The sequence below is a fragment of the Hippopotamus amphibius genome, chromosome 7, assembly GCF_030028045.1.
Source record: "Hippopotamus amphibius kiboko isolate mHipAmp2 chromosome 7, mHipAmp2.hap2, whole genome shotgun sequence".
Classification (NCBI taxonomy): Eukaryota; Metazoa; Chordata; class Mammalia; order Artiodactyla; family Hippopotamidae; genus Hippopotamus; species Hippopotamus amphibius.
The window spans coordinates 4,577,772-4,860,286 of NC_080192.1; the positions used below are offsets into that span (position 1 = coordinate 4,577,772).

Sequence of the window (282,515 nt, forward strand, 5' to 3'; positions counted from 1 at the left end):
CAGGCCTGTGTCCTGCTCTGCTCAGCCCCTGCTCGGCCCCTGTCTCGTCTCCAGGTCTTGCCTCAGAGGAGCCCTGGGAGGCAGCCGTAGACGCAGGCAGAGCAGGGGCGACTCCCAGACGCTCGGGAGGTGGGTGGAGGTCACCTGCAAGGCCTTGGGTGCCGGGGTGACTCTGTCAGAGCTTTGCAGACTCCAAACTTCATACCCTGCGGTTAACTTTCAACAGTCAGACCAGGAGGAGGCTCCTTTACATTCTGGATGTTTCCTTTGTAATTCACATCTCTGTGCCTTAGCACCTGCCACTGTCCCCTTCACTCTTTCCCGAATCTTCTTTGTTAAAAATGCCAGTGGAAAAACCTGCTTTGATTTTTTAAAAAAATTTGTTCTTTAAAAAGGACTTTATATTTCTAACCCTGTCATTTTACACGTATAACTTAGATTTCGTCCGCAGATTCTTTGAGTTTCTGTATTTCCTTATACTATTTTTGGAGGTCCACATGCAGGGATTATTTCACAGGTACCATTTCTGATCTCAAGGTGTTTTTCTTTGGTTAATAAAAACTGTAGTTTGTAAATCAGGCAAAAAAAGATGCAATGGTAATGTCAGCAGCTTCTGTTTGCCTTAATTTTTTTTCTTTTATTTCTTTATCTGAATTTCCCTGGGGAAAGCCCTCCAAATAATTTCTTTAAGCGATAAGGAAGCCTATGTTTCTGCGAGTTTTATTTTCATGTCCAGATGCACCTGCAGAATATCTCCTCTGTGTCTACAGGCTGTGAAGTATCATTCGCACGTAGCCACCCCACCCAGGGGGTTTTAGTCACGGTCCTCTTCTCTCTCTTCCCCTCCCTCTCCGTGGGGTGTCTGGAGTCGTGATGGAAAGGGCAGCAGAGCAGAGGGGTAGAGAGTTGAAGACGCTGAAGTTTGACTCCTGGGTTTGCCACTGTCCTGTTCGCCTTGTGCCCCTGGGTCGTTGTTAAACCTCTCTGGGCTTGAGTTCCTGTGGTCAGTGGGGTCAGCTCTGCATATGTGTAGTGTTGCTGGGACGGAGGACCTCTCTCTGGAAGACGGCTGCCATCACCATTGTCGTGAATAATCTTTAATCAGCGTTTGGCGCAGGGACCAGCCGACGGGCAAATGTCCTGTGGTGGATCGGTTGACCGTGTGTCCAATGGCTCATAGTGAGCCTGTCTACACAGCAGTGAACCGGTGGTTGTTGCCAGGCGCACGCCAGCCTTGAGGTTGCCTCCTAATGGACCTGGACGGCCTGGAATCAATCTTTCCTTCCTTCCTTCCTTCCTTCCTTCCAGATTTATTATTTATTTATCCTTTTTATTTAAATTTTTTTATTTTTATCATTTACTTATTGGCTGTATTGATTCTTCGTTGCTGTGCACGGGCTTCTCTTGTTGTGGAGCATGGGCTCTAGGCTCCAATAGTTGTGGCACGTGGGCTCAGTAGTTGTGGCACATGGGCTTAGTTGCTCCACAGCATGTGGGATCTTATCGAACCCGTGTCCCCTGCACTGGCAGGCAGATTCTTAACCACTGCACCATCAGGGAAGTCTGGAATCCTTCTCTCTTTACTGAAGCACAAAGGTGCTTCTGCCAACGGCTTGGATCTGCTGCAGAAAAACCCAGGTGTTCACACTGTTACGAGCTTCAGGTGACTGCCAAGGTGAAGGTCCAAGGGGTTGCAAAGAAAATGTTGTTGGTCCTTACACATCTTCAGTATGTACTTAAGATGCAGTGGAAACTTCAGGCCTAGGTGAGGAAACTTTACCTGCCTGATGTCTAAGTGCACACACAAACACTGCCACGTGCTCACTTCTGGAAATCTATGAGTGCCTTCATGTATCCACAGGTCCGTGTACCAATCCAGACTCTCGGCTGAGTGACGGCTTCGTCCATTTGTACATCTGTAGGTTGGTGGGCCACTCGGTTCACAGGGGTTCCTTTCTGGTGACGGCCCTGACACACCAGGGTGGTACCCGGGGCCCTGTGAGTGTGTCCTGTGACCTGCCCCCCCGGCCACGGCCGATTGGTCCATGGAGCAACAGACAGTTCACATCAGTTACCTTCCTTCCCTCCCAGTCTACAAGGATTAACGATGTGCAATGAGTGACTGGTCACCCCTGCCCCTTTGCTCCCCAGTCCCGGGTGATGCAAGAAGATGGGCACCTGCCACTGAGCAAGTGATGTGCGACCTGGGCCTTAGAGGACAGGAAGAGGAGTGAGCATCGCAGGATGTTGGGGAGAAGGTGCAGCGATTCAGGGCCCTGCACGGGTGGGCTCAGCACAGGGCAGCGTCTCACCTCGCCACGAGGCCAGCAGCATCTTAGGCAGCGGCCGACCCAGGCCCTTTGCAACCCGAGCAACTAAGCAGCTCCCGTGGGTCACAGGAAGTGTGAATCCCAGAGCCCCGCACACCCAGCTGCCACTCTACACAGCCAGCCTGGAGTCAGCTGCTTGCTCCTCGCATCTTACACTGAACAAGCGTTCCCTGTCCTTTGCTCTCCCTTCGCCTCTCTCTCTCGGGGAACTGGCAAAGCAGAGACCCCTAGGGTGTTTCTATTTTCCTGGAAGCTGAGAGAACTAATGTGTGCTATGTGCTTTAGTGTGTGATCTTCATAAAACCCATAACTGTGTTATTTGAAAACCAATTTCATTTCCTTTTAAATATGGCAAAGTCACCGGTCTTAATTCAAGGACTCCAGCACCTGACGTTTGATGTGGTGGGCAGGTCGCAGGGAGAGAAAGGAAAGATAAAATGCCACTTGGACGTCCTGAGAAAATAGTGTTGGTCCTTACACATCTTGGTATGTATTTAAGATGCATAAATACCTGGTGGGGAGAAGCTCTGGGGGATTTGAGGTTTGCTTTCAGGTTAAGGAAATGTTTCCGATGTTTTGCTTTGAGGAAAGCGCCCCCACTGGACCAGAGCGGCAGGGTGGGCCAAGCAAAGACACTTGGAATTCAGCTCCCTGGGATTTGCTCTGAAGCCCCCAACGCCCTCAACCCAGTAAACGCTCCCAGGGGTCCCTCCTAATACTGCATGGGGGTCCCCAAGATGGAGTCTGAGTCACGGCCAGGTGTGTAAAGTAATCTGGAGTTGAAGAATCTTTGAATCTTACATTCAGGAGGCAGGTCTCTTGCCTGCTTGAAGACCAGCCCCGGGACTTCCCTGGCGGTCCAGTGGTTAGGATTTCATGCTTTCACTGCTGAGGGCCTGGGTTCAATCCCTGGTCAGGGAACAAAGATCCTGCAAACCACGCAGGGAGGCCCCAAAAGATGATGAGAAGATAAGATAAGATAAGATGATAAGATAAAAAGAAAAGAAAACTGGCCCCTTAGCAGGGCCCCTTGTGCTTGGAGGACCTGGAAGCAGATCGTCCTCCACCCCATCCTCTGATGCTCTAAGTGCTTCTCCTCCTGAACAGCCAAGCATCTGTTGCCTACAATGACTACCCACAGCCTTAGGACAGGAGCCCAGGCTGTTCTTTCTCCCAGCCGCCCCTCCCCCCACTCCACATCCCTGCCACCCCCAACGTCTTTCCCTGCTGAACGCCCATTCTCAATTTCACTTTGGAGCCTTTTCTGTTCCTTTGCCCAGAATTTCCCTCCCAGTCTTCTTATTTCAAATATTAATTTAAATGCCACTCCCTCAGGGAAACCCTCTCCGATCCCTGGAAGCTCCTGAAGCCCTGGGCCAGGGGCTGCAGACACAGCACCTGGGCTCCTGGGGTCCGCAGCCTGGTGTGGCCGACAGAGCTGCAATGGGGCGGTGACAGGGCTGCAGGAGAGACCCCGGCAGCGAGGCACAGGTGTGTTGAGCACTGAAAAGGAGGGATGTCCCCGCCCTGGGAAGGTGACTGGAGGAGATGGATGAGGGACTTGGTGCCTGAAGAATGGCCCTGAAAATGGAGGAGCCTGAAATCGGTGAAAGGGACAGAAACCCCACTGGACCATAGGCTCCATCAGCTTGTGCTCCGGGATGCCCGACTTCGGTTCCAGCAGCTCACTTAGCAGCCCAAGCTCAGGATGCCCGTCACCTCGGGTGCCAGTCAGCAGATGACACAGGGCTTGCAAACTGTGCACCTCACAGAGCCTGGTCCTGCGTCTGAAATACACCAATGTCCCAAGGAGAGGAGACTGAGCACAGGCGACTCAGGAGGACGAGGCTGGCACGGCTGGGGCACCCACCCCGGACGAGGGCAGTGTTTTCTCCTAACGTCTTTCCCCACCACAGTCTCCCCCTCCCCCTAACCTGCGGGAGCCCTCTAAGCTATTTCCCCCTTGCAATCGGCCCTGCGCCTGCAGACCCAGGAGCTAGTTCTTTCCAGGTGAACAGAGAAAAATGGCACCTAATTAAGATTAGACGTGCCGTCGTGGTTCTTTGAAACTTATTTCCCTCCACAAGTTAATAATCCCTATCGATCACCCCTTTCAGGGCAAATAATTCACCCTGGGAGACGGTGGCAGGGTGCATTGTGCCTGATTCACCTGAAATGGCTTTGAACTTTTAAAATGTCCCCCTTTAACGGTGGAGTTGAAATAGCTCAGGATTCTTATACTGATTGTAATTATAGCTGCTGTTTAGTTAGTACCAATGGTATACTAGACACTTCACATCCATTCTCTCAGCTTCCCAGAACACCTCTGCAAGCCAGGAATTACAAGAGAGAGTGGGGGGGTGGGGCGGGGAGAGAGAGAGAGAGAGATTAGGGACGATATCTCAAAGAGGTTAAATAACTTACTTAAGGTCACACAGCTGGACAAATTTGAACTAAACCTGCTGGCCCACGCTTCCTCCATCCCCCAGTGAGGCTCTGATCCAAGGATCTCAGAGCTAGGAAGGACCTTAATCTCACCCCCATCCCGCCGGTTTTGCAGGTGAAGATGTCCTCCTCTGAGGAGAGATGAGGACAGCCGCGGAATTCAGAGTCCTTGGGGAGGAGGGCACCGTCTTATTTTCCTCAGGGGGGCCGTGCTGGATGCGTGAGGATGTCTGTGCTCGGTGGGTGGGGGCGGGGGGGAGGGGTGATGGCCAGCTGGAAACTGGCTGGACCTAGGCCAGCCAGAGACAAATAAGCTGGGGGTGGGAAGGAAAAGGAACGTGACTGGAAGGGGACAGACGGCTGCCAGGTGGGCCTGCAGAAGGGGCAGGCTGGCCAGGGCCACCAGTCCCACTCCCGAGGCTCCTGCCACCGCACCACGCCCCTTCCGGCCACCTGCTCTCTCACTCACCTTGCTGTCACAGGTGTTCACAGCTCTTCCAACAGGCAGAATCCATCGTGGATCCCTGTGCTATTGGGGCACCCAGATCTCTGTGTTCTGCAACGAAGCCACCCTTCAGCCAGAAATCAAAGAATACGTGGGCAGGGAGAAGGGGGAGGGAGAGAAGACTGTGCAAAGGCCCAGGGGTGACGTGAGCGTGAGCTTGGGGAATGTGTGCCTGGAGTGATCAGGGAGGCCAGGAGGGGAGGGCGCCCGTCTCTGTCTCCATCCCGGGGCTGATGACTTAGAGCAGCAGAGGGACATAGTCCCCTTAGGTGAACGAGCTGAAAGGAGGCCGGGCCAGGGTGGCAGGGCCACAGGGGGTCTCCAGGTGAGAGAACTACCCGAGTAGCGGTGGACACAGAAAGAGCCACTTTGCGGGGGGACCTGGGGCCTCACTGTCCGTGGGGACGAGAGCTGGCGTGGGGACGGCCTGGGCTACCGAGCAGCATGGGTGGAGGGGTCATTCCCCCAGGCCCCAGATGCAGGGGAAGGAGGGGGCTGGGGGTTCTGTTTTAGACACATTCCATTGGCTTCTCCCAGGGGATGTCCTCACAGACATAGCTTGAAAGTGCAGGTGAGGGAGGCCACCTGCACAGAGACAGAGATTTGGTAGCAAATGGTCACTTCCTTTCCCCCAATTCAGGCAAAATCCTAAGAGCCAAGCATGACAGCACTGAAAGCAATATTAAAAATATTAACTTTAATAAATGCATCAACATATTATAAATATTTGTACTCAGTTATATTTGTTTATAAGTACTTATATTTAATCTATTGCATAATTTTAATACATATTATAAGTCTATACATATTAAAAATATCTTTAAAAATTTTAAATTTAGAACAAGATTTAAAGAAATTCCTGGACACGATTTGGCTCCTTTGCCCTGAGTCTTGAGTTGGCGCTACTCTGCTTAATCCCACAGTGTGTGTCTAATCCTCAGCTTGAGGCAAATCATTTCCAATTCACTTTAATGTTTATTTATTTATTTATGGCTGTGTCGGGTCTTAGTTGCTCATGGGCTCCAGAGCATATGGGCTCAGTAGTTGCGGCACGTGAACTCTCTAGTTGTGCACGAGTGGTCTTAGTCGCCATGTGGCATGTGGGATCTTAGTTCCTTGACCAGCGATCAAACCCACGTCCCCTGGAAGGCAGATTCTTAGCCACTGGACTACCAGGGAAGTCCCCCGATTCACTTATGTATTTATTTAGAAATTTATTTATTTATTTGGCTGTGTTGGGTCTTCGTTGCTGCGTGCTGGCTTTCTCTAGTTGCGGCGAATGGGGGCGACTCTTTGTTGCAATGCACGGGCTTCTCAGCGTGGTGGCTTCTCTTGCTGTGGAGCAGAGTCTCTAGGCATGCAGGTTTCAGTAGCTGCGGCACGAGGGCTCAGTAGTTGTGGCACATGGGCTTAGTTGCTCCGCAGCACGTGGGATCCTCCTGGACCAGGGCTCAAACCCGTGTCCTCTGCATTGGCAGGCGGATTATTAACCCCTGGACCACCAGGGACGCCCCCCAATTCACTTTAAGTTGCTCATCTCGTCCCGCTCCATCCTAGGGCCCCTCCCACTTTGACTCCAGAGCTGCTGGGACCGGCCTCCTCCAGCTGACGGAGGTTTGCTCCGCCATCCCTCTGGCTTGGCACTTCATCTGCTTGCCCCTTGATGCTAAAGCAAAATGAAATACTTTGGAAAGCAGGGGCCTCCTGGTGATCTCCAGAGCACTCTTCACGTCCGCTTTGGACAGTTATTCCAGATTGTCCTGGGGTAAATTCCCCCAACCTAATCCCCCTCCCCCTCCCTCACTCTTATATGGCAACTGACACACGGTACAGGCTTTGCTTTACGTATTTCCTCTACGGCTTTGCCACCTGTGGTGGGTGGAATGGTGGTCCCCAAAAGATACGCCCCCATCCTAATCCCCGGGTCCTATGAATGTGACTGAACGTTCTGGCACCAATTCCCATGTGGGGGGGTCCCCCACACCACCGAGCAGTGCTCCAACACCAGCTGGGTATCCTAAAATTCAACTCAATTCTGACGCTATCTACCCAAAGATGGCATCAGATCCCACAGGTTAAGGGCTCTCTTCCATAAGACTGCCCCACTTCAGTGCCAATCTCAAGTCCAAGTTCTTACCTGTGCTTCTGACTGAATGCTTATAAATCAGAGGTTCCCATGCCCTCCTCCTTGGGTTCGATCAATTTGCTAGAGTGGCCCACAGGACTCAGGAAACCTGCTTATTCGCTAGACCAGTTTATCACAAAAGACATTAACAAATACCAAACAACAGCCAGATGAAGGGATACACAGAATGAGGTCCTGAGCAAAAGAGCTCCTGGGGTTTGGGGCCCTGCACCGCGGAAGACTTCTGGTTCCGCAACCCGGATGCTCTCTGAACCCTGTCCTTCGGGATGTTTATGGAAGCTTTATTACTTAGGCAAATCAATTAAATCATGGCATTGGCCATCGATTCAACCCTCTAGCCCCTTTGCCTGGTCCAGAAGTCCTGGATGTGGGGGAAGTTCCAACCCTCTGATCACACGGTTGGACCTCCTGGTAACCAGGCTCCGCCCTGGGTTCCAAAAGGTGCCTCGTTAACCTCATGAATTATCCCCTGAGTGATTTTGACGAAGGGGTACATACGTGCAATCCAGTGCACACCTGCAAGAAGGCAACCGCTGTTCTCGAGGAACAGGTACTTAGTGAATGGTTTTAGTGCTTTTCTAAGAATGGGAAAATGCAAGAATCCAGGCTCATTAAAAATTTCTTCTGGGACTTCCCTGGTGGCACAGTGGTTAAGAATCTGCCTGCCAATGCAGAGGACACGGGTTTGATCCCTGGTCTGGGAAGATCCCACGTGCCGTGGAGCAACTAAGCCCTGTGCGCCACAACTACTGAGCCTGTACTCTACAGCCCACAAGCCACAACTACTGAACCCACATGCTGCAACTACTGAAGCCCGTGCACCTAGAGCCTGTACAAGAGAAGCCACTGCAATGAGAAGCCCGCACACCGCAATGAAGAGTAGCCCTCACTCACCACAACTAGAGAAAGCCCCGGCAGCAATGAAGACCCAACACAGCTAATAAATAAATAAAATTAATTAATTAATTAAAAATTTTTCTCCTGAAAGTATCTGACTATCTGAGGGCCAGTTCTGTCAGTTCCCGGAGACAAAGTGCCTCATCCTCATCTTTGCCCTGAGTTCCCTGCAGGGGGTATTGTAGCCACTACCATGACTTGATTCTTGTAGAACTGGATGGTGCGCAACATTCTGTATTTTACAATCCATTCCCTTTCGGTCTTAATTTCAACCAAAGTTTGGGAGACAGTTCACCATGACTTTGCCCCACACTTCTAGAAATGCTCATTCCCAGGTCGGGTGAGGATTTCATTGATAGGCCACTCCGTGTGCTATTGGGAGACTGTTAACAGTAGCCCAAAGCCTCCGAACCACTTGTCTCACTCGTCTGTTATGGTGCAGGAAATGGTTCCCTCTTGTTGCTTCTTCCCATAGCTAGAGCTACACTATGACAATTGTTGATCTTATAGGACCATATATTTGGTCAATCATTGCAAGTTGCCTAATCATCGTTAATTGTATCTGAGGCGCAGTCACACATTTGGTAATGTAAGAACCAATAATCACACACTGGTAATGCAAAATAGGCAGAATACAAGTTACATAGCGAGTGACATTTTTAAGGTCTTAAGGAAGTATTTAAGCTAAGAACTTCCGTTAAGTGCGGTCCGGTATCTCCTCAGGTTGTCTGACCAGTCTGTTGTGCACCAATCGTTATCTTTAAGGGAAACGATATATCGGCATTGCACGTAAAGCTCACCGAAGATGTCCGCACGTACAAGGTGAGTGGTGGGTCACCGCGACCCCATCGTGATTGAGAAAGGAATCTTGTCTCCTAAGGAGTTACATGGCTGGGGCCAGAAGGAGAAAAATTCATCTTTATAGTTGGAGCAGGTATTTCTGCCATTGGGGAGGTCTGGTGAATGCAGACGCGCAACGTACACTAGAGGAAAGAAGGAGGCCCAAATGGGCAGAGTAAAATTTTATGTTTAAATTTTTCTTGTCTTGGGACTTTCCTGGCGGTGCAGTGGTTAAGACTCCATGCTTCCACTGCTGGGGGCACGGGCATGATCCCTGGGAGGAACTAGGATCCCGCATGCCACGCAACCAAAAAGAAAAACTAACTAACTAAATACATTTTTCTTGTCTTGCCTTAAAATATGAATTTTTATTTCATCACCTAACAAATTGCCTGTCACATAGTTGAGCTTCAAAAGGGTTAACTTTGGGGGTCAATGGTGGGATACACACATTCTCAGCCTTTTGGTATATCTTTAGCCGAACAGACCTTAGACATTTTTTGTTATAATTTGAGGATCACCCTCCCGGGAGCTGGCCTTTCAGCAGCACAGGCTCCTAGATTGCTTCTGGGTCTAGCTGGGGTAAACACCTGCAGGAATCTGTACGTCAAGAAATAACAGTTTATGCAAAGGAAAGAACAGACCTGTGGAAAGAGCACAGATATATTAGAATCTTTAACTGAATAAAGAAAAAGAATGTAATGCATGTGGGGTTTTTTTTAAGTGGATAAATAGTGAACAGAGTATATCTAAGATCTATACGGATGAATTTTTTTTTTAAATCCACAGATGAGTTGTTTTACCAACAACTTTTTTTTTAAGAAAAAAGTTTTCTGTTATGAACAGAATGATGTAAAGTCAGGAAACAAGGGAAACAATAACCAAACAGTTTTCTGGAGGAGTGTCCAAGAAGTATGACTACAGGAGGGCCCTTCCTCGTGATGAATGTTTAATACATCCTCTGGAAAAACCTAGGTTCCTGACTGTCACTCTGTCTTCTGGGAAGAGCCTGCCAAGCCGAGAGGGAGAAACTCAGGCAGACTCCTGCGGATGGTGGAGTGGGGGGCTGGCAGTGGAGCCCCAGGTCTGCAAGCATCGTTTCGTGGCTTGAGGGGAAATAACGCCGGTGTGCCTATACAATGATGACTCCGACGTAGCAGTTATGATAAAATAAAGAGGGTCAGGAACAACAGCAGTGATGGAGTGATGGAAGTCTAGAATTGGAAGAACCATGCTGATGGTTGGATCTGACCTCTGTTTAACAGAGAGGAAGCTGTGTCCCAGAGAGGTGAGCTGACTGGCCCAAGGTCATGGTGTACCAAAGAATTTGGCCTTGGCCGAAGACGGGCCTGGTTTTTGTCCCCAGCAAAGATTTAGATTTCTTCTAAACCCTTGGAATTTCCCGAGAGTGATAGGCGTGTCCTTACGATTCCTGGGGTTTCCCTCAGACCACGCCTGGTATTTTATGGTGATACAGGAGGCTCATGGCGGGCTGCAGAATGGAGCCCTAGTAAAGACCCTGGACACCGACGCTTGGCGGAGCCTCCCGGGTTGACCGCGCTGTGTGCATGCTGTCACACACGGATGTGCGTCGTCACACACGGAAGCTGGGACAGTCACACGTCCTGAGGACCATGGAGGCTTCGAGCTTGGAACTTCTCTGGGCTCTGCCCCACACATCGCTCTCTCTGGCTGGGTTTGGTCTGTGTCCTCTCCCTGGTAAACCATAGCCATGAGTGCAACAGCTTCTGGTGAGTTCTGTGAGTCCTTCCAGTGAATTATTGAAACTGCTGGCGGTTTGGGGAACCCCTGAACTTGCAGTTGGTGTCAGAGGGGAGGGTAGTCTTGCACAGACAATTCCTTCATACTCTGTAGTTGAGCTTGATTCCTTGAGGTTGGCGTCAGCAGTCTTGGGCAGATGGGGCCAACTCTAGGAATCCATGTAGTGGGTTTTTTTAAATTTTTATTTAATTTTTTATTTTTGACTGCCTTGGGTCTTTGTTGCTGTGTGCCGGCTTCCTCTAGTTGCAGCGAGCGGGGGCTACTCTTTGTTGTGGTGCAGTGGCTTCTCAGTGCAGTGGCTTCTCTTGTTGCGGAGCACGGGCTCTAGGCGTGCAGACTTCAGTAGTTGCGGCACATGGGCTCAGTAGTTGTGGCTTGTGGGCTCAGGTGTGCAGGCTCCGTCGTTGTGGCGCACGGGCTTCGTTGCTGTGCAGCATGTGGGATCTTCCTGGACCAGGGCGCGAACCCACGTCCCCTGCATTGGCAGGTGGATTCTTAACCACTGCGCCACCAGGGAAGCCCCCATGCAGTGAGTTTTGACTGAGCCGGGGCTGGCAATGCAAAGCAGAGGGGCCCTTTAGATGATGACAAGGCCAGTGGTGGATCAGAGCAGGCAGAGGTGGAGAGCCTTGTGTGAGTGACTGAGTGGAGTCAGAGGACAAGAAAACAGGAGTCCCTCCCAGAAAATAGGCTCCACGTTTGCAATGCAGAGAGCAGCCCGGCCAGCTTCTCATGAGCAAGGCTCTCCAGGGTGGTCAGAATTCCAGGGAGAGACAACCTTGGGACTGAAGGGTCTCTGTGGTTTGCAAAGGCAGAGGCTGGTGATGGAGAGGCGAGGGCCTACCCAATTGACCCTAAAACCAGGAAGGGCCCACACAGCCGGCATCCAGTCCTGCCCCCGGATCTGCATTCGTCTCCTGTGGCTGCTGTTACAAATCATCCAAAACAATGGCTTAATACAACATTGTAAATCGACCATACCTCAATTTTAAAAAATGGACAAATATGAATAGCTAAAAACATAATCTACTCATAGGAGTAGAATTAATGATTCTACTAAACAAAAAAACAAACCAACCAAAAAACAGAGTGGCTTAAAGCAGCATGAATATACTCTCGTACAGGTCTGGAGGTCACACGTCTGAAATCAGTTTCACTGGGTAGAGCCAAGGGGTTGACAAGGCTTCCGCTTGGACCCCTCTCTCCTCTCAGTGCGGGTGACATTCACCATCGTCACAACCTACTGTTGAGAGGGACACAGCAGTGCCTACGGGCAGGTCCCCAGCCGTGGCAGGACTCTGCTCTGTGGGGCCCTGGGAGAAGGCGCGCTCAAACCTCTTCCTTTCCTGGTCAATGGCCAGCCTCATGGGTGTACGCTCTGGGCATTTACACAGGGTCTGGTGCTCAGAAGGAGTCCTTGTTGGACTGAATGCTCGGCTGTCACTGCCTTGAAATTCTTAATTATTTTTGAACGAGGGGCTTGCATTTTCATTTTGTCCTGAGCCCTGTAAGTTACGCAGCTGGTTCTGGCCTAGCCTTAAGCCCTTACCTCCATCAAAGACACCTAGACGTGCACTTCATGGTTTTTTGGACACGACATAATTTTAGGTAATATTTCATTGTATTTTTCTGGCTTAAGCATTCAAAGGCGTTATTACTGCCCCTGGGAATAAAGTTTCTGGCAACAAAGAATGTCCTTGTAAGACGGTCTTTTTATTAAGAGAGGCAATATTGCCAATGAAGATTCAGACACAGGCACCGTTTGAATTAGGGAGTGATTATTCCCATTAAGAAGAGGTTCTCATTTTTAGAAAATGACTCCCTATGGAATTCCTTTAAATAGCCAGCTTTCCTAATGCATTTTTAATGTGTTTCAACATATTAAAAATTATTTACACGCAGATCTGTTCATTTAACCAGCGCGCCTGACTCCGGATCCGTGCCGGCCCCTCAGCTGTTCTGGAAGGGTCGTGGCTGGCGGGGCAAGGGAAGGTGGGCCCTCCCAGTGGAGCTCCGCCTGGTGGGGGCTCGCTGGCCCTGCAGGGAGCAAGGGGACAGCGGGAGTGTGAGCCCAGGGAAGAGTGCAACTGCCCAGGGAGCCCGGGACGTTTTCCCAAAGCAAGGGAGATGCAGATGGGACCCGACGGGATGCCCTGGAGCTTGCCAGGCGGAAGCAGAAGCGGCAAGAATGGGAATTTCAGGGACAGAGAAGCTTGTCAAAGGGGCTGAGGTTTGAAAGTGGGCGGGGATTCTGGGAAGAGCCGGGCGTTGTGCGTGGGGTGGGTGGGGTGGGGAGTGCCGGCTTGGCGGGTTGCAGAACAAGGGTACGCGTGCTAGTCTGAGGAGTGAGGCGTGCGGCAGTGGGGAGAGAGGAGTGTCACCCCCAGAGCCGTGTTCTAGGAAGATAACTGCCCGTGGGAAGGCAGGTCAGAGCCTCACGATCCTGGAATTGCAGGGGCTGTAACGGGAGAACAGTGGGACCTGGGCCGGCGGAGGCCCTGGGGGACGGGTGCATAGATGGCTCGCAAACAAGACCTGCGACGGCTGACCCTCAGGGGGTCCTGAGGGTAGAACGCATTGAGCGGAGGAAAGACTCACCTGCCACACGCTCCATCACGTCTCAGGATCAGGGCAGGAGGGACACGTGTCATGGGGAAGGGGATCCAATGGGCCTGGGGAAAGTCACATCTCAGGGGGACACACTGCGTCCCCGGTGTCACAGAGAACCTGGTTTGAGGGCCTCAAGCCAGAGGCCTTGTTCAATGGGTCAGGACAGAGCATGTTTCATTTCCCGCAGGTGCTGCCGTCTCCTCCAGCCAGAGTTCTGTGTGACCAGAGCCTCTGCAGACCACATGGGGTGGGACCCCCAGATGCCACGGGACAAGCAGGGCCACCGCTTCACCTGGGTGCCCGGAACCACACCTGGCCACGGCCAGTCCCTCCTCAGCGACACAGGAGGGCTGGAGCGTCACTACCTTCCTTGGTCCCGGCGGGGACGGCCTGTGGGTGGCATCTCTTCCCTCTTCTTTTTCATTCAAAAATAGCTCTTGTGTGTTGGCACTGGGCCAGCGCAGGGTGACTGCTCCCAAGCTCTGCCTCCCCGTCCTTGGCCAGGCAGTGAGAGAAATAAGGGCTGGCCTGTGGGTCTAGGGAGGGGACAGCCAGGGGGTTGGGGGGAGCAGGTGGGTTTGGGGAGGCAGGCTGGTCTGGGAAAATGAGGCAGGAGTGGCCGTGGCCAAGGGGAGGGGTGTTGCAGCTTCCCTGGTGGTGGCCAAGCCCCTTCATTTTACAGACGAGGAGCCTGGCTTGGGGAGAATAGCACAGGGTTTCTAAAGTCTCCCAGCAAGGAGGATGCAGGGACTGGAAGGGAGCCCCGAGCCAGGGTCAGCCCCCTCCGTCCCCAGCCGTGTCCTGTGGTGGGAGGTACTGTGGCCTTGGGTTGGCAGAAGTTGGACATGGCTGCACCCTGCACCTCTCACTGCAGGGACCTTGGCAAACGCTTTCAGCTCTAGAGCTTTGGTGTTCTCGCCTGGACCACAAGGGTCAGCGGTCCCTCTGGCTCCGCCACCCTCATGGGGTCCCATGCGGATCGGACCAAACAAGGTGCCTGGGTGGTCCTCCATGCAAGTTCCAGACCAAACCCACCCAGGAGTCCCCCCAGGGGCTGGCTTGTGCACTGGTCCACCCGGACAGATCACGGGGACAGCCGCTTCCTCCATCAGAGGCAACCAAACAAAAGAGGACAGAAAGGGCTGGGTGCAAACATTTGTTCCCAAGGGAAATGGGTGTGCCTGGCCAACTGGAGTGTTCTCTTCTGCTCTCAAAATGCACCAGGTCAAGGAGCCCCAGGATGAGCCACCAAGCGAGCTACTGGTATGACAAGCATCCCTGGCCGAGGAGGAAAACAGCATCTAAATATCACCCAAGGGCAAGGCCATTCACTAGAGGGCCCGGAACGGGGGTCGATGTGCACCTGCTGAGGAAGGTACTTCGCGCTGGGACTGGAGACAGACAGGGTGCGGTGCCAACAATCTCGTTTCCTTTGGGGAAATTTGCAGAATGAGGACGGAACGGACTTTCCGTCTGTGGAATGAGCAGAAAGAGCTCCTGACAAAGGAGGCTCCGGCTCCAGTTTCCAAGACCTCCCTGGCAGGTGGGAGACTCAGCCCCCGGGTGAGAGAAGTCCTTACGGGTGCCGTGAGCACCAGTGCCCGGTGCACGGCTGCCCCGGGCTGGCCCGCCTCCAGCCCTCTGCTCTCCTTCACCCCTTACCGGGCATCAGGAGGTGAACCCGGGGTCGACTCCAGACCTTCGGCTGCCACGGGGTTCAGCAGCGCCTCCCTTCCCGAAGGGACACGGAGCTGACACTGCGATGAGTCCCTGTCATGCAGCAGGCCCCCTGCCCTCTGATGTCACTTTGCAGCGCAGACCCCGGGGCTGGAAGTTTAGGTGACTCGCCCGGGCTCCCCTACCTCGTCAGGGAAGACTAGCGGGGAGTCCAGGGCTGTGGGGTCAAGGGAGGCCAGACCTCGGCCCAGCTCCACCATCAGCTCACTTCGAGGACGTGCCAACATCCCAGGGTCTCAGCGCCCTTGGCGGGGTGGAGAAGGAAATAATTCCAGACTCCCCACCTCACAGAGTATGGAGCAGAAATAAGGTCACGGCCGCCTCAGGACTTCTTGGTTCCCAAAGCAGTTTTCATTTCGACCCTCACTCGCGCCTGTGGGTTGGGAAGGGGCAGGAATTATCCTCCCCTTTCAGAGGTGCAGGTGGTCAGCTGACCCAGTCCAGACACCAGTCCGGCCCAGCGGGTCCCGTGTGTGGGCCCGTGCGTGGGTCCGCGTGACCCCCCCCCCGGGCACATCACTGTCCCAGGTCCTTGTCCTCCACACAGCTCAGCCTCTGATGGCGGGGCTGTCCCTGCAGCCCCGAGCTGCGGTCCTGACCCCACCGTGCGCAGCTCTGTGACCTTGGCCAATGAACTCTTTGAGCCTCCGTTTCATCATCTGTAAAGTGAGGGTAAGAACTCTGAGCTGGGGACTTCCCTGGCCATCCAGTGGGTAAGACTCTTGACTCCCCGTGCAGGGGGCCCAGGTTCCATCCCTGGTCTGGGAGCTACATCCCGTATGCATGCCGCAACTTAAGGATCCCACATGCCGCAACTAAACATCCTGCAGGGAAGATCCCGTGCCCCGCAACTAAGACCCAGCGCAGCCTAAATAAATTAATTAATTAAAAAAAAAAACAATGACTATTAAAAAAAAGAAAGAAAAAGAACTCTGAGCCAGCAGGGTGGTTGTAGGCAGGGGTGATGACCACAAGGTCCCAGCCCGGCCCCTGGCAGACAGTTGGTGCTCAATTAGCCGCTTTGATTGATGTGTGTAAAGACAACACTTGCCATGACCACGGAGGCTATCTGACGGCATCTCAGGGGTACTCAGAGGATACCGCTGCCTTCGTGTGCCCTCCCTCCCTTTCTCCCTCCTACCTCTCCCCACCTGCCCTGCTTCCTCTCTTTCCTTCTTTCACACGCATATTTGGTGTTGTAACTTGCCAACTTGTAAAAAGGAGGCAAGGTGGCTATTGATAAAACAAATCTAACTTACTCACTGCAGTGGGAGAAAAGAGAAGCTGATGTCACTGGAGAGGGGCAGTGAGGGATGCTGCCTTCAAGATCCCGGTGAGGTGTAGCGCCCACTCCTTTACATGCAACGTGTTAGAACGCAGGGCTGTCTGCATTTTCTATGTGTAGAACCAGGGTTCCCGGGGCAGGTATGGAGCTGGGAACCTTCCGGGTCCTTCGGATCCTCCAGCCACCTTCTATTTCCAGGTGGGGAGGCTGAGTCCCACGGTCAGAGCTCTGGACGGTCTGAAGCACCAGATGCTCTGGTCGTCCCTGCTTCAGCAGGAAACACCCGAGACAGGAGCACAATTTCCTGTGTGACGGGACAGCTCCGGGGCATCTGCTTTGGTGAGAATTCATGTCAAGGTCTAGAGAACGTGATGTGGAGTCGCAGTGAGTGGGGATTTGCTGCTCTTGGCCGCTCTCTGGGCTGGAATTCACGTCTCATCCACACCCCACCTCCCACCTCATCCATGTCGAATCGGATCTTGGGGAAGTCACGCTTAACCTGAGTGCTGGTGGGGTCTTTCCTGTAAAATAGAAATGGTGCTTCCTTCGTCTGCTCTCGGGACTCGTTGTGAATGCAACGAGAAGGAGGTTGAAGTATTTCTTAAAGCACAAAAGTGCCGCCGAGGGTGGGGTGTCACCAGCCTCGCGCGCCTTGCTCCAGGCTCCCACTGCCCCATCCACCTGTCCGTCCGTCGTGGCTGAGAACGCCTGGAAGTTCTGGTCCCCCTCATGCCCTTCAGCCCTGGAATCCGTCTGTGATTCTCGCCCCTGGTTTCTCTAGGGCTTCCTTATGTGTCTCTGCTTGGTAGCCCATTGACATGTCCTTTCATTTTATTGTTTTAGATTTTTTTTTATGTGGACCATTTTAAAAGTCTTTATTGAATTTCTTACAATATTGCTTCTGTTTTATGTTTTGGTCCTTTGGCTGTGAGGCATGTGGAATCCTAGCTCCTCAACCAGGGATTGAACCGGCACCCCCTTCATTGAAAGGCAAAGTCTTAACCACTGGACCACCAGGGAAGTCCTGGCACGTCATTTCATTTAAAACTGGCCCATGGGCTTCCTAGGTGGCGCAGTGGTTAAGAATCCGCCTGCCAATGCAGAGGACACGGGTTTGATCCCTGCTCCAGGAAGATCCCACATGCCATGGAGCAACTAAGCCCATGCGCCAAAAAAAAAAAAAACCACTGGCCCACACTGGCTGTTTGACTTGGATTTGTGTAAGTGGACTGACTTCTACATTGTGGTTCTTCTCTGGACACGTGTTGTCACACATCCAACATCATGCAGAGAATCTTAAGCCCAAGAAAAGACTTTAAATAACTCAAGAACTATCAAATCTCTCTGCTCTCATTTCTTTTAATAAACTAAATTCCCTCCCTCCCTACTAAATACGGTGCAGCCTGTTCCCGCTCCTTTTCGTCTGGAGTAAGGGAAAAACAAACCCTGTGATTACAACCTCCTGCTAAAACGTTCCGTCTTGTACTTTGGGGCTGCCCCCCAAATTTGGAGCTCAAGTCTCAGAGTTCGGCTCTGTCAAGTTTAGCAATCTTTGCTCCCGAGGCAGGAACCAAGCATCATAAGACCCTTCCCCCTGAAAAAGACGTGCCCCGCCCCCGGCCTGTTTCCGAGGGGAGGAGGCCGGGAGGGAGTGTACCCTCCCTGTTGGCCCTGGCAAGGCAGTCAACCTGTGTGCACCGCTGGGGTAATGGTCGTCCCTGCCTGGTCCAGTCGGTGTCCTCATCAGGATACCACGTGTGAGTCCTGCATGACAGGAGCTCAATAAATGGGGTTCCCGTCACCACAGCAAATTCCATTGTAACACCTGAATTCTTGCTCTTGGTATGCACTAGTTTCCCAGGACTGCCTTTAACAAATTTGGTGGCTTAAATCAAGAGAAATTTAGGGACTTCCCTGGTGGTCCAGTGGTTTAAACTCCACGCTTCCAATGGAGGGGGCTCAAGCTCAATCCGTGGTGGGGAAACTAAGATCCCACATGCCGCAGTGCAGCCAGAACAAACACACACAAACAAACAAACAAACATCACTCTATCACAGTTCTGGAGGCCAGGAGTCTGAAATCAGGGTGTCCGCGGGGCTGCACTCCCTCCGGAGGCTCTAGGGGAGGATCCTTCCTGCTTCTTCCAGCTTCTGTAGTTCCAGGAGCTCCTTGGCCTGTGTCTCCTTCACTCCAACTTCTGCCTCTGTCTTCACATGGCCTCCTGCCATGCTCCCCTGGGTGTCTCTTATAACACTTGTCATGGGATAACCTAGAATGCACTCATCCTAAGACCTGTCAGTTAATTGCATCTGCAAAGACCCTTTCCCCAAATAAGATCACAGTCACAGGTTCCAGAAGTTGTGATGTGGATATATTTTTTTGGAAGCCACCACTCAAGCCATTGCAGGTACTATGTCCAAATCTCCTCCTATTGACTGTGTGGTATCAGGTGGTCAGTCTCCCAGCTGTAAAGTGAGGCACACAGTCCCCAAGAGCCCTGAGTCTCTGACACCATGATTTTGAGTAGTCCCAGCTTGGCTCCTGCACCCCGGGATCATCGGCCAATGGCTGTCCCCCTGTGAATCCGTTTCCTCATTTTTTAAAATTAAGAAGCTTGATGCGATAGGCTAGATGATCCTCAATTAGAAGTTGAGGATAAGAGTCACTTGGGATATTTCCAAACTCTAAGTGGCCAGACGCTGCCTTGGGTCTAGTGAACGGATGTCTTACGGGGAGGGGGTGAGAATCACTGAACCAACTGATGCTACAGGCTTGTCTAAGATTAATATTCTCACGGTTTTACTCATTTCATTGGGACAGAGGTAACACAGCAGCCAGCTAGTCACTGGCTGACTTGGTTAATTCTATATTATCCATTGTCCTAACACTGAAGGTAGAGCTTTGGGGCAATGGACGAGTTTGATGGGAAGAGAAATTGAAGTCCCAGGTACGTGGATGTGAGATGTGAGAGGTCATTTAGAGCCATGGTTTTTCATATCACACGTGTGGGGCAGAAATCAATTAGCAGTTGAGAATAACGTGAAAAATAGAATTGAAACTATCAAACTGCATAGCTGTTTTTTTTCCACAAAACTGTGATTTAGTTGCATGTGTGTACATACATGTCTGTGGGTCCTGGGTTTCTACGTAATGTTTGTTTCTTACTGTGGGTCAAGGTCGAAACAGTGTGGAAGCCGCTGCTCTGGGGAAAACCCTCAAAGAGAGGTGGTGGGGTCGCAGAACTGGCCTTCTTCCCATTGGTAGAGGGTCCACGGGCATGGTCCCCCCCGAAACCCCTGCTGTCGTGTGGAGACCCACAGCCTGTGATTGGCGTTGCTGACACAGCTCCCAAGGGACAGGACGTGCTCCTGGGGACAGCTGGGAGGGCGAGCAGGGCCAGTGCATGTTGACAGCTAGTGGTGCTGCCTGGAAAGCTGTGTTGAGAAGGATGTGCAGACCAAGTTCAGGCTCAGCCAGCAAGAGAGCTGCGGTGGATTGCGCATGTCTGCCTCGGGAGCAGAGCTGTGACGTGGCACGCATACCTCATGTTGCTGTCTTGGTCTGGGGCATAAAAAGCAGGGTTGGGGCAAAACTCGTCCTCCTGCTGCTGACCTGAGATGTCATCACAGTTCTCCAAACCATCCTTTCTTCATCTCTAAAGTGAGAGAATGAGCAAGATGAGGTCTCTTCTGACTTTGGGGGTTTAATTGGATTAATCAGCCAGAGTCTGTCTGCACTTGATTTTGCCTAGAGTTGGGGTGGGGAGTGTGGGGGGGGGGGTCAGGGGACCAGAGACGAATCAGGGTAGGGGACTGGGAGACGGGTACAGGTGAGAGAGGACAGGTGATGCAGCACCTGAGGGAGGCTCCAGGCTGCCTCCTCTCTGCTTCTCCTAACAGGACTCTGCACAGTCAACCCGGACTGGCACTTATTGAGTGCCTACTGTATCCTTAGGACACCTGCTTAGTACACACCCCCAGACTAAGTGACAAACCATCCCTGGAAGACCCACGGGCAGAGAAAGTCCCGAGCAGGCTTGGGGGGCTCGGGGCTGGGGCTCGGGGGTGGGGCCCGGGGCTGGGGCCCGGGACCACTTGCTTCAGAGCACTTGGGCTCATGCTTGCAGGTGGAGGAGTGACGTAGTTCAGGTCAGTCACCCTTGGTCACCCCGAAAAGGGAAAATAAACCGTGCATATTCTATCTGCCTCACGCTCCTCTCGGGTATATTTTTACCCCTCAGACTATTTATAATCGCCGGCGCCAGTTCCGCTCAGCACTGCAAACGAGCCCCACGTAGGACTCCTCCTCCCCCTCTTGACTGGGGGTCCACATGCGGGCACCAGAGCTGAGCTCCGTGGGACATGTGGGCAGGACGCTGTGCGTGGCCCCAAGAAGCTTTCTGTGGTCAGACAGACAGACAGACAGACACACACCCAGATGACAGTGGTGCAAGGTAGGAAAGTAAACCCAACCCCGTGGAACCCAAAGGAGCGAGGAGGGAAATTCATGGCTCCGGGAAACTGTTCATCCCACAAGCAGGGAATGTGGGGCAAGGCAGCTGGAGAGACCGGAGGGGGTCAGGCAGGACTGGAATGTGGAGCCAGGAGCAGAAGGGAGGGGTGGGGGGTGGGGGGCGGCCGCGGGAAGCATGGGGATGGACCACTCTGAAGGTTTTCTTCCATCACTTTCTCTTATCCTGTTGGATTCGAAGCCTAGTTCTATGAGCTACTGGGCACCCTTGGAGGACTCAGCTGATGTCTCTGTGCCTCAGTTTCTTCATCCAAAACTGGGGTGATTAGTCGGCCGAGGCTGCTACAGCAAAATGACACAGGCTGGGGCACTTCAACAACAGAAGTTCATTATCTCACGGTTCTGGAGGCTGGAGGTCCCAGATCAAGGTGCTGTCAGCGTGGATTTCTGGTGAGGCCGCTCCTCCTGGCTGCAGAGAGCCCATTTCTCATCGTGTCTCACATGGCCTTTCCCTGTGCAGGCACGGAGAGGGAGACAGAGACAGAGAGGTCTCTTGTGTCTCTCCTTCTCACAAGGGCACCAGTCCTATTGGATCAGGGCCCCACCCTTATGACCTCATTTAACCTTCACTCTTAGAGACCCCATCTCCAAAATACCACTGTTCTCCCACTTCCTTGTTAAACTTCTTTCAGGAGGAAACGGGGAGAGCACTGTGGTTTCCCAGAGCACAGCCCCTCCCTGCCCACATGGGTGCGAGACAAAGGTCGGCAGAGTTGGTTCCTTCTGCAGCCTCTGAGGGAAAAGCCACCCCACTCCTTTCTCCTAGCATCTGGTGTCACCAGCTGTCCTTGGCTTGTAGAAACATCACTCCAATCTCTGCCTTCTTCTTCATATGGCCTTCTCCCCACGTGTGTCTGTGTCCAAATTCCCTTCTTATAAGGACACCGGTCACTGCAGTGGGCCCCACCCTAATCCCTTGTGACCTCACTTAACTCCATCACATCGGCAAAGATGCTGTTTCTAACTAAGGTCACATGCACCACGTGCTGGGGGTTAGGTCTTGAGCCTGTGTTTTGGGGGACACACTCCTACCCACGACATGCACCAAGTGTCTGGGATATAGGTTTAAAGCCATAATCTTCCCAATGGCCATGAGGTAAGTATTGGTCCTGGGCCCACTGTGAAGTTAGGGAAACTGAGGCACACAGGTGCCAGCACCACCCTCCCATGGGGGGCTCCGAGGTCGTGCACTGACCACTGACTCTTCCAAGCCAGGGAACCCAAAGTTAGTATGTAAAGCCCCTGCCTTGCAGCCGCCTTCCCTTCCCCATCACAGTCACTGGGAAGCTCCACTGGTCGATGCACTAATTCGGATGTACTGACTCTTTTCGATACTAATGTTCTGCTCATCTGAATTAGATTCTGATTATGAAAGCTTGGGATGATTAAGCTTTCAAACATTATATTTGAAAACTCAGCCTTTATGTTCATCTTAATGAAGGTTTAGGGTCTCCCCTCATCTCACATGTGAGCCTCCTTTAGGAAAGAAGCAGGAAGAAAGCCACTGCAGTAGCTGCTGGTTTTTCCTGGCTGTGCACGTTAACCTCCAACCTCCAACCTCTGGGCAGCTGCAAAGCAGAGGTGTAGACACGGGGGATGCAGGCACAGGTGTCAGAGGACGCTCTCCCCGCCGTTTAGAATGACGGAGAACAGGTCTCCAGGGCCCGTTCTCGTTTGCCCTGCACCCTTTACCCGTGATGTGCAAGGGTGTCTAGGATCCAGGCCTGGGGGTGCTTCTTACACAAGCCCAGGTTTGCTGCTGCTCAAGCTGGTCAAGGTGAATCCTACAGCCCCGAAGATTCAGCCCACGATGGGGAGGTTGGCAGGGAGCTTGGGTTCATGACCCCGAGATGAGGAGCTGTTTGACACTGCACTTCTCAACACCCTGTCTCCTGCTCTGGCTCCATCCCCTGTTTCTGTGAGCCAGGGTGGGCAGAGGCTGTCACCTCCCCATTCACAAATAAGGAAGCATCCGTCAGATTTCACAACCTGCGTCTTCTGTAGTGCACGGCTTCAAGTTGGACATTTAATGACAAACCACAAGTTTACACAGCTTTCCGATTTTTAGCAAGTTTATTTAGCACCAGGTTGGATCCCTGCTGGAACACAGAGGCGTGCACACACACACACACACACACACACACACACACACACACACACATGAGTTGCAAATGTACACAAACCGAAGCCTCTGCTGGTCTGATCTTAATCAAGAGGAATCAGGGCCAGGCCAGTGGTTGGTTGGATAAAGTGCCCCAGACTTGGTGTTCATTTGTGGTGACAGTCCTACCAGAAGTGACGATCACCGATCACCGTGACTTTTACAAGGACCACCCAGTGGGACACGGTGCTTCCCCGCCCCTACACCCCCCAGCTGCCCCTGGGTTTCGCTGTGTTGCAGGCTTCGTGTCTAAACAGCTGCCATCTTAGCCTGGAGGCTTAGAGGGACCCTGGAGTCGCGGGTGTCTTGGGGTTCTTGTTTGTTTGTTTTGCGTTTATAGAAGATCTGATAAATCATCAGCTCTCCTGGGGGAATAGCCTCACGTAAGCAACTGTGTTGAAATTCTTCTCTGGTCACTGTCAGGCAAATCTTCAGAGCTTCCAAATTCACATATTTTCTCACACACTGACCTTTCTCGTTCCTCCCTGATTCACAAAGCTCGAACCGTCTTCTAATTCCCCAGTAAATGAGTAATTATGGCCATCAACACTAGTTCATGGCCCCTCTCATTGTTAGGAATGTTGTTAATATCTCATAATTCCTTAACTACTATTCCCACCAGTGACTGCCACGTGGCAGTTGAAAGATATCTACCTGTGTCCTCCCTGGAGGGTGACAAAGCTGGGACTGGAAGCCTGTACCCCCGCCTCCCAGCCAACAGTGTTGTCCACAGGCCACAGTCGTCAGCCCTCTGGTCAGTGTTTGTTGGGTATCTTTCGTGGGAGAAGTATCTATTTTTTAAATTAATTTCTATTGGAGTATAGTTGATTTACAACGTTGCATTAGTTTCTGCTGCACAGCAAAGTGAATCAGTTTTACATATACATATAGTCACTCTTTTTTAGATTCTATTCCCACATAGGTCATTGTTGGGCATCTTTTGTAAGCCCAGCAGAGCTGTGACGTGGGCGGTAGGACACCAAGCTTGGACCTGGGCCAGTTTCGATCAGAAACAATTACTTATCAGCTGTGCTTCCTTAGATAATTCATTAGATAAGTTGGCTTCGGTTTCCTCATCTATATAATGGGGTTGATAATACCTGCCTCTAAGGGTCTTTGGGAAGGATTAAGATGATTGAAATGAGACAGCATGGAAAGCTCTTATCATCATGTCTGGCATTTAACATGCACTCAATAAGCACCTTATTGTTACTCTAACTTTAAATGCCTGTTGGGTACGTGGCCCATGGTGGGTGCTAACAAGGGCTTTCTAATTTGGAATCTGCGTGCTCAGATGAGAAGCAAGGAGACAGGGTGGGAGAGACAGGAAGCAAGGCGCTCTTCTCTTCTGCTGCTTTGTCATTCAGCTAACTGAATGAGTAGAGACTAAAAGAGATTGTTTTGAAAGTCCTTGAAAGTTTTCAATGAACTATGGAAAAAATATGTGCTGAATATGTGAATGAATAATTGAACTTGCTTTCCATGCCTGCAAACACTAGGCACCCAAGCGAGAGGTAGCGGGATTTGAGGACAATAGAATATGAAGGCTGAAGATGGTTTTTCGCCTCCCCATGACCAGGGGCAGAATGTTAAGCCCAACCGGCTGGAGAGTAAGCGAAGTACCACCTGGAGAAGCCCGGACAGGGTGATACGAATCAGGAGAGTCAGGGCCAGCCTCAAGCCCCCAACCAAGGAGATTTAGGACTTTGATCAGGGTGGCTCCAGAAAGGAGGTGGAGTTCTCAAAAAGGGTGCAGCTCGGCTGAGGAAGGAAAGATGCGGAGTGTATTGGTGTCCTGGGATGGCCGTAGGAGAGTTCCATGGTGGGCCACTTTAAACAGCAGAAATGTATCCTTGCGAGGTTCTGGGGGCCAGAAGTTCAAGATCAAGGCATCAGCAGGGTCAAGCTCTCTGAAGACTCTTGGAAGGAATCTGCTCCACGCCTCTCCCTTGGCTTCTGTGTTGCCGGCAATCCCAGGTACTCTGTGTCCGTGGCCACGTGGCCTTCTCTGTGTGTGTCCATCTCTGTGTCTCCCCTCCTCTTGAAGGACACCAGCCATACTGATCCCAGTCATACTGAGAAGGACCCTACCCCAGGATGACCTCATCTTAGCCTGATAACATCTGTAAAGACCCTGTTTCCAAATAAGGTCCCCTTCTGAGGTTCTGGGGAGGTTGTGAGGTTTTCGGGGACAATGCCCACCCCATACAGGAAGCAGAGTGAAGGGGAGAAGGAACAGGGGGTGGCCCCAAGCCTCACTCCCCCCGCTTGCCCTGCACCAGACCTGGCCGTTTCTGGTTCACAAAGTGTCCCCCAGACAAGCTTGGGGGAGGGCGGGACTTTAACACCTCAGCCTTGTCCTCTCCCCAGCCTCCCTGCCCGCGCTCACCCAAACCGGCTCGCCACCCAGTTCCCCAGGCCAGAAGCCCAAGGCTGCCCTGGACGCCCTCCTCCCCCTCACTCCCCTCCCCTCACCTGTCACCTGTGTCACTTTCATCCTTCCTACCCCACGCATCCCACTGCCTCACTCCATCCTGGGGTCACTGTCCCAGCCTCCAGGCTCGTGGGCTGAAACCCCTCCACCCACTGGTGGCCGAGTGACTGCTGATGGCTGGCGGGTCCTTGCCCCAAACCTTCAAGGCCTGTCCTCTTGGCCTCTTATGCCAGGACCTCTTTCTGGTGGCTGCTTCGCAGGGGTGCCACGTGCACTTTGGGGATCCAGTTGGACCCAGCACTGGCAGTTCCGGGGGGGCCAGGGTCTTTCCTGCCCCCTGCACCCCGGGCACTGGTCTAACCCAGCACCCACCACACAGCTCATTTAGCAGTGTCACCAAGAGGGAGGAACTCTGGTCACTCACTTTACATTCCCACTGACACATAGCGGGCACTCTGTGACCGTCCACGAGTTGGTGATGCTCGTCCATGTGCAGAGAGGGACACTCAGAGCAAACAGCTTACTTACACTACGTCATTCAGCCAGTGGGTGACGGCCAAGCTTCAACCCCCCAACCTCAGCCAGCTGGGCTGCCCCTCTCCTTTTCCCCCTCAGAAAAGACAAGTGCAGGACCCCAGAGGGACAGCATGGAGCCCCATCACCAGCCCCCAAGAGGCCAAAGCTCGGGCAGATTTGGGGCAGCACATCAGGGACCACGGAGAGTTACTGAGCTCTTCTCTCGGTGCTCAGACCAAACTTGCAGCCCCTGCTCGGGATCCCACCCAGGACCCTAACCCTCAGTGTCTCCCTCGGCCGCAGCCCCTCCCAGACCTGCCTCTCGGCCCATCGACCTGCTTTGTTTGGGGCAAGATCACTGTCCGCTTGGGCTCACGGGTCAGACACGCAGAAGTACTGGGGAGCCCTCTCTGTCCCAGCCGTCTCGCCTGGTTGGCCTCAGCTCTAAGCCCCCAGCCACCCTCTCAACACACCTGCCTCTCCAGCTGGGCAGGGCCACATCTGGCCCATCCCCCAAGGCAGCATCCTAACCTGTGGCCCTGGCCCGCATCCCCCACATCTGTAATCTGCAGGCACCGACTCTGTCACGGCAGTTTACGTGCCAACGGCTCCGCATCGCCTGCTGACCATCCCAGCTACTTTGGGAGGCGTCTGGCCTCCGCCTCTGTTCCTGGCATATCTCCGACCCTCTCTGGATGGGGCAGATGCCACCCTGCCCCCTCCCTCCTGCACACCCCGAGGCTTCTGTGATCTCCTGGGACGCTCCAGTCTTGGGCGTGGGTGTGGCCTGTGGGTTTGGAATTGACAGAGAGAAGTAGCCCAGCTCTCTCCCCTTGAGTAGGACAGTTGGGAGCCCTGTGGCCCATCGCGGTAATCTGCTCCTTAAGTCCCCTGGCTTGAGCTTCCTTCCCAGGACCAAAGATGCTTCCTGGGGTCACCCCTGGGAATCACCTCCCAGCTAAACTGCCTCATCTGAATCCTGGTTCAGGGTCAGCTTCTGGCTTAAATCCAAGCGAAGCCACCACCTCCCTCCTCCCCGGCTTACCTGTGTTCACACCCACGGGTGCATTTAGCCTCCACACCAGGGCTCCCCGGGCCCCTTGCCCTGCAATGCCCTGCCCTCACAGCTATAATCTGAAAGCAACAGAGCTCAGGCCCAGGACTCCAGTATCTCAGTCCTCACCGACATCCACCAACCAAGTGACCTGCAAGAAACCTCACCGCCCTGAGCCTCAGTTTCCCCATGCAGAGTGGAGGTGATGACAATCCCCCCACCCTCACCCCAGGGTGTCGTAGGGGGTCAGTGAGATGATGGAGTGTGAAGCCTGACCATGGGGATGGGGGCTCCCTCCTCGGCGCCCCCCCCACCCCATTTATACCTCTTGCCGGCATCTATTCTGGGTCCTCTTCCTCTTGACATCATTTTTTTTTTTTTTTTTTTGGCACACGGGCTTAGTTGCTTTGCGGCATGTGGGATCTTCCTGGAGCTGGGATCGAACCTGTGACCTCTGCATTGGCAGGCGGATTCTTAACCACTGCACCACCTAGGAAGCCCTGGGTCCTCTTCCAACGTGGTGGGCTGACAGTGTTGTCCCCATCAGACCGGGAGCCCCCCCGAAGGTACCAATGTCCCCATAGCCTCCAGCACAACACCTGTCACACGGAGCAAGAGCCAGTTCTTTCTCACTCTGTTCCCCAATAATCACTCCCCTGGACGCACTTGGGCTTTGTCAACTGAGAGAAGAACCAGGCTGGGGTGAGACAAGTGAAAGGTAACTTCCACTCTTGCTCTGCAGAAAGTTTCCAAGCTCAGAATCACAGCTGGATTGGAAGTCTGGGAGTAAAACCATCACCAAATGAGAGAGAAGACCAGAGAACTGATTCCATTCTTGGGCTCGTTGGGTCTCCCAGGCACCAGGGTGAGAGAGACCAAGGGCTTGTCCCCTCCCCTCCCCGCATCGTGTTCCCTTCCTCCTTACAAAGGGCATCCTCCACGTATGTGCAACACATTGACGCGTTCTCAAACGAGACTGCACAGCTGACTGAGAGCCTCTGACGATGTGCGTGTGAAAGTACTAATTAGGACGGAGCTCTAATAATAGAAGCTTTGGGACAGAAACACTCTCAGGTAGGGCTGAGTCTTAGCTCCTGTTGGGGGCTGAATTTGCCTCCGCGGCACCCACAGTGGGGCTCCAGGCCATCAGGGACTCACCTGGGGGGGCTCCTGTCCTTCCCTGGGCACTTTCTTGATGCCACATCAGCCACTTCTAACAGGGGGAACCCCAAACTCCCAGAGGTGATGCCAGGAGCCCACGAGCACCTGCCATGACTCCAAAGATGGCCAGATACCACCTCGCCACTCTGTTCTTCCCAGAGAACTTCATGCTGGGAGATGGTGCACAGTCTGGAGGCCAGAAGTCCTAGATCAAGGTGTCAGCAGGGCTGGTTCCTTCTGGAGGAGAATCCTTCCCAGGTCTCCTCCCAGCTTCCAGTGGTTCCGACAATCCTCGGCGTTCCTCGGCTTACGGACGCCAACCTCTGCCTCCATTGTCACCAGGTCTTCCCCCTGCGTGTGTCTCTCTCCACTCCCCTTCTCATAAGGACACCAGTTACACTGGATTTAGGGCCCACCCTGATCCAGTACGACTTCATCTTAACCAATGACGTGATGTGTATGTGATACAGGGCTGGAGAGAGGAGAGGATGGCTCCAGGAACTGATGGGTGATGCCGCTGCCCTGTGGAGCTGCTGAGCTGAGACTAGGACACGTTGAGTGGAGATGCCCAGCAACATACGAGGAGATACACAGGGGCAGCTGGGGTACAGGTCTGAGGCTGCCAGTGTCTGGCAGATGTCTCCCAGGTACAATATCGCGCAGCCTCTGAGCTGTGGGCAAGGGACTGGACAGGTTCTGGTCGCCCACTTTGCAGGAAGCAGAGCGACAGTCTGTCATGCTGCTGTTGGCCCTATGGCTCGAGTCGGGTGGGGCCTGAGTCTTCTGCACCAGCATCCCAGGCTCTAAATAGTACTGTTCCTGACCTCCAGCCACTGCTCTGGACCAAGGGGCGCTGTGCCAGGGTAAGATGAAGTGGAGCATTGGGAAGACAGCAGGCTCTGGAGCCATGAAAATGGGAGGGTGACTCCTGTCTCCATCCCTACAGCTGGCTGACTCTGTAATTCATCATCCAAGCAGGGACACGTTGAGAGTAAAAGAGGGCACTGTTAAATATTACCCCGGACAGTAGTCATAAACGGGATGGTCCTAGGCCCCTGATGTGTGCGGATACTCCATCCGCAGCTTGGGAAAGTTACTGAACCACTTTGAGCTGCAGTGTTCTCCTCTGTAAAGTGGGGATAACTGTACTCACCTTCATAGGATCAAATGAAATAAAGGATGCCTTCTAGAGAGGGCAGAGGGAAGGCTCTCAATAAATGGTACCTACAACAGTAACACGAATGAAAGTCAAATCTGTACCCTCCCTGAGAACTCACTCATAGGTTTGTTCAGACATTTAAGCCCCCAACCCCCCACTTCCTCTGTGCTGAGTTTGCAGTTGCCCCAGGAATCTGCACCTGCCTCCCTGAGCTGCTCGTGAAGTCTTTTGTCAAGGTTCACCTTGGCCTTTTACCGGACTCTTTCACAGGAGGAAGAAACCGAAGGGCAATTCTTTAGTCTGAGAATCTTCACAAAGATGTCGGGTTCTTTCCAACGGACTAAGGGCTTTTGTAGACGTGCTCTCATTAACCCTCACCAGCACCCCGCAGTATGAGAGCTACAGTCAGGGGTCCTTCCAAAGCAGAGGCCAAAGCTTAAAGTCTATTTCTGAGGTGCAATCCTAGGGCAGCAAGAGTGAGGGAAAGAGACGGCGAGGAAAGTCATGGGGGTGGATTATTGAGCTGTCTGTCCCTTCTCACAAAAGATAGCTGTTTGCTGGGTTCCATGGGATGTTTAACAGGCTGCCTGGTGGGCCCACTGGGCCCCAGAGCTTCCCAACCAGCCAAGAACAGAGTGGTGTTGATTTGCTGGCTTCTTCCTAAAACCCGTTTCTAGTTGGTCTAAGTTCATGTGATGAAGTGACTCACTCCCCTGGACTTCTGACTGGTGTTACTCAACCCCTTGGTCGGTCCACCCCGAGATGCAAAGCTTCACTCAGGAGCCAGAACAGGTGGGAGCAGCAGGGGCCCCAGGGGTCCACAGGGGTCCACAGGGTTGGACATGGTGCTGGAGCCACTGCAGCCCTACCCCCTCCCTCCCCGTGGCAGGCACGTGGTGGAGGCTGTGCTGAAGGCCGCCCCTCACTTCAAGGCCAGTTAAGCGGGGGGTGGGGCGGGGGGGTGGGGGGTGGGACTGCGATGGTGGCTCTCCACCGAGCAAGCAGCCAAGGTCCGGGGCCAGGGGGCGCGGAGTGGGACTGTGGTTGGTTGAATAACTCCCATTTTACATCCAAAGAAACGGAGGCAAGGAGATGTTGAGTAACTTGCCCAAGAGGTGGACCCAATTCTCAAACCCAGATAGCCAAGCTCCAGTTCACGTCCCCCGCCCACGTGACCACCATGCAAGTGAAGAGACACGTGGACGCAGGGATGACCTGCAGACACTATGTCTATGGCCATGATTAACAGCCCATCCTCCCAGAAACGGAACCTACCTCCCTTTTAGCCTTCATTCGTTCGGTCACCCCATCACTCACTTATTCATCAGGGAAGCACCTGCTTGGCCCTAGGGCCCCGGGCCTTCCTTCAGCATCGGTACACTGAGCTCCGCCCACAAGCCAGACTCAGTGTGGGCTCCGGCTCCGGCGGGGAGGCGCACAGTCACCTTTACTGCAAGGCAGAACATCCCGCTTGCTAAGTCAGCTCTTCGTGGTGAGTCTCCAGAGGGAGGAGTAAAGAACTGATGTGTAGAAATTAGAGGAAGTTCCCAGAAAAGGTGGCACTGGAAGTGACTCTTGGAGGATGGAGAGGGTTTTAAAAAGCGGGTTCTGAGAGGAAGGGCATTCCGGGTGGAGGGAACAGCGTGGGCCAAGGGGGGCAGCCTGGCGTGCAGGATGCTTTTGGGGAGAAGTGCGTCTGCAGCAGGAGCACAGGACTCCTCGTAGGTTTTTTTCCTTTTCCTCCACATAAGCAATGCCCTCACTGTCAGAGAGCACCCAGCCCCTCCCTTGTTGCTAGCTCAGGAATTAGGTCTCTGCAAACAACAGTGGGGTGCGTAGAGGATCATTACTGTAACCTGAATTAAATGACGGAATCTTGCAAACAGCCCTGTCCCCCAGCCGGCATCTGCCTGGGTGTGCAGGTCACAGACAACCTGAATATCCTCTCTGTTGATTTAATTACATACGTGGTCAATGAAATTGTTGTGAAATTCTACTAAAAAGCCAGTGACATTTACTGAGATGACAATAGGAACCCTCTTGAGCGCATTCTCCCTCTGGCCCTGGGAACACTGGTCGCTGGGCAGCCCACTGTCCCCGGTTGGTGTCCAGGCCAGCTAAAGCACTAAGTAGAGAGAGCACCATCCAAGTTTGGCTGAAGCTGGAGTGGAAGGAGCCAGAGTCAGCCTTTTTGCTTTGCACTTGGTGAGCCCTGCTTCTCCCCCATAACGGCACTTAGGACATGCGTTAGCTTTGTGAGTTTTCAACAAAGCTCACAAAGTAATCAGTGATTCCTTACTGAGCGCTTCCTAAAGGCGATGTGCTGGGGAGGAGGAGAAGCCTTTAGTGTTTGGGGGCCCAAGAAGCCTTTAGTGTTTGGGGGCCCAAGAAACACAGAAGTCACTTGGGGCAAATGCCCTGAGTAGGAGGCCAGAACAATACTGGGGTCCCGACCAGAAAAAAAATTCCAACAACTTCTTGCTGACACTAGAAGCAAGGCATGCTGGCATATGATGAAAGGGGCATTTGTTGACTGTGTGTGCCTGGGTATTTTTTGTGCTGCAGAGGAATATGAAGTAGCAATGATTTATTGGTATAAAGGTTTAACGTTTACTTTGAGTAATACGGTTGCACCATTTCTCCCCAGCAACCCTCAAACATACCAGGATGCTACCGATAAGGCACAAAGCTTTCCGACGTTAATTGATGACGATGGTAACTCCACGAGGCTAATATCGACTCGGAGACATTAACCTCCTGGCTGAGGGGCTGTGAGTTTTGAAATGCGATCTCGGCAGCTGTAGTTATAATTGTTTTATGTCACATTGACCGGGCATGTTTACGATTTTTAACAACAGTCTTAAAAAGTCCAATGACATCTGTTGAGAGTTTAATTGTGAGCGTAAAAATAAAATCATTAAAAGAACAGTCAAGAGGTCAATTTTCATACTGTTTAAACAACACGGTGGCCATCAGGCGGTGGGGGAAATCTGGCGACATGACTAATTTAATCTCCCAAGTCGCAGGGCTAGTGCACAGGGGGCAGGAGGGGACGGAAGACAACTTAAAGTAGGAGAGGGTAGGCGCACGGAGGCAGGGAAAGAGGGATCGGGGAGAGCCAGAGAGCAGAGACGGGAAAGTGGACATGTCCCCTCCCACCGGAAAGCATCTCCACCCCCGGCCCCCGGCTGGGCATCCCGTTCTCCTCGGGTCTGGCTGGGGGCGGCGGCGGAGAAGCGGAGGCGCCCTCGGCGCAGGCCGTCGGGGGCCGGGCGCCCCAAGCCGCGGGCCCCGGAGTTCGCGCCCCTCCGCGCCGCCACTTTTGTTCTGCGCTCCCGGCGCCGGGCCGCGGCGGCGCGGCAGTGCGCACGCGCGGGCGGGGCGGGGGCGGGGGCGGGGCGGGCGGCGGGCTCCGGCGCCGCCCCCCGCCGCCCCCCGCCGCCCCGGCCCGCTCCATCCGGGCACTGCCGAATTAGCATCGTGCCGAGGCACAACTTTGCCGAGGCCCTGCGAGATCCAGGCGCGCGCGCCGGAGGAAATATAGTCCCTGCCGGCCGCCGGCTCGCGCGCGCGGGGCTGCGCGGGGCTCCCGGCGCCGGGGGGCCATGCGCCGGGCCGCGCCGGCAGCCCGGGGACCCGGCGCAACTTGCCGGGCAGCCTGAGGAGTTGGGGCGGCCGCGGGCTCGGTGCCTTTCTTCCCCCTCGCCAGAACCCCCCCCCTCCCTTGCTGCCGTGGGGTAGGGGGCTCGTGTCCCCCGCCCCCCCCCCCCCGGAGACCCGGTCCGCCCCCGTCCGCCCCAGCCCCCGCGGGGCCGAGCAACTTCCCCGGAGCCGGGGCCAAAGTGAGCGCAAAGTGCTGCCCAAGTTGCCGGGATGGAGCTGCAGAGCCGGCCCGAGGCGCTCGCCGTGGAACTCGCGCGCCACCAGGTAGGCGGTCGGGGGCTGCGGGCCTGGAGTCCGGGCTCCAGGCAGCGGCGCCCGGCGTCCTCTCCCCGGTCGCAGGGTCTGCAGGGCGGGCGGGGCCCCTCGTTGAGCCTGCCGCGGGGGTGGGGGGGCGGAGTACGTACAGGAACGGGCCCCCCCTTGGGGCTTCCCCTGTGCCCCCCCTGTCGTGCAATCCTGCACAGTTTGGGGGTTCGGGGGCCCGTGGGACCTGAGCCCGGTGTCTTCCCTTTCTCGGGCAGGGTCTGCAGGACGAGGGTCCCGGGAGGGGGCCCCCTTCGTGCGCCTGCCCGGGGTGCTTGTGAGCATGTGTGCGCCGACCCCCTCGGGCCCCCGGCCCCCGCTGCAATCCTGCACAGTTTGCAAAAGTAGTTTTGGCGATCGTTGCTCGGGCGAGCAGCGGCGTGGCGGCCGGAGCCCAAGCGGTACTGCGGCGTGCGCGTGTGTGTGTTGGGGAGATTAGGACGCGACTTGAATATTTATGAGCTTTGCTCGACACGGACTCGCCGTGTTTACTTGGCTCTTTGTTCCTCCCCCCTCCCCCGGCACACACTCACCCGCACTCGCACACGCACCCCGGCCTGCAAACTTGCACGGCTCGGGGCGCGCCGCCGGGTGGCCTCGGCCCCCGTCCCGCCCCGCGAGCTGCCCCGATGCGGCGGCAGCCACAGGTAAGCGGCCCCGCGCGGCACTGCCCCGCCGCCGCGCGTGCGGGACGCGGCTCGGGGAACTTGGGGCGCGCGGCCGGCGGCCCGGGCGGGGGGCCGCGGGCGCCCTCGCCCCCCCCCCCCGGGGCGGCCGGCCTGAGCCCGTTCCTCCGTGTTTCCGCAGAACGGCGACCTCAAGAAACAGCTCCACGAGAGGCAGCCGCGGGTCGCCGCGCTCGGCGACAAACAAGTAAGCGAGCCGGAGCCTGCCCCCCGCCCCCCGCCCGGGGTGGGCAGGAGGGGGCGCCGGGCACTTCGGCGGCACCCTGAAAAGTGCCGGCCTCGGCGCTACGCGCCCAGCCTCCCGGAGGCGTCTCTCCAGTCCTCAAAGTTAGCCGCCCGCCCCCCTCCCCCCTTTTCTGGAAAGAAAGAGCCGGGTTCCTGGAGGCCGAGGGGCGAGAGCGCGGCTCCCGCAGTGGCCGAGAGAGAGAAGCTGCACTTCCAAGGCGGCGCGCGGCCCGGCGTCCATTTTGAGTTGGTGGACATGTTTTGGGAATGTGGAAATTCCTCGCGGCCCCGCGGCCCCCGCCTCGCGCCGGTGTGGGGGGCTGGGGAGAGGGGGCGGCAGTTCGGGCCTGGACGCCAGACTGCTTGGAAGCGATTTCTGGGTTCCGTCGCACACCGTATTTAAAAGAATCGTTCCTCCGGGCCCCCCTCCCCTCCACTTCTCCAGCATCACTTTTATTCTTGGAACCTGACGCCAGCTCCCGGGGAACAAAAGAAAGGCGCCCCCGGGACCCCCCCACTTCTGTCCCAACTTTGGTCTCCGGGCCTCAGGGGTCGATTGGGACACGCGAGAAGCTCCTGGCGGTGGGGGGCACGACCGCCGACCCCTCCCGGCCCCTCGGCGAGGAAAAGTTGTCCATTGTGACTTAGTTGCGCCGGGCTCAGCGGCAGGGGTTTCAGCACCACGAACAGACGCCGCCGCCGGCCGCGCGCCCCCGCCCCTCCCCTGCGCCCCTCCCCCTGCGCCCTCCCCCTGCTCCCCCTCCCCGCGCGCGCCCTCCCGCCCCTTCCCCGAGCCGCCCCGAGCCGAGAACTTTGAGTGGCGCAGCCAATGGCGCTCCCGGGGCTCCGAGGCGGGCGGGGGCGCCGGCGCCCTCCCCCGCCGCCCCCTCGCCTCCCTCCGCCCGCCCCGCGGGCCCGCCCCCGCCCCGCCGCGCCCCCCGGGCCATCGATCGCGTTTCCTTCGGAATGCCGGCCGCCGCCGCCGTCGGCCTCAAACTTGGACAGCGCCGGCCCCCGCCCCCGCTCCCGCCCCCCGACTCGGCCGCGGATCTGGTCCCCTTCTTCCTCCCCCAGCTCCCGGCGGGGGCGGCCCGATCAGGAGCCCCCGCCCCGGAGGGATGGTCGGTGCCGGGAGCGACGTGCACGAGACGGGCCGGGGGTGGCGGCGACCCCGGCGAGGGAGGACTCGGGGCCAGGCCGGGTGTTCATTTCGAGTCTTTAAAGTTGAAAAGTGGTGGGAGGGGGCGTGGGGAGAGGAGGGGGCCGGGGCTTGCGGAGAGAAAGATGGCTGTTCCCGCGGGTCCGCGCCTGGTCGGGGGCGCCCGGCTGGACTGGAGGGTTGGGACGAAAGCATTAACCCCTTTCTGGCGGGGCCGCGGCCCCCTCCCCGGCCGCGCGCGCCCGCCCGGCCCGGCCCGGCCCGGCCCGCGCCCCCGTCCAGGAGTGGAAGCTTCCATTCCCGCCGGAGGGGGGCCCGGCGCGCGGCCCCGGCGAAGTCGGGGAGTTCGCGGGGGGAGGGGACCCAGGCCCGGCATTACCATTTTGATTGCTTTGATGCCATTTTTGGAGGGGGAGGGGTTGGAAGACCCTTCTCCGCGGAGCACAAAGATGTTTAATCACTGTGTGGAATCAGATCAGATACTTTCTTTAAAAAAAAAAAATCCACCACCAAATCTGGTACAGTGTTATCGCTGAGGGTTGCGAAGCCCTTTTTTCAGTGGGTAAAACGCCAAGTTGTTGACTCTTGTGCTCGCAATAGAAGATTTAAAAGAGAGAGAGAGGAAATCCAATAATCTAGCAGCTTTTATCGCAACAATGTCTCTTTACGTGTGCTTCTACATGGCAATAGTTTTACTATTTGGAGTGGCTTTTCGGAGCTGAGGTTTGATCATTTCTGTATTGTAGCAACTATTTCAAGGCTGTTTAAATTTTTATGATGATAGTAAATGAGTAGCTATTTATTATCTGTCATGCCTGAATTTAGATGAGGCTGAGGAGAGAAACATTTGAAAATCGTGCTTGAAGGTTGCGGCGCCGCTTGGGGAAGGAGCTGTCCTACTCCAGGCTGCCTTTGCCTTTAAATTTGAACTCGGAGAAGGATGCCTGTGAACGGAATGTACCTCCATCTTTTTGTGTGTGTGAGTGTGTGTTTAAAAAGAAAGAAAGAAAACAACAAAAACTTTTGTTCTCCGGCCTTATAAAAATATTTCTCTTTTAAAAAAGACTAAAAATAACATCTGGTAAGTAGCCAGCGTTTGTCCTGGCCATTGGAACTTGTGTTTGTAACTGTAAGTGTGTTGTTTTTCCTTTTCCCTTTGTGGCATTTTATATAGCCAGGGCTCATAAAAGAGGGAGGGAGGGGCTGGGTCGTGGTGTAGCATGCTAATAAAGCTGCCTTGTCTCTCCCAAGCTCCGCAGTGAAATCTCTCAGAGGTCACCTATGAAATGAGTTGGGTAGACTTAACATTTACTCGCCTCTCTCTCCTTGGGAGAGTTTGGTGGAGATTGGCAGCTTGGCTGGGGAAAGGTCGATGAATGAGCTCTCAGAGGTGGTTCAGGGCTGCACCCAGGGTCTGAAAGAGGAGTGGTGGGCTCTGCTGGGTCACCCCAGCACCTGCCCAGGAGGAGCTGAGATGCGGGATCAGGGATGAAAGAGCCAGTATTTCAGAGTTTGTTTTTAACTCAACAGAGAAGTAAAGGTAGTGCCCCTTTAGAGATGTGCTTGGGGAAAAACTCCCACCATCTTCATCTCTGGAGATGTGTTTTTGTCCTGCTCCCGCTTGGAATATGGGATGTAGAGGTTAAGTTTCAATTAAAAGTGCACATGAGGATGATGAGCTAGCTACTGAAGTGGACGGATGACCCCATTATCCACATTTGTTAGAAATACAGCGGCAACGATTGATATCTTTTGGTGCCTCGTCATCAATTTCCCACTCGTGCCCTTGGCGCTGGAGTTTTTTTAGTTACTTCCAGAAACATGGACAAGTGTTTAAAGGTGTTTATCAAGGACTCCTAGGACTAGATAGATTGTTTGTTGGTCAGATGTACAGAGATACATATTCTGTGTAAGTGTCCGGAATTCCTCCCACCATTGGTGGACTAGGGGATAAACGGGAAGCTAGCTTCCATAGGACCTTGCTATTTAAAAACAGAGTTCATATTTTTTCCTTTAAAAAAAAAGAGGGAGCCGTGGGGCAGTTGGTGAGAGCTGAGTTGTGGCCCAGCCCGCAGTGGCCAGGCTGCATTCCCAGGTGTGGCCGCCCCCAGCACTGGGTTGTCTTTAACAAGATATGATGTGTGAAGACTCCATTAGTTGCTCCAGTGGTTTTACGCCGTGAATTTGCAGCACATGCAGAGAGGCAGTAACATTTTTATCTAAATTGTCAAGCAACAAGCACTTCCGTGTAAATAACAGACCCATCATAAATGCAGGAGGATTTTTTTTTCTCCCTCTTGGAGTTCTCAGCACAACATTTAGATGCCACGTGAAGCAGGCATCTTCAGACCTGAACTTCATGCAAGTTCAGCTTCACTGTAGAGTGAGAGGAGCCTCCTGTGTGAACTGCAGCCCCTGCTGCCGTGGCAGAGAGAGAACCACCCCCCCACCCCCGCCCAGTGAACTTGGGGCCTTGTGTGCTGCTCCATCCATCGACTTGATGGACTCTGGATTCCGAGGCGCTGTCCTCAAGTGCAGCAATAAAAATATGTCTTCTTGAAAGGTGTTGTGTGTGTGGCATTCGCCCAGGCGCAGAATCACGTCTTCACTGTGATGCACTAGCTGTTGTATATTGGACACCAGAGGGGTTCCACGGTGGAAGTGTCCACCAAACGAAACTGCAGGGCGGGTTTATCCTGAAAGCTCCCCAGTTGTTTTTGGTCCTTCAGTAAAAGGATATGCCATTGTCCAAGCTCCGCCCCCGAGTCTCCTCTCATCCAGGAGGCTAAACTTTAATCTTCCTGACCTAGAGTTCAGGATCGTATTCTTAAAACGGCACCATTTCATGTAAAAGAGAAAACTAACGCTGTCTCTCCAAGCTCCTCCTTTCATAATCCGGAAAAGAGCATGGGATTGAGACAGCTGGGGCCCAGTCCTGGCTTTGCCTGCTACCACCTGCTTGGCCGTGACCTCTTACTCCCCCTCCCACAGCCAGAGTCTCCTGGACACTCACTTTTATCTGAGTCATATTCCTGGGGCCCCTCTTCTCCTCCATCTGTCCACCCCTCTGGTCCCTCCCCCATCATCTCTTAGCTGGAAGATTACAGGAGCCTCCACACTGCATCCACTTTAAAAATAAAAAAGCTTTATTGAAATATAATTCATGTATTGCATAATTCACCCATTTTAAGTGTACAGTTAAGTAATTTTTTGTATGTTATAGATATTTGCAGCTGATCCCAGCATCGATTTTAGAACATTTTCATCATCTCAGAAAGACACCCTTTCGGTATCATCCCCGCTACCCACACCCCACCCCCCAGGCCCTAAGCAACCACTAATCTACTTTCTATAAATCTGCTTTTTGTCGCTGTGGAGTTACTCACTCTGGACTTTCATATGAATGGAGTCCTATAACGTGTGGTCTTCTATGACGAGCTTCTTTCCCAGAGCTTAATGTTTCAAGGTTCATCTAAGTTGTAGTGCATGTTAGTACCTGATTCCTTCCTACGTCTGAATAATCGTGCATTGTATGGGAGACCACGTTCTGTATCCATTCACGAGCTGATGGGCCCTGGGGTGGTTTCCACCTCCAGGCTCTTGTGGACAGTGTCCTGCATCTGCTTCTGCCCCCTCTGGTTCATTCTCCACCAGATTAAGTGTCTTAAAACATGAACGAGCTCACAGCGCTCCCTCGCTTGGGACCTTCCAGTGGTTTTCCGCTGCCCTCTGCGGGGCTGGCCCTGCCCCCCGGCTCGGCCCCTGACAGAGCAGCTTCTTGGCTGTGTTCCAGCAGGGCCTTGGGTACCGCAAGCATCTTTCTGCTCCGGAGGCAGCTGACCGTTGTCTGTCCTCATCTTTTCATAGTAGTCCGCTGTCTCTGCTAGAGCGTAAGCTCCCTGAAGGGCAGCAGCTGTGCTGCTCCGCCCACTCCCCCTGTGCTCTGCGAGCAGTGCCTTGTCAGGCTGGCTGCATGCTGGTTGGACGAGCGGATGACTGTAACATGTTGGGTGTGCGGATTGGCGGTGATGAGCAGTGCGGCCCTAGAGCAGTCCCTGGGAGTCGTCCTTCGTAGGCTTGCAGTAAACAGATGTTTAAAATCGTGTGTTTGGGATGAGTGGACACAGAGATGACTAAGACTAGCAGCTCCCTGGTCTCAGAAACCTCACAAGAGAGTGAGGTATAGGTAACCACGTGTCAAGGAGATTCCAGAAAAGTTCTGTGAAAACCACGCTGTGCGGGCCCCTGGAGATGGGACACAGTTTCCTGGGGGACAGGGGTCTTCAAAGACCCCTGGGGGCATGGACGGGAGGAGCTGGTGGCCTAGCTGAGGGATAATGGCCTGGGAAGCCTGCAGGTGCTGGCAAGTTTCTGGCAGTTGAACCATGGGAGAGAGACAGACAGACAGCAGAGAAGGCTGGCGGGGCTGGAGCCAGGGAGGCACCGGCTGATGGGCGGAAGGCCTGGGTTTTGTGCCAGGGCTGGGAAATGGCCAGGGGCTTTCAGGGCTCTGGTGCTGAGGGCAGATTAGAAGGGAGGTGCGTGAGGAGGCCTGAACTCCCTGCTTGGCCTGGCCGTGTGAGCTCCCCGATGTCTGTAACCTGCGTAGGCGTCTCCTGCAGGGACGGTGGCTCCTGTGTGTGATGTGACAGAGGAGAGGAGGCTGCTGGACCCTGGTGACCGGCACAGAACCGGCTGTGAGGGCAGGGGCTCTGTGCTGCCCCTCTCCCCTCCTGCCTTCACCAGAGCTTCTTAGGGCTGAGGAGTTAGTGGAAGCCTCTAGAAGATGACTTGGTGGGCAACTCCACTTGGTTTAAGAAAAAAAAAGTGTGTGTGTGTGTGTGTATGTAACACATATTTACATTTATTGGTCTTATTTTTATTATTGATTTTCTTTTTACTGTTTATAAAGTGTATAGTAACAAATAGTAAGTACAGTTGACCCTAGAACAACGTGGGGGTCAGAGGTGGCGACCCTCTGCACAGACACTGTGTGTATGGTCCTGCATGTAAGGCAGGGCCTCTGTATCTGTGGATTCAACCACCCATGGATCACGTGGAACTGCAGTATTTACTACTGAAAAAATCTGTAGGTGGACCTGCATGGAAGTGGACCCACGCAGTTTGAATCCGTGTTGTTCAAGAGTCAAAGGTATAGTGATTTGTGCCAATAAATATGCATGAAGTCTGTGCAGTATATATATAAAATCAATTGATAATTTATCCAGGAGTATATTACTAAAATGAGAAGAAGGATTTGTTGCAGTAGGAAAATAATTACCATTCCCCTGCTAAAGTAAAAACTTGCTGAGGAAGGCAGTAATTCTTTCTATTATTTCCGTAACGTTAGGAGCTAAGGAAGAGTTCTACTTTTTTTTTTTAAAAACATTATTTGTTGCAAGGCTTTTCTTTCTTTCTTTTTTTTAATTTATTTAATTATTTATTTATTTTTTTGGCTGTGTTGGGTCTATTTTGCTGTGCGCGGGCTTGCTTTTTAGTTGCAGTGAGTGGGGGCTACTCTTCATTGTGGTGCATGGGCTCCTCATTGCCGTGGCTTCTCTTGTTGCAGAGCACAGGCTCTAGGCGGGTGGGCTTCAGTAGTTGCAGCACACAAGCTCAATAGTTGTGGCTCATGGGCTTAGTTGCTCCAGTGACATGTGGGGATCTTCCTGGAGCAGGGATCGAACCTGTGTCCCCTGCATTGACAGGCAGATTCTCAACCACTGCACCACCTAGGAAGCCCGGAAGAGTTATACTTTTAACGAAGTTTTTATTGTAAAAGCAACACCTGCTTGTTGGGGAAAAAATGCGCAGCACAGGTGTGAGAGTCATAAAACGTGACCCCTCTTCTGTCCCATCCTGCGTGTGGATGAGAGCAGCACTCGCTCTGCGGTATGTTTGTAGGATACATTCTGTGCGCACACGGCATCTGTAACACAGATAAACATGCTTAGTGGATACACTACTAAGCGTGCTATTCCTAAACTTGCTTTTTACAGTTGACATTGTGTTCTGGACCTCTCTTGGGAACAACTCAGTTTAATTCCACAAACATTTAATGAGCTCGTGCCTGGTGGGGGGATGTGGGAGTGATGTGCTGTTAGTGAGAGCAACATGGTGTAAGGCTTTACCCTTGCACAGTGGTGTCACGTGGTCTCTGCTTGCAGAAAGTTTCACATGTAGTTGGGGAGGCAGGTGTATCCACCGTTACCTATCCTGTCAGCTCTCTGCATGAGAGGTTTAACTAGCGGACTCAGCCCGCAGCAGACGGGCTGATGTGCTGATGGGGTGCCTGGGATCGCTCTCAGGCGGTGACATTTGCGCCAGTGGAGAAGCGGAGACGGATTGCACACCCAGCACCCTGCTGTCTACAGCACCGAGGTTCTTCGGCAGGTCTGTTCCATCACGTCTTTGATGCACGTCTTTTTATTTGCTTGTGGGGACCATCTCCGGACGTCAGTCAGGCTGGGCAGGTGAATCTTCCCTGCGGGGCAGATCGGAGCAGGGCAGCTTCCCAAGGTTAGAGGGCTTGGGCCCCGGGAGAGGGTGCCCTCTGTTTCAGCCCCTGCCTCGCCTCTAGGGCCTGACAAGGTGTGGCCGGGAGAGCAGAGGCCCCACAGTCACCAGCTCTCTGCCTCTGGCTGAGTAGCCTCGGGCAAGTCGTTCTCCTTCCTTGAGCTCTCTTTCCTCTCTGTAAAATGGACGTAGTAATAAAAACTACCTCATTGGGTTACTGAGATGATATCACATCGCAGATGAGAAAGGGCATCTACACTACTGAGCAGAGGGAAGGGGTTGATTTGAAGAGAATTGTGTTGGCGTTGGGGACCCCAGGGCCTGCCTGCCGTGCCCTGCCCCACACCTGGGGGGCTGCAGGCTTTGCGCTGTGCCGGTCCGTGTTCGGGGCGTCGCTGCTCGCGCCTCCTGGTGGAGGTTGACGGTGACTGTGCCGCCCTCCCTACCAGTCCGAGGAGTTGGCCTCAATACATCAGCCTCTTAAAACACCTGCTGTCGGAACTGTACAGTCGATTTCAATTAACTTTGAATGTTTTCAGTGCAATGACTGGTAATAACTTTGGTAATCCCATGATGCCTCATTAGAGCTCCTGGCGACGGTGATCAGCCCTGTGATTTAGCAAGTTTTTCCTCCAACGCCTTTGTCTATTCAGGACCAAATCGCGGGGTCGCCGCCGTTCCTACTCCACTTGTGGGAGCCGATGCCGAACGTGGCCGCTGTCCGGTCGGCCCCCCGGAGCCCATCGCGGGGCCTGAGTGCGCAGTGGGGGCCCTTCCCACCGGGCAGCGTCTCCATCACACATGGGGGGCTTGAGGAGGCCCCTCTGGGGGCGTCTTTTGGCTCGCCCTCCAAGGCCCTTGCCCCAGACACAGGAGGGCTTTGGGGGAAGAGGCAGTTTTCCGGAGGAGGGTGCAGCCACGGCCCATCTTCCCCACTCTGTTTGAATTCACAGCTTTCAAGGAAAGCGGACTCTGGATTTGACTTTCCCTGCGGGTGAGTCCCACTAAGAAGGCTTTTCCCTTTTGCCTCTGAGAGGCATGTAAGGAAGAGGTTAAGCACGGGCTCTATAGCTGGGCCAGCTGGAGTTGTAAACCCAGCTCTGTGCTTCAGAGGCTGTAAAACGCAATAATAAACGCTGTGAAACAGCCGAGTGCTCGGTGGGGAGGGGAGGAAACGACGCGGACGCAGTGCTGGCAGCATTCGATGAGACGCGGTGGGAAGCTCGGGCCGTGGTGAGTCCCCCACAGGTGGGCTCTGGGCGTCACAGGTCAAGCTCTCCCGTGTGATGCCCACCCTGGGCCAGGCCCCTTCTAGTACTCTCCGCAGACCGCCGCGGTCACTGTTCACACAGCCCTTGGGGGAGGCCCTGCTCTGCATTCCCACTTTATCTGGGGGGCGGCTGAGGCCCAGAGGGGTCCAGTGGCTCGTTGCCATCACACAGCTGGCCAGGCGAGGAGCTGTGGTCCAGTTCCGGGCCGTTGTGGCCTCATGGTCTTAGCCTCTACGCTGGAGCTTGCGGGCAGACGTGACAACGCTTTGTGCGCTGCATGTGGAAAGTCTGGTGTGTCACGGAACTCCAGGGCATGTGTTCCGAAAAAAGATTGAAATGGAGTTAGTATGTCAGAGGGAACCACCCGCGAGTTAGCAGCTGTTTGTGGTAATGAGTGAGAATTTCACTCTGAAGTGGAAGGTCTTGGGACCTCCCTTGAACTTGGGAGGGGGCTGGGTCTGCAGGGGAGTGTGGGGCAGGCTGGGTGAAGGGAGGGGTCGCTGCAGTGTAGAAGCTTAGCCAGCAGCAGGTGGGAGGTTTGGACTTGACCCCGAAGCAGATACTACTGCACCCTCTGCTCTGTCATCCCTGCTGTGGCCTGAGCCCCTCTCTGGCTTGGCCACTTCAGCTTTCTGTATTATCACTGTTGTTGTTTTATACTTAAAGGTGGAGGCACCTTCTCATTTTGAAATGGCCTCTCTTCTCCAAAGGACCACACATGCTTCCTTAAGTTTTCTTTTTTTCTTCCCCCTTTGGGTCGTTACTTAGTGTTTGGTAGTAGTTTCCTGAGTGTGATGAGGAACTGCTGACGGCAGCTTCGTTATGGTGACGACCTCTGACTGCCACCAGCGGGCGTCCCCGCAGCCTCAGATGGGCTGCGCTTTGCTTTCTGGTTTTTTTTTTTTGCTTGGCATCTGTGTTGGTCTTGTTAAAGCGCAGCAGAAAGAAGTACATCTGTGGGGGATTTTTTTCTTTTTTTGTTCACGGTTGAGTTGTCCTCAGACCCCAGGTAAGATAGAGGCAGGATGGTCCTTGCCTCAAAGTGGGGGCAGTGCTGCTTCTCAGGCAAGGTTGTCCAGAGGGTCAATGAGGGCGTGTGTCTCGCGTGCTGGGTGTAATTCCTGGCTGGCCTGCAGAGGGGCAGCTGAGTTAGAGGGGAGCTGTCATCAGTAGAGTTTGTTAACAGTCATACGAGAAGCAGGCATCTGGCAGCGCCCCAGAGACGCTGCTGCTCAGGAGAGGTAGACGGGCAACTTTTTGTCGGGACAGAAGCCCCTGGCTTGCTTTCTGTCTCCACGGACTAATGTGTCCACGGCTCGGATTGGGCCCTGCATTTGGGATTCGGTGGAAATTGAGGGCACACGTGCCCCAGGCTCGGTCTGACCGTGTAAAGCAGAGGGTGTGTGAGGCCGGGGGTCCTTTGCAGGGCACCTCCCCCATCCCCCTCCTTATGGCTGGGACTATGGCCCCGAGTGGGGGTTGTGACAGCCCCCGGGGGTCCCAGGCTCCAGTCTCCCTGACCCAGTGCAGCCCCATGAGAAGCCTGTTGTTTTGGTTTAAGCTGTTAAATTCTGCTCTCTGGTGTTTGCTTTCAGAAGCGGCTTGCTCACAAGGGCGGCTGCTGTGTGGGGTCCCGCACGTGATGTCCTCGTGCCAACAGCAGGGCCGCTGGGGGCACGACGCGGTGGTTTTCAGAAGGTGGTCAGACTTTCAGAGCGGCTGGCTTCCGATGCGCACAAGTCGGGGTGGCGGCCCCAGCAGGACACAGTGCGTTCTGGAACTGCCCGTCTTATGAAACGTATTGCATCACACTGACTGTCGATCTCTAGGTGCAGGCACGTTGCTGGAAGATGAGTACCTGCAGGGCCTACTTGCCGCCCAGACCGCCTGCCCGCCTGTCTGCACTTGGGGGTGGGGATTGGTTCTGGGCATGTGTACGGCCAAGGCCGTAGCCTACGCGTTCACAAAGAGGGGAGCGTCGGTCAGATTTCGCAGTTACCCTCCAAAGTAGAAAAGGTGATACAAGGCAGTAGTTTGGGGGATCAGTCTTTAGGGGAAATGATGGCGGCTTTTGATCTCTTGGGTGGAGGCAGCAGAAAGTTCCTTGAAGTGGCAGCTGGGGGCTTGTCTGTTGGGGCCTCCCTGGGGGATACGTCCCAGCAGGCCGTCCACAGGGGATGCCGTCATCAATTTGGAGAGAAGCTTTTTGCCCCAGGAAAGAGGACAAGGCAGGGATGGGGCAGGGCAGAGAGAGGAAGGGAGGGAGATGTGTTTCTCTTTGATGTCACTCAGGGCGGAAAGCCAATCTGCACATGTAAATGAACTTGAAAATGCAATTAAAAATATATACATATTAGAGACTGTGATCTAGAATTTAATGTGAGATGCAGGTTACCAGGTGACAAGCCGCATTCCCTACAATCAGTGATACCAACTCTTCTCCGTGATTAATGCGTCTCGGTGGTGATAAATGCACCCCAGGTAAACGCCGCATTATTTCTTAAGCTACAGTTTGACCCCCCGCCGAGTGTAGCGTTTTCTCTGCCTTCATCAATGTCTTTCTCCCAGCTGTCACTGCCGAGGGGACACGGGCTCAAGAAGGTCCCTTCAAGGGCTTGTCCTGGCTCGACAGGAGAGGTGATAAAACCATGGCTTGAGTCGTTGTGGACATAGGTCAGTGGGGCCCTGGACATTGTTACAGCTCCAGGCGCTGGGAGGTGGGCCCGTCACCAGGAGTGCCCGGCTGGGTCTTAGAGCAGGAGCTGGGAGCTGGGGGGCCAGGGAGGTGTGGCGTCCGGGCTGGAAGGGAACAGGGTGGCAGAGCCCCGTGTCTCGTCCTCTTTTGCATTTTCCCCGGGGCGTGCCCACCAGCGTGTGCAGAAGAGAGCGCTCGGTGCTGAGCTGTAGCACGCAGCACATGCCTAGTGGGTGGCCACTCTGTGTGGGCGCTGGGGGCATGGCAGTTGACAGAAGAGGCCCTTGAGACGTGCTCACAGTCCCAGAGGGGACACAGGTCATGGGCGAGAAACATCATAAATGAGTTACGGAGTTGGTTAGAAGGTGACCAGTGCTCTGGTAGAGGGTAGAGCAGGGGAGGGGTGCAGGGGTGGGGTGGGAGGTGGGTACTTTAAATAGGGTGGTTGAGAGGGCCTCAGGTGTTGGAGCCAGGGCCCGTAGGAGGAGCAGGAGGAGTGAGCTCTGGGGGTCTCTGCAGGAAGAGTGTCCAAGCAGAGGGAACAGCCCATGCAAAGGCCCTGAGACCATGCCTGGCGTTTCCCGTGGAGGCCAGTGCGGCTGGGAGAGTGAGTGACAGGTGAGTGTGAGGGAGGAGGTCAGAGAGCCGCTGGAACAGGGCGGGGACTGATCTCTCCAGCACGGCCGGCCCCTGCCTTTAAATCGCTGACTGGCCGTGGTGAAGAAGAGAAAGCGGCCCTTTCATGGGGCAGAATTTTGACGAGAAGCTGGAAGGTACCAGAAAGCCGATTTCAGCCCCAAGTCTGGAGGAATTCCCTCACCGAGGCATCTGCCTGGGGGTAGAATTGGTTGTTCTGAGACCCTCGATCACCACACCAGCACCTCATCAGCAAAGGGGGAGTGGCACCGGCGGCAGCTGGAGGGCAGGCTGGCTGGCTGGCGCTGTGCTGAGATGCTGTGGTTCCGAAAAGCCCAGGCTCATCAGGGTTCCGTCCCTGCCCCATCCCAGCCTGAGACACGCTGACTCTCTCAGGGTCGCAGGCTCTGGCACCGGGGGCGGCCGGCAAGGAGTCCTGCTGAGGGCCAGGCCTACTGGGGAGATGCGCTCTGCAGCCGGGGCGGGGGGAGGGGGGGTGCAGCCAGGCCCAGCACCACCCCTGTCATCACGTGGGTGTCAGGCGTGGACCCAGGCAGCCTGCCTTTTTGATTTTTTTTCAAGAGAAGCCAGAAACCCATGCATATGTGGCATCTCCTGCGGTTCAGATGTGGGTCGTACATTAAGGCTTTTTCTAAATGTGTTGGCCCAGAGGACACTCCTGCAGCCCAGACTGAACCCACATCCTCTGATCACCCTTCCAAGGCCCCTCCCCAGGCCCTGGACACCTGACGTCATGGTCCAGGCCCGGCCGAAGAGGGTGTTTGCCCTGACCTCCCAACAGTGCCTGGTGTCCCTCCTCCGGCTCCAGGTGATTTCCTGCCTCCTGCGCCTCTCTGCCCTGTTCACCATCCCGTGTCGTGCCTACATTCAGAGCTGTGGGGCGAGTTGGAGTCAGCTCGCGAGCACTGAGGTCCAGAAAGCCCACTGCCCTGGAGTCCCCAGCACTGTTATGGGGGGACAGCCAATGGTGCAGCTGGAGGGCCATTGAGGTTCTTCAAGCGCCTTCATCTCTCATTTAGATAAAGAAGTGGGGCTCAAGTATATTTCTGTAAATAAAAGTCCCACCCACCCCCCCAGCCCCAGTCGAAGTCGGTGGCTTGTTGAAGTTAGTTTATTAACGAGCCTGCTGAGTGGGCTTGAATGGGGGCCACGCTCTCATATTGCGGATCTAATTATAAACATGAGGGTGGGTACCAAATAAGCAGCCTTTAAAGGGAGAAGAGTCTGGCAGCTCGGTTTAACGTGTCCTTTAATGAACTTCTTTGGCACTTGTATCTTAGCAACACATTTTATTACATCCTGGTGCAGCTGGACTCCAGCACAGTAATATATCCCCACCCCCCATCTCCCCCCACTCTGAGTTTCTTTAGTGACTGGAGGGAGGAACATACGGACCCGCTTTTCCAAGGCTGGGTTTGCATCCCTTCTGCTTTGTTTCGTTGAGGAAAAAAGGCAAGCAGGGTGCCGGGAGCAGGGGCCCTTGCTGGCCGGCAGGAGGGACGGCGGCTCTGGCCTGGCAGGTGGGTAGCTGCTCAGCTCGGGTGCGGGCTCTGCAGGCTGCCTTGAGGATGTGCTGAATCTCTCCGCAGCGCGCTCCGCGTTTGGGTATTTTTATCTGGACTTCTTTCCTGTAATGACACTAATTTGGATACGGCGGAAGTGGGGACACTTGCACATCTTTCCTCGTAATCAGCAAGCCTGTGAGCGGGGATGGGAAGTGTTCTAAATGCAGTGGACGTGAGGGAGGGCAGCACGGGAGCAGAAACGGGGCAGGGGCACTGGGCCGGGGGGCCCTCCCGGCCCGGCCGCTTCTGAGCCCGGGGACCTCGGCTGGTGCGTCCCTTCCCCGAGTCTTAACTCTCTCGTCTGCGGTATGAGGCCCCGCAGCTGCTGTAACAGAGCGCCACACGCCGGGCAGCTTAAGTTTACTCAAAGCCTCCCGGCCTGGAGGCCAGAAGACTGAAATCAAGATGCAGGCGCGGCTGCGCTCGCTCCAGAGTCCAGGGGAGGGCCCTTCCTGCCACTTCCGGCGTCTGGGGGCTCCAGGCCCTGCAGGTGTCCCTGGGCTTGTGGTCCTGTCCCTCCGGTCTCTGTCTCCATCGTCCCACTGAGTCTGCGTCTTCTCGTCTTACAAGGACCCCAATCATTACATTTAGGGCCCCCCAATCCAGTAGAATCTGAACTAATCATATCTGCAAAGACCCAGTTCCCAAGTAAGCGCACACTCAGAGGTTTTGGGTGGGTGTGAATTTGGGGGGAACACTGTTTAACCCACTGCATCTACCCGTTGAAGCTAGTCTCGCCGACCTCAGGTGACTGTTGGGGGGGCAGGTGGGTGGAGGCTGCTCCACGCCGACCCTGCCCGGGCGCCTTCCCTACAGCCAGGAGCTGAGATGGACAGACGAAGGTAACCTGCCCCGTCGTGGGAGTGGGCTGGCCGTGTCTCCTGAACACATCGCCTCCCCGTGGGTGGGAGGGTGGAGCCCAGCACTCCCCTGTGGCAGGTGAGAATGTGCTTTTACTTCTTCCAGCAACTTGGAGACCTACTCCTGTCCCCATTTATTTTTTCCTTTGGCCACACCGCACACGGTCCCAAACCCCCAACCGGGGATTGCACCCGGGCCCCCTGCCGTGGAGGTGCAGAGTCGCAAGCGCTGGACCTCCAGGGAAGTCCCACCGTCCCCATTTTTCAGGGGAGGAAACTGAGGCTCGGAGGGGTATGGGTACTCATCCCGGGGCTTAGCGTGGCCTGACATGAACCGGGGTGGTCCTGCACCAACTGCGTGCCATGCCGGCCGCCACCAAGACAGAACCCCCAGCCCGTGTAGGCACCTGGTCCCCACCAGCGGGGCCCGTGTGCTGCCAGCCCAGGGACGCCACGTGTGTGTGGCGTTTGGGGTTCACCCACGCCCCCCCCCATCCCTGATGCCGTGTGGCCCTTGGCGCCTCAGGGAGTGACGGGTTGTGGGGTGGGGGGAGTCCGTGTTGTACTGAGGGTGAGGATGCCAAATCCCTGCCACGTCCCCAGGGCCCTGATGGGTAAGCTTTGATCTTTCTGAGTCCGTTTCTACATCTGTAAAATGGGGTGACGCTTTTCCGTCTTCCTCGGAGGGTAATTGTGAGGGTGAGATGAAAAAACACGAGGGAAAATCCGGCCCGTGGGCTTGGGGGGCTGGACTTGGGGCCCACGGGATGAGCCAGAGGCCCTGAGGGTCACGTGACAAAGGGCAGGGCTGTCAGTCCGCCAAACTGTCTGGCTGGTCACCTGACAAGTCGCCTGCCCAAATGGCTCCTTTGCACACGTGCTTCCTGTTCCCCTGAAAGGTCCTGGAGCCCAGGCTCGGCTTGGGACGAGCTGTGGGAGTGGGCCTCCCGGTGGACACACGTGGGTCCACGTCCTGCCTCTGCCTCTACAGGCTTGGCCGTGGAGACCTCCTCTGCCTCGTTCCCCAGGCTGCACATGTGTGGTCTCCCAGCTCCCAGATCCGGCCGACAGGTCGGGCTTTAACCATCTGTCCTCTAGGCAGTGCCCCTCAACACCCACGGCCCTGGACCCCTGTTCTGTGCCTCCAGCACCCCTCCCTCTCCTCTGAGGCTGCTGCCCCGGTGATTACTAGGGAGTGGGGGCTGCGTGGGGCAGGGCCCCCCTCTCCACGAGGCCTCTCCAGTCCTGCTGGCTCTGGGTGCACGGCGGGAGCTGGCTAGGCTGGCCCGGCCTGTGGGGTTTGTAAAGGAATCCTTTTCCCCGGGGCCACTTTTTAATCAGGTGCTTCAGTGTGGACCTACGGAAACACTTGTTGAAAGACCATTGGTCATTGCATTGGTCATTCCGCCATATTCAGTGAGTGACCATTGTGTGCTGGGCGCTGGGTGACTGTGGCCTGCGAGGTAAGGAGGAGGTGGGCTGGAGTCGCTGCTCTCATCAGCGTTGTCGCCATGCATAAAGGTCATCTTTGCCCCGTGTAGGTGCTGGTGTGTCCTTTTACCCCCACCCCGCCGCTCCATCCCTCCCTCCCAATTTGCTAGGTTCTGCCCTGTGGCAGGTGTCAGAAACGTGGATGTACACGAGACACAGCCTCTGAGGACAGGGAGGGGTGGGGGAGAGAGGGGGCGAGAGGGAGAAGGAGGTGGGGGCAGCCAGCAGGCCGGCAGCAGCTGCACCCGGTTGTCCCTGGGGCTCTGGTACAAGCCTCTGGGGTACAAACTCTGGGTGGGGGTGATGGCCCTCAGTTCTCACTGGGAGGCATTGGGGTGTGAATCTACCCATTTGACAGATGAGGAAACCAAAGTGTAGAGAGAGGAGGTGACCTGCCCAAGGCCCACAGGGAGTGAGGGGCAGCACCTGGATTCTGGAAGCAGCTACGTGACTGCAGGAGGCACTGTTATCCCCACTTTGCAGGTGGAAAACTGAGGCCCTGCAAGGCCAAGTAACCTTCCCGTGTCACCAGCTCCAGGTATCCACCCAGGTCTTCAACCCCGACGCTTTCCCTTCCCCGGGCTGCGGAGGGAGGAGGCGTCCTGCAGCCACAGACGGAGGAGCTCGGCCACCGTCCTGACCTCCAGCTGGCTCGGCCGTGCTCACACTGCCTGTTCCCTTCCCTGCCTGCTGCTCCTTCCCCTCCCAGCTCAGAGTCCAGTTCGGGCTGCAGCTCGTTGCCGTTGCTCTGCGCCCGTCGCCAGCCACCGTCCTCCCAGGCACCTGCTCTGACCCGGCAGGCAGGGCAGCGCTGTCCTTACCTGCCACGTACGCTTCAAGTGGCTCTGTCCAAACCCTCGCAGAATCCTTCCCTGGAGGGGATGTTAGCAGTACTTCCCAAGACTGCAGAGGGTGTGGAGGGAGGGGTTACACGGGGCTGAATTTTGTCTCACCCTCAAGAACTTTCTAAGGATCAGGGTGCGCGTGGAGAGCTGGCTGTCCCAGGTGGTAACAAGCTTCCCTCCATAGTGAGGGATGCTGGGGGGATTTGCATGTGGAGTTAGAAGCATGTGGAGTTAGACCAGGCCGAGTGGGATCCCCTCCGACCAGGAGTCAGCCTCTCTAACTCAGCCCAGCAGTCTGAGCAGTCTGTGGCCCCGGCCACAGCTCCATTAGAGGTTGCTCACTGACACGTTTACTAAGTGCATTTTGGAGGGCACCAGAGGAAGTGAAGCCCAGGGTTCTCAGCAGTCCCTTCCCCCTCCAAACCCAGCTGACTCCCTGGTCAGCACAGAAAAACCAATGTGGACGCTATCCAGTGTCCCCAGGTGAGTCCTCCTGCCCTGTGTCTGTGTGGAGGCCAGCAGAGCCAAGAGTCAGGCTGGAGGAGGGGCCGCACAACTGGGTGGGGGGGCCAGAGGGGAGGCGATGGAGGTGGGGGAGGCGGGGGAGGTGATGGAGGTGGAGGAGGTGATGGAGGCGGGGGAGGTGATGGAGGTGGAGGAGGTGATGGAGGCGGGGGAGGTGGGGGAGGTGATGGAGGTGGGGGAGGTGATGGAGATGGGGGAGGTGATGGAGTTGGAGGAGGTGATGGAGGCGGGGGAGGTGATGGAGGCGGAGGAGGTGATGGAGGCGGGGGAGGTGGAGGTGGTGGGAGGCAGTGCAGAGCCACCAGCCAGGGCGCGGCCTTCTCTCGGAATGTTTACTCACTCTCACTTGATGTCCTTGATGCACAAGGTGGAAATTACACACATTCACGACTGAATTGTGTCCCAGCTGGAGGAAAACCACCCTTGGTTGCTCTGGACAGTGGCCGAGGCTGTCCCTGCCCCTCATGGACAGGTCCCCGTGACAGCCCGGAGAGGTGGGCAGGCCCGGAAGTAGGCTCGGGAGGGGGGCCTGTGTGGACCCCACGGTTGACCATTGCAGCTTCTCTTCAGAGGCACACAGGGCTCACCTCAGGTGGGCAGTTAGTGGACTTTTGCCTCTTCTTTTTTTGTTAAGATGTCATAGATTTGATAGGAAACATTGAATTGTCTATTGTGGAAAAGTGTATAAAACGTAAGACTTACCATCTCAACCATTTTTAAGGGCACGATGCAGTGGCGTTAAGTCCCTTCACAATGTTGTGCAACCGTCACCACCATCTCTTCCCAAGCTGAAACTCTGTCCCTCTCAACACAGCACCGCGTCCCCCTCCCCCAGCCCCTGGCAAACAGCATTCTACTTTCTGTCTCGTCCAAGCGGGATCATACAGTGTTTGTCCTTTTGTATCTGACTTCTTTCATTGAGGATCGTGTCCTCGAGGTTCATCCATGCAGCAGCCTGTGTCAGTGCCTCATTCCTTTTTAAGACTGGGTAACGTTCCATCCTGCGTGTGCACCACCTCTTGTTTATCCATCCACCTGCTGATGGACGTTCTAGTGATTTCCCCCTTTTGGCTCACGGGAATAACGCTGTGAACGTGGGGACACAGGTATCTGTTCGAGTCCTTTGCTTTCATTTATTTCGGGTACATACTCAGAAGTGGAATTGCTGGATTGGACTTTTGCTTTTCATCCTAGACAAACCTGCGGCAGAGAGAAGCCTGGGTCGTCCCGAGTAGAGACATCCTAGGGTCAGCCCCCTCCATCAGACCGACGTCCTGTGACCCTGGGATCCCTAGTTTTGACGTCATCATCTTCTAGGGGACGTGGAGTGTCCCCACTGGTTTCCCAGCCCCTGGCCGATCTCAGCACCGTGGGCGTGGGCGTGGGTCACGTGGTTGCAACAGGAACAGCCACAGAGCCTGTGGGCTACTTCAGTGCGCACTTCACGAAAGGGCGTGCACGTCTGCAAGGATTTCTCCCACTGGAGTTTTGTGTTGATGTTAAAAGCATGAACATTAAAAATGTTACCCACTTGTAGCAGTTTGTCCAGACGTTATAGGATGTGATTTATTTTCTTTTTTTTCTCTCACAGTGATTAGTCAACACAGGTGTGGGACCGATTCCCCAGAGTCCTCTCATTCATTAACAACTAACATCGTACAGCAGTGTTTTGGTGTAGCCGGCACTGCCACGTATATGAACTCCTTGGAAGGTCACGTTTCACGGGTGAAAAAGCCTTGTCCATTGCCCCCATGGGTAAGAACCCGGAGGCAGGAGGCCTCATGGGCTTGGGAGGCCGCTTCCTGAAGCCACTGTCACCACTGCCGAGCCTTGCTCATTCCCTGACCAGGGGTTCACGATGTCATTGTTGAATGGTTCCCCAAGTCTGCTGCTGAAGTGGCTCTTTGCGTGGTTCCTCAGCTGGGTCCCTGCGCTGTGCTGGCCTGGCCTGGCCTGGCCTGGGGTGCACCGCTGCCAACTTCTACAAGTCTCCCGATGTGCAGAAAAGAGTAGCAATCCACCGACTCGTCGCAGTTAAACTGCTTTTTCCAGCATGAGCATTTCTTGAACTTTTATTGTTTGGGCTCTAGCAGAGGACAAAATGACATAAGAAGTAGCAGACAGAAATGTACAGTTGGCTGTGATTATTTTGAAGACGTCGGAGGACGTCTGTTTTGGCGTGCAGATAAATGCAGTTTTGTTTTCTACGGTAAAGTCTTCTTGGTGGGATTAGATATGTCAGCAGTTCATGGTGTTCTGAAATATGTTACCTCTGGGCTCTGCTTTCTAGATAAATTTGGCAAATGTGGAACAGATTCTCCAAGGAGTCCCTGTTTATCATTCCCACTGGTTGAGTCTTTTCTGTGACAGGGAGCTTACTAACTCCAGACAAGTCCACCCAGGCTTGGACAGCTCTGAGCTTCAGGATGGTCCACCTTATTTTGAGGTCCATCAGTTCCTATACTTCCCATCCATCCACCTACCAGTTGGGGGAGACCTTTGTGGTCCATGGACCACTAGGCGATGGAGCATGTGTGTGTGTGCACGTGTGTGCGTGCGCGCGTGTGTGGTGTGTGTGTGTGTGTGTTGGGGGCTCCATACAATTAAGAACCATAAGCCTCAGTGACTGCCATCAGGGAGCCACTCGTTACCACGGAGAGCAGCTAGGCAGCAGCCTGGGATCAGGGCGTGGTGACCAGAGATGGCAGCCGGCTGTGCTCCAGGAGGTCAGAGGATGGGGAGACTTCTTGCTCTAAATCCTGGCCCTGAACAATTCCGCGTGGTTTCAACTCTCAGAGCCCATCTCCGACCCTTGTTCATCTTGACTACGCTTTAGCTTCCTTTTACTCACCGGCGAAGTAGTGGTAATACGAGCACTTGCCTCATAGAGCTCAAAGGATGAGGCAGGACGACGGATGGTAGGAGCTTAGCACAGAGCCTGGTGCACAGTGAGGGCTCCGGAGAAGCGAGTTCTCCTCCTGTGTCTCTGGGCCAGGCCGTTACTCTCCGCTGCTGAGCTTCCAAGACACCCGTCTTTCTGGGGTCTCACTGGCCTCGTATCTCATCCCTACCCTCAGCGTCCCGCCACCATCTTGCCAGTTTCACCTGCTAAATATTTCTGTCACTTTTTCCTGCCTCTGCTACTCCAGTTCACCTTTCACCATCCCTGAGGTTCTAAAGTGTAGCCCTTACATGGCTTCTCTGTGCTTAGAAACCATCTCCCACTCCCCACTGCCTGCAGCAAGAGCATCACATCTTCCTTAGCCTCTTGCCCAGGTGAGCTGAGTCAGAGGAGCTGCTGTGCTGAAGCTGGGGCCAGGCCTGAGCCCCACCATACAGCCCGCCCTCTGCCCCCAACCCCAGGACCACTGGCAGGTGGGAGACACCTGGGGCTCCAGGGAACACAGTCTGTGAGTCAGTGACTTGAGGAAGAAGATTCAGAAGTTCTCTGCGGTCGATAGACAGGGCCTTCCTTTTCTGGTTTCAGATCACTTCTTCAGCCTCCTCTCCTGCCATGGAACTGTTGACCATTTCCCAGACATACTAAATGCCTGTGGGTCATGGGTCTTAACCTAGGGCAGCACTTCTGCCTGGATTGCCCTTTTCTGTTGAACAAGATCCTGCCCACCCTTCAAAGCCCAGATTAGCTCCTTACCCTCCAGAAAGGCATCTCTGGCTTCATCTGGTTTGGACCATAGTTGTGGTGATGGTGGTCACGGTGCTGATGGTGGTGATGCTAGTGATGGTGGTGGTGGCGACAGTGGTGATGGTGGTGATGTGGTGATGTGATGGTGGTGATGCTGGTGGTGATGGGGGTGGTGGTGGTGGTGATGTAATGATGATGGTGGTGGTGGTGGTGGTGATGGTGGTGGCGGTGGTGGTGGTGCTAGTGATGGTGGTGGTGGTGGTGGTGGTGGTGTGATGGTGACGCTGATGGTGGTGGTGATGCTGATGCTGGTGGTGTTGGTTGTGGTGATGGTGGTGGTGGTAGTGGTGGTGGTGGTGATGGTGGTGGCGGTGGTGGTGATGGTGGTGGTAGTTTGAGGATGGTGCTGGTGGTGAGGGTTGTTATCCTTTGCTATAACCTCAGGGAAGGATTGAGGAGATTAGAGCCTGGACGGAGAGGCCCAGCCCTGAGTCCTCACATTACTCATCTCACACCCTTGGGTAGAAGGCGTGGAAACTTCCTGCGCATTTGCCTTGCCTGCAGAGTGGAAGTAGCAATATCTTGACTAGCTGTAAAGCCTCGGCAAATATTAGTGGTTTTGTTATTCAAGATCAGAAGACTACACTGAGTCTAATCAGGCAACATCTCTATGTCAGAGGGGAAAGGTGGAAGGAGAGCTAACACTTTGTGAATGGTCTGATGTCAGGCTATTGTCCCTTATATTTGATGTATTTAGATGTTTCCGTTCACCTGCATTGGTCCCTCTAGGTTGAATTTTTAAACATATTTCTTTTAAATTTTTTTAAAAAAAAGAACCACAGAAAGTTCAGAAGATCATCTAAGAGTCCTCATCACCTGTCCTATGGGCTGGGTCCCATGTCCGCTGTCCTGGCTCTTCCAGGCTTGTTGCTGGTACCCGTGGGCGGCCCCTCCTCACAGCCTTTGCTCTGCTCTTCTCGGGGGCTTTGCCACTCACGGTGCTGCCGCCACAGCCTCTGCCCGGGTCTGCGAGCTCCCCGGGCCAAGTGGCCTGGGCAGCTGGTCCTGCCCGAGAGTCACCAGCCGAGGCTGAGGAGTGAAGGCAGCCCGGCTCTCTTTTCCCACTTTAGGCTCTTAAATAGGTTTCCCCCCACTTTGCTTTGCTGCATCCGAATCAGATTTTGTTTTGTCCGCGGGAGCTGCACCTCCTAACTCCGCTGGCTTTGATCTCGTCATCACAGTTGAGACATCTTCCCCTGCCTGGCTGCTCCTTCTCCCCAGGTGCCTCCTTCCTGGCACAGAGCCTGCTGCTCCTGTAATACACACTCGCCCCTAATGAGCTACGTAAAAACTAAGCATTGATTTCTAGATAAAAATCACAATTAATTTTAAATGCCCTCTGTAAACCTTGTTACAAATAATTGCCAGAAACACACAAAGTCTGAAATTAATTAAAATCGACAGCCTCATTTGAAGTGGGCTGTGTTTCTCAGGTTTTTAGTTATGTGTCTGAGCTGTGTAGATTTCGCTCCGGCAGAAGCCGTGGCTACGAGATGCTGGGCGGGGGGATTTGCTGGAGGACGCCATGCAGGAGTGGAAGAACACAGGTTTGGAGTTGCCCAGACCTGGTTGGCAGCCCTGCCTCCTCTTTTGCTGGTTGGATGACCTTCTGAGCCTCAGGCTCCCCACCTGTGAAATGGGTTTAGTAACAGCAGCCTCCCAGGATTACTGGCTGGTGATGGCGAGGACGTGCCTGCTTGGAGTCAGTGCTTGGGGCTTATTCTCACCCATCTTCCTCCCCACCCTCCCTTCCGCAGACCAGCCTTACAGAGCCTCCATCGCTTCATTCATTCCCTCCCTCCCTCACTTCTGCCACCAGATAAACAGAAGCTGATGGGAGGCAGAGAGGGCAGGGATGCCAGACAGTTCCTGTTTCCTGGGCAAAAGCACTGGCCTGGAGGCGGGGAAATGACTTGGTCCAGGCCAGGCCTGAAGACCTGGATGAGGACCTGGTTCCACCCACCCCACCCTGTGGCAGGGTGGTTGGAATTGGCATTTGCTGAGGCAAAGGGAGCCAGCTGAGGGCTGTGGCTTGGAGCTTCTGTGATCGCCTGCCCTTTGGGCATAACGTAAGCCCCTCTCTCAGCACTGGATGGATGTGTAGGGGTGAGGAAATTCTTCTGCAGGATTGCTATAGTAACTGGATGCATTTATATTAAGTTGCAATCATGGTCAACCCTTTGTCAGTTTCCATCCCAGAATTCTCAGAATCACTCTGGCATGTCCTTGAGCAGAGCACCCTGTAGCCTTCACATTTCCTCACTGGTCCCTGTGTGGCTGTTATTTAGGGCCACGGAGGAGCCAGTGCCACCTCTCTGCCCCACCCCATCCCTGAAGGAGCACAGGTGCAGGGCCAGACCTACTCAGAACCAACTCAGGCGCTGCTCTTCAGTGATCACAAATGCTAGGCGGGTACTCGGCATGCTCAGCGCCTCGGTCTCCTCGTCTGCAAGTAAGGAGAGTGGTGTCTGACTCGGGGTCGGGAAAACAGACCAGCAGCACAGAGCCCCTGCCCTCGACAAGCTCGCCGCCAGGGCTGGCAACAGATCAGAGCACCCCAACTTAGTGAGTGGAAGTGGGGGGCTCAGAGGTCTGTGGGAGTCCTGAGAAGAAGCCATCAGTCAGTCCAGCCATGGGTGGGGAGACTGCATCTCTGAGAAGGTGAAGGTGACACAGGAAGGGTGCTTAACAGATCATACAGGCTCCATTGTGATGGTTTTTCGCCTGCCTTCCTTCCTTCGTTCCTTCCTTCTTTCCTCCCTCCCTCCCTCCATGTCTGCTTCCCTCCTTCCCTTCCAGTCCCCAGGTATCTCCTCCCCTCCGTCTCCCTCTCTATTTGGACCTCTGGGCACCAAAGGCTGGCTCCACATTAGATTCCTTCTCTGCCTTTGGCCCCAGAGACAAATAAATGCCTCCCCTTCCCCCCCGCCCCATGTCTCTGCAGACAGTGCATACAGAGAGGAGAGAACAGAGCTTGGGAGTTACTTGTTTACTTCTCGCTTTGCAGAAACGTTTACTGGGAAGCAGCACGGCAAGATGGAGCGGTTTGATTTGATTAGCAAGTCTAAAGGTATTAGCAGCAAGACAGAAACGATATTACAATTAGTGCTAATTAGCTGTGCTGATGACTCTGGGTGGCAGTGGCGGGTGACAGATGTTGCTTCCTGGTCCCAGGTTAGATCCGGAGGGCGCTTTTACGCTTGTGGAGGGACTCAGCTCTCCGGGGGGCCTAGGACCCCCCCAGCCCAGTTGTCAGCAAGTCTGAGTAACAGCTAATTAGTCACATCACAGAGACGTGTGCCAGACCTGCTGGTGCTGTGTCAAGTGACTTTGTGACGTTTTGGGGACACTGGGCTTGACTTTCGGGGAGCCCGAGCCCCTCCCAGCCTGACCTGAGTTGGCACCACTGATGACAGCAGCAGTGGATGGCTTCGTACCCTTCACGTCTCTTTACAGGTCCTGTCACGGCACAGCCCTTCCCAATCCTGCTCGTTCAGGTTTATTGGTGGCCTCTCTCCCCAAGACCAGGGCCCAGCCAGGGCAGCAGTGAGGACCCCTGGGGTACCTTTGCTGACACGTGGTGCATGCTGGCAGCGCTGTAAGGTGCTGGCGTAGAGTCAGGAGACACCAGGAACTATGTGACCGCGTGTTTACAAGTTAGTTGACTTCAGCTTGTGTTGTCAGTGACTTTGAACAAGGGTGGAGGATGAGATGGAAACACCCAAGACTCTACCTGTCCTCTATGTGTTTCCAGACTTGCAATGGGGATGTCAGACAAACAGGTATCCTGCAGAAGCGGTCGGGAGCTTTTTGTTGAGTGATGAACATGTTTTGGAACTAGATGGAGGTGGTGGTTGCCCAGCTTTGTGAAGGTACTAAATGTCACTAAATGTACTGAATTGTTCACTTTAAAATGGTTATTTTTATGTTATGTCAATTTCACCTCAAAAAAAAAAAAAAAAGGCAAAGTGCTAAGAGATACTTTGGAAGCCCAAACCCTGTAGATGGGGCACATCTCAGAGGCCTTAGTGAGATACACTCCCAGTTGGTAAATGAAGATGACCAGGGATGCTGAGTCTGCTTCTGAGGTGGGAAAGAGCCGGAAGGGTGAGGAGGCACGTCCGTGAGTCCTGGGGTGTGGTGAAGACCCAGGTGCAGAGATGCGGTGCATCTTTTGGGGGAGAGTGAGGGAGAGGTGGAGAGAAGAGCGGGCAGAGGCGAGACCATGATTCCTTTCTGCCTCTGGCTGCCCTCCAGGGACTGCAGGAAGGGCGCAGGGTGTGCCCTCTTTACGGCTGGGAGGGGGCTGCCCCGACACCCCAGGCTGCCTGGGCGTGTCGGAGACCAGAGCAGCCTCTGGAGTGTGGCCACCCTTTCCCTGGCGTCACGGGTGGGCTTGGCCTTGGCCTCAGCAGCAGCATCTGCCAGAGCTGCGCGGAGGGGCAGCGCCCAGACGGCAGCTCCTCCCCATCCCCCGTGGCCCCCAAGCCGTCAGGAGGGGCCGGGCCAGCCTCTGCGTGTGCAGCAGAGAAAGACACGGGGGTCTGCCCACGGGGTGCTCTTGGTCCAGAGGTGCCCAGGGCCATGGGGTGGGAGTGTCGGGGGAGCTGGCGAGGGTACAGCTTGAGGAAACGCTTTCTGAACTCAGAAGTTCAATTTCAATTTAAGGGATTATTATTGGGGGTGAGGGGGTGGCAAAAAAAAATGTTTAGCTGTGAACTGGGAGAATGAGCTCTCCTGTGAGGTGAAGTCTAAGGTGGGTGGGTGGGCCTGCCTCACTAGGGGACTCCGGGCAGAGTCCTAGCCTGTACAGTCCCCTAAGGTCATGTGTTTGGTCCCTTGGAATGAAGCCATGGTCCAGAACCTTCCTATGGGACCTGGGGGGTTGGACAGACCTTCCTAGAAGAGGAAAAGCATAGTCGATCAACATGTGAAAAGCCGCTCAGCCCTGACAGAGTCAAGGAAATGGAAAGTGCTTGATGGTACCCAGGGCGGGCGGGTGCATGGACCACCTGAACTCTATATAGTGCTTGTGGGCCAGAAATTGGAGAATTTTGAAAGTAATTTGGAGTCGTCTAGTAAAGCTGAAGACAGACACATATATCCCGTTACCAGAAATCCCACTTCTAGGTATAGACCTTAGAGAAATTCTTACACAGATATACTAGGAGATCAGCACGTTCCCAGCAGCCCAAACAAACAACAGTGGTGAGAACTGGGATTCCCCCTGACAGTAAATGGGTAAACAGGTACCTGTCTGGCTTGTACAGCAGCGGAAAGGGATGAGCCAGGCCACGTGCAGTGACCGCAGTGAACTTAGGAACATGAACTTGAGTCCAAAAAGGAAGTTGCAGGAAAATGCTTTGGTATGAGTCCATTTATAGAAAGTTCAAAATTTGCAAGACAAAACAGTATATATATAAACATTTGGTAGACTATAAAAAGTCAGGGAATGATAAATATGGACTAGTAGTTACTTGTGTGTAGCAGGCAGTGGGGCCGGCAGGCAGGGGTGTCTCAAAGCTAGTGTTCATTTTCTTAAGCTGGTATTTTGTACACAGATGGTATTCTTTAAATGTCACACCCTTTATTTCTAATCTCTCTTCAGTACTTAATAAAAACCTTAATCAAGTGAACCTGTGGAATGGGGCATCCTGCCTCAAACCCACGGTGAGATTATGTGCTTTGGGCAGGCAGACGGGGTCAGGGCTCTCCTTGGCCATAAGACCTCCGGGGACCTGGCAGCTCCGGCTTCCCAGAGGAGAAAAGTTGTGTAACTTTTGGAAATGAGACAGAATGGTCAGAGGCGTATGAAGCCAGCTGTGTATATGGTGAAACGTAAGTCATAAGTTTGTTTTTTCCCCTAAAGTAGCACAAAGGCCACATTTTAAAAGTTTTGTTTCTAATCGAGATGAATTCTGGAAATGAAGCAAAACTGATTAGCGCCCCCTCCTGGGCAAGGTGAGAAGGGGCCTTGGCTGCCGCGGCGGGAGGACGGCGGTGCCCGCGCTGGCTCAGCACCACGGACAGCGGCCGCCTTCCCTGCGCGGGCGCAGGCGCACCTCGCCGAGTGGGGCAGCCTTGCCGAACGATGGCTGGAGCCTGGAGACCTGCGTTGGAATCCTGCCTCTTGCCCTTATTCGCTGCGTGGGCTTGGGCATATCTCTTAGGGCGCTGCAGCCTCAGCTCCCTCCCGTCTTCTTTGGAGGGCGATAGCGGGGAAGCTGCTGCCACGGTACCCAGCAGGTGCTCTGGGAGGGGTTGCCCTGGTTAGAAAACCCTTTGTGCTTTGGGAGGGGAAGGGGCTCCTTTCCACAAGTGGGTCCGGCACGTGTCTCTGAAGTGTCTAATTAGGTGACAGGATGGTCGAGGGGGCTGGGGTGAGCCGGTCAGGGTGGGAGAAGCCAGATTCGTCCTGCTTGTGGGAGTCCTGTGACGTGGAGGACACCATGAGTGGTGACTGGTGTCACCAGGCTCTTCACACACTTCCTAGCCTGCTGGCACAGGGGGCAGGGCAGACGGGAGCCCCGCTGTCGCTCTGCAAGGCACCTGCCCATCTGCCACCTGCACTTCCTGCTCAGGACAAGCCTCAGGGTGGCCAGAGGAGGACGAGGCCAGGAAGCTGCCAGCATCGCCTTGGGCTTGTCCTGGGGGTGGGGCAGGTGCAGGGAGCAGAGGGGTCTCAGCCAGGAGCTTGGACCCTTGACCCTCAGTCACTGGAGAGGGTGGCTTGATGCTCGTGGTGATTCTGGTGGTGGCAGTGGCTTCTGGAAAGTTCTCTGTTCTTTTCTCAGTGAAGTGAGAAGCAAGGCCCTCAGCCACCCACGTGTGCGGCTGGGGAGCAGGTGGAGGGGACATGAGGACAGAGACGAGGGTGGGGAGTCATCTGTCCAGGAGCGGATTCTCTCAGCTTTAAGTTCCGGGGCATTTGCTTCTAGTCACAACACCACCCACCCATTTGTTCATGCACACATTTCTTCTTTATTTATTTGTTCAACGATTGGGTACTGGGGGCAGTACATGATCTAAACTCTCAATAACAAGAAAAACATACCATCAGTTGAAACAAATTGGTTGGCATCTACATCTCCATTTCCCACCCTGGTCTTATTAATTGTAAATCGCATTCATACTGGGCAGCTCTGATTTGAACTGTGAGCCCAGCGTGGGTGCAAGTGTTCCTGCTGTTTGAAGAGCTATCCTTTCTCCTTGATTTCTGGCCTGATGTGACATACACTGTAGTCAAAGCTGGTGAGGTGGTGACAAGGGCTGGAGGTGACCAGCTGTGGGTGCAGTGCATTTGTCTAGAGTTAAAACTCAACGTAAGTCCGAGGCTGTGAGAGCGGTGCTGTGTGGCACCAGCACATCCGGTGTGCAGGTTGTGTCTGTGAGGATGTAAGTGCGGGTCACATCAGGGCATGTTCATGAGACCTCTATGTCCTTCACACGTGCGTGTTCACACCATCGCACACCAACACTTCAGGGCCAAGAGGGCAACGATGTTGTCGTAACTGCTGTGACCCCAGCCCAAAGTTGATGGTGCTTCTGGGCAAGGAGAGGTCAACCTGGTCCAGGGCTTCAAGGACCCAACTCCCCCTGCCAAGCCATAGACTTGGATGATTCATCAAGTGTCCAAAACATACACATCTGGTGTTGTTTCTGCTCGTTCTGCCTGTGTTGTCCTTTCCTGTCTCTTCTGACGTTCCTGCTAATCCTTTAAGAACTGATTTGGCACCTCCTCCAAGAAGTCTTCCCGGACTTCACAATGCTGGGCTAGGTCTTCCCCCGCTGGTTGCACAGCTCTGGGAGCAGGGGCCCCGTCCTCCTCCTCTGGTGCCTGCCCACCTCTCCTGGTGCCTTGCCAAAGCTGGGAACTCGGTAGGTGCTTGATACACGTTCAATATATTTCAGAATAGTTACTTTTCTCCTCCCCTCACCAAGCACAAGAGGATTTTTCTTCATATTCACTGTAAGAACCTGATGGGATTCTGGGAGGTAAAACCCCAAAATACAGCCCCCCGCTTTAGACGGTCCCCTAGGAGTTTTTAACGCTCAAGCTCTTCTCCACTCAGCCTCTAGCAATTTGTTGAAGTTACCGTTTAAGTGTTCCTGCCAGTACCCAGTTTCTCAGCTTCTGCTTCTGGTAAGCTGTGATTCTCTGTAGCCACCTGTCTGTCTGTCCAGGCAACCTCCTGCCTCTGTCCCCTGCCTCCCCTGGTTTGACCTGCCAGGTACCAGGCCTGTGCTAGGGCCCCAGCTGTCTGGCATCAGAGACACCATCCCTGCTGAGTAAGGAGCTCCCTATCTGTCGGGGCAAACACCCGTGCAGCTCTGGTGTGCCCTGCTTTGGGATCGTATCAGTCCCGGGGGTCAGCTCCACCAGGGCCAGGCACAGAGCAAGTGCTCCTTCAGCGTTTGTTGACTGACTGAGGGCTTGTACGTGGCAGCTCTGCCCGGAGCACCCCTGAGCTGAGCCACGCAGAGGAGTTCGGGCTCAGCCGCGTGAGCCATGAGAGCCCCACCCATTTCCTCCAACCACTCAGAAAGTCAGCTCAGCCAGGGCTAGGTTCCAGGCTGCTTTGGCTTTTCAAGCATTTTTCCCCCCTTAACAAAATGATGAGATGCACAATAGGTCAAAACGCCCAAATCCATAACTCATTATACATTTTCCCAAAGTAAAAAAAAAAAAGAGAGAAAAAAAAGAAAAAGAGAGAGAGAAAAAAAAAAAAAGAGTTCTCCTTAATCACCTTTCATATTTTCATTAACAACATCAAAGCGATTAGGTCTGGAAAAACCAATCTGAATCATAGTCATCTCAGAAGAAGTTGATGAAGAATGCAAAGGCATTTGAATTTCAAAGCCCAGCCTTTATCTCTCATTAGTGTTCTCTGCTCTGAGGGCTCCCCTAAGACACAGCCGTGGTCCATCAGGGAGCTCGCAAGTGTGAACGACGGGGCATCGGCGCTCACTCTAAAGCATTCGCAGTCACCGTGCGGGCAGCCCCCGCGTGCGCCCGCGGGACCCTCCTCCTCACCCCCCGACCCGGCTCTCACCCAGGAAGGCTTAGCCCCGTGGATCAGAGCCGGCTTCCTTTCTGTGCGTCAGCTGCTGGGGGGTGCCTGCCCAGTGCCCGGGGAGGTGCGAGGCCTGTAGGATAGAGCCCCTCTTAGGGTGCCCTCCGTCTAGCAGGGAGACAGACCCAACCCCTGAGTGTGAAAGGTCAGCACAGACTCAAGTCACGGCACAAAGTGACCCAGGGGACAGTCTACTGGGCGTGTGGGGGGGAGGGGGACGCCCCGAGACAGAGGCATCGGTGGGTTTGTGTTCTTTAGTGGGCGGGACAGCGTGGGGGGAACAGACTGCCCAAAGGCCAGGCCCCGTCTCGGCTGCCCGTCCTGGGGGCAGTCGGAGCTGGGTCGGGTTCTTCAGGCACCTGCAGGTACCTGGGGACAGTGGTGGACACACAGTGAACACACCCAGGGTGGAAGTGTTAAGCCCCTTCTTTCCGTCTTCCTGACTCCGGACGCTGGGTCTGCCTTGCGTGCCGGGTGCTTTGGGCCAGTCCGGCCAGCCCTCGTGGGCCCCTGCAAGAGGCTGAAATCCTGAAGCCAGCTGCAGTGCGTGGAGAGGGGTCCTTTTCCGGGGACCTGAGAGGCATCCACTTTGAACAGGCTTTGTGGGCACGGTGTGGGGGGTGCTGAATGAGGAAACGCCATGAATGAAAGACTCCCAGTGTGTCCCTTCCATGCTGTCCAGCCCTGGGGGCAGGGAGGGGAACACTGGAAGTGGAGGTGGGACCCAGATGCCAAGGTGTCGTTCCCCAGAGATGCTCTGAGAATGGTTGCATCAGAGCGGCCCAGGGACCCTGGACCACACAGGTGTCCAGCCCCATCTTTGACGGCCGAGCCCACAGCTCTAGGGAGGGCGGGAGGATCTGGCCTGGGAACTGCTGCTGCTGAGGGCAGCAGTGGTGCAGAGGTCACTCGTCTGTGCAGCGAGAGGCCTCCTGCAGGTGCCATGCTGACTTGGCTGAAGGGGTCTGCGTTGGTGGGTCTCTGGCCGTTATGCGGCAGGTGGGTGGGGGACTGCCTCCCTGCACGCCTGGCCCTGCCCAGCCCCGCCCTCACCTGGCCCAGGTGCTGCCTGCGGTGTTGTACCAGCATCTGCCCAGTAGCCTTGCACAGTGGACCGGGAATTGCTGGAGTCCATCCTGAGAAAATAGTGTGCAGAAAAGGAGTCCCCACTCCCTTCTCTGCAGGAGCAGGTCACACGGCCAGCCCAGCTTCCGGGGTGGGGAGGCACCCTGTTTGCTGTCACAGGACCCCTTTAGTCTTCCCTAGGAGCGTATGCCGAGCGGTGAGGCAGGCATGCCATCCTAGCTTTCTGCCGAGCTAGCTGCGTGCCCTTGGGCTGGCCACACAGCCACTCTGGGCTCTGCTTTTCTCGAGTGTCAAATTCTGGGTGGGGGCTGTGGTCTCTGGGCCTTTCCGGAGCTCACCTCCTGTGGTTTCATGAGATGACCATGCTGCTGGGGGACATGAGAGTGACAGAGCCATGACCCTGCAGGTGTCCAGAGAAATGAGGCCGGGTTCAAGTCTCAGCTCTGGACTGAGTAGCTGGATGTCCTTGGGCCAGTTAATTAACCTCTCTGTGCCTCCATTTTCTCATCTGTAAAATGGCGTCTGTAGGATGGTGGCAGGGAGCAGAGGCGGCGGTGGAGATTGACCTCATGCCGCCTACGTGGCAGACAAACGCTAGGCTTCATTTTTATCGAGCTCCGCCGGCTTTGCGGCCTTCACACACCTGCTCTCCTGTCACCCTCAAGCAGCTCTGTGTGTTGGTTGGGGGACCCAGTTCCGGAGGTTGAAGCTGAGGCCTCCTGACTCCATGGCTCGAGTGCCGGGCCTGTGACTAGGAGCAGGCCCTGCGGGCGGAGGGGGACCCGAGGGGCAGGAGCCCCACAGGGGTTAGATGTTTGTGCTGCTGCCTGCAGGGCATCCTTGGTGCTAGAAACGCCCTTGGTCTAGCCATCTCCTGCTTCCTGACAGCCGCGGGGCCGGGCCGCACAACCATCGCGCGGAGACCGGAGACCATGTTGCTCGGACCCTTGTCAGTCGGCTCCACGAAGCCAGGGGTGACTCTGGCCATAGGAAGGGTCCTGGGCCTTCAGGACACTCGGGGACGGGTATCTAGGAGCTGAGCATCATGTAGTCCCGGAAGCAGCTTCACGATGGAGATGTGTCCGAGGGACGTGGGAGCCGACTCAGGGCGCCCCGGGGCCGCTGCTGTGGCAGTCTGAGCAACAAAACACAGTGTTGGATTATAACCCAGGGTGTAAAGTGAATGCCGGTTAGTCCACGCGGATGTCATAGGTGATTACATAATTAAAGGGGCATCCCTGGTGGCGCAGTGATTAAGAATCCACCTGCCAATGCAGGGGACATGGGTTTGAGCCCTGGCCCAGGAAGATCCCACATGCCACGGAGCAACTAAGCCCGTGAGCCACAACCATGGAGCCCATGTGCCACAGCTACTGAAGCCCACGTGCCTAGAGCCCATGCTCCGCAACAAGAGAAGCCACCACAATAAGAAGCCCATGTACCGCAACGAAGAGTAGCCCCTGCTCGCCACAACTAGAGAAAGCCCACGCGCAGCAACGAACCCCAATGCAGCCAATAAATAAATAATTTATTTATTTTAAAAATAAATAAGTAAATAAATGAAGGAGAAGAGACAAGCACCCCACACAGAAGAATTTCAGGTAAATTACTTCGATACTCTGTCCTCGAGGAGGTGGGGCCCAACCCCAGCCCCTTAAAAGTGTGAGCTGTGCGTCGTGACTGCCTTCCAGACTCTGCCTGAGAAACACGCCTCGACCAGGTGGTCAAGTTCAGCATCTCGGGGATCAGGCACGTTGACGGCGCGTGCCCTGGTGGGGTGGGATGAGGGCACTTCACCTCTGGGGTCTTCCCCCCAAACCTGGGACGCCAGTGTCAACAGGAGAAAAACAGACAAATCCCAAACAAGGGGTCTCCTACAAAACACCTGCCCAGTCCCCCTGAGAGGCCGGGTGAAGTTACTTCTAGAATGGCCCAGCCCTGCCCTGTGCCGTCCTGTGTGGCTTAGCTCTCTTGAAGACACGGCCCTGCCTTCCCGGCGGGCAGGTGAGCGGGCAGGTGGAAGCGAGGTCTTTGGAAGGTGGGTTCCTGGCTGGGGCTCCGGCTCCCACGGGGAGGAGGTGCTGTGTGCAGGGGGTGGGCAGCTGTGGGGTCGGGGTTGGGTGGGAGAGTCCTTCGTATTCACCCGCACCCAGGCTGCTGGGATGGGCTGCTGAGCCCGCCGTCGCCTGGCATCGGCTCTGGCTCCTGTCTCTCTTCCCAGCCAGTGGGCAGCGTGGCCTCGGCCCCCACGGGACCATGTCCGAGCTGAGCAGGGCGTTGGGGCAGAGGGCCTGCCTCAGATGGCTGGCCGAGGCCACGCTGCTCCGGGGCTCACCAGCAGCCTCTGCTGCCTGGCTGTGTCCCAGCCACGCTCGGACAGCGGCTCTAACGCCTCCCCCGTCCCCTTGGACTGGCCACGACAGGCTCAAGGCCCCAGAGGAGGAGGTGCTGGACAGACCCTCCCTGAGGCCCTGCCCGCTGGCTCCCTGGTCCGGCACAGCCCCTCGTCTGGAGGGGGACTGTGTGTGATGGAGGGAACCCCACATGGGGGACCAGCTGGGCCCACAGGGCTGGGAAAGGAGTCGGGGAGGAGCTACTGGGCAGGTCTTGAAGGACAGATGGGAGCTCAGGCTGCAAGATGGGGGGTGAAAGGGGATGATGAGCAGGACCAGGGCCATGAAGAGGGGGAGACCCCGAAGAGGTGGAACACGGGGTGAGGAGGCAGGGACAGGAATGGCCAGGTTCTGGCTGGAACAGGGAATGAGCTCCGATGGGGACATTTTGAAGCTCGGAAGCCTATTTTCCTCCCCTGCTCCCAGAAAGAAGGCCCAGGTGGAAGAGGCTGGAGGGGCGGGGACAGGGGGCTTGGTAAGGAATGCAAGCACAGATCCCAAAGGACCAGCATCTGGGGGCGGGGAGGGGCAGGAGGCTGGGGGAGGGGAGTCCAGCAAAGTCCATCTCAGGCTGGTGGCCAACAGATTCCAAGGCTGAGGATCAGAGGAGCTGGGGTGTCCACACCACACAAGGCAGCCCAGCTGGGAGACCTGCTGACCACAGGGGAGAGAAGGGACGGTCATGAGCCCTCCAATGCACGGTTTCCCAGCCACCTCCTCTCCTGCATACAGGCAGGAGGCTAAGATCAGAGAGGTTAAGGTGCTTGCGTGGGCTCACACAGCGGAAAGCAGCGAGAGCAGGTTTGAGCCACAGGCTCTGCTCTGAGAACCATCCAGAGAGGCAGCTTCAAGCTCAGTGTTTAGCGAGTCTCCGGGAAGCCCAGCGGCAGGTCTCTCCCTTTGGGCTACGGGTGACTTGGGCCCAAGCCTGGGGATGGAAGAGCTTTTATCTCCCCCAGCCCCAAGTAAATAAGTAAATCGAAGAGACCTGGTTCTTGTCTAAAGCCACATTAGAACTTTGCTGCAGGCATGAACTTTCCCCCAAAGATCTCACCCTGGGAGGAAGCTCCCTCTAAAATGTAGTTATTAATCACTGTAGCTGAAATTAGCATAATCGGTTCATTTGAATGTGGGGCACAGTGAGTGGGACTCTTTCCCGTGGAGTAGGGGGGTGGTGCTGTCTTACTGCTGGAGGGAGGGGGTGCGGAAGGGACACCCAGGGGTCAGGCCTGAGCCCCCGGTGGGAGGGGCCAGGGCCGGGGGGTGCGGGGGCGGGCGGTGAATGGGGACCGCAGGTGGGCCACACGGGGTCCCCACCGTAGCTCTGTCAGAAGAGGGCCCTGACTGCGGAGCGTGTCTCGGGGCAGATGATGGTAAACTCCGTATAGGAGGACGGAGAGCTGGGACCTATGTCAGGAATCTTACCATCTGGCAGCAGCCCTGCCGGACGCCTTCTCGTTGGCCTCGTGGTGCTGAAGGGAAACCGAGGCCCCCAGGCCCCTCCCCGACACTCACAGCTGGACACGGAGAGGCTCGGCTGGGAACTCAGGCCAGGCTGTCTGTCTCTGGAGCCAGTGCCCTTTCAGAGAAGAACTTTGTCTGCCGGGCTTTTCTCCATCACGAGGGATTCAGGGAGTTGAGATGAAGGCGGCTTACACATACGTTCACAAAATTGATCTTTAAAAATGCCTTTTGGGGCTTCTCCTTCGGAGAGAGAAGCCCTGAGCAGAGGGCTCGGGGGGGGGCCCTCTTCTCTGAACTTGGGGTGAGGGGGGTTGCCCTTGTAAGTGTTTCCTGGCCTCCACGGTGCTGACGTCAGGGAAAGGCCTCGGTTCTTGGCATTAAAGCAGTCTTTGGTTAGCAGTTAGCGTCCGAACTCTGCCTGGCTATTTAGAAGGCACCTTCGTGTCGTTCCTTCCTTGAGCAGCACCTCTGGCTCGGGTTCATGGTGACAGTGACTGCCCCCAAAGATGTGCAGAAACGCAGTTCAGAGGCCTTGAGGCCACCAGACCAGCTCCCTGCAGGGGCCTCAGTACCAGGCACTTTCTTTGGGTAAAAACAAACCCGTCGGTGCTGGCACAGCAAGAGGCGCCACATCCCGCATGTCCTGCGTGTCCCACGTTCCCGTGTGACGTTCACCCGCTACTCATCAGCAGTTGCCTCACTCCCTGAGCCACTGTCCAGGCTCACAGGACCGTTCGCTTCTCATCCGCAGATGAAGAGGGGGCCGGGAACCCATTTCACTCAGCTGGTAGAGGGTCCCCGTGCAGGGGACACTTGACTTTGAGCAAGATCTTGATTCTGTTACAAGGTGAGGCCTGGGGTGAGCGCCTGTGACCCCAGAGAACTCGGTTTCCTCATCTGCAAAGTGGACTTAGTGCCGCCTGCTCCCCGGGTTGCTGAGAGAACCAAATGCGAGTGGAGGCGCTGGTCGTCTGTCAACCACAAGATGCTGCACGGCTCGCAGGCATCATTGCTGGTTTCATCACCGTGGCCACGCTGGCGCTCGGAAGAACAGTCCTGCAGTGCGTCCATCTGTATCGGGCTAGTGAGGCGCTCCTGGGAGACCTCGGTCCTCTGGCCACGTCAGAGTAGGGTCTGTCTTCCTCTGCCCCCTGCCCTGCACCCCCACCCCTGTTCCGTGAGGAACGAGAGCAGCTCTCCTGTATCCACCCAACATCAAGTGTCCCCTGTGAGTAAGACACTGGGGTACAGTGGCCCAGCTAGTATCAGGGTTCTCCAGGGAAACAGAATGGATAGGATGGGGGTAGATAAAGTATAGCTGTAGGTAGATACACAGTTGACCCTTGAACAACATGCAGGTTAGGGGCGCCGACCCCCTGAGCCGCCAAGAATCCACTTGTGACTTTCCAGCCGGCCTTCTGTGTCCTCGGTTCCCCATCTACGGATGCTGGCAGCCTCGGGTCATGTGGTTACTATGGTCTGAATTTATTGGGAAAATCCACCTATCAGTGGACCGTGCAGTTCAAACCCGTGTTGTTCATGGGTATGTGATTGTGATGAGGAATTGGGTCAGCCAGTTCTGGAGGCTGAGATGTCCCAGATCTACAGCCGGCCCGCTGGAGACCCTGGACAGATGGTGGTGTAAGTGCCAGCCCAGAAGCTGACAGGCTCGCAATCCCAGGAGGGCCCGTGTCAGTTCAAGTCCAAAGGCAGGATAAGGCCGCCATCCCGGCTCACATGGTCAGCAGGAGGGGCTCCGGCTTACTCAGCCTTTCTTTCTTTCTTTTTTTTTTTTTTTTTAATTTTTTGGCTGTGCCGCACGGCTTGTGGGATCTGAGTTCCCCGACCAGGGGTGGAACCCGTGCCCCCTGCAGTGGAAGCGCAGAGTCCCAACCACTGGACCGCCAGGGACGGCCCTTACTCAGCCTCTCGTTCTCTTCAGACCCTCAGTGGATTGGGTGAGGCCCCCCCACTCAGGGAGGGCGGGCTGCTTCCCTCAGCCCACGGATCCCGTGGGAATCCCAGTCGGAAGCGCCCTCACCGACACACCCAGAGTCAGGCGTGACCACGGTCTGCGCCCCCCACAGCCGGTCAAGCTGACACATGAGATGAATCAGACCTTCGGAAGAGCCAGCAGCTCTGGGGGTGCAGAGCACATGCCCTCACGCAGCCTGACGCGTGGAGGAGCCAGGAGTGACTGGTAACTGGCAGAGGAGAGTCGGGCGTGGGGTGTGGGGTGCAGACGTGGCCTTGGCCTTGAGGGATAGGAGGACCCGCCCTGTCTGCATGGTGCCACCAAACTGTCATGCGAAACAGATTTCCTTAATTTCTAAGCAGTGAGAGAAAAAGAAAGAAAAAAGAAAGAAAAAAGAGAAAAAAGAAAGAAAAGATGCCTTGATACTCGCTCTCAAAGCCAACGTGTGACGCTAAATTAAGGTAGCCGTGGATGGAGGGGGAGGGGTGTTTCTGCAGAAATACATTCGGGAAGTGGGTCCCTCGGCGCGTGGACTCAGCCTCCAAGGATTTCTCAGGACAGTTGTGTCTTCCAGGCGGGTGTTCATTTAGCCTTTACTCTCTGCCAGACCTTGTGCTGCACATTGGGTGCTCGATGGTGACTAGGCACCCTGGGAAGTGGGGTTTCAGTGAGGGTGTCACGTGGAGAGACACGTGTGGCTGCCTGAGCACCCCGGGAGGGTGCTCTCAAATGCACACTGGCTACGCCTCGCCCTGCTCCGATCCCGGGGCTCCCGTGACTTTGGGGAGCTGGCCTGGCCCCCTTGTGCCCCCTCACCTCCTGCCCCTGCCTTTGCTCCGGTTAGACTGTATCACTGGGTCTCCCAGAGCACACTGGCCTCGTTCCTGCCTCTGGTCTTTACCTAAGCTGTTTTCTCTCCTGGAGTGTCTTCCCTCCTGTTCACCTGTTGACCATCCGTGCATTTTTCAGCTCTCAGCTCTTTGTAAAGACGTTCTGGCTCTCCCTTCCCTTGGGTGCTTCTGCTGCACCCAGCACACCATCCTTCAGAGCCCCTGAGCCCTCTCCGTGTCTCTAACATCTGCCTGCCTCCCCCACCCCGACCCCAGCTTCCTCTGGGGTCCGAGCCACTGCAGCAGGTGTTACAGATGCCTGCTGAGTGAGCGGATGCTTCCGGAGTGCTTGGGATGGGATCCTTCATCTGGACCACAGTCAGAAGAGGGGCCACAGCAGGAGCAAAGGTACCGAGACACCAAGGGGTCGAGGACTTGTGACACGTTCTGCAGTTGAAACATGAAGCATCCAGTAGGCATATAAGAAGGCAAATCAGGACAAAGGGCCATCATTTTGTAGAAAACTTTGATGACCCAGATGGACCCTCCAGAAGGCTTTCCAGTGCCTTGTCCTGAAATGGGAGCAGATAGTCAGTGGTCACCATGCATTCAGGGGCGCTTCTAACAAGGAAGAGACCAAGACAGACAGAAAACAGGGTTGAAGAGGATGAGGAGGCCATGCAGGAAGCAGGAGAAGCTCCCCAAAACTTTCAGTCAAAGTCCTCCGAGAAATCAGGCCATCTACGGCATCTGTGAGATCAGAATAGGCGCTGAAAGGAGGAACAGCCACAGACCCCCAAGAACCACTGGAAATAAAATGTACAACAGTGGAATTCAGTAGTCAGCAGGGTGGTTGGGAGATCTCTCAAAAGGTAGAATAAAATGATGAATGAATGGGGATGGATAAGAGCAGTGGAAGAAATTGACAAGGGGAGTTCTGGATTAAACGAGGAAATTGACAGAACAGGACCAAAGAAATAGGAAGTTCTCTGTAATTGAAGGGCACACATTTCCAGATTGAAGACGCCTGAGGGTCCACCCGAGTTGCACCACCATGAAGTCCGGAGCAAGGGGTTTGAGTTCAGGGTCTGAACTTGGGGATGGGGAAAACACGATCACGTACAAAGGAATCAGGAAGGCAAGGCGCAGCCTCAGCGGCGGCCCCGGAAGCCAGAAGCCAGCGTGGCTGGAGCTCAGGTTGCGGGAGGCTGATGCTCTCCAGCCTGGAATTCTGCTTGAAGACACACAGGCCTTGGAAATGCGTTCACATGCTGCCTTTCTGGGTGAGGTGCTCCACCAAAATAAAAGAATTAAACCCAGAAAAGCAGGGCATCTAAGTGCAGGAGGAGGGCCTCGTAACCTTGGGAGAAACCCATTTAGATTGGAGCAGGAGATGGAAGCTTCCAGGAAAAAAAAGGAACTGGCACCTGGTTGTTTGTACAGAAAAGGTTTTTCTAAATCAATCAGGGAATTTATGAAAAAGTAGCAAGAGCATCCTAGAAAACAAAGCCAGTGAAAATTCAAGGCCAGAAAAAAATAGTTGTGAGGGAGGGAGAGTTGACTATACAATATGGACATGTGGTACTTCAATACAAATAAAAATTTTTGTGCAAATAATCAAGGGGAAAAAAACTCTTCAAAAAGAGTTAATCCTTGTAAAGAATGAAGTCTTGTGCTTGGCCCATGGAAGGGCTGATGCATACTTCTTGGTCCCGCTCTCAGCCCGCGCAGTGGAATCTGGTCCCTCTGCAGAAGGGCAGGGCAGCCGGGCGTAGGCTATAGGTCCAGGGAAGCATCCTGGATGCTGGCCGGGGCTGCAGGAAGTCCGGGGAGGGAACTGGGCAGGAAGGATGTAGGGGAGGGGCGGTGGGGGATGGGTTGGGGGCAGTGGCCACAGGTACGGCTCTCACCAGGGGAAGGAGGATGCGGGGTGGTTCTCCAAAGCACCTGGGATGCCCTCATGAGAGCCCTTCCTCCCGTCCCAGCTCTGGGGAGACCAGGTGAGGGAGGTGAGAGGATCAGGAGGGACCACCCATCCCTGAATTCTTCCTAAGTTTCCTGCTTCCAAAAAGGGCCAAGTGGGTTAGAAAATGGGAACCACTGCCCTGGAGGGCGCAGCAGTGGCGCTGAGGCAGGCTCCCCGAGGGCCTGAGCAGCAGCGTGTGGAGGCTCCCCCGGGGCTCCGCCCTCCTCCCCCAGGGCTCCGCCCTCCCCCGCCCCCCGCTTGCCTGGGCAGCGGCTACCCTGTGGCGAGAGCCCAGCAATTCTGAGTCCCATAATGCCTGATAAATCCCAATATATCTGCCATTAAACAGTAGCGTCACGAGGGCTGGATTGCCACCTGCAACGGGTAAATTAAATATTGACGATTTCATTGACTGTTAGATTTAATTTGGAGCCATCTTGCTGGGGCCGTAATGGGGCTGGAGATGACTTACTATTTAATCCCGGCTGTCATCCCCGGTAAGAGCTGAATAATGAGGAAAAGATGTACTTGTGATGGTGACACAGTCCTGACTCTCGGGCCCCGGGTCAGGCCTCCGTCCCATCAATCTGGTGCCTGGCTGGTTGGGGCCGCGCTCCATCGGAACAGCCCCCTTCTCCGCCATTCCTCCTCAGCTCCTCCCCAGGCCGACTTGCGAAACCTCATCCCCCTCCTGGGAGATCTCACCTCACTTTGTTTCCCACGGAGGAGCTTAGATCTCCGGTCTTTGGGGCCAGCCTGTTGGGCCTTTGCTTCGGGACATACACGGAGCATCTGCTCTGTCATTTCCTGTAATCATCGCAGATAAGGGTCGCAGCCCCCCACAACCAGGTTGTGATTACCCAGATGAGGAAACTGCAGCCCAGAGAGGTTCTGGACCTTCCCGAGGTCACACAGCAGAGGAATAGTGAACGAGATTCTGCATCAGGCGGTCTAAGCCCAGAGCCGTTGCTTCTGACCAGGGCCTATGCTACCACCCTCTGCCCGCACAGGCCTGACCCCCAGCTGGATTGCTGGCTGGTGGTCTGTTCTGTGGTCACTCTGGGCTTAGCTTGACCATGGCTGCGGGGCTGCCTGCTCACCCACCCACCCGCCGCACGGCTGCCCCCCTTGGCTCCCGCCTCACACCTCCTTGCCTCAGACGTCCCTTGTCTTGTCCCTGGAGGGCAGCCCCTGCGCCATATGTCAAGATCTGCCCCTTCTTTAAAGCCCACCCAGCGCCACCCGTGCAGTTGGGTAGGACGGCTCTTCCCCAGGGCACAGGCTTGGAAGGAGTGGAGCTGTGTCGGAAGGTCCAGGTCTAGCCAGGTCGGCTGCATTTTGCTGAGTGGCCTCGGGCAGATTGCATCACCTGAGTCTGTTTCAAAAAAATGTCAACACGATAAGAATACTGAGCCTGCAGTGTTGTTTGGGAGCTGAGCTGAGGCAGACGAGTAGTAACAGCCGCAGCTGTGAGGTCCTGAGCTCGGGCCCTGCACTGGGGTCTGTCCTGCTTCCCGTCCCTTCTCTCTGTTCCTCACAGGAATCCTTCAGAGTAGACAGAGGGGGCGTGAGGCTCAGGGGGTGTGTGCCCTCCCCAGAGCCTCCCGGGTGTGGAAGGACAGAGCTGGGATTCCAGCCTGGGCCCATGGGATTTCTTAGCCCAGGCCCGGAGCTCCATCGCCTCGTGGTCCAGGCTGCCTTCGACGTGTCACAAGGCCACCCCGCTCCTCTGCTGTGGAATCTTCTCTGTTTCCAGCTTCATCAGTGCTGTGTAAGTGTTTTTGCAGTCGAAAAGCACCTCTCACATCCCTCCTGACACTGGCAGCCTGGGTTCTGAGTGTACTGAGTTTCACAGTAGCGGTGCTGTGGGTGCCCTGTCCCTCTGGCTGCCCCGTCTGGGGCCTTTGGTCGAGGCTCTTCCTCCTGAACGGAGTGGACAGTGAGGCCCAGCCATGCGCTTTAGCCTTGCTGACCTCCGAGGGTCCCCTGAAGTCCCAAGCAGCCCCAGGAAGAAGTGCACTGTCCACACACATGTACACACAGTGGGATCTGGACACGCCGTTCATTGTCGCTTAGCTGGGGGGTTGACAGACATCCTGAAAAGGGCCAGGCAGTGCATCTTCTCAGCTTTATGGGCCACAGGGCCTCAGCTCTGCCGCTGTCGGGCAGCTGTGGACAGTACGGAGAGAACAGGTGCGGTTGTGTTCCAGTACGACTTCATTCGTGGACACTGAATATGTGAATTTCATGTAATTTCCATATGACACAAAATAGTATTCTTTATTTGATCCCCACCCCCACACCTGCCACCGCCACAAAAACCATTTAAAGAATGGTTGGTGGGCTGTACCAAAGTAGGCAGTGGGCCCAATTTGACCTGTGAGCTGGAGAATCCTGGTGGCCTTCCAAGGATCAGGGACCCCCTTGTTAAAGACAGAAGGAGCAGAATCCAGTTCAGGATTCCTCACTCTCCCAGGTGTGCTCTGCAGGTGCGGTGTGGGAGGGTTTGAACCTGATGGGGTAGACTCAATGGACTTGATGCGGGAAGGGATGTTGCCATTGGTGAAGTGATGCTTTTGTGCTTCTCAGTTAATCTCAAGACCTGAATGGCCCCAGAGAGACCAAACAGATGTTGCAGAGAAATAGGTGTAACAGGGTGGAAGCTGGTAAAGTTGGGGCAGCACCTAAAACAGAGATACAGCCCACGTGGCTCAGGTTGGCTGTGTGGGTGCAAGGGGTCCCTGGCCACAGAGGCTCTGCTGGGGAGGGGGCAGCTTCATCCACTGAGGTCGGATAACCTGTGTCTTCCGGATAAGAGAAAATAATTCAGCAAGATCCCTGCGTGTGAGGGGCTCACAGTTAACCATGAGTCACTAGCACACAGGAGGGACTCAGAAATGTCACCGAGGGTCTCTGAGATGAAGGTGCTCAGGCCCAGAGGGGGGAGGGGCCGGTGTGTCCTGGTGGCTGCAGATTCTTTCAGGGGGTGGAAAGTGCTGGAGGAGCACCGGGCACTTAGGAAAGTGTCTTCCAAGGGGATTGAGAAAGAGAAAGAGAAACTGGCCATTCAGTGCATTCGGAGAAGACCTTGAGAACAATGCTTTAGCCGTGATGGTGCAGCTTCCTCCACCCCCTGCAAAAACTGGGACCCTTTCAGGGACCGAGGACCCTGTGGCTCACGCCCCACTGGGGAGGGGTCCTGAGCTGGGTGAGGCTCCTTAAGGAAATGGATTGAAGCTGGAAGATGTGGCCTGACTCCTGGGAGGAGCGATGGGAGGAGGGCGAGTCCTGGAGGGGAGGCAGGTGGGGAGCCCCAGCTGCTGGGGGAGGGGGCGCCTTCAGGGCCTTTGTCCCAAATCCAGTAAGACAGAGTTGCAGCTGGGAGGCAGCATAACCCCCAGGAGCCAAACCTGCACACCTGGAGGCTGCGGGCCTCAGGAGGAGGTGGGGGGGGGGCTCCCCTGGGGAGGCTCCATCGTAGCAGGAAGCCCCTGCTCCACTCTCCCTCCACGACACGCTGGGAGAGAAAACACTCAGAGACGTTGGCTGGCCGTGTTAGAAGATCCTCTCCGGGGCTGGGATTATGCTGCGGGCAGAGAGACTAATTCATAAATTAGAGCAGGAGAAATGAAATGAAAGGGAACACGGGAAAACGAGACGTGCTCACACCACGAAAGCCCTGTGGGGCCCGTGACTGGTCGGGTCCGCGTAAGACTTGGGGGCGATGGGAGGTGGCCCACCGGAGTTTCCAAGGTGGAGCTGCTGCACGTTAAAATTTCCAGTTCAGTGTTCCAAACTGGTTGAGCTTCTGCTTTAAAGAAACTGGGAAACCACACGCAGACCAGCAGGTGCCCCTGTCCCAGGGTGCTGGCTAGCGTCTCCTCCCTCGTGGGGGTCCTCGGTGTCCCCGTGGAGGGAGCAGTGCGGACCGTCTCCTCTGGCTCCAACGCTTAGGGCTGAAGCCAGGCCTGGAATGTGGGCTCCTGGCACCACCTCCCCCCCACCTGGGCTGCTATAGAAGAAACGCTAGGGTCTCCAGAATGCGGGGGAGCTAGGTCAGTAGGCTGAGCACCCTCTGCTCAGCTTTCCTGAGGGCTGACCAAGGGGGGGCCCTGAGAGTTTGCAGTATCCCCAAGACTCCAAGCCCACCACCTCACGGCATGAATAAAGGTGTGATGTAGGGAGAGGAGAGAGTGACCCAGGCAGAAGGCACAGCATCTTCCCCATCTTGCTACCGAGACCCGGAGGGTTCTGGTCCCACCTCGACTGTCAGCCCCCTGTGGAGCCCCAAGATTCGGGTGTGTCCAGGCTGCACCCCCGGTGCTTGCCCGTAGCTGTCTGCGAAGGTGAGGGTGAGCAGGGACCAATTACCCTGCCCCCACGCTGCCATCAGTAGCTGGGGGGAGGCTTGTTGGGTGGCAGAAGACAAGGGGACCCCACTGTCTGTGCCCGCACTGCAGCCCTCCCAGAGGTGCTTTGCCCTGAGCTCAGGTGCAGGAGCCCCGGGCAGAGCAGAGATCCGGGGCCAGGGCCACGGGCAGGAGACAAGCCCAGGCTGCCGGCCGCTGTCCCAGGACCCGGCCCACATTCACTGAGAGCAGGGGCTTCGTAGAAAGCAGACACTTCATGAGCTCTGGGTTCCCGCTCGGGAGTCGGGGGGATGCAGATTTAGGCCTGTGTCTGCGTGGGAAGCTGTGGACCTCACATCATCCGCCGGAATGAAATCGCCCCATTTCTGGGGTGGGGTTGAGGGAAGCTGGGTCAGACCCCCTCCCCACCCCCACCCCCCTGCATCTCTCCCTCACCCTCTTCCTACTGGCTCCTGCGAAAACCAGGTTGCCCATTCTTCCTGGGAAGCACGGAGGCTATGGGCCTCCTAAGATGCAGGAGAAATATGAAAGAATTTACTTGTGAACCAGAGCTTGATAAAGCCCCTCCTCCTGCGGCCCTTTCCTCGCGCTGAGGGCTTTTCCACTCCCGTTATTCAAGTGTCATCACTGGCAACTTACAGGACATTAAGGCAGGAGGGGGAGGCAGCGGCCCGTCAGTAAGCAGGTTCACGGTCAACCCTGCGTGCAGAAATCTCGTGTGGTGCTGTGAGGTGAGCATCTCGCTCTGGCTTACAGAGGAGGAAACTGGGGCTCAGAGAGGAAACTGAGGCTCAGAGAGGCGGACGCCGGACGAGGCAGGCACAAGTGAGCGAGCGAGGGTCCGGCTCTGCCTGAGGCGCTCTTCCCCACGTCCCTCTTTCCGTGTCCACGACTTTACTTCTGGCTTCGGATCACGTGGTTCCGCAAGTCACGTACTCACTCACGCTCAGGAGCCCTGCCCATTTCTTCCCGCCCTGCCCTGGGGACCTTCTCGCCGAGTGCACACCCCACCTACAGGCCTGGCGTCCCACACCCACGTCCACTGATGGGGAGCCAGGGTGCCAGCCTGACCCAGGGCCGGGGCCGCTCGCTGGTTGGCAGGCTGGGTTTGGCGTGGACAGGGCTCGGGCTTGGCTGGGCGCCCCATGTGATGGTCAGTACATCTTCTAGCTCTGCTCGTGCCTGTCTGTGGGTCCCCACTTTGTCCCTGTGCCAAGGCAATGATGCAGACCAGTTACCAACGGCCAGGTGCTTGTCAGGGCCTCCTGGTGGCCGTCATTAAGTCACGGTTACTCCCGGAATCCAGAGGGTCTTTAAGTGACTGGGGAGGAGGAAGAACAGCTTGAAGTGGGTTTTAGAGGCAAACACATGGACTGGAGTCAAGCTCCCCTCGCCCCCCACCCCAGGAGGCCATCCCCAACGCCACCAAGGCCCAGAGATGAGATGAATGTGGAAACGAAGCTCATTTCCTCTCTGAGTTTCCCTTGAAGGGATGTGGTTTCAGGGCACATTTGTTGTCAGAGTTTTTGCAGCCTGATGCTGTGAGCGGCAGGTAGGAGCTGCCTGGGTGCACGGCCCTTCAGGGTCTACAGAACGGCCTCACAACCCACGCCCCACTTGATTTTTACCAGTTTTCCCATCAGTTTTCACAGATGGGAAAACTGAGGCTCCAAGGGGCTCAACCTATTACTGAAGGTGAAATAGTAGGGGACCGAGGACGGACGGGGAGCCCTGCACACCCTCCTCCTGCATCGACCCTTCACGTTGGACCTCAGGAATCGGGCCCTCCAGCCCCACCCCCATCATACAGATGGGGAAACTGAGGTCCAGCGAAGACAAGGGCTTTGCTAGAGTGAACCAGGTCCGCACACCCACGTCCTTCCCGGGTGTTCTCCAACGTTGTACTTGTGTCTCCGCAGCAGCTCGAGCGGTCTTGCCCTCCATGTGGCTCCCCTGCTGCTGCCCTGGGCCTCAGCTCAGAGACTGGGCCAGGCCTGAGCTGTGGGCGCCCCGATGTGACATGAGCTGTGTGTTCCTGGGGCACATGCCCCTTACAGTGGTCAGAGCACAGGCCCGGTGGCCAGGCGCCCGGCTCGGACCTGGCTCCCTTCCCCTCCCAGCCTGGGCAGGTCACTGAGCTCCGCTGCCCATACGTCGAGTGGGGATGAGACTGGCACCTTCTCACAGGGTTGTCAGGGTGAGGCCAGCCGCTCCCGTCACGCGCCTGGACCAGGGCCGTGGTGCCCGGTGTCCCTGTGGCTGTTCTGCCCCGGATTCTGTGCTCTGTGGTGCTGTGGCCTAGGTTACCTGCGGCCCCTTGGGTGGTGCTGGCTGTGTGTCCCCAGGCCCGATGGCCAGGCTTCCGGTGAGTGTCAGCCTCTTTCCTGAGTCCCGCCAGGAAAGGGGAGTGAACCCTCGGGTGGTGCAGATGCGAGTGTGGGCCCCGAGCCTGGCCTCCAAGGCCCTGCTGGCCCCTGCTGCCCCATGCAAGCTGCCCCCCACCCCTGAGGCCCCCTGCTCCTGGCCAGGCCTGCGCTCAGCAGTGCCCTTTTCTTTCGTGGTCCAGCTCACTGTCACCTCCTCTGGAAAGCTGACACGCTCACTCCGCCCCCACAGACAGGGCAGACGGTCTGTCCCCACTGAGCTGTGAGCGCCTCAGGACAGGCTGCACGGATTCGTGCCTGGAAAAATATGCGGAATGAATGAAGGGAGGAAGGAAGGCATCGATGGAGTGATGCAGCTCCGAAGGCTGGGTGGGGCCTCCCCACACCCTTTGCTACGGCCCCCAGGGCCCTGACCTTGGTCTGTCCCCGCGGGCTGGACCAAAGGCCCGCCCGCAGCCCCCGTGCCTGACGCACAGTAGGTGCACGGTGCAGGTCTTTGAATGGGGGCGGGGCTCTGAGAGTCCAGGTTGAGGCCCCCCACCGTTATCGGGGATGGTGGAATTGGCCGCGTTCCACCAGTTTACACTCTGCGTCCACCACACGGTCAAGGAGCCAGGACATTCTCAGCTTCCGTGGGGTCTGTAATCCCCAGGTCTTTCTGCCCCCACTGCCTGCGCTGGTTGTTGTTCTGAGCGATCTAGATGAAAAGCAGAGCTGCCAGATAGGAGGGGCAAGTCTGCAGGTGCAGGACCCGAGTCACAAAGGGGCCGTCTGGCCTGACCCGCGCGGGGAGATGGCCTCCGCCGGCTGAGGTCACCGCCACGCCCGGCCCTCGCCGCGAGCCCAGTTCCGTGCAGCCCGCGGGGAGACCTGGCACCGGGGACGTGGGGAGGGGGCTGGGAGGCAAGCCTGCCGCTGGGCCTGGTGGTCCTTGCTCCCTGAAACCCGGGATCTCTGGGATGTCCCTCGACTGGATCACGGGCTCAAAGCCGAGGGACCTTGGACACGTCACTCAGCCCCTCTGGCCTTCTGTGTCCTCCTGTGTGGAAGGGAACAGGAGTTGTGCGCACTCTCCAGGGTCTTGAAGTAGTAAATAAGTTCAGGACTGCGGGACACATGGCAGGGGCTTGGTAAATACTGGAATTATTCTGTAATCCCGCCTCTCATTCCACAAATATTTGTTGAGCCTTTAAAAACTGGAACAAGCTGGAACGTTTAGAAGCTGACACACTCACACAAAATTAAATTCCACGAGATGGTGGTAAGCTGGCCAGCCCCCCTTCGCAGCTCGGGTGGACACCCTTCTCCCCCCCATGCCTGTGCCGCCCCCACCCCAGCCGCCTGTCGCTCCTGCCCACTGTGGACCTCAGGTCTGCCTCCCTCCCTAACCCTCTCCGACCTGGCTGGAGCGAGTGGGTGGGAGGGGGCGGTCCCAGTGGTGGGGGGAGCCCCCGTGGGTCTCCCACAGCCACTGCCTAGCCGACTCCTCAGCAGGGCGGTTCAGGGGGCAGGTGTCTCAGGTGCCCAGAGGCCTCGCGAGGGGGCTTGTCTGGTGGTGTCTGCTCCCGTCCGGCCTCCCGTCTGGTCCTCTCCTTCCTGGAGTGCTGCGTGTTCTTTTTTTTTTATCCTCAGCACTTTGGGGGACTCCAGGGCACCCACCGTCTGCACCGGGGACAGGTGTGGGTGCAGGGGTCCCTGGCCAAGGGTGGGTGGGGTCATGGTGGAGAGCGACCCTCCTTTTCCCCCCGCGTGAGGGCCGGTGAGATGGGCTCCCTCTGGGCTGTGGCCGCCTTTGTGTCCCAGCCCCCCAGGTGTGCAGAGACAGACCCGGGCAGGGATGGAGGGGGGGCCCACGCATCGGTGCAGCTTGAACAGACAGCGCCCCCCCCCCACCCCCGAGAGCCTCGCCCCGCCTCGCAGCCTGGCCCACCCCGTCCTCCGACAGCCCGGCTGACCCGGGCAGCATCCCGGCCTCCAGATCTGGCCCCCGGGGATTGTGCCTGCCCCTCCCTCTGGTTGTCCCTCACGACTTGAGACCCCAAATCTGAAATTAAAATATCTCTGCGTCCTCTGGGCCCTGCTGCCGGGCACAGCCTCATTATTCCGGCTTATTAGCACGAGGGTGGGGGGATGCGGTGCTGGACCACCGCGCCTGGGAAGGCGCTCACAGCAGGCGGGCGGCACGTCAGCAGTGCAGATGCTGATAATTAGAACCGCGCTGGGGACGCGGGCTCCCGCAGAATTTAGGGGCCGGGGTTCATGTTTGGAGTGTGGAAATAATTAAGCTGACCGGAGGATTTGGAGCAGGCCTGCCTGGAGGCGGGCTGCAGGATCAAGCCCTCTTGCCATGAGGAGGCGTGAATTTCCTTGTGATGGAACTGCACGGTGCCTGGTGGAGACTGGCGGTGTTTGGGGCACATCTGCATTTCACTTTCATGGTTCCCTTTCACACATGGGCACGTTGAGGCTCAGAGTGGCAATAGTTTGCCCACACTCTGTACCCCCAACCCCCCCAGTTGTGCGTTTCTTGAGGAAGAGAACTTCACCTCTTTCATAGCTTTGTCCGAAACAGGGAACTCCAGGCTCTCACTGGAATTTTTCATAACTTGTGTCACAACCTGCTTAAAACCTCCCCAGGTCTCCATGCCTTGTCTCTTATATCACGTGGCCTCCCTGGGGCCGCTGCACCTCCTCCCTGGCCTCCCTGCCTCCACCTGTGCAGTCTCTGGTCCCTGTTGCATCTCCGAGCTGCCCCTCCACTGCGGGGGCTGCTGTTGGTCGGTGCTGCTCTGCGCGTGTGCTGCAGGCGCCGCGTGTGCCTGGCCCCGGAGTCTGGTTTGGGGACGTCCTCTGACGCTCTTAGTCCTCAGCTGGCCACCCCTTCCCTGCAGTTCTAGGTGCTTTTGATGCTTTTCAGAGAGAAGAGAACAGAGGTCTGTAACAAGACAGTCAAGCCGTGTCCTCGATCGTGAGGCCCGTGTGTGCTTTATTTCCATAAATGGCCCCTGTCCATTCCAGTGCTTCCCTCAGCGCTGCCCAGAAGTCACACCGATTCCTGATCCTGGTCCCAGTCCCAGGGCTCCTCCTGGAGATGGCACCTTGCTCTCCAGACCCTAATTGACGTAACTGGAACTAGGGGTTCCGGTCCAAATGCAGCAAGGTGGCTCTGAAGCCGTCAAAATGTGGTGGGGGTTGGGGGGGGTGATCCAGGTTCTCCCCCCAGGGAGGACATGGGTCTGCGCTCCAGCAGGACCCCTCCAGTGGCCCCCCTTTTCCTTTCTTCCCAGGAGGACTGGAGCTGCAGCTCTTGCCGGGAGTTTTTGTTTGTTTTTTAAATCTTTTTTCATCTTTATTGGAGTATAATTGCTTTAACAATATTGTGTTAGTTTCTGCTGTACAACAAAGTGAAACAGCTGTACGTATACCTATATCCCTATATCCCCTCCCTCTTTAGACCTTCCCTATCCCAGCCCACTAGGTCTTCACAAAGCACCGAGCTGATCTCGCTGTGCTCTGCAGCAGCTTCCCACGAGCCATCTATTTTACGTTTGGTAGTGTATGTATGTCAGTGCTACCCTCTCACTACGTCCCAGCTTCCCCTTCCCCCCGTGTCCTCAGCTCCATTCTCTACGCCTGCATCTCTATTCCTGCCCTGCCACTGGGTTCCTCAGTACCATTTTTCTAGATTCCATATAAATGCGTTGGCATACGGTAATTGTTTTTCTCGTTCTAATTTACTTCACTCTGTATGACAGACTCTAGGTCCATCCACCTCACTACAAATAACCCTGTTTATTTTAAATATGTAATTTTTCCTTCGAGAGATAATTTACCTACGTTGAAATCCACGAGTCTTCATTGTAATGTCTGATGAGTTTTGACAGTTGGGTACACCCAAGTAACGTACACCGGGATGGAGATACACACGCTCCCGTCTCCTCAGGAAGTTCCCGCAGGCACCTGCCCAGCGGCCCTCCCCCGGGGTAGCCACTCCTCCGGCTTCCCTCACCTTGATGGGCTTCCCGTGGCTGGAATGTCAGTAAGTGGCCCTCCTGCCCCCCTTCATTGGCTCGAGGCCCCTCCCTGCTGCTGGCGTACCCACCGTCCGTTCCTGGGCATCCGTTCCTGGGCATCCGGTGGCCCAGACGTGTCACCGCCACGCTCCAGTTGATGAGCATTTAAGTTGTTTCCACTTTGGGGCGATTATCAGTGAGGCTGCCGTGAACATCCGTGCGCACGTTGTTCTGAGGACACGTCTTCATTTCTCAGTGTCAGTACCTAGGAGTGAAACTGCTGGGTCTAAGGGCACAGGGTGTGTTTAATTTGCTAGGAAAACTACCAAACTCTTTTCCAGAGTGTTGCACCATCTCTGGCTCCCCAGCAGTTTGCGAGGGCCCCGGCTCCCACCTGGCGGGGGAAGATGGAGAAGGCTTCCAGGATGGGAAGGGGGCAGGGATGAGCCCAGGTGTGACATGGGCAGGGGGGCAGGGAAGGGACCCCTCCCAGCATGGGGACCCGGGAGGAGGAGCTGGCTTGAGAGGAAAGGGAGGTGTCCAGGTGGGCACGTCGCATGCAGGTCTGGAGCTTGGAGGAGAGGGCTTTGGGGCTGTGCACAGCGGGAAGATGAGGCTTTCTGCCAGGTCGGGGGGAGAGCGTGTGGCCGTGGTGCTTGGGCGCCTTGGGCAGCAGGCCTCTGCAAGGAGCTGCTTTGCACTGCGCTGGCTGCTAGTGGCGTCCCCATCCCTGTCGCTGGCGCCCGGCAGCCCTGCCCCCACCAGACGCTGCTGGGAGGAGCACCCCCAAGGCCACCTGGATGTAGGGGTAACGAAACAGGCCCAGCCCCGTTGCCGTAGCTCTCACGTTCATCCCAGCAGTGAAGACAGCGGCGCTGCTTCCTCAGGACCCTCCGGGAAGGTGTTTTGCACTGTATTTAGCCTACGAGGATTTGTCCCTGCCTGCCCCCCGCCCCTGCCCCAGCACATTCAACTCAAAATCTAAAGCTTACCTCCAACACTTTACTCATTTCCAGTCAGAGGTACTGTTCCTTCTAAAAATACCCCAGCAGAGAGGACAGGACGTTGAGTGTCCCCCGAGGGCAGTGAGCTGGGGACGCCCCATGCACAGTTCAGCAGGTCCCTGGGTCCAGCTCTGCGTGAGCCCTGGGCATCCTGGGGGAGGACAGAGACGGGGCAGGGCCGCCCCTTCGTGAGCTGAACCCCTTACGTTCCTAATCTCTCTGATTCCTCACCACCCCGTGGATCTGCTTTCCACACGCCAATTTTATGGATGAAGAAACTGAGGCTCGGGAGGGTGGGGAGCCTGATCTGTGTCATAGCTGCCTGAGGCTGTGGTGTCCTCCTTCTCATGGTAGCTACCGTTTTTTTGCAGGACTCCTAGGCTCCAGGTGTGTGCCACAACCTTCTCTTTAACCTGTCACAGCAGACCTGTGTGGATGTTAGCTGTCCCTGCCTCACAGACGGGAAGAACGGAGGCTCAGGGAGTTTGAGTAACCTGTGCGGGGTCTCACGGCCGTCGGTGGCAGGGCTGGGATTTGAGTCCCACGCCCCGGACTGCTTGCCTGCAGCTCCCCGCCAGCCTCCTGGGGTGCGTGGTGGGGGTGGCGGTGGCCTGACCGCCACGACTCTCCTGGGAGCCCTCACTGGTGGCTCGAGCACGTGTGGGTGTTTGGCTGCAGTGGCATTTCGAGGGCTCTGCTTTTTGCCTTGACTCAGAGTGGGGATTCATGTTGTGTGCGGGTGTGTGTTTAACCAGGCGTCAGGATTCCACAGGCCCCAGGAATGTCCCCTTGGGTGAAGCAGCACTGCCGTCACCTCCAAAGCATAGGGCTGCGTGTACGGGGCTCCCACCCTGTGTCCTCCCCTCTGGCCAGTCTGAACCAGCCCAGTGGTGGTGCTCTGGGGCCCCAGGGCAGGGGGGGATGACCTCCAGTCCCTGAGCAAAGAGGATGGCCTTTCTCTGTGTGTTGGAGAATCAGTCCCAGGGAAGGGTTCTGATTGGCTCTGCTGGGTCACGTGCCTGCCCACTGGCCCAGGACCGATTCCCAGATAATCCAGTGCTGTGATTGGCCAGGCAGGGTCACATGCCCCAGTCTGAAGCTGGTCGGGGAGGATTTTGGGTCCCTGACCCACCATGCCCCCGGTGAGCCTGCGCAGGGCCAGGCAGCCAGGGCTTCCTTCGCAGCTCGGGGCTTGGGCAGCATCCCCTCACGGAGGTTGAAAAAGGGCTGAAGGCCTGGCGCTGAAACTGGGAAGGGCGTTCCAGGCAGAGGGGACGGTGTGTGCACCCCCGTGTGTGCATGCCTGTGTGTGCAGTGGTGCACGTGTGCACACAGAGGTGTGGAAGCATGAAGAGATTTCCCCCCCCCCCGCTGTCTTCTGGCTCAGTCATGCTCTCCTCACCATACTAACTGTGGCGGGGGCCGATGGGTGGCACTTGCAGACCGCCGTTCTCGGGGACTCTGTGGAACTTGGCCACAGTGAACCTGGGAGGGGTGTGCATTTCAGAGGAAAGGTCCCTAAAAGTCTACTCAGCCATTCACCTGGGGGTGCGGGAGGGAGCCGTTCCGGAAAGCACGTATGCCTTGGCGTCTGTCTGCACAGAAGTGCTCAGCACGGCTTCGGCCCCTCATTGCCTGCAGGGTTGCAGGGGGCGTTTATGCTCCTGGGAGCGTCCAGGTTCTGTTAGGCAGCACCCGGAGGGAACTGGGTAGCAGGGCCTCTGGCCCCAGTTCCCCGGTTAAGCTCGCTGAGAGGCATCTCCCACCGTGTGGCCCTGTGCCTGTGGCCGCGTGGGGAGGCCTGGAGACGAGGTGGGGGGAGGCTGGAGACGGGTTCTGGCGACAGTCAGCCAGCGTCCATCCGCACAGCTCCTGCTGCAGCCAGCCTTGCTCGGGACCTCTCAGCTGTGCTCTGGGCGGGTGGCAGCAAGGCCGGGGCGCTTCCCAGAGGCGAGCTCTGGGGCTCCCCCCCACCCCAGCGTGGGCCAGGCACCCGGCGACCTTTGGTGGGGAGACTGAGGAGGGGGGTTTCTCTCCTGCAGAAGGAGGGTGTCGACACAGCACCTGCCACACGCGGTGCTCTGTGGCCAAGCTGTCATCGCTCCTACGGCCCCCACCATGCTCCCTGCCCTAGGCCTGGGTCATCTCGATGTCAAGCTCAGAAGATATTTTTTGGTGACCTGCCTGACCATCTCCCCGGATGCTGGTGATCCTGTCATAGAAATGGGGAAACTGAGTCAGGAGATGAGGGTGCGGATCCAGAGCCTTTCAGAAGTGGAGGCACCACCTGGATTGTTTCCTCCCTGTCCTGGGGCCTCTCCCCTCCTGAGCTCAGCGTGGTTCCTGCCGCACAGGGTCACGTGCAGAAGAGGGACCCCTGGGATCCACCACGGCCGTCACCTCCCAGTTCCCAAAGTGCTGCCACCGAGTGTGGTGGTAGCACTGTCCCTCTGCCCTGCTCCCGACAAGCTTTAAACACCTCCTGTGTGCTGGGCACTGTTGGCTGGGACGTAACAGTGTGCTGTTGTACCCCAGCCTGTGTGTCTGACATGGCCAGGCTGAACCCCGAGGGGACTCCGAGCTCCTATCTGTGTGTCCTCCCTCCCCGTGACCTGGTCTCATCCTGCAGGACAGGGTCGGGAGGAAGAGAAGGAGGGGCAGGGTCGACGTGGTGGAAGGACTGTCCACTTGAAACCTGAGGGCCAGGGAGGGCCCCCCCTCCGGTCCCCTCCCCCTCTCATCTCATCTGGGGCTGGTCACTTGGCCTCCCTCCACCTTCCTCATCTGCATGCGAGGGTCCTGAGCTCACCTCCCAGAACCACAGAAGCTGCCTGGACGCAGTGGGGCTTGGTCGATGACGGTCGACACCCCCACACCCCTGCCTTGTTGGCGAGACCTCCGTCCGCCTGCATGCCCTTGGCTGACCAGCATTGGACCCTGGTTCACACCCTGGCGGGGCACTTGCTCGGAGCCCATCCCCCACGGGCGGGCGGCCCCCTTGCCTCCTCACTTCTGCCCACAGAGGCCTGGCACAGGGTAGCTGCTCGGTAAACCATGCTGAGTCTAATTAGTGCCAACAGGTTGAGAAAGTGATGGGGGGGTTAATACTGTTTTTCTATTGGCTGCCAGGTCAGGCAATCAAACCAGGAGCCGATTGCCAAGGGCAGGACCCCGCTCCCCCAGCCAGACCCTCTTTGCAGGGCTCTCGGGAGCCTCCAGGGCTGCTAGTGTGTCCTGTGTCGTGGTCTGGGTGGTGGTTAGTTGGGTGTAGACACTTGGGTCGGAATCCATCCAGCTGCACACTCTGTTCTCCTGTTCACTGTAAGGAAACTGTCTCAGTCTTAACAGCGGGGGCCCCCCTTTGAAGAGCCAGGTGCCTCTGGGGGACCGGGGCTCACCCCTCCTCTCTACCGCGCATGCGAGGCTCCTTGCAGGGGGCCTGTCCCAGTAGGGGAGCGCATCCTGACCGTCAGCGGGCTCCCCGGGCACCGTGCAGATGTGCATCCCCTAAATTACATTCTGAGCATCGGAGGTGGCGGGATGACGAGGCCGGGGCCAGTGGGAGCGTGCCCCAGCCGATCACACGTGGAAATTAGATTTCCTGAATGACTTTATTTTCCCGGGCTCTGGGGTCGGTGGGGGGCGGGGGGGGGCTGTTAGGACACTCCTGTAGATTGCATTTCACCCTCACCGTGATTCATGTTGAAGATGTGCCACGGGCGTGGCGCCCTCTGGACCCGAGGGCCCGGGGAGCAGCTCCAGGGCCTCCAGCCGAGAAGCAGACACAACTGCTCCCAAGTCTGGGATAACAGGGAGCTCGAGGCGAGGGAGCCAGGCTGTCCGTGGGGACCAGAGGACGGGGAGGGGCAGGCACGCACCAGTCCGTGCCTTCCTCTCGCCCCAGGCCCGGGAGGCAGCCCCTCTTCTCTGGGTGAGGGAGGGGCCCCGCGCCCCTGCAGCCCTGGACGGGAGCCCACGCCCTTCCGGCCCCGGAGTTTGCTGCATTATTGCAGGGGACCCACAGCGGAAGGAGAGCTGGCCCCAGGGCCTTCCCAGGGTCCCCATGAGGCTGCAGCCCCAGCCCCAGGCTCCCCTGTGTGTGATACCGCCTCACCCCACGTCAAGGCTTAGAGGCTGGCCTCCTCCCTGAGTGGCAGCCCCTTCAGCGGGAGCTTCCAGCCAAGGGCTGCCAGCCAGGACTGCCCCCGACCCCTGTGACTTTGGACGTGCCCCAGAGGCAGAGCCAGGCAGCAAGGCGGGTGCCTCCCCCTTGAGATACAGGTACCCAGAGGGCCCAAGTAGGGGGATCGACAGGGGGTCCTGACCGGCTCCAACCTCCCCCAAGTTCACTTCTCTTTCAGACACAGTGTTTGTTTCCCAGGTGAGTTGATGGGACGTGGCCGTTGCCGCTGGCCTTGTGGACAGCCCCCCCCAGATCCAGCGTGGCTTCAGAGGCGGCCATCTGTGGGGAGGTTTCTGGTGCGCCCCACCCCCGCGCCCACCCCCCACCTGTGGATACCAGGGACTCATGGGTGTTTTTTTTCCACACTCTCAAGATCGCAGCCCCCAGTCCTTAGTCCACAGTGCCATTTAAAGTGTGTATTTCTTACTAAATAGCATAAAATTACAGCCTTTCAAGTTAATTAAACCACTCTGCCACACTGGGGGCTGCTGAAAGGGTGTTTTAAATGTCAGCACAGAGTAGCCCACTTGTGTTTTCTGGGGCTTTCTGATTAAGGCTGGCCTCCCCGGTAAAGACCTCAGCATTGGTTAAATGGCCCCGGGCAGCCTGCCTTGGCTGCCCCCGCTCGGTCAGGGTCACCGGGACCCGGCCTGGCTGGAGGCACCTGTGCCAGCAGCTGCTTCCCGCAGGCGCACTCGGGGGACAGGTCTGCTTTCAGGTGGGGAGTCTGTAGCATCCTTGGGATCTGAGCTTCAGAAAATGATTTCTCTCGTGGGGCTTGAAGAAGCAGGTTTCGGAAGAGGTTTCTTGTTTTAAAGACCCAGTGTTACGGTCTTCTGAGGGCCCCCCGGGTGTAGCTCCCCTCCCCCAGGAGCTGCCGTGCACCGGGGACCACACCCTAAACTCCAGGAGAGAGCAGGATGCCCAGGGCAGGGGCCGGCGGGTGTGGGTGCCCGAGGGGCGAGAGCTTCACGATGATGGCCGGTCCCAGGAGGGGAGAGCTAAACTGGCCTCCGCAGCACCGTGGGCCACGTGGACCCCCTGCCCCTCCAGAGAGGCGGCTGGCGTGTCCCAAGAGGTGAAAACCCACTCTCGGCCTCCTCCCAGCCCCAGAGGGCTCCTCCCAGGCCCACAGTCGGCACCTTGCCGCCCGGCCTAGGGTCCTGCCTCCACGCAGCAGCCTCGCGCAGCCACCTACACTGGCCAAGAGCCTGCGTCAGCTCCCCGTGACCCTCGGGGAACAGCCGAGCTCCAGGTGTGGCCTCCAAGACCCCTGCTCACGTGGGGGCACATGTGCGGTGGTTGGTTCACTCCGACGGCTGTGAGGCTGTGCATCCTGAGAATATTCCCGGTGGTCCGTCTCCTGCAGGTGGTCCGTCTGCTGTTCCCAGCCTCGCCTGTCGGAGGTGCTGTCGTGAGACTGCTCCTGTGTGCTCCCTGAGCACCTGGGCACAGGTGGCCCCTGGGTGTGCCCAGAAGGGACCTGCAGGCCTGGGCGTGCTGGTCTTCACTTCATCAGGAGACCCCACTGCCCTCTGTGGGGCCAGTGCTGTCCCGCTTGAGTCCTTCCCTCCCTCTCCCTTGTCACCAGGACACCTGGTCCCTGATGTGCCTTTGTGAACAGAGGACCCACTGAATGACTCACACCAGCGGCTCCGTGTCAGGTGCCTCCTGCAGCCCCTCTGGTCCTGGGAACAGGGAGAGTGGTTCCCTTTATATATTTATTTTATCTATCTATCTATCTATCTATCTATCTATCTATCTATCATCTATGTATGTTTATTTGGTCGATCTGCATCTTAGTTGCGGCACACGGGACCTTCCTTGCAGCATGTGGGCTCTTTAGTTGCGCCATGTAGGATCTAGTTCCCTGACCAGGGATGGAATCTGGGCCCCCTGCATTGGGGAGCTTGGAGTCCTCACCACTGGACCACCAGGGAAGTCCCAGGAAAGGGTTCTTTATCCTCTTGCTTTGGAGGTTAGGACTGGGGTGCTTGGCGTGACCCAGGCCAGCAGGGGAGTGAAATTCAAGTGCAGGTTGGTTGGCCCCCACCAGTAACCTGTGTTCCATGTATGTGCTGGGTCCCGGCTCTGGACACGGACGTGGGCTGGGAGGAGACACGGGGCAGCCGAGGCAGACCTGCCTTTCCCTGGGTTTTCACAGGAACCACCAAAGGGTCCTGATGGTCCCGTGTGGACGAGCTCGGGGCCAGGGAGGCGGGGGAGCAGGCGTGGGGCGCGGAGCTGGGGTAGCAGAGCGCACCGGCAGCACAGGGAACACCCCAGTCATCCCCAGCAGTGGTGAAGGCGGCAGTCGGATTTCACCTGTGAATAGTAAACTGGTTTCGCACGACAGTAAAAGCGGTGCTTCTGTCGTATTAACATTTACTGTCACTTACTGGTGTTGGAGCTTCCTGTTATCTTTGCCCTACGTCACAGCGATTCCATAAAGATGCAGGGAAAACTGCAGCGCGAGAGGCTGCAGAGCTGCGTGGTGGGCTCGGGGCAGGAAGGAGGCCACCTTCTCCTGGGGCGCCCTGCGTGCTTCCTGGAGGCCCGGGGCTGCTGCTGGCGGAAACCGGGAGCCTCATGAGGGCAGAAAGCAGGGCCCCCACTCTGGTCAGCTCAGCACACCCTTTCCCGGCCGGGGGAGAGGCTGGAGAAGCAGAGGCTCCCTTCCCTGCCGCCCTTGAAGCCCCGGAGACATGCCGGTGAGCATCCTGGGCCCCAGCTGCCCTGACCTGACCCCAGGGCCCCCTACGGGAACCAACCTCCCAGACAAGGTTAATCAAGGTCATGGGGATACACAGGTCACCTCCTCCTCCTGCTGCTGGGAGCCAGGCTTCCAGGCAACTCCTGCTCTGCGTCCACAGTGCTGGCAGGAGCCCAGCCTCCCAGGTCAGGTGAAGAGATGGACAGACGTGTGCTTTAGAAACGTGCGTCTCTGTGTGGTTTAGCCTCGTTCCTCGGGGGCCACGGCTCCCGTGATGAAGCCTGAGTCCCTTAGGGGTCAGCCCATGACCCGACCTCGGCTCTCCCTGCCAGCCCGGAAACCGTCCATGGCTGTTAATCACACCACAGGCACCCGGCTCCCAGGCCAAACTCCCTGGGTCTCCTCCCGCCGAACTCTGAGTCCCGAATCCTCTTCTCTGGCTCAGAGTCTCAGCCCAGGACGCACCTTGCTCCACACAGATGTCTGTGGGCATCTGAGCAGGGAGCGATGCCGGGGGGGGCCGGGGGCTCATCTGGGATGAAACCAGGGGACAGATCTGCAGGGGTGTTTGGAGACTGAGGTGTCTGGGTTCCCATGTGGCGGCCAAGGGCTCGGGCTCTGGCGAGAGCTGGGCCCTGCCGTAGGCTGGCCACGTTGCACCAGCCCCCTTTCTCAGCATCCCTCTGTGGGGAGGGAGGGGTGGCAGAGTGTCCCGGGAAATAGGAGGGGAATCGGCAGCACCTGGACCGCTTCCTTTAGCAAAACTCAGCTTGTGCTGCTTCTTTCCCGGTGGGTGATGAAGAGACACAGCAGCCCAGCCGAGCACCCGCCCGAGGCAGGCTTGGGGTGAAACCCTGCTGTTGAGACACAGCAATGAGCTGCTCCCGTGCAGACGATGCAGACCTTTCCCAGGAACTGCTTCCGGAAGTTGGGGCAGTGGGGCGGTGGCTGAAGGTGACCAGCTGGGCGGCTGCTTTCTCTGCCCTTGAGTTGAGGGCGTCCCTGGAAGGAACCAGGAACCGTATCCTGGGGTGGGCCCTGGGGGAACAGAGGACCTCCTCTTACTCCTCGTCAAAGGGCACAGGCTCTGGGTCAGCAGTGGAGCCTCAGGACGCCCTGCTCCAGCCCCAGGGCCTCAGTGGACAAAGACAGCCCTCTTAGAGCCTTGTCCACATTGTTCAATGCGGTCTCGACAAGAAACACATCGTGTGGATGTCATTTCTTTAGGACGGCTTCCCTGTCTGTTTTTCTGGAGTTTTATCTGCATGTCTGTGTTGACATAGGCACTGGTCTTCATACAGATGAGAAACCCAACCCTCCTGACTGTCCCACGGCAGTGGCCTGGGTGGGCAGGCCACCGGGAGTGTCCTGTGCAACCTTCTTCACCCGCCCCCAGCACTGCCCCCCAGCCCAGCATCTCCTTGAATGGATGAACTCTTTTTTTTTTTTTTTTATAAATTTATTTATTGGCTGCGTTGGGTCTTTGTTGCTGTGCGCTGGCTTTCTCTAGTTGTGGCGAGCAGGAGCTACTCTTTGTTTCGGTGCACGGGCTTCTCACTGCGGTGGCTTCTCTTGTTGCAGAGCACGGGCTCTAGGTGTGAGGGCTTCAGTAGTTGTGGTGCATGGGCTTAGTTGCTCTGCGGCATGTGGGGTCTTCCCAGACCAGGGATTGAACCCATGTCCCCTGCTTTTGCAGGCGGGTTCTTAACCACTGCGCCACCAGGGAAGTCCCTGGATGAACTCTTGACATCTGAGTCATCCATGGCTTGGCCAGTCATCCTAGCCTCCCGACGGCCTTTCTTCCTATGTCTGCCAGTGTTTGGAGCTCCGAGGAGGTTCGGGGCAAAGAGCCGTCGTGGCTTCCTGTGTGTCACGCGTGTCCTGCACCACAGCGTGACCTGTTTGGGGCAGGGCAGGGAAGGGTCTGGGCTTTCTCCAGACGCATGTCCCTCCTCTTCATGCGGCCGCCTGTTCTTAGCCAGCAAAGCCGAGAAGAGACCTGAGTTTTCAGCCAAGAGTCGTGTGGCCTGAGGAAGACACTCTCAGCCTCTGGGCCTGAGTCCTTCCACCTGTAAACCGAGGGGAAGACTGCGTAGGGCCCACCAGACACTCACTTCATGTCCTTCCGTGTCTCTGAAGGGAAAGCAGAGCTCCCTTTGCAAGTCCACTGAGTGCTGATTGAGAAGTTTCTCTCCTCTGGGTTCTGAGATTTTAAAATAGAAAACTGCTCCCTGGACCCTGATCCTGCAGCCTCTGAGCAATGATCTGTGGCCCTTTTTGCCCTGTGATTGGGTTGTGGTATGTGGACGGGAGTTCAGAGGGCAGGGTATGTCTCTCTGGTGACCGTCGGGGAGGACAGTCCCTGCTGTTGGAGCTCACGAAGTCGAGGCGCTCCGCCCTCTCCGGGTGGGGACAGGAGCGTGGGGCCCCCGGGATCATGAGGGCCAAGTGTCCCCTGGAAGGCCGTTCAAGACCACGTGGGCATGCACACGGCCATCACCCCTGCCCCCACCGCATTCCCAGGGTCAGTTGCTATGGCAACCCCTCCCTGGTGGCATCACATGAGAAAGCCCCTCTGTGAGGCTGGTCCTGCCAATGCTGAGTGGAAGTAAGTTTTTAAAAAAGCTTCTGATGTCCCGGGTGCAACCGGAAGCAGGGTTGGGTCTCCTCTGGGGGCACATGTCTAAGGGTTGTTGGTCTGGGTTTGGTGGGTCAGGCTGGGGAGAAGGCATGTGGAAGCCCTCAGGGACCGTAGTGCCCCCATCCCACCAGCTTCCCAAACTCACACTCCAGGGAAACCCTCTGTGACACCAGCATTTTTTTTTTTTTTTTTGACTCAAAAAGTGACATTTATTTGAAGAAAAAAGAAAAAAAAGAGACAAGATGTCCATCCCTTGGCTCCCTTCCCTCCCCCGTCCTGCTGCCCCTCAGCCCTGCCCCAAGGATTGAGCCCTGACTGGGGCAGGGAGCAGAACAGCCCCGCTCAGATGAGGTCAGCACCACTGAGGGGCATCTCCTCAGTGCAGGTGCTGTAGAAGGTCTCGCTGCCCCCCAAGAGTCCCCTTGTCTTCTTCTGTCCCCGTGTTACTAGCCACACCCTCACGGCCAGAACGCCCACCATGGCCGAGTCTGTGGATGTAGTTTTCCCTGTTGGTGGGGAGGTCGCAGGTGATGACTAAGGAGACCTGCTGTGCATCAGTGCCTGTGGCCTACGTCCAGAGAGAAGGCAGCTTCAGGGTGTGAGTGAGGATGGCGCGAGTCTGTCCAGAGAGACTGAAGCACGCAGGTAGGCAGCCAGAGGAAGGCAGGGGACACCTGGTTTCATCCCACGTTGCCGCTTTCCTGGAGCGGGGCACGAGTAGGCCCCTTGGAAGAGGGAATCCCCTTGGACGCGTTCAATTGAAAATGTGTGAATGGTGCCGGTTTGGGGACGGGAGCTCACTGCAGGCTTCGGGAGGGGCTGCACGCGGTCTGTGTTTGGTCCAGCACTAAGCGTGGTCCGCCTGTGTTTTCCCACCCACTGCGACAGTTCACGCTGATGGCGTCCTGGGAGGCAGGTGTGAGGCTGCCTTTGGTTGACAGCTGTGGAAACGGAGGGACAGAGATGCTTGGAAACCGCCCAGAAGCACGTAGCTGGTCAGGGTTGGAGGTTGGATTTAGGATCTGGAGGAGACGCACAGTCTGTCCAGAGACGGGCCTGGTTAGAGCTGGGGTCAGCCCTGAATTGTGAGTCCCGCGAGTGGAGAAAGTTCTGGAAAAGGGCGTCCAGGTGAAGCATCGCCCTGTGTCTCTGCCCACCCCTGGCTGTCAGGCTTGGGGGACTCTCCCTCCTCTCAGCCCCGCCCCAGGCACACCCCCGTCCCCTAAGTGACTTGGGGGAGGGGCCGTGAGGCCAAGTAGAGGGTGGGGCAGGGCTCACTGGGACCCCCACCCCACTCCTGCCCTCCTCCCCTCCTGCAGCCAGGAGAGAAGACTGAGTTCACGGACCCCCTGTGTGTCCCGGGGCCGTGGCACGTGGGAGACACAGGTGGCCACACCTGTGAGCTGGTCGCATGGCTCTGGTCATTGCGTGCCCTACGATTCTGGTGCTTCTTGCACCAACCGGCTGCGACTACTAGTTTCGCTGCTGTCAGCGTGCAAGGCCCTGGGACTCAGAGCGTAGCAGACCCATCTGCAAAGCCCGGGAGGAGGCCTGCCCACGGATGGTGCCCGAGGGGCAGCAGACGAGGGCTGGGGGTGCCGCGTGGCCTTGTCCTTCTAGTCCTGGAGACGGGCCGGTCCCCTAGGCTGGCTCTCTGTCTGCATCAGGAACACGTTTACGTAGACAGGACAGGGCCACTTCCACCCCACCCGGAGCCCGTTCACACCCACGCCGAGGGTCCCGTTGAGGGGGGGCTCTGTGAGGTCTGGGGTCAGGACCTGGAACCAAGCCCAGGGGGTTAGGGGAGAGGCGTGCCCCATGGGGCGGTGGGTGGCAGGCCTGCCTCGTGGAGTGGGGGCTCTGGGAGGTCGTGTGTGCAGGTTTGAGGAATCCTGCCCCCCTGCCCCTCCGTGGCTCCCTGAGCATCTGCTGTCAGGGCCCCGGAGTTGGACCCTGGGGGCCCCAGGCCCTCCTTGTCTGACAACGTCCGTCAGACACTTCACCAAGCTCCTGCTTGGCCGGGACCTGGGCCGGACTCCAGGACCCGGAGGGGCCTCAGCCTGGCCCTTCCCTCTGGGGGCCACCAGCCAGCAGGGCGGCAGAGATGAGAAAGGCCAGTTCTGATCCATCGGGTCGGGGTCGGGCACGAGAGCAGCGGTTGTGAGGCTGGGCACTGCCCATCCTGCTCACCACCCCAGTCCCTTTCCCGGGCCATACAGATGGCCTGGGGCTCGGTGAAAGCCCTGGGTGAAGGCTGGCCCCGGGGTCTGTCCCCTGACCAGCTGTGGAAGTCAGCACAGCAGGACATCTGGGACGTGAGGCCCTGGTGTCCTTTTCTACTTCCTCACACTTCCCCAGCTTTGTGTTCTTCACTCTGGTTATTGGGGGGAGACGAGCATGGACACCCCATGTTAGAGACGGGGAGATAGGAGGTAGAGAGCAGAGGGGGCTTCCCCACGTTGGCCCGACCAGAGAGCGGCCACTCCCGCACTGGCACCTGGACGGGCTGTCCCTGCCGGGGTGCACCTCCCTCCCAGGCACCCGCTCAGCACCCCAGTTCCGGGCACAGCCAGGTCTGACCCGCTCCCGCCACGCAGCGCCCACAGAGCCAGACGTGCACCAGGCTCTGTGCTGCCCCCGGTGCCCTCTCCCTTCAGCCCCTCCCGCCCCTGCCGCGGGACCTCTTCCTGTCGGGGATGAGGAGACTGGGCAGAGAGCGAGGGGGCCCCACGTGGCCGGTGTCAGAGCCAGAACCGGAGCCCAGCCCCAAGCCCAGTCCGTCCCCACCCCGTGGACAGTCAGACACCTGTCTCAGGGCGCCTCCCACCTGCCTCGGCCATGGCCAAGCTTGTCCGAGGTTTCCCAGGCTGCCCCAGGGACTCCGCTGGTGCAGGAGAGATTCAAAGTTATCTTTGACTTTAATGGCCCTCTTTGTCCCCGTTAAAACGCTTAGAGCTGTAACCGTGGTCATAAGGAGCTCATTTATCTTGACAAAAGTGCGGCTATAAACTATCCGGTGCTTGTGAAATAGCTTCTGAGATGATTGTTTCTGCTGGTATCGATAAATTCCGACGCGGAGCAGAAAGGTCAGCCCCTGCCAGATAAAATGTCTCTTCGGCTTGTTAATTAAAGGTTTATAAGGACGTGGAGGAACATGCTCTGGGGTAAGTTTTGGACTGAAGGGAAGCAGATAGATGGCGAGTGGAGGATGGATGGGAGATGAAGGGGGCTTCCATGTTCCTGCAGGACCCCGTGGTTCCCAGAAGCGGCGTGGTCGAGGGACCCGCTCAGCAGCCTGTTTGTAGCAAACTCCTCCGCAAAGCCTGGGACGTCAGGCTTTGACCCAGGGAGCCGCCAGCGCTCCTCCCGCTGCCCTGGCACAGAGGGCACCCTGCAAAGTGCCCCTTAAAGGGCTGCTGGGCACCGCGAGTCCCAGGCAGTGGCATACATGCCAGCCGTCGGGTTGGAGTCGGGCAGTGTTTGGGTGGATGGAATCAGCAAGGGAACGATCTTTGTTCTGTAAACATCCCGCAGGCGGGTTGTGTTTCTTGGCAGCTGAGTATTTGAGAACGAGGTCAAAGTAAAGCTACCCCCTCTTCCCCCACCAACCCCAACCTCCGGGGCTCTGCTCCTCCAGCAGCCTCCGCCCATCCCTCCCTCTGGGGGTCCCCTCCCTTCCCCTCCCTGATTGTGAATTTCTAAGGCACGTGGACAGAAGTTGCCAGTGTCCCAAGTCAAGAGAGAGGACTGAGCGCCAACCTGCCGTGGAGGTTTAGAACCACAGACAGTGGCGTCTGCAAGACACACGGACACAGAGCAAAAGAGGTACTTAGAGAAGAATCCGTATGGAAACACACAGGACACGTGCGCCTAAGTGGATGCCGGAGAATGGAGTAGCTGGTGCAGTAACACACCCAGGAATGGAGACACAGCAACTCTCACTCCTTTCCACGCAGAGACACACGGATTGGAAAAGCACACAGATGGCACACCCCCCTTGTCTGGAGGGCTTGACTGGGGATCTTAGCCAGAAGGGAGCCCTCAGGGAAAGCCGCTTCCTGCCAGTTCTCTGGTTCCTGTAGGTGTTGGGCATGGATTTGTCCTCGTGGTCCTAGGGCCCTGGGATCTGCTGGCCTCCCGTCACCCCTGCACCCTGGGGACCACACAACTCCGCTCACTGATGGAGTGAAGCGCCCGTGTAGGCCTTCCATCGCAGAACCTGCTGGAGGGACAGGCCAGCTTCTTCTCGGCCCTCAGTCCCCAGGTTTGCAGAATCACCTGGGAGTCTGTGAATCAAATGGTGCTCCATGCCTGCCTCTCACCTGCGCAGGTCTGGGCCGGGGAGCAGGAGTTGATGGCAGGCAGACTCCACAGGTGATGCCAACGCAACAGCGGGTCCAGGGGCGGGAGAGGGCACAGCCTTCTCCGAGCATCCCTTTGCAGAAGGCGGACAGAGTGTTTAAAACCTGGGTGTTGGGCAGGGCTCACCAGGCCGTGCTGGAGAGGGGTGGATAATGGCACTGTGGATTGAGATGCTTCCTTTTTAAGTGACGCATCTGTTTGGATGTTCTCTGCATTGCATATAAAGATCTGTTCCGACAAATGTCCATGGTGAGTTTCCTGTTAAATGTGGATAATTTGGCTCCATGCAGAGGCAGGCAGCTGGCCGGAAGGACATCCTGCCCACTTAGGGCAGATGGAAAATTCCAGAGGAGGGAGGAACCATCCCATCAAAATCAGGAGAAGCGGCTCTATGGGTCATGGGGCCTGAGCCCTCTGCTGTGTCATTTGGAAAAGGATGCCACTCATTCTAGGGGCAGAGAGATATAAGGGGGGAAATAGGGAGGGACTTTATTTTTAGCAGCTTTGTTGGAATAATATGTATGATAAACTACTATATTTAAAGTGAGCAAGATGTGTGGCGCAGGTATACACCTGTGAAGGCATCGCCAGAATCTAGGTAGTAAACACACCCTTGACCCTGAAAAGTTTCCCTGTGCCTTTGTAATCCCTTCCTCCCATCCCCCCATCTCCACACAACCTCTGATCCCTTCAGGTGAGTTTGCATTTCCTGGAATTTCATATACATGGCATCATACAAAAATATGTGCTCAGTTTTCTGTCTGGCTCCTTTCATTCACCAAAGTTACTTTGCGATCCACCCACGTAGTGTGTGTCAGTTGCTCCTTCCTTTGTCGTTGCTGAGTAATATTCTGCTGGGTGGATGTGCCACAGCTCACTCACCTGTGGACCTGTTGATGAACATTTGAGCTGTTTCCCGTTTGGACGCGCGCAAGCAGAGCTGCTCTGAACGTTCCCAAACAAGCCTGCGTGTGGACGTGAGGTTTCATTTCTCTTGGTAATGCCTGGGGTAGAATGTTTTAGCTGGGACTGCTGCAACAATATACCATCTATATTGGCTAACAAACACGTGAAAAGTTGGCAGAGAAATGCACGTCAAAGCCACAGTGAGGTATCACTTCACACCGGTCAGAATGGCCACCATCAAAAAATCTAGAAACAACAAATGCTGGAGAGGGTGAGGAGAAAAGGGAACCCTCCTGCACTGTAGGTGGGAATGTAAGTTGGTGCAGCCACTATGGAGAACAGTATGGAAGTTCCTTAAAAAACTAAAAATAGAGCTACCATACGACCCAGCAATCCCACTCCTGGGCATATACCCTGAGAAAACCATAATCCAAAAAGAAACATGTACCACAATGTTCATTGCAGCACTATTTACAATAGCCAGGACATGGAAGCAACCTAAATGCCCATCAACAGATGAATGGATAAAGAAGATGTGGCACATATATACAGTGGAATATTACTCAGCTGTAAAAAGGAATGAAATTGAGTTATTTGTAGTGAGGTGGATGGACCTAGAGTCTGTCATACAGAGCGAAGTAATCCAGAAAGAAAAACAAATACTGTATGCTAACTTGTATATATGGAATCTAAAGAAATGGTACTGATGAACTCAGTGACAGAGCAAGAATAAAGATGCAAATGTAGAGAACAGACTTGAGGACACGGGGTTGGGGGCGAAGGGGAAGCTGGGACGAAGTGAGAGAGTAGCACTGACATATATACACTACCAAATGTAAAATAGATAGCTAGTGGGAAGCTGCTGCATAACACAGGGAGATCAACTCGAGGATGGGTGATGACTTAGAGGGCTGGGATAGGGAGGGTGGGAGGGAGTTGTGGGAGGGAGGGGATATGGGGGATATATGTGTAAATACAGCAGATTCACTTTGTTGTATGGCAAAAACTGGCACAACAGTGTAAAGCAATTATATTCCAATAAAGAGCTTAAAAAAATACCATCTATTGAGGGGCTTAAACAATAGACAGTTATTTCTCACAGTTCTGGAAGCCTATTTGGATCAAGATCAAGGTGCTGGCTGATTTGGTTTGGGTGCAAACCCTCTCCCTGATTTACAGGTGGATGCTGTCTTTGTCTGTTCGGGCTACTATAACAAAATGCCACAGACTTGGTGGTTATTGTAAACAGAAGTGTATTACTCACAGTTCTAGAGGCTGAAAGTTGGAGATCAGGATGCCAGCATGGTCAGGTGAGGGCTCTCTTTCTGGCTGCAGACCTTTTGGTGTATTCTTGCCTGGGGGAAGGGGCTGGGAATCTCTGCAGCTTCTTTGATAGGCACGAATCCATTCATTTCATCATGATTCCACCCTGCTGGCTTAAAGCAACTCCCAAAGGCCCCACCTTCTAGCACCATCATATTGAGAGTTAGGATTCCGAGACTTCCCTGGTGGCACAGTGGTTAAGAATCCACCTGCCGCACAAAAAAATGTGCTCACCAGGACCCAGGGGGAAGGAGCAGTGACCCCATAGGAGACTGAACCAGACCTACCTGCTGGTGCTGGGGGGTTGCCTGCAGAGGTGGGGGGCAGCTGTGCTCACCGAGGAGACAGGGGCACTGGCAGCGGGGGTTCTGGGAAGTGCTCATTGGTGTGAGCCCTCCCAGAGGCTGCCATTAGCCCCACCAAAGAGCCTATAATCGCCAGTGCTAGGTAGCCTCAGGCCAAACAACCAACAAGGTGTGAACACAGCCCCACCCATTAGCAGACAAGCAGATTAAAGTTTTACTGAGCTTCACCCACCAAATTGGATTAAAGCTTTACTGAGCTCCACCCACCCAGCCCTACCCACCATCAGTCCCTCCCATCAGGAAGCACGCAGGAGCCTCCTAGATAGCTTCCTCCACAAGAGGGCAGACAGCAGAATCAAGCAGTATCAGCAGTATTTTGTCTTGTGGAACTAAAAACCACAGCCACAGAAAGATAGAGAAAATGAAAAAGCAGAGGACTTTGTACCTGATGAAGGGACAGGATAAAACACCAGAAAAACAAGTAAATGAAGAGGAGATAGGCATCCTTCCAGAAAAAGAATTCAGAATAATGATAGTGAAGATGATCCAGGACTTTGAAAAAAAGCTGGATGCAAAGATTGAAAAGTTTACCAAAGACCTAGAAGAATTAAAGAGCAAACAAACAGAGATATGCAACACAATAACTGAAATGAAAAATACACTAGAAGGAACCAACAGCAGATTAACTGAGGCAGAAGGGTGGATAAGTGAGCTGGAAGACAGAATGGTGATAATCACTGATGCGGAAAAGAATAAGGAAAAAAAGAATGAAAAGAACTGAAGACAGCCTAAGATACCTCTGGAACAATGTTAAACACACCAACATTCGCATTATAGGGGTCCCAGAAGAAGATGAGAGAGAGAAAGGACCCGAGAAAATATTGGAAGAGATTATAGTTGAAAACTTCCCTAACATGGGAAAGGAAATAGCTACCCAAGTCCAGGAAGCACAGAGAGTCCCAGGCAGGATAAACCCAAGGAGAAACACACCAAGGCATATAGTAGTCAAGCTGACAAAAATTAAAGACAGAGAAATGTTATTAAAAGCAACAAGGGAAAAATGACAAATAACATACAAGGGAACTCCCATAAGGGTAACAGCTGGTTTCTCAGCAGAAACTCTGCAAGCCAGAGGGAGTGGCATGATATATTTAAAGTGATGAAAGGGAAGAACCTACAACCAAGAATACTCTACCCAGCAAGGATCTCATTCAGATTCGATGGAGAAATCAAAAGCTTTACAGACAAGCAACAGCTAAGAGAATATAGCACCACCAAACCAGCCCTACAACAAATGCTAAAGGAACTTCTCTAAGCAGGATACATAAGAGAAGAAGAGGACCTACAGAAACAACAACAAAACAATTAAGAACATGGTAATAGGAACGTACATATCGATAATTACCTTGAATGTAAATGGACTAAATGCACCAACCAAAAGACACAGACTGGCTGAATGGATACAAAAACTAGACCCATATATATGCTGTCTACAAGAGACCCACTTCAGACCTAGGGACACATACAGACGGAAAGTGAGGGGATGGAAAAAGATATTCCATGCAAATGGAAATCAAAAGAAAGCTGGAGTAGCAATACTCATATCAGATAAAATAGACTTTAAAATAAAAAATGTTACAAGAGACAAGAAAGGACATAACATAAAAATCAAGGGATCCATCCAAGAAGAAGAGATAACAATTATAAATATATATGCACCCAGTACAGGAGCACCTCAATACATAAGGCAAATGCTAACAACTATGAAAGAGGAAATGCAAGGCAGAAATAGAGACACAGGTGTAGAGAACAAACATATGGACACCAAGTGGGGAAAGCGGGGAGGGTTGGGGGGGAATGAATTGGGAGATTGCAATACCAAATTGTACACTCTAAATATATGCTGTTTATTGTCTGTTAACTGTATCTCAATAAAAGTTCTTTAAAAAAAAAAAAAAAAAGAATCCGCCTGCCAATGCAGGGGACACGGGTTCGATCCCTGGTCTGGGAAGATCCCACATGCCATGGAGCAACTAAGCCTGTGTGCCACAACTACTGAGCCTGTGCTTTAGAGCCCGTGAGCCACAACTACTGAAGCCCATGCACCTAGAACCTGTGCTTCTCAACAAGAGAAACCTGCACACTGCAATGAAGAGTAGCCCCTGCTTGCTGCAACTAGAGAAAGCCCACGTGCAGCAACAAAGACCCAACGTGACCAAAAATAAATAAATTAATTAATACTACTAAATAAAAGAATAAAGAAAAATTTAAAAAAGAGAGGGAAAGTTAGGATTCCAACAAGTGAAATTTACAGAGGACACAAACATTGAAACCCAGGCAGACTCCTTGCTATGTCCTCCGGTGGCAGAGGAAGAGGGGACGCAAGCCCTCTCGTGTCTCTCCCAATGAGGGCACTAATCCCATGAGGAGGGCTCCACCCTCATGACCTGCTCACCGCAAAGGCTCCATCTCCAAACGCATCACACTGGGAATTAGCATTTCAACATACAAATTTTGGGGGGACACCAACATTCGGTGCATAGAAGTAAACATATGTTTACCTTTTTAGGAAACTGCCAAACTGTTCCAGTGCAATTACCCCAGTTTATGTTCCCAAGAGTAGTAGATGTGCTGCTCCACGTCCTCACCAGTTCTGGACTTGGGCAACTTGCTTTTACTGTAGCTGTCTGCATGGGTGCATAGTGGTGTCTTACTTGTGGTTTAATTTGCATTTCTCTAACTGATGAGGTTTAGTATCTTTTCATTTGCTTATTTGCCATCAGCACATCTTCTTTAGTGATGTGTTCTGTTCAAATCAGTTTTTTAAATATTTATTTTATTTATTTTTAAATTTTTTTATTTTTGGCTGCATAAGGTCTTAGTTGTGGCACTCAGGATCTTTGCTGCAGCACGCAGGATCTTTCATTGCAGCTTGTGGGCTTCTCTCTAGTTGTGATGTGCAGGCTCAGTAGTTGCAGCACTTGGGCTTAGTTGCCCTGAGGCATGTGGGATCTTAGTTCCCTGACCAGGGGTCGAACATGTGTCCCCTGCATTGGAAAGCAGATTCTTTACCCCTGGACCACCGGGGAAGTCCCTCAAATCAGTTTTTAATTGGATTGTTTGTTTTCCAATTACTGAGTTTTGACAGCTCTTTTATATATTCTGGATACAGGTCTTTTATTAGACAAGTGATTTGCACATGTTCCCCCCCCCCCACCCCCGCAGGTTGTGGCTTGTTTTTTCATTCTCTTAACACTGTCTTTCCAACTTCAGGAGTTTTTTTTTGTTTTTTTTTTTTTTGAAGTCCAGTTTATTAATTTGTTCTTATGTGGATAACACTTTTGGTGTTGTGTCCAAAGACACTGTGCCTAACCCAGTCCGAAAGCTTTTCTCTTCTGTTTTCTCCTAGAAGTTTTACAGTTTCAGACTTTACATTTAGGTCTCTGATTCATTTGGATTTTTAAAAAATATGTGAGACATGTGGATTGAAATTACATTTTGTTTGTTTTTAACATGAGTTGTTCCAACACCGTTAGTGAAACGATTGTCCTTTCTCCACTATGTTAATGGACTTGGCAGCCTTTGCTGAAAATCAGTTGACCATATGTGTTTGAGTCTGTACCACATTGGTTCCATTGGTCTATAACTTAACGTCTGTACCACACTGTCTCGATTACTATAGCTTTATAATAGGTCTTGAAGTTGGGAAATAGAAGTCCTTCACTTTGTTTGATGTTGTTTTTGTTTGTTTCAAGTTGTTTTGGCTGTTCTGTGTCCTTTGCATTTCCACATGCATTTAAAAAGGATCTTGTCAATTTCTACCTTTTTGGGGGTAAATTTTGTTGGAGAGTGTATTGAAGCTATAGGTCCCTTTGGGGAGAATTGACATCTTAATAATACTGGCGTCTGATCCATGGTTATGGTATGTCTCTCTTTTTTATGTAGGTCTTTTTAAAATTTCTCTCAGCAGTGTTTGAAAGTTCTCACTGTACAGCTCTTATACAGCTATTGTCATATTTACCCCTAAATTTATTCTTTATTTCTTGATACTGTTGCAAATGGCAGATAAACATTTTTTATATTTCTGTTTGTGCTAGCATATAGAAATACAGTTGCTTTCTGTATGTTGAACTTGTATCCTACCTCAGTAAATTCATTCATTTATTAGTTCTAACAGCCTTTTCTCTGCAAGTTCCGTAGGATTTTCTACATAGATGCTACTGCCATCTGCAGAGACAGTTTTATTTCTTCTTCCTAATCTGAAGGCCTTTTATTTCTTTCTCTTGCCTTATTGCACTGGCTAAGACTTCTAGTCCAGTGGTGATGGGGAGTGGTAAGAGAGAGCATCCCTGCCTCATTCCTGATCTCAGCAGAAAAATATTCATCAGTAAGTGTGATGGTGGCTGTTCATTTTTTATAGATTAAGATTAAGGAAGTTACTTTCTAGTCCTAGTTTGCTGAAATGTTTTATCATGAATGGATGTTGGATTTTGTTCAATGCTTTCTCTGCACATATTGAGATAACCATATCATTTTTTTTTCTGACTGATTTTTGCATGGTGATGCAGCCTTACATTCCTGGGATAAGTTCAACTTGTTCAGAATGTATTATCCCTTTATTATTGTTGGGATTGATTTGCTAACACTTTGTTAAGAATTTTGGCATCTAAGTTCAAGAGATAACCTCTCTGGGTCACTGGTCAGCATTGGTTTGGCTGGCCCCGAGTGAGGGTTGCCTCTCCCCTGTGGGCAGGCTCATGGGGTACAAGAGTGGCTGTGTGGAATCGCCCCTTCATCAGCTGTAGGTAGTGGTGATTCTCAGAAAAGGGACCTTAGGCAAGCGGGCACCCCAAAACACATCCTCTGCATTTGTGTGGGCCTGGAGTCATTGGGAGGGCGTTATCTCCAATCTCCCCACCCTAAACATCCATCCTGCTGCTGGTGTGACCATCTCATCAAGCGCTGGAGAGAGCCCTGACTCAGAGGCTGAGATGTGAGGGTGTGTTGGCGTAAGCCCTGGTCACGGCTCCTCCTGAGCTAGCACAGTGCGGACATGTATCAAGGGCCCAAAATAGTCCCACCTTTTAAAATTCCTACCCATCGATTCCTGTTTTCAGACTCTGTCCTACAGAAATACTTTGTGATGTGGAAATGGCTTTATCCGCAGAGATATATCTTGCACTATTGTTTATTAACCAGAAAAGGATGGGAATGAAACCCAAATTTCTAGGAGGATGGGATTGGCTGAGGAAATACCATGACGTCTGCTGAATGAAAGACTCTATAACCGGGGACTTCCTAGGTGGCGCAGTGGTTAAGAATCACCTGCCAATGCAGGGGACACGGGTTCGATCCCTGCTCCAGGAAGATCCCACATGCCTCGGAGCAACTAAACCCATGCGCCACAACGACTGAGCCTGCGCTCTGGAGCCCATGAGCCCCAACTATTGAGCCCATGTGCTGAAACTACTGAAGCCCTCGCACCTAGAGCCCATGCCCCGCAACAAGAGAAGCCACCAAAATGAGCAGCTCGTGCACCACAGTGAAGAGTAGCCCCTGCTCGCTGCAACTAGGAAAAGCCCGTGTACAACAACAAAGACCCAACACAGTCAATAAATAAATAAATTTATTTATTTATTTATTTATTTAAAAAAAAGACTATAACCATTAAAGGAGTGATTTATGAAGATTATAGCCACATTGGGAAACCTTACGTGTGTCTTTAAGTACAAGTTACAGGTTACAGAATTCTATGTACAGCTTTAGAGAAAACGTACTTAAAAGGAAGCTACCATGAGACAAAGGGTGATAGTTTTCCGGGGTTTACATTCTTTTTTTTGCTCTAGTTTCCAAAATTTCTTGCATGATACATATTACTTTTATGATTTAAAAACTCATCATTAAGAGAGAGGAGAGCAGAGTTCTCTGTCTCCAAGGTACCCTTGTGCGGCCAGGCTGGGGAGAGCTGCCAGGTGCCAGCTGGGTGGGGTTGCGTGTGTCCCAGTGCCGTGTCACGTGTGTCACTTGTGTCCCAGCACCGTGTCGCATCCCAGCACCCTGTCCTGTCTCAGTGCCACCCTCCTGTGTCTTCCAGGCTTTGGGAACCATCACTGCAGTGCCTGTCACGGGTCCTCAGGTCAGCTCCTTGCAGAGGTTGGCCGGGCAAGGAGCGGCAGTGCTACCTCAGGTAAGCAGCCTGCGGGTAGGCCCTGGGGCGTCTGTCTGTCTGTCTGTCACCCCTCAGCACGGAGGTTTTAGGTGAGCACTGAGTTGGGTGAGACTGCGTGGGAGTCCCTTTCCTCTCCCGCCTCCTCTGCCAGTCCTTCAGAGGAGACGTTTGGACCAGACCCCGTTTTTCACACAGTGAGGAATTAGAAGTCAATTTAGTGGAATAAACTAGGCTGGACAAGAGTAGAACAGAAGTGTGAAGACATCACAAGCATCATCTCGTGAACAGTTTGTTTCTGGATTGGATCACGATGTCATGAAGATTGTTTAGTTTGGGCCACAGTCAAAAAGTGTGAGAAAGTCTGGACAAGAGGATGCATTTCGGGAGATGGGGGAGACACCAGGCCAGGTGCCCGGGTTCCAGTCCGGGGCCTCCCACTGGGCTCCCCACTTTGGACAAGTCATCTGGCTTCTTAAGCCTCCTGGGCTGTGTCTCCTTGTCTGCCGAGGGGGTGGTGAGGACTGAATCAGGGGCCACGCAGCCTTTGTAGCCAGGCCTGATCTGGAGCAGAAGCCTGCTGGGTACCACCCAGTACTCAGCTTTGTGGGGCACCAGCTGCTGGCCGGGCGGGGGGGAGGTGCTGCCAGCTGCACAGGTGACGACAGCTCCTGCCTGTCCTGGGGCTGCAGGCCTGGGCAGATGCCCCCAGCTCGAGGGCCGTGAGGGGCGGCTGCTCTGGGCCCTCTTGTCTTCGTGGCAGCCTCGCCGAATGCCTACCTGTGCTGAATTCGACAGGATCCTGTCCCCAAGAGGCTCAGAATCCAGGAGGGGGACAGACAAGGAATCAGACACTTTGAACCCAGAGTGATTGGCCTGAATCAGAAGGATTCATGGGGGCTATGGGAGCCTTGAGGAGGCCCATGGCCTGCCTGGGGGTCAGGGAGGGCTTCCTGGAGGAAGTGGTGCTGGAAGCAGTCTCAGAGCGTGAGAAGTCTTGGTAGTCCAAGGCGGAGGCAGGCCTTAGGGGATGAGCAGCCCAGGATCGTGGAGCACGAAGACACGGGGGTGAGAAATGGAGGCAGGCGAAAGTGGGGAGACCGGGACCGCAAGCCTCGTGGCACTGGAAGGGGAGATGGGAGCAGTCATAGAGGTGGAGACGTCAGCGGGGGCCTTCTGGGGGCCTCGGATATTGAGTCACGGAGTTGAGCTTTGCCTGTCAGTGACTTGATGGCCATGGGAGACCCGGAAGGTTTTTGAGCAAGGGCGGGTCAGGACTGGGGCTCCAAAGAAAGGCTTCTGCTCAAGGTCAGTGCTGTTTTCCTGTGAGTCCTCACTCCCGTGTACACCCCTCAACTGTGAAAGTCCACGGACCACCCCTCCCTCCGCCCCAGTGTGTGCACGTGTACGTGCACACACACACACGCACACCCCCCTATACAAACACGCACACACACCGCTACACACACCCACACAAACGCACACACACGCACACACACCTACACACACACGCACACCCCCCATACAAACACGCACACACCCCTATACAGACACGTGCACATCCCTACACACGTGCACACACCCCTACACACACACACACCTACACACAGGTGCACACCCGCGCATGTGCACACCCGCAACCAGAGCCCCCTGGCCAGTCAGTGCGTGCCCAGGACCCGGGCAGCCGTGGCGGGTCCACGGTCTCTCCGCTGCCCTCCCCTCCCCTCTAACGTGGGCGTCTCTGAGCCGGGTCGTGTCCATGCTTGGGTCTCTTCCCGTGTCCTGGTTCTGCTTAGGGCTGCCCTTCTGCCATGCCTGTCATCACCCCTTCTGTGTGTCTATCTGACCGTGCCTCTGTCCTTCCCTCCCCAGGTTAGGCCAAAGACTCTGATTCCAGACAGCCTCCCCGTCACCCCGGGCCGGGACCGGCCACCCAAGCAGCCCCCCACATTCCAGAAGGCCACCGTGGTCAGTATCAAGAACCCCAGCCCAGCCCTCCCCACCGCCAACAACACCGTGAGCCATGTGTCAGTGCCCGGCAGCCAGCCCCGTGCCCTCACCGAGCCCGCCGCCGTCACCGCTCCTCTGAGCAGTGCCGGCGTGGCCTACGCCATCATCTCCACCGCCCCCAGCAATGCCGCCGCCATGGCCCCCAGCACCGCTGTGTCTGTGGTCAGCGACAGCGTCAAAGTCCAGCCCCTCCTCATCAGTGCCGACAACAAGGTGAGGGCACCCGCGGGCAGGCTCCCCGAGGGGCCAGGGGCAGGGGGCCCGGGCAGAATGAATGACCAGACGGCAGAACGATCAGGTGGCCAGAGGAATGGATGGAGTGTGAACAGAGGTCTGAGTGAATGGAGTGGAAAGGAACCGTAAGTGAACGAGTCAGTGCGTGAATGGAGGGGGAAGGTGTATGAATGAATGAATGAGTCAGTGATAGAATGAATGGTGTGTGAATCAGAGATGGAGGAATGACGAATTGGCGTGGAAATAAGGGGAGGGTGCAAGGGAGTGAATATGTGAGGGAAAGGCAGCGTGGCCGAGTGCATTAATACAGTGCGAAAAGCATGACGGGCCGATGGGTGAATTACTTCATGCGTTGGAATAGTGAATTAACTAAGAAAATGTGGGGCCACGTGGACAACTGGAAGAGGCCCTGCTGTTGGAGGGAGGACTTTCTGGACCCCGGGTGCCTGAACGGAAAATCTATGATTTCTTGCGAAAAGTTAAAACTAAAACTAAGATCCTCTTCCTGTTCCCCTCTGAGCTCCTTGGTGATTGTGTGAGGCTTTTGGGGCTGTGTAGAAGGTGCCGTTTCCTCTCTTTGGCCTCTTTTCCTCTGTTTCCAATTCAAGGTCCACCCCTCTCTTGCTGCCCCTCTCTTGCTTATGGCCAGTGTTCCGTACTTCCCAGCCTGGGCGTCCGCCACTTTCCTGCAGCCATATGTTATTGCACTCAGTGTATTTCCTTCGAGTGTATGCTTTTGAGCTCTCGCACTTATGGACAACATCCCCCAGAATTCTGCAAGCCTAAAGAGTTACCTCCAGCCAGGGTCGGATGGCAAGTTCCAGTGAGGAAATGTGCACCCCAGGATGCTACGGTCCACACGTTTGTTGGCTAAGTGTGCCTATTTCACTGCAACCTCACTAGCATTCAGTGTTGTCATTTTTAAACACTTTTTGCTCATTTAGTTGGTGCAAACAGATGCTGGTTGTTGAAGGTTGAATTCCTTTGGTTAATATTGAGCTTGAAGATTTCCCTCTGCTTTTCAAGAATCCTATCTCTTTCCATGTGACTCATCTGAGGATATTCTTTGCCCTTTTTCCTGCAGGGGATCTTACTGTTTTCTTTCCATGAGTATAAAAAGGGAGCATTTTTTTCCATCCAGAGAATACTGGGATTTCAAAATATGATACAAAAAAAAAACACAAAGTCCTTTCCCTTAAGCCAGCAGAAAAATGGAATGCATTTTCTCTTCATGCTTAAGAGCTTCAAATTCACAAGTCACTAAAAAAAAAAGTCTGCTACAAGTATCTGAGAAAATAATTCACAAGTCACTACTTGTTCTTAGGAGGGAAAAACAGTTCAAGCCACTCCTGGTTGAGGCCAGACCCAGGGCTGCTCCTGGTGAATTCTTTCACCTAGGTCCATGAAAAAGATAACGATTCTTTCACAATTCGTTGTCCAAAAAAAGTAAATAAGATAGTTGATTCACAGGTGAAGGAGATTCTGGCAGGAGATTCCGGCCCAGGGAGAGGCCAGGCAGCAGAAGTCAGTCTCAGACTTCTCGGCTTCAGACCCCTTCATCCAACCAGATACCTGAACCCCGTGAGGGCCGCTGGATTGGGGCTGCCCTGCATGGTGCTGAGCGGGGTCTAGGCTCCCCTCCCCCTTCCCCATCCCCCCAGGCTTGGCAGGGCCCCACCGAGTGAGCAAAATGGGACCTTCTTCCTCCCACCTGCCCGAACCCCCAGGCCAGGTCTGAGCACCTCAGACACAGTGGCCTGGGTGGGGGAGAGGAAGGCGCGCAGAGTAAGAGTGTGTGTGGGGGGCTGGGGGCCAGGCCAGGCCGTCAGGCAGACGCGGGAAGGGTCCTAGCCCCTCTGCTCCATGACATGATGACCTCAGGCAGGGAGCACGTCCGAGCCCTCTCAGCCTCAGTTTCCCTGCATTTGAACTGGGGAGGAAGAAATCAGCCCGACACATATACAATGGAATATTAGCCATTAAAAAGAATGAAATGATGCCATTTGCAGCAACTTGGATAGACCTAGAGATTGTCATACTGAGTGAAATGAGTCAGACAGAGAAAGGTGTATATTGTAGAATATCGCTTATATGTGGAATCTAAAAAGAATGATACAAATTAATTTATTTACAAAACAAAAACAGACTCACAGACTTAGAGAACAAACTTACGGTTATGGCGGGTGGGGGGGGTGGCGATAGTCAGGGAGTTGGGGGTTGACATGTACACACTGCTATATTTGAAACGGATGACCAGCAAGGACCTACTGTAGAGCACAGGGAACTCTGCTCAATATCCTGTAACAACCTAAATGGGAAAAGAATTTGAAAAAGAATAGATACATGTACTTATGTGTGAACCACTTTGCTGTACACCTGAAACTAACACAACATTGTTAATCAATCTACTGCAATATAAAATAAAAAGTTTAAAAACACACATTAGGATAAAAACATTAAAAACCAATAACCCATTTTTGTTCTTCATGGTGAGTCTACATATGTAATAAATAACATCCCTAATCCTTAAAAAAAAAAAAAGAAACCAACCAACCGACCTGCCTTGAGTCCTGGCTGCCTGAATCTTCCCAGCCTGCCTGGAGGTAGGTATTGTGAAGGTATTACTAATGAGGAAGCTGAGGCTCAGAGACGTGAAGTGACCTCCCCGAGGCCACACAGCTGGGAGACAGTAGCACAGGAGCGGACCCAGGCCTTCCGGTTCCTAAACCAGGCCTGTTTCTCGTGCAGACTCTCCTTAGGGTGCAGGCACCCGTGCAGTGGAGAGGTGGGCGCAAGCCTCTTCGTTCCTCTGTGATCCCGCGTTCGAGGCCCCTTCCCTGTCTGCGGTGGACACACCCGGCCCTGGGCTCTGTGGGCCGTGCTCGCCCCGGGCCCTCCAGCGCCCCCCTCACCCCTGCGCCCCATTTCCCAGGTCATAGTCATTCAGCCTCAAGTGCAGACGCAGCCCGAGAGCACTGCGGAGTCGCGGCCGCCCACGGAGGAGCCATCTCAGGGAGCTCAGGCCACCAAAAAGAAGAAGGAAGACCGGCCCCCGAGCCCGGAGAACCCCGAGGTGGGTGGCTGTCGTCCGGGCGGGGGGGCCCCTGTAGGACACAGCTGCGCGGGGGTGGGGACTGGCCTCCCTGGGCAGTGGGAGCTCCGCACGGGGCTGGCCCGGTGAGCCGAGGTCTCAGGCGTTGTGTGTCCCGGATCTGCTGGCTGAGCGGCAGTGTGGGGCAGTGGTTAGCACCGATGCTAGACCAGACTGGGTGGCTCTGCATCCCAGCGCGGGTGTGGTGGTGGGGGGCGGGGGGGTGCCAGTCGTGTCCGTTTCCTCATCTGTGAGGCGGGAAGGGTGAGTCTGCCTTCCCGGGAGCGTTGTTGGGAGGATTCCATAAGTCAGTGTCTGCCAAGGCCCCAAACAGTGCCTGGGCACAGAGGACTGTTACCCCCCGCTCCCAAGCCCCACTGTCCCCACCCGTCCCCTCCGTCCTCAGGACCCTCCGCTCTGTCCAGGGGACAGCGCTGCTCTTGGCAACACATGGCCCTAAAGCAGCCCCGCTCCTCCCTTCGCCCCACCATTCATTGACTGTCTAAAGGCAGCACAGCAGGACCCTGATGGCGCTAAAAGTCAGCCGTTTGTTGAACTTTTGGTCACAGCAAGTGGCGTCCTTGTGTTCCTGCTTGTATCCTCAGCCATCCTGGGCCCTCTGGGCCTTTCTCCATGTGACTTTCCCTGCATGGGCCCCATTTCTCTCCCTATCGACAGGTTTATTTTATAAGGTTCCCTTCAGAAACCATCTCCTCCAGGCAGCCTTCCCTGACTGCCCACCCCCAACAGGCAGAAGAGATTCCTCTGGGCTCCTCCAGCGCCTTCTGATTCTTTTTATCAAAGTGCTGCCATCCAGAGAAGTCATTCGTCCATTCATTTGTCAGTCGGCTGAGGCTGGGGACACTGGGATGGGGCTGATGTAGTTAGCCCCAGCTCTAGGGAAATTCACTCCTACTGGCAGACACAGGTACGGCCGCTAGGACTTGAACTTGGGTTAAAAACAATGTCAGGTATTGGGACTTCCCTGGCGGTCCAGTGGTTAAGATTTCGAGCTTCCACCGCAGGGGGCGTGGATTTGATCCCTGGTCAGGGAACTAAGATCCCACATGCTGGGCAGTGCGGCGGAGAAAAAGAAAAAAAATGTCAGGTGTTATCAGAAAATGACAGATTCTGAGCTGTGGGAGATCCGGGGAGAGGGAGAGAGCTCTGTGTCCATCTGGAAGGACCATGGAAGACCTTGCAGGGCAGCGGCACCATCACAGGGGCTGAGGGAGCAGGTAGTGTTTCAGTAGAAGAGCGAGAGGCAGGGGGAGGGCACTGCCTGGGAAGTCACGTGGAGGTGGGAAAGGACGCAGCACACTCAGGAAGGTCAGCTGGTCTGTTTGGACCGTGGTAGCATGTGTGCGTGAGAATTTCTAGACATGGGGTTAAAGACAGCCGTGGGAGCCTGATCCTGGAAGACCCAGGTGCAGGCTGCCAAGGTGGGACTTTATTCCTCAGGTGGTGGGGGGCCAGGGACTGTCTTTTTCCTTTTTTCTTTTTAAATGAGGTATTTGCATATAACCTACACACATCCTCCCATATACTTTATTTTATTTTATTTTATTTTATTTTATTTTATTTTATCTTTTAGCTGTGTTGTGTCTTCATTGCTGCACACAGGCTTTCTCTAGTTGTGGCAAGTTGGGGCTACTCTTTGCTGCAGTGCACAGGCTTCTCAGTGCAATGGCTTCTCTTGTTGTGGAGCATGGGCTCTAGGCACATGGGCTTCACTAGTTGTGGTGCGTAGGCTCAGTAGTTGTGGCACGTGGGCTCAGTAGTTGTGACTGGCAGTCTGTAGAGCACAGGCTTAGTAGTTGTGGCACACGGGCTTAGTTGCTCCACGGCACGTGGGATCTTCCCAGACCAGAGATGGAACCCATGTCCCCTGCATTGGCAGGCGGATTCTCAACCACTGCGCCACCAGGGAAGCCCCCATGGAGTATCTTTGAGCAGGAGACTGACTTGGTTACTGTCCTTGGACATGTGTGAAAAGCCTGCTGGGAATTTGTGGAGTCGACCACTCACTGATGCTGAGATGGAACCAGTCTCCTCTGTGGCTTCAGGCCCAATTTCGTCCCAAGAGAGACAATCCGTTCCATCTGGGGGCAATGCATGAGCACCTACTGTGTTGGGGGGGAGGCCTGGGGCCAGCTTGCAGCTCAGGCTCCCACGAGCACCCTTCTGTCCTCCCATGGGGTTTGCTGCACCCTTAACATTCGGGAAGGTTTTCTGGGTGGATTCTCTTTGTTCTTTCAAAGTGTATCTTTGTCAATTATTGTGCATTTATACAATTAGTATAATTACATCTAACTACATAATTAGCGTAAATACGTGTAATGACTTAAATAGAACTTGCAATTACAACACATCCTGGTGGAAAAATCCTTATTAAAGTTGCTTTCAGAAGAGGGCTGGGAGCAGACGTGCTGCACAGATGCAGGCTGCGAGGTGGCCTTTGAACCTGTGCGTGAAGGATCTAAGTCAAGAGCACTTGCGGCCAGAGCAGCAGCTGCCCCAGAAGCTTTGCCAGAGGAGCCAGGCACGGGCTTGGGGGTCCAGGGAGGGGCGTGGATTTGGGGTAAAGAGACACTGACTGGTGTTTGTAAGGGTCAGCTGTTCAGTGGCTTCAGGGCAGTGGCTGTCAAGGTCCCGGCGTCTGTATACCCCGCACACACAGCACCTTCTGAGCCCACGGCCGCCTGTGAGATGAGTGTGATATGACAGCGCCCACCCAAGGCATCGAAGGGACTTGGGGCAGGAAGCCCACCTCTCTGCCGAGCGAGCCTTCATAGCCAGCTGTGCTTCCTCCTTTCTCTCCCACATCCTCCCAGCAGCTCCTCGAAGTAGGTGGGGCAGGAATTACAATGTCCGTTGTACAGACGAGGAGACAGACTGAGAGAGGCCGGCGTGTCCACGGTCACCAGGCTGTGTGCTCAGCCCAGACAGAACCTGGGCTCCTGGCTTCTGCCCCAGGCTCCACCGACTTCTTCCTGTCCCAAAGCCCCTGCCTTCTTTAGGACAGAGCCTGGCTTTTGTGTGGTACTCAGCATCCTGGCCTCGGGCAGCATCTGACTGAGCTGGTCACCCTCAGATTAGCATGTGCCCCATGGAATGACAGCCAGAGCAGGAGTTTGAGCACCTTCCCAGCCCTGACACAACCCCAGCCCTGGCTGCCTCTCTGGGTAAGATCCGTGCACACAGGTGCTTCTCCCTGCACGCCATCCCTGCTGCCACAGCCCCGTTCCTGCCCCAGCTCCGCCCAGGCTCCCAGCCCCTAGATGGGTTCCTCTCTGCAGCTAGAAGGATCTTTCTACAATTCAGAAATAACCAAGTCACCCCCTTCTTTTTAAAAAATTTATTCCAGATTTATTGAGATGTAATCGGCATATTACACTGTATATGTTTAAGGTGTGCAACATAATGATTTGATATATGCGTATATTGCAAAACGATCACTGCGATAATCGCAGTTTATACACTCATCCCCTCACGTGTTATTTATTTTTTTGTGTCATGAGCACTTTTAGGAATCTGCTCTCCAAGCAGCTTTCAGATTTACAAGACAGTATTGTTGACTTCAGTCACAGTGCCGTATGTTACTTATTTACCACATAACTGGAAATTTGTAGATTTTGACTACCTTCACCCATTTCCACCAAGCCCCACCCCCTGCCACTGGCAACCATCAATTTGTTCTCTGTTGTTAAGAGTTCATTTTTTTAAGATTCCATATGGAAGCAAAATCATAGAGCATTTGTCTTTCTCTGTGTGCCTTACTTCACTTAGCATAACACCTTCAAGTTTCATCTACATCATCAGAAATGACAGGGCATCCTCAGTTTTGTGTTGGTCTCCCCCTTTCTTGAAACCCATCAGAGCACACCCCCATCGGGATGGCTTTGAGTTCTCGCTTGGACCGTACCTCTCTGCTGCAAACCCACAGCAACAACAGATAACACGCAGGAAGAGCCACTAGTGAAGATGTAGCTGGCATCACTGTGTCCCAGAAACACGGGGTGAGCAGGACAGATGCTCCAGGCCCGTGGCCTCCAGGTTCAGAATCAGATGAGGGTGACCAGGCAGCTCCCAAGGGGTGGCGGGTCCCCAAAATTCTTCCCACAAGAGAGGAGCGGGACCAGGCTTCTCTGCTGGTCCAAGAGCCAGCCTGTGCCTGGCGCCATCCCTGGGCTGGGCGAGGCTGGGGGCAACTGCAAACTTGCTGTAAGGGGAGGGTAAGAAGTAGGGAGAGAAAACAAAACATGAAACAGAGAAGAAAAGCAGCAGTGCCCTAGGTGAGTCTGTAGGCAGAATTCTAAAACACATGATGCAATCTAATGCTAAGAAGGACAGTCGATAAGATCAACTTTTGAAACATGAATTTATTCAAGACGAAATTAATTTTGCGGACTCGTCATAGCAGTGACTTCTAAATAAGTATGCTTAGGATACTCAAAGAAGTTACAAATAAAGGAATAACATCCACTTGAAATAAATAAGAAATAATGAAGCAAAAAAAAATCATGAAAATAAAACATTCATCAGATAGATACAAAAATTATTTGAGACTCTAGTAATGAAAAACATGGTGATTGGCTGAAATTTTTTAAAATTACTAGGCAGGGTGAACAGAGGTAATTAGTACTTTGAAATATGGTACCACAGAAATAGCACAGAGATACAAAGAATATAAAAAGTTATATATATGCAATTTTATATATATATGGAAAGCAGCAGAATGGTGTGGTGTGGGTGGGGTCTTGCCAAGGGCCAAGGAGCTGCAGGTTGCAGAAAGAGTCACCCACACACACTCCCTGAGGATCACAAGTCCATACTCAAGTGCAGAAGGACAGGCAGTGTCCATGAGCTGCACTTAGGGCAGAGAGCGCTGGGACCACATGAGGGAATATGGAGAGAGAACATGCAGAAAGAGGGAGTGTCTGGTGTTGTCAGGTCTCAGAAAGCACTAGCAGAAGTGTACCTCCTGTGGATGGTTGCAGCTGCAATCCGTAAGCCCTCCAGGAGCAGGGAAGTTGCTACAGACTGTCCTTGACCTTGTCAGGCAGCAGGGAGGCGTGGTAAAACAGAATCCCACTGAGGCACCGTATTTGAAGAATGAAGTCAGTACAAAGCCACCATAAGGAAAAAATGAGGAAGAAAAGCAATTTTTACTATAAATAAAGAATACTCACTTCCCCTCCAAATCCAGTATTCTACTATGAATTGAAAGAAATCAATTCAAAATCACCACTACAAAGGGAATTGCAGCGCTGACACATGAGGACTCAGGGAAGGGATGGCTAAATGGCAAAGTACCAGAGAGAGGGAAACGTGAGCTGAAAGTTTTCAGGAAAAAATAATAAGACCACATAAATACGTAGCTGGAGGAGTACAGGGCACCAGAGACACAGCAGAAGACACAGTAAGGGATCTAGGAGGCAGGAGTGAGAGACGTATACAAAACAAAAAAGAAAGAATGGGTTTTTAAATATCAGAAAGTGGCATCTACAGAAGACAAGCGAAGATACGACAGATGGATAATTGGAGGCTTTAAAGAAGAAAACCGGGATGACGGGGCAGAATGGCTACAGGAAAACGTCCCCACAGCCCCTGTGATGTGAGCTATAATGTGGTAGGCAGTTTGCTGTTACCTCAGTGATGATGGACTGAGGTTATCTTCTGCGGAGGCAGGGCTAAGGGAAGGGACAGCTGGTGGGGAACCAGGAGGCGGAGCACGGACTCCACGAGTGTTGGCCCAGCCCAGTCTCCCCAGTTCAGGCCAATGACGTGGGTGCCAGGACTGGCGGGTTCCTAGAGGCCCGGTCACTGTCCGTTCAGCCACAGGACTCCAGAAGGGATACTGAAACCAGGTGGCATCAATTGGCTGGAGCTTGCTGGACCCCAGAACCCCTGTGTGAGCAGCTCTGCGGCCACCTCAGTCATTTTGCTGGTCTTGTGTTGACGTGAGCACACGTCTTACAGGATTGAGTTTGATGGGCCTGACTTTTCATGGTGTGGTGATGCTTCACTGTTTTTAAAATATAATTCAAGAAAAGTTTACTGAGTGACTTCCCTGGTAGCGCAGTGGTTAAGAATCCACCTGCCAATGCAGGGGACATGGGTCCAATCCCTGGAGGAAGATCCCACATGCTGCAGAGCAACTAAGTCCATGCACCACAACTACTGAGCTTGAGCTCTAGAGCCCATGAGCCATAACTACTGAGCCTGCGTGCTGCAACTACTGAAGCCCGTGTGCCTAGAGCGTGTGCTCCACAATAAGAGAAGCCACAGCACTGAGAAGCCCGCACACCACGATGAAGAGCAGCCCCCGCTCTCCTCAACTAGAGAAAGCCCGCAAGCAGCAACAAAGACCCGGCACAGCCAAGAAAGAAAATAGATTTAAAAATTTTTTTAAAAAGAAAGAAAACAGTTTACTGAAATAAAGGACTTTAATTCCCATAGGAAGGACACTCTAGGTACCAGGAGAGGTTGATGTGTGTGCTGGGGGAATGGTTAACAACGGGACACAACCCAGTGAAGTCACTGGCTTTTTTTTTGCTGCGTCGGCTCTTAGTTGCAGCACGTGGGATCTTTTGTTGCGGCACACAGACTCTTCATTGCAGCATATGGGCTTCTCTCTAGCTGTGACGCACAGGCTTAGTTGCTCGAGGCATGTGGGATCTTAGTTCCTCGACCAGGGATCGAACCCACATCCCCTGCATTGGAAGGTGAAGTCTTAACCACTGGACCAGCAGGGAAGTCTGTCATTGACCTTTAATAGAAACAAAAGGACCTGTAGGCGTCCAAGCAAAAGTAGCCAAGTCGCTTTAGAGGGAGAACTCCTGGGCCGGCTTCTCGCTTTTTCATGGCAGCATTTGCTCCAGAATGCAGGAGAGCGGGGAGAGGGGGGCAGCCAGGGATCCTATATGCGACCAAGATGTCCTTCACGTCGAAAGGCCACAGACTAGAGGTTTTAAATCTGCCAAGAACTCAGGAAATGTGGTTCCCATGAGCCATTCGTGAGAAACTGCTGGAAACTCAACCCCTGTCGACCGCAGGACCGTTGGGAAAGTTGGCACCGAGACGGGTGAGCATCGTGTGTGCTTAACTACAGAGTAAACCTGAAACAGGATAAGGGTGCTGGGACAGAGTGTGAATATTCCACGTGTAAGATGACGTAAATACTAGTGTGTACGCTTCATCTAAGTGGACAGAGAGCGAGAGAGTGAAGGTGGGGGAGAAGTAAGCTCTCTGATTGTCACGTCTGTAGAGTTGGGACTGTCAGTGAATCAAAGAATAGCATTTAAAGCTGACAAACTGAGGTGAACTATTTGTAACAGCACATTGGAGTAAACACTGGAAAGGAGGCGCAAACAGTTGTTATCTGAGATGATGTGGAAAACCCAAGAGGATCGATGGGAAATGCTGCAGACAATCAGAGACGTCAGCGTGGCGACGGGTGTGATATTAACTTACAAACATCAATAGTCTTTAGAGAAACACATAGCCACTTGTTAGAAGCAACAGAGGGATGAAATGCCTAGGAGTAAACATAATAGTCAATACCTGTTTGAGGAAAAGTTTGAAACTCCTGAAGACAAAGCACAGAGGCACCTCGTGGTTGTTGTTGTTGTTTTTTTTAATTAATTAAATATTTACTTATGGCTGTGTTGGGTCTTCATTGCTGTGAGCGGGCTTCTCATTGTGGTGGCTTCCCTTGTTGCAGAGCACAGGCTCTAGGGGGGCAGACTTCAGTAGTTATGGTTCACAGGCTCTAGAGCACAGGCCCAGTAGTTGTGGTGCATGGGCTTAGCTGCTCCGCGGCATGTGGGATCTTCCCGGACCAGGGATCAAACCCGTGTCCCCTGCACTGGCAGGTGGATTCTTAACCACTGCGCCACCAGGGAAGTCCCCACCGTGTGGTTTTGGAGAGGAAAATTTAATATTATTAAGCTGTCATTATGTCCTAAGTTAATTTATAATTTTAACATCATCCTAAGAAATATACCAACTGATTCCCTCATTCTCAGAACTACCTAAGATGGTTTCTAAATTTCATGTGAAAAAAATAAACAAGAAGAGCTGAGGAAACTCAGGACAGGAGAAACAGGGGTGGCATTCTCATGTTTTCAGATTAGTGTAAAGCCTTGATAACTAAAAGTGAGGTGGCAGCTCAAGCATAGGTGGGCAGATTTAAGGAACAGAATAGAAGGCCAGGTGTGGACGTGTGTTTGTGATAATTTAGTGCATGATTAAGGTGGCTCCTCGAGTCAGTGAAAAGTGGAGAGATGGAGTTTTCAATAAATGGAGCAAATGAGTAGCCCCATGGAATAAAATGAATCCCTATATACCGTATACACAGATAAATGCCAAGTAGATCAAAAATTTAAATGTACAAAGTGAAACTCTAGATACTAAGATAAAACATAAGCAGCTTGCTATCTAAACTAAATCCAAATGCTGCAAAAAAATATTGATAAATTCTACTACATACAATTTTTTAAAAAGCCTATATGGCCAGAAAGAAAGCACCCGTGGAGCCTAATCCCCAGCTCCCTAGGTGTGGGTGGTGCACAGTGACCTCCTCCTGAAGGGGACAGTGTGGACGGGGAGGGGTAAAGAGGGACTCTGCAGAGCAGGTGGCTGACAGCCACCCCTCAGCCGGGTGATCAAGGTCAACGTCACGGTGATCAGCCACGTTGACGGCACGTGCCCTGATGTGATGGGATGGAAAGGTCACTTCACCTCTGTGGTCTTCCCCCCCAAAACCTGGGACCCCAGCCTGAACAGGAGAAAAACAACAGACAAATCTCAGACAGGGGTCTGCCTACAAAATTCCTGGTCAGTCCTTAAGACAGCCGAGGTCATCCAAAACAAGGACGGTCTGAGAAACCATCACAGCCCAGAAGAGCTAAGGAGACAGGACGACTAATGTCACGTGGGCTCCTGGGACAGAGAAAGGCCTTAAATGAAGACTGAGGAAACCCCAGAATAGAAAAGCCGTGTTAACCCTTCTCTGTTTCCTTCCCTCAGAAAATCGCCTTCATGGTAGCGCTGGGCCTGGTGACAACGGAGCACCTGGAAGGTGAGGACCTTTGAGGCGGGGCTGGACCTGGCCCGCAGGGTGGGAGTGGCAGGGCATCAGAAAGAGCAGCGGCAGGTCTCAGATTCCTGGTCACATGGCAGCGCCTGGGTGTGACCCAGCTTCTGTGAGGTTGGTGCCAAGTGCCGGGTTGTCATCGTAAAGACCAAGGAGCCCGCCCGCTCTCCCAGCTTGTGACTCTGCACGAAACCCATGGGGTCTCAGTGGAGGGACCTGTGGGTTCCCTGTCCCTAAGTTGGGGGCAGCACCATGAAGCGGTAAGAGCGAGCCGCCCAGCTCTGCCGTTACTAACGACTCAAGCCTGGGCAAGTCACCCAGCTCCTCTGGGCCTCAGTTTCTCCATCTGTGAAATGGGCTACAACCGATCCTCCCTCCTGGGACTGTTGTAAAGAACCAAGAGGGGTGCCCAATACCACCTCCCCTGCTCTCGAACTGTCCTGTGGGCTCTGTGTGCCCCCAGACCCCTCAGTGGAAATCGGAACATTATTTGAGCAGACAGTTCAGTGAGATATTACAGGTGCTGTCTGACTTGACCGATAAGAACAATTACAAATGAGTTCTGAGCATCATCGTGGAATCTAAGGGCCTAGAAAGCATGGAAACCAACCTTCTCGTCATACTTGTGGGGAAGCTGAGGCCAGAGAAGTTGATTCGTTTGCCCAAGGTCACTCAGCCAGTCAATATCAGGCCCAGGCGGGAATCCAGGTCTCCTGACTCCCAACTCAGGGCGTTTTCCACGATTCTGACCTCAGTGCTAAAGACATTTTATAAAGTGAAAACACACTCCCCCACCCCCAAGTAAATCTGGATTTGGGAAGGAAAACTAACTTGCTTTCCCTTCTTAAAATCGAGGAAAGGAAGGGAATGAACTGAATACCCCAGTACCCAAGGCAAGGCTTTAATCTCAGGTGGAGGTCCTCTCCCTCACAGCAGGGGAGTGACTGAAGCCCGGGGAAGGGAAGGGACCCGACGAGCCCACACAGCTCGACGGGGCCTCCCGGGTGCAGCTGAGTCAAACGTGCCCAGGAGGTGGGTCCAGGCCTTTCCACGGCCACCTCTCTTTGCATTCCCTGGGTCTGATTTGCAATTCTGGTGGCAGCTAGGGCAGAGATGTGGGTGGAGAGGGACACAGACGTGGCGCAGCCACGCAGACCCCAGGGCTCCACTGACCCGGGCCTGGTAGGGAATTCCCATCTGAGTAGTCCCTGCTCGTGGCTCCCTTCCTTCTGCTGGGCAGGCTTGCAAGGCGTTCTCTGAGCTTTCCATCTGAACGTCTGAATACTCCTGCTTGAACTTGAGTGTAAGGAATCCAGCTGTGCTTGGCGGCCTTTGAGAGCTATTTCTGCTCCGTCTTTGGGGCCGTGGAGGCAGCCTGGGGCGGTGGGACTGGCCCGCACAGTCATGTCAGCAGTCCCGTGTTCAGGTCCTGGCTGTGCTGCTTAGAGCTGGGTGACCTTGGGGTTCAGGTCGCCACTCTGAACTTCAGTCTCTTCATCTATAACATGAGGAAAACCACTTCTTCAGACTTCGCAGGGTTGTTGTGGCAACTGAGATAGAATACATTTGGGATTGTTATGATTTTTATAAATTGTCCTCATTTTGAAACCTCTCGCCCATGATACCCTAAATATTTATTTATCTGGACCCTATCTTTTCCCATAACGGGTCTGAGGTGCCTTACAGGAAGTGCACGAATAATATTGAGACAGTTTAAAAGGAGAAATCAGGTCCAAGAGACAGAGATTAGGAAATAATGTCAAAACAGCTAACACAGAGAAACAGGGCCCACCTGGCAGTCAAAGCAAAAGGAAGAAAGAAAAAGAGAAAATAAGGAGAAAACCCAGTTGTCCAGCTGCACGAGGCCTACCATGCCAGGCTTGATTGGAAGGACTTGTGTTTGGCGCCTTGGGGGCCAGGCTGCCTGAACAGAGGCTGTACCTGCCCTTCCCAGGAGCCCTGAGCCGTGCTCTGCGGTTCAGCCAGGCCAGAGTCCGACCAACAGGCATCTGCTGTCCCAAGGGTCCTAAGAGAGACATCCCCAGGCCGGATGGTGGCCCACGGGGCTGTGCTGAGAGCGGGTGCCTGGGTCCAGGGTACCGCCCACCCTCCTACCAGTCAGTCCTTTAGCCTGAGGCCAGCAGGTCTGTCCCGCCTAGGAGTGAGCGATTCTGGGGGCCCCCACCTGCCTGGGGCCACTCTGGGGCAGGATGCTGGGCAGAGAGGCTGCAGGGCAGGCGGGGATGGGTGGCGCCCAGGGTTTGCAGGGGAAGCATCCAGCGTCCTGGGGTAGGAAGATGCCAGTAACCGCTGTATCTGGGCCTTTCCAGAAATCCAGAGCAAGCGCCAGGAGCGGAAGAGGAGGAGCACAGCGAACCCTGCCTACAGCGGCCTCCTGGAGACAGAGGTGAGGGGCCTCCCCTGGGCTGGCCTGCCTCACCTGCCCCTCCAGGCATAGAGTTCGGGGGTGACTGTAAATAAGTCTTTCTTTACCTCCTGGGCTCAGAATCAGTCGAGAGACAGATGCAAAGGATCAGAATGTCCCCACCTTGGCTGCCCTGGGGGATGTGGCCGGGACGCAGGCTGCAGCTGGCTCCGATTCTTCACCCTGATTATCCAGTGTGGGGTCCGGCCGCCGGCAGTCCTGGCCACCCGGGGACCGCTCAAGCCCGACTGCGGAACCCGGCTGGCTCAGCCCAAGCTCATGAGTCAGAGAGACTGAGAATGTGAGGCCACAGAGAGAAAGGCGCAAAAGGGGCTGGGCTGAGCAAGGCTGGTTCCTTGTCTCCTGGGGAGGAGTAGGGTGGGAGGAGGGAAGGGAGCAGCCGTGACTCCAGCTGAGTCCCCTCCGCGTGGAGACACGAGACTGGGAATGAGACACGGCCTGGCGTGCCCGGGTTTCCCTCCTCCTAACCCACTGAGCCCAGGTCCCCTTCACACGGCGGTACCCCAGCTCCAAGACTGCTTCTTCACCGTGGGCAGTGAGCACTTTCCCTGGATAGCCGAAACTGGTCAAATAGGGCATTAAAGGTAGCTCCACAGCAGGGAATTCCCTCCCAATCCAAATCCCGTGCAGATTGTCCGCCCGAGGTCCGCTACGGCCCTCCGAGGAGGTGATGAGAGTGACTGAACGCCAGCCCCGATGCAGTGTCAGGACTTAAGGACGCCTTCCAGGGAGCACCTTGGCCCCCTCGCACCAGCACATCTCCAGGGAGGAACTGAATCCAGAATGAGATCTCCTTGCCCTTGCAAATTAAAGTCCACAATTCTAGGCTAAAATCCAGATGCAACCTCCCAGCAGCCAGCTCTGCAGAGGCTGCCAGCGGCCTTTCCCAGATGCTCTGGGCTTTCGTAGGAAAGCACTCTGGAATCCTCCCCTAGAACGGAAGCCATTTGCTGAGGGCCCTGAAATCGGGCAGCCCCCCGACGTGGAGCCACGTCTGCAGAGGCCGGGGCCTGGCACATTCCAAAGTCCAGCAAGGCTCCACGGCTTGGCGGAGGGTTGTGGAAATGCCGGTCTTGCCTCCCCTGGGGTGTTGGTCAGTCTGGGCCAGTTATCCCAAACCTGCGGCTCACAGACTAGACCTCACTGGGAGGGGCTCTGTCCTCGCTGGTACCCTCCCCGGACTCCTGCTCGGAGAACATGCGTGTTTATACCCATTCACTTTCCCCCCCGATTTTCTGAGCAAGCCGTGTCTTGAGCCAGTACCCCCAGTGCTGGGCCCCGTTTGTGAGAGTCATGGAGCCGTTTCTCCATCTCCACCCAAGGAAACGGCGTGTCCTCTGTGCAGCAAGGACACTGTCCCCTTGGTTGTACTCACTGATGGGAGCATCCCCTGCTCTGGGGGCGAGACCATGACCTAGTCGCCGAAGTCTGGCCACAGCCAGAGATGATCTGATAAGCAAATCAAGAGCCAATGCAAAGCCCTGTGACCTTGAGCCTGGACACATGTAGCCCCAAGGGCAACTCTCCCTTGGATCCCTCCTTCAGCCCTGAACACGGCCCAGCCACACTGAGAAAGACGGGTTTACAGCCAGTTACCAAAGCCTAGAACGTCTTCTTGCCACAGCCAAAGTCACCTCAAACCACCAAGGTCTGAACCCACGTGGCCTGTGGTTGTTAAAGCCCAGGACTAAGCCACCTTCTGGAATGTACTAGAAACTTCCATCTACAAGTGATGCTTTGGGCACCAAGGGCCACTCTTTGTTGTCGGGGTTTCTGGACCTCATGCCAAGAAGTGGGGTTTAGGGGGCCCGTCCATGATGCCCCTTATTTCCCACCTGACCCCGAACCAGCTGAGAAAGAAGATAGAGGAGGCAGACAGATGGACAGCAGTGTCAGCTTGCTTACTGACTTGCCCCCGTTGAAGATCCCTACCCGTCCTTCCAGCACGAGGCAGATGTGCCCACAGGGAGCAGGGACGGACCCACAGGTTAAAGCCTCTGCTGGCTTTTGCCCCGGCCGATCTGCCTCTTCCCCTCCCCACGCCCCTGTATCTATACCCATGTCTGCCTCTGGTCCCGGGTGTCCGGCTGGAGTCCAGAGCCCAGGGTGGGGAGCCCGTCCCGGGTGCGTCCTGGGCAGGGTCGGTGTCTCCGAGGAGAGCTCCCCCCAATCTGGTGGTTTGGTTTGGTTTTCTGTCCCCTGCAGAGGAAGCGGCTGGCATCCAACTATCTCAACAGCCCCCTGTTCCTCACAGCCAGAGGTAAGCGCTTCCCCTGTGGGCCTGTCGTGGGCTGGGCTGGGCCACACCTCCCTCCACTGGCAGCGGCCCAGCTACCTGGCCCGCCCCGTCCGCAGCAGCGGCCATACAGCTGCTCTCTGGTGGGCAGCGCATCACCGCTCACCTGGCCCTCCGTGCCGCGGCCACCCTCGTCCTTCCCTATCACGTTACCTCCCTGGGCCTTGGTTTGCTGATCTATGTAAAATGGGCTCGTAACAGGACCGGCCTCTCAGAGCTGGGACAGCGGCAGGTGGGGTGATCATGACGGCACTTTGTAAACTGTTGAGTGCTGTGTACACACAGGAACGCTTCTCCCCCCCTGGCTGGTATGATTTCCAGAATTTAAAAGGAAAACTATTTTTTGCAATTGTTGAAATACGTGGTTTGGCGTCACTCACTAGACTGGAAGTGGGTTATGGCCGAAAACGAGTTGACAGCAGGTCACTTTGAGGGACCCCTGGAGCGATGTTCCCTCCCCTGGACAGCTTGCTGCTGTGTGCCTCCTGGAGCTCGGGGGCCGCGATGGGTACTGACCATGACCTGGGCAGAGACCTTTACTTCCATGGTGCCCTGGGTGAGAACCCAGGTGTCACTGGGGCCTGTGATCCTCCCATCATGCCCTGGGTGAGGACCCAGGAGGCACTGGGGCCTGTGATCCTCCCATCACGCCCTGGGTGAGGACCCAGGAGGCACTGGGGCCTGTGATCCTCCCATCATGCCCTGGGTGAGGACCCAGGTGTCACTGGGGCCTGTGATCCTCCCATCACGCCCTGGGTGAGGACCCAGGAGGCACTGGGGCCTGTGATCCTCCCATCACGCCCTGGGTGAGGACCCAGGAGGCACTGGGACCTGTGATCCTCCCATCACGCCCTGGGTGAGGACCCAGGTGTCACTGGGGCCTGTGATCCTCCCATCACGCCCTGGGTGAGGACCCAGGAGGCACTGGGACCTGTGATCCTCCCATCACGCCCTGGGTGAGGACCCAGGTGTCACTGGGGCCTGTGATCCTCCCATCATGCCCTGGGTGAGGACCCAGGAGGCACTGGGGCCTGTGATCCTGCCATCGTGCCCCCTTCACACTGGGCCTCGTGGACTCCAGTCCGGGGGTTGCTCCTCCTGTGCCCACTAACGTGCTCTCCCCGCTTCTTCCCTGTGCCAGCCAATGAGGACCCCTGCTGGAAGGTACGTGTCCCCTGGTCTTCACACCTGGGGTGGGGGGCATGCTTTCCATACAGTCCAGGTAGGGTCTCTCCTGGCAAGGGGGGCGGGGCCCCAGCATCCTGCTGCCCTGGAGTGGAGCAGGGGGGCCTTGGGCTCCGTCCTCGGTGCTGGGAGCTTTGCACAGCACCCCGTCACTTTCCAGCCTGCCGGCAGAGCTGAGCATCGCCTCAGGGCTCAGACCCCAGGTTCGGTTAGGAGCCCTCCAGACACGGGGACCCTGGGAGCCATGAAGGCCCAAATGGAAGCAGCCAGTGCTGGGTGCCAGTGTGTTCTGTCTGGCCTCGCTGTGTGACCCTTAAGCAGAGCTTGTCCTCTCTGATCTTCATTCCCCACCTCATAAGGGACTGGATTTGGGTCTCAGGGTCTCACCCTACATGCCCACATTTCTGTGACCAGGTGAGACCCCGACCCACCACGCACACACCATGTCCCTGCTTCCCAGGGTGCTGGCTGGTCCTGACCTCATTTGTGGGCACTTCGGAGTGTGTTCAGTGTTTCTCTTTGCTAAGTTTCAGATCTAATTCTAAAAGACATTTCTAGTCCCTACGTGCCTGAAATGGCCACGCCAGTAAAAAGCAACATGTGACGCAACTCCCGTCAGACTGTGTTGTTTGCAACCATAACCCTGCAGTGTCACCAATGGGTGCTGGGGGGGTGGCATCTGTCCGCAGCCACCCTGTGCCTGGCCAGCCCGGGCGTGGGGACCGGAGATGCCTCGAGCCTGAGCCCCGCCGTGCAGAGCCCACAGGCCTGGAGGGGCCTTGGCTTTGAGGCAGGAGCCCCAGACACGGCTCCTCTCCTGGTCTCCAGGCCTGTGCCCACGTCGCCGTCACTCCTCCCCACCCTCCCCGGGGCTTACTCCTCTCTCCCAGAGCTGCTGAGAATCCTGGCGGAAGAGCTGGGTCCCGGGCAGGTTGGGGTGGCAGCTGCCTGTCCCCACCCCCCACTCCCAGCCCCAGTGACCCGCCTCCTGCCCTCCTGTCTCTTCCAGAACGAGATCACCCACGATGAGCACTGTGCTGCCTGCAAGCGAGGGGCCAACCTGCAGCCCTGTGGCACCTGCCCGGGGGCCTACCACCTCAGCTGCCTGGACCCGCCCCTCAAGACGGCGCCCAAGGGCGTGTGGGTGTGCCCCAGGTGCCAGCAGAAGGTACGGGAGACCGGGTCCCCGGGTGGGCGGCCCCGCCCTCACCCTCATCCTCTTCCTGAACTGTAGGGCCCTCCCTCACCGGGCACAACATCGGAGGCCACGCGAACCCTCTCTGCTTCCTGGGTCTTCTCCACTGTGAGCAGAGACGGGGAGGGCCACGGAGGGGCCGGGTGAGGAACAGGCCTTTGTGACCGCAGCTCAGTTGACGTTTGGGACGGGGTGATCCCTTGTGGGGGGCTGTCCCGCGCGCTGCAGGGTGTTCAGCGTCATCCCTGGCTCCACCCACTGGATGCCAACAGCAGCCCCCATCCTGGCCCTCTCAGACATCGCCAGCGGAGGACCGCGGGTGCAGAGTGAGCAGAGGTATCCCTCTGCAGCTGTCTGACTTCGTGACTCCAGATGCCCCCGGGGAAGAACCCAACGAAGCAGAAACCACAAAAATAGTGCCCGTGAGCACATTTGATCTCTCTGATAATGACACGCAAATGAAAAGCTATCAAATTAGCAAAAGTGACGATACTCCTTTCTGGTGATGACGTGGTGAAGCAGGCGCTCTTTTAAACCCAGGGTCTTGCTTTGGGGAGTAGAGTCTAAGGAAATAGTTCAATACAGGTAAAGTTCTGTGCAAAAAGAAGCCCCTCAGGTTTTCTCTGTAAAAGGGAAAAGGTGGAGACAGCCTGGCCTCCCCACAAGGAGCTGGTGAAGTACATTCCAGTGCTTTATTCAGTGAGATATTATGTGGTCGTTGAAAATGATCTTTTACAAGGATTTTTAGATTCGTTGGGACTTGTTCACTATGTGAGATTACATTTTAAAAAAATAAAAATAGGACTTACCTGATGGTCCAGGGGTTAAGACTCCATGCTTCCACTGCAGGGGGCGTGGGTTCGATCCCTAGTCAGGAAAGATCCTGCATGCCACGGCACAACCAAAAATAAATACATACATACATACATACATACGTACATAAATAAATAAATAAAAATAAAAGGTTTTATAGCTGCTGTATAGTTTGATCATCAGCCGTCTGAGAAAAAACGGTGCGCAGAATAAAAAAATCCTGGGAGAAAATACGTGTGTGTGGCTGGCTGGTGGGAAGTAGCAATGCTTTTTTAAAAGTATGCTTTTTGGAACTTCCCTGGTGGCGCAGTGGTTAAGAATCCGCCTGCCAGTGCAGGGTACATGGGTTCGAGCCCTGGTCCGGGAAGATCCCACATGCCGCGGAGCATCTAAGCCTGTGCGCCACAACTACTGAGCATGTGCTGTAGAGCCTGCGAGCCACAACTACTGAGCCTGCATGCTGCAACGACTGAAGCCTGTGAGCCTAGAGTCCATGTTCCACAACAAGAGAAGCCACCACAATGAGAAGCCCGCACAGCGCAACAAAGAGTAGCCCCTGCTCGCTGCAACTAGAGAAAGCCCGCGCACAGCAATGAAGACCCAAATCAGCCAAAAAATAAATGAATTTAAAAACAGTATGCTTTTCTACAGAATGTATTACTTGTAAAATCATCGGGGAGTCATCTTTATTTCAAAAAACACTAACACTTGTGAGTGCCTGTCACCCTGGGTTTTGTGGGGACCTAGGGAGAGCGTGGCTATGACAGCCCAGAGAGCTCGTGCCCCCCCTCCTGGGTTACACAGCCAGGGCGTGGCGGGCCCCAGCCTGTCCGCTGGCTCAGTGCCCCGTCTGCCCTCCAGGCCTTAAAGAAAGACGAAGGTGTGCCCTGGACCGGGATGCTGGCTATCGTGCACTCCTACGTCACCCACAAGACAGGTGAGACATCCTCGGGAACTGGGAAAGGACACCAACTCCCTTCTCTCCAGCCCCGCCCCCAGGTCACTGGACTCGCTTTGGGCCCAGCAGAGTCTGTTCTGGTCCGAAGGTCTGAAAAGAGGGACCCTGGGACTAGTCCTGTGTGCAGGGCAGTCCCTGTGCATCCAGTGAGAGCCACAGGCCCCTGCAGAAGGATGTGGCCACAGTGACCTATAGGCATGGGCCTAGGACTCTTTCTGCCTCTTCTGCCCCACCACGGCCCAGCCCCTGCTCACCAGCACTTCCCTGTGGGGCCTGGCCTTCTCTTTTCTAGTCAAAGAAGAGGAGAAGCAGAAGCTGCTGCAGCGGGGCAGCGAGCTGCAGAGCGAGCACCAGCAGCTGGAGGAGCGGGACCGGCGCCTGGCTTCCGCGGTGAAGGTGCGCGGGGCGGGGTGGGGTCTGCCCTTAGAACCACAAGATGCTGTAGATCCAAAGCATCACTGTCTGATTACTGAGGCCCCAGGAGAAGACAGACTCACCAACATCACTCAGAGAGTCAGCAGGTGGAGAAGGCAGCTGTGTGACTCATTTGACAAATAGTTATCAAGCAGTGGAGCATCTGGCTGAGCTCCTTCTCAGCTCTGAGACCTCAGCAAGGCCCTGACCATCTCTGAACCTCAGTTTCTTCTTATATAAAGTGAACACAATGATTTCTTCTCTGTAGAGTGGTGGTAAACAACATGGTGGTGGTGATGGTGATGGTGGTGGTGACGGTAGTGGTGGTGATGGTGATGGTGGTGATGGTGGTGGTGACGGTGGTGATGGTGGTGGTAGTGGTGGTGATGGTGGTGATGGTGGTGGTGGTGGTGGTGACGGTGGTGGTGGTGGTGCTGATGGTGGTGACGATGGTGGTGGTGGTGGTGGTGGTGGTAACAGTGGTGTCAGGCAGTGGTAAAACTCTTTAAGTGTAGTATCTCAATTAATCCTCTCAATAACTCTATGAAGAGGCTCTGTGATTATTCCTGTCTTAAGGGTTTGGGACACAGTCTCAGGGAGCTGAAGGTATCTGGCCCAGCAGTGAATGATTAAAACTCTAACTGGAAGCATCAGTCCTTAATCACTGTACTCTGATGCCATAATATGTAAAAGGCTAGAAAAAGCCATGAGCACAACAGGCAAGAGGAAGAGTAGAAAGCTGGCCAAGCAATCTGAAGGTCTTCCACAGAGGCTGCAGTTGAGCCAAAACAGGCTCCGAGCTTCCTCCAGCAGGAGAGGTAGATGTGGTCAGCTAGGCAGCCTCACAACCACAAGGGAGAACCTTCCCACATTCCTGCGCAAACACCATTTCCAGCGCTGAGCTTGAACACAAACTTCTTCCGTAGGTCTGGCTGTCATTAATTCTATTTTCTGCTTCTGCCTGGTGTGTGTCAGGCCCTCCTCCTGGTTTCTTTCAGTCTCTGCAATGGAAGGGAGGGGCTTTGGGAGAAAGAGCTGAGGGGTGGCTGCCCCAGACGATCTGCATGGCTGAATTCTGAGATCCTTCTCTCTGACACCCTCCCCGGACAGAAATGCCTGGAGCTTAAGACGAGCCTGCTGGCCCGGCAGAGGGGCACCCAGTCATCCCTGGACCGCCTGCGGGCCCTCCTGAGACTGATACAGGGTGAGCAGATGCTCCAGGTCACCATGACGACCACCAGCCCTGCCCCGCTGCTGGCCGGGCCCTGGACCAAGCCCTCAGCAGCAGCCATGCACTCTGCCCTCCAGCACCCCCAGGACCACAACTGACCCCAAGGGACCTGTCTTCACACCCATGGAAAGTCACTGGGACCCTGCTCACAAGACCTGAGGGTTCTGTCAGCCTTAATTCATAAACACTATGAATTTCAGACAAAAATAAAACCAGACAGAGACAGGAAAGAAGGGAGAAGGAGCTGAGTGAGAGTCCTAGAGCCAGGACAGGTAGGGGTGGAGTCCTGCACCCTTCAGGTGAGATGGGACCCCTGGAAGCCAGGTGGGGGCACAGATTCAGCTCCCAGCTGTTGGGGGGGCTGCCCGGGCCTCCGGCTTCTGGGCGCAGCCATCTCCTTGGCCTCATGCCACCCCCGCGGGAGAGAAAAGGGCCACGATGCCCTGCGGGAGGGGAGCCGAGGACACAACGTAGCCAAGTTGTAGAGCTAGTTGAGGCGAGAGGCAGGTAGCAAATCTAGGTAGACTCCGCCACCCACCCTCATGGGGCCACCGGGCTCGTGCCAGGCCTTCCAGAGCACCCGGCCCCTGTCGTCAGTGTTATTAGCGTTCAGAATTTAACTTGAAGGAGGCTCCCGCGGAGACACTGCTGTCGCCGGCCAGGCCTCCGCCTGCCCCTTGGTCTTGGGGGCGCCCTCGCTGCACGCCTCCCTCCTCTGCTGCCGTTTCGGACTCATCTTGCCCTTGGTGTCTTTTTCTCACGGAGTTTCTGGGTGAGATGGAGCTGCAGACATGCTGGGAAGGCGGTTGGCAGCTTTTCTATTTTGGGTTGAATCGTTCAACTGAACGACTGAAGCCTTTTCTTTTTTCCTTTCGAAGAGCCGATCAAGTATTCCATTCCTCTTTTCTTGCCAGTACAGACACTATGCCAAAAAAATAACTTTACATTTTTGTATGGCGTTTTTATTGTGAGATATTTAATGTGAAGGGGACACTTGGTGACTTCTTTTCCTGCTCACAGTGGTCTCTGCTGCCAGGGATGAACTGAAATCCCCTCGGGTTGGGGGGGCTGCCAAACTGGGGGGACCCAGAGGGTTTTTTAAGAAGTGGGGGGAGGGGAAGAAGAGAGGGCGGTGGCCTCGGGAGACTGGAGGGTCCCTCTTGCTGTCTCCCTGAGAGTGGAGGGTGCCCGCCGTCCTAAAAGGGCTCCTGTGTCCGGGGTGGGCGGAGCAGGCCTGTCATGCCCACTGGCTTCTCCAGTCCCAAGGGACTTAGCACAGCAGGAGGAGCACCTGGGACCCCCAGGACTCTCACCCCCAGCATATCACACGGTGCCGAATTGCATTGAACACACGTGTGCGTGTGCGCACCTGGCCCCAGACACGCACGCACGCACGCACGCTGCCAGGTGCAGAGCAAGGAGGCTGGCCGGAAGCCCACAGACTGCCATGGTCCCTCCTGTCATTTTCACGACTCCGGGAGAAACTGTGCTGTACGATACAGATCTATTTTAATACACTTAACACGGGGTTGAACAAGATTTTTATATTCTTTTATTGATGAACAAAGTGAACTGTGAGACACACGTCTTATATATTGGTTACTCGAGATGCCAATCATGCATAACCGCGTGGCTTGCGATGTAAATGTCTTCAGGTTCCTTTTTTGTTGGTTTGTTTTCTTCTGGGATGGATTGAATTAAATGTTTAAAAAATGTAATGGGAGGATATGGAAGGTTGGACCCGGGAGGGGTAGCTGCCAATGTGTCTTGAGACTTAGTTTTTTGGGCCAAGGAGGACCGTCCGATGGATAGTGAGGATAGAGAAAAAGTGTTTGTCTTAAATATGCCAATGTAGTTTTCCTTCTGTACGATGCATTAAACTCGATGGATGATTTCAAAGCCCTGTGGTTCGTTTCCTTGTCTTCAACAGAGGCCTCTGGGAGCACATGGGGCAGGGAGGTGGGAGTCGGAGAGGCTGAAAATCAGGGTCCTGCCCTCACCCCACCCCGAGGGAGGGAGGAGAGAGCTCTGGGGGGCCCTGCACGCACAGATTCCCCAACCCCGGGAGGTGCAGACTCACCTGTTAGGGCCAGGACTGATGCTCCCGAGTAATGGAAACCCAGGCCAGGCGCGGGGCGGAGCCCAGGGGCCATGTCCACACGGCTCCCTCCCTCCTCCTCCTCCTCCCCCCAGCATGCTTTCTCTGCCTCCCCAGGCAGGGCAGCGAGGCACCAAGGTCCCACAACCACCCTGGGGCTTAGTCAGACTGGGAACAGCCAAGCTGGGCAGCCAGACCCCCTGCATCCTTGCTGCAGACCTTGTACAGAGGCCAGTCAGCTGTGGCCAGAGAGTGGCAGTGAATACAGAGTGACTGCCCACTGGAGCCCCCACTGGGGGTCCTGCTCCCCCCTGGCCCAGGTGACAGAGTCGGACAGCTCCAGCTCTGATTCTGCCTGATCACTGAGTGCCGAAGCCCGGGCTCTGTGCTCGCGCCACGCCACAATTCTCGCTGCCCTCGTCCAGCCTCCGGGCTCCTGTGTCTGTGCTGGTGGCTCCCCAGCCTTCATCTCCAGCCTGGACCTCTGCCATGGACTCCAGTTGCCCACAGCCAGCCCCACTGATGGCATCTCAAATGGCTTGGTCTCCGCCAGGCCAGCCCCTCCTGCACCTTCCCCGTCCCGGGGTGATTTAGCCTTCCTAAAACGTGGGCCGGCCTTCCACTCCTGGTCACTGGCCATCTGTCAGCTGTGCCCTCAGATTAGCAGGATGTGCCCGTGTCTCGCCACCCCCACCACTGCCTTGGTCTCAGCCATCCTCTCTCCTGGATACCGTGACCACTGCCTCCCCCGTCCCAGGGCAGCCAGCGTGACAGCATCTCTGTTACACCCCTGCTATCCCTCCTTGCTCAGCAAAAGCTGAAGTCCTCAAGGCCGCAGGACCTGCCTCCTCTGGCCCCTTCAGCTTCCCTTCCTGCTCTGCTCCACTTTCATGGCTCTGTTCCAGTCACGTGGCCTCCGTGGGCTACCTGGAACCCACTGGGCCTGCTCCTGCCACAGGGCCTTTGCACGTGCTGTGTCCTCACGTGCCTGCTCCTCTGTAGCCGTCTCCCTGGCTGGCTCCCCCACTTGCTTGAGGACTTGACCACAGTCCCCTCCCAGTACAGCTGCCCCCAGGCTCCCTCAGCAAGACCTGGCATTTTCTGTACTTCCCCGCTCTGATTCCTGAGACTTTCATAACCTACTATGAGTCACCTTCGTATGGTTTGTCTGCTTCACGAAGGCAGGGAGTTTGGCGGCTGGAAGTCTGAGAGGAACGTGTCAGCAGCAGGGCTGGTTCCTGTGGGGCAGAATCTGTTTCCGGCTTCTGCAGGCTCATCACCCCTTCTCTGCTCCCCCTGACACGGCCTTCTCCCTGTGTGTGTTTTCCCTTTTGCATCAGAACAAGTCACGTGAGGACCATCCTAACCGTCTCACATAAGCCTCGTCATCCTATTTCCAAATCAGGTCACATTCACAGATACTGGGGGGTTAGGACTTCAGCTTCTTTTCGGGGGGACACTATTCAGCCCATAACAGACACCTTTCCGTAAGGGGTCTGCAGTCAGCCTCCCTGCAGTTCTGCTCCCGGGGACCCCCCAGGGCTGCCCCACTTGCCTCGTCTACCCTCGCCCAGCCCATGGAGTGGAGAGCCCGCGGTGCCATCCTGCCAAGAAGCCTGTTCCCTGACCACCTGCTGTGTGCCCCCCCCACCCCCACCTGGCTTCTTCCTGGACCTGCTCTGACCAGTCAGCCCCTCCCAGGGGACTTGAAGCACAGGGACCTAATGTGACACACCCAGGTCACCCGGCCAGCAGGTGACTTCACCCTGGGCGGTGGCTCCCAGCCACTCGGCCTCTCTGGACACTGGACACCGGTCACGTCATGGGTCCCGTGTGGATGGCTGGAGGCCAGATATTTATCGTCTCCAACATCCTTTATCACCTCCTAAACATCCAGGTTTCCTTCTGTTGTCACTTCCATCATCTGGAAGAAATTCCTTCCTCATTTTTTTGTAATGCAGATCTGCCAGTGGAAAACATTCCTTGGTTTTCTTTTACTTAAAGAGTTTTTCTTTAGCCTTCATTCTTGAAGAGTATTTTTGGCTGATATAGAATTGTTTTGACACTTTTCCCCTCCTTTCCCCTCCTTTATTGTATCGGAAGGAGATGTTGTTTTCCTGTCTTTTGGCCTCATAGTTTCTGCTGATCAGTCAGCTGACTTCCGTCCTTGGTCTTTTGTATACGGCATCTCCTTGTTCTCAGGATACTTCCAGAAGTCTCTATATAGTGTGTTTAGGTGTATTTTTCTTTGATTTTTATCCATCTTGGGGCTTGTTGAGATTATTGAATCTGAAAATGTATGTCTTTCACCAAATTGGGGATATTTTTGGCCATTAACTTTCAAAATTTTTTTGTGTCCGATTCTCTCTCTCCTTTGCCTCTGGAGCTCCAATTACGTGTGTGTGTGATGTTCTGACATTGTCTCACAGGTTCCTAAGGCTCTGACCATAATGTCTCAATCCTTTTACTTTTTGTTCTTCAGATGGGTAATTTCTATCAATCTAGATTCAAGATAACTCTTTACTATCATCTCCATTCTCCTATTAAATACAACCAATGGATTCCTTTTTCTTTTCTTTTTAAAATAATTTCAGATGTTATATTTTGCTCTCATAGAATTTCCCTGTGTTTTTAATGATTTTCGTTTTTATTTTCTACCGAGATTTCCTCTTTTCATTTACTTTAGGCATATTTTCCCTTATATACTTGAGGATGTGTATAACAGCTACTTTAACATTCATGACTGCTGTTCCAACACCTGCATTATTTTAAGGTTGGTCTCCATTGATTGCTTTAGAGCAGGTTGCATTTCCCTATTTCTTCATATGATGAAAAAAATTTTAATTATATCTTGGATGTTGTGGATATTATGTTGTGGGGACCCTGGGTTCTGTTATATTCCTCTGAAGAGTGCTGGGCTGTGTTTGCTTTAGCAGGCATTGAACTTGGATGAACTCAAACTGCAAACTCTGTCAACTGGTAGCTCAAATCTCAGTTTAGTTCTTTTATCATTAGCTGGTGGCCGTCCTGCCCATGTGGCTCAGGACTCAGGCAGGACTTTGAGCAGAGTTTATGTGTACAGCAGGCTCTCCCTGTCTGCCTCTCTCCTGTCTGGAATCGCCTACCCCACCTTCTAGTGACTGTGTTGTCCCAACTCTTTCCTCTGTTCTTCAAGCCAAAAAGACTGTCATTTTCTACTGTTGATATAGCCATTCTATCAGAATTGACAGCTTCGGCCTGGCTCAGGGTAAAAGCCACACCCTGGAACCTCATTCCAGGCCATTCACTTTTCTAAGCATGGACTTCCCTCCAGAGTCTGTCCTGGTTCATTCTGCAGGGGCTTCCAGTCATTGCTGATTTCCTCTTTGTTTACTTTTGTTCTTTTGTAGTTTGTCTGGAGTTTACAGATGCCGTCTGTGGAAAAGTCAAGTCCCAACATAGTTATTCAGCCATACTGGAAGCAGAACACTTAGATATACTAAGAATCCTTACAAAACCTTAGATAGACCAAAGTAAAAGTTAAAAAGACCCTTTTGTTCTTCTCCTCCATGAGGAATTTGGTATGTCTCCTTCCTACTCAATTTTTAAAAATTCCTTCTGTATATTGTTCCAACGTGTAATATTTTCAACTCGTAAACTATATATATAGGATTGGGAAGTTGTAAAACTTTACACAAGTGATAGCGCCCTGTATTTATCATTCTGCAACTTTTTCCTCTCTCAGCAAAGTATCTGGAGATCTAGCCATGTGCAGACATACAGACGCAGTTTATCCATTTTACCTGCGGGGCACCCCTCAACCACCCCAAGGTAACTTTCATCCATCTGCCATTTCTTCTATTGATGGACATTCGGGCTGCACCTAATTATCTGCTTTGACAACAACACTGCAGTAACGCTCTATACCTACTTTTTGGTTATTTCCCTCGACTTACAATTGCTAGATCAGCGTTAACTTCACCAGCTTGCTAAATTGTGATTGTACCAATTTACATCTCTGCCAGCAGTGCAGGAAAGTGCCCACGCCTCAAAATATTAGCAATGGTTCTCGCTGGGTGGTAAAATTTTAAATGACGCTCACGTTCTTTGTTTGCACCTCCTGTCAGTGAATTTTTTTCCCCCGAGCAATTATTTTTCTGATAACAAAACAGTAAAGCTTTTTGTGATCAAGCCAACAGCCAGGGTTCGCCCTGCCTCTTCCACCCCTTCTCTACAGCAGGCGGGGACCCCACCCTCAGGGGCCCATGTAGCTCAAGCCTAGGAGCTGCCCAGGACACTCCTCCGTCTCCCATCTTTCTCCTGCACCTGCCTGAGTCCTGTGTGCACTGCGGTAGCTCTAAAAGGACATATTTTGTGCATTTATTTGCTTTTCTCCCCAACTATTCTGCAAAGTCCCTGGAAGGCAGGCAGTGTATCTTACTCACTTCTGTAAATGTGAGATGGTGCAAAGCAGATGCTAAAAAGCACACAGGGAACCACAGAGCGGAGACTGCCCTTCCCATCACACAAGTGAGAAAAAGCTCGAAGGACTTACCCCAGCCACACTCCCATGTGGAGGACAGAAACCCAAGCTGAGCCTTCCGACTTTGAACTCCGCGCACTGGGTGACGTGACTCGCCCAGGGTCACACGGCTCTGGTCTGAGCTGTGCCAGAAGTGGGGAGCCCGGTGCCTGCTCCCCCAGTAATGGCAGCCTGGATCCCTTCAGGGTAGACCGGCCACTTGCTTTGCCTACCGACGTTTCTGTTCTGGGCAGGATTCATTCATTCCTGGTAGATGTCAGCTACAAGTACTGGGCAGCCAGCCTAATCTCTCCAGTCACTTAAAATCTCAGTCATTTCTGCAAAAGTGATTGTTTGGACAATTTATTTCCATGTCCTGTCAATAGAGACACCCTGGAGCCCTCATTTCTGCATCACATTTCATTGTTTTAGGCTCAGACGCACCACGTGTGTCTCCAACACATTATCACCATAATCACTTCTTTTGCTGCAGAAATTGTGCTTTGATACAAGGAAAGGGTGACAGGGCCATGCGTGCCAGAGGTAGGATTCCACAATTACCGTTTGTGAAAGGGGGACGGTGATCAAAGCAGCCACAGGAGAGCATCTCGGGGCCACCCCTCGGAGGCAGAAAATTTGATACGTATATTTCACAAATGCACTTCACACTGTAAACCTTTCTGCATAATGCATGAGATATGATTTAATGTCCTTGTTAATTCTGGTGCTCACGGTGCTGTGCTCTTAGGGGAGCCATCATTTTTATTTCAGGTTTTTTTTTTTTCCCTGGCAACAGAACTCTGAGGCCATTTTTGGGTTGTTCTGAATTGTATGAGAACAAGACACCTTCCTGGGGGCGGGGGAGCAGATGCCAGGCAGCTTTTCCAGAGGCTGAGGCTGGGGAGACAGGCAGAGGGTTTGTCTTGGGCTCTGAACTGAACTCCTCTGGGCTGGGGTCTGAGCCCCCAGTGCCTGGCTGTGGTTGGTTGGAGCTGGAGGGTTGTGTTTTTAAAAATGAAAAAAGAATGAAAGAGAAAAGAAAAAGGCTTTGTAGCAGAACAGAAAAGAAAGGAAACAATCATCACTTTTCAAGTTGTACAAGGGAATCGTTCTGGCCGAGCTTAGCGGTGAGAGAGGGTGAAGGAAGGAACAGCAAAGACAGATAAAGAAGGATGGAGGAGGAGGGGAGCAAACCAGAACCAGGAGAGGGATGCAGAGAGACTGGTGAGGAAGAGGGAGCTGGGAGGAGACAGGCCATACTGCTCAGACCAGCAGGCCCTGGGAGCCCCCACGGATGCCCAGGACGCGGGGCCAGCGCCTTGGAGCCATGAGGGCACAGGCCTCGGCCGTCCAGCCTGGGGAGGCTGGCACGGGGCAAACAGGGGCTGACGCCTCTGAAGTGCATCCCACGTGGAAGGCTGCGGGGCTCCGACATCTGAGCTCCGGGAGCTTTTGCAAACATAAGCCCTCTGCTTAGGGCGACTACAGCTGCGGAAGAGGTGTGCCCAGCGGAGGGGGGGGTGGTCCACACACAGAGGGAGGGGTGTGGACAGCCGCCTGGGCGACCAAGACATGTTTTAAACCCAAAGATGTAGACAGTTCTGGAACAATCAGGAAATGTTCAAAGTACAGTGTGGCAGCAGACAAATCTTTTTTTCCCCCACTTTTTTTGAGAAATAATTGACATACATCACTGTGTAAGTTTAAGGCGTACAGCATGATGGTCTGATTTACGTATATTGTGTAATGACTCATGAGAGGTTCAGTTGACATCCATCATCTCATGTGGGTACAATAAAAGGAAAGAATTTTCCTCCTTGTGATAAGAACGCTTAAGATCTACTCGCTTATCTTCCCTCTGTACACACAGCAGGGTTAGCTACGGTCACCATGTTGTATGTTACATCCCTACTACTTATTTATCTTAAAACTGAAGTTTGTAACTTCTGGTCACTGTCTTCCAGTTCCTCCTCCCCCCACCTCCTGTCTCTGGTGACCACATATCTGATCTCTTTTTCTATGAGCTTGGTGGGTTTTGGTCCACCTGTTAAATGAGAACATACAGTATTTGTCTTTCTCTGCCTGACATTTCACTTAGCGTAACATCCTCAAGGTCCATCCACGTTGTCAAAAATGGTAGGATTTCCTCATTTTTTATGGCCGAATAACATTCCTTTGTATACATAATTGCATCTTCTTTGTCCATTCTTCCATCGAGAAACACTTAGGCTGTTTCCAGGTCTCAGCTGTTGTAAACACTGGGCAGACAAGCCCTGAGGTCCACACTGGATCGTTCAGCTGTGCTCAGACAGGAAGCAGGCACGGGGAGGTTAAACCTGCTCGGACGCGTGGCGGAGCTGATTCTAGCTCAGGCTGCGTGGTTTCTGAGCTGGAGGGGAGCGTACCGTGTGAATCCCCCCATTGTACAGGTGGGGAGACGGAGGCCCCCATCCCTCCCTTTGGCCCCCGCAGCACAGGGCTGCACAGCCCTGAATCCCGGCTCTGTCACGTCCAAGCTGTGTGACTTAGAGCACGTCCCTTTACCTCTCTGAGCCTCCAGGCCCTCATCTGTAGACCAGGAAAGAGACTATCAGAGAAGACACAGATGCCCACCTGCCCCATGGGGGAGAAACTTCATCAGGGAGGATGAATCCTCCAGGCCTCTCTCCCCACTCCCCACCCCCGCCCCACCCTCAGGAAGAGAAGGGAATATTCTGATGGTTGTGTCTGGGAGGTCACTGCCCAGGGCCAGTGACCAGGAGGCATTTGTAGAAATCAGGGTGACTAGTTAGCGAGCCCTCTTGGCCACGGACAGAACTCAGGCAGGGCCCCAGTCAGCTCAGTAGACATTTTGACGCTCCCTTGGGCAGAGGTGCGGTCCTGAGTCTGCCTTTTCCTCCGTGTTCTGAGCCCAGGCAGCGAAGACGGGTGTTATTTAAAGCCCCTCAAGCCCCAACCGTGAACCCCCAACCAGCCGGGCTCCATGAGGCTGAAGAGGCAGGTGGGGAAGGGGTTCTACAGCAGCCCTGGCACAGGGCAGGGGCTGGCGAGGAGGGCAGTGGTCTCCCTGCTGGCCTGTGCCCCCGCATGGCCATGTGTGTCGTCCTCCGAGCCCGCAGGAGGGTCCCGGCTCAGCCCCCCAACCACGCCCACCCGGACGGGCTGAGCCGCCCTCTCTGCAGGAAGATATATTATTGTCAGAGGGAGGGTCTCCTCTCCCAGCACCCACGACCAGCTCCACCTCCTCTGCCCTAGAAGCTGTAATAGGACCGATGTCCTCACCACCTGAATGACTGTGACTCGGGGACTCTGTTCTCCAGCCTGGACTCAGCACGGAATCCGCATCAGAGAAACACGCAGATGCGCCCCTGCTCTCTGTCTGCCTGGTCCTCGGCACGAGGTGGCACCATTCACTGCCAGACACTGGGAGACGGCTCCGTGGGCACACGTCCCCTCTGTTAAAGACAGTGAGGACGGGCAGGGCAGGGGACTGCACACCACAGGTCAGGGAATGGAGTGAACGTGGAGGTGAGAAGAGGCAGGAGGTGAGCAAGGTGCCCACACCCTCCACGCTCCAGAGAGAGCCCTGAATGACCCCAAGAGTCCACAGGACCCCCGGGGTCACTGCTTAGCTGGGTGTCAACATCCCTTCCCAGGCACGGACAGGCTAACGGGGTATCCCCTGTGGACATCTGCCCTCTGCTTCCCCGGCAGCCGTCTCCTCCTTGTGGCGAGAGCGTGGAGGGCTTGGCAGTGCCTAACACGTGGCGGACCCTCTGCGGAGGGTGGCACGAGGCCCGTTACAAGGGTGTTATTAGTCGGTGTCATGGGCTGAATGTCTGTGTCCCCCCCCCCCAAATCCCTGTGTTGAAGCCCTGACCCCCAGTGTGGCTGTATTTGGAGACGGGCCTTTACAGAAGGAGTTAAGGTTAAACGAGGCCATGAGTGTCCTCATTTGTGTTCTTTTAAGAAGAGACCAGAGAGCTCTCTCGTCTACCACCTGAGGACATGGCGAGAAGGTGGCCGTCTGCAAGCCAAGAAGAGAGCCTGCACCGGAACCCGAGCCTGCGGGCACCATGACTTTGGACTTCTAGCCTCCGCGACTGTGAGAAAACAAGTGCCTGTTGTTTAGGTCCTGGTCCGTGGTACTTGTTATGGTGACCTGAGCACACTGACCTGTTGGGGCACCACCTGTCCTTCCCTGCCAGGCTTGCACGGGGCACACGACACAGGGCAGCCAGCCAGTGCCTGCCCCTGACCTGGCATCCGTCCAGGGTGTGACCTCAGCTTGGCCAATCAGGGAACGTGGGGGCTTTCTGCTGGGAATGTGGAACCACGACTTCTCACCGTTCCTCACTGCATTTGGGACCGGAAACACAAGACCTATCTTGCAATGCTGAGGGGCCGGCCTGCCTGAGACCACAGGCGGCCCCAGGTCTCCACCTCCCCGTGCCAAGCCCTTTGCCCTTCTGCTGTGACCCTGGCCTTGGCCATGAGACCAGCTCTCGTTAATGGGGTGTGAACACAAGTGACACCACCCAGCTCGAAAACCACTGCACTAGTGCTCGTGCCTGGACCTCGGCCCACGTGGCGGGAACGTGTCCCGTTCAGCCGACTAAAGGGAAGTGTGACACGTGCAGGAGAGCGGAGTCTCCCCAGCTGACCTCCAGCCCGAGGCTGAGCAAGTCCCGACGGGACCAGAACTGCCTGGCTGACCCGCCGACTCACGGGCAGTAACAAACAGCTGCTGTTTTAAGTCCCTGGGTCTGCGTGGTTTGTCACACGGCATCACGGCTGCAGGAGACGACGGGTCCCAGGCCCCAGCCAATAGGTTCCCGTTTTCATTGGAGCCACACTGAGTCGTGACGCTAACAGATCCACCACAATGTCTCAGCCCGCAGTTACAGACATGGAGGAGGGCGGAAGGATCAGAACCACGGGATTTTCACCAGGAGGTTCACTAGAAGTGCGTTTAATGGCAAGTTTACAAAACAGAAGGATAGGCTTTGATTGATATTTCCAGCCCTAGAGGAGTCTCCCAGCCGCGGTCAAGGGACGCGGGGGCATGGGGGGCCTGGGGAGGCCCGTGGCAGGTCTGTCTCCAGTGCATCCGTCTGGGGCAGAGCCTCTGGTACCGAGGCCGCCCGGCCCGTCCGCCTGGGCCCCGCGCGCCTCCTGGCCGCTGAAGACCTTCCCGTAGTACTCGATCAGCAGTTCGGTGAACAGGTTGAGGGGCACGAGGGCGTTCAGCGAGGACGCCCCCTGTGACGGCCAGATCAGGTTCAGCCCAAAGACACAGGCCAGGTTGGAGCTGTTCATTTTGTTAAAAATGCTCTCCTGGGACACCTGGGCGAGAACACAGGTGAGACAAGGGGCGTGACCGTGGGTTCTGTGCGGCGGGAAGAGGGCTGGGAGCCACGAGCCAGTGCTGTGACCCTGTGCAGCCACCTCCCCGTCCCGGCCTCAGTTTCCCATCTGTGAAAGGAAGGGATCAGCCTTGGTGTCCTGAGGGCCCTCTGACCCTGACCTTCTGTGATCTCCTTCCAGAGTCTCCCCACCCCCTGCAAGTCTCCTCTTTCACTCCAGGGCACTCAGGAGGCGGGACTCCTGCACAGTGGGTACGAGTACAGCCTCTGGTGTCTCCCAGGCAATGACCTCTCTGACCTCCGTGCTCAGGCCAGTGAGTCGGGCACAGACCAGACCAGCTGGCACGCAGGGGTTCTGGGAGGGCTGACGAGAGGGTGTAAGGAGCTTGCCCCCACCCCCGAAGGGGCTGCCTGCCCATCTCAGCCAACACTTAGAGCAATCCCAGGAAATGGGGTGCTTCAAGTCCATTTTACAGATGAGCAAACTGAGGCCCTGAAGGTGCCAGAGACTTGCCCAAGGTCACATAACAAGTTAGTGGCCGGGGGGGACACACAGGCTCATCTGAGGGCAAAGCCTGGTCTCCTTGGCTCCCGGGTCCCAGGACCTCTGAGAAATCAGAAGGCACAGGTGTCAGGGGAGTGCGGAAACGGGGGTGGGGGTGGGGGGGAGGCACAAGCAGGCGGTCCCCGCAGATCCAGAAAGGATGACCAGACATGTCCAAGCCCTGTCTCAGTGAGACAGCAGGGCCCCCACGCCCCCTGCAGGTGTGCACCAGGGCCAACATCCTGCCACGCCGAGCCCCACCGGATGTGTGAATGTCAGGGACGTGCCGGAGGTCAGAGAAGCAAATCCGTCCCCAGCTCAGGAAAATGAAGCATAAGACAAGAAGAGGCTTGGGAGAGAAACTCTGAGTTGATCTCTGAGAGATGAAATCAAGTGATGGAGATGGGGATGAAGCAGTTTATTTTAAAACCAAGAGGTGGCGCTAGCAGACGGACTCCAGCATGTGGCACCAGCTCTGCCCGGAGGTCCCCTCCCCCTCACTGGCCATCACATCCTCAGGCCACTTGCCTCGGAGCAGGGTTCCCGCATGAAACCTGAAGACCCTGGACAAGCCTCCCTCGTGATGTTCTGCACCGTAGGTGCTCGGAAGCTCGGGGTCCCCGGCCGGACCCACACGGCCAGGCCCTGCCTGGTGCACCCGTGTCCACACGCAACCACAAAGGGCCCGGAGAGGTGAGAGACAATGGGGGCCGTGGGCCTGGGGGCGAGGGGGTTGGAGTTGCAGGGTGGAGGTCCCCCTGTTGACCTCACAGGCTGCCGCTCTGTCTCAGGGGTGCAGCTGAGCCCAGACTCAGAGCCAGGAAAGGAGCTTCTCTCACTGGCATTCTCTTATCTTAGTTCAAGGGGTTGAATGGCAGCCCCGCAAAAGGTAAGCCCACCCAGAACCTGTGAGGGTGACCTTACTGGAGAAAGGGTCTTTGCAGATGGAGTTAAGGACCTCAAGACGAGATCACCCTGGATGACGCAGCTGGGCCCTCAATCCAATGACAGGCAGCCTTATCAGAGAAAAGAGAGGGAGACAGGGACACACAGGAGGAGGCCAGGGAAGATGGGGAGGGAGGGATGCAGCCATGAGCCACGGAGCACCTGCAGCCACCAGGAGCAGAGGAAGCAGGAAGCCACCCCCACCCCCCAAGCCTTCAGAGGGAGTGCAGCCCTGCTGACAACTTGATTCTACGATCTCTGGCCTCCGGACCATGAGGGCACACACTTCTATAGTCTCAAGACCCCCTCCCCGCCGTGTGTGGCACTTGCTACGGCAGCCCCAGGACACTCATGAAACTTCACAGGCAGGTCCTGCTCAGGCCACACACCAGCAGTGAGACTCTCCCGAGCATCCGGGCCTGGGCGCGTCCCCCTCCCCCTGCCCCCCGTGCCCCGCCACTCAGGTCAGGCAGGAGCTGCCATGGGAGCAGAGGAACCCGCTCGAGAGGGTCTGAGCATCCACTGAGGGCGGCCGGCCCGGGAGCAGCAGGAGCGCATGGCGACCTGCCTGGCGGCCGGGAAGGTTTCTCAACGGAGCTATCACCCGGCCAGGCCTTGGATGAGGTCCTTTGGGGCCAGGGTGGGGCTCCACAGCAGAGATAGGGTGGGAACCAGATGCTGGTCTGTTGGGGCACCGCCAGGGCCGGCTTGGACACTCACCTCGTGCAGGAAGCCCATGAGGTAGCTGAGGACGGCGTAGTTGTGTTCTGGAAGGCCCTGCAGGATCTGCCGGCAGCGGGTCACCCGCAGGCTGCTCTCCACACCTGCCACGGCACGAGGGTCCTTCCTGAGCCCACCCTTCCTGCGTCCCTCGAGGGCAGGTGGGGTGGGGGAGGGGGACAGCCTGTCCCACGGCCGGGCCTGGGGCCCCACTTCCTTGCCAGCCTGTGGCTGTTCTCAGCCAACCCCCTCTTCTCCGAGCTCTGCTCCATCCTTCACCTCGGGCACCACGACTGCTCCCCACAGACAGCCCGGGGAGCCAGATACCTCGTGGACGGGGTACGTCTAGGCAGACTACAGGCCAGGGGGCCAGTGGCCTACTTCTGCCAATAAAGCTTTATCGGCATACACCCACGCCCGTTCATTCGTCCATGGAAGAACGGCTGCGCTGCATGACAGGTGGCCCTTTACAGCAAAAGCGTGCTGACCCTGCTCTAGACTAACGTAACCCGTGTACGATTCGCAGCTCCGGGCCCCGTCCCCACCAGGGCCTGGATGGAGCTGGATGCAGCTGAGCAGACTGAGCGCCTCCAGAACTGCACCCCCCACTGAGCTCCATAAACTGCAAGTCCAAATGCTCCAATCACCACGCCTTCACCAAGCTCCCGCTGCAGACACATACGTGCACGTGTGTGCACACACTCACACCCCAACCCTCCAGCACGCAGATCCCCCACTAAGGCTTGGGCAGGTGATCGTGAACACTCTGTGCTTTACGAACATAGGCACCGCTGGAAGACACAGAATTCCCTGCTGTGAACGTTCCTGTCAGCTTTTTAGTAAAAGTCATCCTTTCCCGAACTCGAGCTGTTGCCGGGTAATTTGAGTGGACCAGGAATTCCCCTGGAATTAATATTTCTGAGGAACCAACAAGCTTGGAGGCTGCATCTTGTTACCCTGGATCTCTGCTTTCCAGCCAGGACATCTTTCTAAGAACCGTGGTCCAGAGCAGATACTGGTGCAATGTCCACCTCCGGCTCTCACTATGGTTCCTTCGAGAAAGAGCACTCACTCGTGAGCAGGAAGGACCAGCTCACTGTCACAAAGCCACCGTGAGCAAAGCCAGGAACCAAGCCAAGCATTTTATGCACATGTAATCCTCAAAGCAGCCCCAGTTTTACACAGAAGAAAGTGAGCTCAGAGAGGTTAAGTGACCTGCCCAAGGTCACACAGCTGATGTATGATGAAGCCCAGACTTGAGTCCAAATCTGTTCAGCTCTGAGCTGGTGCTCTTAACCTTGCTATACATTGGGCGACTGTCCCTGTAGCAGTTTCCTTTTTCCCTGGACACCGCAGGCCACCTGAAAAGCCCATTTCCTCCAGAGTGTTCCCTGCAAGGACTTGCTTTTGCATCACTTCACAGAGACATGCATTCCACTTGAGCAGGGTTGCCAGATAAAACAGACAACGCTCAGTTAAATGTGAATTTCATATAAACAGCAAATATTTTTCAGTACAAGTGTGTCCTGTGCACTATTTGGAACATATTTATACAGTAAATCCCCTACTTACAAACTTTCCAGTTGCAAACTTTCCAAGATGCGAACATGGAGCTTACTAATGAGGACCTGATGGAATTGGAGGCCCAGAGAAAGGACGAAGAGAGATAAGAGAAGGGAGAAGTAACTGAAGAACCGAAGAGATTCACGACCCAGGAAACGCCAAGGGGATTTTCTTTACTTGAGGAGGCACTGTTAGTTTTTGAGGCACAGAACCCGAATGTAGAACGGTACACGAAGGTTGCAGCAGCCGTTCAGAATGCAATGCAGTGCTACCTCGTCATCTGCGACGAGAAAAAAGATCTACTTCCCAGACATCAGTGGATCATTTTTTTCAAGAGGGTGGATAGAACTGAATCCAGCAGGGAACCAGAACCTGTGCCGTCCACGTCAGGCGTGAGTGACACTGCAGCCCGCCCTCCGTCTCCTGTTGCTGACGGTCCTTCAGCTCCATCATCTCCCACCTCCCTGCCCTCCTCCAGTCAGTAACTCTTCCTGCCTGTGCACTCGATGCCAGCCCCTGTACGCAGCTGTTGTACTGCACTACTGTACTTTTCAAGGTACTGTACTGTAAGAACAAAAATGTTTATTTTTTTTGTTTATTTTTTATGTATTATTTATATTACAGTACGGTACTATGTAGCCAATTGTGTTAGTTGGGTACCTAGACTTTGTTGGACTTAAGAACAAATTGAACTTCTAAACGTGCTCTCGGAACAGAATGTGTTTGTATGTAGGGGACTTACTGTACTAAAAAGGTATTCGTTGTTTATCTGAAATTCACATTTAACTGGGCGTCCTGTATTTTTTCATTGCTGCATCTGGCAACCCTGTGCCTGAGTCACGATTCAGCCAGGCCAAGCTGTCAGACAGCCCGGAAAGCAGGGTCAGTAGGCTTCAGGACGATAAAGTTGACAGAATGCTAGGCAGCTATTAAAAAGAGTGAGCAGAGATGCAAACGAAGAGGAAAGAACTCATCACCGCAACCTTTCTAAAGCAATTGCTCTAAGACGGGGTCGGCCATTTCTGCCTCTCATCAGATTTTGGCTGGAACAAAAAATACTTTCTCAGGAGGGAACTTATTTGGGTTGCAGTCACCACCCTAGGGGTACAGCCTTGAGCTGTTAGAAACAATGCTAGTGCTTGTTTAAGTCTCAGTGTGTGTGTGTGTGTGTGTGTGTGTGAGTGTGTGTGTGTGTGTGTGTGGCTTGCTTATGTCTTCTGGCTCAACACTCACCAAAAGGTGAACCCAGTTTTTGGGGAACACTGGGGCTGGAGGTTGCCCCGTTTGAAAGCGACAGTGTTTAATCATGTTGCTTTCCTAGCGTTGTCCAGCATCTCTGATACACCCTTACTGGGCTGTTAGGAGTGATCAGTGCCACGGTCACGTGTGCACCTGGTCCACCCCAGAGCATCTGTATAACCACACCCTAGAGCTGCGGCTTGCATCACATCTCACTGGCGTTCTCCACCAGTTTGGGGAGAACTCCAGCCAGGCTCTTCTGAGTTCTTTTTTAACAACTCGACTTTTGGGCGTCTATGTTTATTTCTGCACTGTCCAGCTTTACCAAGAACCCTAAGTCAGTTTAATGAGAACCCTGATCACCCCTGATATCTGATCAGGTCTGCACCCCCCATCCCCCGTCCCCCAGCCGATGCTGGACCACCTGGCCTGCCTGCAGCGAGACCCCTGTTGGGTCAGTTTAGCCAGAATCTCTCCCACCCCTGATGCCTCCTCTCAGTAATTCTCCCTCCACCGACCACCCCTCCCACCTGCTCCTTGGCTGTAAACCCCTCCTCCTGCTTGTTGTGCTTGGAACGGAGCCCCATCTGTCTCCCCACTGCCAACCCCACTGCAGTGGCCCCTACACCCCTCACAATCCGCCCCTGATGAAGGCTGCCTCACTGCGCTTTCCCAAGGGTCAGGAATAGCTTTCTCTGTAACAGCAGGTGGGGGCAGGTACCCCGTTTCTAGATGAGGAAGCTGAGGTGCCGGAGGTACGGATTCCTCTAGAGCCGCATGGGGGGGTGGCACTCTGACCAGGGCAACATACCTCAAATCTAGAGATGCCCTCCGAGACCCCGCCTCTCGGCCCAGGGGCACCTGACCACCCCTGACCCCCGACCGTGGACAGTGGCGGCCTAGCCGAGGCCAGCAGGGGTGCGGGTGGGGGCGGCCCCGATCCTGGCCTGCGGTGCCGGGTGGAAAAAGAGGAGGCCGGGTAGCCCGCACCCTCAGCCTGGCCCTCGGCCGGCACCCCTAGGCGGGCACGTACTGGTGATGCCAAGAATCTGCTCGTAGGCCTTGAAGGTCAGCAGCGGCTGGGGCAGCTCCCGCAGGAAGGTCTTCAGGATCACGGCAGGGATGTGGATGTCACCATAGTCGTCAAAGTTCACGGGCTTCCCTGGACACGGAGCGTCATACATCTGAGTGCTGACGCTGCGCTGGGGATTCCTGCCTTAAAACAGGCTCCGACACGAAATGGCTTTAAATCTCCCGAGGGGACGAGCCTGACACGGGGCACGGCTCTGTCCCCTGCTGGCGATGGGGTGTCACCCGCCCTCCCCTGGCCCTCCAGGGCGCCCGGCGCAGAGGGAGCTCTGCGGCCTCGGGTCACGGGGCCCCGGAGGGCTGTGAGGCTGGCCGGGAGGGAGGCTCAGAGAGAGGCTCTCCGGGGAGCCCACGCACCTTGGTTGTAGAGCCGCTGGATCTGGCGGACGGTCTGGACACTGGCCGATCTCCGGAACAGGCCCTCGGTGCGGAGTCCTGCAGGGGGAGAACTCCAGACATCTCGCAGGGCCCAGCACCCGAGGTTTCTAGAAGGTCCCATGACTCCCCGACCCGTGCATCACCCCCCCTGCGGCTGGCAGGAAATGCTCTCCAGCCTGGCTCATCCTCCCCCCACCATCTTCCACCCCACCTATATTTATTCCTCTTAAATCAAACCTTTCCAGAGTCCCCAATCCCACCTGATTCCCCACCTCTGTGCGCCCCAGAAAGGGAGAGCAGAAGAGACTGACACTCAAGGCAGACAGAGCTGGGTCTGCCTGACGCTGCCTCGTGCCAGCTGTGTGACCTCAGAGAAAGCGCTCAGCCTCTCTGAGCCTCAGCTGCCCCATCTGCAGAGTAAGGCCAGGAGCCCCTGCCTCCGAGGGCTGCAGGAAGGATGGAAGGGATTACGTGTGGCACAGGCCCAGCCCCCAGGACACCCCCAAACGTGCTGCTTCCCTTTCTTCCTGGGAGTGTCTAGGGCTGACCGGTCCCATATGGTGGCCACTCGTGGCACATGGTGATTTACATTTGTTTAATTAATTAAAATTAAATAAAATAAAAAATCAAACTACCCATACTCAACACACAAGCCACACATTAAGGGCTCCGCTGGGCGACGGCACAAGTGGCCAGTGGCTACCATGCCGGGCAGCACACAGAACATTTCCAAGTTCTACGGGACGGCGCTGGGCCCAGCCTCCACGCTCGCCCCTCACCCCCTCCCCAGTCTCTTTTCCACTCTGAAGCCGAGTGAGCTATTCGACACCTATCTCATCAGCCCCGGCATGGAGCCCCCGTGTCTCTATCAGCCAAGGGACGTCTGCCCGTGAACCTAGACCACAGACCTATGGGTCTGCCTACTGCCGCCCACTCTCCTGCCCCACCGCCCCCAACCCCTCCATCCAGCCTCCAGTCGGCTCCACGCTCCTTCCTGCCTTCAGCCTTTGCACCTGCTGTTCTCTGTGCCTGGGGGGCTGGTCCCTCTCTTTTTTGCTGAGTGACTGTAGTAGGCAGAATTCTGAGATGGCCCCCAGGTTCCTGGACCCTGGGGTCCCAGATATTCATTCAAACACTAATCTAGATGCTGCAGTGAAGGGACGCTGCAGATGGAATTCAGGTCCAAGGCAGTTTGCCTCAAGATATGGAGATTACCTGGGGGTGGGCCTGACCTAATCAGGTGAGCTTCTTAAAAGGGACCTGGTTCTTCCTGGCAACAGAGATTCAAAGCACGGGGGCAGGGATTCCAGGTGTGGGAATTCCTACAGGGAGGGGTCACATGGCAAGGAAAGCAGCGGCCTTTAGGAACAGAAAGAGGTCCCTGGCGGACAGCCAGCAAGGAAGCAGGCGTCTTGGAACTACAGCTGCAAAGAACTGAATTTGGCCGACGATGTAATGAGCGTGGAAGTGGATTCTTGCCCAGAGCCTCCAGAAAGGAACCCAGCCTGGCCAATACCTTGAGTTTCACCCTGTGAGGCCCTGAGCAGAAAACCCAAACCCCTTGTGCCCAGACCTCTGACCTCCAGACACTGTGGAAATAATACAGCCACACTGGTGTAACCCCCAGGTTTGTGGCTATTTGTTATGCAGCCTGGGAAACTAACACAGGGACCTCCCACCCAGGCGTCAGAGCTCAGGTTCCCCTGACCTCTGTGACCGCCTCATCCCTGTCCGTGTGAGTCTGTGGTTGTCACAGCTACAGCTCTATGGAGAAAAATACAATAGACTATGAGACCCCAGAAGGCAGAGGATGTGTGTTGCAGTCACCATGGCAACCCCAGAGCCTAGACGCAGGCTGGATACAGCTGTGTACCCAATGAGCTGAATTCACATATTCATTCAACAAATATACAGTGAATTTCTACTATGGGCTGTTTTTCTGTTTTGCTAAATTTCTTTTTTAATAAATAAAAGAATATGTTAAAAAAAAGAAAAGCAAGACTCCCTTTCACAGTTTCTGTGAAAGTGTTTACACACTAGCTTTTTGTCCATTCCTGAAATACACAACAGAATGGGCAGTACTATAAATGACAAAGTAGAAATAAACTTCAAAGGAGAGACAGCTCCAAATGACCACTACAGACCCCCCCAGCCCGAGAGCTGCTGTCTCAGAGAATTTTTACGCCTTGAACATGCAATTCTTGGGGTGCCCCGGGAACCAACCCAGGAACCCCACTTCCTGTCTGATGCACTGCCCCCTGCAGCTCCCTCCCCAGCAGCCCATTTCTCCCAGAACGATCTTCCTCCCATTAGGGTAAAAGCAGCCTCCATGCACCTGCCCTGTGGATCTGAGCTCTGGCTCCAGGAGTCTTGGAGGAGCCACAAGGCTCACCCCCTCCAAGTCACTGAGCACCCCCACCCCACTGGCAATGGCATCTACAAGCCAAGCTTATCTCTCATGCCAAAGGAGTCGCTTCTACGGGGGGATTCCCATGGACCTGTGCTGTGTGAAGCACCACACACGCATCACCTCACTTAGGCTCCACAACAACCCCCTGCACCAGGTACTGTTATTAACCCCATTGGACAGATGAGAAAACAGAGGCCCAGAGAAGGTAAGTAACTCGCCTGAGGCCACACAGCTAGTACACTGTGGAGCGAGAATTCAAACCCAGACAGTCCAGGTCAGAGCCCATGGCTGGAGCCACTGTGCCCAAGCCCTGGCCATCCTGGTCATCCTCCCTGCCGAGGTTCCATCTCCTCCAATTCCCCGGCCTATGCGGTGCTCAGGACCCCAGAGAGGCCTCCCGGGGAGGTGTACCTGGCAGCCCTCGCCTCCCCTGACTGCAGCCAGCTCTTACTCACCTTTCTCTCTCAGGTACGTCACTGTGCACCTCAGCACGGGAGGGATGAGTTCACCTTGATTTTTGTCTCTGAGGCTGAGGGGGGAGAAAAGAAAGCAACAGTTTCCACCTAGGTGTGATGGGTGATTGTGAAAAGCACAGGGCTCTGGTTCTCACCACACCTTTGTGAAAACACAGGACCGAGATGCTGTACAGGGAGAGAGAGATGCAGCTGGGGCCCTATGGGGGTAGTTGGTTCAGTGGCCAAAAGAGAGGCAGAATAAAAATGATAGTGCAACGTCTGAGCACTCCACCAGAAGGAGGTACGTGCTATGGGGAAGATCTGGAGTTGGGAAGGGCTCCACATGGGGCAACTTCTGAGCTGGATTTTGAGGGATGAGTAGGAGCTTGCAGAGGACAAAAGAGGGAAGGGCATTCCAGACAGAAGGAAGCATACAAAGGAAGGCCCAGAAGTGTGAGAAGATCTGGCCATGACAGCAGAACCAGGAGACATGATCATTCAAAAAAGATGCTGTGGGAATTCCCTGGGATCCAGTGGTGAGGACTTGGCACTTTCACTGCTGTGGTCCCGGTTCAATCCATGGTAAGGGAACTAACTAAGATCCCGCAAGCCCCACAGCACAGCTAAAAAAAAAAAAAAAAGGTGCTTTGTGAAAACCCAGTCTTTGTCTCAGACAGGCTGTTAACACTCAGTCTCTTATGTGCTAATTCGGTACAGAGGTTTCGAATAAGGAAACTTTAAAACACGGGTACACATGTAAAAGAACGGCCCTCTCAGCCCCACCCCAGCTGGCAGAGTCAGGATCTGAAGTCAGAGCCACCCGTGGTGACCATTCTACGGACCCCTGGGCTCCCCCTAAACGTGTTTCTTTCTTTCCTTCCTCATCGGCTGGCTCTTCTTGCCCTGAAGGCAGCATATTTGAGGACGGTGCTAGATGGAGGGACAAGGACTCTGGAGTCTGACACACCTGGCTGGGGTCCTGCTCTGCCACTTTTTAACTGAGCAGAATTGTTTTGCTGTCCTCAGGTGGCGTGTTCTCTAAATGACAGTTAGGTTCATCTGATTAGCTGTGTTTCTAGACCGTCGGTTTTCTGTCTTCTTGTTCCATCAACTATAATATAGAGAGAAGGGTACTGAGGCCTCCTACTAGGATCGTGTATCTGTTTCTCCTGTAGTTCCATCAGATTCTGCTGTATGTATTTTAAAGCTGTTAGTGGTCCGTAAATTCTTAGGATTATTATTATTTTTATTACTACAAAGTGTCCCTCTTTATCCCACAGAAATCAGAATACATATCAAAATGGTTGTTTGAAGCTAAGTGCTGAGGGAACTTGTGACGCAGCTACAGATTACAGGAAAACACGGTCACAGATGGACAGAGCTAGGGCTCAGACCCATGAGTCTGAGTCTAGAACCTTCGCTCTTGTATATAATCTAATTTCCATTGTACTTTTATTAGCCCAAATCGGAGATCAGAGACGGACACTGAGAAAGCCCAGGTGACCAGCCTGAGGTCCCGCAGCTGGGAGGTGGCAAGCTGGAGGCAGGTCCAGCCACAACCCAGATCTATGCTCCTTGTGTAGCAATTCCATGGGAGGACGTGGTATTGGTCCCGCTTTCCATTTTATTTTGAGATTTACAGAGGACCCAAACATTTGGTCCACATGAACACAATTAAAACTGCATCACCAGGGACTTCCCTGGTGGCTCAGTGGTTAAGAATCTGCCTGCTAATGCAGGGGACAGGGGTTTGAGCCCTGGTCCGGGAAGATCCCACATGCTGCGGAGCACCTAAGCCCGTGCGCCACAACTACTGAGCATGTGCTCTATAGCCTGCATGCCACAACTCTGGAGCGTGCGTGCCACAACTACTGAAGCCCAAGCACCTACAGCCCGTGCTCCGCAACAAGAGAAGCCACTACAATGAGGAGCCCACGCACTGCAACAAAGAGTAGCTCCCAGCTCGCCGCAACTAGAGAAACCCTGCGTGTAGCAACGAAGACCCAATGCAACCAATAAATAAATAAATTTATTAAAAAAAAACAAAAAACAACTACATCATCAGCAATGACAGGCCTTTGCATGTCCTGATCTCCTTGGAAAGTTGGGGTTCCTAGTGATTCCTATTCTCCTGAAGCTGCCTATCCAGGACACCAAATGACAGTCCAGTTGGCAAAAGGACTCTGAAGACCATCACTGCCTTCATGGGGCTGTGACGGTGGGCTGGGCCCTCCCCATCCTTCCCTGACTTGATTCCCTGTGTGTCCCTCTGAGAGGAAGGAGGTGGCCTGGGGCCCATGCAGCGTCCCGGTGGTCTCCCTGCTGTATCTCTGGGAGGCAGGAATGTGGCAGACAGGTCCTTTTCTCCCAGCATGCTTCAAAGCTGCAGACTGTCTTCCTTCTCTGTTTCCTTGGGAACCACACAGACCTACACAAGTCCTGGCCCTGTCCTAGGAGCTCAGTGACCCTCAGCCTGTCTCTGAGCCTCCCCAGCCTCAGTTTCCCCACATGGAAAGTGCAGATGCTGGCCACCTCCCTCCAGGGAGCTGCAAGTCATAAACAGTGAATGATGGGAAAGCCTTTAAGCCGTAAGTCAAAGGTATTAATAACTAAAATCACTGGCATGCCAAGGGCTGGGCGATGTCCCAGGCCAGGCACAGGTGGCCCACTTCACAGATGGAGAATCTGGTCCAGTGTGCGGCAGTGACCTGCCCAAGGTCACACGGTCAGAGAGCCTGGGTCTGTTGATTCTGGCGCCCAGGTCAGTTGCTATTCCTGGGGAGGGGGCTCAACTGAGACCTTCCCAAAGGCTGGACACCCATGAGCTACTGAAAGACCCCTTTACCTATAGCTTAATCCACATTTTGCTTTCAGAAGCAGACTTCCAGAGCAGAAAGGGGCCTGGAGGACCAGGGGCGACTGAGGTCACAGAAGGGGAGGGACGTGCCCACAGAGGCAGGGCTCCCAGCCGAGCACACTCTCTGCCTGAGCACTTAAGGTGCCGACATCCAGCTCACCGCAGAACAGGGGCCCTGGCGTTACATCACTGCTCTCAATAGAGCAGAAACCCTCCATTTGGGTTTCTCCTCCCCTCCCCACCCTCTGCTTGCTGGCTGGGAGAGAGGCTCGTTCAATGGACTGACAGTCAGTGCAGAGAATGACAATTACCCAGGGGACTCTGGATGAAAAACAGGGTGTGCGTCCTGCCTGGGTAGGAATGCCCAGGGCAGTGGTGAATCCTAACATGCCACATCCCTCCCGTGCAGGTGTCTCCACGTGTGCGGCCCAGGGCCAGGTCTCCGCAAGGATGTGTGGACTATGTTAATTCCAGACCGTGAACTGAACCCTGACCCTGAAGCTCTGAGGTGTGCGCTGGGTGGGGGACTCTCGGAGACGGAGCGCAAATCACCATCAGCACGGCTCGCTGTCGGCCAGTCGGCCACACCCCCCGCTCCCGGCCCCGCCCAAGGGCGCAGGGGATTCTGGGCACATCTTCTCGTTTGCAACCCCCACCTTGGGAGACGCGCGTAGCGTAATTCAGAACATGTTCTTCCCCGGTTGTGCTTGCAAGGAATACCTGAATAGGGCGGGACTGTGGCTTTTTAGAGACCGTAGGGACGGGGAGGGAGGACTGGCAACCTGAAATCGCAGTGATAACAGTGACACCAGGCCGTGTAAGGCGGGCCTGCCTGGCTGGGCACCTACGGTCCTCCCAGCCCTCCGAGACCGTCATTCATCTCACATGCCCTCCCAGCAGCGCACGTGGACGATCACAGGAAGACCGTGTGCTGAAGACCCACCGTGCGCAGGCCGAGCTCCTAGGCTCACTGGCGTCATCCCTGTGCACCCATTTTTATAGAGCAGGGGTCCCCAACCCCCGTTAGGTCGCACAGCAGGAGGTGAGCGGCGGGTGAGAGAGCAAGGCTTCATTGGCCGCTCCCCATTGCTCCCCATAACTCGCGTTACCACCTGAACCACCCCCCACCCCCGTCCGTGGAAAAACTGTCTTCCATGAAACCGGCCCCTGGTGCCAAAAAAGGTTGGGGACCGCTGTTATAGAGGACACAACTGAGACTCAGAGGCAAGTTATTTTATCTGAAGTCACACATCCAGGGTTCAAGTCAAAATCTGACTCCGAAGCCCTTGCTGTACCTGCCGCAGACCACAGCTCTGCATTCTGAGTCGGAGGCTTGGTGTGAGGCGGGGGTGCTGAGGTCACCTGTGGCAACAAGGCCCAGGAATGCTGCAATCCCACCTCTGCACCGCTGGCCTTCTTCGGGAGGTGAATGAAGAATAAGAAACCACTTCGTGTCATCAGCTAGAGCAGGACCCAAAACACGAACGGGGTTGGGGGTTCTGGCGAGTCAGGCTGCTCACTTGACCTAGAACCAGAGACTAGGGAAGACCAGTCCCCACCCGAGGCCCTGCGCAAGTACCAGGATCTTATGCTCTCTGGACAGACAGACACCCACGCAAGAGACCACGCGTGTATCTCGAGCTTGCAGGGAGGGAGAACAGAAAGTCAGATGCCCATCTTCTCTTTCTTTGCAAAAGTGGGCCTGGCCCAGCTGAAAACTTCAGCTCCAGGAGAGTAACAGAAGCAGAAAGAGCTACTCGGTCCTTCTCTCTAACAAACAGCCCACAGTATCCCTGAATCCGTCACCATTAGATGTTTCAAACAGGGGAGAAGCGGGGGAGCTGTGGGGAGGGGGGCACACACCCCCTTCTCCAAAGTGTCTGAAAATCTCTCAATCCTTCTATTTTCTTTCTTCTCCCCCAACCCATCCTCTCGCCTCTGCATGAAGAAATAAAAAGCACGGGTAAAGGAAACTCCAGAGGTGAACATAAAAGACAGTGTCCGTGTATTGTTGTTTGCAACTCTATTTCCCCCCCTCATCTGATATAAAAGGCCACTGCATAGAGCAAGTATTGTAAATTGGTATGAGTGGGCATAAAATGAAGATGTAATTTGTATGACAATAATGGCACAAAGGAGGGGAGAAGGAATGGAGTACGATTTTTTTTGTGAACTACTGAAGTTATTATTCATCAGAACTAGACTGTTAATAAATTAAGATGTTAATTCTAATCGCTGGGGCAACACGAAGAGCACACTAAAAATATATAAGGCAAAAGAAATAGAGTTAGAATGGCATACTTGAAAGGTAGTAACGGAAGAACTAGAAGTACAAAAAGGACAAGACATGGGAACAAGTAGCAAAAGAGCAGATGTAAACCTACCTTATCAGCAATCATGTTAAATATAAATGGGTTAAACACTCTAATCAAAAGGCAAAATGGGGAGAAAACAGGATCCAATTACATGCTGCCTACAAACAACACACTTGGGATGACAAGACACAGGTAGACTGAAAGCAAAGGATGAAAAAAGCTATAACATAGCAACAGTAACTAAAAAGAGCTGATGTGGGTATACTAACATCAGACAAAATAGACTTTAGGACCAAAATTGTTACCAGTGACAAAGAATGATATTTTATAATGGTAAAAAGGGTCAATTGATCAATAAAATACAAGAATTATAAAAATTTATGCAACTCACAACAGAGCCCCAAAATATGTGACACACAAACTGACAGAAATGAAGCGAAAAATAAACATTTTAACAATAATAGAGACGTCAATCCCCCACTTTCAATAATGAACAGAACAGGGACTTCCCTGGTGGCGCAGTGGTTAAGAAATTGCCTGCCAATGCAGGGGACACAGGTTTGGTCCCTTGTCAGGGAAGATCCTACATGTCGCAGAGCAACTAAGCCCACAAGCCACAACTACTGAAGCCCGTGCGCCTAGAGCCTGTGCTCTGCAATAAGAGAAGCCACTGCAATGAGAAGCCTGCACTTCACAAGGAAGAGCAGCCCTGGCTCTCCACAACTGGACAAAAGCCCACGCAGCAACGAAGACCCAACCCAGCCAAAAATAAAATAAAAAATAAAAAAAAAAACAACTTATACAGTGCTGTATGTCAATTATACCTCAGTAAAACTGGAAGAAAAAATAATAATAATGAAAAAAAATAATGAACAGAACCACCAGGCAGAAGATCAGCAAAGAAAGAGAAGATGTGAACCACACTATAAACCAATAAGACCTAACGGACATCTGTAGAACACTCCAACAGAGCGTACATCCTTCTCAAGGCCCCTGGGACACTCCCCAGGAGAGGCCATATGTTAGATCATACAGGTCTCAATACATTTAGAAGGAATTAAATAGACAAAGTAAGTTCTCCAACCACAATGGAATGAAATGAGAAACCAATAACAAATGTGAAAATTTAACAACAGACTGCTAAAAACAAATGGGTCAAAGAAAAAAAAATCACAAGGGAAATTAGAAAACACCTTAAGATTAATTAAAATGGAAAGACAACACACTAGCCCTGATGCAATGCATCTGAAGTAGGACTCAAAGAAATATATAGCTATAAACCCCTATACGGAAAAGAAAAAAGATCTCAGATCAGTAACCAAGACTTCCACCTTAAGAACCTAGAAACAGTAGAGCAAATTAAACCCAAAACAAGCAAAAGGAAGGAAAAAATAAAGATTAGAGTGGAAGTAAATAGGCAATAGAAACACAACAGAGAAAAATCAACAAAACCAAAAGTTGGTTCCTTGAGAAGATCAATGAAATTGACAAGGCTTTGGCGAGACAAAGGGAAAAAGCGAGGAGATTCAAATGCCTACAACCAGGAACGAAAGGGGGCACGTTACCAGTGACGTTACAGAAATGAAGGGTGACAAGGGAGTACTATGAACAGCTGCATGCCAACCAGTTTCATAACCTAGAGGAAATGGACAAACTCCTATAAAAATATAAACTCCCAAAACTGACTCAAGAAGAAATGTAAAATCTGAATAGATTAACAAGCAAACAGATTGAATTAGTAGTCAAAATCCTTCCTGCAAAGAAAAGCTCAAGATTAGAAGGTTTCACTGGTGAATTTTCCCAAATGTTTAAAGGATTAATTGTAATCCTGCACAAACTCTTCCAAAAAACAGAAAAGGAGGAAACATTCTCCAATTCCTTCTATGAGGCTAGGATCACCAAACCCTGACAAGGGCATTACAAGACAAGACGACTACAGGTCAATGTTACTTATGCATAGACACAAAATCTTCAATAAATGTTAGCAACACAAATCCAGAAACACATAAAAAGATTATATACCATGAACACGTGTGATCTATCCCAAGCATACAAGGTTTGTTCAGCATATGAAAATCAATCAGTGCAACACCACATTAATAGAATAAAGGACAATAGAGAGAAAAAAAAAAAAGCATGACAAACTCTAACACCCTTTCATGAAATAAGAAAACCAGGACTTCCCTGGTGCCACCGTGGTTAAGAATCTGCCTGCCAATGCAAGGGACACAGGTTCGATCCCTGCTCCAGGAAGATGCTACATGCCATGGAGCAACTAAGCCAATGCACCACAACTACTGAGCTCTAGGGCCCGTGAGCCACAACTATTGAGCCCATGAGCCATAACTACTGAAGCCCACGTGCCGAGAGCCCGTGCTCCACGATGAGAGAAGCCACCGCACTGAGAAGCTGGTGTGCCGCAATGAAGAGTAGCCCCCACTCGCTGCAACTAGAGAAAGCCTGCATGCAGCAACAAAGACCCAATGCAGTCAGTAAATAAACAAATAAATTTATTAGAAAGAAAGAAAAAGAAAGAAAGAAAGAAAAAGAAAGAAAGAAAGAAAGAAGAAACCCAGTACTCCGCAAAGTAGGAACAGAAGGGATTTTCCTCAACCTGATCAAAGACATCTATGAAAAACCCACAGCTAGCATCATACTTAATGGTAAAGGACTGAAAGTTTCCCCCTAAGATCATGAACAAAACAAGGATGTCCACTCTCATCACTTCTATTCAATACTGTACTGGTGAGTGTAGCCATTGCAAGCAGGCAAGAAAAGGAAATAAAAGGCATCCAGGTTGGAAAAGAATAACCTTCTCTATTTGCAAATAGCATGATCTCAGATATAGAAAAAAAATTCACAAAAAAATTTGTTAGAACTAATAAGTTCAGCTAGGTTGCAAGATAAAACCAGTATACAAATATCAATTGTACTTCTATACTTCACAATGAACAATCAAAAAATGAAATTAACACAATTTGATTTACCATAGCATCACAAAGAATACTTAATAAGTAAATTTAACAAACAAGTGCAAAACTTGTACACTGAAAACTATAAAATATCACTGAAAGAAATTTAAAAGATTCAAATAAATGGAAAGACATCCTGGGCTCATGAATTGGAAGACAATATTGTTAAAATGTCACTACTTTCCAAGTTGGCCTATAGAGACAGCACAACCCCTATTGAAATCCTAGCTGCTTTTTTTTTTTTTTTGCAGAAATCGACAAGCTGATTCTAAAATTAATATGGAGGTTCAAGGGACCCAGAAGAGCTGAAACAATCTTGAAAAAGAACAAAGATGGAAGAATCATACTTCCCAATAGTGAAACTTACTATAAAGCTACAGCAATAAAGACTGTGTAGCATCAGCACACAAATCAGTGGAATAGAATCGACAGTCCAGATATAAACCCTTACATGTATGGTCAATTAGTTCTTTACAAGGGTGCTAAGGCATTCAATGGGGGAAAGAATGAGTCTTTTCAACAAATGATCCCAATCTGTGTGGTGCCATCAGGGAAGGCTTCCTGGAGGAGGGGATCATGAAGGAGGATTAAGAACAGGCAAAGCACTGGGCAGCGGGAACTGGATCACATTGTTTGCACACCCTATTAAGACCCCATGGCCTTGGAGGGTGCAGGAGGGTAGAGTTTCACCTACAGTTACAGGGGAAGAGACTGGGGTGAGAAGTTAAGTCACGAGGTTGCCTTCCTAGAGCTGAGATGTGATCTGCCTCCCCTCCTCCTCCCTAAGGAGGCCCCTCCCTCTTTTCACTTCCCCGCAGCTGCCCAGAAAGGGCTGTACTAAATGCACACCTCGGTTTCCATTGTCCCTCTTCAGGGATGGCAGGCAGGCAAAGCCCTCTTGAATCTCTGACTTCCCCTTAATATATTAACTTAATTAGCTTGTTCTAAGGTGATAGCTTTCTGTTGCGCGCTCTTGAACTTAACTCAGCATATTAACACTTGTGAATAGGATTTGCTTATGAATTTTAATGACTTTCATTCATTCATAGTCCAAACAAATTACATATTTGGTGCTTTATTTAATATGTTTATTGTCATTTTATTATAGTCATTCGCAATGAAACAGCATAAAATATTAATTTAAAGAGGGAATCGCATGGATTCTCTCTCCAAGTGGCACGTGCAGAAGGGTTTCCAAAGGTTGCCCAGAGATACTCATTACTCCCTAAAGACGTTATGAACTGATGTGCAAGTTACCACTGGTCCTGGACTGGGGCTGGACCACAGCCTTTATAACGGACAGTCCTAACACCTGCCTGTCACCTGCTGACAGCTCTGCAGTTCAAATGCTGCGTCAGCACCTTCCAGAAAGCACCTGCTCAAAACACAAGCCCAAAGGTGCCCTGGTGAATGTCACAGGCCTGAGGACTTCCCAAATTACAAACAAATGCCCCTCTCCCCATGCTGTACTCAGGGGGACGGCTTCAGTAGTCCATGAGTTGGGTGAGGTTTTTGCTTTTTCTTTTTAAAGTTTTGTTAGACTATAAGGAGACAGAAGTGGTTCTGAACAACAAAACAGGCAACCTGGAGGCACTGCTAGTCCTCAGGCTGAGGCACTTACGATGGAAATGCCAGCGGCCTTGCATGGCCACCCTTGGTCCCGGGTATCAGATCACACCCAGCCAGCAGGGCATTGATGGGCTGGCAGCACAAGAGCCGACTGCAGAAGCCTCAGAAACTTTGGTAAAATGGTTACATGCGGCTTGAAAATCCTGGGCCTGCTGGCTAGGCCTCCCTAGGATCCTCCTCTGAGAGCCGAGTTCTCACCAGCGCCCGCCAGAGGGGCCCAGAGTCACCACAGGTGTGTTCCCGGCCCTGCCTTCCTAGGGTTGTTGGAGGGGGGACTGTCACACCAGCACATTTTTACAATGTTTGAAAAAGGAAAAGGAGGGACTTCCCTGGTGGCGCAGTGGTTAAGAATCCGCCTGCCAATGCAGGGGACACACGTTCGATCCCTGCTCCAGGAAGATCCCATGTGCCACGGAGCAACTAAGCCTGTGCGCCACAACGACTGAGCCTGTGCTCTAGAGCCCACAAGCCACAACTACTGAGCCCAAGTGCCACAACTACTGAGAGCCCGTGCTCCGAAATGAGAGAAACCACCGCAATGAGGAGCCTGCGCACTGCAATGAAGAGTAGCCCAGGCTCTCCGCAACTACAGAAAGCCTGTGCGCAGCAATGAAGACCCAACACAGCCAATAAATGAATAAATAATTAAAATTTTAAAAAAAGCTGAACAATCTGAAAAATCAACAAATCTTTTAAAAAAAAAAAAAAGATCCAGCAAGGGGGAAGAAAATAGAGGGAATTCCCTGGTGGTCCAATGGTTAGGACTCCACACTCTCACTGTTGAGGGCCCAGGTTTGACCCCTGGTCAGGGAACTAAGATCCTGCAAGCCACATGACGGATGAAAAAAAAGATCCAGCGTGGATCTTAAAGATCATCGGATTTTTATGTAGAAACAGATCACGTGCAAGTTTCTAACAAGAAACGACCAACAGACGGAATTGAGCGAACACCTCCCCGGAATACACCAGCCTCCAGGCCCTGGTCTCCCTGCACATCATGCAGCTCAGACCCAAGTGCCCAACGATGGTTGTACGGTTAAAACAACCCCTTAATCTCCCATCACTCCAGGTGCCCATGCCTGGCCCGGTGCCAGAAGCAGAGACTAGGAGGAGGACAAGGGGCTCACTGCTGAGCACGGGAAACAGGTGGAGGGACTCCCCAGATCAGCCCGCTCAGATACGGGCTGTGATGGAAGAGGGCCTGTATGCAGTCTGGAGCATCAGGGAAGGGTTCCTGGAGGAGGTACCACTGAGACGAGACCAAAAGAGACCAAATTGGCCCGGATGGGAGGACCAGAATCCTTTCCAAGAAGTAGTTATAGATTAAAGATCACATCATACAACTCATTTATTTTCAAAATAAGGAAACAAGCTGAGAGGAGGAGTGAGTTTAAGGTCATGTGGCCTCAAAGGGGTAAGATCAGGCAGGAAGGGTAGGATACACTGCGGTAACAACAGTCCCTAAACCCCGGCGGCTAAGCCCCACAGAAGTTCACCCCTCACTCACGCTCCCCTGCGCCGTGGGAGTCAACGGGAGGCGCTCCGTGGTCACCAGGGACGCAGGCCAGTGAGGCGCCACCTGCACCCGGCTTCCGTCACCACCAGAGGCAAACTATGAATCGGCCCCTGAAGTGCCTACCAGGATGCGACCTGCCCCGCGACCACTCCATCTCCCTGGCCAGAGCAAAGCACGTAGCCACGCCTCCTGTGGAAGGTGATGGGGGATGTCCCGGCTGTGGCCTGGGGGTCGGGGGCCAGAACTGCCCAGTAAGCAGTGGTGACGAGGACCCCCGGTCCCCGGTCCCCTCCCTGCCCACGGCTGGGTCCTCCGCACACAGACACACACAGCGGCGGGCACTCCGGCCTCCGCGCCAAGCTCACACATCAGTTTTCCCGCAGGATTACGCTCGGCTGCGGAGGCCAAGGTCTGGGGAGCGTCCCACAGCCCCAGGAAACAAGGGCAGACCACATCCCGGCTCACTTACTATTGCAGACTGACGCCAAACTGCTGGGTGGGCAGAGGGGGCCGCGGTGGGGGCGTCTTGGCGGGAGGGGGCGGCCTGCCCGCGTGCAGGTTCCGAAGCTCCAAGTCGTATCTGTGAACACAGCAGCAGCACGGCTGTCACCCTGCAGGAGAGACGCCTCGGGCCACAAGGGGCCACCTCCAGGTGCTGTCGGGGGCAGATGCCCCACAAATGTCTGCAGGATACCTGACCATCCCATCCTTCTGGGCCCACGTGCCATATCGCTGTCTCACACCCACACCCACAGACATGCACACTCTCACCATCCCCTATAGCCATGGATGTTCACACAAAAGCCAGCAAGGGTAATCCAACCTCTGTCAAATGTCCGGCCTCTCCTGCCAACCCCTGGCCAATACTTCACCAATAAGTCTACACATGAGCTTCCCTCTGCTGGAGACATCCTTCCCTGGACTCTCAATCTAGTCAACAGTCCCTCACTTCAGAAGTCACCTCCTCCTGGAAGCCTTCCCTGATATCCCCTCCTCACCAGGCCCCTCCCCAGCTGGGTTCAGAGCCTCTTTCGGCTCCTCTTGTCACTGACTCGTGGCCCCACAACCTGCAAGCGTCCGTCCTGTGGGCAGACACACTCCCTGCACGGCTCTATAACCCCAGCAGCTGTGACTTGGAGCCCAGAGGGAGCACGACATCCCCACTCCCCGTGCAGGGCCGCCGACCTCACCTGCATGCAGCTTGGCGAGGGCCCTGCTCCCTGAAAAGAGCCCCCAGAGGGGGCGATGCAGAGGGCAGAGGGCGCTCAGGCGGGGCTCAGAGACTGAGCTCAGAGCTGACGGTGGGGCCAGGGCAGAGCACACGTCTTCCTGGGCTCCCTCCACCCACCTGACCCCACGTCCAAGCGGGGGGACCACTGCTGTATAAAGCAAGGCAGCAGACACATTCACTAGGCTTCCAGCCGGAAGCACCAGGTGGGCTGTCCTCCAGGGCACCTGCAACGGGCCTGAGAACATTTCACGCCGTACACGGCGTCATCCACAGACCCGAGAAACGCCCCTCATTCTCTGCTCCAAAGCAAAACCGGGACACACCAAGGCAGCAAACAGCAGTTACCACCGTGGCTTATTTTTTTTTTCATCAGTTTTACGGGGTTGGGGGGGTGAGAACAACATCTCATCCATGTACACAACCGTCTGCAGCCTCGTTTCTCTGAGTCAGCAGTTAGCATCCTTTACGGCGAATCTTTGTTGAGGCCGCAGATTTTGGGACCAGATCTGGCTGGGCACACGGCTGGCAATTAACCCTTCAACGTTAACGGGGTGGGACCGAGGCCCGTGGAAGCTCGAGGGTGTCGCCCACGCCCCGCGGGACGGGGTCTCACTCACCGCAGAACCTCTGGGGGGATGCTCAGCTGGTCGTACTTGAGGTGTTCACGGAGCTCATTCAGAGAGTTGAAATAGGTGACTTTCTTCCCAAACTTGTGACTAAAAAAAACAGAAGCAAGAGAATAAAAAAAAACGATTAGGTGGCAGGAAAGAGGCCGGGGGGCCCAGGGGAAGGGAGCTGGGAGCAGGAGCCCTGGAAGAACAGTGCTGGCATTTCTCATATTAAGGAAACATAAATGCTGACACAACCTAAACCAGAACATAATGGAAGCAGCGCACGTCCGCAGATGTTCCGCTTTCATAAGATCTCGGCTGCACCAAACTCTCTTGAGAGTCTCATCTGCATAAAAATAAACATCTGCCTCCAGTCTGAATGGCCGTGAACTTGCACAGATGTAGGAGAGCGCGGAGCCGGGAGGCCCTGTGCCCGTGGTATCCCAAGGGGCACGCAGAGGGGGCGCGCGGGGCTTGGTTTCTGGCGTTGTCGGGGGGCTTCACTTTTGAACACCCCTGCCCTCTCTCTGCGAGGGTGGAGTCACATCCTCGTGACTGCGGGGACCAAACAAGACACCGTCCGACCTCCCTCCAGGCCGGTCACGCCGGGCCCGTGATGCAGCGCGCGGCAGACCAGTCCCGGCTGAATCCACTCGCGCCCCCTTGAAAGCGGGGCTTCTCCTGCACAGAGTGAGACTATTTCCATACACCGGTCCACTGTCTCACACCCGGCAGACATCACAGCCCGGGGCTATTACTAGTAACGAGCCTCAGTTTCCCCACCCGCAGAGTGGGCAGAGGAACAGGAGCTCAGCGGGGTGAGAAGCTCAGTGCCGGGCCCAGCCTGCCCCTCCTCAACGACCACCCCCTGACGGCCCCGCAATTTACAGCTTCGCCGACGACACCCACGCAGCTGGGCGTACTCCACGTGCACGACTCGATGAGTGTGGACACACGTGGACACCGTGATGCCATTGCCACAGTCAGGCAAGGAGCATGACCGCCACCCCTAAAGGTTTCCCAGTGTCCCTCTGCTGCGCGTGCGTGTCTGCGTGTGTGTGTGTGTGTGTGTGTGTGTGTGTTAAGGACACAACAAACGAGACGCACCCTCTCCAGGACTTCTCAGGCGCGTGACACCACGTCGCCAGCCCAGGCTCTCCGCTGTCCTGCAGGTTCTCTAGAACCCCCTCCCCTGGCACAACCCAAAGAGCTGTCTCATCTCAGAGCCGCAGGAGCCCAGGGCCTGCGGGAGGCCGCGCCGCGGGCACCAGCTCCCCCTAGTGGCCGAGGGGGAGTCAGCCCGCGTGCCCAGGCCCCCGGCCGCCGCACCCAGGGGCCCTGGCGGGAGCGTCTGCGGGGCAGAGGTGTCGGCTTCAGAGCTGCCCACGCAGGAGCCCCCTTCCCCTTTCTCTCTGCGTTTCTGCCTGTTCCCCCCACACCCTGCCCCTAAGCGGCCAGGCATTTGCTGGACACCAGGCTCTGCAGACACAGGCAGGGCCTCCTTCCTTCCTCTCAGGCCCACTGAAGGGCCTCTGGGCAGCCCATCCAGGGGACCCCAATGCGGGCGTGTGGTGGAATCGCCAGCCCCTCCTCCAGAGGGTCTGAGTCAGGCGGTGCGTGGGCAGTGGAGGAGCCACTGGGCTTGTCAACTGAGGACACCAGCGCTCAGGTGGGCAGCCTCGTGGCAGCCGATGGGGGGGCAGTCCCAGGACCCCCAACCCTGATCCCTGCAGTCCGCTTGTGGCACCAACGTACGTCCATACCTGAGGCAGGATGAGACAGAACCACACAGGCTTCAGCTGGAATCCCAGCCTAGCCCGGACTTGCTGTGTGACCTTAAACAAACTCCTTAACCTCTCTGAGCATCAATCTCCTCTCCTTTGGAAGAGGGAAAATACAGTTGACTTCATAGGATTGTTTTGGGATGCCCGGCACATAAGATACTGTAATTAATTAATCACAAAAGGATGATAAAAAAATTTTAAACAACACTAGCAGCTAATAGTGAGCATTTGCTAGTGCCAGGCAGGCTCTGCTCTAAATACGCCACATGTATTAAATCAGTGAACTGTTACAGTGATAGAATGACTTAAGTGGCATTGTCAGCCACAAGGGGAAACCAAGGCAGAGAGAGGTGGCATCACTGCCCAAGGTGATAGATGATCGGCCCACAGGCAAGCCCAGGAAGTCTGGCTCCAGACCCACCCATCACTGGGCAGCCATACAGCAACACAGCAAGAGAAGGTGGGTTTTTTTCCCCCAAGAAGAACTTTAGAGGCTTCTAGGAATCTCAGAGCTTTTCTAAGGTGAGTGACAGCTCCAGGAAACAGAAGAACATCTGAACTGTCTTCTGGGACAGTAGGGTCACCGGGACTGGCTTCCTCGCTTTGCCAGCTGTAGCACCAGTGTGCTGGTCCTGGTTAAACAAAACAGAGAAACTCCCCAGCGGGTTCGTGTCTGCAGCGCAGGCACCCAGGTGGGAACACGAGCAGTGAGACGAAACAAGCTCCCTGGCCACAGAAATCGCTCCCCGGCCACAGAAATCGCTCCCCGTGTTGAACAGGAGCTGACTCAAGGCCATTGTTCCAGGAATTCTCTGAGGGGAGCCGGTAGATCCGAGAATCGTGTGACGCTTTCTCGGGACCACGAGGCCAGGCTCTCCGGGATGAGAAAGGGCTCAGGCCCCTGGCAGGGCAGCCTGCGACTGCACCACCTCCTAAGAAGCTTCAGTTCCAGGAGATCAGACTTAAACCTTCCACGCTTCTCGATCTGGTCTGAGGGTTGCAGCGGGGTTTATTCACAGGGAGAGCATCTCAGAGCTCCCCAGAAACCCATCCTCGAAGCGCTGATTCTACGTAGCCTGGAAAACACACACCGGCTCGCATGTGCAGGGCTCAGGCGTCTGCATGTTGAAGGGGGCAGTGGGGGGGGGGGGGGGGGGCACAGGGTTCCTCCCAGAGTGGCCTCTCACCACCAGACACGCTGGGAAGTCCCTGCTCACGTCGCAGAGCGGCCCCAGAGAGCAGAGGGGGCCTCAGACAGCGATCCGGGATCACGCGTGTACTAAGTGAGAAGCGAGTGGGTGGATGGGACCCTGAGAGGTGCCGGAGCACGAGTGCTGCGGAGAGGCAGGTGGATGGGGTCCTGTGGCCGCCGGAACAAGTGGCTTAAAACGGCACACGCTCACCCTGCAGGTTTGGGGGTTAGAAGTCCAACACAGGACTCCCCTGAGTGTCCCAACCTCCCTCGTGCCCACCCGGGGCCTCCTGCCCTGGGAGCCCCTCACGCTGGCAGGCACAGGGCGGCCCCACTGCATGGTGCTGTGCACACCGTTTGCGCCGGGTGTATACGGTCAAAATGGAGGGAAAGAGGAGGGGCTGTGTGGCCCTGGCAAAGCCCCTGCGGCCTCGCCACCCCCACCTCCTGACACCCCGGGGCAGAAATCATCCCGCGGGAAGAGTCAGGATGTGGAGGAGGAGGGCTGAAGCCACGGCTCTCTTGTTGAACAGTCGGGCCTTTTGCTGGGCGTGTGCGGGGCAGGGCCGACTTGACGAGCGTGAGCGGCCCAAACCCACTCATCCCAAAGAGAGGATCACCCTTGACCAACTCCTGGGAGGTGACCCCTACGCCCTTGGGATGTCCTGCTGATGACAGCGTCTCTGTACCTGGGCTTGTTTGTGCCAACAACGTGACTTGTGGCAGGGCCTTAGGCCACAAGTGACTGGACATAACGTGGGTGCTCAGGCCGAGGGGGGATTTAAAACACCAGGTGCAGGGACATCCCTGGTGGCGCAGTGGTTAAGAACCCGCCTGCCAATGCAGGGGACATGGGTTCGATCCCTGCTCCAGGAAGATCCCGCATGACACGGAGCAGCTAAGCCCGTGTGCCACAACTATTGAGCTCATGTGCCACAACGACTGAAGCCCACATGCCTAGAGCCCGTGCTCCACAACAAGAGAAGCCACTACAATGAGGAGCCCATGCACCACAATGAAGAGTAGCCCCCGCTCGCCGCAACTAGAGAAAACCCATGTGCAGCAACGAAGACCCAATGCAGCCAATTAAAAAAAAAAACAAACAAAAGCAGGTGCAGACCTCACTGGGGTCAAGAGCTGGCGCTCAGGTTCATGACCTTTGGCCCCTGGACCCTCCACCCCTCACCCCCAGCCAGATCCCCGCGGAGAGCAGCCCGTACCTGATGAGGGGTTTGAGGATTTTCCACAGGACTTTGATGAAGTTGGTGGGGTGCACGACATAGAGGGCCTTCAAGTTCTTTTTGTACCTAAGGAGCGAAAGTGGGATGCTTTCAGAGCACGCGACACGGAGACACACCCTGAGCTGAATAACCGCAAAGCCGTGGCCTCAACGGTGAGTCTCAGAACCTTCCGCTTCTTGACAGCCGATTTATGGACAAAGAACCAGAAACAGAAGGAGAAAATCAGGACCCCATGCCCACCAGCCGCAGCGTGCACACAGCACCTTACAGTCTGCAGATCAGAGTCCCCGCTTACCGGTGCTCACGCTGGAGCCGGGGCCGAGGCGGGGTGGACGAACTCCGCAGCAACTTGGCAACAGCTCCCCGCTGCTGGGAACTGACCCGGGTGAGGGCGGAGCCACAGCCCCCCCCCCACAACAGCGCTAGACACCCACTCCAACGAGGCCCCTCTTAGCTTGCCTCTCTCCCTCCTTCCTGAATAATTCCATCCAGAGTCATCGGGCCGAGCCAGGAAGTCTGGCCTCCACCTGGGCAGGAGGGAGGCAGCAGGCATGTTGGGGCCTGTGTGGACCCGCGGGGTCGGTGGCCTGGCGGGGAGGGAGTCATTGTCCAAGGAAGGAGGAGGGCGTCCACACTGGGGTCAGTCAGGGGCACCCTCAAGCCAGCTCTTCCCACTCACAAGAGCTGACTGCCAGGGACTTCCCTGCTGGTCCAGTGGTTAAGAATCCGCCTTCCAATGCAGGGGACGCGGGTTTGATCCCTGCTTGGGGAACTAAGATCCCGCATGCTGTGGGGCAACTAAGCCCATGCGCCCCAACTACGGAGCCTGCAATCCACAACCAGAGAGAAGCCCACACGCCGCAACGAAGATCCTGCAGGCCACAACGCAGACCCGACACAGCCAAAAAAAAAAAAAGAGCTGACTGCCAGAGTTTCAGCAATTCTGGGAGGCAGTTGTGAAAAACACCTGTTATTAAATAATATCAACTTACAATTAAGTAAATCATGTTAAACACAAAGTTCACAAGTGTTCCAACCTCATCGATTCCTGGTCACTCTACTACATTCGCTATTCCTGGTGCCCCTGAGTGGCTTTGCCTGTTGCATCCGAGGGGTGGAAGCCCCACAGAGGGGACGGCCACACATTTCCTCCCAGTCTCTGTTCAGCGGGGTCATGTTGGCCGCTTGGAACTGGCCACAGGGGCAGGAATGACACCAAGGAAATCTACAAACGTTACAAATCAGTCCCCCCCCGCCCCCCCCGGGAGCTGGTTAGTGAGCTGGACGGGTGGCAGAAGCGACAGAGGCCCCGTGAGAGCTGTCTGGGCCCAGCCAGGGTGAGGACGGTGGTGGCCGAGCACTGGAGCCAGAGGAGTGAGAGGGGACCCAACATTCGCAGCCACACGTGTGAGCAGGAAGGTGGCGGTGACCATGGCCTGGTGCAGGCGTCAGCCCAGGGGACACAGGCAGGAGCTGTGCGAGGGCAGGGCAGCCCGAGTGGTAACAGGTGGCCACGCAGATCAGGCAGATGCGGGCCAAGTAAGGGCAGCAGGAGCCAGTCTCTCACTGCCGGAGAAGAGATGTTACAAACGCAGAAAGGGAGAAAACTGGAGCGAGCACACTCTGCATGGCAGGATAGGAACTAGTAAAGATGTCGGTGTGAACACACGGGTACCAGGAGGAATAGGTGAGTGTGAACATGAAGACTGACGTTGATGTGTGCATGTATGAATGTCTATGTATGTACACACACACACATGCGTGCAAGCACACACACACCGTCCACTGACCAGCCTGGGAGCCCTGACACCCCAAGAGTAACTAGCACACTGCTTCCCGGGCCAGGTCCCTAGGAGCATCCTAGCATCCTCCCCTAAGAGGAACCAGGGCCCCAGAGAAAGAGCAGATTCCCAGGCTGGGTGAGGACAGTGTAAGATGTGCCTGGAGCATCTCGTTGTTCTAGAAAGTAGAGGAAGTGCTCAGAGGGATGGGGACGTGTCCGAGAGACACAGGAGCCAGGCTGAAGCCCACTTGGCCAAATTTGAACAATTTGAGCATTAAGATAAATATAGGCATGGATTATAATCCATTGAACAAAATGGGAAATCACAAGTTCATACTAATATAAGTAAACCAGAAAAGAAAGCTCTTCCTCACAGTAAAATGCCAATTAAGAGTCCCAATCACCGTTTGGCACCCAACTTAGTAATAATTAAACCGAGAAATGGCAATGGAGGCGAAAGCCAGTACATAAAACTTTGATGAGGAGCAGGATATTTATATAGTCTCAAAGTATCTCCCAAAGGAATACTAATTAATTACAAAAAGAAACGTTTGCAATTCGGAGGGCAGAAGTTGCAGTGACTGCCGGGTGGTCCAGGGACCCAGAGCACAGCTGCCACAAAGTCCGTCCCTACAGGAAGGGGCTTCCGTTAGGCGCTACCCATGGCAGGAACTCCTTGGCAGAGGTGAGCACTCCTGGAAAGGGGTCACATACATTCCTGCGTGGATGATCCTTCCTTAAAGGAGCAACCTGGCAGCACAGTCTGGAAGATGAGAAGTCAAAAGCAGAGAGAACAGAAAAGAATGCAGGAAACCCACTGGGGTGCAGTGATGGTGGATGGAAAATCCTTGCTGTATAAATCTCATCTAATTTGATTTGGAGCTCTGCTTACATACCTCCAGTGATGGGGAACTCACTATCCCCAGCACACTCCACTGTTAGACAGTTTTGAGCCTAGGACGTCCCTCCTTTTGGCTTCCATCATACAAAGGTCTGCAACCCTACCCCTGCCCCTAGTCCACCTTTGAGGGGAGTGGGAGAGACAGAACAAGTTCACCTCCTTCCATTTGAAAATTTATCTGTTTCAGCTCAAGACAGGGCTATATACACATATCCTTCTGCTGTCAGCCTGAGCTTCTGGAAAGGGCCACCTTGAACATGTCATTTGCTTCTCCTCCAGAACCTTGCATGGCTCCCCACTGCCTCCCACACAAAGCCTGGCATCCTCAGCATGCCCCCTACCCTTTGCCGCCTCCCTCTGTGGTTCCCCACGTGAACCCTCCAGTCCAGCCCTCCCACCCACAGAGCCTCATCCCACCTTCCTCTTTCTTGTGTCTGTCACCTAGCAACAACCTGCCCATCGCTCCAGGGGTCACTCAAAGGCTGCCTCCTCCATGCAGCCTCTCTGAATGCCTCAGCTGGAAGGCTGGTACTCACTGCTGGCCCCACCTCTCTCCTCCATCCTCCCGTCCAACATTTATTGAGGGCCTAGCACATGCAGACCCTTTTCCACATCCAAGGGATGAGGAGATGGGTTAGGGGGGTGCAGCCAGACACAGGAGGCAGACTTGTTCACAAACGCATTGCTTTGCAGGTGCATTTTCTGTTCAGGGACAGTGAGGCCACAGGGGAGGGGCCGTTGATTCTCCTGGGACAACTCAGGAAGGCCTCATGAGGGAGGACCAGAGCCGGGACCTGGTCATCTCTGACTGCCCCGCAGGGCCGGCACATACAGTACCAGACACATGACTGCAAAGTGCAGCCACAAAGCTTTCCCTAAGACAGGACAGAAAACCGAGAAATTCCTCTAAAAGTTCTATCGACAATGAGGGCAGGACCCGAAATGCAGTCAGGAGGCAGGGCTTTGGGGAGCCAGGTGCTGCCTAGTGCCGACTGACTGACTTGAACGTCTGTTAGGAAGATTTCCGCTACAGGTTTGAAAGGACTTGGAAGACGGAAAACCCAGAGGAATCCAGGATTCAACATTACCGCCCAGCACGGCCATCCATTAGCCAAATGCACTGCACAGTTGACTGTCATGCAAGTCGTCACTCAGGAAAACCCCCGCCAGCTCCAGGCCGTCCCCCGTTGGGGCAGAGCAGGGGTGGGAGAGGGGACGGGGGTCTCGGCTGGGGCCCCAGCCCTGCCGCACACCAGCTGGGGGCCTCGGGGGAGATACCTGCCCCCCGGGGCCCGTGTGTCCTCATCTGTAACACACATGCCCACCCCACTGACACGAGACACCAGAAAGCCCCTTGCAACTGTAAAGTGCTGCGTAGGTGGAAAGGTACTTAGAGGAAGTTGTACTGTTCTATTTCTTTGCCAACAAGTCACCGGACCAGGGTCAGTAATCTAGGGTGACTGAGCCTGATCTGGCCTGCACCTGCTTTTGTACAACCCTCAAGCTGAGAACGGCTTTAGTTTTTAAAAAAAAAAGTTTATTGCAATATTATTGCTTTACCCTGTTGTGCCAGTCTCTGCTGTACAATAAAGTGAATCAGCTGTATGTATACATATATCCCCATGTCCCCTCCCTCTTGAGCCTCCCTCCCAGCCTCCCTATCCCACCCTTGCACACATTTTTAATGGTTGAAAAAACTGAAAAGAGTAAATAGTTCGTGATATGTGAAAGTGACATGACATTCACATTGCAGCGTCCTTAAATAAACAGCTCCGCTTATTTTTTTATGTATGGTCTTTGGCTGCTTCCAGGTGTTACTGCAGAGTCGAGAAGTTGAGACAGAGACGCGGTGGCCCGCAAAGCCGAGATGCTGACCGTCTGGCCCTTTCAGAACACGCGTGCCCACCCGGCCCTAGACAACAACGCTGGACAGATGCCCCGGCCCTGGAGGGAGGTCACCCTAAACACCCCGCCTGGCCCTAGGTGTCCTGCCCTCCCCCTCTGTACAGCTGTCACCCCTCCCATCACCTGAGCCTCCCCCTCACTCAGCCTGCACCCTGAGGTCCCCCTGAAGCCTGGAGGGCACCCACCTCCTGTCAAACTCCTTGTAGGCACTCTGGAGCCAGCCCAGGGACGGCTTGTTCTGGCTGTTCAGCCCGTAGTGGAAGTAGACAATGGTGTAATCGCTCTCCACGTACTGGTCCAGAGTGTACTTCAAATACCTGAGCACAAAGCGCAGGACTCAGTTATGAAAATCTCACCATCCCTGAAACCAAACATGCCTTCCCTATAACGGAAGCTATGGTCACCCGGTGGGTGCCAGCACCAGGCCATCTGGGGACACACCCACGGCAACACACGGAAACCACATCCAGGGGGCCTGGTCCTCATTTCTTAGATGACAACTGAGGCTCAGAGACGTTAAGTAACTTACATAAGGTCACACAGCCCATGAGTGGATGTGGTAGCCTGAACGTGGCCCCCAAAAGACATCCCTGTGAAATCCCCAGAACCCACGACTGTGGCCTTATTTGGAAAAGGGTCTTAGTAATGGGATTAAGATGAGACTCTTGAGAGGAGCAGTTTATCCTGGATTACCCAGGAGGGTGCCAAAGGCAGTCACTCGTATCCGGATAAGATGGCTGTAAAGAGGGAAAGTCACAGACAGGAGAGGCCACGTGAAGACGGAGGCAGAGTACGGAGTGATGCGGCCACCAGCCCGGGAGGGGGAAGGGGGCCCGACAGCCACCCCACCAGACGCGGGAAGAGGCAAGGAAGGAGCCTCTCCTGAAGGTGGAGCTCCCTCTGGGGGGACTGCAGGCCTGTGGACACCTTGCTTTCAGGCTCCTGGCCCCCAGGCCCGTGGGAGAATAAACGTGTGATTTTACACCGCCCAGTTTTTGGTGATTTGCTACAACGGCCACAGGAAACTAACACAGGATGAACGGGGATTGAAACCAGGGACTAACTCAGCCCCGCTGCCTCAGACTCCCTGCTGTTCTGCTGCATTTCTAGAAGCAAGCAATCCCTTCTTTCTAGAGTAGCTAACATTTTTTCTTTTTACTGGAAAGCAGATCCTGGCTTTGCTCGGCTTCTGTCATTTGACCTCACGAGATAAGCTCTACAAATCCCGAGATCACTTCCCAGGGCTGCAGGGCTGCAGAGCCCTGCTCCTTCCCGGCCATGCCTACGTGACCCGCTTTAAAAGGCCTCGCCTGTCTGGACCCCTGTAGATGAGCTGCAGGAGGGCCATTCCTGACCCCATCAGCTTTCTGGCTCCCGATATCCAGCAGGTGAGGCCAAGTTCTCGCACATCAGGTCACCTGAGTCATTCGTTACCTAGAAGCACATTCTGTAATTAATCTGGCTCAGTGCTCCAGGAATTCAGGCCCAGCTCCTCCGAGCCTGTGGTGGGACCCCAGCTGCCTTCACGGTGAGCCGTGCAAATGTGGTCTGTCGGAGCTCTGGGGTCCACGGTGTGGGCTGGGTGCTCTGGTGAACAAGCACCCCCAGAACAGCTTGAGAAGAAGACCCCAGCAGCCTCTGCCGTCTGCAGTGTTGAGCCCCTGCACTGCCGGGACACTGCAGGGAGATCTGTCCTTACCCAAAAGGATGTCAGCTTCTCCTTCGCTGGCTTGATTTCTGCCCAAAGCACTGAGTATGTGACCTGCAGGCCCTTGCACGTATTTACTCATTTCATCCTCACAATGACGCCATGAGGCAGGTACTAATATGCCCATTCTACAGAGGAGTCAGCCGAGGCTGGCAGAGGAGAACCAGTGAGGGGCAGAGCTAGGATCTGAACGGAGCAGCCTAGCTCCGGAGTCCACTCTCTGACCCACACCGTCCTGCCCCCAGAAAGCCTCGTGTTCCCACCCATCATCGGCTTTGATGTAAAAATGATGCAAAGCTGACTTCACGCAGTACGTGGTTTGGGGTTGGCAGTTGTGGAAGCAACGTCAATGCCCAGACTCCCCAGGGCATAGGTTCTTTGGGCCAAGCCCTCGGGGTACAATTCGCTGAGACCATCCTTCCCTGGACAGAACCCAGATGGAGACCTCTGACTGCACAGAGAATCCCTGAGCCATTGAGAACACCTCCTCATTCCTGTAAGGATGTTGGCTCTTCCATTTCTCGACTTTTTCAAGAAAGGAGAAATAGGAAGATGTTCTTGCCCGGCTCCCTTATCCACACTGTACACGCATAGTCAAAGCGAGGACCTCTCCCCTGCCCCCCAGTTCGTCCCATGACATGCCGAGTTCTTCTTGGTACCTCAACACGTGTGCACGTGTGCTCAGTACAGCACGTCATGAACTAAATCACTGGTTGAGCTTCAAAGACACAGACTGATTTCTTCACCCATTTCAGAAATAGAAGCGCACATCTGGCCACAGGAAAGCCGCCCACTGGGATGAAGAGAGGGAGGATGATGTCCTTGATGTCAATTTTTCCCCAGAAAGTCATGGAAAAGACTAAGTATTAGGACTCATCCTATCAAGGCCAAGAAGCCTATAGAGCACTTTTGAGTCAATTAGAAACTGGCGCTCTTCCTCCAGCAGACGCCTTCCAGCACTGGGTGAGAAGAGCACCAGCTGGAAGGTAGCCCTTCATGTCAATGCCCTTGCGCAGTGAACAACCTACACAACTGTTCACAGTGGCCATGGTTACCACTTTCATCCGGTGGTGAAGGTCTCTGAGGCAGGTGCCCGGAAAGAGCACAACATACCTCCTGCTGTCAGAGGTATATTTTTTGCGATCGAAGTGAAACTCATAACATTAACCATCTTAAAGTGAACAGTTCAGCGACATTTACTATCTTCACAACGTTGTACAATCACGACTTCCATCCAGTTCCAAAACATTCTCATCTCCCCAGACCCACACCCACTGGGCAGTCAGTCATTCCTCCTTCCCTGCCCTCAACCTCCAGCAAGCACCACCTGCTTCTGTCTGCGGGGGTATCTTTCATTTTTACAAGAAAACAAATCCCAGTTCCCTGGTTGCCTAGTAGTTAGGATTCCGTGCGTTCACTGCCATGGCCCCAGGGTCAATCCGTGGTTGGGGAACTGAGATTCTGCAAGCTGTGAGGTGTGGCCAAATTAATTAATTAAATTAAAAAAAATAAAAGGGCCCTGAGTCCAGAGTTCAAGTCTGTGGACCTAAAGCCACCCCGGGCAGGCAAAGGCATCAGCCCTGCGGGTGGGACTGGTGACCTGGCACTGATGTGACATCTACCTGGGGACCTGCTAGTCAACCTGTCTGTTAGCCTTTGACCCTGAACATCCATTCTGTGCTGAGAGTGACAGAGAGGCATCTTTACAGGGAGCGGGACACATGCGGGAGTGGGGTGGGGAGGGCGGCCTACGGAGGGTGTGTGTGCACGGGGTAGGGGGGCATGGAGAGGGCACGGGACTGACTTACTCCAGCAGCCGCCTGTGGTTGAGCTCGTGAGAAGGGGGCATCCGGCAGCAGCAGAATGTGACGACCCGTCTCCCGAGGCGGTCCTCCCCTGCGGGGCAGACAGGCGTGAGCCCTGGTCCCAGCACCGACACCCAAGGCTGCTGTCTCCCGCCACACTCGCGGGCAAGCACAAAAAACAGCAGTCTCTGGACCAGCAAATCTGAGCTAAGAGGTACAGGAGGCCGGGGTGAGGTGGTGGCAGCACGTGCCGGATGGGCACCTACTATCTGATGCTCTGGGTACCTTAGCCAAGGTCACCTTCACCACCACCTGCATCCCCAGAGCACATGCTTGCTGCCCGTGCCTGGGGCTCAGGTGACGTCCAGCCATCATTTACTGATTGACGGGAGGACTGGTTACAGGAAGAATAGCAGAACCTAGAGAAAACAGAAGGGTGCCTCTCCAGAAATGTCGGCGATTCTGAACTCACTTTAACTCACCATGAACAAGTATTTACGGCTGTTCTCAGACATTTAGTTAAAATGAGAATGACTCCAGAGCATCCTCACCCCCACCCAGCTCTGAAAGGCAATGGGTCAAGATCACACACGTGTGCACACACTCACACGTGCGGACACGCACACGTCACCTGCCCTGAGTCCCACCCGCCACCCGGCCAGGACAGCTGTTTGTTATTTATGACACGTCGGCTTCTGCCAGGAGCCTGCAAGCCACTCCGACGTTCAGAATTTGAGAGTCATTTCGGTTCCCAAAGACAGCAGCCTTTTCACAGCTTCCTTGAGAATTCTGGTCATGGTTTCTGTTTGTTTACGAAGCTCCTGTTGAAAGGGCTGCCCTGGAGCCCATGCATTTATCTGCTCCCCTTGTCAGAAGGGCATTTTCGGGCACAAAATCTTCTATGGCCACGCCTGGGAATATGAAGTGTTTTCCGAATGGTGTCTCTAGCATCTTGGAGGCCAGGGCTCCACAGCTCACCTGAGCCTGTGCTTGCCTGTGAGAGGGGAGGGAAAAGGATGACTTTGCTTCTGAAGATGGGAACTGTTTGTGCAGCTATTGAAGGAACATGGAATTAGATGCCCCTGGGGCTGAAAGAGAAGGTCAACAGCCACGTTGAAATGTTGAAAACAAAACGAGGAGCATTTTTAACATCAGAATCAGACCAAGTGGAGGGTCTCGGGTACGTGCTAAGTGGTTTGGTGAACAGAAGACCAGTTTTGGAGAGAAAAGACTAGAACTGGCCCCACAGACCAGGGAAAAGGATGGGTTGGTTTGGGGAGGGGGGAGTCTCTGCCCAGCTCAGCAAACCGCTCTTTGAGAACCAGCCGGGGCTCCGGCAGCCACGTCCACATCTGCAGTGACTTCACAGCTGGGGGGCACCGTCCTCCACAGGCCGGCCCTCACTCAGACACCAGCTACACGTCAGGGGTCCCCAGGCCACCCCACTTCTGACCAGCTTCCTACAGATTCAGAGGTTCCCACTACCCCCCCACAACCGAAAATTCATTGGCTCACAGCACTCGAGAAAGTGCTGTACTTAACAATTAGTTTCATTATAAAGGATACAAATCAGGACCAAGCAAGAGGGGAAATGCACAGGGGAGTTTGGAGCGTGGGGATGGGGCTGGGGCTGGGGGTCTTGGCCATGGAGCCTGTGTGCCCTCTCCCCATGGAGTCAGTGCACTGACCACACACCATTACCACCCAACGGCTCCACTGAGCCACGGTGTCCAGAGCAATTGTTGGGGTTTCATTACGTAGGCATGACTGGCTGAATGGTGACCCAACTAATATGCAGCAATCCATGCATCTATCCATCCATCCACACACCCATCCACCAACCCATCCATCCATCCATCCATCCATCCATCCATCCATCCATCCATCCACACACCCATCCATCTACACATCCATCCATCCATCCACACACCCATCCACCAACCCATCCATCCATCCATCAATCCATCCATCCACATATCCATCCACATATCCATCCACATATCCATCCATCCATCCATCTGTCCATCCATCCATCCATCCACACATCCATCCATCCACCAACCCATCCACCCATCCACCAACCCATCCATCCACACATCCATCCATCCACCCACTTATCCACACACCCATCCACCCATCCATCCACCCACACATCCATTCATCCATCCATCCATCCACACATCCATCCATCTATCCAAACACCCATCCATCCATCCTATCCACACATCCATCCATCCATCCATCCATCCACACATCCATCCATCCATCCATCCATCCATCCATCCATCCATCCATCCATCCAAACACCCATCCATCCACCAACCCATCCATCCATCCATCCACATATCCATCCATCCATCCATCCATCCATCCATCCATCCATCCATCCATCCATCCAAACACCCATCCATCCACCAACCCATCCATCCATCCATCCACATATCCATCCATCCATCCATCCATCCATCCATCCATCCATCCATCCATCCATCCATCCATCTATCCAAACACCCATCCATCCATTCTATCCACACATCCATCCATCCATCCATCCACACATCCATCCATCCATCCATCCATCCATCCATCCATCCATCCATTCATCCATCCAAACACCCATCCATCCACCAACCCATCCATCCATCCATCCATCCATCCATCCATCCATCCATCCATCCATCCACCAACCCATCCATCCATCCATCTGTCCATCTATCCACCCATCCATGGGTGCTGCTGACTGAATCATCGTAACTGATCTTGGTCTCCAGTCTCCCTGAGGCCACAAAGCCCCAAACCTCTAATCACACGGGGGGTCTTTCTGGCACAGCAGCCCCACCCAGAGCCGTCTTGTGAGCATAACTATCCAAGGGTCTTGCACGAGTCACCCCCCTAATATAAACTATCACGAGTCACTAAGATACTCTGATCACTTGGGAAGTGCCAAGGATTAAAAGGCAACCTCCTAGGAACTGGGACAAGGGCCAGACACGTTCTTTACTGCAGTGTCCCACAACCCTGCACCCCAGCCCACCGTCAGCTGTCAGAGGGGCCTCCACCCACCAGCCCAGAGATGCAGGGAGAGAAGCTGTGGGAACCAGGGCCGCAGACGGGGCACCACTCACACGACACACCACTCCCGACGTCGGGGCCCAAACGGGAGACCGTGGTAGGAAGGAGGGAACGAGGTCACTGGGATGAGGCTAGTGACCCTGCGGAGCCAGCGAGGAGGGTCAGGGACATGATCGGGGGGTCACTGGAAGGCCCGCCCGGCTGCCAGCTGGAGGATGGCCGACAGCAGGAAGTCCCAAGTGGAGACTGCATGGTGGAAGCAGATGGGGGCAGACAGAGACCTGCAGGCCAGTGACGGGGGGCAGGGAGCCAGAAGTCTGGCTACTCACTAGGGAGGGGACACAGGAGGAGCCAGTCAGGGAGGAAGGGGGCAGGGGTGGAGGGGTACCGGGTGGGGCTTCGGACATGGGCTGGGGCTCCACTGAGGACCCCGCGGGGAGGTGATGATGGCCCAGGGGTGGACGACGGGCCAGGAGGCCTGTGGGCGTGGGGAGCAGCTGCCCAATGTGGTAGGTCACAGGGAAGAGTGAGGTTTACCGACCAAAACCACCCACCCTCCATCCTCTGAGCACCCTTCTGGCCACGGTCAGGCGCCCCTGCCCTCAGGCAGGCACCGTCTTGGCTGAGAAGAGGCGGGAAGTCAAATGTCCACACCCCGCGGTAGTGAGAGATGTCAAGAACAGGGCGGCTCAGTGCCCCAGGGACACAGGGGACCCAGGGAGGCGTGGAGAGCTTCACAGAGATGGGGGGACGGGCATGGGGACATGATGCCTCCGCCAGAGAGGGGCAGCAAGGCCAGCCCGGGGCCAAAGGGGAGCCGTGGGAAATTCCTGATGAGAAGTCTTACGTCAGGTGCCCAGAAAACCCGGGGAACCTGGTGTCCAGGGATGAGATCACTCTGGGCAATGCCAGCACACAGGAGGTCTTCAGCAGAGTCTGCGCCCGCCCCACACACCTGGGACCCACTTCCCTCCCACCCACGGGTCCCCAGTTTGCCGATGGTGGGGGGAGGGGCACCTCAGACCTACTGCTGCTGACGGGGTCCTGTGCTGGCCGGGCGAGGGGACGTGCTCCTACCTGGAGAGTGGACGTGCTCCTGCCCGGAGAGTGGACAGGATGTGGAGACAAGGGCAAAACAGGCCAGTAAGGGTCAGAACGATGAACTCCCACCCGAAGAGTCTGAACTCAGTTCAGCCAGCAATGGGATAGGAGGCGCTCTGACCAGGCTGTGAGCCCCTCCTTTCCTGCCATCTGCAAACGAAGGGAGGGAGGGTCCCTGGGCAGAGCACAGCATGTGCAAAGGCACTGAGGCTGGGACATGGGGATGGGATGGGAGTCCAGTTCCTCTCCTCCATGAGCATCCTGTTTACAAAAAGCACTGATTTCATTCCGTAAACACTTATTGAGCACGTACTGTTTGCAAGGTCTATCCACTTGCATGATGCTGAGCTGTGAAGGTCAGCTACTCTTGAAGGTTTTTTACTCCCCGAAAAACCGATAGGGCAGCTTACGGCATTTTCTTTTCATATCAAGATTTCTAAATGTCCTGGCAAACTAACATCACAGCATCATTCAGATTCAACAAACTTTTACGAAGCTTAGGACACCTGCGTACATTGGGCTCCTCATACTGTTCTGCCTCTGATGCATTTGAACATTTCCATGATAAAAAGTGAAAAAGGAGACAGGGAGAGAGGAAGAGCCCAGGCTGGGTGCTCAGCCCCTCAGGATACAGCCCCTTCCCCGCTCACCAGCCGCGCAGCTCAGGGCCAGCCTCTCTGCTCATGTGCAACGTGGAGATAAGAGAACTGACTCTGGGAGAGCAGGAAGGGCTAAACCCATAGCTTGAATAAAGCCTCGCGCAGCTGGCACACAGTAGCTGCTCAATAAATGTGACCTGCTACCACGTGCCCAGCAGGATGGTGGGTGCTTCTGGGTGTGCCGTTTCATGTGCAGGTGAGGAAACCGAGGCCCAGAGAAGCCAGGTGAGTGTCAGAGCGGGGTTCACGCTCACAGCCGGCCGGCTCCAAGGGCAGCACCCCCAGCCCAGCCTCCACAGCCTCCTCTGCCCCGGGGTCCCCCATGTTCCGGGTGGGGAGGCCTTCGCACACCTGCAGCCCCTGTCCAGGCCTCCTCCGCAGCCGTGAGGATCCGCGGGACTCCCAGCCTCCCGCTCACTGCGCAGTCACCGGGGCTCTGCATTGACCACACCAGTCAAGATGACCAAATACCCTTGCTGCTCTCTGGCTACACAGGCCAGCGTATCGAAAACAGGCTTTAAAATGATATAACATGGGAGGAAATGAAAGCTATCAATAAAATGCAAATTCTACCAGGCATCAGTTTAATTCATGACCCCTTCTCCTCCCCTCGCTGTTTACAACACAACATCGTTCACTGTCTCCAAGACGGGAGAAGCCCCGCTTACGCATAAAGAAATGACTCCCCAGGCCGCGGCCCGTGATACGCCCGCCACGGTCCATCATCTGCTCCGAGAGTGAAGGATGATTAAAATGCGTAATAAAGGCGGCAGCAATCTCGCCGGGACTGATGCGGGAGTCTGGCTGGGTTTTTGTTTTAAGGTTGCTAACCTTCTTCTGCAGGAGTGAAAGGGAATTGGAAGACTTGTTTTGTCTGCGTCCTGCAGGAAAGCCCAGCTGGGGTCTGAATGGGCTGTGAGGGAAGCTCTGGCCATGAGTGCGGTGGCTTGTCACCGAGCAGGACCAGGTCCGGCGTGTCCCTCTGTTCTCTCTCCTCTGCCACTCGCCTCTAAGATTACACCTCCCTCTGCCTCTGGTCCTCGGGTGGAACTTTCCCTCTGCCCACCTGGCTTTCCAACATCTAATGTCACCTCTGAGCTCACAGCTCCAGACTCAGACTGGGGCTTCAGAAGATGGCCAACAGTCCTTATAATATTTTTTATTTTTTATTTTATTTTTTGGCCGTGCCGCGTGGCTTTCGCGATTTTAGTTCCCCAACCAGAGACTGAACCCGGGACCTCGGCAGTGAGAGTTCAGAGTCCTAACCACTGGACCGCCAGAGAATTCCCTAAAATATTTAAATCAACACTATCTTGAGGCTTAAAATTCTACAAAGCTTCCACCTGGCCAAATACACAGTCCCTTAAGTAATAGCGAGAGATCATTCAACATTCCTCTTGACAAGACTCTTTGGTTCTGGCCGTGGTCCTGAAGTTCAGCACTGGGGCAGGCAGCACCTGGGAGAGGAAAACCAGGAGGAGCCCTTGGTGGGCAGGGATGTCTGGGTACACCTGAAGCAGACCCCTTAGTGGGCAGGGATGTCTGGGTACACCTGAAGCAGACCCCTTGGTGGGCAGATATCCGGGATTGGCACATGCCGCCTCCTAGACGAGCAGGAGAAAGGGTACTGGGTCCTGAACTGTCTCCTGGGCCTGCTGGCCACACAGGAGCGTGACCCTGAGTTAGGGACGAGGGGACAAAGCTGGGCGTCAAGGTGAGGCCCGGGAGGAGGTGGGTGGAGGACTGGCCCTCAGGGAGGGAGCCCCGGGGCCTGCTCGCACCAGGTGCTCCAACTGGAAAAGCCACAGCTCACCCAGACTTGGACTGGGATTTACACCACGTGCAGCCTGGTCTCCAGCTTGCAGAGGGCAGATCTCAGGACGTCTCAGCCTCCATCATTGCGTGAGAGCCAATCCCTATGCGAAATCTCCTTAGGTGCATTTCTGTCGAGCCTACTGGTTGTTTCTCTGGGGGACCCTGACTAACACGCTGCCCGTGTGAGACGCGTACCCGGCATGGCCCGGATTCCTCAGGGTCCATTAAAGCGATGCAGGAGACTCCCCTCTGGCCACTGCTGGGCGTGGGGCTGCTCGCCTTCTGAGATGTTGCATTTGATGAGCTGTAGCATAACAGCATCCTCAGCTAATGAAGCAATTCATTTAATTCCGGCCTGTGCTCTTTACAGACGCTGCCCGGTGGCTACTCAGAGCACTTGGGTGATGCTTGGGCAGCCATGTCCTTTGCATTTTCAAAACACTGGCAGGAATCCAAAAATGGGCGGAAGACCTAAATAGACATTTCTCCAAAGAAGACATGCAGATGGCCAACAAACACATGAAAAGATGCTCAACATCACTAATCATTAGAGACATGCAAGTCAAAGCCACAATGAGGTATCACCTCACAACAGTCAGAATGGCCATCATCAAAACATCTAGAAACAATAAATGCTAGAGAGGGTGTGGAGAAAAGGGAACCCTCCTGCACTGTAGGTGGGAATGTAAATTGGGACAGGCACTATGGAGAACAGTATGGAGGTTCCTTAAAATACTAAAAATAGAACTACCATATGACCCAGCAATCCCACTCCTGGGCATATACCCAGAGAACACATAATCCAAAAAGAAACATGTACCATAATGTTCATTGCAGCACTATTTACAATAGCCAGGACATGGAAGCAACCTAAATGTCCATCAATAGATGAATGGATCAAGAAGATGTGGCACATATATACAATGGAATATTACTTGCCGTAAAAAGGAATGAAATTGAGTTATTCGTAGTGAGGTGGATGGACCTAGAGTCTGTCATACAGAGTGAAGTAAGCCAGAAAGAGAAAAACAAATACCATATGCTAACTCATATATATAGAATCTAAAAAAATGGTACTGATGAACCCAGTGACAGGGCAAGAATAAAGATGCAGAGGTAGAGAACAGACTTGAGGACACGGGGTTGTGGGGGGAGGCGAAAGGGAAGCTGGGACGAAGTGAGAGAGTAGCACTGACATATATACACTACCAAACGTAAAATAGATAGCTAGTGGGAAGCTGCTGCATAACACAGGGAGATCAACTCGATGATGGGTGATGACTTAGAGGGCTGGGATAGGGAAGGTGGGAGGGAGTCGCGGGAGGCAGGGGATATGGGGATATATGTGTAAATACAGCAGATTCACTTTGTTGTACGGCAAAAACTGGCACAACATTGTAAAGCAATTACATTCCAATAAAGAGCTTAAACAAACAAACAAACAAACAAAAACACAGGAAGGTCCTTTTGTTCCCCGGTGGTTTTCGCACCATGGGCACAGCCGAGCTGGAGCGAGCGGCCCTGCTGAGCCTGCCGCGTGCTGCCGGCCCTCAGGAAGGCTGGCACGCAGTGTTCCTGGGGACCTACCCCCAGCTGGGACTCACCTGCCACCTGCAGGATGCCGTGTCGGGCCACGTCGTAGAAGGGGTGATTCACGCTCAGCGCAGGGTCTGGGCCTGCCGTGGGCGCCGCCGAGGCCCTTCTCATGGCGCCCAGGGCGGCGGCCTCCTCCTCATCTCTCTGCAGCTCTGCAGCAGAAGACAGGATGAGAGGAAGCAGCTGTACTCCCGGGGAAGGAGAACGAGGGAGCCTCCTCATGTCTTTTATAAGACACGCACCTCACTTCAGCTGTGCGCCCACCCCGTGCCCACCTCAGCCGCGCGCCCACCCCGTGCCCTCCTCAGCCGCGCACCCACCCCGTGCCCTCCTCAGCCGTGCACCCACCCCGTGCCCACCTCAGCCGCGTGCCCACCCCGTGCTCACCTCAGCCGTGCGCCCACCCCGTGCCCACCTCAGCCGCGTGCCCACCCCGTGCCCTCCTCAGCCGTGCGCCCACCCCGTGCCCTCCTCAGCCGCGCACCCACCCCGTGCTCACCTCAGCCGCGCGCCCACCCTGTGCCCACCTCAGCCGCGTGCCCACCCCGTGCCCACCTCAGCCGTGCGCCCACCCCGTGCCCACCTCAGCCGTGCGCCCACCCCGTGCCCACCTCAGCCATGCACCCACCCTCTCAGCCGTGCACCCACCCCGTGCCCTCCTCAGCCGTGCACCCACCCCGTGCCCACCTCAGCCACGCGCCCACCCCGTGCCCTCCTCAGCCGTGCACCCACCCCGTGCCCTCCTCAGCCGTGTGCCCACCCCGTGCCCACCTCAGCCACGTGCCCACCCCATGCCCACCTCAGCCGTGCGCCCACCCCGTGCCCACCTCAGCCGCGCGCCCACCCCGTGCTCACCTCAGCCGCGCGCCCACCCTGTGCCCTCCTCAGCCGCGCGCCCACCCTGTGCCCTCCTCAGCCGCACGCCCACCCCGTGCTCACCTCAGCCGCACACCCACCCTGTGCCCTCCTCAGCCGCGCGCCCACCCTGTGCCCACCTCAGCCGCGCACCCACCCCGTGCCCTCCTCAGCCGTGCGCCCACCCTGTGCCCACCTCCGCTGCACACCCACTAGGCACCTGCTCAGTGCACTGCACCACGGAAGGAGAAAAGTGAGACCCGGGGGCTGGACTGTCCTCCACACTGACAGCCCTGGAAACTGAGGCTCAGAGGGGGGAATGGCTTGCCCAAGGTCACACAGCTAATTGGCAGCAAGGTGTGGACGTGAACCCGATTTCCCAGCTCCAAACTCTGACTCAGACCCTTCCTGTAAGGTGCTGACACTGGCAGCCAGCAGGAAACCATGGCGGGGGCCAAGGGCAGAAAGCCGGGTCACTGCGCTATGAGGCAGGAAGAAAGGGCTGCCTTCCAAAGTTTAATTTTAGTACAGGGAGTTCCTTCATACAAAACAAATCCAAGTTCCTTCAGAAATGTTTTCAGGGACTTCCCCGGTGGTCCAGTGGTTAAGACTCTGCCCTCTCAGTGCGGGGGGCCCGGGTTCAACCCCTCACTGGGAAACTAAGATCCCACAAGTCGCACAGAGCAGCCAAAAGAAAAAAGAAATGTTTTCAGTTGGAAAAAGAACAGAACTTCAAATTTCAGGTGAGGGTAGACTTCAGTCCCCAGATACACTTTGACTCCAAAATTCATGTCTACCTGGAAACCCACAATGTGACCTCATTTGGAAATACTGTCTTTAGAGAGGAAATGAGTTAAGATGAGGTCACACTGGGTTAGGGTGGCCCTAAATCCAATGACATGTCCTTATAAGAAGAGGAGAGGACAGACACCCAAGGAGAAAGCCCTGCATAGACGGAGGCAGAGACTGGGGTGACGCAGCCATGAGCCCGGGAGCGCCTGGAGCTGGAAAAGGCAGGAAGGATCCTCCCCTGGAGCCTCCAGCGGGAGCACAGCCCTGCCGACACCTTGATTTTGGACTTTCAGCCTCCAGAACTGAGAGAGAATACGTTTCTACTGTCTTCAGGCTCAGAGCTAGTGGTGCCGTGTTCCAGTCCCCCCCGGACACGGACACCGCGGGCTGGCCTCCAGTAGGTGAGTTAGCTTCACCGGTGGGGCACGACGGGGTGGGGTGGGGTTTGGGGGAGGAAGCACTGACTTCTCCTAACACATTCTGGAGATGATCCTGATGCAAAGCCCGGTCTGAGATCTCCTGACTCAGACTCACACCCCATCCCAGAGAGACCCACCCACAACCCCAGCGCAGCCCATCTGTGGCTGGGGGGACAGGCCTGAGTGAGGCTGCCTCACGTGGTCTGCAGCCTGCCTCCTGTGGCCTCTCACCCACCGGTGGTCCCAGGGCCACCCCCCTCCTTGGTGTCCACTGAACCTGTGAAGGCCCGGGCTGGGAGGGGGCGGGGGCAGGGCCAGGCCCTTGTTTATCAACAGGTTCAGTGGACACCCAGTCATCCAGCCATGTGTACTGAGTACCCCCACGCGCAGGGGACAGTTTTAGACAGGGGGGATGCACCACAAAACACAGAGTCCCTGTGGTGGGCAGAATAAAGGCCACCCAATGATGTCCACGTCCCAAACCCCAGAACCTGAGACCATGCGACCTCAGATGGCAAAAGGCACTTGGCAGGTGTGAGTAAGGGAAGGATCTGAATGCGGAGGTGATCCTGGTTACAGAGGCAGGGCCAATGTCATCACAAGGGTCTGTGTAAGAAGGTAGGAGGGTCAGAGTCGGAGGAGATGTGAGGACAGGAGCAGAAAGACAGACGGGAAGATGCTGGGCTGCTGGGTGTCGGATGGCAAAGGCAAGGAAGCAGACTCCCCCCGGGAGAGAGAGAGTGTGGACCGGCCCAGTGAAACACATTTCACGCCGTTGATTGCAGCCACTAACTCTACGGGACTTTGCTACAGTGGCCCAGGGGATGCTACCGTTTGTCCTCAAGGGCGGCCTTCTGGCGGGGTCCGGAAACAGACAGCAGAGAAGTGTCAGGCGTGGGGGACAAATGCTGATGAAAGATCAAGCTACGTCAGGGGCCGCAGGGGGGAGGTGGGGGTGGAACGCGTATCGGGTCTGAGCAGAGGCGGGAAGGAGGGGAGGCAGGGAGCCAGGCTGGAACCTGCTGGAAGGGAATCCAGTGGAGGGAACCACATGCAAAGGCCGTGAGGTGGTGCGGGGAGCCCCCAAGGAGAATCAGAGAAGCCAGGCAGGGCCCTCTCGTCCTCAGGAGCCAAAGCCGCAGGGGGCTCAGAGTCCGCAAGGGGCACGCTCTGCCCACGGGACCCCTGGGCGGCTGAGTGGAGGGCAGGGGGCGGGGGGCAGAGGGCAGGGGCTGGCCCCATCCCTGCCCTGTGCTGCCCACTGAGATAAGGGCTCAGAGTGCCAACCACAGACCAGGCGCTGTGCCCCGGGGTCAGGGGAGAGCGGGCCTCCCAGAGGAGCCCTCTGTACTGACAGCCTGATGACAGGCGGGGATAAAACAACAGGGGGGCAAGGGAGCGAGTGTCCCAGGGAGAGGAAAGGGCCCTCTTTGCTGGCCTCAGTTACCCCCTCTGTAAAGTGGGTACGGGAGTGAGTGTGCGTGCCTCTAAAGGATGGTAAAGCAGGACGAGCCTAACAGGCCAGTGTGGTCAGAGGGAGAGCAGGGGTAAGTGGCTGCGAGAGGCCCAGAGGCAGGTGGGCCTGACCACGGGGCCTCAAAGCCATGGTGAGGAGAGCCCAGGAGGCCGCCGGGAGGGTTAACGGAAAGCTGGAGGTTGTAAGCAAAGGCCAGGGACAGCCTTGCACAGAGACGGAGGGGAGCGGGCGGACCAGGCTGGGGCCGGGCAAGGCCAGGCCCCCCCGGGCCCTCGGGCCGGGCTCTGGGGCTGGGCTGACCTCTGTCCTCCGAGGGTCATCCCCCTCTTTTTATAGGCCTAGATGTTTCTGAGCCATGTGAATATATTATCTATAAAAATAAACGTGCACCAACAATCCCCTTCTCCCAGGTGGGGCTGGAAGAGAACGCACTTTACCTATTTCGGCCAGCTCCTCCAGGTCCAGCCCGGACATGCTCTGCCGGCGGGCAGGTGCAGGCGCCGTCGGGATGCCACCTCCTGAAGCTCTGGGTATGGGGTCCTTCCGACGCCCTGAGGGAGAAGCACATGGAGCTGGCGGGTGGGGAGGGGGCACTTCACACCAGGGCACCGGGCTTGAGGAATGAAGGCATGCCCTTCACGAGGCCCGCATGCTGTTTAATCTCCCTCCTCGACAAGAAAAAAAGCAGCCACATCTGATCCACCCAGACCTCAGGTCATTGTGGTGATCGGTGCGCAGCCTGCCCGGCCTCTGCCCTCACCCTCACCCCACACACGTGAGAGAGTCTCCCCTCGAGGAATAACTCGAGGTCCCGGGAGCCAGACCCCTGGATGGTGGCATCCACCCCGTGCTTGGGCCCCTATATCCGCAGGCTCTGCCCACCGACAGGTGTGCCTGGGCTCCCCCTCCCAAACAACCCCACGTCCAGGGACAGCAGGGTGCAGAGGGCAGCGGGATTGGGGGCGGGTGGTACGTGGAATAAGAACAGCACGTCCAGGGCTGAGCACTTCAAGGACACCATCGTTCCTGATTTACCATCCTTTAGAGACACGCACACTCACTCCCGTACCCACTTTACGGAGAGGGTAACTGAGGCCAGCAAAGATCACTTAGAGCTGCTCACGGCCACACAGCTAGTGAGCGCAACTACATCACATGCCTAGAGCCCGTGCTCCGCAGCAAGAGAAGCCACTGCAATGAGGAGCCCATGCACCACAATGAAGAGTAGACTCCGCTCGCCGCAACTAGAGAAAGCCGGCACGCAGCATTGAAGACCCAATGCAGTCAATAAATTGCTTACTTACTTACTTAATTATTTAAAAAAAGGAATAAAGTACTAACATCTGCTACAACATGGATGAACCTTGAAAAGGTTATGCTAAGTGAATGAAGCCAGCCACAAAAGATTACATGATCCCATTTAGATGAAATGTCCAGAATAGGCAAATACATAGAGACGGAAAGCAGATTATTGGCTGCCAGGGGTGTGGGGGAAAGGGGAGATTAGGGAGGTGACAGCATGGGTTCTTTTCGGGGTGAAGAGAATGTCCTAAAATTGACTGGGGTGATGGTTGCCCATATCTGTGACTACAGTAAAAACCACTGAACTATAAATCGTTGAATTATGTTATGTGAATTATATCTCAGTAAAGGTGTTTTTAAAAATTAACAATGCAGGGCTTCCCTGGTGGTGCAGTGGTTAAGAATCCGCCTGCCAATGCAGGGGACACGGGTTCGGGCGCTGGTCCGGGAAGATCCCACATGCCACAGAGCAACTAAGCCCATGCGCCACAACTACTGAAGCCTGAGCACCTACAGCCCGTGTTCTAGAAGAGAAGCCACCACAATGAGAAGCCCGCGCATTGCAACAAAGAGTAGCCCCCGCTCACCACAACTAGAGAAAGCTCGCACACAGCAACAAAGCCCCAATGCAGCCAAAAATAAAATAAATTTATTAAAAAAAAAAAAGAAACTTAACAGGGGCCATCACTACTGATCTCCAGGACATCAAAAGGACAATAAAGGAACATCATGAATAAAAAAAAAAAAAGATTAAGTCATTTGAACTAAAATAAGATGTGTTATGAATATAAAAAATGTTTAAATCTTGACTTCTTAAAGAAAAAACTGCCCATTGGCTAAGTGCCATTTTCCAACTCCATTTTACAGATGAGAGAACTGAGGCAGAGATCAGAGAGTCACTTGGCAGATACACAGCCCACTGAGGGGCAGCACTGTAGGACCCCAAAGCTCTTATCCAGGATACTGGCCACAGATATAGAAGAGCAGAGAGTCAGGGGGCCCAGGGCAGGAGAGACACATCCCCTTTCCAGGGCGGCCACTCAGAGCCAGCCCATCGAGGCCACACCAGTCCACTTTGGGGCACAAGTCAGAGTCTGTGCTTGTCCGTACACACAGTGCAATCTAATTTAAAATGAAGAAAACAGGACTTCCCTGTTCATTGCAGCACTATTTACAATAGCCAGGACATGGAAGCAACCTAAATGTCCATCCACAGATGAATGGATAAAAAAGATGTGGTACATATATACAATGGAATGTTACTCAGCTGTAAAAAGCAGGGAAACTGGGACATTTCTAGAGACATGGATGGACTTGGAGACTGTCATACAGAGTGAAGTGAGTCAGAAAGAGAAAAACAAATATCATATATTAACACATATATGTGGACTATAGAAAAATGGTACAGATCAACCGGTTTGCAAGGCGGAAATAGAGACACAGATGTAGAGAACAAACATGTGGACACCGCGTGGGGAAAGCGGGGAGGGTTGGGAGAGGATGAATTGGGAGATTGGGATACCAAATTGTACACTCTAAATATATGCAGTTTATTGTATGTTAACTGTATCTCAATAAAAGTTCTAAAAAAAAAAAAAGAAAGAAAGAAAGAAAAAAGAAATGACACCATGATGGGGAAAAACAAATCAGACAAACCTGTGGAGCTCCCTGGTTGCCTTGTGGTTAGCATTCTGCGCTTTCACTGTCGTGGCCCCGGTTCAATCCCCAGTCGGGGAACTAAGATCCCACAAGCTGAGCAGCATGGCAAAAAAAAAAAAATCCGACAAACTTAGAACGAGAGTCATTCTACAAAGCATTCATCGGCCTGGCCTCTTTAAAAAGTGATGCTATTTAAAAAAAAAAAAGGAGGGGGGGGTGGGTGAGGTGGGGGGGAGGGGCACTGTTTAGAGTGAAAGGAGACAGAGACACAGGACCAAACCCAGCACGGGAACCTTGATGGTTTACAAAGAAGCAGTGAAAACATTCCTGGGACAGTTGGCACAATTTGAATGTGGCCTGAATGGTTGATGACATTAAGGAATTACGGTTAATTTTCTTAAATGTGAGGATGGTGTCAGGTTATACAGGAGAATGTCTTTAGTCAGCAGGGAACGGCAGGAGGTCTGCCACTCACCTTCCAAGAGTTCAGCTGAGAGAGAGAGAAAGACAGGGACAGAAAACCCATAATGAATGGTACCAATTCCCAAATCAAGGTGAAAAGTGTGTGTTTTCTTACATGTTTCTGAACTCTGAACGATTTTCTTAAAAACAGCTGGAGACGGATGGAGGGAAGGAGGCAGCAGCCCTTGCACAGCTCGGTTACCCAGATAAAGTCCACCCTCCCCATGTATCAGAGAACAAAACTGAGTCCGATGAGGTGCAGACAGTGGCTCAAGGTCACATGAGGAGTCAGCCCCAGGGTGCCTCCTAGGACTCCCATCTCTACGTTTCCCTCACCTTGGCACAGGTGAACCTGGGGTTTCGGTGTTTCCCTCTGACAGCTCTCCGCTGTCTAGGGGCCATGTCACCAGTGGCCGTTGCCACAGATGCTGTGTGGCTTTACCAAGGGTTGTGCCCTCTCTGGGCTGTGGCAGAGCAAGAGCCTGCCGGCTGCTGGCGGGAGACCCTGGGCAGGGCACAAGGGGGGAGCCCAGGACAGGGGGAGGGAAGGGAAAGAGGGACAGAGACCCCCGAAGAGAGAGACTCCAGAACAGGCAGGCGAGGTCTCAGGGGTCATGGGCACCACCTTCTGCACCCCCCACCACGCACACATCCTGGCTCCCCTGTGCTGCGGTTCTGGGCTGTCACCTCCAGCAAGCCCCCTCGCTGTGACACGCCTTCCTACTCCGGCAGATGACGATTCCAGATCAGCCCCCCAGCCACCCACACGTCACACCGGCGACGGGACCTGCCACCACCCGGGCCCGTAGCCCCCTGCACCCGCCCCACCCGGGGCACGCACCCCCCGCGTTCTTCACAGGTCACAGCTCCCGGGGCAGGGAGGCAGGTGGGGAGCCCGGTGCTCACACAGCATGGGGTTGCTCCTGGCCGGATGCCGGGCGCGGAGCACCGGGCAGGGGAGGGCCCGCACGGCCCCACCTGGGCCCGCCGCCCACTTCTGCACACAGGAGAACCCAGGGCCGCCTTCCAAACCCTGCCTTCCTCAAGCTGAGGACCTGGGAGGGCAGCGGGGGTGACAGCAGGCCCGGGACCCTGCACCCGGGCCTGGCAGGGGCCAGCCTCCAGCTGCCGTGAGAGTGAGAAAAGAAACTCAACACCCACAGCTCTGGACCCGCCTGGGCAGTCGATCTGCGAGGAGCACTGGCCGCAGGCCCGGTGAGCAGCGGGCCTGGCGCACGTCGGTCGTCTGTCCCCAGTCCCCTGCGAGCCTGGCTGCCAGGCACAGGGGCGCGAGGGCTGCTGCCACCCTCGGGGGGCACCCGGTCCTGTGGGGGACTCGCGGCCACCCCGTCATTCCACCGACACCTCACCACAGGCGGGAGCGGGTGCCAAAGTCTGAAGATGGGGGAGGCCCTCCTGTCCCCACCCCCCTCGGCCCCTCCCCCCACTCCCCCAGCTTCCAGTCCTGCGCGTCCCCCTGGGGTTGGCCAGCCTGGGATAAACCTCTTACAAGCCTGTTAATGAACAGCTTGAAAGCCACCTTCTGAGGGCACCAGGGGCCCCTCATTGAAAACACAGGGGCACCTCCTGGGGGACCTGCCCGCCCAGGGGAGGGAACACGTCCGGAACATTCTTGCTTCTTGCTTCAAAGCCTCGCAGGAGGCACTGACCACCAGGGTGAACCACCGAGGGGCCCCAGGCCTCCTCCTCGCCCGTGGTGGGGTTGGGGGGGCCTCCAGCCGCACTGAACCCGGCAGCACAGCCTGCGGCCCCAGAGCCTCTGAAGCCAAGAAGGCTTTGTTTTCCCTCCAGACTCTGCTGCAACCAGAGCGATTCTCACTCCTTTCTCTCCTTGGCAAGCTCAACACATTCCCCATCACCTATCGCAAACAGCACAGGCAGCGCTCCTTGTTTTGAAGTTTGCACGCACATCATCCGCGCTTTGTTGTGGCGACGAACGGCTAGCTCAGGGGAACCGTCAGGGGAGCCCTGTGAGCCCCCCACCCCACAGGCCCACAGTCGAGAGTAAAATAAGGCTCTCCTGCCGTCGTGGCTGCTCCCTGGGCTCGGATCAGAGCCTGGTGGCCTCCCCCGGGCCCCTGCCGCGTGTGGTCAGCGGGACCCCACCCCATGCAGGATGGGCACGTGGCTGGGGCTGGGGAAGGGAGCCCACCCCCGTGCTGCCCAGGCGATCCTCAGAAAGCCAGTGTCCTGCTCCCACCAGGCACCGCACAGCTGGGCTGTCCTCTCCAGGCTCAGGAGCCCCAAGTGGCTCTTACTGGCCAGGAGGCCCCCACGGAGGAGGGGGCTCCTGTGCCCGGTCAGGCGGGCCCCACCGGCCTGTGGTGGTTGACTTTATGTCAGCTTGGCTGGGCTACGGTGCCCATTTGTTTGGTCAAACACCAGTCTAGACGTTGCTGCAAGGTGTTTGTGGATGTGATTAACATTTATAATCGGCTGACTCTGAATAAAGCAGATCACCCTCAGCGCTGTGGGTGGGCTCTGTCTCATCAGTTGAAGGCCTTAAGAGCAAACACCAGGGTTTTTCCGACAAGGAATTCTGCCCCGACACTACAGCACAGAGCTCCTGCCTGAGCTTCCAGCCTGCTGCCCTGCCCTGCAGATTTTACACTCGCTGGTCCCCACAGCTGCAGGAATCAATGCTTTAAAACAAATCTGTCTACATAAATACCTCCTGTTTATTGGTTCTATTTCTCTGGAAAATCTGTCTGATCCAGGTCTCTTACATACTCATATTCCTCCTTCCCACGAATTGTCAGAATTGCAAAACAGTGGCACAGGATGGGTCACAGTGAACACCCTGTGCTGTCAACTGTCATTGTACAGCAGGAAAACTGAGGCCCAGAGAGGGAAAGGGACTTGCCCAAAGCCACACAGCAAGTCAATGGCACTGGTCTCCTGTGCCAGGTCTCCTGACTGCAGCCAAGAACCAAAATGACTCCAAATATGGTAGGAAATGTAAAAAATATATATTTTTATTGTAAGGAGGAAAGTAACCATGGGTACCTCCCACCGACCACGGTTGACTGACTTGGCTACAAATCTGGGGTTCCCATGACCCCTCTCCTCGTTCAGTAATTTCCTGGAATGACTCACAGAATTCAAGAAAGTCTCACAATTACCAGTTTATTTTAAAGGATACCACTCTGGAACCGGCAAACTGAAGAGATGCACAGGGCAAGGCATGGGGGCGGGGCTGTGCTCAGAGCCTCCAGGCCCCCTTGCAACGCGCGCCACCCCCCAGCACAGGGATGCGTTCAACCCGGAAGCTCTCTTCGCCCCCTGGTTCCCGAGCCTTCACCCAAGTTTTCTTATGAGTTTCACTATCCGGGCACAATTGGTTAGACCATTGCCATTGATTAAGGTCAATCTCCAGCCCCTCCCCGCTCCCTGGAGGTTGAGGGGTGGGGCTGACAGTTCCAACCCTCTAATCAGGAGCGTGGGTCCACTGGCAACCAGCCCCCATCCTGATGCTACCTAGGGCCCCCACCTCAGTCACCTCATTAGCATAGCCTCAGGTAAGGTCAAAAAGGGCTCATTGTGAATAAAAGTCACTCCTACCATGCAGAGAACTCCCAGGGTCTTAGGAGCTCTGTGTCAAGAACTGGGGACAAGGACCAAGTACAATAGCCCCAGGACTTCCCTGATGGCGCAGTGGTTAAGAATCCGCCTGCCAATGCAGGGGACACGGGTTCGAGCCCTGGTCCGGGAAGATCCCACATGCCGCGGAGCAACAAAGCCCATGCACCACAACTACTGAGCCTGTGCTCTAGAGCCTGCGAGCCGCAACTACTGAGCCTGTGAGCTACAACTACTGAAGCCCGCGCGCCTAGAGCTTGTGCTCCACAACAAGAGAAGCCACCATGATGAGAAGCCCGCACACTGCAATGAAGAGTAGCCACAGCTCACTACAACTAGAGAAAGCCCCTACGCAGCAACGAAGATCCAATGAGGCCAATAAGTTGATTAATTTTTAAAAATTATACAATAGCCGCCACCTGCAGGGCAACTCCTGTTCATCCTTTCGACCTCTGAGAGAATTCTCCCTTTCTAACAAGAGTGTGTCAGGCCCCTCCCCGACACTCTCCCAGCACCTGGACCTCATTTGCACCTCTGGTACCCATCATTCACCCCTCTGATATGCATCATTTGCACCTCTGTCACCGATCATTCACCACTCTGGTACCCATCATTTGCAGCTCTGGTACCCATCATTCATAGCTCTCCACCAAGTACGAGTGGATACCTAGTTCTGTGATCCTTCAGTTAACATGACTGTGGGGCTCCCTCACCCCCACACAGTGGGGGGCCTGGACTCCCTGAAACGAGATCCCGAGCACCAGGCCCGGCATATGTGGGCCCTCCGTAAATGCCGAGATAAAGTGAGAATAAAGCAGACATCACAAATGGACCCTTTTTCGTCGGCAGCAGGCTTCAGAGCACCAGCTCCATCACCCCCGACCTGCCTCGCCCTCCACCTGTGTCCACACACGTCTCAACTCCCTCCTGAATCTGACACTGCCAAAGCTCTTTCCCTGTGAGCCGGACTCCGTGGCCCAAGGGTGGGGGACGTGAGCACCGAGGAGCCTCCAGCATTGAGACATCGCACCGGCTGGAGCCGTGGACTGGGACAGGCGCCGCGCAGTCGGCATGCAAAAGAGGTTTCAAAGCACCTGACGGTTCTATGTATAATTCACAGCAAAACGGCCTGTTGCTATGAAAATATATTTGCGCGTTACACACACAGACCCTCACAGCAATTATCCTAATGCTGTAGCTACCAATTATCACCTACACACCTCGGGCAAATCAGCACCAAATTTACTTTGAGTGGCGCAGGCGACGTGTGGGGTGCATGGAGTGAGAGCCCTCGGCCGTATTTGCAGGACCCGGCCCTGGGCTCTCAGCTCTGGATGAGGCGTCTGCGGGGAGGAGGGGCAAGCTTGGGGCCGTTCAGGTCTAACCCTGTATTTACAGGGCGGGCACCGGGGCCCAGAGAGAAGGGGGCTGGCACAGGGTCCCATTTGGGCAGTGGGTGCAAAGTCCAGGTGTGAGGGGCAGGGGCTGAGAAGGGGGCCGCCTGTGAGCTGGGATCCCAGGGTCTCTGGGTTGCACCCCATGCAGAGTAATTTTCACCATTCTGTCTCAGCTATGTCACAAATTTATTGATAGAGACCCCCATGGCCCACCCTTCATCACAAACACCACTGGGTCCCTGACATTGGCGAGAAGGCAGGTATAGACCATTTGCTGAGGTAGCACGGCCAGGAGCCACTGGAACCTGGGTGTGACATCTGGGTGAGACACCCACAGGTGGCAGCACCAAGGTCCAAAGGAGCTGTGACCTGCTACACGACGTTGTCAGAGGCCTGCCCACAAGTCCCAGGGACACCGGGCATTCTGGAAAAACAACGGGGGGTGTGCAGAGAGACCTGTGGTTCTTGTAGACACTAACCTCGATACTTGGGGCTGCTCCCCTCTCCAGCATCCTTGTGGTCCTGCCCTCGGTACCCAGGTGCTCGCTCAGGTGTGCACCCCTCACCTGCACAGCCCTCCAGCTGCAAGGAGCTGGCCCACCCCGCCTCCCAGGGCCTGCCCAATTACCTAAGAGGAAGCCTATGTCCCTTTTCAAAGGTCTGTTGAGGACGCCAAGTTGAGCCAATCAGCACATGGCAAATTCCAACAGGGATAGGTTCATTCAGGCCTGTGAGGTACCAGGAAAAGCTTTCCAGGTGCTTCTGGGAAAGATCACTTGCTGTCAAGAGAGGGCCACTGGAGGAGTCTCGCCACACAGCTGTGTATAAAGATGAGGCTGGAATGGCTGAAGCCAATTCACTGCCACACTGAAGATCCAGCAGCCCACAAAAAGGGCAGGAAATTGCTAAGCCTTGATCAAGCCATACCTGATCTCCATAGCATCCCCAGACCATTTCAGCTACATGGGCCAATATGTCCCCTTTCACTTTTGGGCTAGTTCAGACTTTAGTTTTCTGTCTGTTTCAGACAGAAGCGTTATGATGCCCCTAGATCCCCCACCCACTCCAGGCTGGGAGCAGGGCATCCTCTAGACCCTGGCAGCCCTCATCAGCCTACACCAGGCATCCATGTGTACTTCTTAACCTATCACCCTGTGTGCCCTGACAGCCGAGGCCCTCACGCTTGAGTCCCAGCACTCATCCAGCCCAGGACATGAAAGGAACTTGGGGTGTCTGTTGAACAAGAGAGCAGGCGAAGTGTGCACGGCAGAGCCTACCATTCAAGGCCTTCCTGGCCCACCTCACCAACCCCCCCAGGTCGCTCCCACTGCCCACCTCGCTCGCGCCACTGTCTGCCATCCCAGGCTGCTCTGTCCTGGAAGAGGACACAGTCAGGGCCTCTGCCATACTCTCCATCACCCATACTCAGGCCTGTTGGGTGGGGGGGCCCTGGGCCCTCCCCTCTCCTCCCTAAGGGATATGAAACCCCAGGCTCTCCACCCCCAAACCCAGACCTCAGGCCCAGACCTCTCCCCCAACTCTGGCCTCGAATTTCCCAACTGCCTGCTCCACACCTCCCAGGACACCCTGAGTGCCAACAGCATCCTGTAGTTCTTGGAATAAAATTCACACTTCTACAAACACCTGCAGGACTCCTGTGCCCTGCCGCCCTCAGGAGCTCATTTCATACCACTCCACTCCACCCCACCCCACCCCATGGTCTCTGCTCCAGCTACACAGGCCTCAGGGATGCTCCTCAAACATGCCAGGCTGTTCCCGCCTCAGGGCCTTTGCACATGCGGTCCCCTCTACCTGGGACACACAGCTCCTGCAGGGAGTAAGTGATCACACAGTTCCTAGTATTACCAGTGGCTCAAGTCCAATTCAATAATTCAGTCTGAATTCAAATCTACCTCCTCACTGGCCTCCTTGGAAATTGAAGTGGGGTCCACAGGGCTCCCCATAAACCTCCCCCTCCTCCTCCCCCAGATGCTTCTGTATAGAAAGATGTGGTTACAGTTTAGGTCAAATAAAGACTTTCCCTCGATGAAGCCAGAGAGAAAAGCACCCCAAGTCCCCAGGGAAGGTCAGGCCACTTGTACTTTCCACAGCAAGGGCCCGGTTCTGATCCCCTCTGTGCCCCAACCAGAGACCCGTCTGTACCTCTGTGGTGTTGGCCTCCAGCCCCTGCGCCAGCGCTGTGAGCACACAGCATGGATGCAGAGTCAGAGGAAAGCCGTGTCACCCCTACTCAGCGTGCCTCCTCAGTGAGGCCAGTCCGCTCCTCTCCGAACCCACCCCCCATCTGTGAAATGGGCATGAGCCCTGCCCTGCCAGTACCACAATGAGCATCAAATAAAGTACAGGTGTGACATCACGCTGAATGGTTGGGCGCTCTAGAGGCAAATGCACAGTAACAGTCACCAGGGCTGTGGAAGCCAAGTAGAGACCATGCCTAAAGCGGACGGGTGGTGGTCAGAAGACAGATTAACCTTATTTGGATCCTGACAAAAAAGAAAAGAAATGTTTATATGTGAGGCAATTTGGATTCTGAATACTAACCAAGTACTGGATCTTAAGGAATGACTGTTGATTGTTTTAAGCGTGATAACAGTATTGAGGTCATGTTATGAAAGCGGAGGCACCGCGCAGTATTTACAGAGCATGAGCGTTAAAATAACACGGGAGCGGGGCCGGGGAGGTGGGGGGGAGGGAGCAGGTGGCCCTGAGCCCTGGCCAGGCTTGGCTGCAGCGTGACGGTGGTTGACGCTAGGATGTCTGCTTACTTCTGAACATCAAGGGAAAAACTTAAGTAAATTCATAAACCCGCCTACCTAAAATGCAAGGCGTTATAACAGCACAGACCTGGGAGCTTTAGGAACACAGGTGGGAGCAGGGACCCTCACAGCTGCAGGGGCCTCAGAGGGCCCTAGAGCTCGGCCCAGGGAGGAGGCGCTTTCCAGAAGCCCCACGCGTGCCCCACTGGGTCACACCCCAACCACCGGCAGCTTTTCTGTGGACGACCAATGCCCCAGCCCAGACAGCCTCCGGGCCGGGCCACTGCTTTCCTTTGCTCGTTTTAGTTTTATGACCAGGTTCGGGGGAGGGAGGGGGCAGCTCCCCAGAAGTTTCCGGACTCCTGACCTGCCAAACCAGTTCCTTCAATGGATGAAACAGTCCCAGCTCAGACTGAAACAAACTTTTTGTGCCCTGCTTGGTCCAAGGTCACTGAAGAAAGAACCGCTTGGCCCCCGGCCCGGGCAGGAACAGGTTCCACGCAAGCTGGGTCCCCACACATCTTCCCTGGGTGGGGGCGGGTGGGGGCGGGGCATGGAGGAGGCGGGACAATTAGTACCAATAACGGTAAACACCGATAAAGATGCCAACGCCCCGTTTTAGGCATTTTGCACAAATGAACTCTGTTTTTCTCTCGGTAACCCTACCAGTAGGTGATAATGCTGCCCATATTTTACAGATACGGAAACCAAGGCATGGAGTGACCACCTCCTGGTGAGCAACTTGCGGTCACATGGCTGGGACGGGGTCGGGGAGTCCAGCGCACACCCTCCTGGCACTGGGCGCCCACGTTACTCCCTCTGAGCCTCAGGACACCCTGCTGCTTATGCAGCCCATCTGAGGTGAGAAAACGGGATCCGACTCAGCCCGGTCTCCTGCCTTGCAGGGACCCAGAGACCTGGACAGTGGTCGGATCCAGCTGCCAGCAGCTCCGGGAGCCTCCGGGAAGATGCCCGGGGCGGGACCCTGCAGCTGAGCCCCACAGGGACGTCTCTGAGGTCATCCCCCTCCCACAGTGCCCGGCTCAGAAGGGGACCCTCAAATGTACCCCAGGAGGCTGGGGAAGCCTCTGGATCCACCTGACACATCTTCCTTGCGCATCGATTTTAATCAAAGGAGATTGAGGGGAAAGTTAAGTAATTTATCTGAAAAGAAACTGAAAGCATCATTTTCATATCCCCAAGCTATTCTCACATAGATCTGAAGTGCAGTCACTGGCAGGCTTGGAATGTCCGCACTCAGGAGGCAGACCTCAGGGCCCTGGGAGACATGGGCCTGGTGAGGAGGGCGTGGACGCTGCAGCCACAACACAGGGGGCCTGGCTCTCCACTCACTGGCCACGTGACCTCGGAAAGTCACCTAAACCTCCCTGCCTCAGTTTCCTCATCTGTAAAAGGGGACAGTAACAGCCCCTGCCTCGTGAGGCTGATGGGAGTGAGGAATGAGGCGATCAAGTGGGCAGTTAGGGCCTGAGAGCTGTTAGCAAAAAGGGACCATGACCCTCTTGGGGAAGGGTGGCCAAGGGGGTCACTGTACAGGTCAGGAGGCTGAATCCCCAAGAAGGAAAGTGACCTGCTCAAAAACTAGGTCTCTGACTCCTCCTGGGGCTCATTCTCCCCCTCCTGCTGCCTCTGCACCTCAGTTTCCCCATGTGAAAGAGGGTAAGATCAGGGAATGGGTGTGCCCACCAAGCACCTCCAGGGTGGCTGAGCTCTTGCTGGAAGCCACCATCCATGGCACACCCAGGACCGACTCAGCTGGAATGGGCTTGTTAGGGAGATGCCAAGATCTGTGGGATGTTTAGTCAAGTTTCTAGACCTTAAAACATCTCGTGCCATGCCCATCAACACATGAGTGGGTAAAGATGGGGCGTATATACACAATGGAATATTACTCGGCCATAAAAAAGAATCAAATATTGCCATTTGCAACATGGATGGACCTGGAAGATATTATGCTTTGTGAAGTCGAAGAAAGACAAATACTTTACGTTTTCACTTATATGTGGAATCCAAAAATTAAACAAATGAATACAACAAACAAACAAAACATCTCACTGAGGTTGCATTTCTGTGACTCAATGACATCACCCAAGTAAATTCCTACCAGCTCCACACTTGTCAGGTACTCCACAGCATTTCTACCCCCACCTCATACGCGACTTATTCCCAGCCAACTACAGTCCCCCAGCCTCTGTGTGACCTCATTGTGCCACACCCTTCCCTGCCTATCTCTCACCTACCTTCCAACTCAATGGTCACTTCCTCCAGGAAGCCCTCCCTGACCTCCCACCAGCCCCTGGCTTCCCTCTGTCACACAGAGGCTAGACTCTGAGTCCTCTGTGGGCAGGGACTGGGGAGGTGGCTGTCCACAAGGACTAGCCGGGCTCAGGCCAGTGCACTGTGTCTGTCTTCACCCCTCGGCCCCTGCCCTGCTGTTGGTTTCAGAAATCGTTTAATGTCACTGCGTAAAGGAGAAACTCACAAACAAGACCCTAAAGCCGCCAACAGAGACCGACCAAAGGATATTTACTGTTGAGTCTTAGATTCTGAGTTCTCACCAGGACAAATGTCAACACTGCATTTCACCGTCAGGATCAAGCAGCACCGCGCTTTCTGGAATCCACACAGCCTCTGTCACAAAACCGCAACGTCTGAGGCCTCCAGACGGCCAAGGCCAGGTCCCCACCCCACCCAACAAGGACTCAGGAATTCCTCCCCTCCCACCCTGCTTCCTTCTCCAGGGGCCTGAGCTGCCAGTCCTCCCACACCTGCCAGGCCCTGGGGAAGCCCCAGGCCAGTGCTGTTGACAGTGGCCACAAGCCAGGCTGGGTTTGGGGAAAATGAAAGCAGCCAGGGCCTCTCCCCTTACGGGCGATTTTGGAGGCCGACTTAAGTTTTGGGCATATTACGTCTTGGGGGTCCATCCCCTGTGATGAGCCGGCCCGCACCCCCAGCCGGAGCCCCTAGGTCTGAATCAGCGCAGCACCTGCTCGGCCTCAGTTTTCTCATCCGTGAAGCGGAGCGATGCCTCCCGCCTCCCAGGGGCGGGCTGAAGGAACTGATGTGTCCGCACAGTGTGCATGCACCCCAAATTAAGGGAGGAAAATGGGGGGGCGGGCGAAAGTTGGGCTGAGACGGCCCAGCCGGACCAAACCAAAACAAGAAAAGGCGGGAGAAGCGAGGGAGCAGGGCGGGAGGGGACGGGGGTGCAGGGAGGGGGCAGGAGGGAGGAAGGGGTGAGAGAGGAGCGCACGGTCGTGGAAAACGGGGGGGGGGGGGTGGGGGAGGGGCCGGGGGCCGTGGGCGCGAGCGTCACGGGGCGCCGCGCCCCGCCTCGGCGTGCCCGCCTGAGCAATGGGCCCAACCTCAGAACCCGCGCTGCATCCCCACCTGGGCCCACGCGGGTTCCCTCGCGCGCACAGCGGGCCTTACCTGACGACAGCCTCGCCGGCGCCTCACCTGGGCTCGGCTCTGCCCGCGGCTCACCTGGCCCCGCCCCGGACATGGCTCCCGCGCAGGCCCCGCCCCGCGCCCCGCCCCTCCGGCGCTGTTCCCGGGAGCGCAGGACCTGAGTGACCCAGGGTCATCCCGCGCCGGGGCTGCATTTCTGCGCATGGGCAAAGTCACTGTGCCAGCCCTGAGGCGGGGGTCATGTACTCAGGAAGGCCCAGGAGGCTGGGACCCCGATACCCCCGGAGGTGCCATCGACGGTCCGGGGCCCCGGGCCAGAGGATGGCTGGTCCTCCGCTACCATCGCATTCCTATTCCCAGAGCAGCTCAGGAGGTGGCGTTCCAAGGCCGGCTCTTTGTCAGCCCCGTGTCTGTCGCCCTCCTTTCTGGCTGCAGCTCTGTCTCCCCGTCTCCTTGGTTTCTGAAGGTCGGCACCCCGGGGCTGGGTCTGTGCCTCTTTTCATCTGCACCCGCTCCCCAGCCTCCTGCTTTCAGTGCAGCCTATACCCGGATGATCCGCAACTAACATCGCCTCACTCCGGCCTCCTGCCTCTGACTGCCCACCTGACATCCCCACCTGGGGACCTTAGCAGGCAGCTCAAGCTCCGCAGGTCCACACGGGCTCCTCTCCTGCGCTTCCCTCCTCCTTCTCCACCTGCCGCGCCCAAGCCCGTGGGGGCATCCTTGGCTCCCCTCATTCCCTCGCCCCATGTGTGGTCCCTGGATGAGCCCCGATAGCTCTTCCTTCAAAACATGTCACGGTGCCACCACTTCTGTCCACTCACACTTGCCCAAGTGGGCCAGGCCACCAGCATCTCTCACATGCAGCCTCCTATCCCGTCTCCTGGCTCCGCCCTTGCCCTCTTCCATCTGTGTCATCACAGAAGCCAGGAGGATCCTTTCATGAGATGCTGTCCTGCCCCTGCTGTGTCCCTCCCCCTCCTCTCTCTCCTGCTCTTGGGGGTGATGGGGTGGGGTGGGGTGTGGGAACAGCTGCACAATCCCAGGCTGCCTTGCACAGAAGGTGGCACGGCTGTTGGCAGCTCTGGGGTCAAGTGTGGGCTCTGTGGTCCCCCAGGGCCAGTGTACAGCAGCCGAGACAATCAGGCATTGACCCCTCCCCATTTCTAGACGGGGAGGATCTGATTGCAGAGGCCAGTCGGCATAATGTCACCCTCTGCTACAGTGACTGGTTCAGGTTCGGGAAGTAACTGAGCCTAAGCCAATCACGCAGGTCTTCTTTGGGCCACAGTGAGCAGTTCAGGACACTCCAGTTGGTGGGATGAGCTGGACTTTGCCTGGAAGTTTGGGGAAGAAAAAATCCTGCTCTGTCCTTTTCTCTCCCCCACCCTAGATGAGGAAGCTGGGTGCACTGGGAATAGCAAGCAGCCATCTTGTGACCACAAAGAGATCTAGGCTTAGGATGAAACAGAGATGGCAAGGAACTGGGGCCTTGCTGACCTTGCAGAGCCCCTGGATCAAACCTGCCCTGAGGCCCACACTTCCTCCGCACTTTCTCATTAAATGCACCAATAAATTCTCTTACTGTTTAAACTGGTTTGAAATTTCTCTTTCTTACAACCCAAAGTGCCCTCTGATAAAATACCTTTATACCTTTTAACCAAATTGCAAAGAGTTTCTCTCCTGACAGTATTAGCAGAAAAATAAGCCAGGGAGCACCTGAGTGGCTGAGCCTGAGACATACGACCATTCCAGGGATAGGAAGGAAGTTAGACAGACCAAAACTTTATCCTCCCCAAAGTCGAGAGAGTCAGCTTCACGCCAGTTGTGCTAATGGTAGCCATGAAAAAGGTGCATCTGCTTTAGTATTAATGGGGACCCGTACTTGGCACTGAACCTGAGTTGTTACCCTTCCAAGGCAGGCCGGCACCGTGGGGCTGTTTGCTTGCTGCAGTGCCTCCAGTGCCTAGCCCTGCACCTGGCACATGGTAGCCACTATCCCCAATCAATGTGAATGGATGAATGAGTGAATGGCCACAGTTTCTCTCTGCCGTCAGCCAAGCAGCCACCTGTCTCGGTGCCCATGGAGAATTTGTAAGCATCCCAGCATGTGGGCCTGTTACTTCACACAGCGCACTTGCACGGCATTATTTCTACCTTCCCTGCTCCCAAAGGACTTCGGTGGTGAGAAAGCAGAGGCATCTCTGGCACCGCCTGACCTCTCAGTCACATGCATATCCGAGCCCCTGGCTGGATCAGGAAGGGGGCCTACTTCTAGATCAAAACTCTTCTTCCCTCTCAAAACTTGACAAGGAAATCGAGGGGATGGCTTATGTCAGCGGCTCACATGCTCGATGGGTTTGTCTAGTGCTTTGTGCTGGTTTCCCTTTTTCCTTTTGTGGAATGTAAACATCTTTTATTATCAATGTCAGATCGGTCTCATGAAAGCGGGACAATTTGAAGGTTTTCTGGTTCAAAAGCGACTTTGGACAGAAGGAAGCAAAAACACCCCCCAGTTGGTCTACGGCTGGCAGTGTAATTTCATGGTATTAAGACATGTCGGGGAGGGGGGGGGAATGCCACCCTCCTCGCATTTGTGTTTTGTGAAAATCTCATACAAATTCCACAACCATAGATAGCTTAGTGATATTTAAATATATACAAGAAAGCAAATCATACAGAATGATTATAGGGAAAAGAATGCAGGTGTATCCCGCCATTCATAATAAAAGGAAAAAGAAGTAGAAAGAAACTGTGAGACACAGGCAGGCTCCCTTTTTTGGTTCTTTTTTCTGTTTTTCCCCAAGCACGTCTAATCAGTAACCCACCAGTTAGTCATTTCCTTTTGTAGCTATAACAATAACTCCTTGCATTTCAAATGCTTTGCGATAGAAAAGAAAGAATAATAATGCAAAATGAAGGAATTACGTCTGAATGGTATTATTCCCAGCTTTATTAAATTTGCTCGGTACAAATGTTTATGAAGTCGGAGAGCTGTGTCTCCCCCAAGCAGCAGACTCCACATTAAGAAGCAGTGGGGGATGGGAGCTTGAAGGGTGGAGGAAAGAAAGACCCCTGGTTCCTGGTCTTGGGCTTCTCATTTGTTTTTTCCCCAAATTAACTCTCCCTGACAGCTGCTTGAGCCAAGACACTGTCTGCTTTGAATCTTATCAAAACCATGAAACCGAAATTTCCATGCTGCATGTGGGCACCGGCATGACAGCCAGGTTGAGCTAAAAGGCATCTGGGAGATGGTGTTCCAACCTGCCCCCTTCCCGGCGCAGACCAGCGAGGTAACGGGCTTTCTCTGCTGCTGTGTAGCCAAGCCAGGATTTCCCGACCCCCTGCCCTCCTGTCATGTGCCCTGGTCCAAGTTTTAGAGCAAATGCTTTGGTCATCAGCACCATTTTTTTTAAATAAATGAATAAATTTATTTATTTATTGGCTGCATTGGGGCTTCCTTTCGATGTGAGGGCTTCTCATTGTGGGGGCTTCTCTTGCCGTGGAGCATGGGCTCTAGGCACGCGCACTTCAGTAGTTGTGGCGCACAGGCTTAGTTGCACTGTGGCATGTGTGATCTTCATGGCCCAGGGATCGAACCTGTGTCCCCTGCATTGGCAGGCGGATTCTTGACCACTGCGCCACCAGGGAAGCCCTCTTCATGCCTTTTTGACACCAGGGTGGAACGCTGGCTGTGTCCTCTGATACCGTGCACCTTTCAAACGCCTTCGCTGTGTTGGGATTCCCCCCGTTAAGAGTGTCTCCACCCGAGGTGGCCAGACCACGTGTTTACCTGGAGTCGTTCACAACCCGGGCCCAGACAACTAGGCTCCACCATTGTGACCTGCACCATGAGAGATGAGGCGGCCCTGCAATTTATTATGGGAAAGGGCAGCCTCGGATATTCAGCTGGGGCGGCGGGGGGGAGCCTACAGTGGTTACAAGGTTAGGTACCTGGGGCATGATTGCTATTGGTGCTGGTGACAGTTGTGGGTTTGGTTCAGTTCAACGGGAGCATCCTTGTGTGGTGGGAGCATCTCTTTGTGGTGGGAGTGATCTCAGGTGGCCTCGACCTGCAGTGGCTTGAGGCAGGATTTTGGCTCCCGGCCAGAGATTGAAATCGGGCCGCGGCAGTGAGACCACTGAATCCTAGTCACTAGACCACCAGACCAGTGGTCAGTGACAAGGCCCTGACCCATACAGCTTTGCAGAAAATGAATTTCCAAGAAGAAACAAAAAGTAGTGAAACAAGTAAAGTGTTTACTAGAAGGAAAAAGAGTACATGTGGATAGACACATGGGCGGACTCAGAGAGAGTTGCGCCCTCGTGGCAGTTTGAATCACTTACATGGGGCATTTCTTCGGGGTTTCTTTTGGCCAGTCATCTTGCTTTGCCTGGTTCTGAGTCTGTACTTGGTTTATCTCAGGGTCCTCCCATGTGTGTGTGTGCATCTCTTAGCCAAGATGGATTCTAGTGAAGAGTCCTGTGACATCACTCTCTTTTTGACCCCTGAGGAGCTTTTCTGCATATGTGTAGTTGGGAAGGTCTCCTTGACCTCAAGAATGAGAAATATGTGGTCTCTCATCTGGGCGGGGCTTAGCTCCTCCTTCTCTTCATCTTGGAGTGTCTGTCCTCAGGGGACAAACTCCAGCTGTTCAGCCTGGGGCTCATCTATCTCCTGCCTCAGGAGCATTCCTGTGTGGTGGGAGCTTCTCTGAGTGGTGGGAGCATCTCTGAGTGGTGGGAGCATCCCTATGCAGTGTGAGTATCTCTGTGTGGTGGGAACATCCCTGTGCCCTAGCAACCTCTCTGTACAATGGGAGTATGTCTATGGGGTGTGAGTATCCCTGTGCAGTGGCCACAGTAGTGGCAGTTTTCCCACCAGGCCTGCCATTTGCAATGGTTTGAGGCATTGTTCCTGGAAGGTAAGCCTCAATCTTGGCTCTCCCACCTCCTGAAAACTCTAGGAGCTCTCTACATCCTTTAATAAACTTCTTCTCTGGTAATTAGCCAGAATCTGCTTCCATTGCTTGCAAATAAGAGCCCCTCCTGATCCTGTATCCTCCTATTTCATGCTACCCTGTCCCTCCTCCTCTGCCAAACACAGGCTGACATAAATCCCCATTGTGGAAAGAGAAATGCTGGCATAAGAAATTCTTCTTGTGATGATGTCAATGATACTTTACATTTTTATAGCTTTTTACAGCCTGTTAAAGTAGTTCTGAGCTCTCTGCAAACACATCTGTCAATGAGGAGACGGGTTCTTGGGGGTGAAACCATCAGTTTATTAAGCCATTATCACCTTCAGGTCAAAACCCATTAAGTGCTTGTCGGGCCCCATACATTGTCATGTGCATTCTTAATCCAGGATGTTTGGTATCTCAGGGTTTATGATTTTACAGCCCCTGCTCTGTGTGTGTCCATAGCGTACAGACAGGCAGAGAAATATCACCAGTCACAGAATATTACAACTGGAAAGATCCTTGCTACAGATGGGGAATCTGAGAAAGGGTGACATGGCCCAATATTACACAGCAAGGTAGTGACCAATTTGGGATCAGAACCCCAGGTCCTGGCTCTGCCCATGAGGGGTATGCAACACACATAAAGATAAAATGCCATATCCTAGTATCAGCCTTCTCCCCATCCACAGATCACCTTCCTCTAGGGTGTTTGGGAAGAGGACTGTATCAGTTAGTCATGCCAGGTTATGCTACAGTAACAAACATCCCCAGTTTTAGGGGCTTATACCAACTTAGGTCTACTTCTCATACATGCTGCCCATCCACAGCCCCCCAGGACCTGCCCTGCTGGAGCAGCTCCATCTGGATATCATGCAGAGAAAAGGAGAGCTCTGGAGGGTCTCCGCCTGGCAATGAAAAGATGCAACGCCAAAGGGCCCCTCTGCTCAGACCTCACTGGCCAGAGCTTGTCACAGCACCCCACCCAGCCCCAAGGGGACCAGGAAGTGTGGGCCTTCTGTGTGCTCGGGAAGCAGAGAACAGAAGAGCATTGTGATTTTAGGGGCTTAAGTCTGTGTCCATGGCATCCCTGGCAGATGCTCCGCCCAGCAGCTTCCTCACTTCTCCCAGCATCCCCAAGACTACTGCCTACTTCACTGCTGGACACACCTGAGCTTTGAGACCACAATTCCCCACTGGAATGCTGCTCCCTTCCACTTGGGCCTTCATGCTCCTCAAGGCAAGCGCTGCAGAGTTGCAAAAAGAAAGGGAGTTCTTCCTTCCTCCTTCTCTCCCTCCCTTCCTTTTGTTCTTGTGTGTGTGCACACATGTGTGTAGTTTTTTTTAATATATAAATTATTTGTTTGTTTATTGGCTGCGCTGGGTCTTCATTGCTGCACATGGGCTTTCTCTAGTTGCAGCAAGCACGGGCTCCTCATTGCGGTGGCTTCTCTTGTTGCGGAGCATGGGCTCTAGGCGTGTGGGTTTCAGTAGTTGCAGCACATGAGCTCAATACTTGTGGCACATGAGCTTAGTTGCTCTGTGGCATGTGGAATCTTCCTGGAGCAGGGATTGAATCCCTGTCCCCTGCATTGGCAGGCGGATTCTTAACCACTGCACCACCTAGGAAGTCCTACACCTGTGTCTTCATGTGTTAAAATACACATCATGTAACATTTACTGTCAAAAATGTAACCATTTCTGTCTACTGTGGGTATTGTTCAGCACATTGACATTGCAAAACTGAAACTCGGGACTTCCCTGGCAGACCAGTGGTTAAGACTCTGTGGATTTGGGAGGAGCGGTAATAATAGCTGGTCTTCTATTCTAGTTCATGTGGTCCACGGTCCTGATTTTTCACTTACAATTTATCAATTTATAGCAAGATTTCTTTCAAAAAGAAAGTTTCTTTAAAAAAAAAAAAGATTTATTATTTATTTATTTATTGTTATTTTACTTTTTTGGCTGCATTGGGTCTTAGTTGCAGCACACGGGATCTTCATTGAGGCATGCAGGATCTTTCGTTGCAGCGCATGGGCTTTTCTCTAGTTGTGGCACACAGGCTTCAGGGCACGTGGACTCTGTACTCTGCAGCACGCATGCTCTCTTGTTGAGGCGTGTAAGCTCAGTAGTTGTGGCACGCGGGATCTTAGTTCCCTGACCAGGGATCGAAACTGCGTCCCCTGCATTGGAAGGTGGATTCTTTACCAGTGGACACCATGGAAATTCCAAGATGTTTTGATGTACAGCACCCTGAACATTTTTTGAACAAGGTTGGGTATAACACATGGACTCACTCAAAGCCCACCTGGATAGGCTACCCCCTCATGGGGAGCAGCCCCAGCAGAAGGCCCTGCCTGAGTGTCCAGAGCCACTGTGGGACCCAGGCTCAGCACCCCCCCCCCCAGGTTGTCTCCCCACTGCCGGGGAGGCACGGCTGGCTGGTGTCTGGGGCTCCCCCGCCTCCCAGGGTAGAGGGATTTGTCAAAGAGCTCAGAGGTCCCCACAGACAAAGGTCATGCCTGGTGGTGGGGCCAGGTGCCAGCAGGTGCCACCAGAGTCTCTGGGATCAGACCAGGCCCAGCTGCCCTGGAGCCTGGGGTGCTCAGACCTCCATGATGGAGCCCCCCGACACTTGGGAGGTGAGGGCAGAACAGGGCCTACTGCCCCAGGATGAGGGAGAGCCCTGACAGCCGGCTCCCCATGCCAACCTCTGCCCTTTGGCTGGTCCTTCTGCTCAAGGGGACCCCACCCATAACGCTCCCCACCCCATCCCAGCCCAAGCGGGTCCCAGGCCTACCCATCCCCATCCCCCAAACCTGGTTCCTCTGCGGCTGGGCTCCCTTTTGCTCTCCTGGCCGCCTTCCCAGTACTGAGTGGTCAGTGCGTCCCCAGATCAGACCACAAAGCTGCGCTCCTGCCCTGCCACCCACTGTGCACGCCACTGCGTGCTGGAGCAGGGACTCCTGGCTCACTTCTCCCACCAGACAGGAGAAACTCGTCTCCCAGAGGGCTCCCCCAGCAGACCCCCGGGGCTGAGGCTTCTCACCAGGCGCCCACCCCCCTTCCCTGACCACCCGACTCCCAGCACCCCCCAGTCACCTGCCCACCGGCCCTGGGTCTATCCTGTTACCTGCTCACATGGCACCCCCTCCCACCTCCAACCAAAAACTAACTCCTTGAGACGGGAACCCTTGGATTGGGGCCGGGGGTCCCCCACCCCGCCCAGAAGGTCCCCTCCAGAGGCCCAGAGCCCACCTGGGGAACCGCCCCCTCTGGAAGCAGGAAGGGCAGGCCCCAGTGAGGCCAGGCGTATCCTGAAGGTGAGGACCCTGGGAGGACATCTTCTGGGCCCAGCGTCGCAGACACAGCTTGGGAGCTGGGCAGACAAGCTTTATTCCGCCTGCTACCTGCCCACAGCTGCCCCGAGCAGAGTGAGGACAGGCTGCTCGGAGGGCCTGGGACAGAGTTGCACACAGGAGGTCACGCTGTGGCCCGAGGGGAGTGGGGAGTGGGAAGGTGGGTCTGCCACCGATTATGGGGGTCACTCCGGGGGCCCAGCCGAGCTGAGGGGTTCACAGTCTCCATGGTGTGGCCGCTGGAGGGCCGGGTGGGCCGGGGTGCAGAGCATGGCCAGGCCTGCTGCACGCACGCGAGGCTACCCTGCACCTGCTGAGCCCCCAACGCCCCAGAACAAAGGAGCCAGGGTCTGGGGCGGCGACGGTCTTTCCCGCAAAGACTCAGGAATGCTGCAGAGGCCGAGGCCGACAGGGGACTGGACAGGACAGAGTAGAAAACTCTCGCACGCACGCACGCACCGCACAGGCACACACGCGGGGTCAGTAAAAACACGAGGCCTGGGTCACACGATGCTCTGCCGGCCCCCCGCTCCCTCAAACTCAGACGTGCCAGAGCCCGCGCCCCGGCCAAAGTCAATGAAGATCCCCTCCGAATCCGAGTCAACTGACTCCAGGATCTGGTCCACCAGGTTCTCGGGGCTGGAGGAGACTGGGGAGCTGCGGGCCGGGCCTGGGCCAGGTTCAGGGGGCTGGGCCGGGGGGTACAGTCTGCTGGGGCAGGGCCCTGCCGGGGGCGCCGGGGAGTGTTTGAAGGTCCCAGCGGAGCCCTGGCTGGGCGTGCCAGCGAAGCCCTGGGGCTCAGGACAGGATGTCATCTCGGAGACCGAATGTCTGCGGGTGCCTGCGCCGCCGGCCGCTGTGCCCTCAGCCTCGTGCTCTGCCACGGGGTTCAGCAGCGGGGTGTTGTAGCTCTTGGAGCGCACCACCGGGTTCTTGGCCAGGACGTCCCCTGAGCGGGAGCGGCGCAGGAAGTGCTTCTCTGCAGGCAGGCAGACAGACAGACAGACAGGGCATCAGGCACAGGGCTGGCCAGGTGCTAGGGAGCACCCACTGCGAGCCCAGCTCTGCAGGAGGGGCCGCTGCAGGGAAAAGCCCGACTGGTGCAGATCCTGTTGGGGTGGTGGGGCGGGAGGAGGACGGGACTTGGGGTTTCCACGTCAGGTGACACCAGGTCCACCCCTATGTGACCTCCTCCTCTCCTCAGTCTGGCCTCTCAGCCTGGACGGGCAGAGGGGGTCAGGGCTCAAGTCAACTGCTTGGGTTCAAATATGCACCTCGCCAGTGACCTGTGCTCAAGCCTCAGCTTCCCCAGCTGCAGAAAATAAACAAACCTGAGCACTTGCTACCCGTCAGCAATTTCCTAGGCAGAAACAGCCCCTGTCCTCACAGCTGGAGTCCTACTGTGGGTGTGGGGGGGGTACTAGAAACCCCTCTGGGTGGGCCACAGGTCAGGCAGTGGCGAGTGCCCTGATGGAGCAGCACATGAGGTCAGGGCTGGGGTTTATTCCGAGTGTGGGGGAGACGCTGGGGGTGGGAGAGGATGGGTACAGGGGCAGGTCTCCGGCTCCAACTCACGACCCTGCAGTGCCACATGGTGACCACCAGGTGGCAGGGCTGAGCGTGGTGAGCGGCTCAGGGGCTATTCCTGGACCACAGGAGACAGGCTCCCTCCTGGCCTGGCAGGCGTCTCGGGGTCCAGGGCCACACGGAGCCTGGGCGGCTCAAAGTTCTCCTCCAGTTGCTGGGGCCCCACCTGAGCTGAGACATGCTGCTGGGCAGTTTTATACCTGCAGGTAGGGTGGCTCTCTGGACAACGGGACACTCCTGATGACCCGGTGTACCACTGTCCCCTCGGTTCTCTTCACGCACCTCTTCCCAGCGGGGAGCCTCCCCATCCTTCGGCCCCCAGCCTGGCCTTCCCTGAGCTCCCCACCCACGGCCCTCGTGTCACCTGGGCACAGGGCACCGCGGGCACTCATCTGGGGATGGCTTACTCTCTGGTGTGCCTCCCCTGGTGGACAGGAGCTCTTGAGGGTGGGGCTTGGTCTCTGCTGAACCCCCGGGACCAAGATCAGGGGCTGGCGCACAGCAGGTGCTCAGTTTACAGTGCCGAAGGACCTGATGGGGCCAGGCAGCCCCTGGACACCCAGCCACGCCCACCCTACAAGCCCTCCACACCCCCCGTTAGTCCCCAAATAAGCCAGAAATTCTTGGACTCCGGGCCTTTGCACATGCTGCCTCCTCTGTCTCACCAGCTCCTGACTTTCAGGAGTGAGCTCGGGTGTGACCTCTGTGGGGGATGCAGGGGCCTCTGCAGGGCGTTCAGGGGAGTCACCCCAACACCACCCACGGTGTCTGCCTACCAGGTCCCCGCTGCCCTTGAAGGAGGGACCCCAGGTGACCCACCCCGTGTGCCTAGGGCCCTGCACACAGCACGCTGGTGGATGCTCAAGACTGCATGTGTGTCTGTGTGCATGTCTGGTTCTGCACGACTTTTCACTGGGAGGCCTGGGACCCCACCAGGGCAGAGTCACATGGGGTCAGGGGTCATCTAGCTCCCCACCCCAGGCCCAGATGGCCCCTACCCAGGATGCAGGAGTGTGTGAAGGCGCCCTCGCTGGAGTAGAGGCCGTAGGTGCCCAGGTAGGGCGACACCACCTTCTGGATGAGTGTCTCCAGGCGCAGGTAGTCCTTGGTCACGCCCCGGGACTCGTGCACCCCCTGCAAGAGGTCATCGGTCAGCCTGTTCCCTGCCTCCCTAGCCCAGCCGGGCTTAGCCCAAAGGCCACCACGAACGGCCCTGTCCCCCTCCCCCTCCGCCGAGGTCCTGGCCCCCATGGCAGTGACCACCGTGCCCTCCCTTCCCAGCCATCTCTCGGGTTGGGGCCTCTGAGCCACTCTCCTGCTTCAACGCCCTCGTGGCTGCCTGCTGCACACAGCAGCTGGCGTGGCTGGGAGGACCGTGACGCCCATAGAAAAGGGCTCTGTGGCCAAATCAGGCTGGGCTCCCTGCATCTCGCCCTCGGGACATCTGTGTGTCTCTTTCCGTGAACTGGCTTCCCAGAGGCTCTGGACAGCCCTGTGGGGCCAAGCTAATTGACCTGGGCCTTCACCCTCACTCCCTCGCCCTACAGAGCACTGCAGGCAGGAAAGGCTGCCCCCCGGGCCAGGCCCAGGTCCAGGTCCGCATCCAAGCTGGGCAGTCAAGACCCATCCATCTGATAGAGCTGCCCCTCCCCCTCCCACGCCGCTTCCCCTGCCAGGTACCATCCAGCTCCTCCCAACACCTCCCCTCATTCAGAGCTCCTCCCATTTCACTGGAGCCAAAGCCTGAAAAATGAGGCTGCCCAAGGGACAGCCTTGGTTCTGCCCACGCAGCTATGAGCTGACCAGGGGGCAAGCTCTGTGCCCACAGCACCCCCAGCAGAGGTCAGGCACACAGCAGGAGGTTTTTAGCGAATGCCTACTGGATAAATGATGTCTCTGAAGTAATGAATCATCCTCAAGGGGCTGCCCGCAGTTAAGAAACAAGACACACCCAGGTGAACGTTAAATGATGCTTCAAGACAGTGAGAATCTGGGACTTCCCTGGTGGCACAGTGGTTAAGAATCCGCCTGCCAATGCAGGGGACATGGGTTCGATCCCTGGGCTGGGAAGATCCCAAATGCCGCAGAGCAACTAAGCCTGCAAGCCACAGCTACTGAAGCCTGCATGCCTAAAGCCCGTGCTCCGCAACAAGAGAAGCCACCGCGATGAGAAGCCCACCCACTGCAACGCAGAGTAGCCCCTGCTCTCTGCAACTAGAGAGGAAAGCCCTTGAACAGCAACAAAAGACCCAACGCAGCCCAAAAATAATAAATAAATAATAATTAAAAAAAAAAAAAAACTCAAAACACATTGTTCTTTAAAAAAAAAAAAAGAGCGAGAATCCAACTCTATGCTGCTGACAAGAAACCCACTTAAACTGTAAAGACACACACAGACGAGAAGGAAGGCAGTGCAGGGTTATAACACGAGTCACAGCAGCAGTAGCCACGTCAACTTCAGACAGCACAGACTTCAGAGCAAAGAAATTTACCAGGAATAAGGAAGGTCATTACCTAATGAGAAAGAGGCCAGTTCTCCAAGGTGACATCACGATTCCTAACGTGTACGCACCTAACAGAGCAGGAAACCTATGGAAGCGAAAAGTGATGGGGCAGCGAGGAGGGAGAGAGGAATCCACTCTCGTAGTTAGAGACTCCAACACCGCTCTCAGAAAGAGATCCAGCCAAGAGAAAATCAGAGGACATGGTGAACTCAACAACTCCATCGGTCAACCGCGTATAACCGACAACTACAGACGGCTTCGTCCAACAGCAGAAGCCACGCTTCTCAAACTCACGTGGGACGTTCTCCAAGGCAGACCACATGCTACACCACAAAACACACCTCAGCACGTTTAAAAGAACAGAAATCCTGCAGCGTCTGTTCTCAGACCACAGAGCAATTAAGCCAGGAATCAAATTCAGAACGACAACGGAAAATCCCCCCACTACATGGAAATTAAACAACTCACTTCTAAGTAACATCTGGGTCAAAGACGAAATCTCAAGAAATACTTTAAAATATTCTTAACTTAATTAAAAGGAAAATGTAACGTCCAAAATCCCACAAATTTGGAATGTATCAAAAGCAGAGCTTACAGGGAAATTTAAAGCACTGACTGGATACGTTGGAAAATAAAAAGTCTAAAATCAATCATGTAAGCTTCCACCTTAGGAAACTAGATGCAGAAGAGCAAATTAAGTCCAAAGTAAGCGGAAGAAAAGAAATAAGAATCAGAGCAGAAATCAAAGAAATTGAAGACAGAAAAATGGATAGAGAAAATCACCAAAAGCAGACGCTTTGAAAAGATCAATAAAACCCACCAGCCTCTAGCCAGGCCAACTAAGAACGAAAGAGAGAAGACACAAATGACTAACATCAGTAATGAAAGAGGAGACATCACTACAGACCCCATGGATCCTGCTGTGTTTGGATGAGGAAGGGGTGGGATCCCATGCGTGCCCCCGGACGTCACCCAGATGAACCTAAAGGAGCCATCCCCGCCCCCAGCAAGTGACGTTACTGCTGAGCTGTGCTGGGCGTTTCACAAACTTTACATCCCTTCATTCCCAGAACTTGTTTATGAAGTCTGGTCTCCACTCCCCATCGCACAGTGAGGAAATGGGGGCCCGGGGGCTGCATCATTTGTGTGTGCTCAGATGCAGGGCTGCTACTGGGCTTCTGGGACCCCAGTGAGAAGGAACTGTGATTCTGCGGGTGAAGCAAGGGGCACAGAGTAGGCGCTCAAGACATGCTGACCGGTAGCTGCGACCTCAGGTCCATCTGGGACTTGAAAACAGTGGGGACAAGTTCACTGCAGGGCTGGGAGAAGGCCATTCAAAGTGGAAGCCAAGGCAAGGGCAAAGGGTTGAGGCTGGAGGTGGGGGTCGCACCCAGGAGGGGCAGGAGGACACTGGGCGGGGGGGGGGGACGGGGACGGGACGGGGCCACGCCCAGACGCTGCATGAGACACAGCAACCACCAGGGGGCAGCACAGCCTGGCCTGGCCGCCCACCCAGGTGCTCTTCACCGGATCAGGGTGAGACCTCATTCCTCTGCTTGAAATCCCAGCCTCGTCCTGCCCTCAAGCGCAAGCATCACGGAAGACTCTGAACCGATTTCTCATCATTCTTGAACGTGCCAGGCCAGGTAGGTGGTCTTACTCCATCACACAGACAAGGAAACAGGCCGAGAGGTGCCACGTCCCTGCAGTCGCCCCCTGCTTGGCTCCCACCGAGAGCAGCCTTCCAACCTCCGTGTTCATCAGCCCCTTCCTTGCTCTGGAAGCTTCAGCCAGCTGCCCTGGGCCCCAGGACCAGCCTCACAGACCCTAATTTAGAAGGACTTCCACGTGTGCAGGTGGGTTCAGGACAATGAACAGGGCTTTGAGCCTGTCGGCCTCAGGGGAATCCCGGGCTCTTGGCCGTCTTAGCTCCAGGCAAGTGAGGACTCTATTTCCCCCGCTGTAAAGTGGGGTGGTTGATGGTGTCCACCCTGGTCCTGTGACAGTGAGATAAACTGGCAAACTGTAGGGTGCTGTGCCCGTCACAGGACTCGGGATGCAGCAGTTTGCAGAAAGGCCCAGAAGAAATGTCTGGAACCGCTGTGGGGAGTAGGAGGAGGTGGTCCAGCCCCAGTGACTGACCGATGGGGGTGTAAAGGCCCGGCCGCACTGTCCCCGAGGGACCCTCCGTCCACACTCCTGGGCTCCCCGTGGGATGCCAGCGCTGGCCTTCTCCGGAACCCACACCTTCACCCGGTTCCTCCTCAGCCCCCGCTGCTTCCTTCTCCTCCCAGGTTTCTCCTGAGGGTCCTCCCCACCCCCCACCCCGTACATCACGTGGACCCACATCCACGTCCCAGGCTCCGTCTCTGGTGAGCCTGGCCTGAGACGTGCCGCCTGCCCCCCCACGGGCCCCACGCACCTGCAGCACCAGCAGCATCTGCACGATGGCCGGCGGCACGCGGGCGTGGGCCCGGGCCAGCGCGTCCTCCAGCCTCACGCTCAGGGTGATGGTGTTCCGGAAGTGCAGCAGGGCCAGTTGGCGCACCGACGGCTCCTTGCCCTGCAGACGGGGCGGGGCGCCGCGGTCACGCAAGACCCTTGCGCCCCACCCCCACCAGTTCTGGGCGTGGACCACTCACCCCAGGCCCCCTTCCACCCCGGCCTCCTCCCCAGATGACCCCTGTTCTGAGGAGCGAGCCCCAGGCCGCTTCCTCAGGCGAGGAAAGGGTGACTGTCACGCACAGAGCCCCTACTGCGTGCGGGGCACGGCCCACTGCGCGCTGCTCACAGCCTCCCCGCGCCCTCGGGGCGGAGAGGTCCTCACGTCCATCCCGGGGGCGTGCGCAGGCGCAGACGGCCCACACGCGGCAGCGAGGGGCAGAGATGTGCCCACCCCTCCCTGTGGCCCAGGGGCCGCCCACCTGCACCGGGTAGAAGACGGCCTGCAGGCTGGGCAGCACGTCGCTGAAGAAGAAGTCCCAGGTCTCCGCCAGCGAGTCCAACAGCTTCTGTCCTGTGGGTACGGGGACCGTCACCGCCACCCCGACGGGCGCCGGCAGACGCTTCCCACCCTCCCAGGTCGCAAGTCACCCCTCCCGTCTGCGGGAGGATGCGGGAGCTGAGGGCCACCCACCAGGGCAACAGAGCCCAGACGCCCTGCTTCACCCCTTTGGGGGCCTCAGCCGCCCCACGAATAAAACGGGGCTATAGCAGCGCTGACACCCACCCCAGAGCTGACGGGAGGAAACCAGACAAAGCAGGGCCTGGGGCAGAGAGGCACCGGTGGGTCTGTTTCCTTGGCACACGAGTCCTGCAGGCGCTCCGCTCACACCGTTGTCTCATCCACCCTCCCCTCCCCCCGACCCCCTCGGTCTGTCCCTCTGTCCTCTTGACATTCACGGAGCACCTACGCTGTGCCAGGCCTGGCACTGGGGACCCAACTGAGCCCCAAACTGCCCCAGTCCCACCACGTGACAGGGGAGGACAGTGAACAGCCACCCCGAGGAGGGGGGTGACCCCACCAGGCAGATGAAGAGCCTGGGCCTTGGAGAAGTTCGGGTCTCTCCTTCAAGGGCCCGGGTCCCCCACCACCTGGGCTGCCTGGGTTGGGATCTGGGGAGCCAGGGAGACCACATCTGACAGCTGCTACAAGTCTCAGGTAGGAGAGGGTCAGGCAGGGAGGGCTTCTTGGAGGAGGTGTTATCCAACCTAATTCAGGAGGACTGTGCCTGGTGGACTGACATCCTTGGCACATGAACATGGAAGCAGACGTGCGGAAAGCAGGCATATGGACAAGCTCTTTGGGCCCTGTTGCCGGCTCTGGGGAAGGAGCGGCGCTGGCCACAGGGTGGACAGACTCTGGGGGGGGGACAGCTGAGGTGTCCCCAGGCCTGCTCTGGGCTCCCCCAGGAAACCCTCAGCCCCTCTGCCTGGAACGAGCAGAGCACTGGGATGAAGGGCTGCCTCCGGGACGTGTCGCCGAGGCCCCTGCTGCCTGGCGGGACGCCCACCTGGGAGCCAGAGCAGCAGTCGGCTGGAGAAACATGGGCGTGGTGGTGGGCGTCCCCGGGAGCAGAGGGGACCGCACCGCCCAGGCCCGTGTCCTTGAGGTTTCCATGGGAACAAGGTCGGTCAAGTGCCCTTGCTGCTGCTTCTCACTTTCCTGGGCTCCGGGCCCCACGCCCCTGCCCACCCCCCATCCCCCCTAAAGCCCCTGGGTCGGTGTAGGTGCCAGGCTCTGGGATGGGAGCCTGGTGGGGGCGACCGTGGGGAGGGTGGGTCCACCTCTGCAGGCGGCCCATCTACAGGCACTGGGGCCCCCTGCCCAGCGGCCGGCTCCCGGCCCTCCCAGGGGACCCACACCGGGCTCTGCGGAACCCAGGATGGTGGGTGCCCGCCACCCGAGGAGCTCTGCCTGCACACAAAGGTCCCTTGAGGTCCCCGCTGTCGCCGGCCAAAAGAAAGGCGGCTCAGTTCCCCGAGGCGGCTGTGGGGCAGCTCTGGGCGCGGGCCAGGCTGCTCTCCAGCCCACAGGGCGGAAACGCGGCGGAAAGGAGATGTTGTAAAACAGAGTCCAGGCCCGGCCAGAGCCGCACGCCAAGGGCCCAGGAAGCTCAGCCCTGTCCCCTGGCCGGGCTCTCTGCTGCCGGGGACTGTGGTCTGGGGGCACCGGGGTTGTCAGGGGTAAGTCAGGCACACGGCGTTGAAGCCCTGCCCTGGGGCCCCCAGGGAGTTTCTCTGCCTGAGCCTCAGTGTGGTCCTCTGTAAAACGGGTGTGATCAACATGTCCACGCTCAGAAGCTGAAAGCTGCCCTGAAGCAAGTGCTCAGTTGTTAGCCTGACACTGACTAGGGGCCCGCGTGGTCCAAGGCCACACTGACCCCCGGCAGGACCCGCCCTGCCCTTGAGCTGGTTCTCCCAGGATGGGAATGGGTCAGCCTGTCTGTCTTCCTTTCTCCGGCCGGACTGTGCAGCCCCTGGAGACGGGAACGGACCAGGCTGATCTTGGCTCAGATCTCAGTGGTGGGCAGTGATGACCACAGGGCAATTGAAAAGGACCACAGTGGGGGCTTGGAGGAGGGCGGCTGGGCTCGGAGGCGCGCGTGTAAGGGCCGTCACAGTGGGGTTTGGGGGCCTGCAGGACACGGCAGAGCCCAGGGCCCAGAGCCTACGGGAGACCCCGGGTGCCCCCTCAGGGTCCCTGAGCGTCTGCCTGCTGTGACGTCACCCCGGCTGTAGCCGAGCCCACTGAACCACCACCTGGAATGTGGCCCCGGGGAGGCAGGCCTCCAGCTCAAGGCCGCCTCCAGGCCTCCCACTTCCAGGACACTCTGCTGGGGTTCAAGGCCTCGCTGGAGGCTGGAGGGGGCAGGTGGCAACGTCCTGGGCTGCCCGCTGTGGGGCCAGCCACCCCCTCCAGCAGAGGCACGGCCTGAGGACACGGTGGCCGCACGGAGCAGTCTTAAGGAAGAGACTGGGGTGGAAGGCAGAAGGGGAGGCTTCCAAGGCAGCCTCTCGGGGCGTGGCGTCGGCCACCGTCCCCACTGCGTGGGCTGAATGGGGGCAGATGTCCTCCCGAAGAGATGCTTTGAGGCCTGAGTCCCTGCAGCCCTGCCTTCCTTCAGCCTGACGTTCATCACACTGGACTCTCACTGCCTGGTCCACGTCTGTGTCCCCAGCTGGGCTGTGAGCCCCTGCCAGGCAGGGCCTAGGCCCATCTCCAGCTCCCCAAAGGCCGCCTGACCTGTGGTGGGCACACGGGTGGAGGCCGTCTAATCCCCGGTGCTAAGGTGGGGACAGAGGAAATGACGTGTCTGCGGCTGGACGGGCACCGGAGGCCAGGCCCTCTGGCCCCCAGCCTGGGGCTCTGTGCCTGTCTGTCTCTGAGGCCAGGGGCGGTTGGAAGGGGCTGGTGCTCCCTACTGGGTGGCCTGGCGGACACAGCCACTGCGGGCAGGAATCCACCAAGCTGCACAAAGCACCTCTTCTCCAAAGGTTCCAGCTTCCCTGGGTGGGAGCTGGTGGGAGGGCAGGCACTGCCAGAATGTGCCGAGTCAGGAAAGGGGTGTGGGAGGGCATCTCCGCCAGCAAATCCTCCTGCCGGCTTGGTGCTGCCTCCTCCAGGAAGCCCACCCAGACCCCCCATGGCCTGTACATCCTGCTTCCACATCTGCGGTTCTCACAGCCCTTCTCAGGCTCCTGCCTTGGCCGCTTCCCCCCTGGCATATGCAGAGGTGGTGCGGGAGGAACACAGGACACGTGGCTCTGAGTTACGCCAGGCGCCCCAGGCCTCGGTCTCCGCCTCTGTGAAATGGGCTAAGACCCTTGCTTTCCGGGGTCCATGAGGACTTGAGGGGGAACCTGAAGCAGCAGAGAGGAGCACGGGCTTGGGAGTCAGGCTGCCGGGTAGGGGCTGTGCTGCCTGGGCGAGTTACTCAGCCCCTCGTGCCTCAGTTTCCCCAAATGCTCAGTGGCTACCACAATGGAACCTTCTTCATGGGGTTTTGGGTGATCCAGGAGTTAGGCGATGACAACTGTCGGGACAGAGTCCAGCACAGAGTGAGGACACGCGGGGCCTGGTGCCTGACACAGAGGGCCAGGCCTGCAGCAAGGCGTGTCGGTGTGAGCTGGCCTCCCCCTGTCATTTGATTTCTCTCTACACCAACTCACTCGTGCTAGGAGGTGTATATACAGGGCTCATCACCCCCCAGCCCATGGACACAGGGAGCCCAAGGGTTCCAGGACCGGGCACATCCCGCCAGGGCTCTGGGCCTGAAGGAGGGAGACGGAGGCCGGTCAGGACCCGAGGTGGGCAGCAAGGCCAGCTGTGACTCGTGGGCCCGACCCCTGCAAGGGCAAAAGCGGTGTGCTCTGGAGTTGGGATGCCCTGGGTTTGAATCCCACCTCCGCCCCCACATGCACTGTGGCTGTGGACAAGTCGAGGGCCATCGCTGCAGTGTCCCCGGCTGTGAAATGGGTGCAGTGACCAAAGGCCTCATAGGGCGGGTATGAGCGTTAAAAGAGAAAATTTGCCCAGAAGGCCCTGCTCCAAGCCCATCAGCTGCTCCTCCAGGTGGCAGCTCCCGGCTCTACCTCCTCCCCCAGGTCTAGACCATTCCCCTCTGGTCCCCAAAGATTCTCATGGGGGTTCTCCCAGGCCTCTAGGATGGGGTTCACAGGGGCCAGAAGGCCCTCTGGGCAGTGAGGTGAGGCAGAGGCCTCCTCCCAGACGTCCCTCGGCCCTCCTGGGCCTCAGCAAGATGGAGGGCAGATGCTCTCCTCAGCAGGGTCCCCTCCTGGAGTCAGATCTCAGCCCTGCTGCCCTCGAGGCATTGCTTCTGCCCTTCTGGGCGGTCTCGACCAGGAGGGCCACCCCACCCCACCCAGAGCCCCAGGGGCCCAGGTGGAGCCCAGGTGAGGCCGCGGTTCCCAGCGCCCACACCTGCAAGCAGGGTGGCCCGGCACCCAGTCCCGGTTGCACGGCCACCAGACTCACCCTCGTAGAAGCGGATCTTGTCCCGCAGGATCACCATGCCTTTTGTCAGCAGCTGGTTCTGCAAGGCACATGCGGAGACACTGTCACCACCCCGGGGGACCCAGGACCCCCAGGACTCCACCAGTAGGCAGCCACGGCCCAGAGGGGGAGGGGCTCACCGATGTCCCACAGCCCGCCCGCCAGAGCCGGAACCTCAGCTCCCCTGGTGGACACGGGCAAGGGCTGTCTGGAGACAGGAGGTGGCGCAGGGGACCCCACCTCCCGCCCCCCAGAGACGGGCTGAGACTGTGCCTCCTGCTCCAGGCTGAGCGGGGTGGGGGCAGGCAGCTGCTCCCAGAACCCACAAGGAAGGAGGGACTTTAGGTAAGAGGGGCCCTGGGACCGAAGGCCCGGCTTGAGCTTTGCCATCAAAGGCACGTGAGGCTCAAACGGCAGCCCCTCTGCACCCCGCCCTGGGGGGGCTGAGTGACACCACGTGGTCTCGGCAGCAGTCACAGCAGTCAGAGTGGAAACCACCCGGAGGCCACGGACAGATGGATGAATAAGCAAGACGTGGCCTCACAATGGAATACTACCCGGCCGTAAAAAGGGACGAGGTTCTGACACAGGCACAGTGTGTCGCAGATGAACCTTGAAAACGCTGTGCTCAGTGAGAGAAGCCAGACACAAGAGGCCACACGCCGTGGGATCCCACAGACCTCAAATGTCACACAAGCACGTCCAGAGAGACAGAAAATAGACTAGTGGTGGCCTGGGGCTGCGGGGTTTCCTTTTGGGGTGATGAGAAGTCTGGAATTAGAGGTGATGGCTGCACGACTGTGACTACACTAAACACCACTGGATTGCACACTTTCAGTGGATTGCACACTTTCAGTGGGTGTGCAGCAGTGTATGTGAATTACATTCAATAAAGCTGCTGAAATTTAAAAAACCAACCCTAAACACACAGGATGGGAGGAGCTGCAGGCTGGTCCCCACCTCCCCCTCTCCCGGGAGGGTGGCCACATGCTCCGAGCCTGCGTGAGGACGTCCCTGCCTGCACCTCCTCGGCCTTCCTGCCTGTGCGACCTCGGGGGTCCTCTCCCCTCCCTGAGCCCCAGGGTCCCTTGTGTTCAGCCGCTTTGCAGGCCTGTGGCTGCGGTGCCTGGGACAGGATCGCGCCGGCGCCCCGCTAGCACCATCACCACGTGGCTCGGGGCCGCGGGGTTGGTAAGACGACCCGCACGGACCCTCTAGGAGGAGGCGGACAACTAATCACAAAAGTGACCTCCGGGCCCGCCACGTGCATCTGTCGGATAACTTCCCCACCAACCTGCACTGGCTAGATGGGGAAACTGAGTCACGGCCAGGCAGACACCTTGAACCCAGCGCTCCAGGTACCTACCGGGAGCAGGTGGCCCTCCAGCCCCATCCTTTCTGGCCAACTCAGGAAGCAACCCCGGCCCGGCTGGAGAGCAAAGAGCACCCACCTGCAGGTACTCCGTGAAGAAGGACCCCAGCTCCGTCTTCAGCAGCTGCCTGAGGGCGGGAGGGGAGAGCAGAGGGGGAGAGGGCAGGAGTCAGAGACCCTACGGTGCCGGCGAGGGCTGGGGGCTGGGGCCACCTGCAGCGGGAGACCAACCCCCTCAAGCCCAGCGAGATGGGAACGTGACTAGGTATTTCTCCAAGGATGCACAGATGGCCAATAAGCGCAGGGGACAACGCACCATCATTAGTCACCAGGCGACCACAAGCCCAAACCCCGAGACGGCACTTCACCCCCACCAGTGCCATCAGAATCGAAACTCCGGGCAGTAACAAGTGCTGGTGAGAAGGTGGGGAAACGGAACCCTCACGCACAGCTGCGGGAATGTAAAAGGTGTGGCCGCTGTGGACAGCGGCTGGGCGCTTCCTCAAAAGCTTAAACGCAGAGCCGCCACGTGACCCAGCGATACTGCCCTCAGGTGCAGACCCGAGTGGTGAAAACGCAGGTCCACACCAGGTCTCCTACGCGGATGCTCCCAGCGGCACTTTCACGACAGCCAAAAGCGGGAACAACCCAAATGTCTGTCAACAGGCGACTGGACAAGCAAAGTGGTGCTTTTCACACAACGGGATATCACTTGGCCGTAAAAAGAAATGACGCGCTGATAGCTGCTCCAGCCTGGATGGCGCCCCCGAGTAGGGAGCAGCTTTACGCCGAGTGAGAGAAGCCAGATGCAGAGGGCCACGTGCGTATCGTACAACTCCATTTATATGAAACGTCCACAACAGGCAAATCCATGGACACAAAGCTGACCAGTATCAGCGAGAGGCTGGTGGTGGTGGTGGTGGGGTAACAGGGAGTGACTATTAAGGGGTACAGGCTTTTTTTTCGGGGGGGGGGGTGGGTGATGAAAATGTTCTGGAATTAAATAGTGGTGACAGTTGTATCAGCTTGTGAATAACTAAAAACCACTGAACTGTACACTGTAGAAGGATAACCTGTATCTTAAAAAAACCAAACATACATACACACACACACACATAAATATACACATATATGTGGTGGCCTGGGGCTGGGGGGAGAGGGGAATGAGGCCTACCTGACTATAAATATGGGCTTGACTTTTGGGGTGATGAAAGAGCCCTGGAGTTAGTGATGACAGCTGCACAACTTTGTGAACACACTAAGCTATACACACACACACACGTATGTATAAAATGGCAGAAAACAAGAATGTGGGCACATGTCAGAGTCCTGTCATGCTGCACCATCCCTGCCCTTTCCCATGTCTGGGCAAAGCCAAGGGACCTTCACCCTCACTCTCACCGCCCAGCCTCAGAACTGAGTGCACCCTCGGATAACGGTGCCTTCGACGGCTCCATCACACGGCTCTCTTGTGGCATCGGAGCTAATGGCCAGTTATGGATTTAATGCACAATTAAATTCAGTGAACGTGGCCACGTGATGGAAGAAGAGCTGGGGTGGGGGGCAGTCCTGAAGGACCCCCCCTCCCAGACCCACTTATTAGTCCCATGACTGTAAACGGACCCACGACCTCTCTGCGCCTTGGTTTCCTCATCTGTAAGATGGAGATAATACAGAGCCGGGTCCTCAGGGCTGCAATGAGAGCTCAGGGCAGGGAAAAGGCTCGAGGGAAAGGGGCTGCTATTGTGACTTAACGATTCCCAGCATTTAATCTTCAACTGGCTAAACAGAAACTGCCCCAAACAGGAGCCTAACCGGCCAGGAGTCCAAGTCTCACGTCACCCCAGCCTCTACCCAGTTCTTAGGTGAGGAGCCCGGAGCCTGGGGCCGAGGGCAGCTCCTCTGTCTCCACCCCTAGCGCACACTCTGGAGGGAAGGCACCCACTCTGTGCCAGCCCCCCAAGGGGTGGACGGGGACACAAGGTCCGGAGTTACAGTCCCCATGGAGAGGAGGCAGCCGACAGCCAGATGGTCACCACTGTTACCACTGCTATTTATGCCACCAGAGGGGAAGGATGTCCTTGCAGGAGGACTGTCCTTGCTGCTTTGCTCGTGAATTTAGAAATATTTTTATTGTTGTTGTTTAAATACCAAGTAGATTCTTTAGGTTAAAAAAACTTTTTCCATCAGCAGAGGCGTATTTTAGGAAAATGGGGCTGCTGTGGGCCTCACTCAGATCCCTGAGGGCTCCCGGAGCCCCACCCCTGCATGGCCACATGAGCTCGAGAAACGCAGGACCCCCTGGCTAGAACAGTCACACACATCAGGCCTGGAAGAGGCAACAAGGCCCTGCTCCTGCCGTGACTTCAGGCGGCCCCTTTCCCTCCCTGGGCCTCAGTTTATCTGTCTGTAAGGACCGTTTCAGCCATGTAGGATTGGGGTGGGGTGACCCTGTCCCAATTACTCTTTTACTCTTACACGGAGCTGAAGTTTGCTGCCTATTTTTTCCCAGATATTTTCTGTTTGGGATCTTAGTTCCCCAACCAGGGATTGAACCCAGGCCCTTGGCAGTCAGTGCATGGAGTCCTGACCACTGGACTGCCAGGGAGGTCCCTCCCAGATATTCTTTTGCTGCAGGGACAGGGTGGCACAGGCCAGGGCGCGAGGGAAAGGGCACAGAGGTGGGAAATGCCTCCTTGCAGCAGCTGTGTGACCCTGGGCAAGTCCCTCGACCTCTCTGAGCTGCGGCCTCCTCCACCACAGCGCAGGACTAACAATGCCTCAGCCTCAGAGATCATCTCGAAGCTGGTCCCTCCTGGGCTCCTTCACAAGTGCTCAATTCTCAGCTCTTCACAGGAAACGAGGGGTGTTCAGTCAGGCTGTAATTGTTTTTCTGGGAACAACACTCCCATCGTTAGGCAGGTGGGTCCTTCCTCTTTTAAAAGAATAAATATCCTTCGAGATATTCAACACCAGCTCAGCGTGTGGGCGTTATCTCGAGCCACTGTCCAAGTCCCTCCCTGTTTCCCCTGAAAAGGAGTCCTCAGGACGATGGGCGTGAAGGCCACGGGACAGGGCCTGGGGTCAAGGTCCACACAGTGGTCACCGCCTACCTCGGCTCTAAGGGCAGAACCTGAAGCTGGTGGATCGAGGGGCCTCACTGGGGCCCCCCACCTGACACAGCCCTCTCGCCACCCACAGACCCAGGCCCGGACGGGACAGATGGCCACTCACCGGACACCTTCGTTGAGGCTGAAAAGCTCCTGGTCAGGCAGCCCCTTGCGCTGGAAGACGGCGATCACCCCGTTGTGGATGCTGGGGGGGGGGGGGGGAAGCAGAGTGCTGCCGTCCAGAGGCCCCGAGACCCCTCCCTGCCTTCCCTCTCCCGTGGAGCCCCTCCTGCTCCGCTCAAGGAACAGAGGGGGCCCCGTCAGAAGCAGGGTGCTGGTCCTTTCGCTTAGAAGGCAGGCCTCAAGCGAAGAGGCCGGTTGTCCCCGTGGGACCCCGTCCACCCCAGAGCCTCAGTTCCCATCTCGAGCCCCAGGCCTGTCACTGGTCACCTCTCCAGGCTGTCCTGGGTGCCTTCCACACCCTCTGCCTCCCTTCCCGTCCGTGTTCTTAAACCCACTGCACCCAGGCCAGAAGCTGGGAGACACCCTCTGATGGCCTCTCGCACCCCCAAACATAACCAAGTCCCATTGGCTTTCTCACCCTGTGCTTCCAGGTGCCCATGAGCTGCCCCCCTGAACTGGGTACCTGTGTTCTCTGTACCCGGCCCCGCTGGGAAACTGCCCCCGCCACAGGGCCTTTGCACATCTCCTTTCTTCTGCTTGGTCCTCCCCCCTCCTTCCACTTCCGTCTACGTGGATCCTTCCTTCAGGTCACAGGTGGTCTCAGCGTTTACAGCGCTGTCAGTGTGCACCTCCGTGTCTACACGTGATTGGTCTGATCCACTAGTTCCCACCACTACCTAGAAGCCTGGGAACACAGGGCCCTGTGCCGTTCACGCCTGTGTGCTCTCACCCGGCTCAGGCCAGCAGCCTGGTAGGTACCTGGTGAAAGTCACCCTGACTCCCCAGGCCCTCCAGATGCAATCGATCCTGCAGCCCCACCCATGTCTACCGGCTCTATCTCTGCGGCACCCTCCTCTCCTCCACGCTCGCCTGACCCGACTACTGTACAGCTGCCTCCCCACTGCACCCACTCCTCCCCCACCCCTGCCCTGGGCCCTGCAGATACAGCCTGAGGCCTGTATGCGGCATTCAAGGCTCGCCTGGAATGGTCCCTGCCCGCATTCCTATGCACCCCACACTCCAGTCTCACAGAGCACTGGACCAGTCAGTGAAGCCAGTGGAGCTGCAGCTCGGGGTCTTTGTACCCACTGCCCTCCCTATCTGGGGGGCCCTTATACTATCTACTTGGCAAGTGGCTATTGATACTGGCGCTCTGGCTCAGAGGCCACCGCCTCCAAGAAGCCCTCCTGACCTCCTCCCTTCCCCATGCAGACTCATGTCCTAGCATTTCACTGACTTACTTTCGTGTCAGCCCCTGCCACCAGCCACCTGCTCCCAAGGGGGAGAACCAGGTCTGGGTGGCTCCACCGCCCTCCACTAAGGAGGGTTGCTGCTCTAAGCCCACCACTGCAGACAGGCCGTGTGATTTCTGGTGTACAGCTGGACACGTGCTGCCATTCACATCATGGAGCAGGTGGGGGCCACCAAGCTCCTGGTGCCCTCGTCTGCTCTCACCAGCTGCATCCTTCCCAGCAAAGTGGACGGGCTGCCCACTCTGCAGATGAGGAAACAGGCTTAGAGGGACCAAGTTTCGGGAGGCCACAGAGCTCACCCAACAGCTGCCCCCTCTCCTGCGGAGCCAGGTGCGGGCAGAGCTCCCAGCTCTGCACCCTGCAGGAGGCCGGGTAGGGGCAGGGCCAGGGCCCCACATCCCAGGCGGGTGAAGGCGGCTCTGAGCAGTGCAGGGACGTGCCCGGGGTCTGCAGCTGGTCCCAACCCGGTCAGGCCAGAGGCCTTGTCGCCTGACTACCCGGGCCGGTGCTGGGAGGCCGCTTATTTGTGGTCCAGGCACACATGCCCTCTAACTCCTGTTTCCTGCCTGTGAAACGGGGGTCGCGAGTGTGCCTGCCCCCAAGCTGCCGACGGGATGCGAGCCCGGCCAGCGCCGAGCCTCGGTGTGCGGCCACGGCCGGGATGGTGCTCACCTGCCGTAGGCCCTGGTGGACCCAGCCCCACCACTGTGTCACAGAAGGCTGTTCCCCATCTACAGACTAAAAAAAGTACAAGTCTGACAGGAAGTCTAAGGGCCGCCAGGAAGCCAGCCGTCCCACTGCAGCTGCCACCCTGAAATCCTAACAGCTGGGGACTCGCACCCAGCCTGGGGGGTGGGGGCAGGGTGAGCGGAGCTGGGCTCAGCCCCTCCCAGACCTGCCGCCTGAAGGAGCCTGGGGGCTGGCAGGTGGGGTGTCCTGACCGTGGCCCTGTGGACCCGGCCCCTCCGGAGGCTCAGAGGGGCCCTGCTAAGTCCCCCCGGGGGACCAGGGCTGCATCGGGCTGAGGGGACAGCACGCGGAGGCCTCATCAGCCTCCCAGGCCTGGTCCTGCTGTTCTCACCAGCCTCTCCGCGTCCTTCCTCCTCCTCCAGTAAACCTTCCAGAGGGTCCCCCGCCCAAAGGAAACCTTTACCACGCAGCTTTGGATGGGAAGATCAGCTCTTTGGAAAAGTCTTTCTCCGAGGTCCTCCGGGGTCCAGTGCCCTCTGTCACTTGAAAGCCCCCCCCCCCCCACTGCCCCCACGCCCCTGGGTCTCAGCAGCCCTGGCCTCCTGCCTCAGGGCCTCCGTCCTTGCTGTTCCCTCTCCTGCAGGCTGGCCCTGAGGTCAGGTCCCTCCCCCCTTGCACCTGTGTGTGGAGAGTACCTGACCCCGTCTTTTGGGGGAGGGGAGGTCTAGCTGGTTTACCATTCAGCTCCGCTCCCCGCAGCCCAGCCTCGCACCACCCGACAGTATCTCAGCAGTGCCCCGCCCCACCCCGGGGTCGCCCCTGAGCTCTCCTATCCACACCTCCCCCACTGCCCAGCCTCTGCCCTGGGGGACCCTGATCCTGCCCTTCCCACCTCCGGCCCCCCGGCTGGTTCAGGGGCCGGCCTGGGCTTGGATCCCAGCTCTGGGCTTCCCTGCTGCCCGTCTCCGGAGACCGGACCACGAGAGCCTCAGCGGCCCGGTCCGGACAGCTGGACTCATAATTACGGCGCCCGCAGGGGACGCTGGGGAGCAGGCTGCGCCCTGCGGGGTCGCGTGTGCTATGCTATCCTGAGAATGGATTGTGATTGTGGAGGGTGGGGGCCACGTGCCCCCAAAAGCACCCACCGCGGCTCCGTCGTCTGCCATGGGCTTTCCTCCACCTCCTTCTAGCCACGGCAGGAGGGGAGGACTGTGACAGCCCAGGCTGCAGGAGGAAACACTGAGGCTCCGAGAAGCCAGGGGGCGGCCCAGAGTCACACAGCTTGATGCCCGGCAGGGCCAGCAGGGAGCCCGGGGCCCACAGTGCTCCCGCCCCACGTGGCTGCTCAACCCGGGGGTGGTGGACAGCCAAGGCCCTGCTCCGTCCCCTTTCTCCGCAGCCAAGGCTCCCCGTTGTTTCCAAAGTCTGGGTTGGGTCAATAACAAAGCCCTGCCGGGAGCCGCTGGGGGAGAGAGGAGGAGGGGTGGGCGGAGGAGGGGCCCTCGTGTGACTTGTCCCCCCAAAAGAAGTGAAACCCCGGCCGTGGCCTCCCACACCGAGGCCCAGCAGGGACACTGGCAGCCGTCGGTGGAAATGGCAGGCGGCCCAGGGCACTTCCGGGTGAGGCCTGAGCGCAGCTGAGCCAACGCCTCCTCTCTCCAGGCCTGTCCCTCTGCCCCGCGCGGGGAGACAGGAGGGCAGCGACACGCCTCAGCATCTGCCACCTGAGCAGGGGATGCGGGGAGACGCCCAGGGCCCTCGGCGAGGCCCCACAGCACCCACGACGGTGCCGAGGCCTGCTGCCGGCAGGGCTGCCCGGGGCCCTGTGGCCAGGCTGGGGGAGGAAGGACTGACGGTGGGGCTCCTGGGGGGACCGGCCTGTGGCCGCCCTGGCTCAGTGAGCAGGTGGGACCCCAGCAGGGTGGGTCCCTGGCCCACTGGCACCTCTCTCAGGGTCGACCACCTGCCCACACAGGAAGCCCCGGCCGACAGTGGGTGGGTGGGGTCCCCCCAAAGCCCGGCCTCTGGCGGGTCAGACAACGAGCCTCCGAGGGTCCTTGGAGAGGCAGAGGCTAGAGGTGGAGCCCTGCCCTTGCTCAGGCCCTACGCTGCTCTGGCGCCTCAGAAAACAGAGAGGAGGGCAGGCCTCCGCCAGGCGCCCCTGCTCACCCTCTTAACTGCCTGGTCCCCCAGTAAGCCCACCCGGACCCCGAGTGGGGCTGGTACTTCCCCGAACCCCTCGTGCTGGTGCGAGACCTGGCTTGTCTCAGGACCTGGCCTGTGGGCGGGGGTGGACGAGGGCAGGCGGGGGTGCTGGACTCCGCTGGGTCCCCACGATGCCCGCCTGGGCTCCCATCCCACCCCACGCCAGACAGCACAGGCTCTCATTCCCCCTCTGCCCTGTCCATCCAAGGGTGCCCGGAGCCCCAGCGTCCTCATCTGTATCCCAGGGGGTCATGGCCAGCCTCAGAGAGGAAGTGGGGGCACGGCCTGGCTCTGCCCCAGCTGGCCCGGGACACGTGTCCACGGGCCTCGTTGTCATGCCCAAGGGAAGGCACAGGGAGACAGGGGACTCAGAACCCACTCCTGACCCCTGCTGGCCCCTAATTTGACCCTCTGGAAAATGAGGGTGAGAGGGTACCATTCTCAGGCCTGTGGGCAGGCTCACCTGCTCTTAAGGAAACCAGCACCACACTCACCCTGGTTCAGTCCACCCGGCTTAAACAACCCCCACCCGGGCTCCTGGCTGAGCAGGAGGGGCCCCACACGCACCCTGCCCCTCCCTGGGCACCAGGCAAGAACTCAGAGCTTTTCTCCAGAGGCCCACCTGCCCAGGGATGCAGACGCCTGGCTCTCCGCTGACCCACCTGTCCCGACAGGCTGTGGGGGGACAGCGGGTGCCCATGTCCCCTCACGGCTACCTGGCTTCACAGTCCCACCCGCCCAGCTGGGAGGCCAGGTTCTGGATGTTGGGGTGGGGCAGGGGACGGACTGCAGACGGCCCTGAGCCCTGGCTGCTGGGTGGGAGAAGTGGGGGCCCAGGGCGCGGGACGGGGAGGGAGGGAAGCCCAGCATATGAGTGTCCTCTGGCTGCCGTAACAAAAGACCACACACTTCGTGGCTTAAAAGCAGCCAAAAGTTGTTTTCCTACAGCTCTGAAGCCGGAAGGTCTGTCCGTGTCCCAGGGCTAGAATCAAGGTGTGGCGAGGGCCAGGTCCTTCAAAGCTCCGGGGAGAGTCGTTTCCTGCCCTTCTGCAGCTTGGCCCAGGCTCCTCCCTCCATCCTTACAGCAGCAATGCGGCATGTTCCCATCCTTACTCCTCCTTCTCGAACTCTGACCCTCAGGCCTCCGTTCCATGAGGACCCGTGTGATGATCCCACCTGGACCATCTCCCCATCTGAAGATCCTTCATCTCATCTGAAATGTTCCTCCTGCCATGTAAGGGAAGTACTCACAGATTCCCAGGCATCTTTGGGGCGGTGACTCAGCTGACCACACCCGGACTACCTCACAGGGGCAGGGGGCTCAGGACCCAGAGTGAGTCGGCAGGCGTGGTGGGGAAGCCAAGCACAGGCCCCCCCAGTGGCCTCCACCCACCCACTCCCAACCAACCGGTCACCCTGGAGGCTTCAGCCAACCTCCTCTGGCCTGAGACCCCCATGAGGTGGTGGCAGAAGCTCTGGACTTGGACCTGGGCAGCCCTGCACCTCTGAACCTCAGCGTCTTCATCTGCAAGATGGGGGTAAGGAGTCCCACCTTGAAGGCCGCTGCAGGGATGAAAGCAGCTCCCGGCGCTGGCACAGGGCCTGGCACAGGCGGGAGTGGGTGGGCGCCGCCTCTGGGGGATGGAGCACTCACAGCCCAGAAGCAGATCTGGGTGCAGGATACTCTGGGGGGGTTGGGCCAGCGACCCCCATCCCGCTTCCCATCCAGGACCTGAATGTGCAGATGAGGTGGGCGGCGTGCACCTCTGGGCTCTCACCACCGACCCCCGCCTTGCCTGGCCCCAGGGGGACAGGAACTCACATGTGTCCCTGGGCAGTGGCTTCAAGTCAGACCAGGGTTCAGGCCCAACGTTAGCCGGGGCTCTTGGTCAAGTCCCTCTCCTGCTCTGGCCTCCAGTTTCTCTACCTGGAGGCTAAAGATCATCACCCCAGCCTCGGAGGTGGACCTGTGGGAGCGAGAGGGCCGCGTCGCCCGCAGCGCACGGGCACGCGCTCCATCTGTGTGGGGCCTCCGCTCGCTCACCCAGGAGGCGGGCGCTGGGCTCACCAAGCCTCAGGCATGTGGGCCAATCCAGGCCTGGCAAGGAGTAGGGCTCCACAACGGTCCTCACCTTCTGGCCCAAACGCAGGTACAGGGGACTCGTGCTGGGGATTGGAGAGCTCCCACCTGCATCCCCCCAGCTGGCCCCTCAGCTCAAGGACATGACCTTCATGGAGCGGAAGGCCCTGCACGTGCCCGGGGTCCACATGCGGCGAGGGGCTACCTGGGGACAACAGGGACAGACAGGGACACAACGTGCCATGCCTGGGCCCCTGGGGAGGGAGGGGATCAGGGGCTCCAGGTGGGGGCGACAGGTGAGCCCCGCCCCGCACCCGCCTCTCTGCAGCGCCAGCACTGGGCGGCCGGCCACAGGGGACAAAGCCGCCCCGCGAAGCAGCAGCAGAGGCTTAGGAAACAGCTTCCTTCAGTTCTGTTCTAGTTTCCGGTTTGCGAGTGTGACCCAGCCGGCTGTCAGGCTGGCACCCAGCACTCAAACCTTCCCTGCACCCCCGCCAGCCCCCGCCCGCGAGAGAAGGGAATGCGCCCCCCCCCCCCCCCCACCACGCCGTGTGCTCAGCGCCGCGCTACCACGGTTCATCCTCTTCCCAGTGCTGACCATCACCTGCTCAGACCACGTGGGTTTACTTGTGTCCTTGTTTACCTCCATGCCCCGGGCTGGCCCAAGTGCTGGGGAGTGAAGGAATGAATGAACGAATGGCCAGCGGAGCGCCTGGATTCCACTACCATGCGAGTAAGCCAGGGACTCTGCCCCACGTCCAGATGAGCAAACAGAGGCACAGGGAACTTACGGATGGACTGAGGGTCACTCTAGTAGGATGACTTGTGTCCCCTAGAAATCCATGTCTGCCTGACAGCCCAGAGCTTACCTGGAAACAGGGTCTTTGCAGAGGTAAGTAGTTAAGAATCTTGAGACAAAATCATCCTGGGTTTAGGGCAGGCCCTACATTAGGTGCCCCAGTGACTGACGTCTTTATAAGAGGAAAGGAGAGGGAGGTTTGGACACAGAGAAGAAGGCGAGGTGAAGACAGAGCAGAGAACAGAGAGATGTGGCCACAGCCCGAGGAGCCACGGGGAGCTGGAAGGGGCAGGAAGGATGCTTCCCTGGAGCCTCGGGAGGGAGGGAGGCCCCGCCGACACCGTGAGTTTTGACTTCTGGCCTCCACAACTGTGAGGGAATGAATTTCTATTGTTTTAAATCACCACGTTTGTGACAACTTGTGATGGTTGCCTCGGGAAACTAACGTGGTCACACAGAAAAAGGGGGTTCACTTTGGACTCAAAATGAGGAGTCTACAACCTTGCAAGGCAGGACCCGCACTGTCGCATCCCCCGAGACTGCTGTCCTGTAGGGGCTCTGGCAGGGAGCACGGCAAGGACCGGGGGTGGGCAGGCAGGCAGGCAGTGACCAAAGGGGCCCCGCTCGGTGGCGTCCGCACAGGCAGGTCTCCTGGTCCTCTCTGTGTCCCCCTCTGCACCTCCACACGGGGGGTGGTAGTCACAGCTCCCTCCCTGGGGTACGATGGCGGCAAAGTGCACCAAGGACCACGAAGGCGCCCCGCACACAGGAGTGCGGCATGGCAGGCGGAGCTGACGTGGGTCTAGGGCTGGGCGGCTCGGAGCCTTAGAGGTGCCGGCTGTGGGTTGGGGTGCTGCCCTGCAGTCTGCCAGGCCAAGGCACAGCACTGAAGTTCCAAAGTTCCTTTAAGTGAAATGCAGTGGGGGATCCAGGTGGCCTCTCCCTACAGGCACCTCCCTGAGCCCCAGAAGACTCAGAACCTACCCCAGGTGCACCCCCCTCTGCCTGGAGACCCCCCCAGCAGGGCCGATCGCAGCAGGAGAAAGCTGCTGTTGGTGAAAGCGCAGGAACCAGCAGACTCCTGAGGGGCTCCCCCAAACCCTGTCCCTACAGGCCCTCTCTGACACGCGTGTGTCCCCCGCATGAGTTTGAGCTTGAGTTAGGAGTTACAGAGCCCCTACTAAGTGCCACGCATGTGCTGAGGGCTTTAAGAGACCTTCACATTTAATCCCTACGACGGCCCATTTTACAGACAAGCAAACTGGGGACCAGGGAGGCTAAACAACTTGCTCAAGGCCACGTAGCAGGGAAGAGGCAGAGCTGGGACTTGAACTAAGTCTGTTTGGCTCCTTGCGCTAAACCACGCAGAGAAACAAGGAGGGAGGCTGCTTCTCTCTCCCCGATTCTGAGAGAGGAGGAAACGCCTCTCAACGCAGTGGGCGGTCATTGGGCCGATGAGATTCCGCGACAAGTCCTTCCTTCCCTGTCCCCACACCAGTCCTGTAAGAAGGAACGCGCGTGCCCGCTGACCAATAGGGAAACTGAGGCACACTCGTCCCAGCCCTCAAGCCGTTCACAGCTTGGTAGAGGTCAGAAGACCAGCACATGATGTCCACCACCGGGTCCCGCCTAGTGCTTAGAGGAGGGTCTCAGGCTGGCAGCCCTGTGCCAACCATAATGCCCACGAAACGACTGAGGAACTGAATTCGTAAGTGCCCACGTTGACAGCTGGCTTCCTGGCGGCCAAGACCGCAGCCGGTGGAGCCACTGGTAGGGCTTCACCGCCAGGTGTGCGGGGTGGGGGGCAGCCTCCACAGCCCCCTGCACAGCCCGCCCCACTCTCTTCCCCTCCCCTCCCATTTTCCTTTCGGTGGAAATATCTGTTTTTTGAAAAGGGCTCATGAGCGAGCCCCGTGGGGAATCCCACTAAACACATCGTCTCTTCTCCGGATCCCAGCCTCGCTCTTCAAACAAAGAGGGAGGGGGTGGCGGGACTTCCCACGCCCCTGCTTGTCTGGGAAGGGCCCGCGGGGGGAGGGTCGTCTAAGGAATGCGGGGCAGCTGCTGCCCCCCTGCCGACAGCTGGGAGGGCAGGGGGCCGCTCAAGGGAAAGCCGCCCGCCCACCCCCGGCCAAAGGGACCTAAACGCAGAAACAGGAAGCGCGGCGGCAACCCACCGACTGCGCCCGCGAGGCTCAGCGGCTCGTCTGCGCGATGGGATGAGTACTTCCTGCTCTATTTACCTCCCAGGTTGCCAGGCGCACTGGAGCCAAGACGTGGGAAGACCCCGCGCGCGGGGCGGGGGCGGCGGGCTCGCGGGCCCACCCCGCCACCCACCAGCCGGGCGCTCCGGGACCAGCCCCGGGTCCGCGGTCTCGCCCCTCGGCCCCAGGAACACGTTGCCCGAAACTTCCCTCCCCGCGCGCACAACTCCGGCGGAGCAAGTTCTCTACCAACTGTAGAGCGCCACGCCGCCCCCGGCCCCGCTCCTCGCGGGGCGCCGGCCCTCCCGCGCAGACCGGCTCCGGGGCGCCCCCTCCCCCGGCTCTGGGACCCGGGGCCCCGCGGGCCGGCCGGGAGGGCGCGGCCTTACCTGTTCCAGGTGGCGTTGGCGCAGGCCCGGCGCTGCTGCGTGCCCCGCTCGTCCGCGGCGGCGGCGGCCGGCTCTCTCTTGCCCAGGTCACTGAGGCTGGGCGAACTCATGAACTTCAACCTGCGGAGAGTCCTCATGGTGACCCCGGCGGCAGGCTCGGCGCTCACGCGCGCCCGGCACCGCGCCCTGCGCCACGCCGCGCCGCGGGCCCCGGCCGGCGCTGCGCCCTCTACGAGGAAACTTGGGCGAAAGCAGGAAGCCGAGCGGCCCTCCAGGGTCCCGCCCCGGCCCCGCGCCTCCGCCCCGGGCCCCGCGCCGGCCGCCCCGCCGGGTTAATCATTGCTCGGAGCGGCCACAGCGTGGAGCGCCCGGAGAGCGGCCGGGAGCGCGGACCCGGCGCTACAGGAGCCCGGGGGCGGGGCCGGGCCCGAGGGGCGGGGCCCATGGCCGGGGGCGGAGCGGGGCGGGCCCGGGGGCGGGGGGGGACAAGGGGCGGGGCCTCAGGGAACAGGGCGTGTGCCGAGGCCAGCGCGAGCTGGGCGGGGACACGAGCTGGGCGGGGCCGGCGCCGCCTCGGCCTTAGCGGTCGCATCCCACCCAAGCCCGGGCTCAGCCCCACGCCCCCCACCCGAGTGCGCCCTCCTGGGGTCGCGCTCTGGCCCCCCAGTTCTTCCAAGGGCCACAAGTGCCCACAGGAGACCAACACGCACGGACTGCACAATCCAACCCCGAGCGCCCACCCCACGCTGGCCCCTGCGGCCAGGCCCACACGGTGCTCCGCTTCGCGCCCGCTCCCGAACCCCCAGTGCAGTGGTTTACCGAGTCGCCCCCACCTCGCCATCCCTCCCCACAAAGCCTGTGCCCACACAGATCCCTCAAGACCCAGCCACGCCGACACAGACTCCTCCGTGGATCTCTTGAAGACTAGGTCAAGGTCTTCAGCCCATTTTCCAGTTGAGGAAACTGAGGTTCACAGGGTCAAAAGAATTTGCCCAACCTCATGCAATCAACAAATGGCAAAGCTGGGCCTAACTCAGGCCTCCCGAGCACACGGCAGGACACCCCTCCAGCTTCTGGGATTCCCATGGGGCTCTCCCGCCCCCTCCATCAGACAGGGCAAGACTGTGGCCGCCCTCCTCTACTTCCTTCATTCCTTTCCTGAAGCAATCCCTGTGTCACCAGAGTCGCGGCCTCATGTCTTCCTATAAATACTTCCCCCATGAATCAGAGGGGGAGAGGAGGGGCCTGTGCTAGAACCTCAGCTTGGCAAGGGTGCTCAGAACCCCCCCACCCCTCCCCCACCTTGCTGTACAGAAGAGGGAACTGAGGTCCAGAGGCCAGCGGGTCCCAGGGCCCCTATGCCAGGATGCCTGCATGAGACGCTCCCCACTGAAGCCCCTGCGCCGCCCCGCCCCACCGTCCCCAGAAAGTGGGGCTTGTGGGCTTCCTAATTCAGTCTGACACAGCGTAGGTCAATGTTATCGTCCCCACTCAGCAACAGGGATCTGTGCCTCAGTGTGGAGAAGGTGGAGGAGGGGGCCTGGCTCATGCCTCCAGCCTGGGGCTCTTTCTGCCGAATGCCCCAGGCAGGATGGTTTGCCAAGGCCAGGCCAAACAGCCAATGAGCTTCTGTGGCTCCAGGAGCCAGGACAGCCTCACAGGAGGTGTATGAGACCCTCCCTGAGCACCTACTGTGTGCCAGACATCACCCTCATCCCAGCGAGGCAGAGTCACGCCCAGCAAACCCCCCACCCTGAGCTCCAAATTGAGGGAACAGAGACCTTTGACTCCCCAAGAGCCCTCACCCCCAAGGCTGACACCTGTGTGACACGGCATGAGTGACAGGCCAGTACTCAGTCAAGTCTCTGGTGGTTTTTCACCCTTTTAGAAACACCTGTGGACCCAGTCTGCTCCTTCCAGGTCCACCGTCACCTCCCCAGGCCAGGACAACAGACACTCTGTGACCGCTCTCCCTGGGGCCACACAGGTCAGCAGACAAGCCTGTCCTCTGGGTGATGGCCGGAGTGATCCTTGGCACAGCCATGCGCCCCTGTGCTTGGAGCTCCTGCGTGTTCCCACCGCCCTGAGGGTCAAGTCCAGAGCCTGGAGTCCTTGGAGGGCCTTCCCACCTCTCCTTGCTCCCCCCTCCTCCTGCCTTCCCCCTGGGTTAAGCTCAGGGGTTGCCCTCTGGTCATCTGGTGACTTTTCAATCAGATGCCGTAAGCCAGGAGGGCCGGGACTGTACTAACTGATTCACCACTACATTCCTGAGCCCCGCGTGCAGTAGGCGCGCGGTAAATATTTGGTTATATGCATGGATAAACATCGGTCTCATGGGCGTGAAGGGAGTCAATGTTTGGTAAAGTTGCCACACAGGACAGAGAGAGAACCACGGCCACAGCCCCTGGTGGAAAGGCAGCAGAGAACCACCGGGATCGGGTTAGACCTCCAGCGGATGGGATGAAGGATGGTTTCCCCAGCTGCAGGCGGGCTCTCGTGGGAGTGGGAGGGGCTGGCTTCGTTTGCTCCGCACACTCGGGTGGGAGGAACTCAGCCGCTGGCCGGGCCTGGCTGGCAGGAGCGGCCAGCTCAGTGCGGAAGGAGGCTGGACGGCTCTGATGAGAAATTCAAGGGAAAATGGGAGGTGCGTGGAAAGGGCAGCCCAAGGTGGGAGGCAGGAGGAGCACGAAGAGGAGGGGTTGGGAGAAGCCACCAGCAAGAAATTCCAGAGGTGGGGATGGCTGAGGGATTTAAAAGCCATGCACCGTCGGTGTTAAGGAATTAGCTTTAACTGTCCCCTGACCCCAGCTGCAGGCTCTTGTCAGATCCGTCTGCACCCAACAGCCCAGTGTTGGGGGTGCAGTGGAGACGCAGGCTGCCCTGTGTTTGGGCTGGTGCCAGGCAGGGAGGGGCACGGGGCGGGGAGGGGAGCTGACAGGCAGGGGAGCAGCCAGCCCCCAGGGCCGGAATCTGAGGCGGAGGCCAGGAGGAGACAGACCACCACAGTCCCCCAACGCAGGGGGCAACTGGGTGGCACGTGGCCAAGTCCAGCCCCTAAATGTGTTCCGCGAGGCCCGCAGTGTGGGGGAAAAAACAAGAAACCCAAACTGCGTGCAGCCAAGGTTTTACAATAGAGAGATTGACATAGAAACCCTGATTTCTGGCTTCCGGGGAAGCGTCAGATGACCGGGCCTCCGGGGCCCCACGTGACCGCTCTGGCTGAGCTGCTGCCTCCGCAGGCAGGCGCGGGGGCTCCAGGTGCCCACCGGGCCCTCTACTCACTAAGGGAGCCTTCCAGGCCAAAGAAGGGGCTGGGGATTGAGTAACAGCATGGTGGGGTGGGGGCTGGGCTGGGCTCGTGTGCATCGGGGACTCGGGGAAGGGAAACGCCTTCCATTCACGTGAATGCGAGATGGGGGTACCCACCACGCACCCCCAAAGCTGCCAGGGTAACCTTGCTCCAAGAACCGGACCAGGCCTGACAACAGCAACCATGTCCTCCCCTCCTTCAGGATCCAAACTTCATCCCAACCCTCCCCCACCAGCGGGGTGTCAGGAGCTGGTATAGGACCCTGGTCATGAAGGGGGACCCCCAGGGCTTTTCCTTCTGCTGGGAGAGGGAGCCCATGGTGGGGGGGGCCAGAACTGGGGTCCACTGGCCCTGCCACCTCTAGGTCACCTGCCACTGTGACCTCTAGGGCCTCGGTTTGCCATCTGTAAGACGGAGGGGGTTGTGGGTTGAGGGACAGGGGAACAGGACCCCATAAAGCCTTTGAGAGGCCACGTGCTCCCCGCAGATGTGGCAGGAGATGGTGACCCAGGTGTCTTTGGTCCCTGAGGTATGAGTGTGCTGAGGGGCTGGCCCAGAGGTTTTGTCTTTATGGGCCCAGCGCTAGTGAAACGGAGCAGGACCCTGTGGTCCTTGGTGCCACCCTCCCTGCCCGCCGCCCCCCCCCCCCCCGCCCCCACCTCCAGCCATGTCTTTAGCCTGCCTTTCGTCTGTGGAAAAACTGCAGCCAAAGGATAAGTTTAATCAGAGACATGAGAAAACAGTCAAAGGAGACCAAATAATAATATAGTCATTAAGCAACGTCAAGGACCTTTCGTTCCTCCTCAAGGTCTATAGGTAACATCCTGAGCCGTATCCTGGGAGCTGTCTTGTAGAGACTGAAACCCCCACCAGGTGGAAGGCGTTAACTACGTGATGACCAGGCTGTAGCCGTGACAGAAGCTGCCACGATTCCGAGAACTGGCCTCAAGGAAATGGGAACAAACTGCCCCTGGAACTGAAGATTAACTGTACCTAAAGCAATCGAGATGACGCTGGTCAGACCACCGATGACCAACTTCAAGACGACTGTCAGAGCTGACTGTGCTGTTTCTGCACGTCACCCTCTCCGTCTGTCTATGAACGCTCTCGCCCCCTACTGTCCTGGGGCGGGGTGGGGCGGGTGCGCGCCAAGTCAGCCTTTGGGCAGGTGTCCGCCCTCCCCCCACCCAGTTGCCAGCATCCAAAATAAAGCAAACTTTCCTCTCCACCATCCTGGCCTCTTTACTGGCTTCTGAGCAGCGAGCAGCCACCCCGCTTCGGTTACGCGAGGACTGGTACCTTTAGGATGGGCTCAAGGCACTGGGACGTTGCATCAGAAAGTCCTCCGGGGCTGGTTACAAGTGCCCTTTCCCAGCCCTGGCTGGGAACCCCAGGCAGGATCTTTGGGGGTGGGGCCTGGGATTGCTCAGGAGCGTCTCAGGGCCTCTCGCGGGATGCCCTGGGGTCTGCAAACCCCCCGGGCCTGGCGCAGCCCCTCGCTTCACAGATGGACAGCCGGACGCCTGGGGACAGGACTGCAGTAAGCCCGTGCAGCTCTGGAACCCAGGCCTCCTCACTTCTAGGCCACCGGGGGGAGGACGCGCGGGGAAGAGACAGCCGCCAGCTCTGTCACCCTGTCGTCCCTCTCGCTGTCGCTGAGCTCAGCCCTGCCCGCCCAGCCCTGCCTGCTCCGAGGGGCACTCCTGCCCCCTGGTGGCGAAGGCTGGTGCTCCCCACGGCTGGCTGGGAAAGCCCCTCCTGCCCGCTGGGGAACCCCTGGGGGCCTGGACACCCGGGGAGGGGCTTGGGAGCCATGGAGGGAGTGCCCGGCCCATCCCTCCCTTCTCTGGGATGGATAGGGATGGGGACACACCCGCCCCACGATGGAGTGTGGTGGGACGAGACCATTCACGCGGTCATGGGGTGCACGCCAAGGGCTTGCTCACGGCTGGCTGGGACGGTCGCCCTGCAGAGAGGTTCCCCGAGTCAGGGCCGAGCCCACGTCACCCACGGTGACTCCAGCCTGGTCATCGCCGAACGCTTTGCAACACGCTGGTTCTCAGTGACCATCCTAAGGCTGGACCCCTGGTCCGCTCCAGGGCTGGCTGGGCATCGGCCCATCAGAAGCACCATGTGTGGTCTTTCATGAACGGGGGGCTTACAGAGGCTCCTCTGTGCCAAGCCTGGGGTGGGGGCACCAACGCCAAAAGTGGGTGGGTCCTGCCCTCAAGGTGCTCCAGAGGAAATGTCCCTTCCGGTGGCTTCAGAGCCAGTACCAACCATTATTACCCCTGTCCCACAGACGGAGACAGTGAAGCTGAGTGGGGGTAGGCTGCCGGCTCAAGCTGTCAGCTAGAGAGTGTGGCAGCGGGGACACTGAGCTGCTGGGGGACAAAGCCGACCTCCCCAATGCTTTAATAAACACTGGAGACACTCACTGAGCACCTACTACGTGCCTGGCACTGTTCTAGGTGTCAGGAAAACAGCAGCGGACAAGAAAGACAGGGTCTCTGCTGTCTTGGGGTGAGTTCGCCGTCCCATCCTAGCTCTGCCATCCAGCATCTCCTGACATGTCCACGGTCCCCTCAAGTCTTCTACCAGCTGAGCCTCCACCACCACCCTGCAGCCACCAGGACCCCGCCTGGAGCCCCTTCCACACATGAGGGGTCTCTGTCCTCTGCTCTCAGAACATGCCCCCTCCTTTCGCTCTGAATCCCAGTCCCAGGGTGGTGAGGGTCTTCAGATCAGCAGAGGTCCCTTTTCTTAGATCCCACAAAGGCATCCACAGGATACTCTTTCCAAGTCTCAGTTTCCCAATTGTAAACAGGTCTCCAACAATCAGTCCTCAAGGCCCCTCCTGGGTGGGCGTCATATAACCCTGATTCTGGTCTATAAATAGGTGTCCTGCGGCAGTGAGGGGAACAGAGCAGGAGCACAGCACAGCAGAGATTCCAAGCTTCATGATCCCCTGAACGGAACCGAACCGGGTCTGCTCCCCCACTCGGCCAGCTCCCCTGCAAGCCCCTAGCCCCCTGAGCCTCCGACTCCTCTCTGTAGAACACCCCTCCCAGCGTGAGCCTGAAGATCAAATGAGGGCAGAGGTCACAGCCGATGCCTGTGGAGTCCTTACTCTGCCCTGCCTGTGTCTGGCATCCACCCTTCAGTTTCCATAGCGGTCCCACCAGGAGGGAGCTGCTCCCATCCACCCAGTTTACAGGTGAGCCAGTGGGGCCTCTGGAAAGAGTGACGTGTCCAAGGTCACGCGGCCGGGCCGGGGATTCAAACCAGCTGGCTTCAGCGTCTGTGGGCTCGCTCAGCGACCTCCTACACGAATGAGGATGCGCGTGTCTGCCCTGCTCCAGCACAGAGCAGGCCCTGAATAAACAGCAACCACTGATTCCCTCCTTGCATGGGTGTCACAAGAAGAGACAACACTGGCAGAGTGGAGACAACACTGGCAGAGTGGGGCCACCACCACCCAGGTGCCTCCTGTCTGGAGAAGGACCCCACCTGCCCCATTCAGCCCCACACGGTCAAGTTGGAGACAGAAAAAGCAATCTGCCTGCTGGGCTGAGTCCTGGGGTACCCAGAGTGCTCACCTGCTGTTGGTAGGAATGTGACCCCCAAAGACACGTGTGGAGTCCTAACTCCCAGTGCCTGTGAATGTGACCTTATCTGGATGTAGGTCTTTGCTGATGTGCTCAGGTGGAGCTAAGAGTGTACTGGAGTAGGGCGGGCCCTGCATCCCGTGACTGGTGTCCTCATGAGAAGGCCACCTGAAGACACAGAGTTCTAGGCACAAAGAGAAGACAGCGATGAGGAGACGGAGGCAGAAGTGGGAGTGATGCAGCTACCCGCAGACGCTGGAAGACACGAGGACCGAGACTTGACCTGCTGACACCTTGATTTCAGCCTTCCAGCCTCCAGAACTGTGAGGAAATCAACCTCTGTTTTAAGCCACCCAGTCTGTGGCAACTGATTAAGGCATCCCCAAGACACCAGTGCATCGCCTTTCCCCAGATAGGGCCTGCACTCCCCAAAACCTTGGCTTTGACCTCCACATCCAGGAAACCCCATGTCCCAATGTGGAAAGGTCGGGCCCCAGTGCTCAGCAAACTGGAGACACCTTCCTCTCCCTACTCCCGATTTCTCCAACAGGGGCACACGAGTTCCGGGAGACGGGAGGTGACAGGTAACTCCTGGCGAAGGCACTGTGGCTCTGGCCCCTGATGGCTGAGAGCCAGGTCTGCATCTGCCTTTCCTGACCTGGATACACGCAGCTCCCCTGCGAGGTGGCCCCACCACCGTCCCCACTGTGCAGACAGGGGGTGGGAGGCCACACGGGGCAGAGCTGGGTGGATTGGGCTTGAGGTCCAGCTTTCTGTGCTCCCCAGGCACTTTCCTGGCCAGCAGCCTTTTCTTAGAAGAATCCTTGGAAAGAACAAGTACCACTCAGGACATCAGAACTCACACCGATAACAAAAAGCCCCAGGAGGCGGAGCCTGAGATCCTAGACCAGGTTGGTGGACGCGGCGGCTTTGGAAGTGCCTTCTCACTTACTTCTTCCAAATGACCCCCATGAGGCAGGAATCACTAGTTTCGGGGGGTGGGGGGAGAGGGGCGCCTGTGTTCTTGACTTTGTAAATAAAGCCAAAGAGCCCAGTGAGGAAGGAGGTGATGTTGGATCAGCTGGACTCTGCCAGGTCTAAGGCTTCGCTCCCAAAGGAGGCGGCGTCCCCCCAGGACGGCGCTCTACCCGCCATCCTCCAGCTTCTGCAAGGACGTGGCCCCATTCCCAAAGGGATGCATTTAATGCAGGAGAAACTGCTGCTGAGATTCGCTGGAAGGTTTGTGGGGGAGGGGGTCCCGTCTCCTCCTGGGGGCGAGAGGTACCCCTTACTGAAGGCTCGCCCTGGCCAGCCTGGCCCACGGTCCCCGTTGTAACCCTGCCAGCTGGGTGGCCTCATCCCCCACCGCAGGTGGACACGGAGGTCCCAGATCCTGATGTCATCTGCCAGGTCACAGGCTGAGAGGGGCAGCACCGGGATGGATGCTGGGGTCCCCCCCATTCTAGTCCCTGGCTTCCTCCATGGTGGGCTGCGGACGGGACCCAGGCCCACTCCTGGAGGAGGCTGGGACTCTCCCCACTCAACGCCTGGGCAGGTAGCACCCCCGTGCTGTCCCCCAGCCCCTGCTGGGCCAGCAAGTGCAGGCCCTGGCCCTGTCCCTGGAGCCTGCCCACCGCTGGGCGCCAAAGCCCCCAAGGCTTCAGACTGCATCACCTCCCCTTCCCCAGACAAGGCCTTGTGGCCTCACAGCCAATAGAACTCTGACCTGCTGCTGGCGCACTCACTCTGCCACCCAGATGTGACCTGCCCGTCTGCCCAGAGGCTTCAGCCAAGGCCCCTGGCCTGCAGGATGAGCTCCAAATTTCCAGCGAGGTGTCCAAGACCTCCGCCGTCTGGGCATGGCCACTGTTCCTCCTGTCTCTGTTTCCTACTAAGCCCCTCCAGGCCCCATCCTGCCACCCCCACCCCCCACTCCCCGCCAGGAGACAAAGCGACCACTGTTCTCCAGCCCAACCACTGTTCTCCAGTCCGTCTGCCTGCTTCCCACCTCCCGGCCTTACCCAGCCTCTGCCCTCCCCTTCCTCCCTTCCCTGCAGCTAGTGTCTTTTCCAGCGATTAAATTAATAGCAAAAGGCAGTAGGGAGCAGTGATTCGGGGCGTGGGCTCCCTGGGCTGGCCTGTGGCTTCATCAGTTTACAGGTGACCACGTGGGGCTGATTGTTTCTGCTTAATTGTGCCTCAGTTTCCTCATCTGTAAGATGAGAGTCAGAATAACACCCTCCTCCTGGGGGATCCCAAGGCTATAAATGGGTTCAGAGACCTCAAATGCTCGGGTGGACCTGATGCAGGTAGGTGCTCAATAACCTTGGCCATTATCACAGTAACCGGGAAGAGGTAAATCAGACTCCGTGTTGGATCTCTTCCTTTGACTTTAACCTTTGCTTGTTGCTGCTTTTGTTATTCTAATCGTACATAATGGCCTGCCTCAGGGAACCCTGCCCCTCTGCCTGAATGTTAAACTGAAGTGCCTCTGTTCAGCTCACACGGAGACCATCTGACCCTGCCCACCTGTGAATGGCTCCAAGAAGGAAGAAATGAACACATCCAGGAGATGTTTTGCAAGACTGGTGGCCTTTTCACTTTACTTCCTCGCCGCCTCTCCCTCTCTATTCTGCCTTTTCACTTTACTTCCCTCTCGGATTCTGTAAAAGAAACTGGCATCCAGACCCTGATAAGATGGTTTTGGGGGGACACTAGTCAGCCATCTTTCCAAATAAAGTCGTATTCCTTGCCTAAACACCCCATGGCCGATTTATTGGCCTGTCATGCGGTGAACAGAGTGGGCTTGGACTCGGTAACATCACCAGTGGGTCTCCCACTCTCCACACCCAGTCCTCCAGCTTCCCCTCAGCCCTGGGTCCCCACCCCGGGGATGCAGACCTTTCTCCCCTCAACCCAACTCAGCCAACAATCCCCGGGCTGTCCTCCCTGTCTTGTGTTAGGATCTCGGGCTGGGCCCGCCTCCTCCATCAGATGCTCTGGAAGGCGGAGGCTCCTGCAAGCAGAGGCGAGAGGCAAACGCCCGGTGGACGCGGACACAGATTTTCTTCTTGACCTAACTTTAATCAGTCTCCTTGGAGCTCTCTGCTGGATGAGGCCTGACCTTGGGCTTCCCTCTCTGTCCTTGTAGAATCCACTTTGAGCAAGAATCCTAAGTCAGTTTAGTGAAAATCCCCCACCCCTGGTATCTGACCACCCCCCTGTCTCACCATCCTAGCTGGCTTTGAACAAGAATTCAGCTGAGAGGGTCAGAAAGAATCCTCCTTCCCCAGAGGCTTCCTCTTCCTACTTTCCCATCACTGACCCCTGCCCTGCTCCTTGGCTATAAATCCCCACTTGTCCTTGCTGGAGTGGAAGTCAAGTCCAATCACCCACCCCCGCTGCAAGATTCCATTTGCGATTCAGAAATGCAAAGAGCTCTGAAAACTCAGATTTTTCAGGGCTCATTTAGCCACAAAACCTGATCTGACCAGAAGTGAGGCTATTTAGAGTCTCTGTCTACCCTACTTAGTGGAGATCTTGTGCAAACACTTTCCCCAGGATGCCGTCCTGATCCCTTCCACAGAGTAGCAACAGACTGCATTCTCATTCAAAAATAGTAGGAATTCCAAAGTCACATCTGGCCCTGAGGATGTCAGTCAGATAAAGGATGGAAGATTTGCACAGACGGCCACATGAGTCACAGAGCTGGCAGGTATGTGGCTGAACTGGATTCCATAGGACTCCAAAAATGGCCTGCAACTGAGTAGGAGAATTAGAGACAGGTATACACAGGCTCTGAAAGTGCTTGGTAAGAAGCAGTAAACACATGGAGAGTACGATTGTTATTTTGCATTAACGAGTAAAAGGTCAGTTTAGAGAACCGCACAACCTGAAAGCTCTTTCCTAAACATCTCCTAGAAACGCTGGATAAAAGATCACACACATCTAAGTGCATACCTGAGTTTGTAAGAAAGTGAGGATGATTACCAGGGGCCAGAATGATAACATTAGTATTATCATTAAGATAATCTGATCAGTATACTTATATCATATTTAATATTAATTTTACTTAAGGTCAGTATAATGCTTGCAATATGCAAGAATTCAATATGGAGTGATGTTCTCAAGGGCCTTAATGTTTCAAGCCCTTGTGAAAATTAATAAACAGAAACCTCATTTAAAATGGAGTTGGGAGGCCAGAAGGGGGAGCTCTCACATTCTATCACTCTTGCTCAACCGCAGACCCAACAGAGAGACATACCTTTGCATCTCCAACAGGAAGAGGGTTAGTTACTACTTTACTATCCAGCAGGAGGAAGGAAGCATTTCTTGCCTGGCAACCGCCCAGCCAATGAGAGACTGGCACAACTCAGCCAATAAAAAGCCAAGACACTTCGAACCCCCAGTTTCCTCCAATGGACTCTTGGTTTATAAAGCCCCTCCCAACTCCCCTTCTCCCTTATAAAAGAACGGTACCCTGGCCTTGCCAGTGTTTTCCCATAGATTGCGCATCTTGAATTGCAATTGTTTGCCATTCCTGAATAAACCCATTTTTGCTGGTAAAATAACAGGTGTTTTATTGTTTTCCATCAACACCCTCTAAGCTTGCAGCAACTCCAACTACTGCTATTCCCATTTCACAGATGAAGAAACTGAGCACATATCATGCTGGTGGAGCTGGGGTTCTAGCCCAGGCAGTCCAACTCCAGAGTCTGTATTCTTAACTATTACAATCTACTAGCTGCATTCTAACTAGTACAACAGTTAAGTCACAGGAAAATAACATGAACTAAAAACCCAGACGGTACATGAAGGTGCGGCAGCCCTGTGGGGTATGGAGAAGGGTGTTGAGACAGAGAGGTTAAAACCAGCAGCTGGGAGATAAGACACCGGCAAGCAGGACGATGGGAGGTGCAACTGAGCTCTTCATAGAAAGCCGGGGTCTCCAGGGGATGCACCCCTAATAAATGGGTAGCCGGGAGAAAGATCTGTCCACTGACAAGAGAGAACAAGAAAACTTGTCTCTGACCACCCGAACTCCATAGGAAAAAGCATGCCCGGCTCCTGAGAATCTGTAGCCAAGCGTCTACCTTCGCAGGCATTGGGTTAGGGTGGAGAGAGTCTAAACTGATTAACATAAAAGTGGCCCCAGACTGTGACAGCCCTAGGCTGCCAGGCAGAGCAACCGCAAAGATGCTCTGGAGGGGCAGGTGCACAAGGCAGGAGATAAACTCATGATCTCAAATTATACAACACACGGGGAAACAGGACACCGCGAGGGAAGGAGAGCAAACACTGCGAACGGCAGGATGAAATTCCTAGAACTTCAGCCAAGAAACTATTGGGAAGAGACTGTAAAAGGAATCTGCTTAACATAATCAAAGACAAAAGAAAGCAAGAATAGGACAAGGTGATACAAAAGCCAGGTACCAGCTTACCGGGCACCTATGCAGGTGTAAAAGGGGAAGGGACCTGGGAGAGGAGAGCATCGTACAGTCTCAGTGTTGATTTTTCTGTCCTTTCCTGGTGTTCCGCAGTCAGTGTAAAAGTCCTCACCGACTCAAGTGCCTGGTGTGTCTGGCAGGATGTTGGGCACCAGGCCCACTCCTGTCTGGGTCACACTGAAAACATCTGGCTCTGTACAGAACAGACAACTTCAAGATAAATTGGAACTTTCTGATGCTGCATGTCTAATAGAAGCCCAGCTGGGAGAAATAATATTCATGAGCTTGGCCCAGAAGATATGCAGTTCCCCCAAGTCACCCCAGATCACAGCCTGTTAAGCCTGGTTCCTGGAGGCCCTGGAGTTTTTTAGGACCTTTGAAACCCTGAGATTGCACAACTCCTGAATGTGTGTGCCTTTTGTTGGGGAGAGGAGTGTGGCTTTTGTGGGCTTCTCTGAAAGGGCTGGGACCCCACCTTAAGGCAAAGCTGAGGAATGGCCTGTCTGTATGGAGCATCTGTGGTACCCAAAGATTTGGAGTGGAGGAGGGAGAACATTTTTATAGTTAATACAGATGCCTTAATTACAGACTGAGGGGAAACCCTCGTGGATTTTAAAGATAATACATGAAACTTCAGTCATTTCAGAGTTATGGGCCTCACTGGGTCCCCCTTGCAGACCACCTGAGGATGCCCCTCTCCATCTCCCTCACAGTTAGGAGAGCCTGAGGGTCCCGCTCCAGACACTAGGTCCTTGCACCAAGCCAGGAAGCTGCTCACCACCTCACACAGGGAGCCATTTATGAGGGCTCCGAGAAGGATCATGCCTTAGGTTTCATGACCAGGAAAAGCTGTGTTTTCATCTTAAGGGCATTACGAAGCTAGCGAGTGACCCTCTTTGCTTTTGTTGCCAGGGAGCTCAGAGTAAAAAATATCAGTCCATATCTCACACACGTACTAGGTCTCCTGGCATGTGTTTTTTTTTAAATCCAGGAACATCTTGGTAATGATTATACCAATGACACAACCACAGTTATTACATTAAAGCATTTTCTAATAGCCAAGCACAGGCCTGAAGGGTGTACCATACAATCACATGGTCCTAATACCCTCTCACGCAGGTGTTGCTTCGCAGACAGGGCTTCTGAAGCTGCAGGAGGGGCGGTGATGTTCCCGCAGCACACGGCTGCGGGGGCGGGGGGGGGGTGGCGCGGGGGGGGTGAGATCAGAGCACTGGAGCACCAGACAGGGGATTTCCCCTGGCGGCCCGCATGGCGGGGTAGCGGCAGCAATCAGAAGGCGCAGCAAGAGACTGGGAGAATTCACTCCCACAGGTGTCCGGAGGGAAGGGACACTCGTCCCACGCCCCTGGGGTCCCTGATCTCCAGCCCTCCTTTACTCCCCCTCCGTACACGCCTGTGTCTGCAGTTCCTACACTTTCCTGGCCATGAACTTAAGTTTGGGAACTGACACAAGCAGCTAAGAAAGGGCCTTTAACAAACCCCCCCCTTCCTACAAGAAAGGCCGGGCAGTACCATAAAAGCAGGAGGAATTGAGAGCAGGCGCTTCCCAAGAAAGGATGCCGGGTGACCTGACCCTGACGCTGTCTCCCTCAGGAGGCCAGGTCCAAAGGCCCCCAGAGTTCATGTAGCCCAGCTGTCCATTTTACAGACAGAAAGACTGAGGCCTTGAGCGGGGTGGGACATGCAGGGTCACCCACAGAGCAGGACTGTCCTAACGCGTGGCCAAAAGGAGTGGATACTGAGGTCCTACTGGGGGCAGGCCCTTCCACTCCCTCCCACCTGGGGCAGCCCAACCAGGTCAGAATTTCCACCCACATTTTTCTAAGGAGGAAATTGAGGCTCTAAGTTGCATGGCAAGTAAGTGGAAGGGCTGAGACTAAACCCAGCTCACACCCCACACTGTCCCTTCGGGGGGACCCACCTCCCATCAAGTCATTAGTAATCGCAAGCACCTACTGCAGGCCGGAGCCTGTCCCTAGAGGAGGTCACGGTCCTCCATCCCTGGAAAGTCACAGGAGGCAATGGGTGGAGGGTTCCGGGAGCCCCGAGAACACCGACGGCCTCGGGGAGCTCCTAAATGCCTCCAGAGGCCGTGACATTTCAAACAGGCCTGGAAGGATGACCTCGCGCAGCAGGGCCGGGGTGGGAGGCAGACCGGGTGGCAGGAATTGGACCAACCGCAGCATCGATGAGAATGCAGGCTGAGCCATCTATAGGGGCCAGGCCCTGTGCTCAGTGGTCCTCAGGAGGGCCTCTGGGCTCTGCAGGGGACAGCCAGGGCTCCGTAGGCAGTCAGGGCAGAGGCAGGAGGTGGCCCTCTAGCCTCCCCTTCTCTCCCCAGCGCTCTTCACCCCCCTGCAGCTGCAGGCCCCAGACCTGCCTAGGGTATTGGGGTGGAGGGGCGTCTGCGGGAGGGCCCTGGCTGGGGCTCAGATGGGCCAGGTCTCTCTCCAGGCCGAGCCGGAGGGGCATCGCAGGGAGAGGAAAGAGCACACACAGAGCCTAGGCGGGAGGTGCAGCCTGGGGAGGCAGGAGCCAGAGCTGCAGGGCCTGTGCAGGGCCTGAGGCCACCAGGCAGGGGGGGCCTGAAGACTAGGAGGACAGTGGGTGCCACGCTGCTGCCTCAGGGTGTGTGAGGGGTCTGGGGGGGAGGTCTCAGGTAGACTCCGTGATGCCGCCCAGGTACTTTAGTGTGACCGCCCGCTCACGCCCAGGGTCTGCACAGTTGGATAAGGGCCCGCGCTTAGGACTCCTGCCCGGAGTTCCCGCTTTGCTTTTCCCAAGGCTCTGCTTTTCCCACGGCACTTAGGGTTGAGCCTGAGAAAAGTCAGTGGCCTCCACCCTAACTGCTTTCTAAGTCACAGGGCCTGCTGTCCTGCTCTCTACGTCCTGCTCACCTGTGACCCAGGATGGGGGCCACTCCCCCCTCCCCACTATGCTCCCCCACCCCCATCTCTGGGAACTGTAAGTAATGTGTCCTGTGACTGTGCTTCCTTTGTGTGACTGCACTGAGACTGCACCTTCAGGGGTCCTGGGGCACCAGCTCGATGACTCGCCAGCTGCACTTGGGCTCGGGGAGGGGACTCCCCGTGGGTCCACAAGCCGCCCAAGTGATGGGGCCTGGGCCAGGAGCTGCAGTGGGGACACAGCGTTCTGGTCCCTATTCTCCCTTGAGCCCCACTTTTGGGTGCTGGGCGTGGGAGGGCAGCCCTGCCCAGTCCCCAGCCTGACCCCCAAGCAGCGTCTCGTTCAGGTCTTGGCAGTTTCTGTTTTTGAGTCACAGAGGTCTGGGTTCTTTCTCTGTGGTTCCTGGTGTGGGTGGCTGATGGGGTGGGGACTGAGGTGAGAAGTCTGCCTGGGAGCTGAAGCCTCCATCTCCACTGCAAACTTCATGGTGCCTCCTGCACTGGCTGGGCCCACGGGATTTCCCCAGACTCGGGGGCGGGTGACATGAGGGGTTTCTCCTGGGCTTTGCCGCAGGGATGAGACAGGGTTAGCAGTCAGTCACAAGCTCCCAGCCCCTTACAGGGAGGCCGTCAGCTCATGGACTGTCTGAGGGGAGAAGAGGAGGAGCCAAAAACCTCCCTGAAGCCTTCTGAACAAATGAAAGCAGAAGTCAGCTTCCTGGTGGAAGGTGCAGTCCCTCGAGGCCAGGCCCAGTTCATGTCCACATGCTTGCCCTTGTCCCACTGTCTGGGATAACCTTTCCCTAAGCCTAGTCTGGTTGGCCAACTCCTATTCATCCTGCAAAACCCCGCTCAGGGTGACCTCACCCACCAAAGTCTTCTCCACAAGCCCCACCCGACCACACACACGTGCATTTGGAGGACAGTGCTGCTCAGGCCACCTGCTGCAGTGGCACATTCCCCAGGAGGCTCAGAGAGTGCGATCCCTCACTATTAGGGACATGGTCCTGACTCTTTCCTTAGCTGGCTCCTGTAGTCCTAACCTGGCTTGCAGCTTAGCACTCCCCACACACCAGGCTGTCTGCACAACATTCCTGGGTGGGGCAGGCCTCGGCAGCCCCTTACTCTGAGGACACGGGGGCTGCAAGGGCAGCACAATTTGCCAAAGGCCATGTGCACTTTTCCTCCTTTTCATCCAATAAATATTTCTTAAGAACCTAATATGTACCAGGTGCTGAGCTAAGGAATGGATTTGAACCTGACCTTGGCCAAATCTTCTACCCTGTGGTGGCCTCCGTGTCTATTTGGCCTCATAACTGCTCTGGGAGGAAGCTAGATTGTGGGGGAAGGAGGGAGGATGTCCTCATTTTTCCAATGGGGTGCATGTTCAGGCCCCTGGGGGGCCCAGCCCACATCGCCTTCTCTGCCCACCTTGCCCACCCAGCTGAAACCCACAGGGAGCAGGGGACCTTCACCCTCTCTTTGTGAAGCAAGGGAAAGAGAATGGTGGGTGCTGGCTGGTGCCTGGGCGGGCCTCTCCCTCCCCCCTCCTCCCCTCTCACCCACCCACTGCCTACAGCACCCTTCAGAGCCCCCTGTATTAGCAAATATGCAAGGAGGAAACCCATCTGAGCTCAGTGACATTCCCTCCACACCCTGCAGCCAACAGACCAAGGTGACGGCCGGTGATCCTAACCATCAGCACGGAGGCCTCTCCCCTTTGTTGGCTGGTTCTTCCCTGTAGGTAAAGCAGAGGACACCTTACCTGCACGGGCGCCACCCCATCTGTGGCTCAGTGGGCAGCCGTGTTCCCCACCTGCTCCCGCGTCCTCAGCTGGCCGGGCCCAGAGCATCCCGAGCCGGCTCCCTCTTGGGCCCGCCTACTCTGTTTCCGCCACCCCCGGGGGCCCGCTGCCCGCACTCCCTCGCTCCACACCTGGGGTTGTCCGTGTTGACCTCCTTTTGACTGCTTGAAGCTCTTTCCAGTTGGTCTTGTGAAATCAAACTCATTTCCCATTTCTGTGGGTTCTCCTGAGAGCCCTGTCCCCAAGGTGCCTCCTGTGCTAATGTCTGGTCCCCCCAACCTGCCACCCTGGGCGATGCTCTAACCACAGACAACAGAAATCTTGCCCCAGCGAATATTCAAGGGGTGGGCCTGACAATTAGTTCTAAGAAGGGAGCTCATTTGGTCTATGACGTCACATTCTAATCCCCGCTCTACGAATGACAAAACAGAGGCCCTGAGGCTCCCTGACAAGCAAGGGCTGCAGGAGAGGCCAGCTGGTCCAGGTTGGGCTCTGGGGATAAACAGACCTGGACCTGAAGTGCAGCTTGGTCACCTACTGTTCTTGGCCTCAGTTTCCCCATTCCGTAAAGTGGGGACACAGCAGTGCCAGCCCCATAGGGTCCCCATAGGGGTAGTCGCATGGGCTCCTTAGTGCACAGTGCCTCTACCCCACCCCACCCCCGACCCCCATGGAAGGCTGGTGGGTGGACCCTCAGGGGATGCAGCTATTGAGATTCCAACAGGAGCAACCCCTCCTCCCATCACTCAGGATCTGGTCCAGCCCCTCTCCTCTCACCATCCCCACCTCACCCTCCTCCGGGTCTCCAGCCAAAAGGCACTCCCCAGGCCCAGCACATCTGCCTCCCTAGCAACCTACCCCTGCCACCCCCTACCCCCCAGCACGGTCCCAACGTCACAAGCCTGCAGGCTGGGCCAGGGGCCTCCCCTGGGCTTCTCTCCGGGATAGCTCCATCACACTATGCGTCTCAGCGTCTGAGTCCTGGCAGCCTCCCCCATCAGACTGTGTTGGGCCAGTCTGATGGAGAAGCACTACCTTCTCCATCAGATTGAGTGTCTTTACGGCTCAGATGCCTCGCAGGGTTCGGCACAAGGCTCTCAACACCATGCATAGTCATTGCACGAACCTGAGAAAACTGGAAAAACACAAATAAGTTGGACGAGGAAGCAAACCACCAGGGAAAGTTCTTGCTACCATCGTGGTGTATGTCCTTCCAGTCTTTCTTCTGTGCCGGGCTGAGGGTTTGCCGTGAGCACCCCACAAATGCAAGCCTGCTGCCCGCCCACTTCTCTTGCATGAATAAAGACTGGGTTTGCACAGTGGACGTGAAACCTGACAGAGGGGCTGAGTCGCTGGGGGTCACGCAGCTCCAACAGGAGGTACCCAGCCCTCCTGACCCCCAGAGCCCAGCACCTCCCGCCCCACAACAGTCTCGGCCCCAGAAGTCCTTATTTCCCGCTGTCTAGCTGAACATGCATCATCTGTGAAGACCAGGAAAACGGAGGTCCTCACAGAAACACCATGAGCTCACACAGGGAGCACACCTTACAGGTTTGCAGGTGCTGCTTACTATAAATTCCTAAAATCCCAACCTAGCCCTGATGTCTGTCACTCACTCTCTTGTTCTTCAGACATTCCTGGAGTCTCACTCTGTGCCAGCCCTGAGCTGAGCCCTGGGACCCGGAGAAGAATCCAGAAGAGTTCCGCCCTTGGGGCCCCAGGCTGGAGGGAAGGAGACTGGGGAGCAAGTCCAGGGCCGGATCACAGATATGAGCAAAGATTCCAAGGTAAGGGGGCACCGGGGGATGCCTTCCCACCCTGCCTGGGGTGGACACAGGGCAGCCAGGAGGGCTTCCTGGAGGAGGAGGGCATCTTCCAGCAGGGCCTTGAAGAACCAACAAAAGCCCCCAGTGAAGAAGGGAGGAAAAGAATTCCAGACAGCGGAACGGCAGGAGGAGGGTCCAGAGGAGGGAAAGGAGGATGGAGGGCAGGAATAGGAGGTGACCTGCACACAGTGAGGGGGAGATGTCCCCGGCCACCCACAGGGCTCCCTCTCACAGCTGCGGGCAGCAAGTGCGGCTCCAGGGGCCAGCTCCCTTTAGAACCAAGCTTGGAAAAAACTTCCACCTTCAGCCCTCAGATCTGCCAAGCCCCAGGGCACTGGCTCCGGGTTAATTCCTGGGAGAACCATCTGCAAGGCTTGCCAGGATGTCTCTGGAAACCAGACACGTCCCAAAGGCCAGTTGATGCCCATCAGGCTGACGTGAAGATGTGATGGAGAACAAGGACACAGGTGTGACCTCACTTGAGAAAGCAGAGTTTACCACACCATTCACAAATCAGAGACCAAGGCACAGAGAGGCAGAGCAACCGACCAGAGGTCACAGATCACTTAAGCAAGCAGTAAGTGGGTCCTGGCGCAGAAACCAGCCCTCTCTGGCTCCGAGGGCGCCCCCAGCCACGGCCTAAGTGTCCCCGACTGGTCCCCAGGACCTGGAACCCTGGCCCCTGGCCAGTGCACCCAGAATGTATTTTATGAATGAGTGAACAAAAGAAGCCGAACCCTGTCCTTCCACCCACACCGCCGGCAGCAGGAGGGAGCCATCTGCTACTGGTTTTTGTTGTTGCTGTTACTCTGAAACTCAAAAGCACAAACCGAAGTCACAGCTCTGTGTCACATCGGGGTGGGCAGAACCCCCGGGCCCTGATCGCGGACCAGAACGCAGTCCAGCACCTCGCTGGCAGGGGTCAGACAGCTGAGGACCAAGTCTCCGCTCGGCCACTGACAGCATGAGACCGGACCTGTCGCGCTTCTGCTCTGAGCCTCGGTGTCTCCGTCACTAAACAGAGGTGCAGAGGACCTACCTTGCTGGGCGCCGCGAGGGCTAAGGAGCTGGGACCCTGCAGGGGTGGGTGCAGGGGGATCCCGTCCCGCTGGCCTCCTCTGCCCGTGACCTTGGCTGACGAATGAGCTCTGAAACCCTCAGCACTGACCGAGCTGGATGTCTGGGTCCTGTGGGCAGCCAAATAGCTTACATATTATGAGGCATCCACATGGCCAAAGGGCAGAGCGGCTGAGGAGGGCACGGGCAGGTGGCTTGCTGGGCTCCCGCGTGACTCAGCGGGACTCGGAGAGGCTGCAGGCCCGGGGTGGGAGCTGCCCCAGCGGTACCCTGTGCAGGGAAGCCCGGCTGCCGGCATCTCTGATAAATATTTCATCACTGCTCACAGAGCAGGCCCCAGGAAGGTGCCTACAGCCTCCAGTCCCGCAGAGCACCCCTTCCTGCCCGTACAGAAGTGGCCCAGACAGCTAGCTCACTCCTGCCCCCTGTCACTTCAGGTCAGCCCCGCCCAGCAAGTGACCCCGAGCCTCACCACACTCTGCCCTGCACTGTGCTGGATGCTGGGCCCTGCCGTGCGGGGACAGCTCCCAGGTTCCTCTGCACTGCCCCAGAACACCAGCACTCTGTCCCTTGGCCCGGTCAGATGCCCCATCCTGCTGGCCCAGTGCCACTGCCACCTCCTCCGGGAAGTATTCCTGGCTTTCTTCTTCCCACCGTGTGACCTTGGACAGGCCCATCACACTCTCTGAGCTTGTCTCTAAAATGGAGCTGATGGTCCCCATGCATGGGGGACCAAATGAGACTGTGTACACGAAGGGTCTCCCAGCACCTCACCCACACGGAGACTCATTCTTTTTGTGGCACACGGGCTTAGTTGCTCCGCAGCATGTGGGATCTTCCTGGAGCTGGGATCGAACCCATGACCTCTGCATTGGCAGGTGGATTCTTAACCACTGCGCCACCTAGGAAGCCCGACTCATTCTTTTTGGAAAGACCTGAATGTCAGGCATCAAACCAATAAATATTCTAGAGCATGTCAAGGGCGGGGACATAGGAATCTACAGAGCCTGGCTCCTACTTGCAGGGCTCCACAATTTAACTGGGCCTAAATAATAATAGTAATGGTAATAATAATGATAATAATAATTATGACAACAGCAACAGCTACCACATTTCAAGCCCCTGCCACTGCCAGATAACAGGCATCACATCCCCTCGTTTACTCCTCCCAGCAGCCCTGTGACCTGAGGTTCTTACCCTCATTTCATAGCAGAGCAAGAACCTGAGCCTCTGAGAGGGGCAGGGCCACCTGTCCTGTTGGACCTCTGGGGTGTGACCTCGGGGTTGACACCTGCGTTTCACATCATTGTCCACGTGGAGGCTCCACCGCCGAGGGGATGGTCCAAGTCAAATGATGAATATCCACAGGATACCGTGCAGCCAGTAAAAAAATCATCATTGCTCTTTAGGAACTACTGGGCTATTGAAGGAACAGGGGAAATGCTTGCTCTTAGTGTTACCATAAGTGAAAAAGAACAGGATACGGAACTGCGTGTGGTGTGACGACATGATATGAAAATAGTTCTACATTTATTCAAAGAAGACTGCAAATGATACACAAAAGGATGATGTTCAGAGTCTGAACAGGTAAAATTGGGGCCTATTTTCCAGACTTTGTAAAACATGGCTATCTTGGTTTTATAATTTAAAATTTTCCTTAGAAATGAGATCAGTCCACTGCAAGGGTTAATTGAGCACCTAGTGTCTGCTCTCCCATGCTGAGAATTTTCTCCTCTCTCAGCCTCAGATTTGGTCCATGGGAGGGATGAGATGGACACCATTGTAAGTAACAAAGAACTAGGGACTACCCTCCCCATCTCTCCATGGTCGGGCCTGCCAGCACCTCAAACCCAGCATGGCCAAAGCCAAGCTCAGGATCTTCACCCACACTGAGTTTACGGTACCAGGGACCATCACCACCACCTACTCATGTCCTAGACTAACAATCACAGGGGCTCATGAGGTAGTGAGCTCCCTGTCACTGGGAATAATCAAGCAAGGAGAGTCACGTCTCTCCACCAAGAAGTGGCCTCAATGGCTGTCTTTCAGTCCATCTTAATCAAACCCAAAGTCTTACCAGCTGTGTGACCTTAAACAAGAAACTGACCTCTCCGTGACGTGCCCTCCTCATCTGTACAATGGGATCATATGATGACCTCATAAGGCCTCAGGGGGTTAAATGAAGGCAAATATGTAAGATGCCTTCCAGATGCCTGTCCAGGGCTACGTATGTGTTGACTATTATTATTTCACAGCTTTATCTACCTACCTGTGGGAGCTAAGCAGGGCAGAAGTAAAAATTCCCATTTCACAGATTCAAAAACTGAGGCACAGAGAGTAACCCTCCTCAGACTCAAAGGGGTGTAAGTGACTCCAAGCAGATTGTTTTTTGCTAGAGAAACTGCTTTGGCAAAACAAAGAAGGCCTTTAGCCAGCTCCACTGATGGCACAAAAAGCAAAACCTTAAGAACCTTCCAGAAAATTAGCAGGACTTCCACCGGGGTCAGAGGAGCCCATGGTGGCAGCTCCTGATGGTGAGGCATCTTGGTGACATTTTCTCACCTTAAGGCACATGGCGTCGTGGAAAGAGGGTGCACACACCTCATGTCAGAGACCCTGGGGTTTGAGCCCCAGCCCTGTGTCTCTGGGCAATCTTTTGCCTCTCCGAGCCTCAGTTTGCCTATCTGTTAACTGGGCATGGCCACGATCACCTCCTGGGCTGGCTGGGAGGAGTAAGTGGGACGGTGTCTGGGGAAGATGTCACACAGGGCCTGGCACACAGTAGGTGTTCAGGGAATGGCCGTTCCCCCCACTTCCCTCTGGAGGTAAACCCATGATTTGGAGTCAGAATCGAGGAGAGCAATGCTCCCCGCTGCAATGACTGCATAGATTTTCCTGAAAATCTTTTCAGAAGGGACCTGGCCGGGCCCCTCCCCACTTGCCCCTGCGTATAGTTGGTGGTCATGTAGTAGCAAAGTCATCTCTGTCCTCTCTGCTCTCCGAGGCAGGTGTAGATGGGTGCCAGCATCCCGTGAGGGCTTCCCTGTACATCAAAGGGCCTGTACACGGCTCATCACCCACAATCACCTCGTGCCCCCAGAAGTGAGTTGCAACACCAACATCAACACGAATACTAATAGGAACTCCAGGGCCAGTGCTAGGCCAGCCTGACCGCAAGCCACTGTCACTGCACAACCACGTCACTGCACGAGCACTCTACCACACCAACACAGGGCACTGTCCTTCTGGGGGCCTTCTGTGAAGTTGCGTCGTCCTCACAAGCACCCTGCGGGGTAGGTGTCGCAGGAATCACCACTTCACAGATGAAGAAACCGAGGCGCACAGAGACGTTTGGTGACTTGCCAACGTCACACAGCTGGTGAGAGGTGGGGCCGAGATTCCAACCCAAGCAGCCTGGCTCCAAAACCCAGGTCTTAATCACCTAAGCTGTATTTTCCCATCCACACTATGCAAATGAGAACACTGAAGCTCAGAGAGGTTAGGCAGCTCTCCCACGGCCACACAGCTATAAACGGTGCTGCTGGGATTTACAGCAGGTGGACCTGACTCTGGGGTCTCCAGCCTCTGCAGCCCCTTCCTGGCCCCTGCTGGCTCCCTTTCCAGGCCACCCAGAGCCCAGGGTCAGAGGTCAGAACCAAGTCCTATAGGCAGGGCACTTGGGCTGCTCTCCTGAGACCCTGGGATTCCTGAATCACTAGAACTCTGCCTACACAGACTTCAAAGCCCCTGTGCCTCTCGGTGCTCCCCCACCAAGGTTCGATTTTGAGACATAAAAGAGGGATGTGGTTAAAAGAAAAAAAAGGTTATACCGTCACCAGGAAGTTACCTCCTTGTCCCACTAACCCCCATCTTCATCAGAGCCCACGATCCTAACTCACATCTCCCGACTCTAACCCTGGTCCTCCTCAGCACCCTTACCCCCAAGGGCCACCCAGGGCTTCAGGGCGAGTCCTGACGCAGGACGTCCTGACCCCACTTTTGACCTGGAGGACCACTGACAGCACGTCTGACCCAACAGTTCCCCATCCAGGTCGAGTCCAGCCTCCCCCTTTCTGCGTGGGTCTCCCTGCCTCCCTGGGGACCCTCACCCTCCTCCAGGCCTGCAGAAGGCCCGGGGGAACGAGTGAGTGAGAGAATGAATGATTTTTCCCATCCCTCTCTGGGTGTCTCGAGAGCTCTGCTCTCCTCACAGATGTCCTGGAAGATGATGTTGTTCACGTCCACAGACGCCCATGGTTTGGGGCACCTGGCGAGGGCCCAGGGCTTTCTCCTTCCTTCTCCCACCCAAGCCCCACCTGGGCTTCTGCTCTCCTGACTCTGCCAGCAATCGCCTGGGGGACAAGGGTGTTGTCTCCCAGTGCCTGCCTTGAGCGAGAGAGCTGGCATGGGCACAGAGCCGGATGCCATAGAATTCCGCGTGGCCATCCTCAGGCCTTTTAAGCCACCCATTAGAAACAAAAAATCCATTAGCTACCAAATGTTTCTGCACAGACCACTTTCCCCGCTGATGAGAAATTAAGTCCACGCGACTGTCCCCAGCATCAGACAGTTAGAACAGCTGAGACACACAGAGTGCCAGCCACTCTCACAATGGGTATCCCAACCCCCCATCCACAGTGGGCCTGTGATGTGCCAGACGTTGTGCCTCTTTGGATCGCGATGGCTCACAAGGAGTTGGTGATATTACAATTCCCAGTTTCCAGATAAGGAAACTGAGGCCCAGAGCAGCAAAGTGACTTGCCCTGCGCCACACAGCCAGCCAATGGTGGTCCTGGGATGCTGGTCCCGGTCTGCTTGATTCTACAGCCGCCACCCATCCCCTACCACCATTTAAACAAATGGCTCAGAACCCCAGAACGGTTGGCAGGAAAGGCCCTAGGGAGGCCCTAACCTCCTCTGACTGATGGAGACCTGGGCTCAGAGAAGGTAAATGGCTTGTCCAGGGACACAGCAAGGCCATGCCCCCAGGTGGGATCCCCTTGGGTCTGCCCCACTGCCTGCCAGCCAGCCAGAGGGAGCTAATATGACCTTGTCCCATCACTCGATGCCACTACCCAGCGGCGCTCACACCTGAATGTGCACCAGAAAGGGGGGAGTTGTAAAATGCAGATTCCTGGTGCCCCATCAAAGGCAGTAGAGGAGCCCAGGAAATGGCAGTTTTATCAAGCACTGTCATTAAAGAGCCCCCAGTTTCTCCCAGAGCCCCCAGCTTACCCCTCCAGGGATGGTCTCGGGTTGGGCCTGATGCAGCAGGTCTGAGAGGCCGCAGAGAGCTCGCCCTCCCCCTCCAGGTGCAGTCCATGGACCGGCCTTCGGGATCCCGGGGAACGCGGGCACAGCCACGCTCTTGCCAAGAGCATCGCTAATCACCTGGACACGCTGGGTTCTCACGGCAGCTGCACACAGCTGCCCCGCGCCACGGATGGGGAAATGGAGGTTGCCCTCAGGAAGTGGCCTGGCTGAGCAGGGCTGAGACCACACCCTGTGACCTTCGGGCCAGGGACCCTCCCCCAGCCCAGCAAGTTCTCCCCTACCTTGGCTCCACTGGAAAAAAATCTTAGAAAGCACCAGGCGCTGCTCGTGTGAACGGGGTCTAGTGCATGATCTGATTTTGCCAGAGGCCCAGACCCCTCACCCGGTCTGCCCCTTGTGCCACCTCTCAGGGATGGGAGGGGCTCCCCAGGTGGAGGGCGCAAACCTCTACATGCTCAGGCCCGGGGCCTCTGCCCTCAGATGTGCCTGCTGCCCCGAACCCACCCGCACGCACAGCGCTGCAGGGCCAGCTCCCTGCAGGAAGGTGGCGGGAGGCCCAGGCCAGAGGCCAGAGGGGTGGGGCCCCACGCTGAGCCAGGACAGCGCTCAGAAAGGAGGGTCTCCCTCCTCGACCATCTTTGTTTGCTCTCTTGGGGGGGTGGGGGCGGGCAGCAGTGGAAAGCGAGGGGAGAGCTGCGATGGGGAGAGGGCAGTGTCGGGAGAGGAAGATCAGGAAACAGGGCAGCTGGACAAGCGGCTTGGACGGACACGCAGAGACCCACCCAGAGACACAGAGAGAAACTCAGAGACAGAGAAGGGGGGCGGGGTGGGGGGGGCGAGAGAGAGACTGCGAGAGCGGATGAGCTCCGGGGGTCCCAGGAGACGGGGGTGGACCCCCAACCCAGGGGACGGCCCGACCCCCACCCCACCCCATGTCCCCGCACTCGGCGCGACACGCGCGCGCGCGCACACACGCCGCTCCGCCGGCGCCGCCCCGGCCCCCGCCCTCCGAGGGGCGCGCGTGCCGCCCCCGGCCCACCGGACCCCTCCCCCGGCCGGGCCTCCGGGACCCGTCCTCGCCGCTCACCTTGGTCCCCGCGCCACCTCGGCCGCCGCTCTCGCCGCGCAGAGCCGGAGCCCGGGGCCGGGGGAGGGGGCCGCGGAGGCCCCGCCCCGCCCCGCCCCGCCCCCCGGGCCCGCGCAGGGCGCCCGTCGCGGCCGCGGCCCCAGGGACTCGGGGGAGCCGCGCGGGAGGTGGCCACCTGGGTCGCGGGCACGCCCACCCACCGGGGCTGCCGGGGGCCGGGGCGCGCACGAGCTGGGAGCCGGGGAGCGGGGGTGCCCGCCCCGGATCCCCCCGCCCGGGTGCACTGCGCAGGCTGGGGGCGGTGCCCGCCGGGGAAGGGGGCGTCCCCGGCCACCCTGGCGGCCCAGATGGACTCCCTGGCCGGGAACGCATTCCTCCGCGGCCCTCTGACGCCCACCGAGCGCCCCCTCCCCGAGCCCCAGCCTGTGGGGGGCGCCGGGAGCCGAGAGGAAAAATCAGACATTCAGATCCAGTCCCTGCCCTGGGGCTTGGGGTCTTGCGGGAGGCGGAGGGGCAGGGATGGGGCTGCTTCCGACATCTAAATATCCCAAGGCTGTGGTTGTCAAAGCGTGGCCCGACCTGGAACTTGGTAGAAATGAAAATTCTCCGGCCTCACCCCAGACCTACAGAAACTGGGGATGGTGCCCAGGAATCTGGGTTTTAACAAGCCCTCCTGGGGACTCCCAAGCTCCGGTGAAGTTTGAAGAGTTCTGCTCTGGTGGATATAGCCCACACACGATGCCCCACACCCGGCACCCCACACCCCCAGTAGGATGTAAATTCCCCGGGTTGGGGGGTGATTTGTTGCGTTTATTCCCCCAAAGGGTCGCGGGTGGTTAGGACAGTGTTTGGCAGTTAGAAGTTGCCAAATAGATGTCTGTTGAAAGAAGGCATGGGTGGATGACCCCATAGTGAACAGTGCTGGTCACTTTTCATTTGTGGCATCGCCTGCCCCCCAGGTCCATCCACTGCCTGGCTCTGTGCCGACCCTGGTGGATGGCATCCGCCGCTGGTGCCTGGTTGGGTCTGGCCAGTGCGGGCAACAGCTGGAGATCAGAGGGAGAGAGGATGGGGCGTTTCCTTCGGCTGCCATGTGCTATACACCGGCACTGTCTGTGCCCCTGAAGCCGAATCCAGCCTCTGTACCCTGACACTGAATTAAATCTCAGAGACAGAGTTTGGGGTAAAGTAGAAAAGAATAGCTTTATTGCTTTGCCAGGCAAAGGGGGGCCAAGCGGGTTAATGCCCTCGAAACTGTGTGTCCCAACCTGGAGAGGGTAGTGAGGAGTTTGGTAAAGGTTCAAAGAAGGCTCCCCACCTGTCATGCAGGAGGCAGGGGTTTGATTCCCCAACTGGGACCCAAACAGAGGGGTTGCAGACCAGAGAGAAACAAAGTCAGGAAACAATAGTGCCGCCTTGGGGCAAGGTTCTGATTCCCCATCAAGGGATACACACAACAATATCTTCGAGCTGTTTTGCAGATACTGAAACCCCCTCCAGGTGGGAAAAGTTAACAATTAACCATGGTATGCTGCCCACAAGCACGTAGACCCCAGACCAGTTGGAACCTGAAGGTTGAGGATGCTGACTCCTTCTTACCTCACCACCAACCAATCAGAAGAATGTCCATGAGCTGATCATGCCCTCTTTGAACCTTTACTATGAAACTCACTACCCCTCTCCGAGTTGGAACACACAGTTTTGAGGGCATTTGCCTGCTGTGGCCCCCTTTGCCTGGCAAAACAATAAAGCTATTCTTTTCTACCTCACCCCAAACTCTGCCTCCAAGATTTAATTCAGTGTCAGGATACAGAGGCTGGATTCGGCTTCACCCCTTTGTGACTACAGCTCCTGCCGGGGGGCCCTCTGACTGTAGCTCCCACAGCTTCCACGGCAAACATCATTTCCTCTGCTGGTTCCTCCAGCCCCAGGGATGCTAGCAGCTTCCCGCCATCGCCAGTCTCTGCATGCTCCTGAACCTGCCTGCACCTCTGTAAGCAGTCCCTTTATCACATGCCTTTTTGTACCACCTGGGGTAAATTCTGTCCTCTGCTGGGACCATGACTGAAACAGATAGATATGATTTTTGCCACTTTTCGGAACTGGAAACTGAGGAGTGGAGAGGTTATAAAACATGCCCAGCCAGAGATCTTAATAGACGCCTCATCAAAGAAGATATGCAAATGGCAAATAAGCGTATGAAAAGATGTCCTGCACCTAATGTTGTTAGGGAGATGCAAGTGAAAACAGCAACGTGATACCATTATACACCTATTAGAATGGCCAAAATCCAGGACACTGACATTGCCAAATTCTGGCGAACATGTGGAGCAATAGGAACGCTCATTCACTGCAGGCAGGAATGCAGAATGGTGCAGCCACTTTGGAAGACAGTTTAGTGGTTTCTTATGAAACTAAACACACTTCTACCAGACGTGCGATCCAGGAATCACTCTCTTCGGTACTTACCCAAGGGATTTGAAACTTATTTCTGTGCAAAACCTGCAAAGGAATGTTTGTAGCAGCTTTATTCATAACTGCCAAAACTTGGAAGCAATCAAGGTGTCCCTCAGTAAGTGAGTGGAAAAACTGTGGAATAGCCACACAATGGAATATTATTCAGTGCTAAAAAGAAGTGAGCTATTAAGCTACCAAGACAGAGGAAAGATTGGCTTCTTTCACATGTTACTAAGCAAAAAAAGCCAATCTGAAATGGCTACACGCTGTATGATTCCAACTCCATGACATTTTGGGAAAGGCAAAACTATGGGGTCAGTAAGATCAGAGGTTGCCAAGGGTTGGGGTGGGGAGGGAGGGATGAATATTTTTAGGGTAGTGAAACTTCTATATGATATTATAATAGTAGATACATGTCATTACACATTTATCCAAACCCATAGAATGTCCAACACCAAGAGCGAATGCTAACGTCAGCCATGGACTTTGGGTGATCATGTGTCAGTGTATCTTCACCAATTGTAACAAATGTACCAGCCTGACATCTGATCTTAATAATGCGGGAGGTTATGCATTGCAGGGGGGCAGGGATGGAGGGTATATATGGGAAATCTCTGTACCTCCCTCTTAATTTTGCTGTAAACCTAAAACTGTTCCAAAAAAAATAAAGTCTTAAAAAAATATCCAGGACCACATAGTGAGTAATGACAGAGCCAGTGTCCCAACCCAAGACCCCTGCTTTAAAGTCTATATCTAGCTTTTGGGGGATTTTGAGCTCTTCTCCTCTCAGAGGCCCAGGACTGGGGGGTAAACACCAAGGGGACGCAAGTTATCTAGAGGCAGCTGACCCCCAGACCCCCATCTGCCTCCTCCAGCAACTGGGTGAGAACTGAGTGTGTCCCTGTGCCTGGCAGGAAACCTCAGCCAGCGTGCACGTGTATCACCTCCGAGCTGCTCTGCATGTCACGTGAGGCTGTGGGAAACCACGGGGGCTTCAAGTGATGCCCCAGCCCCGCTGTGGCAGCTGACCTTCTATTTCCTTCTCTGCGCCCTGGTGGAGGCCAGCCCCAGTGTGTGCCAGGACCGTCCTGGCACAGAAGGGCACAGGCTCTGCAGCTAGAGAGCAAGGCTGAGTCCTTGTCGAGTGACCCATCCATTCTGAGCCTCAGGCTCCTGTCCCTACAGTGGGGATGGTCACACCTGCCAATCTCACAAGTTTGTTCTTTCTTTATTCACTGATTGAGTCACTGAACATTATTTAGTGAGCTTTTGCTCATTGCCTGGCATGTAAGAAAAGCGCTTTGCAAATCTAAAGCTCTGTGCAAAGCTTAGTTCTCTGATGGGTGAGTCTTACTATTTCCAACACTTTCCCTGTGGATCTGGGGCCCCTTATGAGATCTCCTAACACCCCACTTGACCAAGAGGGGCTTTGGTACCATTGCATGAAGGGGTAATAGCCCTAGGACTCTGAGGGCTCGCCGATCCTCTTCTCTACGGGAAGGACCCTTGGAGACACCTACCCGGTGACTGCACACAGGGAGACAGAGGCCAGCAGTGTCCAGTGACTGGTCACACTGTATGCCAGGCTTGTAACGGTTCCCAGAGATGTCCACGTCCTAATCCCCGGAGCCTGTGAAGATACTACCTTTCATGGCAAAAGGAACTTTGCAGATGCGATTAAGCAGCTTCAGGTGGGGAGATGACTCTGGGTTATCCAGTGGGTCTGATGTCATCTCAAGGATACTTATGAGAAGGAGGCAGGAGTGAGAAAAGGGTGATGTGGCAACAGAAACAGAGAAAGAGCTTAGAAGACACTGCGCCCATGGCTTTGAACATGGAGGAAGGGAGGACGAATCCCGGGCTGCAGGCAGCCTCTAAAAGCGAGAAAAAGCAGCGAGATCAATTCTGCTCCAGAGTTTCCAGAAGGAATGTGGCCCTGCTGACTTCCGGCCTCTAGAGCTATAAAATAATAAATCTGTGTTGTTTTAAGCCTGTATATTTGTGGCCGTTTGTTAGAATAGCCATAGCAAGCGAGTACGCCCGGTGAGGCCAGGACTGAAAGCCAGGTCTCCTGTAGCTGAGCCGTGCTCTGTACCCAGACCGCATCCCTGTTCCATGGTCTTCTCTCCAGGGCCTCTGGGGCTGTGAGATTGGCTGGGTGCTTCAGGATTGATTTTCCTCTGGTGCGGTGCTTAAAATGTCACAAGAATATTATATACATAAAATAAAGAATAATAGAATAAAACAAAACCCCACTGGTGCCCCTGGCTTTGAAGCCCGTGTGCCCACCTCCTATCCCCACCCAGGGCAAATGCCCCTCATTCCCCCCAGAAATACTGACTCACCTTGCATTTTATTTATTTATTTATTTTTTTATTTTATTTTTATACATTTATTTATTTATTGGCTGTGTTGGGTTCTCCAGTAGTCGTGGCCCTCAGGCTCAGTAGCTGTGGCTCTCACGCTCTAGAGCGCAGGCTCAGTAGCTGTGGGGTAGGGGTTTAATTGCTCCGTGGCATGTGGGATCTTCCCGGATCAGGGGTCCAACCGTGTCCCCTGCATTGGCAGGCGGATTCTCAACTACTGCGCCACCAGGGAAGCCCCTCACCTTGCATTTTAGCTTCTTAGACTTGACCTCTGGTCTCAGGTCCTGTGTTTGGTGACAATGAGGGAGCACGAGGGCCCTCCTGTCCCCTAGAAAGGCCCCTGTTCACTGGAGCTGCCGTGGCCAGGAAAACAAGAATAGCTGTTGGGGTCCCTTCCTTCCTCCTCCTTCTCCTGCCTGGAATGGAAAATCCTCGAAAGCAGGGAGCCTGGCCTTCTGTTCTGGGTCCCCAGGGTGCCGTGCAGGGCTTGGCCCACCGTAGGCACTCAGTGAATGTTTGGCAAATGATGGATGTACCTTACAGAATGTGGGGCAAAGTCAGCACCCAAGAGATGTTTTAATAAATGCACACCTCACCTGGGCCCCACACCTGGGCATCACACCTGTGTACCAGATAAAGGCTGGCAAGTAGGAGGAACTCAGACTCAGTCAGGCCTGAAGACCCCACATTCTTCTCCCTGGCCCAGGCCAGATGAGACAGGAAAGCTTCATCCTTGACTGTGTCTCTCTTAGAAGGTTCCAGGCCCTTCCTTAGGACTCTGGAAATGCCAGCTCCATCCCAGGGGTTATTGTCCAAATGGAATCCACTCTGACAAGCTTGTATCAAGAGGCTCTTTCCTTGTGACCCAACCTCAAACCTCTCATCTTGGGAATGTCCAATCCTGCCCTCCGGCCCATCCACCTAGGATTCCTGGGGCTTCCAGGTGGCTCCTGCCCTGCCCATCAGCCCCCTGCCTGGCCCCCGAGCCCCACGGGAGATCCAGGGGCCCTGGGAGACCTCAGTGCAGAGCTTGACCCCTCTGTCTCACCCACACTTGAGCCCTCGCACCACAGCATGTAGTGCATTCAGGAATTTTCCTGAACATTCAAGGGGTCTTGCTCCGCACAGCCCTCCCCCTTCTCTGGGGACCCCTCCCTCTCCAGAACACACAGCCTGTGCTCCCGTGGAACAAGAACACTTGCACACAAAGCTGACAAAAATGGTCCAAAACGAGGCTTCCGGCTTGATAATCACCAAACACAGATGACAGCCTGAACATCATCCAGGCCACAGAGTCCTCACGCCAGGCTCTCCTCCCTGTAGACAAGGTCTGCTAAGATACCTGATCACAGAATCACCCACCCTTCCCGAGAGCGAAGCCACCTCCTCAGACCTGTCCAGCACACGTCCTGAAGTCCTTCCCAACACCCTTTCACAGGTACCCATGGCCCCCAGGTGCATCCTCCCCCTAAGCAACAAGGGAGCCACCCACCCTGTTTCCCCACAGGGCTGCTCCTGGCTGTCTTGGCAGGGAGGGCTTTGGCAATGGGGGCCCTCTCCCTGGGACACCACCAGACAGCGCCCTCCTTCAGACGCTCAGACCGAGAAGGATAGGGCAGGACAAGAAGTCAGAGGTGGGAGCCAGGCTGGTGCCGTCGCCGGCTGATCAGCAGACCATCTGCCCCCAATATCCCCATGGTGACAGGGCCCGGCTGGCTGGGGGAAGTGACCCAGCCAGGGCAGTGGGCAGCCTTGCCAGGCTCGGGGGCGTGGGGGCGCGACTCTGGCAGAGAGCTGTGGCCTCCTGACTCCCCACCCGCCAGTTCTGGCTCCAACACTAGAGTCATCTGCTCCCAGCCCCTGTCCCAGCTGAAAGCCAGGCGTCCCTCTGCCTTCGGTGGTGGCCTGACCCGCCGGCCCACGGTCCCAGGGGCCAAGTCTGGTTCAATTCAAGGAGTGTTTTCCATGTGTCTCATCTGTGCTAGGTTCTGAGTTTGGGCCTGGATGCAGATGGGAGCCCTGGGGAGTTCCGAGGTGGGGAGAAAGGAACCAGACCCAGAAACCAATTCTGCCAGTTAGTGGCTGAGGACTGTAGTACTAGAAGCCCACAAAGGGCCCTGGGAGCTGGAGCTAGAGCTGGAGGTACCCCGCTCCCTCCTCCTGGGAGTTAGGTGGAAGCGTCCCACTGGCCAAGGGCAGAACCAGGCTTGGGACTCTGGGACCAACGCACCACCTGCAGGCTGGCACCTGGACCCTCCCACAGGCCTAGTGCCTGCCTGTGAGGGTCTCGGGCTCAGGTCCAGGCCCTGAGCCAGGGCAGGGGTGCCTGAGAGGATGGGCTCGGAGGACCCAGCCTGCCAGCCATGTGGGCCAGATTCCCTTGAGACCCACTCACTCACCCCTCCCTGTGGGAATAGCTCTGATCGCACAACTGCCCACCCCTGCCCTGGCAGGGATAAGATGCTGATGAAAGAGTCTGGGCTGAGGCCTTTCACACGCAGCCAGCCCCTGTCCCCCCACCCCTCCAATACACACTGAGATGCTGGCAGCCAGCCCCCTGCACTCCGCCCAAGCATCCGGGGCTAGAGAGCGGGATTAGTGCAGCCCTGCAGTTCCATCAAGGATCTGTCTCCAACCCCAATTTCCCAAAGAGAGCAAGCCTGGCCTCTGCATGGAACCCAGGCCCAATTTGCCTTGAAAAACTCGGCACGTCAGCCTTCCCAGGCTCCCGCCCTCAACATGAGGACCGGCCTTCCCTCACTAAGGACAGGCACGGGGCGGGGGGGGGGGGGGCGTTTTGTAGGTTCTACGGGGTTTTCAGGTGGAAGCCCGTGTTGCTGGCCCACAGAGACTGGGACCTCTAGAACAAGGTGGATGGAGCTGGGGACAGTGGACATCCTGTCTCCTTCCTGACCTTTCGGGAAAACCTTCAGTCTCCCCCCTTCCCCTGTAATGATAGCTGTAGGTTTTCTTGCAGTTTCTTTATTCAGTTGGCGAAGTTCCCTCTTCTTCCTACCTTGCTGAAAATTAAAAACAATTTTTTTATCATGGATGAATTTGATCACATGATTTTTGCATCTCTTGAAATCACGTGATTTTTTAATCCTTTATTCTGTTAATGATGTGAATCATTGATTTTGAATATTGAACCAACCTTGCATTTCTGGAAAAAGGCCCACTTTGTCACAATTCATTGTTCTTGATATATATGCTGGATTCGATTTGCTAAACTTGTGCTGAGGATTTTGCATAGATGTTCATGGGCGATACTGGTCTGTCATTTTCGTAAGATCCTTGCGAAGTTTTTCTGTCAGGGTAATTCTGAATTGTTAAAATAATTTTTTAAAAGAATATAAGTGGAGATTTCCCTGGTGGGCAGTGGTTAAGACTCTGCACTCCCAATGCAGATGGCCTGGGTCCGATTCCTGGTCAGGGAACTAGATCCCACATGCATGCAACACTAAGGAGCCTGCAAGTCGCAACAAAGACCCAGCAAAACCAAATAAATAAGTAAATAAATATATTTTAAAAAAGGACATCTCGCTATTGCATAGACTATTCCAAGGAGAAAACATTCATGAAAATAAGCACGCATGTGTTGCTGTGTCCATAACACCCACCTTACTTCCCACGTTGCTGCCTGCCCATTCAACACCTTAAAAAAAAAAAGTATAAATGAGTGCAAAATCAAAAACAGATCAACAACCTACCAAAACCCCTGAATCAAACCCTAGACAAGAATCACTTCCTTAAATGAATCTTCTACCCTCGCTAATGGATATCAGGTCCTGATACACTTATCTGAAACTCAAAGAGTCATCTGTGAGACAGATTTTCTTTTGCACCTGGGTGTGGGCTTGGTGAGTGCGAGCTCGGGCACCTGGGGCTGGAGTCCAGGGGCTTTTCTGAGATACCCGCAGGCCACCCTCTGAGCCCCATTTTCTTAGATGCCCATAGTGGACAGGGAGGGCCTTGTGCTTATTCAAGGTGGATAAAAATGCCTTTATGCAAACCCAGCCAGGGGCACTTTTAATGCTTTCTTGACTTTATCTTAGGTTATTTTATTTAATGTTATTGTATTTTTAACAGCTGAGTAGAGGTTTACATATTCTTTTTCTAATTCAAATAACATACATCTTCTTATTGAGCACTTGTAGGACTTTATGTGGGCAATGTCTCCCTCCAGGGACCTCCCTTTTCAACCTCCATGTTTTCCTGGCTCCAATCTCTCCACCATCGTGCTGGCCTGGCTCCTGTCCCCAAGCAATGGACGCATGTTCTCCTGGAGAAGGGAAGGGTGAGCCCGGAAGCTTTATTGGGGTGTTCTGTCCTGGGCTGCCAGAGGCTTTGCACGTTCGTCGTGCCCGTCTGTCTGCTGGCATATGTCACTGCAGCTCCTGGCAACCCCCTCTCACACACGCCTGCTTATCTACCAAGAAAGCCCAGGCTGTGTAGTTGAGTCCAGAAGGAGGAGTCAGAAGACTAGCAGGCACCTGTTTCTCCTCCGCCAGTCCTCCTTGGTGTGGCCTGGGGCAAGTCACTTGCCTCTTGAGGCAGGGGTCTCCCTGCTTGTGGGATGGGAGGAAGCTGGTAAGACTGGGTGGAGACCAAGCCCCCGGGCAGAGATGCCCACTGAACCATCCAGACTCAGCCTTCAGGGGCCGAATGTTGGGGACCCCCACGTCCTCCCTGGCACACAGCAGCTGGAAAAGTGGACTCAGGTGGGAACATCCTTGTAGCCACCAGCAGAAGCCAGCTGGGAGAATTTTAAGGGGGGAGTACAGTTTGTGTTCTGGGTCCCAACCCTTGTCTGGATGGGCAGACAGAGGAGCTGGCTCCTTCCAGCCAGTCCTAGGAGTCAGGTTTGCAGGCTCCAGAAGCCAGGGGGGGTTAGTGCTGCAATGGTGGGGCCGCGAGAACAGCTCCAGGGCTCTGAGGCTGAAAGGATGGTGGGTGAGATTTCTGCTCTTCACGCTCACTGAGGGACTCCCCTGGGCCTCCCCTGCCAGGACGGGGCCTGGTGAGGGCCATGCCGTGATCCACCATCCCTGGACACGAGCCCTGTCTGCCTCTTGGCCAGGATGTGAGTGCCACCACCAGGCTCGGGGCTCTGTCCACCTCAGAGGGCCTCTGGGGGTGGGGTGGGGACCACAGGACGTCAGAATCCTTTCTGCCCGAGGGCTGAGGAGTTTACCCCAGAGGAGAGGGCAGGACAGGATGGGTCAGATGGAGGAAGCTGGGTCAGCTCGGGGAGGGGTGTGGTCCTCAAAGTCTGCAGCCCCTGTCCTGGGACTTTGTTAGAAATGCAGACTCTCGGGACTCCCCCGGTGGTCCAGTGGTTAAGACTCCACGCTTCCACTGCAGGGGGCACAAGTTTGATCCCTGGCTGGGGAAGACTCTCAGCCCCACCCAGCTTTCTGAATCAGAAGTGTCCAGTGGGGCTACAGTCTGGAGGGTAAGGGGCCCTCCCTCTATGGGATTCCGAGGCACACTTGGAGTTTGAGGTGGTGCATGGAGCTAGATGGGGGGTCCCTGGGTTGAAGGGTAAACTCATGACTCTCATACAAATATTAAATGAACATGCACCAAAGATTGTATTTAGCTCATTAATTAGTGAGGGGACCAGTAAGATGTTACAATCAATTCAGAGGAAAAGCCAAGAGCAGACATAGATAAGCAATCAGGAAGGTGGAATGGAATTTGCTAACAGATGCAAAACTAGCTACTTCAATGGGGTAGGGGATCCAGGGCCCCCCCACCTGATGAAATTCATTTGCATCTTTATGGGTAAGAATCTTTGCATTAGGATTAGGGTTAGGGTTTTCTACAGCTTATATAGAGTTGTGAACTTGCTCAAAGGCAGTGAAAGATACAGAACCTTATAGGATCAGCTATTGTGCTCGACTATACCTAGTGGTCTCTTGAAAGGGCATCTAGTGATTCCCTCCCTTCCTTCCTTTTTTTCTTCCTCCCACACTGATCTGCCCCCGCCCGGCCCCCATTTTACCTGCATGGCTGCTTTCTAGCTGTAGATCTGCCTCTCTGAGTGTTTGGCTCCTTATGTGTAAAATAGGCAGATGTTGCCTCATCCTGGGGATTAATCCAGATCCCAGCTGCAGAGCCTTTGGTGCAGTGCATCTGGCACGTGGCGCCCCCACCCCCCGCCCCCACCCTGAGCATGTGGGAAGAGTGGGTGGGTCGGCTGAGCAGAGCCAGCAGTCCCTGGCGCCAGCACAGCTGTCACACACACACACACACACACACACACACACACACACACACACACACACTGTGTTGCACCTGCCAGTCTGGGGAGCAAGATGGATGAGATCCCTTCCTCCCCACCGGGGAGGTGGCCCCTTTCAACAGGATATTTTAGGTAATGTGTTGGCCCGACAGAACTTAAGAGTGCAATGGAGATGGAGACCTTGAGGGAAGTGGTGTGGTTGGGAGGGGCGGGTGTTACAAATGTGGCTGAGTTTTCTGCGGTCAAACAGGAGGCAAGGGGAGGAGATGGTCGAAGGATGCTGCTTGTTTAAAGTACGCTTTTGTCCCCAGCAGCAGAGGCGTGAGCCCTGCCTGACCCATCTGGGCCCCAGCAACGTCCACGTCCACGTTTCCTGCTCTGCCCGACCTCATCTTCTGCTCTGACCTCTCTTTGATCAGCGGAAACTGGGGACTAACTCCGGAAGCCTCGATCAGGGTTGGAGTTTGGTGAACTGACTAACCCTGTTTCTGACTCACACTTGGCCTTAGGCGAGCCCCTGCCCTTCTCTGAGCTGCCAGCTGAGAGGGCTGGGCCCAGACATTCCAGCTTTAAAAATTTTGAAATCCATAGATGCTTTTCTTCAAACAATCTTGGGTAGAAATCCCATATGTAGCAATGATATTACATAAGCATTAACATCTTTTCTTATCAGCTGGTAAAAAAACTTCCTTTACACATAGTTTTGGAAGTCCTTGCCACAGCAATCAGAGAAGAAAAAGAAATAAAAGGAATCCAAATTGGAAAAAAAGAAGTAAAACTGTCACTGTTCACAGATGACATGATACTATACATAGGAAGCCCTAAAGATGCCACCAGAAAACTACTTGAGCTAATCAATGAATTTGGTAAAGTTGCAGGATACAAAATTAACACACAGAAATCTCTTGCATTTCTATACACCAACAATGAAAGATCAGAAAGAGAAATTAAGGAAACAATCCCATTCACCATTGCAACAAAAACAATAAAATATCTAGGAATAAACCTAACCAAGGAGGTAAAAGACCTGTACTCAGAAAACTATAAGATGCTCATGAAAGAAATCAAAGACCACACAAACAGATGGAGGGACATACCATGTTCTTGGATTGGAAGAATCAACATTGTGAAAATGACTATACTACCCAAAGCAATTTACAGATTCAATGCAATCCCTATCAAATTACCAATGGCATTTTTCACAGAACTAGAACAAGAAATTTTATGACTTGTATGGAAAAGCAAAAGAACACAAATAGCCAAAGCAACCTTGAGAAGGAAAGACGGAGTTGATGGAATCAGGCTTCCTGACTTCAGGCTATACTACAAGGCTACAGTGATCAAGACAGTATGGTACTGGCACAAACACAGAAATATAGATCAATGGAACAGGATGGAAAGCCCAGAGATAAACTATGGTCAACTAATCTATGACAAAGGAGGCAAGGATATACAATGGAGAAAAGGCAGCCTTTTCAATAAGTGGTGCTGGGAAAACTGGACAGCTACATGTAAAAGAATGAAATTAGAACACTCCCTAACACCATACACGAAAATAAACTCCAAATGGATTAAAGACCTAAATGTAAGGCCAGACACTATAAAACTCCTAGAGGAAAACACAGGAAGAACACTCTTCGACGTAAATCACAGCAAGATCTCTTTTGATCCATCCCCTAGAGTAATGGAAATAAAAACAAAAACAAATAAGTGGGACCTAATGAAACTTCAAAGCTTCTGCACAGCAAAGGAAACTATAAGCAAGCCGAAAAGACAACCCTCAGAATGGAGAAAATATTTGCAAATGAATCAACAGACAAAGGATTAATCTCTAAAATATATAAACAGTTCACCCAGCTCAATATCAAAAAAACAAACAACGCAATCCAAAAATGGGCAGAAGACCTAAATAGGCATTTCTTCAAAGAAGACATACGGATGGCCAAGAAGCACATGAAAAGCTGCTCCACATCACTAATGATTAGAGAAATGCAAATCAAAACGACAATGAGGTATCACCTCACACCGGTCAGAATGGGCATCATCAGAAAATCTACAAACAGTAAATTCTGGAGAGGGTGTGGAGAAAAGGGAACTCTCTTGCACTGTTAGTGGGAATGTAAGTTGATACAGCCACTATGGAGAACAGTATGGAGGTTCCTTGCAAAACTAAAAATAGAGCTACCATATGACCCAGCAATCCCACTACTGGGCATATACCCAGAGAACACCATTATTCAAAAAGACATATGCACTCCAATGTTCATTGCAGCACTATTTACAATAGCCAGGACATGGAAGCAACCTAGATGTCCACTGACAGATGAATGGATAAAAAAGATGTGGTACATATATACAATGGAATATTGCTCAGCTGTAAAAAGCAATGAAACGGGGACATTTGTAGAGATATGGATGGACCTAGAGACTGTCGTACAGAGTGAAGTGAGTCAGAAAGAGAAAAACAAATATTGTGTATTAACACATATATGCGGAATATAGAAAAATGGTACAAATCAACAGGTTTACAAGGCAGAAATAGAGACACAGATGTAGAGAACAAGCATATGGACACCACGTGGGGAGAGCAGGGAGGGTTGGGGGGGAATGAACTGGGAGATTGGGATACCAAATTGTACACTCTAAACATATGCAGTTTATTGTCTGTTAAAAAAAAAAACATTTAAAATCTTTATTACTAAATCCAGAATATGGTCCTTCTCATGGACATTTGTAATGGCTAATATAGTGTGTGGCACACTTTCCTGTTTCTTTGCTTGTATCATAATTTTTCATGAAATCTGGATATCTTACATAATATATTGTAACAACTCAGTGTTAAATCCCCGCCCCTCCCCCCAAAAAAAGAAGAGGGAAAATGCCACAGTGAACGAATTGGGGCAGAGGTGAGGACGCCTCCGCCCCCACCCCAAGGGCAAGAAAAGATGGGTGGGTCTTCAGATCCGATGAACAAAAGCATCATGTGGCTTGGAGACGATCCCCTGTGGGTCCCCAAGGTTCTTTGTGTGTTGTGAGCAAGACCCACTGCCCTTTGTTCCTGACCATCTTTTCCAGGCTTTTGGGTAGTGATGTGTTAGTTCCCATGGTTCTGTAATAAATTACCCCAAACTGGGTAGATTGAAAACAACAGAAATGTATTCTTTCATGGTTCTGGAAGCCAGAAGTCCAAAATCAGAGTGACAACAGGGCCACATTCCTTCTGAAGATTCTAGGGAAGAATCCTCCTGGCCTCTTCCAGCTTCTGGTGGTGGCTGTCAATCTTTGGCTCATGGCAGCATCCCTCCAATTTCTGCCTCTGTCTTCACATGTCCATCTTCCCTCTGCGTGTCTGTGTCCAGACTCCCTTCTTCTTATAAGGACACCAGCTGTATTGGATTAAGGGCCCAGCCTAGTCCAGTATGACCTCATCTTAACTTTACATCTGCCAAGATCCTATTTCCAAATAAGACCACGTTCACAGGTTTCTGGTGGACACGAATTCTGGAAGGATGCTATTCAATGTCGCATAAGTGAACAGCCTGGAAATATAGAGCCCCTTTCTCCCTCCAGAGTGAAAGGCAGGCATGTTACTGCCTCCCAGGAAAGGTTCAGGGCCCCTGAGGTCAGGGTTCCCCTCCTGTAACACAACCACTGAGTACGCACGTGCCATCTGGCCCTCCGCGGGGTTCGGGGCTTGGGGAGCTGGGCCGCGATGGGGCTGATGCCTGGCTCCTGCTGACGCCGTGAGCTGTCAGCCGTCCTTTGTTTCTGATCCAGGCATCTCGGGTCCTGGCGGCATCTATGGAAC

At 55.5% G+C, this 282,515-nt stretch overlaps 3 protein-coding genes and 2 non-coding genes across 8 annotated transcripts; 2 read left to right on the forward strand and 3 right to left on the reverse strand.

Annotated features, from left to right (window-relative positions):
• Positions 1-33,102: 33,102 nt before the first annotated feature.
• Positions 33,103-135,774, forward strand: PHF21B (PHD finger protein 21B). Of its 2 annotated transcripts, none has more exons than XM_057741959.1 (13): positions 33,103-33,520; positions 34,367-34,432; positions 108,847-108,939; positions 110,791-111,141; positions 114,095-114,235; positions 123,287-123,338; positions 125,684-125,760; positions 128,005-128,059; positions 129,237-129,259; positions 130,290-130,448; positions 132,150-132,225; positions 132,539-132,642; positions 133,771-135,774. In XM_057741959.1, exons 1-13 carry the CDS (start codon positions 33,467-33,469, stop codon positions 133,987-133,989), a joined length of 1,470 nt encoding a protein of 489 aa, XP_057597942.1. In that variant the 5' UTR covers positions 33,103-33,466; the 3' UTR covers positions 133,990-135,774. The 2 variants fall into 2 exon arrangements, with proteins under 2 accessions (XP_057597942.1, XP_057597943.1); XM_057741960.1 differs by lacking the exon at positions 33,103-33,520 and adding an exon at positions 34,047-34,206.
• On the reverse strand, positions 96,498-96,606 carry LOC130857913 (small nucleolar RNA SNORA67). Its single transcript, XR_009054908.1, has one exon. It is a non-coding gene; the product is annotated as a small nucleolar RNA SNORA67 (small nucleolar RNA).
• A 9,741-nt stretch (positions 135,775-145,515) lies between the features above and the next one.
• On the reverse strand, positions 145,516-241,376 carry ARHGAP8 (Rho GTPase activating protein 8). The gene is made up of 13 exons (XM_057743326.1): positions 241,277-241,376; positions 192,873-192,986; positions 188,901-189,044; positions 180,653-180,740; positions 177,322-177,453; positions 172,527-172,613; positions 168,337-168,435; positions 166,958-167,068; positions 155,200-155,273; positions 152,314-152,391; positions 151,901-152,029; positions 148,066-148,169; positions 145,516-145,836 (listed from the first exon to the last, which is right to left on the reverse strand). The coding sequence occupies exons 2-13, from the start codon at positions 192,907-192,909 to the stop codon at positions 145,516-145,518; spliced, it is 1,404 nt and encodes a 467-aa protein (XP_057599309.1). The 5' UTR covers positions 192,910-192,986; positions 241,277-241,376.
• On the forward strand, positions 165,713-165,785 carry TRNAE-CUC (transfer RNA glutamic acid (anticodon CUC)). Its single transcript has one exon. It is a non-coding gene; the product is annotated as a tRNA-Glu (tRNA).
• Positions 215,401-241,709, reverse strand: PRR5 (proline rich 5). 3 transcript variants are annotated; one of them, XM_057742377.1, is made up of 8 exons: positions 241,277-241,709; positions 231,598-231,678; positions 228,443-228,491; positions 226,974-227,031; positions 222,400-222,491; positions 221,898-222,038; positions 217,970-218,105; positions 215,401-216,363 (listed from the first exon to the last, which is right to left on the reverse strand). In XM_057742377.1, the coding sequence occupies exons 1-8, from the start codon at positions 241,411-241,413 to the stop codon at positions 215,888-215,890; spliced, it is 1,170 nt and encodes a 389-aa protein (XP_057598360.1). In that variant the 5' UTR covers positions 241,414-241,709; the 3' UTR covers positions 215,401-215,887. The 3 variants fall into 3 exon arrangements, with proteins under 3 accessions (XP_057598360.1, XP_057598362.1, XP_057598361.1); XM_057742379.1 differs by lacking the exon at positions 241,277-241,709 and adding an exon at positions 231,162-231,298 and having other exon boundaries at positions 231,598-231,649; XM_057742378.1 differs by lacking the exon at positions 231,598-231,678.
• Positions 241,710-282,515: the final 40,806 nt, after the last annotated feature.

Excerpts from the sequence above, each read along its gene's own strand:
- PRR5 (XM_057742377.1), bottom strand. The coding sequence starts at position 241,413 with ATGAGGACTCTCCGCAGGTTGAAGTTCATGAGTTCGCCCAGCCTCAGT. Across the intron at positions 231,679-241,276 it reads GCCAACGCCACCTGGAACAG|CATCCACAACGGGGTGATCG; the intron begins GTAAGGCCGCGC and ends CCCCCCCCCCAG. Across the intron at positions 222,492-226,973 it reads CAAGATCCGCTTCTACGAGG|GACAGAAGCTGTTGGACTCG; the intron begins GTGAGTCTGGTG and ends CCGTACCCACAG.
- PHF21B (XM_057741959.1), top strand. The coding sequence starts at position 33,467 with ATGGAGCTGCAGAGCCGGCCCGAGGCGCTCGCCGTGGAACTCGCGCGC. Across the intron at positions 33,521-34,366 it reads TGGAACTCGCGCGCCACCAG|AACGGCGACCTCAAGAAACA; the intron begins GTAGGCGGTCGG and ends GTGTTTCCGCAG. Across the intron at positions 125,761-128,004 it reads GCGGCCTCCTGGAGACAGAG|AGGAAGCGGCTGGCATCCAA; the intron begins GTGAGGGGCCTC and ends TGTCCCCTGCAG.
- ARHGAP8 (XM_057743326.1), bottom strand. The coding sequence starts at position 192,909 with ATGTCCGGGCTGGACCTGGAGGAGCTGGCCGAAATAG. Across the intron at positions 168,436-172,526 it reads ATCCTCAAACCCCTCATCAG|TCACAAGTTTGGGAAGAAAG; the intron begins GTACGGGCTGCT and ends TGTTTTTTTTAG. Across the intron at positions 148,170-151,900 it reads GCAGATTCTTGGCATCACCA|GTGTGGAGAGCAGCCTGCGG; the intron begins GTACGTGCCCGC and ends GTGCCGTGGCAG.